Genomic DNA, 288,358 nt, shown 5'->3' with positions numbered 1-288,358 from the left:
GCAGGTTATCGATGTCGATGTCAGAGAGAGACCAAGTTATGTTGGCGTTCAACAATCTTTGGTCTTGTTCTGGCATAGTCTTTGGCTCTATACAGTCTGATACAATCTTAATTGAAGTGTGGTAGGTGATGGACGTATTTAGTAGTGCTCTAGGGATTTGTGATGGTATATGTCAGATGGAGAAAGATTTATTGTAAAGGACAGCAAGGATGAAGATGATGTACACTACTGGCCATTCAAATTGCTACACCAAGAAGAAATGCAGATGATAAACGGATATTCATTGGACAAATATACTAGAACTGACATGTGATTACATTTTCATGCAATCTGGATGCATAGATCCTGAGAAATCAGCACCCACAACAACCACCTCTGGCCGTAATAACAGCCTTGATACACCTGGGCATTGAGTCAAACAGAGCTTGGACGGCGTGTACAGGAACAGTTGCCCATGCAGCTTGAACACGATACCACAGTTCATCAAGAGTAGTGATTGGCGTATTGTGACGAGCCAGTTGCTCGGCCACCATTGACTATACGTTTTCAATTGGTGAGAGATCTGGAGAATGTGCTAGCCAGGGCAGCAGTCGAACATTTTCTGTATCCAGAAAGGCCCGTACAGGACCTGTAACATGCGGTCGTGCATTATCCTGCTGTAATGTAGGGGTTCGCAGGGATCGAATGAAGGGTAGAGCCACGGGTTGTAACACATCTGAAATGTATTGTCCACTGTTCAAAGTGCCGTCAGTGCGAACAAGAGGTGGTGACCGAGACGTGTAATCAATGGCACCCTATACCATCACGCCCGGTGATACGCCAGTATGGCGATGACGAATACACGCTTCCAATGAGAGTTCACCGCCATGTCGCCAAACACGGATGCGACTATCATCATGATTCTGTAAACAGAACCTGGATTCATACGAAAAATTGACGTTTTGCCTTTCGTGCACCTAGGTTCGTCATGGAGTACAACATCGCAGGTGCTCCTGTCTGTGATGCAGCGTCAAGAGTAAACGCAGCCATGGTCTGCGAGCTGATAGTCCGTGTTGCTGCAAACGTCGTCGAACTGTTCGTGCAAATGGTTGTTGTCTTGCAAACGTCCCAATCTGTTGACTCAGGAATCGAGACGTGGCTGCACGATCCGTTACAGCCATGCGGATAAGATGCCTGTTATCTTGGCTGCTACTGATACGAGGCCGTTGGGATCCTGGACGGCGTTCCGTATTACATTCCCGAACCCACCGATTACATATTCTGCTGACAGTCATTGGATCTCGACCAACGCGAGCAGCAATCTTGCGATACGATAAACCGCAATCGCGATAGGCTACGATTCGACCTTTATCAAAGTCGGAAACGTGATGCTACGCATTTCTCCTCCTTACAAAAAGCATCACAACAACGTTTCACCAGGCAACGCCGGTCAACTGCTGTTTGTGTATGAGAAATCGGTTGGAAACTTTCCTGATGTCAGCACGTTGTAGGTGTCGCCATCGGCGCCAACCTTGTGTGAATGCTCTGGAAAGCTAATTAGTGGCATATCACAGCATCTTCTTCCTGTTAGTTAAATTTCGCGTCTGTAGCACGTCATCTTTGTGGTGTAGCAATTTTAATGGCCAGTAGAGTACATATTGAAAGGCGAAATGAATACACATTTTCAGTAATGTTATTTTTTTGGAAGAGGTGAAGTTCGAGGTGAAACTGCAGCAATGCGCATCTAATTTGTAGAAACGATTATTGGCGGTTACTTTAAATTTTTTCACTGGCTCAGAGCTGAGGGAAAGACCATTCCACTTGCCTGAGTCTTGTATTAACGTATTAACTAATTAAGCTGTTTGGTTTTATAGAAATTTTCCGTTAAAATTGTACCTATACAAATCATTGATGACTTCGTTAAACATTGTGTTGTTCAAACCAATGTTATGTGTGAAGATCACGCCAAGTTTAACTCTGTCTTTTTGAATATATACTTCGTTCTAATAAAATTGTTGTCTTGCAATATCATTTCATAGGAATGGTTACTCTCTCCATCCTACTGTTTATCATTACGCATTACCACATTGCAACATGTGGTATCTAATAGTCTGAATATTTATGTAGAAATAGAAATCTAGCTTAGCCGCTGTCTGCTTGCTGTTGCTGTTGTGCTTACGAGAAATCTAGAGCAATGTTGTCAAGACGGGAGGTAAGAGTAAATCTGATAACTGTTTTCCATCCGTTGTCTTCAGATCGGTTACAGTTCAGTTCACATTAAGGATTTGTTTAGCTAAAGCTGAGTTTAAGTTGGATAATTATTTGTGAACACATAGTTTTGATAATGTATAGATTTTTATAGAGGGGACGTAAAGTTGGGCTTAATTTCATCCGGAAACAAATATAGTGCGCACGTTACACATCTTTCAACAAGGTAACGCAAGACCGCATTTTGCCAGCGCTTTCCTGATCTACCGCGATACAAAGGGTATTAGACTGCCAGTCTGGCCACCAAGTCCTACATATATCTAATTCCATTGAAAACACCTGTCAGGAGTTGCAGAGACTGGCATACCGACACTTGCCAGTCAGTACGACTGATGAACCCTGGCACAGAGATGAAGCAGCATGGGATTACTTACTCGTATCTCTCATACACGTTCAGTTTCTCTATTCCCAGTTGTTCAAATGGCTCTGAGCACTATGCGACTTAACTTCTGAGGTCATCAGTCGCCTAGAACTTAGAACTAATTAAACCTAACTAACCTAAGGACATCACACACATCCATGCTCGAGGCAGGATTGGAACCTGCGACCGTAGCGGTCGCTCGGCTCCAGACTGTAGCGCCTACAACCGCACGGCCACTCCAGCCGGCTCAAGCATTCTTCCTACAACACTGTATACGTGTGAAATTTTCTAGCAGATAAAACTGGTTCCGGGAGCCGGACTCGAACCCGGGAACTTTGCTGCTCACGGGCAAGTGTCCTACTACTTGAGCACGACTCACAACCGGTCCTCATAGCTTTACTTTCGCCATTAGCTAATCTTCTACTTTCCAAACTTCACAGAGGTTCTGCGAAATTTGGCGGACTAGTTCCGCAGGAGAACTTCTGTGAAGATTGGATGTAGTAGATTAGGTACTCATGGAAGTAAAGCTGTGAGGACGGGCAGTAAGTCGTGCTCGGGTAACTCAATTGGTAGAGTATTTGTCCGCACGGGAATGGGGCGGGAGGGGGGGGGGGGGGTTGGTTCGAGCCCCGCTACGACTTACAACTTTTTGAACAGTGAGAGACACACACCTACTTGTTCGTGACAGCGAATGGTCAGTAACATTTCCGGTGGTTGCCAGTTGCATGTAATTTTCTTCCCTAAATTTCGATGAAATCAGATAGTTTTTTCGGTGTCGTTCAAGACTCTGTGCTTCAATAGTAACACTTGTATTTGAAACTGAAGTAAGCATTCACAGATTATTCGGAGCTGACAGTAGGTCAAAAGGAGGAGATATTAAGGAGTAACATCCCGATGCTCATGAATTCACTTAAGGTGGAGCATGGTCTCGATTGGAGGCGAATGTGGAATTAAACTGCCCGTGTCATTTCGCAGAGAACCATTTTCCTTAATCTAGCTCAAGAAACCACGATAAACTTAATGCGGTTGGAAACTCGCACACCCTGAACGTGAATATAGTGTCTAGACCACTGCGCCAATCCACTCAGTGACAGGCACCGGAGGTTTGATTGGTCTAAGTGATAGTAGACAGCTTAGGACAAGAAGACGGATTACAAAGCACTTTGCTTGAGTAGACGTATTAACTAAGAGCATCAGTACGTTGTAATTAGCCATCTAATCACAATATTGATGTCAAATGGCATTACACTGTTCCATTGTCGGTGGGACTTAAATAACGAAGTTATACACTCGTAAAAAGTGTCAACAGATCGTTTACTTAATGATGTAACTCACCAGCTGTTCGTAAAGGATCTAAATATTATTTGCGCGTTCGACTTTGGAGAGACAATGTTCTTAACATTCATCATCGAATTATTTAATTGCTGTTAATGAAGTATATAAGTCCCTTTTTCGATGAAGAAATCCCGCACACACCCCTTTGAACAGGCAAAATTCAACGCTGAGTCTATCTCAAGGTTACCGAGGGAACAATGAAAAATAAAAGGAACACCGATTTCACACTGTGTAGTATAGCCTATAGAATCAAATCTACCTGTTGTGAACCTATCGTTGACTGTCAGTTGTGGACAGTGTTTAATGAGAAAGTGTACTCTTTCTTCTAAATTAACTGTTTCTCTTTCTTGAGCGGTAAATTTAAATGTTGTGTGACTAGGGCCTCCCGTCGGGTAAAAGTACGCCGGGTGCAAGTCTTTCGATTTGACTCCACTTGTGCGTCGATGGGGATGAAATGTTGATGATTAGGACAACACAACACCCAGTCCCTGAGCGGAGAAAATCTCCGACCCAGCCAGGAATCGAACCCGGGCCCTTAGGATTGACATGCTGTCGCGCTGTCAGCTACCGGAGGGGGGGGGGGGGACTCTTGAGCGGTGGAAGATAACACTCCGAAATACTTCGCGGCAGTTTCATACATCGCGGTGTGACTACCCAACTACTAATTCGTATTGTAAGAAGTTTAGGCTAATCATCTGGCTGAAACATTGTGCCACCAGAAATGGAGTCAAAATGAAATTCCCGATCACAGATGAATGAAGAAGCTTCAATACAACCCCAATACTGCACTAAACAAATGTATAGTAACCAGTCTAGGTGGGCGGAATTGTCTTTTTGTATTCCCTGTAGTAAACCCGAGTGCTGGAACTATATGACATTCCAGACTCGACATTTTCCCAAAGCCATAACAGAATGCCACAGCTTTTATTATGTTGCGACCACTTTAGAATTTAACTTTTATGCTAATCCAGTGGATCACACTAACAGACACGTAAGGAAAATGGTGTAAACTTGCCCATCTTTAGTTCTATTTGTGCAGTTTCTAGTCGAACTTCCAAGTTACAGGATAGTCAGCTAAACATTAATACAAATCCTCAATACTCTCTTATGCCCAGTATTGAAGGCACAGTGTTGGTAGGATAAACTATCCTGTTCCATCTCAACAATCACAATGTTTTCGTAATCTTCCATTTGTTGATGATCTTAAAGCTGGCGATGAAGGCCGCCGTGAAACCTTGTACTCTTACGACCCCACTTTCAACAAATTACATCAGTACACGAATAGCGAATAGCAGACACAATAGGACAGACTCTGTTATTTAAAGATCTCTACCACGTAGTTAAACTTATAGATGGCCCATGTACACGTTTTAATAAAAAGAGGTAGTAGCTCAATAGAGGCAAATACACGGTGTTTGTTTTAGAAGGAGTAGTTCCTTGCTTTTTATTGTGACAGAAATTTATATTACAAATATTTAACATACATGTACATTGACGGAAGTTGGTCTCAGGTTTTGGAACTGTTCAGGATAAATGAGGGTAGTACGGCAAACATCTAATTGATATTGGAATTCTTTCTGAGCTACTAAGCCTACAGCGCCGGATATAAGAAGTCCCAGATGCGAGGGATCCATTAGATGTATATACTAGACATCTCTGACTAGCCTTGTAGACAGAAATCACAAGGGCTTCGGTCGTAGACAACAAACGAGGTTTCGGTCATAGTACGAGGGCAGTCGGCATTATGGCCCAAATCGCCTACATCAGCATTCTGACATCATCGCACCTGTACAATTTGCACCAAGGCCATGACATCATCATGCCACTTCCCTGTGAAAGTCCGCCTCCTCGCAATTCCTCCCCCCTCCCATCCCACAAACCACACCCCTGCACCCTGTACCACACTCCCTGCCAATACAGTGTCTGGAAAGTGTGTCTCTAACATAACATAGCTTCGTATTGTATTAAATGGTGGAGTGCTGCATTAAAATGAATTTAAATAAAGGCTTATTGAGAAACATCTTGACAGTTTGAAAAGTTGTGCTGTACTGAGACTCGATAATGGTGTGTTGTTCAAAATGTTCAACTGTGTATGAATTCCTAAGGGACCAAACTCCTGAGGTCATCTGTCCCTAGACTTACACACTACTTAAACTAACTTATGTTAAGAATAACACACAACCATGCCCGAGGGCGGACTCGAACCTCCGGCGGGAGGGGCCGCGCAAATGATACATCTCAAATTTGAGAAGTCATCAGAAAGCAGAAATCGAGTCTCAGTACGGAGAAAGAGTTTTCTTTAAGCGCAATTTTAGACACGTCGTTTGGAGAATAAAATACTACTTTTGAAACTAAGTCCCCTTTATATATGTAATTACACATTTCAGCTGGATCTCATAGCAAATAATGCCTGTCACAGTTCTCTCCGCAGAGAACTGTAGTCCATATACTTTGCTAGCATCGATAGTATGAAACGGTTTCATGTTTGGTTGGGCTCTTTCACGTTCAATGATAAACATTTTATATTTAGTCAGTTTTAAAGATTTGCTGCTGCATAACTGTACATACATTCATTTCGAGAGCTGCAATGATTAAAACCTCAGAACCCCAAAATGTGGTACATAACTTACGTATTTGCAGTTGAGGTAAACTCGTATCACATTATTTCATTTTGCTCTTTAACGTTAGAACTGAAGTTCTTTGAAAATGAAATAAAATACGATGGCGTGCTGATAAGTAATGCCTCACAACGTTTTACGTGAACAATCTTAAAGATGTTTAAATACAACAAACTTTATTAACATTCTTCATCTTTATTCTTCATGTCTACATAATTATTTCTCAACATATCCACCCTTTCGACGAACACGTTTCTCCAAACAAGAGAACAGCAGTTTGTAGACACCATCAGTGTAGAATATTTGACTTTGTTGACATAGCCACAACACCATCTCTACTTGCACTGCTTCATTACAATAAAGTGAATTCCTCGAAGGCGTTCTTTACGTTTTGGAGACAGATGACAATTGGGTAGGGCCAAGTAGGTACTTTGTGGAGGATGTTCGATGACAGTGAACCCAAGACGTTAGATTGTTGCAGAAGTCGCAGCTCTCGTGTGTGGTCTGGCATTGTCATCCTGAAGGAGAATGTGCTCCATGTGTGAACAAACTCTTCGAATTCAAAACTCGATTACAGCACGCAACTTCTCAGCTACCGAGGTAGTTGGGTGACACACAGCCACGTTACAAGCTACAATTCGGGGCCCTATTGCGGCAGGTGGGTTTCATCTTGCGTCAGCCAACCGCAAGAGTCGACCGAGTAATATGCATGATACACTACTGGCCATTAAAATTGCTACACCTCAAAGATGACGTGCTACAGACCGACAGGAAGAAGATGCTGTGATATGCAAATGATTAACTTTTCAGAACATTCACACAATGATGGCGCCTGTGGCGACACCTACAACTTGCTGACATGAGGAAAGTTTCCAAACGATTTCTCATACACAAACAGCAGTTGACCGGCGTTGCCTGGTGAAACGTTGTTGTGATGCCTCGCGTAAGGAGGAGAAATGCATACCATCACGTTTCCGACTTTGATAAAGGTCGGATTGTAGCCTATCGCGATTGCGGTTTATCGTATCGCGACATTGCTGCTCGCGTTGGTCGAGATCCAATGACTGTTAGCAGACAATGGAATCGGTGGTTTCAGGAGGGTAATACGGAACGTCGTGCTGGATCCCAACGGCCTTGTATCACTAGCGGTCGAGATGACAGGCTTCTTATCCGCATGGCTGTAACGGATCGTGCAGCCACGTCTCGATCCCTGAGTCAACAGATGCTGACGTTTGCAAGACAACAACCATCTGCACGAACAGTTCGATGACGTTTGCAGCAGCATGGACTATCAGCTCGGAGACCATGGCTGCGGTTACCCTTGACGCTGCATCACAGGCAGGAGCGCCTCGCGATGGTGTACTCAACGACGAACCTGGGTGCACGAATGGCAAAATGTCATTTTTCTGATGAATCCAGATTCTGTTTACAGCATCATGATGGTCGCATCCGTGTTCGGCGACGTCGCGATGAACGTACATTGGAAGTGTGTATTCGTTATCGCCATACTGACGTATCACCAGGCGTGATGGTATGGGGTGCCATTGGTTACACGTCTCGGTCACCACCTCTTGTTCGCATTGACGGCACTTTGAACAGTGGACGTTACGTTTCAGATGTGTTACAACGCGGGGCTCTACCCTTCATTCGATCCCTGCGAAACCCTACATTTCAGCAGGATAACGCACGACGCATGTTGCAGGTCCTGTACGGGCGTTTCTGGATACAGAAAATGTTCGAAATGTTCGACTGCTGCCCTGGCCAGCACATTCTACAGATATCTCGGTCAATGGTGGCCGAGCAACTGGCTCGTCACAATACGCCAGTCACTACTCTTGATGAACTGTGGTATCGTGTTGAAGCTGCATGGGCAGCTGTACCTGTACACGCCATCCAAGCTCTGTTTGACTCAATCCCCAGGCGTATCAAGGCCGTTATTACGGCCAGAGGTCGTTGCTCTGGGTACTGGTTTCTAAGGATCTATGCACCCAAATTGCGCGAAACTGTAATCACATGTCAGTTCTAGTATAATACATTTGTCCAATGAATACCCGTTTATCATCTGCATTTCTTCTTGGTGTAGCAATTTTAATGGTGTACTTTATTCATTACCTAAACTGATTTTGCTAATAGTAGAGAAAAATCGGTGGTATTATTTTTCACCATGCCCTCGTACTTCCGTAACCGAGGTTCCTAACGCACACCTCTGCGGTGGCGCTCGACTCAGAAATAAACCCGTTCGATTCCTGGTGATGCAAAATTTTCCCTTACAGTATTTGGTCGACACGGGGAGGAGAGATGGTGGCTTAAAGTCCCTGTTCACCAGACTTTACGCCAGTGTCGGATTAAATTCTGAACGTCTGCACAGTGTCTGATAAAGTGGGGGCGCTTGACACCGTTGAAGGTGATCCGTCTGTCGGTTTGTGACGTTACGTTCCGTGCCCCCTTGGTGCTATTCGAGAGGGATGGGCCACGTGCCGTTTCACCCTCTCCCTTTCTTCAGTCCGTAACAACACAAACTCAGCACTACAATATATAGATACACACTTGACACTTCATAACCGATCGAAGGAAGGCCATTGCCAACGACGCACAGTAGGACCTTGTCTCGCACGATGAGTCAGGATTCCTGCATATGTTACTAGATACTCATTCATGAGTGTGGTATTACTTTGACTTAACTGGCATCTCTTGCGGCTACGTTTGTGTTTCAAACCATTTACGATTCAGTTGCTGAAAGTCCTTCAGGGTGGTGATAAACAACAAAGTGTATATGTTCAGTGGTCAGGCTATATTCTGTATAAGTAGAAAAGTGAACCGACACAAAGTAAGAAAACAGGAAAGTCAGCAGTCACACACCGCAGTCGAACGTGAGAGACTTTCGAAGACTTCCTGTGTTTCGCCCTCTTATCCGAAGTAACATTTACAGCCTGTCGTTTTGGGGAAAAAGTGTTGCATGAATCTAGTACGTAGATATGTCGAAGACCTTCCTCATCCTTCCCTAATCGATAGGACCGATGATCTCGATGTTTGGACCCCTTCCCCAAATCAGCCAACCAACCAACGTTGAGGAACTATTTTTTTACACAATCGCCAAAATTTACCGAAAATTTTAGTTTTAAACAGGACAGAACACCACCGTGTGCCACCTGCAAGTAAGAAGGCAAGAAACAATGACTTGTCTCAACAATTTATCAATCGTAAGAAGTCTAAGTAGCTCGATCTCACCGTAGGCTTCGAAGGTCACCTGACCTCACGGTATATATGACCCATTTTAGACCGCAGAGGGGCAGAGGGGCGATATTTGTGGAATACTCCACTATATGTCTCCCCTTCCAATAGCTTTGGCTGAATTACGGCATAGCATAGCAACAACAGTCAGTTCAATATTCCAGACATGCTCTAAAAAGTGTAGGCCGAGTTTGATTAAAGTCTGGATGATTGTGCGACCGCTGGAAGGCACGTTGAACAATTATGAAAGGTAATTGAGAACTTTGGCTGTAAAAACTATTCCACGGTTGTACATGTATATGTGTAACAAAGTACCTTTGTAAAATCAGATAGTTCTTTTTTAAATTCAAACATTATATTCCAATTCGAAAGTTAAAATTGGAACGTCCCCTTTTTTGAACAATTATACATGACTGTGCTTAAACTGACACACAATATTTTGTTAGCGCAACGCAATCTGACTTTCAATAATCCCTACAAAAGAATGGGCCCTGACTAACAGTAAACTATACCTTTCACAAATCACTTACCTCACAAAAATCTTCGCTACTCAAGCTACTGCAATACAGCGAGCGCCACTACTGCCAGCTAAATAAAAGATTCAAACTACTGAAGGCACTAACTACTGATAGGGATAGTTAGCAAATGAAAGATATTAATAAAGAACAAACAATATATTTACCTTGATATCATCATATATAAATAAATATAGCAGTTCATGACAAATTTCAAAACTCCGCCATCTCTCTCCCCACATCCACCACTGCTGGCGGCTCACCTCCAACTGCACAACGCTTCACATCCAGCTGCCGCTGCCCAACACTACAATGGCAGACAACAATGCAAACTAGCCACAGACTGCACACAGCACAGCCAGTGATTTTCATACTGAGCGCTACGTAACGTTGCCAATAAGAAAACATAAACAGCCTACTTACATAGAGAAAACATAAACAGCCTACTTACAAAATTTATCCCAAATTCCTGTCTTCAGTTACGTAGCGGATGTGACATCTTGAAATCACACGAATATTTATGAATCTCCCTGTATGTTCGACAAGCTGAATCAGGATCTAAAATATCAAGGTTTTTTGGGTAGAATTTTTATAATTAACTCTGAAGCGCTCTCAAAAAATGTGAATCCTAAGCGGTTACCCATATTCATTGTACGACTTCGAAATGGTCCATTGTATCATATATTCTCTGGTCTGATCAAAATATAATATTTTACTGTGCTGTCGGTGAAAGTGGTTGAAACACATTGGATCAACAATGATGCACTGTATTATTTGGCACATCACGATTTTAGACGATCCGCCGAAACCTGGTAAGTAAGAAGAATAATCTGACATATTGCCTCTATCACAATGTCAATATCTCGAGCGGGCAGCAAATGAATCCACAGTAATCCTGTCTGCTGCTCGCTGGAAAGGCTTGCTCCTCTGAATAGAATGAGTTAGTAGTAAACAGGCTGTTTCTTATACAGTGCAACGAATGTACAAGATACTAACACGAAGTAGGAGCCAGTAATGTCGTTCGTTGCCCGAGATTTCTTATGTGTGAGACCTGAACCGATGTCGAAACTGTAAAATAATTTTAAAACATTGTTATAACTATTTATGTTGTGATTTTTCTATGCAAATGAGTTTGTACATGTATCAAGTCGTTGACAGTATGGTTCAATAAATCCAAGCCAAATTAAATAGAAAACAAAAAAACTTCTTTGTTCCTTACTAGATTGTCAAAGTAGTCCCACACTCAGGGAATGAGCGTAGGGGAACGATGAAAGAAACACGCATCGCCCTCCCAGGCAAAGTGCTAGTGGAGGCGGTTTGATGCTGCCTTCCCTCTAACCTATCATGAACTATCAAGCATGTACCTGTGTCATATGGCTAGCTGTGATCAGTTCTTGTACAGTGTAGTATTGGGTTTGTCTTGTTACGAACGAAGAGAAGGGAGAGGATGAAACCCGGTGACGGTTCTCACCTGACTCCTCTCGAATAGCACCAAGCGGCCCCGTCCGACCGACGGATCACCACCAACAGTGTCACGTGGTTTCACTGCATGAGAAACTTCGCAGAGGTTTGGAATTCAATCCGTGTTACTGGCGCACAGACTGGCGATCACGAACTTCACGCCACCACCTCTCCTCCCTTTACTGGCCAAATATTGACAACGAAACATTTTCACCACCTGGATTAGAACCAGCTTACATTCGAGTCGACAGCCAACGCTCAGGTGTGCGCTAGCAAACTTTGCTTTTTTAATTCATATGCAAAAATTTTACAATAATGGCAGGATGGAAAATGAACAAGAAATTTTTCCTCTTGCGAAACTAACATGATTTTTTGATTTCTTTGTTTATCTTGTTATATTTAAGTTGTTGGACTCAATTTTGTTAACGTTTTCTTTGTCACTTGCTGACAAACTGCGTGTTGACTTCTGTCTCGCTTTCGTCGGCCGACGTTTGATTGACGATTGGCTGGCATTGTCAGAGCTTCACCCTCTATTGCTGGTGGTGGACTGGAGTCGAGCTCGCGGCCGCAGATTATGTGTGCCTGGCGCGCCAAACTACAAGGGGTCTCCAGCGGTCATTTCCGGTGCGCTTCTCCTTTTTTTACCTGCAAGGGTCGTTCGCTACAGCACGAGATCCAGGATCCGTTTACCTTGAGGCTTTCTTCGTTCTTATTGAAGCTACTGTCATGTTTGTATATTTCTATAGCTCTTATCGACAGTCAGAACTTCCGCGTCGTTGAAATTTACTGTGTGGTCGGACTCATACAGAGCGCGCTCTGCCACGGCCGATTTCTCCATCTGCCCCAACCTGCAATGCCGCTTCTGTTCTGTGACACTGGTGTTGATTCATCGTCCGGTCGTTCAACACAAGCTTTTCCGCCTGTGCATGGTATACGGCATATTTCCGACATTTCATTTGGCTCCCTTCTCTCCTTTGCTGATCGGAGACACCCTTTGATATTGTAAGAGGTCCGAGCAGGTGTAACACAGATGTAATTTTATGTAAGAGGTTCGAGCAGATGTAATACAGATGTAATTTTATGTAAGAGGTCCGAGCAGATGTAATTTCGATGTATTGCTCATGCGCTGCCTGTGATATGCAAGGTATAAGAGAATCGCTGACCAGAGAGCAGTGTTGACTCTACGAACTGTGTAGCAGTAGCAGTAATTTGTTGCCAGTGCGTGTGTCTGCTCTGGTCTGGTCTGGTGTATCATGTTGGCTGGGCCGGTCGCGGTGCAGCGATGCCGGAGCCTGATATTGGATAAGGTAAAAAAGCAGCCTCGCACATATCTAGTAATATTATGTAAACTTCCATGTATACACTCCTGGAAATGGAAAAAAGAACACATTGACACCGGTGTGTCAGACCCACCATACTTGCTCCGGACACTGCGAGAGGGCTGTACAAGCAATGATCACACGCACGGCACAGCGGACACACCAGGAACCGCGGTGTTGGCCGTCGAATGGCGCTAGCTGCGCAGCATTTGTGCACCGCCGCCGTCAGTGTCAGCCAGTTTGCCGTGGCATACGGAGCTCCATCGCAGTCTTTAACACTGGTAGCATGCCGCGACAGCGTGGACGTGAACCGTATGTGTAGTTGACGGACTTTGAGCTAGGGCGTATAGTGGGCATGCGGGAGGCCGGGTGGACGTACCGCCGAATTGCTCAACACGTGGGACGTGAGGTCTCCACAGTACATCGATGTTGTCGCCAGTGGTCGGCGGAAGGTGCACGTGCCCGTCGACCTGGGACCGGACCGCAGCGACGCACGGATGCACGCCAAGACCGTAGGATCCTACGCAGTGCCGTAGGGGACCGCACCGCCACTTCCCAGCAAATTAGGGACACTGTTGCTCCTGGGGTATCGGCGAGGACCATTCGCAACCGTCTCCATGAAGCTGGGCTACGGTCCCGCACACCGTTAGGCCGTCTTCCGCTCACGCCCCAACATCGTGCAGCCCGCCTCCAGTGGTGTCGCGACAGGCGTGAATGGAGGGACGAATGGCGACGTGTCGTCTTCAGCGATGAGAGTCGCTTCTGCCTTGGTGCCAATGATGGTCGTATGCGTGTTTGGCGCCGTGCAGGTGAGAGCCACAATCAGGACTGCATACGACCGAGGCACACAGGGCCAACGCCCGGCATCATGGTGTGAGGAGCGATCTCCTACACTGGCCGTACACCACTGGTGATCGTCGAGGGGACACTGAATAGTGCACGGTACATCCAAACCGTCATCGAACCCATCGTTCTAACATTCCTAGACCGGCAAGGGAACTTGCTGTTCCAACAGGACAATGCACGTCCGCATGTATCCCGTGCCACCCAACGTGCTCTAGAAGGTGTAAGTCAACTACCCAGGCCAGCAAGATCTCCGGATCTGTCCCCCATTGAGCATGTTTGGGACTGGATGAAGCGTCGTCTCACGCGGTCTGCACGTCCAGCACGAACGCTGGTCCAACTGAGGCGCCAGGTGGAAATGGCATGGCAAGCCGTTCCACTGGACTACATCCAGCATCTCTACGATCGTCTCCATGGGAGAATAGCAGCCTGCATTGCTGCGAAAGGTGGATATACACTGTACTAGTGCCGACATTGTGCATGCTCTGTTGCCTGTGTCTATGTGCCCGTGGTTCTGTCAGTGTGATCATATGATGTATCTGACCCCAGGAATGTATCAATAAAGTTTCCCCTTCCTGGGACAATGAATTCACGGTGTTCTTATTTCAATTTCCAGGAGTGTATCTTTTAAAAATGTCCTAATAATAACAAGCATCCATTTCAATGTAAAGAATTTAATATTTTTTTTAATGCATGATCATTTCGATTGTTGCAAAAGAAAAATCATTTACTTCCTTTCATAAATAACAAATGTATAGGCCAGCATTGCACAGAGCTGTGCCGGAAAAAGCTATTGTAAGAGCAGATAGTTGCCGACTTTATCGAGGTGAGAATTTTTGCTTTTTATTCTGAATGATCTTACAGGGCCATGACGCAGCACTGCTGTCGTCCAAATTTTACCAGGTTACTGAATTTATTTTTTGTTACGAGGTTTAGGAATTTTTCTGTTTCGAGCTTATATTAATTGAGAAAAGAATTTTGTGGGTACATTAAATGGGAACCAGTTTTGTTGTGAGGTTTCACTAAAATTAGAATCTTTAACCAAATAGTATTTAAATATATATTTTGTGGGGAGGTTACAATATTTTAGTCGATTTACAAATAGTTTTTACGCCGTGTTTGCGCAATATATGACCGGTTCTGTCCGTCACTCTGGGAATATATAGCAGAAAGACCGTACCCGACACTTCTTTGTCCGATGTGACACTTCACCGAGTGGCTGACTCTGCAACACTTCTTATGTAACTGGTGGAGTACCCATTGCTCCTCACAACGCTTCCTAATCATTGTATGTCGCGTCTGGGGTGTTGCGGCTCTCATATTCGTCTTGCTCGCGTGGCGAGAGCATTAATCATGTCTCGTTTCTGGCTTGGATGGTGATTTGAAAGTTTTTCCAGGTATCAGCCCGGCTGTAGTAGTTTTTGATACACCCTGTGTCCCACGTGAGCTCACGTGGTCCTAACAATAGAGTACACAATAAAACTACTCGTACATTACGAAATAAAACCTGTGTGATTGAGTTGCATTTTATTGGTAAAAAATATAAAAGAGAATGTAACCAAACTGAGGATACCTTTCAGGTAATGCAACATAGGAACAACGACCACTAGAAAATATCAGAAAATAAGCGCTATCCGGTTCCAATTCTGCACAGAGGGAACCTGGGTACGTCTTCTGGGAATACAGTCTTCTTCAGTGGTACATTTCGAAGATCAAATCAGTGTCCACCAGATTAAACTTCCCTTACCAGGTACTACCCAGCTGTTGATGAGGGGGGGGGGGGGGGGGGGGAGGGGGGTCCTTGAATTATCAAAAGTCGTAACCTCGGCTATGCTGTTACTTCGACATTCGTGCCAGAGACGACTGATCGACTGATGTAGTTACTTGCTTTGAAGTTGCTTTTGGTGGTCATTCTCATGCAAAGATTTATAAAAGTACAGTGAATTTGCGGCTCGTACGGTGCAACTTGGCGCAACATTGCTTGCAGAATTGTCAGATCATTAATGTGCTTTACTGGCGATCAGTCTTTCAGTTCGTTGTTCAGACAGGTGGTTAGCTTTCGATGCACATTGTACACTATCTTGTTCTCATTAATCCGTTCGAGCAGTAGGCTTGTTGAATGTACCACTCTCTCATTTATTTAACATTTCCAGCATTTTCTAATGCATCTAGAGCAAGTATCAGAGATATGTGAGAATAAGATTAACGTACCAAGACCAAAGGAACTTCAGATTGTCAATTGTAAATAGCATCCAGAACCAAGTTAAGTTATTTTTATGCTTGTTATTATTTTAATAAATGTGTGTAAAAATTAATCAAGTTCTGTTTAAAGTTGGTCACCGTCAATCTGCTACTCTAAGCGTGCAAGTGGCATTTCTATCGTCTGACCTAACGGCAGAAGATAAACACGCCACGATAAGATCACGAGACATATTGCTGACACTCGCCCACTTCGTTAGAGCGCAAATCAAACAATCTGATGGTGTGTGTACCGAAGGTCTTACAGTACGCACACCACAATCTAATTGACGGCAATACTTTTACAGTAACTTAGAATAATTGTTTGGCTGTCCTGAAGTGCTCTATTTTTATGAAGTCTTCAATTTCGAAGAAGTAGCATGTGATATAAATAGAATACAAGGAAAACTATAACAGTCTGTTTTAACTGGCCTTGAAGACGCTGTAGTTAAAACAAATACGCATAAAGTAAAGTTATCGAAATTACAGTAACATTTGAAATACGTGCAATTTTTAGTTCAAACTTTTTTCACGTCTTTTGCATTAAAACCCTAGAAGAGGAATCTTTTTATTCTTTCTTTGCATTGTAGCTCCGTGCCTGGTTTCCCTTTTAAACAACACTTCTGCCACAAGTTTCTTTTTCCCTGTTAAAACTTCGTCAGTTTTTTCCTCCTCCTTCATGGCAATGTACTTCACAGAGCAGAGTTTGCTAATTAGTTCTCCGTAATCACTTAAAGAAGCAAACAGTCCTTAAAACGGCATCCGGTTTTCGAGCGTAACAACGCCGTTGTCATTCATGATGAAAGGGGGAATTATTGCAGCACTTTTAAATGGCGCACTTCGCCGTCTTTACGCGTGATTAATTGGTCGACAAACACTGGCGACAGATCAGCTCGAGTCGCAGAAAAGCCAGAACGGAGGTCGGGACGGACCGCCGCCGCAGTAAGGGCATTAATCTTTATTACACTGCGTTCCGATGTTTCGTCGAACGAGAGGCTTTCATTTCCTGCGCAGGGGTATTTGCCTGGACGGAAATCAATTGGTTCTCGTGCAGGGGAAACGGCCAGCGCCGGGGACCGCAAATAAAGAAGTATTCCACCAGATACGCCCGCCGCGGTTACGAAGGGGTGGGGGAGGATAGGAGGCAGCAGCGGGTAGGGGGTCTGGGGCGTGCGGGGAAAGCGAAGCGCCCTCTTCGCAGAAGAGCGGGTGCCCGAGTACCCAGCTGCCTTCGTCGTGACCCCGAAGGCCGACGAACTGTGAGGAAGGTTCGATAATCACGGCGTGTCTCCTCAGTCTCAGTTACTCCAACTGAGAGCTTTGGCATTTAATAACCTTTCTGTCAGCAGCCTTTCGCTTCTTCTCGTTCAGTCCAACCACTTCTGAGCGACTCTAAACTTTTCAAATCTGTATGCTTGGTGCATGCAAAAGGCTTTGAATTTTTTTATCGTGTTTTCCATTTCTTGTCGCAGCTACATAACTTTACATTTTTCTCACGATATCATAGCTCCCAATTTATCATATCTACTTACTCTTCTCTTTCCTTGATGATGTCTTTCAAATTGGATCCTTCAATAATTACCCTCTGCCTTCTCCCCATTGCTCAGTACTGGCTTTCCATCTAAGTTCCTTCTACTCATATACCTGCTTATCGTTTCTCCAAAGGATTATTTAAATTTCCTAGAGGCTTCGTCTACACGGTCTAGTCGCATTAATGTGAGCAGCGCCTATTTCCGACGTCCACATGCAATACCCACTAACAGATGGCAGGTGCCAGCACTTGCTGTGGAGAGTACATAGAGCATATCCATGGGATGCAGGAACAGTGCAGTAGCTGTCGTAATGCGGAAACAAAGTGATGTATCTGACATCCAAATGGGCATGGTCAATGGCGTTCGAGCCAAGGGTGGGAGCATTTCCGAAACAGCTAAGTTTGTACATCTACATCTACAGCTACGTGACTACTTTGCTATTCACAATAAAGTGTTTCGGGTTGCCTCTCTACCGTTCCACTCTCGAACGGCACGCGGGAAAAACAAGCACTTAATTTTTTTCTGTGCGAGCCCTGATTTCTCTTATTTTATCGTGATGATCATTTCTCCCTACGTAGGTGGGTGCCAACAGCGCAATCGGAGGGGAAAACTGGTGATTGAAATTTTATGAGGACATCCCGTCGCAACGAAAAACGCCTTTGTTTTAATGATTGCCACTCCAATTTACGTATCATGTCTGTGACACTATCTCCACTATTTCGCGGTAATACAAAACAAGCAGACCTTTTTTGTACTTTTTCGATGTCGTCGATCAGTCCCACCTGATGCGGATCCCACACCGCACAGCAATACTACAGAATAGGGCGGAGAAGCATGGTGTAAGCAGTCTCTTTTGTAGAGCTGTTGCACCTTCTGAGTATTCTGCCAATGAATCGCAGTCTTTGACTTGCTCTACCCACAATATTGTCTATGTGATCGTTCTAATTTAGGTTATTTATAAATGTAATCCCTAAGTCTTTAACTGAATTTACAGCCTTCAGATTTGTGTGACTTATCACGTAATCGTAATTTAGCTGATTTCTATTAGTGCTCATGTGAATAACTCCACACTTTTCTTTATTCAGGGACTATTGTCACTTTTTGCACCATACAGATATTTTATCTAAATAATTTTGCAAGTCGTTTTGATCATCTGATGACTTTACAAGACGGTAAATGACAGCATCATCTGCAAACAATCTAAGACGGCTACGCAGATTGTCTCCTATGTCGTTAATATAGATCAGGAACAATAGAGGGCCTATAACACTTGCTTGGGGAACGCCGGATATTACTTCTGTGTTACTCGATGACTTTCCGTCTATTACTACGAACTGTGACCTTTCTGACAGGAAATTACGAATCCAGACGCACAACTGAGGCGATACTCCGTAGGCACGTAGTTTGGTTAGAAAACGCTTCTGAGGAACGGTGTCGAAAGCCTTCTGGAAATCTAAAAATATGGAATCAATTTTACATCCCCTGTCGATAGCACTTATTACTTCATGAGTATAAAGAGCTAGTTGCGTTTCACAAAAACGATATTTTCTGAATCCTTGCTGGCTGTGTGTCAATAAATCGTTTTCTTCGAGGTACTTCGTACTGGTCGAATACAGTATATGTTCCAAAATCCTACTGCAAATCGACGTTAGTGATATAGGCCAGTAATTCAGCGGATTACTCCTACTTCTCTTTTTGGGTATTGGTGTGACTTCGGCAAACTGAGTAAGCTGTTGACATGCCGCCATGGTTAATGCACCCCGTGCATGGCAAAATGGCGCTGTCCAAAACCGACCGCAAGACAACTGTGGTGCACCACAGATCATAGAGGGCTGGAGTGAAGGACGGCTGTGGAGATGTGTACAGGCGAACAGACGTGCAACTGTTGAGCAGCTGAACCATGGGGATACCAACATTGCCTCCTCAACGACCTATGGGCGAACGTTTCTGTGTATGACCCTGTACAGCAGGCATCTGGTTCGTGCACCCTTGCCGACTGCTGTTCATGATCTGCGCCATTGGACATCCGCTGAGTGGCGACAGGTGATCTTTCCAGCTGAATCACGTTTTATGCTCCAGTGCTCTATCGGGTAATGGACAACCTGCAACAATCGTCGGAGGGGTTCGGCTGGAGGGAGTAGTTTCCTGCTTACCTCGTCACTCGGAAAGGCACGATGGATCAACACAGGTATGCATCTATCCTTGGGAGGTCATGTTCAGACCCACATGCAGCTAATTTTCCTCGGCACGATGGCATCTACCAGCAGGACAAGGCAACCCGTCGCACAGCTCGCAGCGTACGAACTCGTTCTGAAGCGCACTTTGACGAGTTCCCCTACTCCCTGGCTACCAAACTTCTCGGATTTAAACACAATCGAGAATCTGTGTGACCACCTCGACTGGGCCGTTCGCGCAGTGGATCCTCAACCTAGGAACCTGCAACAGCTGGCCACGGCACTGAAATAGGCATGGCTCCACATCCTTGTTGGTACCTTCCAGAACCTCACTGATACTCTTCCTGCGCGTCCGCACTGCAGAAGGTGGTTATTCAGGATTTTGAGACTTGGTCACAGTAATGTCACTGAACAGTATACTCTCCCCATTGTCATGCATACCTCTCTAACGTTTCCCACTGCGTCACTTTACGCTTTGTGTCAACCGTTTTATACTTTGGCAGTTTGATTTGCTGCGTTTTCGTGTTACCTCCTCTAATTATTCAAGTTCAATATCTTAAGTGCTAACCAAGATTTATCTTCTGCCTCCACTGCTTCATCTTTAAAAGCTACACTTTTGTTTACTTTCGTATTCATTCCCGCTGTTTCAATAAATCGTTGATTAACGCTCCTTTCGAGATACTCAGTGTTTCTTTGAGTTTTGCGTCTATCCCATGTCTTTAATTTCCTTCTTTTCTGCATTTCCTTCACTTTTAATTTATAGATCGTAACCAATAAATTATGGTCGGTCTGTAGTGACCACATGAAATATTTTTCATTCTAAAATTTGGTTTTGAAAAATCTCCTATCATTATTTAATCTGTCTTAAACATTCCACTGTCTCCAGATCCCTTCCACACAGATCATTCTTAAGCCAAACTTTTACGATGCGGCTTCTTCTTTTATATCTTCCCCCCAACCCTCTTCGCTCCCTCTAATTTATATTCTCACACTAATTTTTCTTCTCTTCCGTTTCTTACTATTGAATTCCAGTTGGCCATTGCAACTTCATTTTCGTGCCCTTTAACGATCTAAATATTTTTTATATGATTTACTCATGTATCCCATAAACATCTTTCAAGGTATTTATTTTTGATCATCAGTCTACTGACTGGTTTGATGCGGCCCGCCACGAATTCCTTTCCTGTGCTAACCATCTTAGAGTAGCACTGGCAACCTACGTCCTCAATTATTTGCTTGACGTATTCCAATCTACGTCATCCTCTACAGTTTTTGCCCTCTACAGCTCCCTCTAGTACCATGGAAGTCATTCCCTCATGTCTTAGCAGATGTCCTACCATCCTGTCCCTTCTCCTTATCAGTGTTTTCCACATATTCCTCTCCTCTCCGATTCTGCGTAGAACCTCCTCATTCCTTACCTTATCAGTCCACCTAATTTTCAACATTCGTCTATAGCACCACATCTCAAATGCTTCGATTCTCTTCTGTTCAGGTTTTCCCACAGTCCATGTTTCACTACCATACAATGCTGTGCTCCAGACGTACATCCTCAGAAATTTCTTCCTCAAATTAAGGCCGATATTTGATATTAGTAGACTTCCCTTGGCCAGAAATGCCTTTTTTGCCATAGCGAGTCTGCTATTGATGTCCTCCTTGCTCCGTCCGTCATTGATTATATTACTGCCTAGGTAGCAGAATTCCTTAACTTCATTGACTTCGTGACCATCAATCCTGATGTTAAGTTTCTCGCTATTCTCATTTCTACTACTTCTCATTACCTTCGCCTTTCTCCGGTTTACTCTCAAACCATACTGTGTACTCATTAGACTGTTCATTCCGTTCAGCAGATCATTTAATTCTTCTTCACTTTTGCTCAGGATAGCAATGTCATCAGCGAATCGTATCATTGATATCCTTTCACCTTGTATTTTAATTCCACTCCTGAACCTTTCTTTTATTTCCATCATTGCTTCCTCAATGTACAGATTGAAGAGTAGGGGCGAAAGGCTACAGCCTTGTCTTACACCCTTCTTAATACGAGCACTTCGTTCTTGATCGTCCATTCTTATTATTCCCTCTTGGTTGTTGTACATATTGTATATGACCCGTCTCTCCCTATAGCTTACCCCTACTTTTTTCAGAATCTCGAACAGCTTGCGCCATTTTATATTGTCGAACGCTTTTTCCAGGTCGACAAATCCTATGAAAGTGTCTTGATTGTTCTTTAGCCTTGCTTCCATTATTAGCCGTAACGTCAGAATTGCCTCTCTCGTCCCTTTACTTTCCTAAAGTCAAACTGATCGTCACCTATAGTTCCTTTATCTTGGTGGCTCGTGCATGCCCGCCCAGACGCGGGAGATTGCTGCGTTGCCAGCTGCACACGACGCACGCGCCAATAGAAGCAGCGCCGCCGGCCGCGGTGGTCTAGCGGTTCTAGGCGCGCAGTCCGGAACCGCGTGACTGCTACGGTCGCAGGTTCGAATCCTGCCTCGGGCATGGATGTGTGTGATGTCCTTAGGTTAGTTAGGTTTAATTAGTTCTAAGTTCTAGGGGACTGATGACCACAGATGTTAAGTCCCATAGTGCTCAGAGCCATTTGAACCATTTTTTAGAAGCAGCGCCATAGTATAGCATAGTTCGCAAGCTTACGTTTAAGTGGGAGCGCGCAGTTCATGAAGTAAAGCCACCACGGCCGCATTAACCCTTTCGCTGCTACAAAGACGTGCTCCCTGCATTCCGCGCTGTGCGTGATTTTGTCACTGCACTGCTCGCCTGTGCAGACACATCGTGTTCCGACTGCTTTGACACGCTTATCATTCGATTCCACAAAAATTATTTGGCCCAAAAATTTGATTTTTACACATCTTCTTGACTGATACCTTCCCCCCCATAAACGACTTAATTTTGTTTCTGTGTTCAAAGCAGTTATTATGCAGCATTAAATATAGTAAACCATTGCATGAAATTTTGAAGAGTTTGCAGAGGTAAAAGTCCATAGAGTATACTTTCCGTATGGTCGATTTTAGTTGCCACAATGTTGAGAATGAAATGTGGACAAGATACTTAAATTTCATATAAAATTTACTGTATAGCAATATCTCATTTAATTTAAGTACCACATAGGTGTCGTATGTTATATTGAGAAATATTCAGTCTTTCGCGACTGTAATAAAAGTTTTATTTACACCGGACGCGTTTGGCTTTATTTTAAAGCACTTCAATCAATCAAAAGAAAGTAGACAAAATACATTAAACAAAACTGTGGACTTACAAAAACATTAGGACTTGAATATACGGTCTATCAGTGAAGTGCTCTGAGCTATGTCAAATATAATTTTTGTGTGTGGCACACACAAACAACACTTATTTGCTAAAACACTGATCAGCAACACAAACGTTGAATATTGTGTTGCCGCAGCACAAAACTACGAAAGGTGACTTGGCAATGGAGGAGACAAAATACTGTCCACTGAAGATGCTTCAAAAGAGAAAAACGCGTCTGGTCTAAATAAGTCGCTTATTACAGTTGCAGAAGAGGAATTTATTTCAGTACCATTGGTAAAACTGCGACTGTGGAACAAAAACAAGAAAGAGAACATGAGTACCATTGTGTATGTGCCATACCTTTCATTGACTGAAGTGCTTTAAAATAAAGCCAAACGCGTCCGGTGTAAATAAAACTTTTGTTACAGTCGCGAAAGACTGAATATTTCTCAATATAACATACGACACCTATGTGGTACTTAAATTAAATGAGATATTGCTATACAGTAAATTTTATATGAAATTTAAGTATCTTGTCCACATTTCATTCTCAACATTGTGACAACTAAAATCGACCATACGGAAAGTATACGCTATGGACTTCTACCTCTGCAAACTCTTCAAAATTTCGTGCAATGGTTTACTACATTTAATGCTGCATAATAACTGCGTTGAACATCGAAACAAAATTAAGTCATTTATCGGGGGAAGGTATCAGTCAAGAAGACGTGTAAAAATCAAATTTTTGGGCCAAATAGTTTTTGTGAAATCGAATGATAAGCGTGTCAAAGCAGTGGGAACATCATGTGTCTGCACAGGCGAGCAGTGCAGTGATGACAAAATCGCCCACAGCGCGGAATGCGGGGAGCACGTGTCTGCAGCAGCGAAAGGGTTAATGAAGAGACAAAGCACTAGAAATTTCAAAAAATTGCATTCAAACGAATATAATTCGTGAAGGAAGGTACTTCGATATTGTTTTTAAATAATGGAAGTATTAAGCACCGCACAAGGTTTGAATTCACAACCTCTCACATAGAAGCCAAACACCTTAACCGTTACGCTATCGCGGCTCGACCGCCGGCATGATGCCATGAGGGCTCTAACACGCACGCAAAATACTGACAAACACTGTTGGTATAACTATGAATTACTCACGCTTCGTCGAAGTACAATAGGAAATAAACAATTACCGCTGTTCTTTATTGCGAAAAAGCAGTATAAAAGAAAGCCTGCTATCAAGACACTGCTTTTGTTCTATTACTTTATTTATGACTGAACGTTTCTAAAACTGAAGACACTCGTCCATGCTTTGCACTGCAGTCGAGATCTCGCAACTTCGTTCTCTGTACATTGACTGACTGTGTTTTGTGACGTCAGATGCGCAGAACGAACCTAAACTCGGCCGCCAACATAAATGACGCGCACTTTAGCGCATTCTCAATTTTCTTTTCCATTCTCCTGTATATTATTCTTGTAAGCAGCTTCGATGCATGAGCTGTTAAGCTGAATGTGCGATAATTCTCGCACTTCTCAGCTCTTGCCGTCTTCGGAATTGTGTGGATGATGCTTTTCCGAAAGTCAGATGGTATATCGCCAGACTCATCTACACACCAACGTGAATAGTCGTTTTGTTGCCACTTCCCCTAATGATTTTAGAAATTCTGATGGAATGTTATCTATCCCTTCTGCCTTATTTGACCGTAAGTCCTCCAAAGCTCTTTTAAATTCCGATTCTAATACTGTATCCCCTATTTCTTCTAAATCGACTCCAATTTCTTCTTCTATCACATCAGACAAATCTTCCCCCTCATAGAGGCTTTCAATGTATTCTTTCCACCTATCTGCTCTCTCCTCTGCATTTAACAGTGGAATTCCCGTTGCACTCTTAATGTTACCACCGTTGCTTTTAATGTCACCAAAGGTTGTTTTGACTTTCCTGTATGCTGAGTCTGTCCTTCCGACAATCATATCTTTTTCGATGTCTTCACACTTTTCCTGCAGCCATTTCGTCTTAGCTTCCATGCACTTCCTATTTATCTCATTCCTCAGCGACTTGTACTTCTGTATTCCTGATTTTCCCGTAACATGTTTCTACTTCTTCCTTTCATCAATCAACTGAAGTATTTCTTCTGTTACCCATGGTTTCTTCGCAGCTACCTTCTTTGAACCTATGTTTTCCTTCCCAACTTCTGTGATGGCCCTTTTTAGAGATGTCCATTCCTCTTCAACTGTACTGCCTACTGCGCTATTCCTTATTGCTGTATCTATAGCGTTACAGAACTTCAAACGTAGCTCGTCATTCCTTAGTACTTCCGTATCCCACTTCTTTGCGTATTGGTTCTTCCTGACTAATGTCTTGAACTTCAGCCTACTCTTCATCACTACTATATTGTGATCTGAGTCTATATCTGCTCCTGGGTACGCCTTACGATCCAGTATCTGATTTCGGAATCTCTGTCTGACCATGATGTAATCTAATTGAAATCTTCCCGTATCTCCCGGCCTTTTCCAAGTATACCTCCTCCTCTTGTGATTCGTGAACAGGGTATTCGCTATTACTAGCTGAAACTTGTTACACAACTCAATTAGTCTTTTCCTCTTTCATTCCTTGTCCCAAGCCCATATTCTCCTGTAACCTTTTCTTCTACTCCTTCCCCTACAACTGCATTCCAGTCGCCCATGACTATTAGATTTTCGTCCCCCTTTACATACTGCATTACCCTTTCAATATCCTCATACACTTTCTCTATCTGTTCATCTTCAGCTTGCGACGTCGGCATGTATACCTGAACTATCGTTGTCGGTGTTGGTCTGCTGTCGATTCTGATTAGAACAACCCGGTCACTGAACTGTTCACAGTAACCCACCCTCTGCCCTACCTTCCTATTCCTAACGAATCCTACACCTGTTATACCATTTTCTGCTGCTGTTGATATTACCCGATACTCATCTGACCAGAAATCCTTGTCTTCCTTCCACTTCACTTCACTGACCCCTACTATATCTAGATTGAGCATTTGCATTTCCCTTTTCAGATTTTCTAGTTTCCCTACCACGTTCAAGCTTCTGACATTCCACGCCCCGACTCGTAGAACGTTATCCTTTCGTTGATTATTCAATATTTTTCTCATGGTAACCTCCCCCTTGGCAGTCCCCTCCCGGAGATCCGAATGGGGGACTATTCCGTAATCTTTTGCCAATGGAGAGATCATCATGACACTTCTTCAATTACAGGCCACATGTCCTGTGGATACACGTTACGTGTCTTTAATGCAGTGGTTTCCATTGCCTTCTGCATCCTCATGTCGTTGACCATTGCTGATTCTTCCGCCTTTAGGGCAATTTCCCACCCCTAGGACAAGAGAGTGCCCTGAACCTCTATTCGCTCCTCCGCCCTCTTTGATAAGGCCGTTGGCAGAATGAGGCTGACTCCTTATGCCGGAAGTCTTCGGCTGCCAATGCTGATTATTTATCAAAATTTAGGCAGTGGCGGGGATCGAACCCGGGACCGAAGACGTTTTGATTATGGTAACAGGCATATAAATTTGTACTACCGTGCTAGATAAATGGTGATAAGTGAATATTCAGTGGTGTGAGGGTAGCGTCTTTGATCACTAGTCAAAGTGTCCTCGGTCCCAGATCGAAACCCAGCACCACTTAAAATTTGTTTAATACTCAGCATTGGCGGCCGAAGACTTCCGGCATAAGAAGTCACCCTCATTCTGCCAACGGTGTTGTCAAAGAGGGCGGAGTAGCGGACAGAGGTTCAGCGTACACTCTTCTCCATGGGGTGGGAAACTATTCCTAGAGGAGGAAGAATCAGCAATGATCAACGGCAGGAAGATGCAGAAGGCAACGGAAACCACTGCATTAACGGCACATAACGTGTATCCACAGGACATGTGGCCTATAACTGAAGGAGCGTCATGATGATCTCTCCATTGGCGAAAGGTACCGGAAAATTTCACCATTCAGAACTCTGGGAGGGGACTGCCAAGGGGGAAGTGATCACAAGAAAAGGATTGAATAATCAACGGATGGATAACGGGGCGCGGAATGTCAGAAGCTTGAATATGGAAGGGAAGCTAGAAAAGCAGAAAGGGTAAAAGCAAAGGCTCATTCTAGATATAGTAGGCAATCAGTGAAGTGAAATGGAAAGAAGATAAGGATTTCTGGTCAGATGAGTATAGGGTAACATTAAGTAAGCAGGAGGTCCCGGGTTCGTATCCGGGTTGGGGCACACATTGTCTCCTGTCCCCGTTGATATTTATTAATGCCTGTAAGCAGCCAGAGGTCTGGGTTTCATTCTAATATCAGTGTGAGAAGTATCGCACAATCAGCTTACAGCTCATGCATTCAAGTGCTGACCAGAATAACAGATGAATAGATAAGAAAATTGAGGATGTGTTAGATGACGATCAGTTTGACTTTAGGAAACGTAAGGTCACCAAAGAGACAATTATGACGTTGTGGTTGATAATGGAAGCAAAACTAAAGGTAAATCAAGACACATTTATAGGAATTGTCGACTTGGAAAAAGTATGCGTCAATGTAAAATTTTTGCAAGACGTTCGAAATTCTGAGAAAAATAGAGGTAAGCTATAGGGAGAGACGGGTAATATACAATATGTACAACTGCCAAGAAGGAATAAGGGCGACCAAGAGCAAAGTGCTCGGATTAAAAAGGGTGTAAGAAAAATGGCTCTGAGCACTATGGGACTCAACTGCTGTGGTCATCAGTCCCCTAGAACTTAGAACTAATTAAACCTAACTAACCTAAGGACATCACACACATCCATGCCCGAGGCAGGATTCGAACCTGCTACCGAAGCAGTAGCGCGGCTCCGGACCGGAGCGCCTAGAACCGCACGACCACCGCGGCCGGCAAAAGGGTGTAAGACAAGGACGTAGTATTTCGCTGTTCAATCTGTACTTCGAAGTAGCAATACTTGGAAAAGGAAGAAACATGAACTGCTGAATAGAGTGAACAGTCTAATGAGTACACAATACGGACCGAGAGTAAATCGAAGAAGAAAGTAACGAGAAGTAGCAGAAATGAGAACAGCGAGAAACATAGCATCAGGCTTGGTGGTCACGAAGTAGGTGACGTTAAGGAATTCCGCTACTTAGCCAGCAAAACAATGACAGACGGAGCGGGGAGGACATCAAAAACAGACTAGCAATGGCAAAAAGAATATTCCTGGCCAAGAGAAATCTACTAGTGCCAAACGTAGGCCTTGAGAAAGAAATTTCTGAGAATGTGCGTTTGGAGCACAGAATTGTATGGTAGTGAAACATGGACTACGGGAAAACCGGAACAAAAGAGAATCGATGCGTTTGAGATATGGCCCTACAGACGAATGTTGACAGTAACGTGGACTGAGAAGGTAAGGAAGGAGGAGATTCTGCGCAGAATCGGAGAGGAAAGAAATATGTGGAAGGCACTGACAAGGAGAAGGGATAGGGTGATAAGACGTCTGTTAAGGCATCGGGGAATGACTACCATGGTACTACAGGGAGTTGTAGAGTTCAAAAACTGGAGGAAGACAGAGATAGGAATACATCCAGCAAATAGTTGAGGACGTAGGTTGCTCCTCTGATATGAAGCGATTGGCACAGGAGAGGAATAAGCGGCGGGCCGCATCAAACCAGTGAGAAGACTGATGACTGAGAAAGGAGAACTTAAGTCTTGTAGCAACAATGTATGCTCTTAGCAAAGTTCAGTTTTCCAGTAACTACACACACTAGAATATATTCCATTGACAAAACTGAACACTGGACTCAAACCCATTTGGTCATATCAATCGCACACGCTATGTATAATATCGATGTAATTGTTGCTGCTTCAGTATTCTATACGCTATAGTTTTCAAAGTGTTTATTTAATGGACAAGTATTTACAATGCATATCTTGGAGCATATCAGTAATTATTTGTGGTGCAGCTGCATTAAAGCAGGGACTAGATTATGAAATTTGCGTGTACATTTCTTTTTGCGTAGTAGTTAACACGTTTCGTCATATTCAGCAGACAACAAACGTTACAGCTGATCTACATCCACGCGACTACTCTGTAGTTCACACTTAAGTGCTTGGCAGATGGTTCAGACTATTTCTGGCCCGTTCCACACACGAATAGCACATGCGAAAAATGAACACCTGAATATCTTCGTGAGACCTTTGATTTCTCTTACGTTATCACGATGGTCATTTCTTTCTGTGTAGATGGGACTCAACAAAACATTTTCGCAATCCGTGGAGAAACTTAGTAAATAATCCCATTTCGCTTATCATGCATGTGATACTCTCACCCCTGTTTCACGATAATTCAAAAAGAGTTACCCTTCTTTAAAGGGTTTCAATGTCCTCCATCTATACTCATTCCTATCTGGGAGGGTTCCTACACCGCGCAGTAATTTAAATTAAAATTATCACTCAGAAAATTGAAACTATCACACAGAAAATATTGTGTGGAAGGCAAACCAAAGAATGAAGATACAACAAATCTAGTGAAGAGACTGCCTACACTATGCTTATTCGTCCTCTTCTGGAGTTTCGCCGTGTGCTATACTCACCAGGTAAGTGTAACAGACTTTAAAAAAAGCAGCTCTTTTATCTCTTTTATACTGTGGCAAAATACAGGAAAAATTGTCAGGAACGTTATACGCGAGTTGGGGAGGCAGGGAGGCAATCAGAAAAACAATGGTATTTTTCCTACGACGAGATCTCATCACATTACCACAATTTTTCTCCTCCCAATACGAAAACATTTCGTCGTCTCGCACATACATTTGGAGATATAATCGTTGCGATGAAATAAGGGAATTCATAGCTGGCACGGAAATACACTACAAACTAAAAAGAAAAAAAGAAAAGAAAGAGACACATCAAGAAGGAATTGACTCAACCGGACAGAAATCGGTAAATGTGATGTATATGCACGGACAAATGATTACGATTTCAGAAAAGCTGGGTGATTTATTCAAGAGAAACAGCTTCAAAAATCCAGAAATAGCACGTATATGAATTAACAAACTACTGGAGAATGTAGCAAATATATCAGTGTGGATTACAATGGTATGGGTGTGGAAGGTATAGCTAGAGAATATTCTTTGCTGGGAACCAATAAACTAAGGTTATATACATGGCGTTGTCATTTACACTGAAGAGCCAAAGAAACCGGTACACCTGCCGAATATCGTGTAGGGCCCCCGCGAGCACCCAGAAATATAGCAACACGACGTAGCATCGACTCGAGCAATGTCTGAAGTAGTGCTGGAGGGAACTGACTGTTCATAAATACAGAAGAGTACAACGGGGTAGATATGTCTTCGTCTTCTGAACAGCACGTAGCAAGGCATCCCACATATGCTTAATAGTGTTAATGCCTGGGTAGTTTGGTGGTCAGTCGTGCGGGATTAGCCGAGCGGTCTAGCCGGTGCAGTCATGGACCGTGCGGCTGGTCCGGGCGGAGGTTCGAGTCCTCCCTCGGGCATGGGTGAGTGTGTGTTTGTCCTTAGGATAATTTAGGTTAAGTAGTGCGTAAGCATAGGGACTGACGACCTTAGCAGTTAAGTCCCATAAGATTTCACACACATTTGAACATTTTTTAGTTTGGTGGTCAGCGGAAGTGTTTGAGCTCAGAAGAGTGTTCCGGGAGCCACTCTATAGCAATTATGGACGGGTGGGGTGTCGCATTGTCCTACTGAAATTGCCAAAGTCCGTCGGAATGCACAATGAACATGATGCAGGTGACCAGATAGGTGACTTACGTACGAGTAATCTGTCAGAGTCGTATCGAGACATACCAGAGGTCCCATATCACTCCAACCGCACACGCCCCACACCAGCCTAAAGAGTTACATGTTGACATACAGGATCTATGGAATCGTGAGGTTCTCTCCATACCGGTACACGTCCGTCCGCTCGATACAGTTTTAAACGCTACTCGTTCCACCAGGTAAAATGTTTCCAGTCATCAACAGTCCAATGTCTATGCTGACGGGCCCAGGCGAGGCGTAAAGCTTTGTGTCGTGCAGTCATCAAGGGTACGCGAGTGGGTCTTCGGCTCCGAAAGCCCATATCGATGATGTTTCGTTGAACGGTTCGCCCGCTGACTCTTGTTAATGGTCCAGCACTGAAATCTGCAGCAATTTGCGGAAGATTTGCACTTCTGTCACGTTGAACGATTCTCTTCAGTCGTCGTTGGTCCCGCTCTTGCTGGATGTTTTCCCGTCCGCAGCGATGTTGGACGTCTAATGTTCTACCAGACTCCTGATATTCACAGTACACTCGTGAAGTGGTCGTACGGGAAAATCCATACTTCATCGCTAGCTTGGAGATACTGCGTGCCATCGCTCGTGCAAGGACTGTAACACCACGTTCAAACTCACTTAAATCTTCGTAACGTGCCATTGTAGCAGCAGTAATCGATCTAACAGCTGCGGCAGCACTTGTTGTCTCAAACAGACGTTGCCGACCGCAGCGCCGTATTATGGCTGTATCTCTGCCACGATCTCTGTATTTGAATAGGCATACCTAAACCAGTTTCTTTAACGCTTCAGCGTATAACAAATATTTATCATATGTAATTACCAAGTCGATGTCCATTAATTACAGACATGTCACAAACAAATAGATAGGCGTTTTATTTCTGTGTCGAGCGTGAACTGTCGAAAGTCGCCTCCCTTGCAAGTCCGATCGCCTAACAGCTGCATAAACAGTATGAGGGTGTTCAATAAATAATGCAACACATTTTTTCTGAAAGCAGGTTGGTTTTGTATTGGATTCCAATAGACAACAGTATTCCCCACTCTTTTGGCTACAAAACCGTATTTTTCAACATAATCTTGCTTCAGTGCGATGGCCTTACCTTATTGCTGGGCCCAAATGCCCACATGGTACCGCTTCCCTGGTCGACGTCGGAGCCAACACCTTGCTGCGTTGATAGTCTCCCTATCTTCTAAGTATTGCGCCCCACTGAGTGCATACTCCATTGGGCCAGACAGATGAAAACCGAAACGTGCGAGATCCGAGCTGTAGAGTGGACGAAGAAAAACAATTCAGTAACGTCTTGAGAGCTAGCGTTTGGAGCTCAGACTAGTATGAGGCCATGTGTTGTCAAGGAGAAGGAGAATTTCGTTTGCATTTGTGTGCTTTCGAACACGCTGAAGTAGTTACTTCAATTTCCTGAGGCTAGGAGAATAGACTTCAGAGTTGATCGTCGCCCTATGAGGAAGAAAATCAAATGACCCTTTCACAGTCCGAGAAGACTGCCGCCATGACTTTACCGGCTGAGGGTCGGCTTGGGTTTGAACTTTTTCTTCGGAGTAGAGATGGCGTTGTGCCACTCCATGGCTTGCCGTTTTGTTTCCGGTCCGAAGTGATGAACTCATGTTACATGGCCTGTGACGATTTTAGAAAAAGAAAATTTGCCACGATGAGCCTCGCAACGCGGAAGCAATTCTGCACAAATGGACCTTCATTGATCCTTATGTCCCTTTGTTAGGCGGCGAGGAACCCAGGGGGCACACACTAATTGGTGGATGAGTGTGTCAACGCTACCAGCAGAAACGTCAGATGAGCAGAGAGGTGTTTGGTTGTGATTCGTCGATCACGTCGAATGAGAGTGTCCGCACGTTCCAGCATTGTAAGAGTCACAGCTGTGTGCGGAGAGGTTTGCACGATCTCGTAGTGGTGATGACGGACCCCTATCTCAACGACACACCGTGCTTTTGTGTTCACTGCCACATCCCCGTAGACATTCTGCAAGCGCCTATGGATATCTGCTACGCTCTGGTTTTCCGCCAATAGAGACTCGGCTCCCTGCTTTGAACGCATCTCCATTCCAGACGCCAATTTGAAGGCTACGTTTAGCCCCACCACCAACTGAAACTTCACGAAACTATAGGGTTTGTAGCGAGAATATTTCACGAAGTCCCACAACAAATACCGACTTTTTCAACCGAAATTGGCGGGAAAAAATGTGTTCAAGTGGTTCAATCTCTCAGCACTATGGGACTTAACATCTGAGGTCATCAGTCCCCTAGACTTGTCGTTGTTGTTGTTGTCTTCAGTCCTGAGACTGGTTTGATGCAGCTCTCCATGCTTCTTCATCTCCCAGTACTTACTGCAACCTACAACCTTCTGAATCTGCATCTGCTTAGTGTATTCATCTCTTGGTCTCCCTCTACGATTTTTACCCTCCACGCTGTCCTCCAATGCTAAATTTGTAATCCCTTGATGCCTCAGAACATGTCCTACCAACCTGTCCCTTCTTCTTGTCAAGTTGTGACACAAGCTCCTCTTCTCCCCAATTCTGTTCAATACCTCCTCATTAGTTATGTGATCTACCCATCTAATCTTCAGCATTCTTCTGTAGCACCACATTTCGAAAGCTTCTATTCTCTTCCTGTCCAAACTATTTATTGTCCATGTTTCACTTGCATACATGGCTACACTCCATACAAATACTTTCAGAAGAGACTTCCTGACACTTAAATCAATACTTGATGTTAATAAATTTCTCTTCTTCAGAAACGCTTTCCTTGCCATTGCCAGTCAACATTTTATATCCTCTCTACTTCGACCATCATCAGTTATTTTGCTCCCCGAATAGCAAAACTCCTTTACTACTTTAAGTGTCTCATTTCCTAATCTAATTCCCTCAGCATCACCCGACTTTATTCGACTACATTCCATTATTCTCGTTTTGCTTTTGTTGATGTTCATCTTATATCCTTCTTTGAAGACACTGTCCATTCCGTTCAACTGCTCTTCCAAGTCCTTTGCTGTCTCTGACAAAATTACAATGTCATCGGCGAACCTCAACTAGAACTAATTAAACCTAACTAGCCTAAGGACATCACACACATCCATGCCCGAGGCAGGATTCGAACCTGCGACGGTAACAGCAGCGCGGTTCCGGACTGAAGCGCCTAGAACCGCTCGGCCACAGATGCCGGCAAAAAATGTGTTTCATTACTTCTTGAACGTTCCTCGTATATGTAAAATTCGAAGGAGCTTAACAGTAGTGAGGGAAGCATATAACCGGAGCGGTGACGAAGAAGTAATAGCGACAACACGGTCCGCAAACTGGGAAATCTACTGACACGAGTGGCTTTGACTACGGCATAATGTTATGGCCTGGCACTAGGGGACGAGCATCTCGGGAAAGCGAAGCTGGTCGACTATTGGCGTGCTACCGTCAGGAGCAAGTGGCTGGACGACGACGAACCCACGAAAGAGTAGCTGAACGTCCACCTCTGATCGCAGAACCTCGAGGTAAGAAGTTTGCGCGATCTGTGGCAGAGGACGCAGATATGACGAGTGTCGGCTTAAGGATAAGCGGCCGCCTGGCGCGGGGGAGAGGCGAGATAAGAGGGGCGCTAAAGTCATCCAAGTGCGGAATTCGTACACAGGGTGTATCACATTCACTAGTGGAAACTGACACGGGTGGAAGTATACGGTAAAAGAAGCAAACAATCTCCAATAAAACGAACCGTTGTGAGATAATTGCGAATGTCTCAGTACTTGCCGACATGAACTTAGGTGCTAAATATTGTCCTTACATATGTATTCGGCATGTCAACTTTTCCATTTACTCCCCTTCTATTTGGGCTCTGTTTTCCTACGTTTTCATATGTCCCAGTTTTCGCAATTAACAATTGCCACCCAACTCGTACATACAAAAAGAAATTTTGCCTTATTATGTCTATGAACAAAAATACTTCGTGTCGCTCACATCTTGGTGTATCTGGCACAACTTCAATGACGGGCAGTGAGAGTTTAAACTGAAATGCATGTTGTTACCAGTAATCGAACCCAGATACACTGCATGAAAAGCGCGAAAGCAGCCGTTCAGGTAGAGAGGGAAATTATCGAATTTATGACTTTAAGTGACTTCTCCTCACTGTACAGAGTGTGTCATAATTAACGACGTAAATGCATACAGTTGAAAGCACGCGACACTAGAAGCAAAATATCTCAGTAAACATGGGCTCTAAAGCGAACAATTTAAGAACTATCAGGACTTCTTCATCTTCGCTACTGTGAAACACATTTCTTCTACTCAAAAGTTGCAGTTAACTCTTAAGGTATGCACTTTAGAGCCAACGTTTACTTTGCATCTTCTCTTCTTCATGTTTATACCATCTGCTCCTAAAATATTGAAAGCAAAGTGCTTGCCTTAGAGTAGATATGAAGATGTCCCCATAGCTCTTAAGTTATGCGTTTTATTGCTCATTTCAACTGGGATTTTGTTGTTTCTCCTATCGTGTACTTTCAACTGAATGCGTTTGCGTCATTAATTAGATACACCGTGTGTATTATTAACCTGAGAGCATTTTGACTAATAAATTGCAACTGCTCTTAATAGCAAGTCATGTAGCGGTTCAGCCGAGGAGCTCCGTGATGGGGAGTCAAGTATTTACAGTCACTGTATCAGGCGCCCAGCCAGCTGTGGCGTATCCCTCCTCACCATAACCACTGCGCAGCCGCCAATGATATCGAAACAATGGAGAGCAACACATGATCCCACGTCCCAGACCGCTGCTCACTGTTTAACTGCCGGCTGTGGTGGCCTAGCGGTTCTAGGCGCTTCAGTCTGGAACTGCGCGACCGCTACGGTCACAGGTTCGAATCCTGCCTCGGGCATGGATGTGTGTGATGTCCTTAGGTTAGTTAGGTTTAAGTAGTTCTAAGTTCTAGGGGACTGATGACCTCAGATGTTAAGTCCCATAGTGCTCAGAGCCATTTGAACTGTTTAACTGGGCAAGTAGAGTGTTATTGATTTTTACTATAAAGAGAATTGTTCATGGTCCACTTCTCCATCGCTTTTGTGAAGTTACTCTGTATTTTTACAGTGCTCATACTGACTACCTAACCGATTAAAATTTGTCTGAAAAAAAGCTAAGCTGATGGAAGTCTTTTCATGACCCCCGCTACAACCAGAAGAAAATTTTGTAATAATGTTACTCTTCTCAGCAGAAACACTGCGCTTGCCGCTAAAAGGTCTAACCAGTTAAACAGCATCTAACAGCTTTTTTATTTACTTATTGTGAAACTTTGTTTCTTTTTTTTTAAAACTACTAATTTTATATGAATAATTGAATTTTATTGGTACAACTCTTTGTTGTTACAATCGGCAGGCAGATTTTTAATAAGAGAAACGAAAATAACAAGAACTTGAAAGAAATACGAATACTGTAGTCTCGATCATCTCCATTACGCTCCATTCAAACACGTCTAGGAAGATCTTAACGGAACTGGCCGACCGTCGTGTCATCCTCACCCCAGAAGCGCCACTGGATGCGGCATGGAGGAGCATGTGGTCAGCTTTCCCGGCCATATGTCAGTCTATGAGACCGGAGCCGCTACTTCTCAGTTAAGTAGCTCCTTAATTTGCCTCGCAAGAGCTGAGCGCACCCCGCTTGTCAACAGCACTCGGCAGAGGAGGAGGAGGAGGAAATTAGTGTTTAACGTCCCGTCGACAATGAGGTCATTATAGACGGAGCACAAGTTCGGATTAGGGAAGGGTGGGGAAGGAAATCGGCCGTGCCCTTTCAGAGGAACCATCCCAGCATTTGCCTGAAGTGATATAGGGAAATCACGGAAAACCTAAATCAGGATGGCCGGACGCGGGATTGAACTGTCGTCCTCCAGAATGCGAGTCCAGTGTGCTAACCACTGAGCCACCTCACTCGGTCCACTCGGCAGACCGGACGGTCATCCGTCCAAGTTTAAGTAAAGCCCGACAGTACTTAACTTGGGTGATCTGACGGTAACCTATGTTACAACTGCGGCTAGGCCGTTGGCCAGTCTCGATTATCTACCTCGTGAAGAAAGGCGGGAGGGAGGATGCGAGATACGTCAAATTATATATCGCTCTCATGGAAAAATGTTTTGGAACTAGGGCTGGATGTGATGACAAACTACTACGCTGGTGCTTCGATGCACACCGTTCAGTGGACGGTGTCGAACAGGGAACTTATAATATCTATTGCTATTTTTTATGTGAGTGTACCTAAATTATGATCAGTAATTAATCGTTGAGGATCCAAACTCAATAGTGTAATCATTATACTGTTGACGTTAGTCAGTCGTCTAGTTTTCGTGTCTGCAAACAGCGGAAATCCACTGTAAATAATGAAAAGGATGAGGTCGTCCACATGAGCACTACCGGAAATTCGTTTCATTTCGGTTACACGATAAACCAGACAAATTCAAAGGTTGTCAATGCAGTTAAATACAAAGGGATTACAATGAAGAACAACTTAAAGTGGAACGATTACGTAGATGATGTTGTGGGGAAGGCAAACCAAACACTGCAGTGTGACAGAACACTTAGAAGATGCAATAGGTCGGCTAAAGATACCGCCTACACTACGCTTGTTCGCCATTCGCTAGAGTATTACGGTTTGGTATGAGATCCTTACCAGAAAGGATTGATGGAGGACATCGAAAAAGTCCAGTGAAGGGCAGCTTGTATCGTACTGTCGTGAAATAGGGGAGAGATTATCACGGACATGATATGCAAGTTGGTGTAGCGTTTTTCGTTACGGCGAGATTTTCACAGTCATCAGCTTTGTCCTCTGACTTCGAAAATATGTTATTGACGCCAGCCTACATAGGACGAAATGATCATAGTAATAAAATAAGAGAAATTGGTGAAAAGTTTTCCCACTTGGAACAGTTATAAAAAAGGCAAAATCTGCAATTTGTGAGCTTCGTTAAAACTCCATGTACAAGGCTGGCCTTCCCAACCCTCTTTGCTAGTGTCTAAAACATCCAAGGATGACCTCAGAGCCGAGACAACATCCATCGTTTGTTCCAACGTGTACCACAATCTGTGCATGTTTGCACCCAGTTTTCTCAATGGGTGCCGGCATAGCCTCTTCAACACGTTCAATGAGGCTTCCAGGCTGATACACTGAGTCTTGCTTCTGGTCCTTACTGTGGTTTGTCTAAGGAGTAGCATGATTTTCAGTTGCCTCCTCTCGACACAGGACATAATATGTTTCCCAACAGGTGAAGTGAGTCTCATTGTCTCAGCGGCTCAGTACAAGTTTTAGTGACAGAGAGCACTTCGAACTTGCTGGTTAGTGAGATTATTATAACACCGTGACTTTTCCATAGTCCCTGTATCCCCTGTGCAGGACGCCCAGCCCCACCACTGACACTACACTTACAGTCAAGTGGACAAGTAGGGTCAGATCCCGTACTTCTTCAGGAAAGGACAGTACTTGAGGTACCTGTGGTACCTATAGAACCTGATTTTCTGGAGCTTTCCTAACACACAGATTCGCAGCAGCTCCCAATCGTTTGAATGTGGTCACTGCAATTTGCAGCTGCTTACGAACGTCAACTAACCCATCCTGTGATCAGCAATTCCTTTCACAAGGGGTTACATTGTGGCTGATGCAATGTTTTATATCATAATAAACAAATAACTTTAAACTAAGTGTGATAATTTTCCTGTGTTAAGCTGAAACTATTACTAATTCCCTATAAAACTCAAGCAGTTATTTCACTATACGATATTTATAATAAGGAAACATAAATAAACTGTGGTAAAAATTACAAGTTTCCTAAAGTTTCTGGTGTTATTGTTATTAACAAAATACAAAATAGCTTCAGTTTACTATAAATGTAGATCAGACAACACATACCACTTCTGAAAGGAAAACTGTATGTAACAAGAGATATTAGTTGTAATATGTGCTACAGTAACTAAATCACAAATGCTGATTTACTACAAATAACTCATGCACAAGCAATGGTAACTTCCTATAATTAAAAAAAATGTACATTAATGCTCGTTGATATACACTTGAAATTCAAGGCGAATTGTTCTTTGACTGTAACTGTTAATCACAAACACGTATTTGCTACGAATACGCCAGAGGATGGAGAGCATGACTCACAACCTTTGGTTTGTATTCATGAAGAGATACTGGAAATTGTATCCAACGTTTCTCAATTCGTCTGCTCTGGAGGCAAAAGAATGTTTCCCGTGTTTATGAACTGGGTGAGCCATATTGGAAACGAAAAATTTCCATGGTTACTGAAGCAGACTGGTATTCGTGATTACGATTAATATTGCGCAGTTTCCGTTCTGTTTACATGCTGCAATCGATCATAATCGAGTTTAGCAAGCCGATATTTTAATCACCAAAGGTTTTTTACTCTTTTTATTTTTCACGACTTTCCTGAGGAGCAGATCTTTGTATGCTATTGGCGTGCGGACAACGTTGTTTATGTAAAATATGTCTCCGTTTAATTATCATAAACCAAAACAGGACCCCATACCTTTAATTGCGTTTCGTTCATTTCACAAGTTTAATCAGATTAAATATTCATTCAAAGGGGGTACCATAATTTTGACCTACGGTACAGTTCTACATTCCCTGATACAAACCCAGTCAGAATCGCTCCATGAAAAGGTGGTATGTTATTTTTGTCCTTAGCTACTAATGACGATAAAGTGAGCCTCTTTGTACCATACTTTGGCATTAATTAGCCAGTTGTGTGCATTGTTGTCATGGAAACTAGGGGGAATTCTATTAAAGCCAGCGACAGGACAAGGTTTCGCTAGTCGGGAGGATAAATCGTTCACTGCATGTACAAGGGTTGCCACGAATCCTGGCTTGTTAAAGCGAAACAATTTCAAGGTTATACGGAAAAAGAAACAGAAACAACAAGCAAACACAACAGAATCGATAAGATCCGATACGAGCATACAGTTACTTTCTTTGATGAACCGCTAATATACCAATCAGCGTTCAGGTAGCCGGTTATTTGTTGCAAAGTTTGGTACTATATCGGACATATGCAAAATATAGACAATGTTTTGCTGCTGTAGTCCCTTACGTATACAGAAGAGAGGGACGAATTCCGTCAATTTTACACGTTGATTCAGTTCGGAAAGGCTCACAATATACTTGGGATAATGATCTGCTAGTGACTGAATCTACGAGGAAACACACACACAAGGGAATTCAGACAGAAATTGACAGGAGGCGTAAAGCTGTCATCCCAAACTACGATTAACTCCAAGGAGCCGCAAATTATTTATTTAACAGAATGACTGTTGGTGTTCGCTAGACTGACGAGTCTGATTCCTCTTCAGCTTGGGGGGGGGGGGGGGGGTTTCAGTTATGGAAGGTGTGGCCAGTGACAACGTAGGGTCGGATACCAAGATTAGCTCAACACTGAATTTTTGCTTGAGCCACCTAGCTACAACTGAGGATCAGTTAATCACTGCACTAATGGCATGACCAAGGGAAGAAGCACAAGCCAATCCGACGAACTGATTACATGATTTTAAGTTCCACGCGGAATAATTTACAGGCGAATCATTCCCTACTCTTGATGATGCTGACACCAACTGATTTAAATACTCCCTAACTTGCAAAAATCAACTCGACTCAATATGAACCCCACGTACAATCAGAACATGGGTACTCACCGGCTGCGCGGGTCTGGGTGTCCCTCTAACAGAAATTCACCGAGTCACTTCTTTATAGAGGAGTGGCAAGTGACCAAACCCTGACGTCTGCTAAAAAACATGAGCCAATCAAAGAACTCGGTTTTAAAAAACTGTGGAGCAGGTTCGTTTCTCCCGTTGAGACCCACTCCCGCCAGCCAGGCATAAGGAAATTCTCCCACGACTACCAGAAGAACAAAGAAATGAACGTCCTCTGACTTAAGCTATGTCGCTACGCTCTCATCTCATGTGGGTGACTACTGAACGTCCTCTGACTTAAGCTATGTCGCTACGCTCTCATCTCATGTGGGTGACTACATCTAGAGCTGTTAAATTCAAAAGGAATGAGAGAAACTGGTACCAATAACTAAAGGGAAAATCAATTACAATCAAATTTCCTGCAAAAAATCCTCCTCCATGCAGTGGCAAGTGTCAGACAAATATATACCTGAGAGAAATACTGAATGAGACAGTGAGTCATGGAAAGACAACATTATGAAAGAGTTACAAAAATAACATACGCCTTCCAGCTTACCACGATGGTAGCAGTGAGTAACCATAAGGCTTGCACTAACACCTTTCACAGGAATAAAGAGATATGATCTTGTGACTTCAGTTCAGTTATTAATTAGATGATAATCAATTCTCACATAGAAAGTGACGTGCGGACAGGAAGGTTACTCTAATAATTTGTTTTCAGATTTCAGAAGGTAAGTTTACCTCGAGAATTTCATACCAGTAATTATTCCGATACAATGTTTCGTGCGGTATTACCAGATATTAACAGTCAAATATTGGAAGCCATAATTGAATCCATGTTTACGATGGAAAACTTTCTTACGAAGGCATAATCTAGGTGATGATTATGGGATCATAAGTTAGATTCAGTGATGAGAAATTTTCTCAGTAAACTAAAGTAAACCATTTCAGTGGTGAAAGGACATCCGTTGTGCTAAGTAAGTGTATCTGTATCGATTCATACCCGAAGAGCAGCCAGATTGCCAGTCGGATATGACGTATTTGGGATTTAATCACCTAATTAAGAGGGTACTTTAATAAGGGAAATTTTATTCGGAATTTATTGACCACTAGTACATGTAAGACATTTTGCAGATGCCATGCAAAGCAACTTTTTTCGAATATTTCGTCCATAAAGTCGTCGAGATGATGAAAACGTATAATCGGTTTTATCCCAGTTTCTTGTGGTATATATATAAAAAAGTATCATTTCGGGGTCACTGACAAAGAATGAAACGATCTCTTAACACATATTCTATCACCATATCCCATATTCTTGTCAGTGGTTTCCATATTTTTCTTTCTTCACCGATTCTGTTGAAGACCTTCTCATTCCACACATTATCAGTCCACCTAATTTTCAACATTCTTTTGCAGTCTCGCATCTCAAACACTTCCAATATCTTCTGTTCCGGTTTCCCACAGTCCATGATTCACTACCATACAATATGAAGCCTCAGAAATTTGTTGCTCAGTTTATGGTCTAAGTTTCCGTCAGTCTTTTTTCCATTATCAAGCGCAAAGTCAGGACTGCCCCTCTGGTACGTTTATCTTTTCTAAAGCCAAAATGATCCCCATTCAACAACCATCAATTATCATTTCCATTTCTCTGTATATTATTCTTGTCAGCAGCTTGTTTTGATGAGATGTTAAGCTGATTGTGCTATAGTTCACGCACTTACCTGTCCTTGTTATCTTAGCTAATGTGTGGATGATATTTTTCGGAAAGTCTGATGGTGTGACGACAGTCTCGTAGATTCTACACGCCAACTTGAATAGTTGGCACTTTCTCCATTGATTTTAGCAATTCCGGTGAATATTGTCCATCCCTTCTGACTTATTTGATGTTAAGTCTTCCAGAGCTCTTTTCAATTCTGACTCTAACACTGGATCCCCTATCTCTTCTATATGGACCCCAGTTTCCTGTTCTATCCCGTCATCAAACAATAGAGGCTTATAACGTATTCTTTCCACACATGAGCTCCCTCCTGTACGTTTAACAGTGAAATTTTAACCGCACTCTTAATGCTGCCGTCCTTGCTTTTAATTTCTATGCAGGGTTTTTTTGACTTTGCTATGTGCTGAGACAGTCATTTCAACGATAGTTTCTTTCTCGATTTCTCCACTTTTTTCCTGCAGCTGTTTCGCATTGGGTTCCATGTACTTCCTGTTTATTTCATTTCTAAATAATTTACATTTCTGTATTCCTGTCTTTCCCTGAACATTTTTGTTTTACTTCCTACCTTCGGCAATCACTTGAAAGCCGCTCTTTTGAGGCATGTCCACACCTGTTCAATTGAGCTGTCTACTGTGTCGTTGTTCGTCTCAGTGTCCACATCTTTAGCAAACTTCAAACATGTATCATTATTCTTCAGAAAATCGGTATCTCGCTTCCTTCCACACTGATTCTTCCACGTAATTCTCTTAAACTTCAGTGTATACTCCCGGAAGAAAGGAGTGCTAGTTCTGCAAGTTTCGCAGAAGAGCTTCTGTGAAGTCTGGAAGGTAGGAGATGAGGTACTGGCAGAATTAAAGCTGTGAGGACGGATCGTGAGTCGTGCTTGGGTAGTTCAGTTGGTAGAACACTTGCCTGCGAAAGGCTAAGGTCCCAAGTTCGAGTCTCTGTCCGACACACAGTTTTAATCTGCCAGGAATTTTCATATCAGCGCACACTCCGCTGCAGAGTGAAAATCTCATTCCGAAAACAATATCTGCCAATATAAGGACAGGGGCATGCATAAATAAGTTAAAGTTAAATGCATTTTGGACACGAACCAAGCAGGTGGTTAATGGCATTGGAAAACCCCACTTAACAAAAGAACGCCAAGCTTCAGTGCAGAAAGGGATAAGGCCAGAACAGTACATTATTCCTTTTAACGTAAATACGGCCGGGACTGAAGGTAAGTGGATGCACGGTTTTAACATGGCTAGCAGCGACCTGGCAAGTAAAATAAAAATTCACCTCTAACGAGACAGCTGTTGGCTGAATCCATACTGGGCAATACAAACGCGACATGGTGGGGAGACCTCCATTATATAAAAGCATTCTGAGAGCTAAAAATAACGAGATTTCTCTCGTCTCTCAGCGGACCACACAAGTGTGTGGAATAGCGAGGGTGTTGAGAGCTTTGCATCTGCAAAGTGTGGGTGATATGCTTCACGTATCATGGTGACAGATAGCAAAGAGGTAGTTAGTGATTCCCGTAGGAATTTTTACGGGCAATGAAATTGTGCACGTTAGTCCAACTCTTAGCGAGTGTGCAATAGACACTATTTCGGCTAGGGAAACACTAATGTTCTACGGAATGCTGGAAAGTAGAGACTGAGTGAATTCAGACAAGGCCAGAGTAGGGAACTAGCGTTTCAGATCCAGCACGGAGACAACACAGTTGCAGATACCAAATGGTAAAGTACCACCGCGCATTAGGACACAGTAAATGTTGAGTCGAGATTTTGCTCATTCCAACTTGTGTACGCTTTATCCATTGAATATCAAAAGCTAGGACACTAACCTAAGCACACGTTGAATACATGAGAGTTTTTCGTTGGTTTAAAAGGTAAATTTATTCTCCACCAAATTAGTTCAACGACCATCTATGATATTGTAGAAGTAAATTTTATAGATGACGATTTTGACTATCTTGCCTGTGATAACATTTTCATTTGTAGAGATAACGATTTTATAATTGCCAATTCAATATGTCCAAGAGTTAAATATTTTGTTACTGAGTGTTGAAAGTAATTGAACATGATTGTTGCGTATCACTTGACCCCTGAAAGCACAGTTGATAAATTATATGTAGAATGAGAAAGGGAACAGCTCTTTTGTCTTTCTAGAATACATCCCAAACTTTGACTTGTATTAATTCATGCATCCTAGTTATGTGAGAGCAGTATTTCTAACTAATTTGTTACGATCTACACCTAATATTAGCTACCTTACGGGGACAGATTCATATTTATATCGAATCACTGTTTAACACCGTAGGCTTGAGAAGACAGTTCAGATGCATTATCCATTTGCTTGCATACGTTACAATACAATTCTGTGCGCCAAGCACACATTCTCAGAAATTGCTTCCTCAAATGAACGCTGATATTTGATATTAGTAGACTTCTCTGGATCAGGAATGACCTTTTTTTTCCATTTCTAACCTGCTTTTCACGTCCTCCTTACTCCATCCATCATTGGTTATTTTACTGCCTAGATAGCAGCAGTCCTTCACTTCATCTACTTCATGACCATCAATCCTGATGTTAAGTTTCTCACTGTTCTCATTTCTACTACTTCTCATTACTTTCGCCTTCCTTTTTTTATTTACTTTCAATCCATATTCTCTACTCATTAGATTGTTCGTTCCAGTCATCCGATCATGTAATTCTGATACACTTTCACGTAGGATACGAATATCATCAGCGAATCGTATCATTGACATCCTTTCACCTTTAATTTTAATTCCTCTCTTGAACTTTCTTATATTTTCATCATTACTTCTTCGATGTACAGATGAACATTAGGGGCGAAAGGATGCATCCCTGTCTTACCCCTTTTTAATCTGAGCACTTCGTTCTTGGTCATCCACTCTTGTTATTCCTTCTTGGATCTTGCACATATTGTATATTACCCCTCTCTCCCTCTAGCTCACCCCTATTATTCTCAGAATGTCGAACATCTTGCACCATTTTAGATTTTCGAACGCTTCTTCCAGGTAGACAGATCCTATGAAAGTGTCATGATTTTTCTTTGGTCTTGCTTCCATTATCAACCGCACCGTCAGAAATGCCTCTCATGCCTTTACCTTTTCCAAAGCCAAACTGATCGTCATCTAGCACGTACTCACTGCTCTTTTCCATTCTCCTGTATATTATTCTTGTAAGCAACTTGGATGCATAAGCTATTAAGCTGATTGTGAGATAGTTCTTGTATTTTTTCAGCTCTAGCAATCGTCGGAATTGATGATATTTTTCCGAAAGTCAGATGGTATGTCGCCAGACTCAAACATTCTACACACCAACGTGAATAGTCGTTGTGTTTCCACTTTCCGCAATGATTTTAGAAATTCTGATGAAATTTTATCTATTCCTTCTGCCTTATTTGATCTTAAGTCCTCCAAAGCTCTTTTAAATTCTGATTCAAATACTGGATTCCCGCCCTCTTCTAAATCGACTCCTGTTTCTTCTTATGTCGCATCAGGCCTCGTAGAGGCTTTCAATGTATTCCTTCCACCTATCCACTCTCTCCTCTGCATTTAACAGTGGTATTCCCATTACACTCTTAAAGTTATCATCCTTACTTTTAATGTCATCAAAGGTTGTCTTGACATTCCTGTATGCTGTCCTACCGACAATCAGCTGCGAGGTAATGGCGTTAAGTGCCTGACCACCACTTCTTGTGCCAATGTTGGGTTAAATTCTAAACCTCTCTGCAGTGTCTCATCAAGGGGTGGCATGTGACACGGTTTATTGCGATCCGTCTATTGGGTGGGGACGTTAAACTCGGTGGCCACATTGGTGATATTCCAAATGAGTAGGCCAGTACGGGCACCGGCTTTCACCCCTCCCTTCTCTCGTCATGTCCGACATGAACGTGACACTACACTACACACCTATCCATTACAGTCAACAATACTTTCTGACATTTAATTCCTTTTCAAGTTTGTCAGACATCAGCAGGAACACCATGTGAGTGTGTTAGCATCACTAGAATCAGTGACTGTGGTTAGAAGTGGACCCCTATTCTAGGACAGAGCACTTTGGTGTTTAGCTGTAAAATTGGTTTATTCCTATTTTGTTGTTAAAGAAGCACACGAGTTTACATAGATTGTGACATGACAATTTCAGGTCAGTTGTCAATATAACGCATTAACTAATGTTTAGCAGAAATAAAACTGAACACAACAATATCAAATTTAAATAAAAGGTTCGCTGCAAGATTTTTCTTACATCTACCCATTGAAGTTGGCCAATATTACGACAAATCATTCTATTCCAGTTCTAAGTTCAGTACTATTTAGGCAGACAATCAAGTCTACGGCAGATGGTTAGTTTTTGTGACAAAATGAGAAAAGATTACTCAAGGTTGCTCGAGTTCACAGTGGACGCAAGCTGGTGAACCAGCAAGCTTATGACTCTGCCAGTGGTATTTACCTTTAGCTGCGATGTGCTGCACGCTGATGGCTGGTCTCACCCTTTGAAAATCCTATAAAAAGCTAAAGAAAATCTTTACTGATTTTATCAGCTGAAACGGTCCTACGTTTCTCGTTAGGCAAGAAAACATGTACTCATTCCTAGTCTGGAAAATATGGCGATATATGTGCGCATAGATGGAACAGTGTGTATGCTTCAACGATCTCATAGTTCTCGCAAGAACAATTAACCACATGGCTGTTTCGTTTCTCCACTAACGGATCTTAAGGACTCTTCAGCTAATTTCTAGCTGAATGTCAGCCAAAGTGAACGCAGTGTTCTCACAAAATTCCTATTTTGGCGTCGTACATAGCTTGATGCACCCTGTTCTACACTTAACGCTGGTTCAGATGAGAGTCCTCAAGGTTTTCGGTCTCGTGTCTTCCCGTAGCAACTGTCCCCAACTGTATCCCTTCGTGCTTCACGTCATGGTTTTTTTTTTTTTTTCAAACCAATGGGAGTGTTCCTTTCATCTTGTGGAAACTGCGTCTCCCAATAGCAAAGGTCCAACCTTTAAACTGCATCGAAATAGCGTCCCTTTTTTACTCCTTCTCAGTTTATTTCAGCCAATTGGACATTTTGAGCCCGCTCCTGATGCCTAAAAGTTACACGTGTACATCACGAGTGTACCACGGGCATTTCACATGATCAGCTGCATCGCTGGTCTGTTTGTATCCATCTGGAAATCTCCCAATACATTTTTCTAAAGAATTTCTCTGTCGAAAACAGCACTGTGCCGCTACCTAATCGCCCGGCGCGTTCGTTGTCCCTCTCGCCATGGGTCACCACCCCTGTTAGAAGCCTTCCATTGTACACAGGCTATGATGGAGCAACTCGCGTCTTCCAGCAGCTTTTTTCACCTTTTGCTCATTGACATGCAGGATTTGAGTTCTGTGTGTTAATACCATCGAATCAAGTATTATCCCTTTGCCTTACATACTGAAGATTTTGACAGGCAAATCTGCTCATTATTGCCGAAATGTGTAAGGTGACATATCCCCTCTACTTGCTATGCCATATAACATCTCATGTAAGGTGCGAAATTGACATTCATTCCATTTGCGACCTTACATATCAGCCTCCTTCTGTGTTCAATTTTGTGCTGCATCAATAAATGGTTGAGAAATTAATTGAGTAAGTGCAAAACTGTTTTCAACTGCCAAATGTAGCAATAGTTATATATTTCTATTGACTAACTCTCTATTTTACGAGTAATATGGCATAATCAAACATTTGTTCTTTCAGTCTATGTTTCGTTATTTTTTCACCGCAATTGATTTACTATATGCTACTGATTTCAGCATTACAGTAAAGTTTTCCCAAAATTTTAAATGTATTTCCCAGTTTTATGATTTAATACAGTTATTTAAATAATATGAAGCCTTTTCTTTCTGTTCTAATGTTGACTACATTTTAATTTTAAATTTAAACAAATTAGAGATTGTCTATAAATTTGAACCACTCATAATTTTTTTAAATTTGAGACTGATTTTTATTGATATCAAGACCTACATTAAATGATGATGGAGATGAGGAAACCTTCATTTAAAATTATCCTACCCGTTTTCAATACTTATGTTTTACTCTCAACCTTTATTTCTATGTTTGGTAGTAGCTGCTATGGCAATTATAATTCAAGGAAGTATCATCTCTTACAATAATTTCTCAGTTTATCTTAAACTTAAGTACACCCTTTCCATAACTTTACAAGCACAATCCCATTCACAAACATATTTATATCCCCCCAAAATTTGAAACTTATGCCTTATAACTTTACAGAAGAATTAAATTATTCATTGCCTTTTACAAAAATATTAAATTTCTAAACCTACTAATTACCTTGTAAATATTAAATTAACATCGTGAAATAGCAAAACCCTTTATTCTACATAACCTATATTTTGACAAACACATTACATACTAGAATCTTAGCCTCCAAAGAAAAATCAACATTTGGTTTTCTTAACTTAGATGTGTTGTAAAAAATATGAAATGTAAGAAAATATTATTGATCTGTCAAGATTAGAACTCAAAAGTATTGTTATCAAAAATCTGTTTCTTGCAGAAAACTCTTCAAAAACTAAATATTTTTAAACAATAACAAACTGTGTTAGTAATTTTTTTTTCAGTTTAATCTGGTTCTAGTCTGTCATAGACAGTCTTTTTAAATATACCTTCAATGTGGTTCATTGAAGTCATCATCCTCATCTTCATGCACCTTGATGTGTGGAATGGAGGTGTCATAGAGAAAGATTGCAGGAGGTTTCAGTGTATTGTGAATGCTTGGTTGCCTATGGCGAAATTATATTAGGTATCTACTATGAGCAGCATAAAAACTTATATTCTTCGTCAATCCTCCAGTCCTTATGCCAATCCATCGTTGATTAATCTGCCTCCTGTTTTCTATACAAATAGTCATCTGCCATCTCTCGGTGTGACATTTGAAAGTGTTGACATTTTCCGTAAGGAATATCGGACATTTGTATTGCTGGAACAGTTAAAATTGGATTCTTTGTTGGTAGGTAGATGCAATAATGGTCTTGTATGGAAAGGGATTTAGAATGGTTTCTTGATTTCTTCTGGTCCAGGCTCTTCTTTCATCCTAATCTTCTGTGTTGAACCTTCTTTTCTTGTTGCACCTTGCTGTCTTCTCACTTGTGCCTTCTTTCTTCTCTCGACTGGGAATTGGGATTTAAGACCTGCTTAACCTTGTCATTTTATAATCCGTTCTTATGGTATTTTCTTTCAAATCGTTATGTATCCTTTATTGTATCAGGTTGTTCATCAGGATGGATTGGACAGCCTTCCATCGTTCTCTAGCTTCCTTCCATGAGTGTTCAGGGAATGTTTCGCAGTCATTGGCATCCATATAATATGACGATAGTTCCAGCCTTTCTGGATCTTGGGTTACAAAAATACCTCTCTTTTTCTACCGGTGAACTGAAACATTCTTTCGTTCTTTATGTAACATGTCCGCCTCCATTCCGGTTTGTTGTACATTCGTCATATCTACTTATGCTGCTCTAAACAGTTTGTGACAGAAGTGCTAAGGATCTAGTACTATAGCAAAATTGCTGTTCTGAAGATCGCATTTGACTTTCATATGAATAAAGATCGCGTCATGGCACATGTTGACAGTAACAGGATTCGTCGTACTTTTTCCCAAAGGTGTTATCCTCTTGGACTGTGGCTTCCACCAAGGCATTTCCTTTCGTCATCTCGAAAGCTGACGTACCAGGTACCCACACTCAATGTACCTTTCTCTCATGTCTAACCGCTGTACACAGTTCTGCTGTCGATCTGACATCAATGATGATGCATCGCTCTTGAAGACGTCATGTATAATAAAACATTGTGCACAAAATGGTTCTAATGGCTCTGAGCACTATGGAACTTAACATCTGAGGTCATCAGTCCCCTAGAACATAGAACTACTTAAACCTAACTAACCTAAGGACACCACACACATCCATGCCCGAGTTAGGATTCGAACCTGCGAACGTAGCGGTCCCGCGGTTCCAGACTGAATTGCCTAGAACCACTCGGCCACAGCGGCCGGCAATATTGCACACACTTTTGTCCATCTTAAATCCCCAAATTTCTATAATTTACTTGGTATTACCACTTATCTTATCACACACCTTTCTCCCTTAAAATACATTACAAGTTTTGCAAATACTTAACTACTAAGAGACTTAACAAAACTTCCGTATTTAAACTATTATATTCTTCATAACTCTACAGCTGTTTTAAGTCATCAACATCTATCCCTATTCTATATGTACATTTTCCTTTTCCCCTTTTCTTCGCTATTCGCATATAGGTTATGGTTTCGTCATCTTCGTCACAACGAATAGTGAGAGGAAAATTGATGGTGATGAAGGTTAGTGTGTTAGTACACGTTCTTTTTCTTTTGTTCTAAGTACAGGTACATCACATTACCAAAAAAATTTCGTACCTTGACTCCGACTCCAGCATCTTTTTCTCTGCAGTATCTTCTTTTCGGAATAAGCTATAACAGAATATCAACATACAATATATCTCTATTCCTAGTTTCCTTTTTAAAACTTTCTCCAATGTCCAGTTCTGTTGTTTTACAGCTTGTACTTTTATTAGTTCTAGTTATCTCTATCTCCTTTTCTAAACAGTAAACTTTTGAATTACTTTCTCCCCCTGCCTTACTCTTCCCTGTTGAAATCATCTCTATGATAAACTCACACCCCTCTGTCTACATCCTTCCAATAACCTTTTATATCTATTTCCCTCATATTTCCATTTAATACCAACTTGTGGTACCTTCCACAAATCATAAATGCTTCTCATTTTCCCTCAAAATATCTCCTCAAGTAAATGTCAACCGTGCGCAACGGAACAAACGACGAATGAGTATTTCCCCATTACGTAAGTCTTTACACACCTAATTTCTTGACTTCCTTTCCTCCAGAGAAGTCACCTTCTTTCTACCCACTACATTTTTAAGATAGAATGCACTACTATTTCGTCAAACTATCCACATGCTAATCTTTATCTTTCTCTTTGCTTTCTGCTCTTTCCCCATAACACATTCCGTCTGCAGAAGAGTTACGTTAGTTCATACTTTATTGTTCGTCCTTCACAAGTTTCCTTTTGATGTACCCAGAAAGTCAACTAATTTACTTTAATGAGATAAGTTCAAATTAAAAATTTTTATTTGTATGCATTTTCTTACCTTCCCTACTATTTGACTTCTAGATCTTGCTCTTATTGAAATCTGGATTTTTGATACATCTAATTTTTCTAGTGGAGTTAATATTTACTGTTTTCCCCTTTATACAATTTCAATTGACTCACATGGTGCAAGCCCAATGATTTTCCTGTTTTTGGGTTAATCAATTCGAGTGCATTATAGTGAACCACTTTGCTTACTTCGATAGGGCATTTATATACCGAAAAGAATTTATGACTTTGATGTTTTTTCTTGCTAGAGAGATAGTGGTTTTTCACAAGTACTTTTTGTCCTAGTGAAAATACTCGTGAGGTTGCCGTTTTGTCCGCTCGGTACTTTCTGTTCAACCCCGCAACCTTCGAATTGCTCAGTGCCCATTTTACTAGATGTTGATGTTGTACTCTGGGTACTGGCGTGAATTTAATTATTTCGCGGATAAGTCCCTGTACTATATACATCACCTGAATTGTGAATCAACACTGGTGTTGCAAATGGTGCATTATCCTCATGGTATACCATTTCTCCCTCGGTTTAGTATAAATGAACTACATCCTTCACAATTTGGTCATCATTGGTTTTTTGTACAGCAGCCTACGTTAACTGTTGATGAATCTTATTCTTGATCCTCGGACGATTCCCAGTCAATTGTCTCCCAGCATGTTGATATTTGTATCTGATCACCCCCTAAACCTACTTCAGCATCTTGTTGATCAAAGCTAAGTCTATTTTCGTATTTAATTATAAAATCAACTTCATTTGGCGACTTAATCTCTTGTAACTCGTCTTCGTACCGTTCATCTCGTCAATTATGCTTTTCACCAGGGTTTGGTGGCCTCAACCCGACTTTCTGTACTGATTCATCTCGCGTATGTTGTCCTGCTGGTCTGATTCTTCCAAACTTTCTGAGTTCTAGGCGTTCTAGTTCCACCCGAATAATTAGGGTTTTTTGGTGGAAAACCACTAAAACCTTCATGCTTCGTTTGCAAGCTGATCATAACGCAAATTATAGTTACCACCATAATTTCTGGAACCAAAGCCATTATTGTAATTCCGCTGCTCAACAAAACCATAATTATTGTTTGATCTCTGTGTTGTTATTCCACTGGCGATTACTAGTCTACCCAAAACGATTATCTTTCCCAACATTACTATTGCGATTGTAAGCATTGTCAAAGGCCAATCGGTTGCTATTATTCGACCTACCATTGGTTTCTCTCTCTCTGCTCGTTGTTTCTTCACTGAAGATGAATTGAAGTTCTCTTAACATCCCTTTAAATGCCTGTATATTATCTCCAGCTATGCCAACCAACGATTGCTGATAACTCAAGGTTAACTTCTGTGTGCACGTACGTATCAGTTCCCCATCACTGTATGGATTGTCTAAGCACTGATCCTTTTTCGCCACTTCTTCAAAAAATCTAACTGGCTTCTTTTCTCCAGAATTTTCAAATGACGCCCTCTGTAACAATTCATGTTTTATCCTATATGGGTTTCCGAAGACCAGTGTCGCTCCAAGAACGCAGACATGAATTGTTCATACCACTGACAGTTTGCAGAGACTCTTTGCATCGTTTCCGCTATTGCTTCTCAATATGACCACAAATGAAATCAAGTTTATGCCTAAGTGGCCAATTTCCTGATAAACCGATTTGGAATTGATGTATAAACGTGCGGGAGTGTAAGCCTTTCCGGTTTTCTTTGCAATGTTGGAATTTTCTGACTGTAAATATGATCATTCGGAAATTTTTCTGTTGCACCATACGGCGTTCGTGTTTCCGCAACGTTTTCCGTTCCCTTCAATTGCGTCATGTTTTTCTTTATTCGTACTACCACATTTCGATCCTGCGACGATATGTTTGAGTCCCATCTAGCAACGCATCTACGCAGTTGCGTGGAGTTACCTAAACTGTACCGTTCCTCGTGTACGTTTCAATTTCCCGTTACTGGATCAGTGTTTTGTCTTTGTACTTGCTTCGTATTGATCTGCGGTATATGGTCTGTTGTACTGTAACTTGTAAATTGAGAATTTGGTACTTATGGTGCAGTAAATTGCTCTGTTATCGCGTCTTTCGCCTAACAGATACCCTTCCGGACACAGGTCTCATTCCTCGAGAAGGAAAGATGCCTGCAGGTGTTGAGGATAGGTAGAACCTTTCCATTTAATTAGTTCTATCCTTTGGGGTTTCATACCTATTCATGCAATACGATCTTAACATTATGTGCTGTAGCTTACTGCAACTCTGCTCTATAAATTTTATAACGTAAAATTACTTCCCTGCTTCACCATTACAGTGGAGCAGGCCGGCGGTTAGATAATTTTACTACTACCAGAGTCACAAAAATGGGTAGTAAGCAACAAGTTTGATTATACCTGATTTAGAGTATGAATTTCAGAAAGTTCTGAGAAAATTGTTACAGCATGGGAGAAATTGCGAAAGCTTTCAGGTGCCACTGACGAAAAGCGATTAGGGAATCGACAGAAGCGGCAAAACGGCAGCATTACTTGCATACTGTAGAGCAACTACTAGCAAGACAGGCCGATCCCGCGCAGCATCTAATCCAAAATGGTTCCACGGCAAGGCCAACGGGATGTACGAACACTGTGTCGTGGGTTACTGCTCAGGCCTTATGAGTGCTAGCAGCCCGTCTCCAACGGAAGGCGAGTTACTGTTTCGGTCAAGTTTAAAAATTCTTAATTCCGCATTTAAGCTGTCGATAACACACGATAAAGTGAGGACCTTTAGTGGATACCGTTTCATTGACATAATGTTTTCCCAAGGGCCTTGCATATAGTCGACCATTCGTCATGTATATCGGGCAAGGAGACTGGTGTTACATCTCAAGTTCCATGCGAGTGCGTATTTCTCGTACGCCCCTGTCTCATGGTGAGACGGAGATACCACGAGCTGCCCAACTTGGCTTCAGTGCATGCTTCACTCTGGCACTATCTGGATGGTTTCAGGTCCTGCACATAGAATCTATATAAGCACAACGTCGTACTATCCTCGGTAGTCGGTGGTTTTAATTCCTGATGAGGATGGTGGATACAGCTATTGAAAGCTCGAATGTTTTATTGGAAGTAACGTGGCTTGTAAAGAGAGAAGGTTTTACTGGATCTTTTTCTCATGGTCACCTCCCCCCTTTGCAATCTACATCTACATGGATACTCTGCAAATCACATTTAAGTGGCTGGCGGAGGGTTCATAGAACCACCTTCACAATTCTCTATTATTCCAATCTCGTATAGCGCGGGGAAAGAATAAACATCTATATCCTTCCATACGAGCTCTGATTTCCCTTATTTTATCGTGGAGATCTTTCCTCCCTACGTAGATCGGTGTCAACAAAATATTTTCGCATTTGGAGGGAAAGTTGGTGAATGGAATTTCGTGAGAAGATTCCGTCGCAACGGAAAACGCCTTTCTTTAATGATTTCCAGCCCAAATCCTGTACCATTTCTGTGACACTCTCTCCCTGCATTTCTTTGAACTTTTTCGATACACTCTGTCAGTCCTATCTGGTAAGGATCTCACACCGCGCAGCAGTATTCTAAAAGAGGACAGACAAGCGTAGTGTAGGCAGTTTCCTTAGTATGTCCGTTACATTTTCTAAGTGTCCTGGCAATAAAACGCAGTCTTTGATTAGCCTTCCCCACAACATTTTCTGTGTGTTCCTTCCAATTTAAGTTGTAATACCTAGGTATTTAGTTGAATTTAAGGATTTTAGATTAGACTGATTTATCCTGTAACCGAAGTTTAATGAGTTCCTTTTAGGACTCATGTGGATGACCTCACAGTTTTCGTTATTCAGGGTCAACAGCCACTTTTCGGACCATTCACATATTTTTTTCTAAATCGTTTTGCAGTTTGTTTTGATCTTATGACTTTATTAGTCGATAAACGACAGCGTCATCTGCAAACAACCGAAGACGGCTGCTCAGATTGTCTCCCAAATCGTTTATATAGACAAGGAACAGCAAAGAGCCTATAAAACTACCTTGGGGAACGCCAGAAAACACATCTGTTTTACACGATGACATTCCGTCATTTACTACGAACTGTGACCTCTCTGACAGGAAATCACAAATCCAGTCACATAACTGAGACAATATTCCATAAGCAGGCAATTTCAATACGAGCCGCTTGTGTGGTACAGTGTCAGAAGCCTTCCGGAAATCCAGAAATACGGAATCGGTCTGAAATCCCTTGTCGGTACCACTCAACAATTCATGTGAATAAAGAGGTAGTTGTGTTTCACAGGAACGATGATTTCTAAACCCATGTTGACTGTGTGTCAATAGATCGTTTTCTTGGATGTAATTCATAATGCTCGAATACAATAGATGTTAAAAAATCCTGCTACATATCGACATTAACGATATGGGCCTGTAATTTGGTGGATTACTCATACTACCTTTCTTGAATACTGGTGTGACCTGTGCAACTTTCCAGTCTTTGGGTACGGATCTTTCGTCGAGCGAACGGTTGTATATGATTGTTAAGTATGGGGCTAATGCATCAGCATACTCCGAAAGGAACCTAACTGGTATACACTCTGGACCAGAAGACTTGCTTTTAGTTGTTGTTGTTGTGGTCTTCAGTCCTGAGACTAGTTTGATGCAGCTTTCCATGCTACTCTATCCTGTGCAAGCTTCTTCATCTCCCAGTACCTACTGCAACCTACATCCTTCTGAATCTGCTTAGTGTATTCATCTCTTGGTCTACCTCTGTGATTTTTACCCTCCACGTTGCCCTCCAATACTAAATTGGTGATCCCTTGATGCCTCAGAATATGCCCTACCAACCGATCCCTTCTTCTAGTCAAGTTGTGCCACAATCTTCTCTTCTCCCCAATCCTATTCAATACCTCCTCATTAGTTACGTGATCTACCCACGTTACCTTCACCATTCTTCTGTAGCATCACATTTCGAAAGCTTCTATTCTCTTCTTGTCCAAACTAGGTATCGTCCATATTTCACTTCCATACATGGCTACACTCCATACAAATACTTTCAGAAACGACTTCCTGACACTTGAATCTATACTCGATGTTAACAAATTTCTCTTCTTCAGAAACGTTTTCCTTGCCATTGCCAGTCTACATTTTATATCCTCTCTACTTCGACCATCGACAGTTATTTTGCTCCCTAAATAGCAAAAATCCTTTACTACTGTAAGTGTCTCATTTCCTAATCTAATTCCCTCAGCATCACCCGACCTAACCCGACTACACTCCATTATCCTCGTTTTGCTTTTGTTGATGTTCATCTTATATCCTCCTTTCAAGACACTGTCCATTCCGTTCAACTGCTCTTCCAAGTCCTTTGCTGTCTAGGACAGAATTACAATTTCATCGGCGAACCTCAAAGTTTTTACTTCTTCTCCATGAATTTTAATACCTACTTCGAATTTTTCTTTTGTTTCCTTTACTGCTTGCTCAATATACAGATTGGATAACATCGGGGAGAGGCTACAACCCTGTCTGACCCCTCGACTCTTATAACTGCCTTCTGGTTTCTGTACAAATAGTAAATAGCCTTTCGCTCCCTGTATTTTACCCCTGCCACCTTCAGAATTTGAAAGAGAGTATTCCAGTCAACATTGTCAAAAGCTTTCTCTAAGTCTACAAATGCTAGAAACGTAGGTTTGCCTTTCCTTAATCTAGCTTCTGAGATAAGTCGTAGGGTCAGTATTGCCTCACGTGCTCCAACATTTCTACGGAATCCAAACTGATCTTCCCCGAGGTCCGTTTCTACCAGTTTTTCCATTCGTCTGTAAAGAATTCGCGTTAGTATTTTGCAGCTGTGGCTTATTAAACTGATAGTTCGATAATTTTCACCTCTGTCAACACCTGCTTTCTTTGGGATTGGAATTATTATATTCTTCTTGAAGTCTGTGGGTATTTCGCCTGTCTCATACATCTTGTTCACCAGATGGTAGAGTTTTGTCATGACTGGCTCTCCCAAGGCCATCAGTAGTTCTTATGGGATGTTGTCTACTGCCGGGGCCTTGTTTCGACTCAGGTCTTTCAGTGCTCTGTCAAACTCTTCACGCAGTATCGTATCTCCCATTTCATCTTCATCTACATCATCTTCCATTTCCATAATATTGTCCTCAAGTACATCGCCCTTGTATAGACCCTCTAATACTTCTTCCACCTTTCTGCCTTCCCTTCTTTGCTTAGAACTGGGTTGCCATCTGAGCTCTTGATATTCATACAAGTGGTTCTCTTCTCTCCAAAGGTCTCTTTAATTTTCCTGTAGGCAGTATTTATCTTACCCCTAGCGAGACAAGCCTCTACATCCTTACATTTGTCCTTTACCCATCCCTGCTTAGCCACTTTGCACTTCCTGTCGATCTCATTTTTGAGACGTTTGTATTCCTTTTTGCCTGCTTCATTTACTGCGTTTTTATATTTTCTCCTTTCATCAATTAAATTCAATATTTCTTCTGTTACCCAAGGATTTCTATTAGCCCTCGTCTTTTTACCTACTTGATCCTCTGCTGCCTTCACTACTTCATCCCTCAGAGCTACCCATTCTTCTTCTACTGTATTTCTTTCCCCCATTCCTGTCAATTGTTCCCTTATGCTCTCCCTGAAACTCTCTACAGCCTCTGGTTCTTTCAGTTTATCCAGGTCCCATATCCTTAAATTCCCACCTTTTTCAGTTTCTTCATTTTCAATCTACAGTTCATAACCAATAGATTGTGGTCAGAATCCAATCTGCCCCTGGCAATGTCTTACAATTTTAAACCTGATTCCTAAATCTCTGTCTTACCATTATATAATCTATCTGATACCTTTTAGTATCTCCAGGATTTTTCCAGGTATACAACCTTCTTTTATGATTCTTAAACCAAGTGTTAGCTATGATTAAGTTATGCTCTGTGCAAAATTCTACAAGGCGGCTTCCTCTTTCATTTCTTCCCCCCAATCCATATTCACCTATTATGTTTCCTTCTCTCCCTTTTCCTACTGACGAATTCCAGTCACCCATGACTACTAAATTTTCGTCTCCCTTCACTACCTGAATAATTTATTTTATCTCGTCATACATTTCATCAATTTCTTCATCATCTGCAGAGCTAGTTAGCATATAAACTTGTACTATTGTAGTAGGCATGGGCTTTGTGTCTATCTTGGCCACAATAATGCGTTCACTATGCTGTTTGTAGTAGCTAACCCGCACTCCTATTTTTTTATTCATTATTAAATATACTCCTGCATTACCCCTATTTGCTTTTGTATTTATAACCCTGTAATCACCTGACCAAAATTCTTGTTCCTCCTGCCACCGAACTTCACTAATTCCCACTATATCTAACTTTAACCTATCCATTTCCCTTTTTAAATTTTCTAACCTACCTGCCCGATTAATGGATTTGACATTCCACGCTCCGATCCGTAGAACGCCAGTTTTCTTTCTCCTGATAACGACGTCCTCTTGAGTAGTCCCCGCCCGGAGATCCGAATGGGGGACTATTTTACCTCCGGAATATTTTACCCTAGAGGACGCCATCATCATTTAATCATACAGTAAAGCTGCATGTCCTCAGGAAAAATTACAGCTGTAGTTTCCCCTTGCTTTCAGCCGTTCGCAGTACCAGCACAGCAAGGCCGTTTTGGTTAATGTTACAAGGCCAGATCAGTCAATCATCCAGACTGTTGCCCCTGCAACTACTGAAAAGGCTGCTGCCCCTCTTCAGGAACCACATGTTTGTCTGGCCTCTCAACAGATACCCCTCCGTTGTGGTTGCACCTACGGTACGGCCATCTGTATCGCTGAGGCACGTAAGCCTCCCTACCAACGGCAAGGTCCATGGTTGATGGGGGGGTTGCTTTTAGTAAGTGATTTAAATTGATTCACTACTCCGAGGATACTTACTTCTACGTTACTCATGTTGGCAGCTGTTCTTGATTCGAATTCTGGAATATTTACTTTGTCTTCTTTTGTGAAGGCACTTCGGAAGTCCTCTCCTTAGTGATCCAAATCGGTGCCTATTTCAGAATCTTTTGCAAATGGGCAAATATCATGAGAACTTATTTAAATTGTAGAGCACATATCCTGTGGATACAAGTCATGTGTCTTTGATACAGTGGTTTCCATTACCTTCTGCATCTTCATGCCATTAATCACTGCTGATTCAGCTACCTTTTAGGGGCAGTTTCCCACCCCAATGGCAAGAGAGTGTCCTGAATGTTTGTCTGCTCCTCCTACCTCTTTGACAAGGTTGTTAGCAGAAAGAAGAAAGCTCCTTAGGACGAAAGTCTTGGGTCGCCATTGCTGATGATTTTTATTCAAAGTTTATGAAGTGGCGGGATTTCCATTTCACACGATACTCTTAGACCTCAGGTTTCAGTTTCCTAGGCAATCGTGACATTGCTTGAAAACAAAGCTTTCACACAGCAACGTTCCCACAAATCACAAGCCAGTCAGTAAACCAATCACATATTCTTGGGGTTCGTTTCCTTATTAGAATTCCTCTACGTGGTCTTTAGTGAAAGTAATAACAAAAAATTGTAAGTTATTGAATTATTCTTTGAACGTCTATGATGTAAGTTGGATACGCTAGTTCGTAATGTAATATCTATGTAAGTGCTTTGACGAATGCTTCAAAGAGATTTTGAAACACACATGAGCAAGTATATAGAACACATCTGACCACAGCACCGTAGTAGGTAAATTCTTTCCTCGCCAACTTCGTTAGGAAGACTTATGCTTTAAGGCACAAAAGAGTAAGGGGTAGAAACGCAGGAAACATTATTAAAACCCATTCACATGGCCACGGGTAATCTCAGGTCATGACAAAGACAGAGGCGGAAGCAGGAAGCGAGCCAGTATGTCGGAAGTAGGTCAGGCCAACGACACATTACAACACCTTCTGCAGAGAGAGGATATGCATTCAGCAGAAATGAGACTGCGCCAGGAAACCAAAGAAGCAAGACAAGCACATTCGTTAGCCCGTAAGACATGTGGCCAGTGTGGTGTCACCGCCAGCCACCACACTTGCTAGGTGGTAGCTTTAAATCGGCCGCGGTCCATTAGTACATGACGGACCCGCGTGTCGCCACTGTCAGTGATCGCAGACCGAGCGCCACCACACGGCAGGTCTCGAGAGACGGACTAGCACTCCCCCCAGTTGTACGGACGACGTAGCTAGCGATGCACACTGACGAAGCCTCGCTCATTTGCAGAGCAGATAGTTAGAATAGCCTTCAGCTAAGTCAATGGCTACGACCTAGCAAGGCGCCATTAGTAGTTTATTGCCTGAATCTACAGAGTCTCACTTGTATCGTCAATAGCGATGTACAACAAGGATGGATTAAAGTTAAGTATTCCAGCAGCTACGTACTTTTCTTTATAGCATTCATTACGTATCCTGTTTCAGACCTCACGCCATCCTTCGTGTGTTTATAGCGTGCATTGCGGTCCCCTCAAATCACACTGTGTCGGCACTTCTGTCGACACATCAGCCAGGAACTCTTATCTCATACACTACTGGCCATTAGAATTGCTACACCACGAAGACGACGTCCTACAGACGCGAAATTTAACCGACAGGAAGAAGATACTGTGAAATGCAAATGGTTAGCTTTTCAGAGCATTCACACAAGGTTGGCGCAGGTGGCGACACATACAACGTGCTGACATGACGAAAGTTTCCAACCGATTACTCATACACAAACAGCAGTTGACCGGCGTTGCCTGGTGAAACGTTGTTGTGCTGCCTCGTTTAAGGAGGAGAAGTGCGTACCATCACGTTTCGGACTTTGATAAAGGTCGGATTATAGCCTATTACGATTGCGGTTTAACGTATCTCGACATTGCTGCTCGCGTTGGTCGAGATCCAATGACTGTTAGCAGAATATGGAATCGGTGGAATCAGGAGGGCATCTTATCCGCATGGCTGTAACGGATCGTGCAGCCACGTCTCGATCCCTGAGTCAACAGATGGGGACGTTTGCAAGACAACAACCATCTGCACGAACAGTTCGACGACGTTTGCAGCAGCATGGACCATCAACTCGGAGACCATGGCTGCGGTTACCCTTGACGCTGCATCACAGACAGGAACGCCTACGATGGCGTACTCAACGACGAACCCGGGTGTACGAATGGCATAACGTAAATTTTTTTCGGATGAATCCAGCATCGTGATAGTCGCATCCGTGTTTGGCGACATCGCGGTGAACGCACATTGGAAGTGTGTATTCGTCATCGCCATACTGGCGTATCACCCGGCGTGATGGTGTGGGGTTCCATTGGTTGCACGTCTCGGTCACCTCTTGTTCGCATTGACGGCACTTTCAACAGTGGACGTTACATTTCAGATGTGTTACGACCCGTGGCTCTACTCTTCATTCGATCCCTGCTAAACCCTACATTTCAGCACGATAATGCACGACCGCATGTTGCAGGTCGTGTACGGGCCTCTCTGGATACAGAAAATGTTCGACTGCTGCCCTGGCCAGTACATTTTCCAGATCTCTCACCAATTGAAAACGTCTGGTCAATGGTGGCTCGTCACAATACGCCAGTCACTACTCTTGATGAACTGTGGTATCGTGTTGAAGCTGCATGGGCAGCTGTACCTGTAGACGCCATGCAAGCTCTGTTTGACTCAATGCCCAGACGTATCAAGGCCGTTATTATGGCCAGAGGTGGTTGTTCTGGGTACTGATTTCTCAGGATCTATGCACCCAAATAGCGTGAAAATGTAATCACATGTCATTAGTAGTATAATATATTTGTCCAATGAATACCCGTTTATCATATGCATTTCTTCATGGTGTAGCAATTTTAATGGCCAGTAGGGTAGCAATGAAATGACACAGCAATTAGCAGCCTGTTAAGTGAATATAACACAACTAAAGTAGCGCCCGCTGCTTAGCTCGTGTAGCCGTATGACCTGCAGAAAGTTTTTATTTAATCGAATTTTGACGTTCTGCAAACCTAAGCCTTTCATGCCAGTTAAGACCTTTTCTGAGTGTACTTCTGACCAAAAAGTTATTCTAGTAGCTGAAGTCCAAAGATTTTGTTAATAATGCCTTCTGCGTTCTTGTGGAGATATTTCCATTGCAACTTTCATCACCTAACCAGGTTTTTTTTAGATCTAACCTGGAAATGAAATACCACTTTTCATAAATTCAGCTTTAAAATTTTTTAAGTAAAGTAATATTTTTGTAAAAAGTTTCATCCTCTGTTGCACTCCCCCTTGGGGGCTGAATTTCCAGAAATATTGAATTTTAGTAGTTCTTTAGTAATTATTCATTTTCAAAACAACTTCCATCCACTAATTTACCCCCTTAGAGGTTGAATTCTTAAAATGCTGAAACGCGTAGGTATTTTTTATGTTCTGACTGAGAAAGCAAATACTAGTTTTCGTAGCTCTAGTTTCAAAATTCCGTTATTAGCGATATACTATCAAAAGGCCTTTCATCCCCTGTTTCACGCCCTTGGGCGTGTAGTTTCTGACAATACCTTCCTAAACGCTTCCTACGGCATAAGATCCACGCCCTCTCCAAACGCCGGCCGCGGTGGTCTCGCGGTTTTAGGCGCGCAGTCCGGAACCGTGCGACTGCTACGGTCGCAGGTTCGAATCCTGCCTCTGGCATGGAAGTGTGTGATGTCCTTAGGTTAGTTAGGTTTAAGTAGTTCTAAGTTCCAGGGGACTTATGACCACAGCAGTTGAATCCCATAGTGCTCAGAGCCATTTGAACCAACCCTTTCCAAACTTCAAGGTTCTGTCCTTAGCGGTTTGGGCTGGGCAGTAAAGAGTCAGCGAATCAGTCGGCCCTGTTTGACACACTTACGGGCCGCATTTCCAAAAAGAATGAAACAAGTATTTTTTCGTCTCTAGGCGTGAAGCTAAGCACCAGTTTTCAAAGATTTAGCTTTAAAACCACTTTCGCAATTAAATAATTTTATAAAACGCTTCACCCCCTATTTTCGCCTCGCAGGGACATACGTATATTTTATTTCTAACAGAAAAGCCAAATACAAATTTTCCAATTTTCATAGATATAGCTTTAAACATGCTTACACAATGAAATATTTCCATAAAAACTCTTATCCCCCATTTGTAACTGAGGAGCCAAATTTAAATTTTCATATATTCAGCTTTAAAAATGCTTTCATAATAATATAATGTCAAAAAATCTCATCTCGTATTTCACCCCGTTAGGGACTGAATTTCCAAAAATACTGCAACATGTATTTTTTTTTATTTGTTACCAAGAAGTCAAAAACCAATATTCATAGATGTACCTTTAAAAGTACTTTAGTAGTTCTTCAATAATGATATAATTTAAAAAAAGAGCTTACACCCACTGCATCATCACCATACTGTTAAATATCCAAAAATGGTGAAACACGGATTTCTTTAATCCTGACTGACAAACCATATACAAATTTTCGTAGGTATAGCTTCATAACTGCCTTAATAGCGCTATTAAAAAAAAAAAATACCTTCATCCCTATTTCACGCTTTAGTGTTGGAATTTCGAAAAAATCTCTTCTTAAACGACGCCTGCAGTATGAGATCCACATCTTCACCAAATTTCGACTTCATATCCTTAGCGGTTTGGGCTGGGCGATGTTGAGTCAGTCAGTCAGAACATTGCCTTTTATAGACAGAAAGAAGAAGGTAGATATGGAAGACACATGCGGTCATTACAAACCTAACATTGTATCATAGCCTCATGCCAGCTCTCTTCGAATACCTCAGCGCTCCCGCTCTTGTCAAGGGTTGATCACTAGAATGGATGGCATTCGCAGTAATAGTACGCGATTCCATGATTTCGATAGTTTAGTGAATCTATGTCCTAAAGCTCCATTGCAGTCCATGAAAATAGCCGAAGATGTACTCGCGGTTATGGCTTTCACCTGATGAAATTCAACAACATGACTGCCAGCACCAGGCACATCGTGGATGAGTCATCAAGGGTCATCGTAGGATTTAGAGTGGGACAAAGGACACTCCAGCAGCCAGCTCGACTCCACCTAGCGCTAAGCAACAGCCGCGTCTGCTCCCCGGCACCCAGCTACAGCACCGAGGTCGCTAAACCAATCCAGGGCGTGCAACGGGTAAGCAGACTCGACGGACGTCAACTAGAATTCAGCACCTAGCTGAATGAGCAACAGCTAACGCTGATGCAGAAGACTGAGGGCTTGTAAACATTGAGAATAAAGGACAGAACTCTAATAATGTTTTACAAGCATCGTTGCCAGTTCACAGTTCCCAACAGCTATCCTGACTTCATGCAGAGGTGTCACTGCTCGGCCCCCTATGTGTGATCCCAGAAATTTGATATGGTAACATACAACGTCCTGCCTTAATGGAGCTCAGCCTCCTAAGTGCAGGGGTTTGGCTGTGTGGTGGATCTTAATTCCAGATGTCTTTCATATTTTAAAATCGAAATGGGTACAAACTTACAAACATATTTCCGTGTCGAATGTAAATGCCTGAATGCAGTGTGTTTTGCCTAGTTCGCATTGTCATATTATCTACTGATCTTACTCAATTATGGGCATTAATTTATTGTACTGGTAGAAGGCTGGAATGTTGAACTGATTATAAACATTGTTTGCAATATTTTCCACCCAAAAGTGCTCCCACTGTGTGGTGACTACGCACTACAGAGGTTCAAGATTTATAGTTTTCAGCATGTAACCGACAATCACATACCGCTCCAAATAAGGCAGAGGTGGAAGAAGCCAGGCGCAATAGTGCTTCGAGGGCACGAACGTGCGCCAATGGAAATGGTTGTTTGCAGTGTTGTATACCGCTTTGAGTTTCATTCGTACAAGCTTCTGAAAACGACAATGCTTTGCATTTCTATCAATGTACAACTCGTAACAAATACGTATATAAATTTGAGTCTTTATTTTCTACAAAAACCACGAAGCAATTATGTAAGTCATGTGTGGTGTAAATGACTGTGGCGTCTATCCTGTGTCCCTCTTCCGATTAATTTCACCATACGTCGTATGAGATAAGCGAAACTAAACGGTACACTGAGTACTGGTAGACACTGATGTAAATCAGATTACAGACACGGAATTCCACACACACTGAGCGCATATTATCGAGCGGATTTGATTTTATTTTTTCTGCCGGATTGAGTCTCATGTCTTGCCTCCAACAGACTTGCACGGTTGTGCGCGTTGTGTGGTACGTATTGCCATCAATTACGCTATAACTTTCCACCAATAGATCGCAGTATCTGTAATGGAGTTTTGTCAGGAAGGAAGCGCCATGCCGTCGCCAGGTCAGTAGCTCCTAATTACGTTGAACTGAGTTCTGTTGTCGGTCTGATGGTTTTGTTGTTTCGAAAAAAAAAGTGTATAATGATGTACTAAAGACAATTGCTGGTAATCTCATATCCATGCGAACTAACTTTGCGATAAATTTGTGCTAAACCGATAGTGTGAGTTAGGTGTTTACAGCGTAGTTCTAGCCTTGAAAGGACTCGTTTGTATGCCTCCTCTATTAACACTTTTTGTGCATTTTTCCAAGGAAAGCTTGAATGCACATTAGCTTCGCTATATGTAAGTCTGACAGAAGATCAAATTCTTTCTCTGTTAGAGGATTCTGAATTGTTAACCGCACTTTGTAGATCTGTCAGCTGTCAACTGTTGGTTTCTGTACAGAAAGCACTGTCGTAAAAACAAGACTGTGAAAAAGAGCTTTAATGATCTTTTTAAAATCAGAATGTTTCTAGCAAAGGTTCTTAGGCTCGTCCTGACAGAAAAAGGAGAGCAATAGTTTGTTGTTGTTGTTGTCTTCAGTCCAGAGGCTGGTTTGATGCAGATCTCCATGGTACTCTATCCTGTGCAAAGTTGTTCATCTCCCAGTACCTACTGCAACCTACATCCTTCTGAATCTGTTCAGTGTATTCATCTCTTGGTCTCCCTCTACAATTTTTACCCTCCACGCTGCCCTCCAATACTAAATTGGTGATCCCTTGATGCCTTAGAACATGCCCTAATAACCGATCCCTTCTTCTAGTCAAGTTGTGCCACAAACTCCTCTTCTCTCCAATTCTATTCAATATCTCCTCATTAGTTATGTGATCTACCATCTAATTTTCAGCATTCTTCTGTAGCACCACATTTCGAAAGCTTCTATTGTCTTCTTGTCTAAACTATTTATCGCCCACTTTTTACTTCCATACATGGCTACACTCCATACAAACACTTTTAGAAGCAACTTCCTGACACTTAAATCTATACTCGATGTTAACAAATTTCTCTTCTTCAGAAACGCTTTCCTTGTCATTGCCAGTCTACATTTTATATCCTCTCTACTTCGACCATCATCAGTTATTTTGCTCCCCAAATAGCAAAACTTATTTACTACTTTAAGCGTCTCATTTCCTAATCTAATTCCCGCAGCATCACCCGATTTAATTCGACTGCATTCCATTAGCCTCGTTTTGCTTTTGTTGATGTTCGTCCTACATCCTGCTTTCAAGACACTGTCCATTCCGTTCAGCTGCTCTTCCAGGTCCTTTGCTGCCTCTAACAGAATTACAATGTCATCGGCGAACCTCAAAGATTTTATTCCTTCTCCATTGATTTTAATTCCTACTCCGAATTTTTCTTTTGTTTCCTTTACTGCTTGCTCAACATACAGATTGAGTAACATCGGGGATAGGCCACAAACCTGTCTCACTCCCTTCGCAACCACTGCTTCCCCTTCATGTCCGTGAGGCACAATTATAAGTTGGGTTCATGAAAAAAAAAAAGAGGGAAAGGGAATGGGAGAGTGAGAGACAGAGGGGGAGAGAGAGAGAGAGAGAGAGAGAGAGAGAAAGAGAGAGAGAGAAAGCAAAAATTTCGTGCTAAACCATAACCGTACATGAGGTACAATTGCCCATAGTAGTTGATATTTTGTCACCACAAAGTGTCCATAATGAGCACTAACTAAAACAAGCCGGCCGTCGTGGCCGTGCGGTTCTAGGCGCCACAGTCTGGAACCGAGCGACCACTACGGTCGCAGGTTCGAATCCTGCCTCGGGCATGGATGTGTGTTCTGTCCTTAGGTTAGTTAGGTTTAATTAGTTCTAAGTTCTAGGCGACTGCTGACCTCAGAAGTTAAGTCGCATAGTGCTCAGAGCCATTTGAACCAACCAAAACAAATTGCATAAAATGTAGAGGAAAAGGACTGTTTGAAACTTTTTCTCAAAAAACTGAAGCAGTCTCCACTATATCTTTTTATTACAAAAGTTGTATTACATTTTTATGCCATAAAACAGGAGTTGTCATCAGTGCAAAATTTTGCTAGCGATTGCAAGACACAACAGTAAATTGACAAGCTTATTTTTGAGTAATTGCCGTTCCTCATAATACTGAATATGTTACAGTAGATCAAAGGACAATTAAGCTGAAAAGAAGCCTCATCCACACTATCGTGCTAGTGCTCTGGTATTAAAATTTTTATTTTTTGATCATGTAAATCGTGTAATACGCCAAAATATTCAGAGGATTCAACTTAATTCACCGTTTTCTTGCAAGGCGTGTTCAGGGTAGAAATGGATATACCTGTGAGAGCCCTCGTGCGTTCCTGATTCTTTTAAGACGGTATCCGTTGGGCTTGCAGAATTTCGACGCCGGTCTGGAGGCGCGGCGGGGGCGTAGCAGCTCGGAGAGCAGGGCGGCCGCGGCAAGCACGCAGCCCGCCGCCAACGCCACCAGCGGTCCGCCGAGGCTCTGCAGCGCCAGCGGCGCCGCGGTCCCAGAGCTCTCGCACCAGTCCTGCCGCAGCACGCAGCGGTACCGCCGGTCGCCGAACCTGCACGCCACAGGGGCACCAAACTCGGATAAAGACTTCTGGTTCGCTGTCTCGCCACTTGGAGCGCTGCTACTTTATCGATCCAACATCTCGCTTTCTTATCGGCTGATGTTACAGCCTTCAATGTTTCTATTGTTTCACAGTTAACAAAACAAGGTTCGGTCACATTGTGCTTCTGATTATGACATCTCGTGTGTATTGTTCTCTTTGAATTGCGTTGTAAATACGTTACTCGTATTCTGACTGCGTTCCTCTCGCATCGGTAATACTGGATGGTGTACATGATTTCAAATTTCTTTTTTCCAATTTAAATTGGTTTATGGATAAAATATTACTTACCGCAGCGGCGCCGTTACTGATGTTGGCAACGACCGGCCATGAACTATATAATTAATGCTGTTCCTGCTCTATGGTTGGCAGTAGAGTCCTGCATGACCGAGTACGCGAACACGAAATACGAGATGGGGCGAGCACACCCTAACTGGATAGGCTACCCGCACTAGTACTTGTAACCGAACATAGAAGCCGTGACCGAATACGTAGCACGTAACTTCAAACGCATTACACGAGTCATTATCCGTGTGAGAATGCAGCCAGTACGGGCTTCTCATTTGTGGTGTATCTCTCTCTGTAATCATGCAGCGCGAGGAAGCCGGTGCATTAAGACCTAATATTGAAACCAATGTTTACACATTGAAGGAACAGGAAGGTCTAAAAAGCCAAGTATGACGTACATTTCTGTTGGTTGTAGACGAAAACAGCGCGTCTGCTGGGTACGTATCGTGCATAAACAGCTCCACATTATCGTGTTTCCAGTCGGGAAACCCTCATTTAAAGAAACACAGTTGCAGGAAACCTCACAAACATACAGCTCCTTCAGGGATACCGGCAGTAATAGAAAATAGTATTACAGCAAAATGTGTTGCAATGTGTGCTAAAGATATGAGACCTTTTAATGCTGTTTCCGTAAAGGTTTCAGAGAACTAGGCCAAGAATTAATACATCTAGGTGCGCATTATGGAGAAGTTAACGTGGCACATGACATCCCTCTACTATAAGCTGACATGTCAAAAAACAAGCTGACGCAATGTGAAGTAGCATAATGTCTTCTGTTATTGCGGAAGTTATTAATAAAACAAGTGCTGCGACAGTTCATATGTGGACTGATTCGCATAATCAGGTGCATTATTTGACGCTTACAACACAGTACATTAACACAGATTGGTCTCCTGTGAACAATGTTTTATTTACAACAAAATTCCTTGGCGTTAAGAGGACGGGAGTAAATATTATGAAAGAAATTGAAGAGAGAATGGCTGATTGGGACATTTCGCCGCACATGTTGCACTGTTTTGTTAATGTCTCCGACCACGTTGCCAATGTAATAACGGCTTTGGAAAATCACGAAAGGATTCCTTGTGCTGCTCATTGTATAAACACAGCACTTAGCCGTACTTTCGTTGAAGATAACTTCTTGTTAAATCATGCCCCGAACATCGCATCAACAATAAATACGGCAAAATGCATTGTAAGGTACATTAAAAAATGTGGCCTCTGCTCGTCTTGAAATCATCGTTGAAACAAGAGGTTGCACGCGCTGGAACAGCTTGTACAGTATGCTGGAATCCTTACACACTCAGTATAACGAAGATACTGCTTTGCTGACGGAAAAGGACTCCGCTTCAGATTGCAAGGATATGATAAGGAGCTTGCAGGTAAATTGCGCATTTTCTGAGACCATTTAAAGAGGCCACAGATGAATTAGAAGGCGAAAAAGAATCGACAATCCAGTTAGTTCTTTTTTGGTTTCACAAACCGCAACACATTTGCAGTGTCAACGACACTGACTGTCATGTGAGTAATTACTGCAGTTAAAAGAACTGTTTCATTATGATACGTGATAGATTTATAATTACCTAGCGTAATTGATGTGTACTAACTGATATGTATTTTTTAAAAGGAGGTACAAAGGATAAAAAATCGAGCCTTGACTTTCGTTTGTGAGAAGACTGTGATCACTTCCAGACATAAAATTGCTACGTCTCCTATCCGCGATTGTATTGAAATATCATTTTACTTTCCAAGTGCTTTATGAATTTAGCTGTGTCACGTACTCGTTCTTGGAAACGTTACTTTTGTATTAAAAGAGAGAGAGACAGAGATAAATACATTGTGTGTGTGTGTGTGTGTGTGTGTGTGAGAGAGAGAGAGAGAGAGAGAGAGAGAGAGAGAGGGAGAGAGGGGGGGAGGGGGGCGTTGGATTTGTACAGCACAGTGCAGCGAGCCGGAATGAGGCGAGCTGAGACGTCAGCGGTGACCGGTCATGCTCAGTTATCCGCGTGTCCGGAATCCGGACAACAGACATGGCCCAAGTACGTGACCGAGCCGAGTCGTGTGGGGCCGGACGCGAGCGGCTCGGTCCCCCTGTCAATAGACGAGCCGTGACCGGTCAAACATTGAGCGTTGCAGCACTCTAGTTGGCAGTATCTTGTATGTATCCTCGTCCGCTCAGTAAATTAACTATTCTCGTAAAGTGAACATTTCATAACACAAAAATGTTAGCGTTAATATGAACGTCACATACACTATGTGATCAAAAATATCCGAATACGACCAAAAATACGTTTTTAATACAGACAGGTCCAGAAAAATGTATCCACCGATTAAAAGTCCATAACTGGCAATTTAATTGACGGAGTTGTCTCATCTTTTTTAGTGTAATAGTTTGCAGTTCCGGCAATCGCCACACAAGCGTTGTATTGCGTTGATCCATTTTGTCAGATGACAGTCGTCAGATAGTCAGTGTTTTGTTATTCGTTGCACCTAGTTACTCCAGTAAACATGGCTGGCGCAAGGCTTACATTCGATGAAAGGAAGTCAGTTTTGAAGTGGTATTTTAAGTACGAATACATTAATGAGGTTCAACGGCAATGGCGAAATGAGTATCAAACAGAGCCATCGACACGTTTAACGATTCGTCGCATTCGAGACAAATTTGAAGCCGAAGGCTGTGTTGTACACAAACAACGATCTGGACGACCTGCAACAGTAACAAGTCCAGCTAACTCCCGTCGTGTGTTACAACAGTTCACTCCCTCACCACAGAAGTCTGTGAGACAGTGTGCCCGTGAAACTGGAGTCAGTCACTCAAGTGTTCGGCGAATTTTGAAGTCAGCAAGTTGAAGTGCTACATCCCATGATGAACGAGGACGACCCAGATCGCAGAATGGAGTACTGCCCCTGGTTTACTAACATGGTGTCCAACGATGAAAAGTTTGCAGAGATGATTGTGTGTTCTGGTGAGGCACAGTTCAAACTCAATGGTACAGTAAATCGCCTCAATTGCATCTACTGGCCGGCCTCGGTGGCCGTGCGGTTCTAGGCACTTCAGTCCGGAACTGCGTGATTGCTACGGTCAGCCGGCCGAAGTGGCCGTGCGGTTAAAGGCGCTGCAGTCTGGAACCGCAAGACCGCTACGGTCGCAGGTTCGAATCCTGCCTCGGGCATGGATGTTTGTGATGTCCTTAGGTTAGTTAGGTTTAACTAGTTCTAAGTTCTAGGGGACTAATGACCTCAGCAGTTGAGTCCCATAGTGCTCAGAGCCATTTGAACCATTTTTTGCTACGGTCGCAGGTTCGAATCCTGCCTCGGGCATGGATGTGTGTGATGTCCTCATGTTAGTTACGTTTAAGTAGTTCTAAGTTCTAGGGGACTGATGACCTCAAATGTTGAGTCCCATAGCGCTCAGAGCCATTTTTTGCATCTACTGAGCCGCCGAAAATCCGAACGTCCATGTAGACAAAGTAGTGAATTTGCCAGGAGTAAATGTGTGGTGTGGGTTATCTTACCGGAGCTTGATTGGGCCATTCTTCTTTGACGGCACTGTTACCGGTGAGGCGTACCTTCAGAAGCTTCAGACATCCATTTTACCTGCCATCCGTAACTTGTATGGGGACAGAAGAGTTTGCTTTCAACAAAATGGTGCCCCAGCCCACTACCAAAATCGTATTATGGCGTATCCCGACGAAAATCTACCAGGAAGATGGATAGGTCGTAGAGGTGCTGTGGAGTATCCACCACGTTCCCCAGACCTAACTGCTCAGGACTTTTACCTGTGGGGAACACTAAAGGACGTCGTTTATCTACAAAAGCCACGCGCGTTGGATGAACTTCTAGAACCCATAGTACTTTCATGTGCAAATATCCAACTGAACACGTTGCAGTCAGTAGTTCGTGCTGCAGTTCGGCGGCATCGTTTGCGTGTTGATGTTAATGGCGACCATTTCGGACACCTACAGTGATATCTTTAAGTTGGACTTTAAGCTATACTTTCACGAAAAATGAGACAACTCCGTCAATTAGTCTATGGACTTTTAAACAGTAGCTACATTTTTCTGGGCCCCTCTGTCAGGTGCATTGTGCTGCCACCTACTGCCAGGCGCTCCATATCAGCGACATCAGTAGTCATTAGACATCGTGAGAGAGCAGAATGGGCACTCCGCGGAACTCATGGGCGTGGTCAGGTGATTGGGTGTCACTTGTGTCATATGTCTGTATGCGTGAATTCCATACTCCTAAACATCACTAGGCCCACTGTTTCCAGTGTGACACTGGAGTCCGCCCCGATAGCTGAGTTGTCAGCGTGACGGATTGCCGTCCTACGGGCCGAGGTTCGATTCCCGGCTGGGTCGGGGATTTTCTCCGCTCAGGGACTGGGTGTTGTGTTGTCTTCATCAACATTTCATCCCCATCCGGCGCGCGGTCACCCAATGTGGCGTCGAATGTAAAAGACCTGCACCAAGGCGGCCGGACCTGCCCCGAAAGGGGCTTCCCGGCAATGACGCAAAACGCTCACTTCCATTTGAGTAAAGTGGAAACGTGAATGGAGATGTACAGCACAAAAGCGTACAGGTCGGTCTCGTCTGTTCACTGACAGAGACCGCCGACAGTTGAAGAGGGTCGTAATGTGTAATAGGCAGACATCTATTCAGACCATCACACAAGAATTCGAAACTGCATCAGGATCCATTGCAAGTACTGTGACAGGCGTGAGGTGAGAAAACGTGGATTTCATGGTCGAGCGGCTGCTCATAAGCCACACATCACGCCGGTAAATGCTAAACGACGCCTCGCTTTGTGTAAGGAGCGTAAACATTGGACGATTGAACGGTGGAAAAACGTTGTCCGCAGTGACGAATCACGGTACACAATGTCGCGATCCGATGGCAGGTTGTGGGTATGGCGAATGTCCAGTGAATGTCATCTGCCCGCGTGTGTAGCACCAACACTAAAATTCGGAGGTGGTGGTAATATGGTGTAGCCGTGTTTTTCATGTATAGGTCTTGCACCCCTTGTTGTTTTGTGTGGCACTATCACAGCACAGGCCTACATAAATGTTGTAACTACCTCCTTGCTTCCCACTGTTGAAGAGCAATTCTGGGAGGCGGTTGCATCTTTCCACACGAGTGAGCACCTGTTCATAATTCACAGCCTGTGGCGGAGTGGTTACATGGCAATTACATCCTTGTGATTTCTACCCGTGGTCTAGGGGTAGCGTCTTTGATTCACAATCAAAACGTCTTCGGTCCCGGGTTCGATCCCCGCCACTCCCTAAATTTTGATAAATAATCAGCATTGGCGGCCGAAGACTTCCGGTATAAGAAGTCAACCTCATTCTGCCAACGGCCTTGTCAAAGAGGGCGGAGGAGCGGATAGAGGTTCAGGGCACTCTCTTCTCCTAGGGGTGGGAAATTTCCCCTAAAGGCGGGTCCGCAGCTAGTGGTCGTGCGGTAGCGTTCTCGCTTCCCACGCCCCGGTTCCTTAGGTTAGTTAGGTTTACGTAGTTCTAAGTTCTAGGGGACTGATGACCATAGACGTTAAGTCCCATAGTGCTCAGATCCATTTGAACCACTTGAACCTAAAGGCGGAAGAATCAGCAATGATACTGGACTGTAAGGCGTACCCAGGAGCAGATATAGACTCAGATCACAATATAGTAGTGATGAAGAGTAGGCTGAAATTCAAGACATTAGTCAGGAAGAATCAATACGCAAAGAAGTGGGATACGGAAGTACTAAGGAATGACGAGATACGTTTGAAGTTCTCCAACGCTATAGATACAGCAATAAGGAATAGCGCAGTAGGCAGTACAGTTGAAGAGGAATGGACATCACTAAAAAGGGCCATCACAGAAGTTGGGAAGGAAAACATAGGTACAAAGAAGGTTGCTGCTAAGAAACCATGGGTAACAGAAGAAATACTTCATTTGATTGATGAAAGGAGGAAGTACAAACATGTTCCGGGAAAATCAGGAATACAGAAATACAAGTTGTAGAGGAATGAACTAAATAGGAAGTGCAGGGAAGCTAAGACGAAATGGCTGCAGGAAAAATGTGAAGACATCGAAAAAGATATGATTGTCGGAAGGACAGACTCAGCATACAGGAAAGTCAAAACAACCTTTGGTGACATTAAAAGCAACGGTGGTAACATTAAGAGTGCAACGTGAATTCCACTGTTAAACGCAGAGGAGAGAGCAGATAGGTGGAAAAAAATACATTGAAGGCCTCTATGAGGGTGAAGATTTGTCTGATGTGGTAGAAGAAGAAACAGGAGTCGATTTAGAAGAGATAGGGGATCCAGTATTAGAATCGGAATTTAAAAGAGCTTTCGAGGACTTACGGTCAAATAAGGCAGAAGGGACAGATAACATTCCATCAGAATTTCTAAAATCATTGGGGGAAGTGGCAACAAAACGACTATTTACGTTGGTGTGTAGAATATATGAGTCTGGCGATATACCATCTGACTTTCGGAAAAGCATCATCCACACAATTCCGAAGACGGCAACAGCTGACAAGTGCGAGAATTATCGCACAATCAGCTTAACAGTTCATGCATCGAAGCTGCTTACAAGAATAATATACAGAAGAATGGAAAAGAAAATTGAGAATGCGCTAGGTGACGATCAGTTTGGCTTTAGGAAAAGTAAAGGGACGAGAGAGACAATTCTGAGATTACGGCTAATAATGGTGTAAGTAGGCTGTTTATGTTTTCTTATTGGCAACGTTACGTAGCGCTCTGTACGAAAATCACTGGCTGTACTGTGTGCAGTCTGTGGCTAGTTTGCATTGTTGTCTGCCATTGTAGTGTTGGGCAGCTGGATGTTAACAGCGCGTAGCGTTGCGCAGTTGGAGGTGAGCCGCCAGCAGTGGTGGATGTGGGGAGAGAAATGGCGGAGTTTGGAAATTTTTATGATGGATGTCATGAACTCCTATGTACGAGTATATTATGATTTTTCAACACTATTAAGGTAAATACATTGTTTGTTCTCTATTAAGATCTTTCATTTGCTAACTATGCCTATCAGTAGTTAGTGCCTTCCGTAGTTTGAATCTTTTATGTAGCTGGCAGTAGTGGCGCTCGCTGTATTGCAGTAGTTCCAGTAACGAAGATTTTTGTGAGGTTAATGATTTGTGAAAGGTATAGGTTAATGTTAGTCAGGGCCATTCTTTTGTAGGGATTTTTTTGAAAGTCAGATTGCGTTGCGCTAATAATATTGTGTGTCAGTTTCAGCACAGTCTTGTATAATTTTTCCAAGCGGATGTTTCATATGGCGACCCTGCCAGAATACCTCACTGGAATCTTCTGATTTTTCCTTGTAGTTTGTGTAATTAGTGTAGGTTTTGTTTATTGCTAGCGCATAATCATAGAGAGAATTTCCTTTGTAGTTGCAGCCTTTCATTGTTGTACAGTAAAACAGTTGTGGCATGCATGTAGATTTGCACCAAGTATTTCGCAGCTGCAATTAACTAGATGTTATTTTCAGTGTTATGTTAATGTGTTCTCTTATTTTTGCTCTTCAAATTATGTTTTTCTGTGTTATTGTGTGAAATATTGCGACAATAATGGCGTGTGAAAAACGTAACACTAGGCTCCAAAGTAAACTGAGAAATAATAGTGACGACGAGCATAGCTTATCAGCACCACTGTGTAATGAAGTAACAGACATTCAAAGTAGTAATTTGGTAACTGTGCATAGGGAAATGGAGCGGGCGGCAAATAATGGTGTAGACAGTGAAACAAGTAGTGAACAGGGAAGCATTATCGATCGATCGGTCGGCAACAGCTCGCCTCAGGAATCCGAAATGACAGAACACAATATTGCAACTACTGTAGACTCAGGATTTGGGTCCTCACCGTTTTCTCACATAAGTCAAGACACATTTTCTGCTCGTCAAAATGTAAATGTTGCCGGTGCAAATGCACTGCCGAAAAGCATAGAATAACAGATTCCAGACACTAATACATTACTATTGCAATTAATGCAGCAAATGAAACAAAATCAGAGACAAACACAGCAACAGTTAGACACAATGGAACAACACCAGGGACAAACACAGCAACAGTTAGACACAATGGAACAAAATCTTCAAAAGTTAGACACAATGGAACAAAATCTTCAAAAGTTAGACACGACACTTGAACAAACACGTAAAGATTTAACTACTGAGTTACATAACATCGAATCGAAATATCAAAAAGTCTGTAATGACGTAAAAACACAAAGTTGTGAGCATTTCCAACCTATTTGTTCGCGTCATGAAAATGCATTACAGAATCACGAAGCAGCCATAAAAGAACTGCAAACTATTGTTCATGAAAATCACGACACCTTGCAAGATAAAATTGACTCAGTTGCATCTACCGATTCGGTTACGCAACTTGCAAAAACTCAAGAAAACTTAAAGGACACAGTAGATACGATTTCAACACAAATGGACACTCTGAAACTTGGTTCACAAAAACACACTGAGGAAATAAGTACACTATCGGAGAAAGTAGCGGAACTTTCGAATCAGTTCACTAACTTATCTGCAAAGGTAGATGATGATCTGAATGACACAAGACCTGTAGCCATCACTGACACAGAAGAGTATGAACAAATTGAGAAATTCAAACAAAATCAGAATCAAATTAAAACACAATACAAAAGAGAAATCCGGGAAGTACAAGATCAGTTGGCACAAGTAATACAAAAATTTCATATTTCAGAGGACACTCGCGCTCCAACACGGGAAGAGGAACTTAGAAATACGGAACAGCCACAAAATAATAACACAGGGCATTTCGAAAATTATGAAAGAAATTGGCAAGGTGCACCGAATTTTGAGATGGAACCGCCGACACGACGTAACAATGACCGATAAGCTACTCGCCGACACGATTATTTTGACTATAAGCTGTTCATTACTACACGTAAATTCAAAACATTTAAGAATTCTGGCAACGACATTCATCCACAAGCGTGGCTCCATCAATTCTCTCATTGTTTTCCTCCCAACTGGTCATTGGAGCACAGGTTAGAATTTGTGTGTGGCTACTTGGAGAATGAACCAGCTGTAAGAATGCGATCGGTCATTCACGATTGTCACAATGAAGGAGATTTTTATCATGCCTTCCTCTCAGCATATTGGTCTCAAGCTACACAAGACCGAGTAAAATATAGCATCATAATGATGAAACATTTCGAACAATCTGAATTTTCCAGTCTTGTGAAATATTTTGAAGATATGTTGCACAAGAATCAGTACCTGTCAAACCCATACAGCCCCTCAGAACTCATCCGCATTTGCTTAATCAAATTACCTGAACATTTACGACATACTATTTTGGAAGGACGTTGCAAAGACGACATTAAAGCTTTTCAGGGACTCTTACAAGAATTAGAAATTGACACTGACAATCGTGGAATGCGAAGACAGGAACACAACAATTACAGGTCCCATCCGTCACAATTCCGTGATGACAGAAATAATACACGACAAAGCTATTCTCACAACACAAATCGTGACCAAAACAGACACCATCTGTATGACAACCGTTGGCAGAATAATAGTTACAGAGAAAGATCGCATTTCCATAGTAATGAATGTGACAGAGACAACCATAGAATCAGACAATATGGGAACAAAAATAATTATTATCAAGGGAGACAGAATAACTTCAGACGCAATGGCCCACCACGCAGTTACGATTCTGGGAGAAATTCTCCACCACATGACCGACAAACAAGAAACTATGTAAACTACCGACAAAACGACAGACCTGAATTCCATCAGAACTGGTGAGCTTCAAACAGGCCAGAGCCTTCTCGTCAAGGTGAATTTATAGAAGTTCGGTCTCCTAATCCTAATAACGACGCGCCCCAACAAAGAGACAGAGAATGACACGCACCGCAGGCAGCCGCGTGCGCCGGCTGGCTCAGAGAAAAATAACATAGACGCTAACCTTGAGAAAAATTCCAGAATTCTTTACCGACGTATACCGCATGACAGTTGCATTCAAATTCAAACTCCGAGTACTATGAAGAGTAAAGGATTTCACCACACTTCACATATAAAACCGCTTATTGAGAGATAATCTGCTTTTTAACTTAGTCTTTGCTATAAAATTTTTCACTTTACATTACTAGTATGCTTTGTCAGACTTAAGAAACTGTTAACATGCAACACTGTTTGAAGTTAAATATCCAGTCAAGAACCAAGAGAACTTATTTAAACAGAAATTACGAATGCAATGTTATAGTGAGCAGACGACACAGTGTTTTTATTTGTACATTCTTGCTTGTTAGTTCCACTATCACGTAACGACTATAAGGATCACATACTTAGAACATATACCGGCAATGCTAATGAGATTTTAATACAACATTTTGGTTTACTTGAAAATACATTCTGGATTTAAAGTACTTTCAGTGAGATACCAGATGACACAGTGGTTAGTTTATGTGACAGCCACACGATTTTATCACGACGCTACTAGTGAGTGACAATATACAATGTTGCTTTTGCAGTGTTTCTGTTTTATATCTGCACAGTTTTTCTGAATTATTCTGGAAAGTAAAACATGTTTTAGTAGTAACTTTTGTGGTGTAGCTACAATGAGACAGCCTTTTCCGTAGCACAACAATACGTTACAGCACAGTACTTTCTTCATCACGGCAATAAGCGTAATAACTAAGATATCTATACGCAAAACATTTCACTTTTGTTTATCATGAGGTAGGCACATTGGCTTCTGCAGAACTTAGCTTTCGGAGGACGATAACTACGACACTTCCACAGAGATTATCTTACAACAAGACGCACAGTTTAGCGCTACAGTACACGTATTTGAGTGATTAATTTTGTACTTAAAACATTTATTTTTAAAGATTTTTGAATTACAAAGAAAGTTTTCCGTGATACATTTCATTCCATTGCTGTAATCTGTAACACCTGAGGGTATAATTACATTAATCCTCAGGGGGGTACACACTTACTTTGTGTACCACGTGTTTGGCAAGCACAAGGAGCCCTAGCTAATATGGTATTAGCTTATACAACTTTACACATCGGTACCATATTTCTCCAACACAAAATTACACAGCTACCTGATTATTTAACAGAGAAACAATTTTTTTTTTATGTCAGTGACACATGTTTACGCAATTACACAGTTGGATAATTTCACACCTATGAAATTGTATTTTATCAGTACTTTGTGAACTCTTCATATTTTTTCAGAACCATTGTGATACTATGAGAGCTTTGAATGATGTATTTCGTATGGGATCATGATTTTTAAAGTATGTTTGAGGCAGATCACACTTTTGACATGAGCAGATAATTTTTTTTAGGTTTTGAAATTATTGGAGGAAGCTACGACGATTTTGAGAGTTGACTGAGGTGTTATGATGTTATTATTACGATGACTATGTGTATTATGCTGTTGCGGTATGTTTATGATCAGTAAGCTGATGCTATATGAGTTATTTGATTATGCTACGTATCTGTTATGATGAAATATTGAAGAAGTGTCGACGAATAAGGTAAGGAATAATGAGAAGTGGTTAGGGACTCTGGTTTGTGAAAAAGGTTGTTGGAAACCAAGAATCGTACTTTATGAGTTATGAAATGCATGTAAATGCGTGAATGTATTACAATGCCAACGAAAATTTTGTGGACACTGTTATATCAATAGGATTTTGTTTCTACAGATTTGTAACACAAATTCTTGCCCTGTGAAATATTTTTATATGAGACTGTCACTGTAGTGGAAACTGCTGTCATAAATATTTCGGGAAGAAAGGTAGGTCTCTGTAAGCACCCAGCTGCGCGACAGACGCCTGAAAAAAAAACCATTAGTGTGTGCGTTTCAGAGGCGCAGGTGGAGAAGAAAAAAAAAAGGAGGCCATTATCCTCGCTATTGACATTCCTTTGTAGAAAGCATCGTAAATACGACACCCTCAAACTTGAAAACATGATTACACTGTAGAGTTCTTAATTTATAATATTTACTGAAATGAAATGATGAGAAACATTTTATGTCTATTGTCTTGCTAGTTGAAAGATTGTTTACTGCATTATGAAATGCCGTATGGCTAGTGAATGACGTTTCACGCCTTGCTTCACCTATTTTGTTTAATATCTAGTTTCTAGCTGCACTGCAGCATTGATTAAAATAAAATTTTATAGATGTACTAATATAAATATTTTCTGTCTACAGAACGAGTAAATAATAATTTTTTTCAAAAAAATGAGGGAGCACAAAAAGACATTTACCTTCACAGGAACTGCATACATAATTTGCTTTTCAAGTACTTGGTAATTTATTTTGTAGAAATAGTTCTGGTGCACCACTTTAATTACATAGACATTAAGATGTGATTATACATTTCCGGTATCTGCATTGTTATCTTTAGTGTACTATTTTTCTGCTTGAGCTATGTCATGTTTAGATATAAGTTATTGCATTTGCTGCTGCTGTTTGCCAGGCATAGTGCTATTAAATTTCACTTTGTATTACTCTGTTAATCTAGTTTTACTACTGCTTTATTTTTCTCGTTGCTGCACATTGGCTCATATTAGTTGTAATGTTGCATTGCGTGGTAATTTAGATTTATTGCAGCTTGCTTTGACAATTTCCATTTTTTTCATTGCTGTTTGTATTAATTGTTTTATGTGCTGCTGCATTGCCTCGTCCCTTGGTATATATATCTGAGCTCAGTAGATTTAAGTTAGCTAAAGATGGGGTAGGCTATATAAGAGAACAATTTGTGATGAATTGGAAGAAATGGATTGAGAAGCTATAAGAAAATGGTTTGGCCAAAAAGTATTTTGAAAGAGGATATGAACAAAAAAAGTAGGGTTTAAGGACAACAGGTTTTGGAAATAAATGATGAGGTAAGATAATGGAAAATAAATAATGAGGTAAGAAATATGTGAACATATAAATACAGAAAGCATGCTTGGATAGGATTTTTTTTTGGTGGAAACAAATGGTGAAATAAAATAAAAGATCTATGGAATGAAGTTTTAGGTTGGACTGCAGTACCAAATGTTACACTGAAAACAAACCCTGCCCTTTCCTCTTGTGTTATTCTGCTATGTGTTAGTGTACTCTTGTATATTTGTGTTTTTCCTGTCTTAATGTGTTTAACTAATAAGAGTTATGTTGTACAATTTTTCTGATAATATGTTATTTTCTTTGTAAAGATGTTTAGACATTATTTATTCTGTTCTGTTTTAATGCTCATGAGTGAAGTTGATGTTTCGATAGTTATTCTGATCTCTGATGTATGTACTCATGTCATAATTACTGTAACACTGATGTATATGTTATTTCGATTCTTTTGTAAAGCCTGTTTTACTACAAATTTTATCTGTATTGTTATGTTCTTTAATGATGTATTTCGTACCTTTGTAATTGTATTCTCATGTTATAAAATTGTAATTGACACCAGTTCATCAAATTAAGTACCTTGTAAGTTACATTTCACTGCACACGTTTCTGTTGGTCATAGTATATGGACAATATGTGAGAAGTAGGGAGTGATAGTGTTTGCACGTGTGTTAATAATTCAGCAAGTGACTGGATACCAGCATTGCTGGTTCTAAGGACATTTCAAAAAAATTTTTTGTGAGTGGACAAGTGGTGGTTTATGGACTTGCTATATTCTCTGCAAGACTCTTCGATGGTGATTGTGCACCTGCACAGTCGCAACAGATGGCTGCTGGCCGTCTCTACAAGGACTACAGTGGGTCTACTCTGTGATGACCTACCTACCAATATTCTTCAAAACTTCGACTGACTCTGCGGTGGGCTTGCTCTGTTGTGGTCCATTACCTGTCTGCATGTCAAGAGTCAGCACTGTCTTTCCGTTGGAAGGACAACACTACTTCTTCAAGACTGCATGGAAATCCACTACTTCCATGTGCATTTTCTTTTACTGCTCAGACTTTGAGAAAAAAAAACACTGCAATTTTACTGTGATGAACGATCAGGACTGTCTTTATGGACTGTGAGAAAATTTTAGCTTTTGACCAACATTGTATCAATAAGTGTGTGCATTTGATTGCTTTGTTATTGTAATTATGAAAATTTTTTTTCAAATCTGTATTGGCCACTGCCCAAAACAATTTGTAAAATTTTTTGTGGGGAGCATGGGGGCTATGTAAGTAGGCTGTTTATGATTTCTTATTGGCAACGTTACGTAGCGCTCTGTACGAAAATCACTGGCTGTGCTGTGTGCAGTCTGTGGCTAGTTCGCATTGTTGTCTGCCATTGTAGTGTTGGGCAGCTGGATGTTAACAGCGCGTAGCGTTGCGCAGTTGGAGGTGAGCCGCCAGCAGTGGTGGATGTGGGGAGAGAAACGGCGGAGTCTGGAAATTTTTATGACTGGATGTCATGAACTCCTATGTATATTATGATTTTTCAACACTATTAAGGTAAATACATTGTTTGTTCTCTATTAAAATCTTTCATTTGCTAACTATGCCTATCAGTAGTTAGTGCCTTCCGTAGTTTGAATCTTTTATTTAGCTGGCAGTAGTGGCACTCGCTGTATTGCAGTAGTTCCAGTAACGAAGATTTTTGTGAGGTAAGTGATTTGTGAAAGGTATAGGTTAATGTTAGTCAGGGCCATTCTTTTGTAGGGATTTTTTTGAAAGTCAGATTGCGTTGCGCTAATAATATTGTGTGTCAGTTTCAGCACAGTCTTGTATAATTTTTCCAAGGGGATGTTTCAATGGAAGCGAGGCTAAAGAAAAATCAAGACACTTTCGTAGGATTTGTCGACCTGGAAAAAGCGTTCGACAATATAAAGTGGTGCAAGCTGTTCGACACTCTGAAAAAAGTTGGGGTAAGCTATAGGGAGAGACGGGTGATATACAATATGTACAACAACCAAGAGGGAATAATAAGAGTGGACGATCAAGAACGAAGTGCTCGTATTAAGAATGGTGTAAGACAAGGCTGTAGCCTTTCGCCCCTACTCTTCAATCTGTACATCGAGGAAGCAATGATGGAAATAAAAGAAAGGTTCAGGAGTGGAATTAAAATACAAGATGAAAGGATATCAATGATACGATTCGCTGATGGCATTGCTATCCTGACTGAAAGTGAAGAAGAATTAAATGATCTGCTGAACGGAATGAACAGTCTAATGAGTACACAGTATGGTTTGAGAGTAAATCAGAGAAAGACGAAGGTAATGAGAAGTAGTAGAAATGAGAACAGCGAGAAACTTAACATCAGGATTGATGGTCACGAAGTCAATGAGGTTAAGGAATTCTGCTACCTTGGCAGTAAAATAAACAATGACGGACGGAGCAAGGAGGACATCAAAAGCAGACTCGCTATGGCAAAAAAGGCATTTCTGGCCAAGAGAAGTCTACTAATATCAAATACCGGCCTTAATTTGAGGAAGAAATTTCTGAGGATGTACGTCTGGAGTACAGAATTGTATGGTAGTGAAACATGGACTGTGGGAAAACCGGAACAGAGGAGAATCGAAGCATTTGAGATGTGGTGCTATAGACGAATGTTGAAAATTAGGTGGACTGATAAGGTAAGGAATGAAGAGGTTCTGCTCAGAATCGGAGAGGAAAGGAATATGTGGAAAACACTGATAAGGAGAAGGGACAGGATGATAGGACATCTGCTAAGACATGAGGGAATGACTTCCATGGTACTAGAGGGAGCTGTAGAGGGCAAAAACTGTAGAGGGAGACAGAGATTGGAATACGTCAAGCAAATAATTGAGGACGTAGGTTGCAAGTGCTACTCTGAGATGAAGAGGTTAGCACAGGAAAGGAATTCGTGGCGGGCCGCATCAAACCAGTCAGTAGACTGATAGACTGATGGCCAAAAAAAAAAAAAAAAAATCCCTGTAATTGGCTGGCCTGGTCAGAGTCCTGACCTGAATCCTATAGAACACCTTTGGGATGTTTTGGAACGTCGATTTCGTGCCAGGTCTCGCGGACCGACACCGAGAGCTCACGTCAGTGCAGCACTCCATGAAGAATGGGCTGCCTTTCCCCATTAAACCTTCCAGCACCTGACTGAACGTATGCCTGCGAGAGTGGAATCTGTCATCAAGGCTAAAGGTGAGCCAACACCCTATTGAATTCTAGCGTTACCGATGGAGGGTGCTACGAACTTGTACGTCATTTTTAGCCAGGTGTCTGGATACTTTTGATCGCATAGTCTAATTCCTATCATTCAACGGTCGTTGCCAACGTCAGCACACTACGCCGTCGCTGTCGTAAGTAAAATTTAATCGTTTTTTGTTTCATATGAAATAGAAATGGCTTTCGTTGAATAGTGTTCTTCAGACTTAAATGCATCTGAGTGTGAACTGCTCGATTAAAATACATTTAAGTACTGAATATGAACACAAACAAAAGCAATATATATCTCGCATTTAATAGCTAGCACCATGCTAGCAGGTTTTGACAGTATTGGTATTCAGCTATATTATACGTTGCCACGGAATGTGTATGTAATTCTGCTTTGAATGGTGTTGCTTCTTGCAACTGAATTCCATGCATTTCATAGCCTCTTGCAGTGTATGGATGTAGATGTAGATTAGTAGGCACTATGTTTTCTAGCCTTGGTGACTAGAACAATCTTCCTTGTGAATGCTAAAAATACAACAATAGTTAAGCAAATGTTTTCACACATTATTAACAAGTACTGCGAACATTATACTGTAGCACAAGTCAATGAAAATTTCGGTGGCTTCCTTAAAATGGAGAGTACGAAAAACGGATGGTGACAAAAATAACGTAGTACACGAGCAATATACCTACTACAGTGCATTTAAATCGAGCAATTCAGACACGGATTAATGAGCAGTTATAAATAGATATGAGTCCACAGAATACCATGTGACGATACCATTTTCTTTTTGATATGAAACAAAAACAAATATGGAGTCATTTACTCCATCCAGTATCACGGATGAGAGCAAACGTTAAGCATAGTACGAGATACATATTTACGATGCAATTCAAAGACTGCAATATGGATAAGAATGTCGTAATCAAGAACATAATTTCCAGGTGATAACAGCGACACGATTGGAACTGCGATACTGGATTTTACAAATAAGTACACTTTACCACCAGACCCATGCATCAAGTATGATGAAAACTATTATATCTGGTGCTGGTGTTTCGAAAAACAATAACTCGGATTTCCGCGCTATATTCCTAGTGTTCAAAGTTTGCTGCCAAATCACTTTTAGCACTGCTGTCATAACATGGGTCTTGCACTTCTGATATTTTGGTGCTGTGAGCTGCGCATGCGACGGCGTAGTTAGCGCTTCTTAGAGTAACAACCAATACGGTGAACACTTTCAGGCTGAGTTCACACGAGCCGGAAGTTAGCAGAACGGCAGCTGTGCAGTAAATGGATATACTGTTAGGGCGCACGAGATAGATGCCGTAGTCCACACGTGGTGGAACATCTGCAGTTGCGGAATTTTGCCGCTTGCCAGCCTGATCACCCATATCGGAGTGGAAATCACACGGCGGCAGCTGCGTCCTTTTACGAAAACCAACTGGGCAGTTTTTGCGGGCGGTGCGGTAGGTGTGCGAAGAGGGACCGGCTGACTGCAATCTGTGCTCGGAGCAAAGTGACCAGCTGACAGCAGACAGTGTTACCTCATCCATTCAGTGTTTTTGTCTCGAAATATGGAAGAAACCAACACATAAATTCAGGACAACTTTGTAGGTAGGGCAACCACAGCTATGAGTAGTGATTTTGGGTATTAACTCCTTCTACTGTATTTAGTCTTTTATTATTGGTTGGATCACTAACGGTTTCGTTACAATGAAAGGCACATCTTCAGGTGAACTTACGACTAAACATTATAGCCGAATCGCTCGGAACCTGTTTACCCAACATTCGTTGTCCCTCAGAACAACAGAATAAAACAGCCGGATTCCGATATAGTGGATGGGTCTGTTTGTTAGATCTATACAGAGTACTATTTATATATTTGGCACTAATATAATCGTATGTGCATATGAATTAAATTTAGATTTTTAGCAGGGATCCCGTGAGAACCAGATGATTCATTCCTTTTCATTTTTAGAATTTCTTTCTTCGCCTTCTCTTGCAAAAATGGACAAACTGCTCCCGTCTCCACCGTATGTTTCTCTACTTCAGTTCCGCAAATCTCTGTGTTCATCGAATTCGTCTTCGGCAGTATCGTCTGGGAAGAGTGTTGACATCTGTGATTGTGCGGATAGCCTCCAGTTTTTTGACATGTTGCCGTATGGTCGTTTTAGAGTTGATAACATTGTCGGAGATTTTACCTATTGACAGACGATTTTATACGGCGAAAACCACGAATCAAGATGCAAGTCTTGTACCGCGAATCGGTTCCAGTTCTGTTCTTGTCTGCCACAGTTGGTCTTTAAATTGCTACTTAAGATCTGCCCAGTATGAAAGATCATTGTTTGATGTCGGAGAGAAAACAGCGTTCCATTGGGTTGAGGTTGGAGCTGCGGGATGACCATTCCATTTCAGGAATGTTTTTACCCACAAACCGTTGTCTCACTCATGCTGCTTTATGACGTACTGCATTATTGTGTTGATTCGAACACTCTTCGTTTGCGAACTGTTCCTCTACTGTGCGCATGACACAACTTCGTAATTTGTGTACATATTCTAATGCATTTAGAGTTTTTTTTAACACAAGCCATTGACTCACAGATGCTGTTTTACGACCTTTTGCGTTGTCTCGCTGATACAAATGATCATCGTTTACGGCTGTTCTCCTACTGTACGCAGTAGACAATACCGCAAAACGTTTTCATATCCTTTCACATTTATCGTTTCCTTAAGCACAATAAGGGGTCTGCACGCTATGCGAGAAAAACACCCTCACATCGTAACGTCACCTCCTCTGTACTTCACATTTGACACTATAGTTGCTAGTCAGTAACATTTAGCAGGTATTACCCGAATCCAAAACCTCCCAACGGATTGTCACAGGATGCAGCGTGCTTCATCAGTTCAAGTCATTCGTTTCCATTCAGCGGCTGTCCAATGGCGCAGGTCTTCTCAGCACCTGGATTATAAGGAGATCCTCGATCACAGCACCCCATTCACATTAACTCACTACACACAGTCATTGGGCTAATTGGACTGCAGGTAGCACTTTAGCACTCATGAGTGATTTCTTCGGCTGATTTCATGTAAAAACAACCACCCTTAGCAACGCTCGAAGGCTACTGTCGCCAGAGCCAGAGATCTGCCACCTCTTTGTTTACCTATGGTTGTAGCTTCGACTTTCCACTTCACAATAACGTCACCAGCACTCGACGTAGGCCGCTAGACAAGAGTTGAAATGTCCCTAATGGATCTGTTACTCGGGTGACATCCATAACTAGTCCACCTTTAAAACCACCGAGATGTCCTCAGCGATTCACTTTGCTTCTACTGCTCCTCTACTGACAACACCATACTCCCCGCTTCCTTTTACACTAGCGGGCACCACTGTCGTGATATCTTGTGGTGAAAACCGCAATTCATAGCAGTTTCTGGAGAGTTTTCAACATACAATTTATATTGTTAAGATCAGTTTGGATTCCGTAGAAATGTTGCAACACATGAGGCAATACTGATCCTACGAAGTGTCTTAGAAAATAGATTAAGGAAAAGCAAACCTACGTTTCTAGCATTTGTAGAAAAATTCGGAATAGGAATTAAAAATCCATGGAGAAAGCTTTTGACAATGCTGACTGGAATACTCTCTTTCAAATTCTGAATGTCGCAGGGGTAAAATACAGGGAGCGAAGGGCTATTTACAATTTGTACAGAAACCAGATGGCAGTTACAAGAGTCGAGGAGCATGAAAGGGAAGCAGTGGTTGGGAAGGGAGTGAGACAGGGTTGTAGCCTATCCCCAATGTTATTCAATCTGTATGTTGAGCAAGCAGTAAAGGAAACTGTGATGTCACCGCCAGACACCACACTTGCTAGGTGGTAGCTTAAATCGGCCGCGGTCCATTAGTACATGTCGGACCCGCGTGTCGCCACTGTGTGATCGCAGACCGAGCGCCACCACAAGGCAGGTCTCGAGATACGGAATAGCACTCGCCCCAGTTGTACGACGACATTGCTAGCGACTATACGGACAAAGCCTTTGCTCTCATTTGCCGAGAGACAGTTAGAATAGCCTTCCGCTAAGTCCATGGCTACGACCTAGCAAGGTGCCATTAGCCTTACATAGTTTGAGAGTTATCATATAAATGTCTCAAGAAGAACGATGTATACAACAATGATTAAAAGTTAAGTCTGTTCCAGACTTCACGCCAGTCGGCGTGTGTGTACGCGTGCCTTTCTTTCGGCTCCCTTCTCAATGTGGCGTAGCTAGCTTGTTACGCCACAACAGAAACAAAAGAAAAATTCGGAGTAGGAATTAAAATCCATGGAGAATAAATTAAAACTTTGAGGTTCGCCGATGACATTGTATTTCTGTCAGAGACAGCAAAGCAGGAAGTGCAGCTGAAGGGAATGGACAGTGTCTTGAAAGGAGGACACAAGATGAACATCAACAAAAGCAAAACGAGGATGATGGATTGTAGTCGAATTAAATCGGGTGATGCTGAGGGAATTAGATTAGGAAATGAGACGCTTAAAGTAGTAAATGAGTTTTGCTATTTGGGGAGCAAAATAACTGATGATGGTCGAAGTAGAGAGGATATAAAATGTAGATTGGCAATGGCAAGGAAACCGTTTCTGAAGAAGAGAAATTTGGTGATATCGAGTATAGATTTAAGTGTTAGGAAGTCGTTTCTGAAAATATTTGTATGGAGTGTAGCCATGTATGGAAGTGAAACATGGACGATAAATAGTTTAGATAAGAAGAGAATAGAGGCTTTCGAAATATGGTGCTACAGAATAATGCTGAAGATTAGATGGGTAAATCACATAACTAATGAGGAGGTATTGAATAGAATTGGAGAGAAGAGAAATTTATGACACAATTTGACTAGAAGAAGGGATCGGTTGGTAGGGCATATTCTGAGGCATCAAGGGATCACCTATTTAGTATTGGAGGGCAGCGTGGAGGGTAAAAAACGTACAGGGAGACCAAGAGATGAATACACTGAGCAGATTCAGAAGGATGCAGGTTAGAATAGGTACTGGGAGATGAAGAGACATGCACAGGATAGAGCAGCGTGGAGAGCTGCGTCAAACCAGTCTCTGGACTGAAGACCACAACAACAACAACAACAACAACAACAATACATATTGCTAATCTGCAAAAACGCAGTAAAAGACGTCTGAGCTGTGTTGCGATTCGCGTTGGTGCTGTTTGCAAGTTTCCGCCCTCCGTTGGAGGCCAGACCGTATCGTTAGTTGGAATGGTTGCGGTTGTTTCCGTTATTCTCGTGTGGACTGGCGCCACTCCGTTTTTCAGGCGTTGCCTGTCCGCTAGTGGCAGCAGCGGCGGTTATCAGTATGTAGTAACTGTTGCCCTATATTTGGGGCGACGTCGTTGTTTTTCCGAGTGGTGTGAGGGTGGAGTCGGTTGGGGAGTGAGGAGGAGCCAGATCCACGCAGTGCGAGAACACGCCGAGACCGCTGCCGGAGCACATGGACTGCCGCATCAAAGGGCTGTGATCACGAGGGGGCACGACCTCGTCGTAAACCGGATCCTGCAACCTTTAAGATGAGTGCACTTGAATGCGAGTAGGGAGACTCCCATCTTTGTGATATCCCGTGATTTTCCAGTGATTTGGGTCGTCTTGCTGCTCGTAATGTCGCTGAGGCGAAGAGCAGGGAGTGAAGTGATTGGGGAAGGTGGATCTTATTAGCTTCCCTCGAATTCTTATTACTATTCACTGCGTTCAGTTTGTTACAGTTTGTTAAGTTCAACCAGCGGTATTTTTCCTGCATGGAGGCCGCTAACGCCCCAGTTACTTGCCCTGGGGTTAGTGTATGTAACGGCAGAATACGTTTCCTCGCCTTGCCTCTGCTGTCCGGTAAGGCGTGTAGTTTTGACAACTTTCTTGATTTTAGGCCGGTTGGTGAGTTTTCTACTCTGGTGGTAGTGATTCCTTTCTCGTTCTGTGTGCTCTATTCTGGGGATGTAGTGCAGACCGCCAGTTCCAGCTTTGGCGTAATGCTCCATCGTTGCATTTGGTTTGTCGGACGTCAGGTAGCTTCAGCAAGTTATCATTAGTCATTCGTTGGGCTGCCTGGACTAGTCTGAGTCACCATCTTGTGAAGTGAATGCAACTCTTGGCTGCCTGTCTCATCGCTCGCGAAAGTGTTTGTTCTCAGAGGTCGATTTCAGGAGCACTGTCTGTGACTGGTCCTTGTGATATATTATTATATTATTTATTATAATACCTTATAATGGCTACATTGAAGGTTATGTATGCCTTGTTAATAATTCTTTTCGCCTTCTGGAATAAATCTAGCAGTGTAAGGGTTGTCTTATAAGGTTTACCATCATTTTATTTCACCCGTTTGGTGATCAGTTGCTTGTTTATTTCATATTTATTTTATTTATTTATTTATTTATTGTTTCGTGGGACCAAATTAAGGAGAAGTCTCCATGGTCATGGAACAAGTCAATACATGAAATTATAACACGATATTAGAAACAGATAAAATGAAATATAAAAAACATATTCAGGTGACAAGTAAGTTTAAATAAAGAAAATCAACAATGTAACACCGGAATTTGCTAAATTTTTTAGATTTCCAGGAGCTCCTCGACAGAATAGAAGGAGTGAGCCATGAGGAAACTCTTCAGTTTGGACTTAAAAGAGTTTGGGCTACTGCTAAGATTTTTGAGTTCTTGTGGTAGCTTATTGAAAATGGATGCAGCAGAATACTGCACTCCTTTCTGCACAAGAGTCAAGGAAGTGCATTCCACATGCAGATTGGATTTCTGCCTAGTATTAACTGAGTGAAAGCTGCTAACTCTTGGGAATAGGCTAACATTGCAAACAACAAACGACATTAAAGAAAATATATACTGTGAGGGCAATGTCAGAATTCCCAGACTATTGAATAGGGGTCGACAAGACGTTCTCGAACTTACACCACATATAGCTCGAACAGCCCGTTTTTGAGCCAAAAATACCCTTTTTGAATCAGAAACATTACCCCAAAAAATAATACCATACGACATAAGCATATGAAAATATGCGAAGTAGATTACTTTTCGTGTTGAAGTGTCACTTGTTTCAGATACTGTTCTAATAGTAAATAAAGCAGCATTTAGTTTCTGAACAAGATCCTGGACATGGGCTTTCCACAACAGCTTACTATCTATCCGAACGCCTAGGAACTTGAACTGTTCCGTCTCGCTTATAATATGCCCATTCTGTCTGATCAAAATATCGGTTCTTGTTGAATTGTGAGTTAGAAACTGTAAAAACTGAGTCTTATTGTGATTTAACATCAAATTATTTTCCACAAGCCACGAACTTATTTCATGAACTACATTATTTGATACTGTTTCAATATTACACACAAGATCCTTCACTACCAAGCTGGTGTCATCAGCAAACAGAAATATTTTTGAATCACCTGTAATACTAGAAGGCATATCATTTATATAAATAAGAAACAGCAGTGGACCCAGCACCGACCCTTGGGGAACGCCCCACTTAACAGTGCCCCATTGGGACTGAATATCACTACCACTCTCAATATTGCGGAGAATTACCTTCTGCTTTCTGTTCTTAAGGTAAGAGGCGAACCAATTGTAAGCTACTCCCCTTACTCCATAATGGTCCAACTTCTGCAGTAACATTTTGTGGTCAACACAGTCAAAAGCCTTCGTTAAATCAAAGAAAACTCCTAGCGTTCGCAACCTTTTATTTAATCCGTCCAAAACCTCACAGAGAAAAGAGAATATAGCATTTTCAGTTGTTAAACCATTTCTAAAACCAAACTGAACATTTGACAGCAAATTATGTGAATTTAAATACTCCAGTAACCTTGTATATGCAACCTTCTCGATAACTTTAGCAAACACCGATGGCATGGAAATAGGTCTATAATTGTCAATATTATCCCTGTCTCCCTTTTTATAAAGTGGCTTCACTACCGAGTACTTTAATCGGTCAGGAAACCGACCACTCCTAAAGGAAAAGTTACAGATATGGCTAAGTACTGGGCTAACATACATAGAACAATACTTCAGTATTCTGCTAGATACCCCGTCATATCCATGAGAGTTCTTGGTCTTGGTGATTTAATTATTAACTCAATCTCCCTCTTGTCAGTATCATGGAGGAGCATTTCAGGTAACAGTCTCAGAACACTTTTTTCTAAGAGCGCAATATGATTCCCTGTTGGTTCAAATGGTTCAAATGGCTCTGAGCACTATGGGACTTAACATCTATGGTCATCAGTCCCCTAGAACTTAGAACTACTTAAACCTAACTAACCTAAGGACAGCACACAACACCCAGCCATCACGAGGCAGAGAAAATCACTGACCCCGCCGGGAATCGAACCCGGGAACCCGGGCGTGGGAAGCGAGAACGCTACCGCACGACCACGAGATGCGGGCAATTCCCTGTTGGGACTAGGTTTCTATTCAGTTCACCTGCTAAATTAACCTTTGCTATTGTATTTGTTTTTTAAGACAGGTTGCCAAATTTGCTCCAGGTAAATGCCGGGATAGTTCCTTTGAAAGGGCACGGCCGACTTCCTTCCCCCTCCTTCCCTAATCTGGTGAGAGCGATGACCTCGCTGTCTGGTCTGTTTCCCCAAACAACCCCCAACATACTTTTTGCTGCCTTTGGGAATGATGTAATACCGAAACGCGAAAGACGATTTATCCAATAGAGAGCTAGGCAGAGACAAGTGAAGTTTCAAGTCAACATTATCGTTGATGATTTTATATTGTATTAGCAGTATTATAATTGGTGTTCAGACCCAAAACCGTAGATATTCTCCACCTAAACATGTCGTTGACGGAATGGGAGTACTTGCACCCAATGGCTGGCAATGTGCCTCTGTTTAGAGCGGACTTACCGGCGCACGACCTGCCGGTGCCAGTGGTCGAGGATGCCGGCCTGCAGCAGGCGGCGCTGCACCACCTCGAAGGCCGGCCTCAGCGGGGAGCCCTTGCGGAAGGCCACGCCCACGGGGTAGCGCAGCACGCACTCCCTGCACAGCCGCAGGCGGCGCAGCACGCCGGCGTCCGCGGAGTTCAGAGGGTCGCCCTTCTCCTGGAAGAACGGCTCGCCGCCCAGCTCCATCCAGAGGCCCGGCACCGCATACCTGCCTCCAGACAGCCGCTCCAGCCGCGTCTTCAGGCCGCGGTCCTCCAAGCGGAAATACGCCGCCAGCTGCCGATGGTTCTCCAGCTGTCGTTGTATCATACGTTTACTTGTTATGTTCCAATAAATTCACTTCGCTTCACATGTCCAGTCTATATTGACACAGCACTTTATCAGTGGGCTACTGAAGTCGACGCTTCACTTTAAATATTAGTGAACCGTCAATTTACTTTCACAATCTTTTCTTAAGGAATTTACTTTATTTACTAGCGATTCATCAACAACATTAACACATTTAATCACAGTAGGTGATCGTGGAAGTAGTTGCCAGGGAGTAACCGATGAAAATGAAATTACCTTTAACAAATGGGAATTTTATTCATAAAAGTCTTTTCAAAAACAGATTTAAAAATTATAAGCAGAAAAGCACCCTCGAAATATCAAGTTACAATTTTATTTAGAGGCAGAAAGAACAGTATTGACAGTCTGAGCCTTCGGGCTGAGAAGCTTGCCGCTCCCTCTCAACACAGCCGTAGTCACAACCGCTCACAACAACCTCTGAAAGACTACACTGGTGCAAATCTGCAACACACCAGATTACTTTAAACTAAAAATTTTAACAACTCACACAAACACATTAACTATGCAACCCGTAAGAGGGATGGAAATGGTACAAACACACACACTAAGAGATTATTTGCCACCGAAAGTGCAATTTGTTTTTAAAAGGACATTTACGGTGGAAGGGTGGCAACTTTATAAAAATTACTATTTAAATAAAACTCATGAAATTCAGACTTACATCAAATGTACAACATGCTCTACATTACACATATACTGCCTCGCAAGATTATAGGCAAGATAAAAACATATTTCAGGAATTCGGCCTTTACACCTTAATTCTATAAATTCGTTAACACCGAATCAGAGAAACATGACAGAGGCAGCTATTAACGTATGGCAGATTGACGGGGGGATTACTGAACAACCTGAACCGCAGATTTCTCTAACCCTCCCCAACTCCACAAGGGAAAAACGGAACACCCAATTCACAAATAACCACCTTCCCGCGGGTGGGTAAACGGAGAAGAGTGGTGGGACGACCCCAAACCAAAGCGGCTGGTGACCTCACCAAGAAAACAAGTAGAATTTAACAAGTAAATGAAACAACATATCTCCAATCACTTAACTTCCAATAAACTACAATTTCTGGCGAAGACTGGGCGCAGCACCCCCAACGCTCTCCCGAACCGTCCGCTGCCAGCCGCTTCAACGGACGCAGGAAGGCGCGCCGATCTCTCGTCTCGCGGCGTCGCAGCTCGCCCCGGCCAGCCCGATGTCATGGTTCCGCTCCTGTTGCTTTCTTGTGGACCGCGAAGCCACTACCCCTTTCTATACGGCGCTGCCCACTGGACTCACGTGGGGACCTCACATGCGCCGACGCTCAAGGCGAACAAGTCATCTCGTGTCTCAGTGCGCGACCAACCGCCAATGACCGTTGCCCGAACAACTCGAGCAGATTGGCGTCCTAACGCGCAGACTCAGATGCAGTAACTCAGCCCCAACCTGGCGACCACTAGCTAAGTTCTGTTACCGGCGGAGTGGCAAGACTTTCATTTTCTAGCTTAAAGTTTGATCAAAACAACAGACATACTCGCACTCCGACGACAGACAGACACTAACTACCGCACAAATGCGAACGAGAGACAGACCAGCAACTGGTGACGCGAGACTGACCTAGCCTCACTACGACTGACCAATTGCCGAGCTGATAGCGCCCCTTAAATGCTCGTGAACAGGCAACCTTTCCACTTTCCCACCAGAGGGAGACACCAAAGCTGCGATTGCCACAGCGGCGCCACCGCCACAAACAGAGGGCGACTGCTTCACACAACGCCCTGCGGCGCGCTCTTCAAACAGCAATTTTTTTTTTTTTTACCACGGCTCAATTAGGTTAGATTAAATGTATGTTTTGTTCCATATATGGATTACTGAGATCCTTGGGGGAAGAAGTCACGGCCAAACTATTCCAGCCGTTGTGTAAGATACATTGACAAGCCAAAGAAACTCGTACACCTGCTTAATATCGTGTAGGGCACCCGCGATCACGCAGAAGTGCCGCAATACGACTCGTCTAATGTCTGAAGTAGTGCTGGATTCAACTGACACCATGAATCTTGCAGGGCTGTCCATAAATCCGTTAGAGTAAAAGGGGTTGGGGATCTATTGTGAACAGTACGTTGCAAAGCATCCCAGATATACTCAATAATTTCATGTCTGGGGAGTTTGGGGGCCAGCGGAAGTGTTTAAAATCAGGTTTCTACAGTCTCTGTAGCAATTCTGTATGTTTGGGGTGTCGCATTGTCCTGTTGGAATTTCCCAAGTCCGTCGGAATGCACAATGGACACGAAAGGATGCATGTAATCAGACAGGATGCTTAAGTACGTGTCACCTGTCAGTGTCTTATCTAGACGTATCAGTGGCCCCATATCACTCCAACTGCACACGCCCTGCACCATTACAGAGCCTGCACCAGCTTGAACAGTCCCCTGTTGACAAGCAGGGTCCATGGATTCATGAGGTTTTCTCCATAACCATACACTTCCATCTGCTCGAGACAGTTTTAAACGAGACTCGTCCGACCAGGCAACGCGTTTCCATAGCAGGTGTTGATGGGCCCAGACTGGGCGTAAAGCTCTGTGTCGAGCAGCCATCAAGGGTACACGAGTGGGCCTTCGGCTCAGAAAGTCCATATCGATTATGTTTCGTTGAATGGTTCGCACACTGACACATGTTGATGGCCCAGCATTCAGAGCTCCAGCAATTTGAGGAAGAGTTGCACTTATGTCACGTTGAAGGATTCTCTTCAGTTCTCTTTGGTCCCGTTCTTGCAGGATCTTTTTCCCCGCGCAGCGATGTCACAGTTCTGACATTTTACCTGATTCCTGCTGTTCTCAGTACCCTCAAACTAACTTAAATCTTGATAACTTGTCATTGCAGTAGAAGTAACCGATCTAACAATTGCGCCAGGCACTTGTTGTCTTATATAGGCGCTGCAGACCACTGCGCCGTATACTGCCTGTTTACAGATGTCTGTATTTGAATACATATGCCTATACCAGTTTGGCGCTGCAGTGTATATGTGTCAGGACATACACCCTCAGATGTAATACACTGCTCAAAGGAAGAAGGGGAACATGATTTTGCTCGTCTGTCATACTCCATTGAGCAACAATTGAGGACTGGATATGACACGAAATTATACTTCTACCTTTCACATATCATATGCACAATAAAACATCATTACATCCTCCATCGATTACATAAAAAGAAACGAAATGTCTGACAGCCGCCGAAGACAAACTGGAAACAATAATTCGTCCCATCAACCTGGGTGTTTTTCATTGGACTTCATGAACTTCAGTAACGTGTATGCCCTTCGTGAGCACTTACCACTGCCTGACAACTACGTGGCGTGCTCCATAATCGTCTACGGAGATCACCTTGTCGTAGTCGGCCCTGATAGCTGAATGGTCAGTTTGACGGACTGCCGTCCTAAGGGGCCGGGTTTCAATTCCCGGCTATGTCTGGGACTTTCTCCACTCAGGGACTGGGTGTCGTGTTGTCTTGATGAAGACATTTCATCCCCATTCGGTGCGCAGGTCTCCCAATGTGGCGTTGAATGTAATAAGGCCTGCACCAAGGCGGCCGGACCTGCTCCGTAAGGGGCCTCCCGACCAATGACGCCAAACGCTCATTTCCATTTCCATACCTTCTCGTATTCATTCACATTTTTCAATGAAAGCCCATGACTGTTGTTGGAGAGTATGTGGTGGAACAGGCCGATCACGGACACGTCTGTCAAGTGTGACCCACAGATGCAAGATGCGGTTTAGGTCGGAACTCACCGCCAGCTACTCGATTACTTCAATATCGAGGCCTCGCGTAGCGTAGTATGTGGATACACCCTGGCATTAGAAGGAATTCAGGGCCATCACCGTATTCACCAACCGCCTCACGGAGCACCAGGATCTGTTCGATGTAATGCCTGACAGTAAGGCAACCATGGACAATGACAAGACAGCTGACAATACTAAAGCCTCTTTCCAACGTCAAAGAACCTTGGGAATCTGTCTATTTCCTAGACACCATTTGGCAGGTACCGCTCACCACAGGACCTTGACTCAAAGGATGTTTAAACTCGCCTGTGAACAGCACGTTTCGCCAGCGACGAAGTTGCCAGTTGACATGGTCACGGCCGAATTGTAGGCTGGCTACAAGATGTTGTCATGTCAACCGTGGTACTCTACCAGGATATCTGGATCGTAATGTCCTTCCTCGCAGCCTGTTCATTCCAGTTTGATGCTACACAGCGACGCTGATGGTGCTTGTGAGATAATCTTACAGTGATTTGGCCATGTCCGTACGCCTCCTTAAATCAGAGATGACCAATAACGTGTGGTTATAATGCGTCGGCGACCTTGTCCAACTCGCCTTGTGTACTGACCTGTCGCCCTGTAGAGCGTCGACAACCTGCGGATGGCACATGGAGAGGATATTGACATCTGCAGTAACATAACCGAGATTGCATACTTTTTGCATCAAACAGACCGCCCTTCCAACTTGCACTGCATTAAGATATCGAATCGCGGGCACTTTGTAAACTACAACGCCAACAGATGACAACTGCCATATGTGTGTGTACCTCACGAGTAAATACTGGGGCGCCGATATTCCTTCCGAGGGATCTCCTGACACTTTAATGCATAGCACAGCCGGTATGTGTGAAATTATTTTAATTATTGCCTACACTGAAATCTAAGATCTCAAGCCTTGCATTTAGATCACAGGTACCACCTGTATCAAAATAGATTTAACATACACTGAGACAGGTGTTGTCTTGCTCATTGAACGATCCGCACCTAAAGACTGGAAAGTTGCACTAGTCACACCAGTACTCAAGAAAGGAAAAGGGAGTAATCCGCTGAATTACAGACACTTATTACTGACGTCGGTTTGCAGTAGGATTTTGAAACATACACAGTATTAGAACATTATGAATTACATCGAAAAAAACGAATTATTGACAAGTACCCATCACAAATTCAGAAAATATCGTTCATGTGAAACACAACCAGCTCTTTATTCTCACAAATTAATGAGAGCTATCGACAGGAGATGTCAAATTGATTGCATATTTTAAGATTTCCATATGGCTTTTGATACCGTTTCTCACAAGCGATTTCCAGTCAAATAGGGTGACTATGGGGTTTGGTGTCACTTGTGCAACTGGATTCGTAATTCCCTGTTAGAAAGGTCGCAGTTCGTAGTAACTGACGGAAAGTAAGTGAGTAAAACTGAAGTAATATCTAGCGTTCCTCCAAGGAGAGTTATAGGTCCTTGCTGTTTCTGATGTTCATGAACCATTTAGGAGACAGTCTGGGCAGACCTCTCAGTCTGTTAGCAAACGATGACGTCATTTTCCGCCTTCTAAAGCCGTAAGATGATCAAAACTAGTTGCAAAATGATTCAGACAAGATACCTGTATGGTGCAAAAAATGGCAATTGACTAAGTAATAAAAAGTGTGAAGTCATCCACATGAATACTAGATGAAGTCCGTTAAATTTCGGTTACTCGATAAATCAGACAAATCTAAAGGCTGTGAATTCAGTTAGATGCTTAGGGATTACAGTTACAATTAATTTTAACTGGAAGGATCACATAAATAGTATTGCGAGAAAAGCGAACCAAAGACTGCGATTATGACTTTCCTGGAGACTAGAAATCTACTCTGTAGGAATCAGCATGGGTTTCGAAAAAGACGCTCGTGTGAAACCCAGCTCGCGCTATTCGTCCACGAGACTCAGAGGGCCATAGACACGGGTTCACAGGTAGATGCCGTGACTCCCGCAAGGCGTTCGATACAGTTCCCCACAGTCGTTTAATGAACAAAGTAAGAGCATATGGACTATCAGACCAATTGTTTGATTGGATTGAGGAGTTCCTAGATAACAGAACGCAGCATGTCATTCTCAATGGAGAGAAGTCTTCCGAAGTAAGAGTGATTTCAGGTGTGCCACAGGGGAGTGTCATGGGACCGTTGGTGTTCACAATATACATAAATGACCTGGTGGATGACATCGGAAGTTCACTGAGGCTTTTTGCAGATGATGCTGTGGTGTATCGATAGGTTGTAACAATGGAAAATTGTACTAAAATGCAGGAGGATCTGCAGCGAATTGACGCATGGTACAGGAAATGGCAATTAAATCTCAATGTAGACAAGTGTAATGTGCTGCGAATACATAGAAAGATAGATCCCTTATCATTTAGCTACAAAATAGCAGGTCAACAACTGGAAGCAGTTAATTGCATAAATTATCTGGGAGTACGCATTAGGAGTGATTTGAAATGGAATGATCATATAAAGTTGATCGTCGGTAAAGCAGATCCCAGACTGAGATTCATTGGAAGAATCCTAAGGAAATGCAATCCGAAAACAAAGGAAGTAGGTTACATTACACTTGTTCGCCCACTGCTTGAATATTGCTCACCAGTGTGGGATACGTACCCGATAGGGTTGATAGAAGAGACAAATGGTTCAAATGGCTCTGAGCACTATGGGACTTAACAGCTGTGGTCATCAGTCCCCTAGAACTTAGAACTACTTAAACCTAACTAACCTAAGGACATCACACACATCCACGCACGAGGCAGGATTCGAACCTGCGACCGTAGCAGTCGCGCAGTTCCGGACTGCGCGCCTAGAACCGCGAGACCACCGCGGCCGGCGATAGAAGAGACAGAGAAGATCCAACGGAGAGCAGCGCGCTTCGTTACAGGATCATTTAGTAATCGCGAAAGCGTTACGGAGATGATAGATAAACTCCAGTGGAAGACTCTGCAGGAGAGACGCTCAGTAGCTCGGTACGGGCTTTTGTTAAAGTTTCGAGAACATACCTTCACCGAAAAGTCCAGCAGTATATTGCTCCATCCTACGTATATCTCGCGAAGAGACCATGAGGATAAAATCAGAGATATTAGAGCCCACACAGAAGCATACAGACAATCCTTCTTTCCACGAACAATACGAGACTGGAATAGAAGGGAGAACCGATAAAGGTACTCAGGGTACCCTCCGCCACACACCGTCAGGTGGCTTGCGGAGTATGGATGAAGATGTAGATGTAGAACACAGAAAATGTAACAGGTCTATCAAGGAAACTGCTTACACTATGCTTGTCCATCCTCTTCTGTAGTGTTGATGTGCGGTGTGGGATCCAGGCCAGATAGGATTCACCGAGGACCTCGAGAAAGCTCAAAGAAGGACAGCTCGCTCTGTAATATTGCGGAATAGGTGAACTGGGCTGTTAGTCATTAAAACGACGGTGTTTTTCATTGCAGCAAGATCTGCTCATGAAATCAGCAGCTTTCTCTGACGAATGAGAAAATATTTAGTTGGTGCCCAACTACGCAGGAAGAAATGATCGTCATAATAAAATAAGACCTCGCACGGAAAGATTTAAGAATTACTTTTTCTTGTTCGCTGTTAGAAAATGGAGCGGTAGAGACGTAGCTGGCAGGCGTTTCGATTAATCCTCTGCCAGGCACTTAGTTGTGAATGCAGAGTTGTCATGCAGACGTAGATGTAGAAAACAGCTAGTGTGATCTATTGAAGGGGGTGACCAATCTTTTGTCCAGTGAGTGGAATGAAGCTAAAGCTCCGCCAAATCTGCCTATAGCACCGACCGGCCGCCGTGTTAGCCTCTACCAGTGAAATCATTCGGATGTTGTACGGCGGGGCTTGGGGTCCGCACATCGGTCGTTGTCAGCTTCCCAGGCGTTGTGGCCGCTACTTCTCACCCAATTAGCTACTGAGTTGGCCTCAAGAGGCTTGGGACACTTTGTGCCAGTCCTCCCACGAAGAATAAGTCCGTGGCTATGACAAGAATGGAACGTGGGCCCTCCGCTCAGCAGCCAGACACACTGACCATTTAGATAAGGAAGTGCACGACTGATTTACACTCATGTGACAAAAGTTACGGGATAACGATACGCACATATACGGATGGAGGTAATATCGAGTGCACTAGGTATAAAAGTGCACTGTGGTAGCGGAGCTGTTATTTGTACCCATGTGATTCGTGTGAATAGGTTACGGACTTGATTATGGCCGCACGACGGGGATTATCAGACCTTGAACGCGGATTAGTAGTTGGAGCTAGAAGCATCCGACGTTACATTTCGGAAATCGTAGAGGAATTCAATCCACAGCGTCAAGAGTGTGCCGAGAGTATCAAATTTCAGGCATTACCTCCCACCACGGACAACGCAGTGGCCAGCGGCGTTCATTTGACGTCCGATAGCAGCAGCGTTTGCAAAGGGTTGTCTACGGTATCCGTTAGGAGAGTGCGTCATAATTTGGCGTTAAGTGCTATGGCAGCAGACGATCGACGAGAACACCTTTGCTAACAGCACGACATCGCCCGTAGCGCATCTCCTGGGTTGGTGATCGTACTGGTTGGACCCTCAGCGACTGTAAAACAGTTGCCTAGTCGGATGAGTTTAGATTTGAGTTGGTATCAGCGGATTGTAGGGTTCGAGTGTGTCGAACATCTCGCGAAGCCATGGATCCATATTGTCAACAAGGCATTGTGCAAGCTGCTGTTGGTTCTATAATTGAGTGGGTTGCGTTTGCATGGAACTGACTGGATCGTCTAGTCCAACTGAACAGATCGTTGACTCGAAATGGTTACGTTCGTCTACTCTGACACAATTTGCAGCCATTCAAGGGCTTCACGTTCCGAAAAAACGATGGGATTCTTGTGGATGAGTATGTGCCATGCTACTGGACTGCACTTTTTTTGAGATTTGTTTGAAGAACTTTCTGGACAGTTGGAGATAATAGTTTGGACCTTACCATCGAAGATTTAGGGGACGTAATCGAGAGGTAGGAATTAAAATCAATGGAGAAGAAACAAGAACCTTGAGGTTTGCCGATGACGTTGTAATTCTGTCAGATACAGCAAAGGACCTGGAAGAGCAATCGAACGGAATGGACAGTGTCTTGAAAGGAGGATAGAAGATGAACATCAACTAAAGCAAAACGAGGATAATGGAATGTAGTATAATTGAATCAGGCGCTGCTGAGGAAATTAGATTAGGAAATGAGACAAAGTAGTAGATGAATTTTGCTATTTGGAGGGCAAAGTAACTGATGATGGTCTAAGTAGAGAGAATATAAAATATAGGCTGGCAAAAGCAAGGAAAGCGTTTATGAAGAAGAGAAATTTGTTAACATCGAGCATAGATGTGTCAGGAAGTCTTATCTGAAAGTGTTTGTATGGGGTGTAGCCATGTATGGAAGTGAAGCATGGACGATAAATAGTTTAGATAAGAAGAGAATAGAGGCTTTCGAAATGTGGTGCTACAGAAGAATGCTGAAGATTAGATGGATAGATCAAGTGAGTAACGAGGAGGTACTGAATAGAATTGGGGAGAAGAATTTGTGGCACAACTTGACTAGAAGAAGGGGTCGGTTGAAAGGACATGTCATGAGGCATCAAGGTATCACCAATTAAGTATTTGAGGGCAGCTTGGAGGGTAAAAATCGTAGAGGGAGACCAAGAGATCGATACACTAAGCAGATTCAGAAGGATGTAGGTTGCAGTAGGTACTAGGAGATGAAGCAGCTCGAACAGGATAGGGTAGCATGGAAAGCTACATCAAACCAGTCTCTGGGCTGCATCTACATCTATATCTGCATCTGCGTGATTACTCTGCTATTCACAGTAAACTGCCAGGCAGAAGGTTCAATGAACCAACTTCAAGCTATCTCTCTACCGTTCCACTCTCGAACGACACGCGGAATAAACGAGCATTTCAATTTTTCTGTGCGAGCCCTGAGTTCTCGTATTTTATCGTGATGATCATTTCTCCCTACGTAGGTGGGTGCCAACAGAATGTTTTCGCAATCGGAGGAGAAAACTGGTGACTGAATTGATCCCGTCGCAACGAAAAACGCCTTTGATTTAATGATTGCCACTCCAATTCACGTATGATGTCTGCGACACAGTCTCCCCTATTTCGCGATAATACAAAACGAGCTGCCCTTCTTTGTACTTCCTCGATGTCATACGTTAGTCCCACTTGATGCGGATCCCACACCGTACAGCAATACTCCAGAATAGGGCGGACAAGCGTCATGTAAGCAGTCTCTTTGGTAGACCTGTTTCACATTCTGAGTGTTCTGCCAATGAATCGCAGTCTTTGGTTTGCTCTACCCGCAAAATTATCTATATGATCGTTAAAATTTAGGTTATTTTTAATCGTAATCCCTAAGTATTTAGTTGAATTTACAGCCCTCAGATATGTGTGACTTATCAAGTAATCGAAATTTAGCTGAATTCTTTTAGTACTCATGTGAATAACTTCACACTTTTCTTTATTCAGGGTCAGTTGTACTTTTCGCACCATACAGACATCTTATCTAAAGCATATTGCAAGTCGTTTTCATCATCTGATGACTTTACAAGACGGTAAATGATATCATCATCTGCAAACAACCTCATACGGCTACTCAGATTGTCTCCTATGTCATTAATATAGATCATGACCAATGGAGGACCTATAACACTTCCTTGGGGAACGCCGGATATTACGTATGTTTTACTCAATGACTTCCCGTCTATTACTGCGAACTGTGACCTTTCTGAAAGGAAATCACGAATCCAGTCGCACAGCTGAGGCGATATTCCATAGGCACGCAGTTTGGTTAGAAGAGGCTTGTAAAGAACGTTATCGAATGCCTTCTGGAAATCTAAAAATACGGAATCAATTTGACAGCCTGCGACCGAACCGCCGAATCTTTCCATCAGTAAATGGGGTATGTTCTCAACTGACTCGGTTGTTTTAACCCCTCCACTGATGGAATGACCCGCTTCCTACTTCCGTATGTATAAAGCCAATACGGACTTGTAGCTGTCACGCCTTTGCGCTTACTGCTACGTATTTTAACCATAAATAGCTCAGCCCTAATGGTAAGAGGTAGTAGTGAATACACGTTATTAGTCTTTGAAGACAGCACAGCTGCCACAAGCTCAGATAACTTTTACTCCACTCTTACCCTCGCCATTGCACCACATTAACTAGGTGCTACATGGACCTTGCTAAATTCACTTGCGTATACATTTTTGACCGTTACTCGCCAGTATTTACCTATTGGATTATTACACTCTTAACCGGACTATTTCCCAAAGAGCTGTGATGATTGAACGGGTTCGATCCACGGCCTACAGTGCCCTACAGTTCACACGGTAGCACTGCCTACCTGACCCACTTAACTTGGTAGTGAGCTTATGTATCCAATCACCACTGCTAGCAGCAGTGGATAATCCTATCAGCACGACGAGAGCAGCAGACTTACCGTCGAATCCTCCTGAAAATACTTATAACTACGGTCGCCAGCTCTGAAGGAGCAAAAGAATAAATCAATTTTTTGGCTCGTTTCAAAGTGAAACGGCTTGAGTTGAATTTAAACTTAATTCTGAATATTACTATTTCTGATCATTCTAGGTGATTCTACAAAGCAAATACTCTCTCAATTTCTGTGAGTTGGCTTGGTAATTACCACCAAGACAATTTATGCAACTTAGGTTAACAAAATTCTATCCTTCAACTTATTTAATGATTTTGGATATTACTCTTTGGACAATTGATATAGAATTAGTTAAGTGACTTTACTTGAAAGTAACTATAAATAGGCGACTCATTCTGGTGTGACCATTGCTCTTTTCAACATTCTTATACGCTAAAGTATTCTACAACCAAAAGAATTGTAAATGAAAGAGGCGATGGTGGCCTCAGTCTGATTTCACTACACTATGTTTGAGGTTACTACACCTTACAATGAACAACATGCGTCGTAATTTTACTCATTACTATATTCTGTCCTCTGCATAAAAGAAAACTGGTATTCTCCTTTTATATGGATACAAAGTTCGACTTAACAATTGCAAGCAGTCTTGCCTTGGGTAGACGTGTCGGTGCTGGTGGTGAGATGCATGTGGCTAACGCAGCTCTTCACGCCTCATGCCCTCAATGGCGGCTGGAACTACGAGCTGTAGCACTCGTATAAGCTACTGCACGTCCGCTATAAAATCTGGGCGCAGGAACTCTTACAATCAGCCCCAGTGGCATAGAGACGGCTTCGACTACCATTCGTCGCGTTCTACTCCACAAACGGCGACGATATTCGCCTCTTCGCTGTTGCACAATCACTTTTGCGTGAGCGCAGTTACGCACGTCCGGTCACGTCAACACTCCCCAGGCCATTTCATTGTTCAGTCCCTGTGTCTCCATCAACCTCTAGCTACGCTCGTATCACCAAGAGTGGGGGCGTTCCCCTACCACCTTTTCACCGAAATCATTTATTATTTAAGAATATTGATCTTTATTACCCTGGAGTTCATACCAGTCATAATAACTTACTATTAGCGCCTTATAACATTAAATCATACAGTAATAACTTATAATTACCAAGAAAAATAATACATTTGACTCCGAGAGCTTAGTGCATTGTCTGACAGGCAGCGCTAATTCCCAGTTTCGCCAATAGATGGCATCAGGGTGCACTCCCTGGCAGTCTCACACCAGCGCGCCCGTTTCCGACGCGCGAGCTCCGAATTACTGTCAGCCCACCATCATTTCAGTTCCGTTACACATGCCCCACTTCTTATTGAAGTATCTAACAGTGATAATTCAATAAGAAGTCTCTCCTATAATGAATCTGAAATTTTCGTTAAGCTTTTACCAAGGGTTTTCCATTTCTTACTGATACACCTCGGTACTTATATTACTTATTTAAAATTAAACACCAATTCTTTCTATCTTTCCTGCTAAGCATTACATAAATGATTAACATATATTATTTCCAATTTTCTTTCTTCTAAACACAGTACACTTTAAACATCTTTTTTACAAAAATTTTAAATACACTTCTTTTATCTCAGGCAAGTAAAACACACGTTATGCGCCTATGACTTTATAGCCCGTCCTTTTCACTTTACCTCCTCACTTTTCTACCTCTTCCACAACACTTATTTACACATCTATTAAGGCTTTCTTAGAAGCTCAGTCTTTCCCAGTCTGTTTAGTCTCTACTTAAACTAGAAGTTTCATTAGAATACTGCAACATATTTTAGTGAACATTTACCTTTCACATAGAACAAAAGAAACAAAACTATTTACATATTGGTTTACTTTAATATTTATTTATATATTTATTTTCAATCTGGTAGAATTCGTGGTTCATACCTTTTGAGATCCACTATGTTTCTTACTCCCAGGCGTTTGCCTGTTAATGGGTACTCTAAATAATAAGCATTCACATTGGGTATGGACACTATTTTAAATGGTCCATTATATATATATTTAAATTTGCTGATCTCATTATTAATTTCACTTGACTTTTCATGTGTTTTTACAAGAACGAGATCACCTATTTTGAATTTAGGATTCCTTACTTTTTCGTCATGACGACGAATTCTCGCATCTGTTTGTTTTCTCATCTTGTCTTTTACTAAGTTCTTTTTACTATCATAATGTAATTCAACTCTATCTGGAAATTCTAGTAGGTCTTCTACTACACTTTTACTTCTCGTCTTTTTCAGGATTTCTTCTGGAGTAAATCCAGTGCTCTCGTTTGTTAATGAATTCATGATTTCTTCGAATTCACTCACATACATGCCCCACTTCTTGTGGTTACTATGGCAGTACGTCCTAAATAATCGACCTATCTCACGCATATATCTTTCTGCCGGATTGCTTGATGGGTGATAAGCTGAGATATGTACCACTTCTACCTGTTTCTCAGTTATCCCATCCTTCCACATTTTTGAGCAAAACTGAACACCATTATCTGATAGTATTCTCTTTGGCTTCCCTACTTTCACAAAATAATCACACACCATTTTATCATACACAGCTCTGGCAGTAGCTTTTCTCAAGGGATATAGCTTTATATACTTTGAGAAAAGTTCAACTGCTACAAATATGTACACAAAACCCCCCATGGTTTTCGGTAATGGTCCAAAGATATCTACTGCTACTATTTCTAATACTTCATCAGGTTTTATTGATTGCATGGGCCCTTGATTAGTTGCATTTGTTACTTTCGCCTTTTGGCATAGATCACAAGATCTTATCCTCTGTGCTACCCTTCGTGCCATGTTGTTAAAGGTAATGCATTCATCTAACTTATCGGTACACTTCCGTGCACCACAATGGCCATATGCCAAGTGAACATAATCTATCAGCACTTCAGTGTGTTGTTCCGGCCAACATACTCTCCACTTCCCTGGATTATTTAATCTTTGAAGATACAGTACACCTTTATGTATTTTATATGAAGCCCTTATGTTAGTTGCGTCCGGATTGTCAAACTTGACCTTTACCGACTTGAGTGCATCATCATCACTTTGATATCTTCGCATATTCCGACATATTTCCCTAATTTTTTCTCTTCCTTCCGCTTTTTTGAAGTAATTCACCTCAAAAACATCTTCCCTATTCTTTACACTTTCTAGTGTCTCACATCCTTCCGGTAATCTCGACAAAGCATCCGGTACTGCATGTTCTTTCCCTTTAACATACTTGATCTCTGTATCAAATTGTTGTAAAAACGGCGCCCATCTGGTCAACCTGTTATGTAACAATCTGCAGTCCTTCAAAAATATTAAAGCTTTGTGGTCTGTATGGACCACAGTCTTATGTCCCCATAAGAAAAGTTGAAATTTCCTAAAACCCCATACTATAGCTAAAGCCTCCTTCTCTGAAACCGTATAGTTTCTTTCATACTTAGACATGGTTCTACTCGCAAATGCTATTTGTTTATGAGTTTTTTCCCCATCTATCATTACCTCCTGAAATATGGATACTCCCAATCCATAATCTGAACTATCTGTTGCCATGTGGAATGGTTCACACAGGTCAGGGTGCCATAACTTTATGTTTTTAGCCAAATTGTCTTTTAGCCGGTTGAATGCTGTTTCACATTCCTCAGTCCATATATACACACTGTTCTTCTTAAGTAGGTTGTTCAGATGTGGGCTATTGAACACCTGATCATCCACATACTTACGATAAAAGGAACAAAGTCCTATAAACGACTTTAGTTGTTTTTTATTCTTGGGAGCCGGACAATTTCTTATTGCTTTAACTTTATCGGGATCCTTTTCAATTCCCTCTGGTGTTACTATGTGACCTAAAAACTTTATTTCTTTCTTCACAAACTCGCATTTTTTCAGGTTCAGGGTCATTCCTCCTTTAATTAAAGCTTTGAACACCCTGTCGCATAACTCCATGTGCTCTTCCCATGTCCTTGTAGCAATTAACAGATCATCTACATAAACCGTGATTAGCGAACTAAGTTCACTTCCTAAAATTTTGTCTAAAGCCCGAATGAACACTGAAACGGAAGTATTTAGGCCAAATGGTACCACTGTGAAATGGTAGCATTTGCCATTGAATAAAAATGCCGTGTACTTCCTAGACTCCTCACTTAATGGGATTTGCCAGTATCCTGCAGTTAGGTCTAAACTAGTCATGTACTTTACACCATTAAACTTCTGCAATAAATTATCTATGTTCTCTGGACGATCCAACTCCCTCTTCACTACTTTATTCAGAGTACGAGCATCTATCACTATTCGTACACTTCCATCCTTCTTACCTACTATCACCAGTGGGTTATTATATGGGCTAGAACTCCGTTCAATGACCCCACATGAAACCATTTTATCTATTTCTTTTTGAACTGCTTCTTTCTTAGACAAGGGTACATTATATGGTGGTTTAAAGAAAGGTTCATGCTCCTCTACCTCCATGCAGTACTCATAATTTATCACTCATCCCGGTTTGTCCGAAAATACCTCCTGATTTTCTTTCAGAATTTGCCATAGATCCTCCCTTTGGGCATCAGATAGTCCTTCCGTTTTTTCCACTACATTTCGAAGGAGTGTCTCCTTATTTCCATCTTCAACTATCTGCCTCACCAGAAACCAATCGAATTTTTGACCTATTCCTGAATCATGATCATCTCTAAATTCTACCCATCTCAGCTGGTTCTCTTCCATTACTCTAGATAATTCAAATGGTATTTCTAATACCGCACTATCAACTTTACAAACTATTATCCCTTTGTCACAATCTATAATTACTTTCTGTTTTATTAACCAGTCAATGCCTAAAATTATCTCGGCACTGAGCTCTGGAACTACTAAAAATGCATTCGAAAATAGCTTGTTTTTTATCTTAAATTCCATCATCACTTGATGTTTAACAGGTTCACTACATTCCCTGTCGCCCCTATCACTTTAACACCTGTTACTGGCATCATGACTACTCCTCGTTGCTCTTTGATCATCTCAAAAAATGTGTGCGAAATAGCACTTATTTGAGCACCCGTATCCAACAATACATATAAATCGTACCCACATACATTAATGGGCAGGATTGTTTGCATCCTATTGTCCTCTTTCATACTTTCTTTATCTTCCCATAATAAATCCTTTTCCACCGCCAAGTCTTGCCATATTATTTTTCCGGTTTTTATACTGACCATTCCATCTGGAGGTTTCTTTCTCCTTTTCATCCTAAATTCTTTCACCGCTTTTTCCAATAGTCCTTCGTCTAGGCTCTTTAATGTCATCTCGTTCTCATTCGAATCTGTCACGCCTGAACTCTCGGTTGCGGAATCGGAAACTTCCTCTACTTCTTTTTCTCCCTGGATGCTTTCTGATGATTCTGACGATAATTCCTCCTCCTTAGAAATATGACCTTCTTCGGATTCAAATAATTCTCGCAAATTATAATCCATTTCTCTACTTTCCCTTTGTTGGATAGTGCATTCGCCAATCTTACTTTCATTATTTTCCCCTACTAATGGAATTCCAGTCTCACTCAACTCATTTGCTTCAGTACTACAGGGATCACAACACTCTTTCTCTTGTTTAGATACACTTTCTCTAATTTCTTTAAAAGAATCTTCATCACAGTCATGTACTCTTGCTGTCACTAGGTACACATCATAATCGGTATGGCTCTCTAACACTGTCATATTCGGGTCCAAATTAATCACTTGAGTGGAAGATCTTTCTAATTGTGCTGGCTGGCTTTTGAGCTGATGTACATATTCTGCGTACGAGGTAATTTCTGAATCGGCATGCGTCTCTGCACTATGCCCCTTTTTCTTATCCACTCTTCCCTCTTTAATTACTTCTCGCTGCGATTCGTCGACTATTCGTACGAACCTTTTACCATAAGTCACATCACTCCTACCTTGCCCCTGCCTCTCTGCACAGTTGCCATCCCTACCGACAAACAACGCCTTCTCTGACTCTTCCATCATCAATTCATCACTCTGACCTCGAATTGTACTTATTTCATTCACGTGAGCATTCACATCCGACCGATATTCTTTCCCTACTTCATTTCCCTTAATAATTCCTCCCTGCTCTCTCTCCTCTGTTTGTATCCCTGCATTATACTTCGCAAAGTTTCGTTTATGTAACTGCTCTTCAGGCGAACGACGCACTATCCTACTATAGTACTGACTACTCCGATCTTCCCTATATTTGGGCCATTTCTTTCTTTCCCCGCGCGTTAGGCCCTTGACCTGCGCGGTATTTAGTTTTCCTGATTTTGATAATGCATCCCGTTTCCCTGATTGTGTCCTCTCCCTCGCTGAGAGTTACCTCCTCGACCTCTTCCTCTCATCATGTTAATTTGCGGTTCACTCCTACCACCTTTTACTATTCCATTCTGATTTCTGAAACCTCGAAACTCTCTAGTTTCACGCCACCTATCTTCATTCTCGATTTTTTCTAAAAATTCATCGAATGTTCGATGAGTGCCTCCTACATAACGCTTTGAATCGTCAGGTAGCTTTTTCCACAACTCCCACACTATCTCCGATTCTGATCTACGATCTTTAAGATACTCCAAACGCTTGAACCATCCTTCACAGTATTCTTTCATGAGCCCATGCCCATGTTCTGGCATTCTGGCGACAGCGAATTCTCTCCACAACCTGTCTCTCTGTTGTGTGCTCCAGAATTCCTCAAGGAACTTTTCTTTGAAGTCTGTAAACTTCAAATTGTCGATATCCAAATTCAATCCCCAACGTTTAGCATGACCTGCTAAAGCGTCTATTACTAAATTAATTTTTTCTTTATCCGACATGTCTGTTGGTAAGACACGTTCACAATTTTTTATAAAATCCATTGGATGCCATCCACCTTGTTTCTTTTGAGGATCGTATTTTTCCTCCCTACTCAGTATTTCCGATTTTTGCATTACCAATGGGATACCACTACAGTTAAGAAACGTCTGTTTCTGAACTTGCTGACTTAACAATTTTATCTCATTACGCAGTGTATTTTCCTGCTCCTGCACACATGCATCAAAACTCAACATGGTATTGCGCAGTGTTTCAATGTCAGCTGCCGTTTCTTTAACAATCTCTTTCTTTACAACTGGTACTATCACCTGTAATTTACTTTCAATTATCGGTTCAAATTTTTCACTAACCAAAGGTTCCACTGATTTCTCTATTCTCTGAATTTCGATATCAAATCTTTTCTCTATTTCTGTGACTTTTCTCTGAACATTTGTTATTTCAGCCCTAATGCTATTTACTGATTTGTTTACCTCTGTGATACGCTGGCTTTGCGTATTCAAAATATCTAAATTGGCTTTTATTTTACCAGATAGGTTTTCATCCAATTGGGATATATGACTAGCCATTTCTGCTTTCAAACTAGCATTCCCTTCTCGAATTTGCGCCATCATCCTATTTAACAAACTTGTTATTACATATCCTCTCCCTTGTGACTTGCATCCACAGATACATTCGGTTCACTTTTCACTACCTTTAGTTTCACTTCCCGTTCCTCCTGTCTTGTGGGTGTGGATTCATCTATAAGATTTTCCAACCCTACAACAGTATCTATGGTCCCTAATTCTGGGTCTGACCTTGTAATGTTTTCGTCTTGCTTGTTACTATTCGACTCCATCTTATGCTGCTGTATTTCGTGCCTATTAGAAATGTTTATTAAACCAAGTATTACTTGTTTAACTCCTACTATTGGACTTTCTTTTGCTGCTTTGCAGGTTGTCGTCTTGAACTTACCAATTGTGGTATATTTGTCTACAACAGAATTTTAAATTTAAAATTTTCTTGAAACTACAAGTTTATATAAAACACTTTTATTGCAGCCATTATTCTACAAAATTGGTAAATCCTGTCACGGTCGCCACATGCGACCGAACCGCCGAATCTTTCCATCGGTAAATGGGATATGTTCTCAACTGACTCGGTTGTTTTAACCCCTCCACTGATGGAATGACCCGCTTCCTACTTCCGTATGTATAAAGCCAATACGGACTTGTAGCTGTCACACCTTTGCGCTCACTGCTACGTATTTTAACCATAAATAGCTCAGCCCTAATGGTAAGAGGTAGTAGTGAATACACGTTATTAGTCTTTGAAGACAGCACAGCTGCCACAAGCTCAGATAACTTTTACTCCACTCCTACCCTCGCCATTGCACCACATTAACTAGGTGCTACATGGACTTTGCTAAATTCACTTGCGTATACATTTTTGACCGTTACTCGCCAGTATTTACCTATTGGATTATTACACTCTTAACCGGACTATTTCCCAAAGGGCTGTGATGATTGAACGGGTTCGATCCACGGCCTACAGTGCCCTACAGTTCACACGGTAGCACTGCCTACCTGACCCACTTAACTTGGTAGTGAGCTTATGTATCCAATCACCACTGCTAGCAGCAGTGGATAATCCTATCAGCACGACGAGAGCAGCAGACTTACCGTCGAATCCTCCTGAAAATACTTATAACTACGGTCGCCAGCTCTGAAGGAGCAACAGAATAAATCAATTTTTTGGCTCGCTTCAAAGTGAAACGGCTTGAGTTGAATTTAAACTTAATTCTGAATATTACTATTTCTGATCATTCTAGGTGATTCTACAAAGCAAATACTCTCTCAATTTCTGTGAGTTGGCTTGGTAATTACCACCAAGACAATTTATGCAACTTAGGTTAACAAAATTCTATCCTTCAACTTATTTAATGATTTTGGATATTACTCTTTGGACAATTGATATAGAATTAGTTAAGTGACTTTACTTGAAAGGTTACTCAGAAAAATTTAAGTAACTATAAATAGGCGACTCATTCTGGTGTGACCATTGCTCTTTTCAACATTCTTATACGCTAAAGTATTCTACAACCAAAAGAATTGTAAATGAAAGAGGCGATGGTGGCCTCAGTCTGATTTCACTACACTATGTTTGAGGTTACTACACCTTACAATGAACAACATGCGTCGTAATTTTACTCATTACTATATTCTGTCCTCTGCATAAAATCAAACAGGTATTCTCCTTTTATATGTATACAAAGTTCGACTTAACAATTGCAAGCAGTCTTGCCTTGGGTAGACGTGTCGGTGCTGGTGGTGAGATGCATGTGGCTAACGCAGCTCTTCACGCCTCATGACCTCAATGGCGGCTGGAACTACGAGCTGTAGCACTCGTATAAGCTACTGCACGTCTGCCATAAAATCTGGGCGCAGGAACTCTTACAATCAGCCCCAGTGGCATAGAGACGGCTTCGACTACCATTCGTCGCATTCTACTCCACAAACGGCGACGATATTCGCCTCTTCGCTGTTGCACAATCACTTTTGCGTGAGCACAGTTACGCACGTCCGGTCACGTCAACACTCCCCAGGCCATTTCATTGTTCAGTCCCTGTGTCTCCAGCTACCTCTAGCTACGCTCGTATCACCAAGAGTGGGGGCGTTCCCCTACCACCTTTTCACCGAAATCATTTATTATTTAAGAATATTGATATTTATTACCCTGGAGTTCATACCAGTCATAATAACTTACTACTAGCGCCTTATAACATTAAATCATACAGTAATAACTTATAATTACCAAGAAAAATAATACATTTGACTCCGAGAGCTTAGTGCATTGTCTGACAGGCAGCGCTAATTCCCAGTTTCGCCAATAGATGGCATCAGGGTGCACTCCCTGGCAGTCTCACACCAGCGCGCCCGTTTCCGACGCGCGGGCTCCGAATTACTGTCAGCCCACCATCATTTCAGTTCCGTTACAAGCCCTTGTCGATAGCACTTATTACTTCATGAGTATAAAGAGCAACTTGTGTTTCACAAGAACGATGTTTTCTGAATACGTGCTGACTATTTGTCAATAAATCGTTTTCTTCTAGGTACTTCATAATGTTAGAATACAGTATGTTCTAAAAACCTACTGCAAATCGACGTTAATGGTATAGTCCTGTAAAACATCGTTCTACTTCCCTTTTTGGGCATTGGTGTGACTGGAAAATTGCTCAATTTTCCTGTCTTTAGGTACGGATATTTCTGTGAGCGAGTGGTTGTATATAATTTATAAACATGGAGTTGTTTTATCAGCATACTCTGAAAGGAACCTGACTGGTATGCAGTCTGTACCGGAGGCCTTGTCTTTATTAAGTGATTTAAGCTGCTTTGATACACCGAGGATATCTACTTCTATGGTTCTCATCTTGGCAGTTGTTCTTGACTGGAATTCAGGAATACTTACTTCGTCTTCTTTGGTGAAGGATTTTCGGAAAATCGTGTTAATAACTCTGCTTTAGTGACACTGTCATCAGTTACTTCACAGTTGTTATCGTGCAGTGAAGGTATCGATTGCGTCTTGCCACTGGTGTGCTTTATATATGACCAGAATCTCCTTGGGTTTTCTGCCAGATTTTCGTTGTGGAAATTATTAAAAGCACCTCGCATTGAAATACGCGCTATATTTCGAAATTTTGTAAAACTTTGCCAATCTTCGGGATTTTAGGTTCTTTTAAATTTGGCATACTTTTTTCGTTGCTTCTGCAACAACGATCTGACCCGTTTTGTGTACCATGGGGGATCAGTACCATCACTTATTAATTTATGTGGTACATATCTCTCAATTGCTGTTGATACTATCTCTTTGAAAACATTTCACAACTTTTCTACACTTACATGATCAGATCGGAAGGAGTGAAGTCTGTCTCTTAAAAAGGCGTTAAGATCATTTTTATCAGCTTTTATATATATACTTCGCGTTTCTTTTTTATGGTTGTGTGGGTTACGGTATTCAGCTTAACAGCAACTGCTTTGTGGTCGCTAATCCCTGTATTCGTCACAACACTCATTATTTGTCCAGGATTATTTGTTCCTAAAAGGTCAAATATGCTTTCGCAGCCATTTACGCTTCGAGTGGGCTCATGAAGTAATTGTTCAAAATAATTTTCTGAGAAAGCATTCAGTACAATTCCGGATTATGTTTTATGCCTGCCGCCGGCTTTAAACGTATAATTTTTCCAGCATATCGAGGGTGGATTGAAGTCACCACCTACTATAATTGTATGAGCGGGGTACTTATTTTAAATGAGACTCAAGTTTTCTTTGAACTGTTCAGCAACGATGTCTTCTGAGTCGGGGGACGGATAAAACGATCCAATTAATACTTTATTCCGATTATCAGGTATGACCTCTACCCATTCTACTTCAGATGAACTATCTACTTCAATTTCGCTACAAGGCAAACTACCTCTGACAGCAATAGATACTCCACCACCAACTGTATTTAATCTATCCTTTCTGAACACTGTTAGATCGTTTGAAAAAATTTCGGCTGAACTTATTTCCGGCTTTAGCCAGTTCTCTGTACCTACAACTATTAGAGCTTCAGTGGTTTCTATTAGGGCTTGGAGCTCTGGTTCTTTCCCAACACAGCTACGACAATTTACAACTACAATACCAATCGTTTCTATAACTACATTACTGTGTTTTACCTGGCCACTTTTAGACGGACTCCCCTTCTGTTGTTCCCTGAGACCCTCTAACCTAAAAAACCGCCCAGTCCCTTCCACATAGCCTCCGCTACTCGCGTAGCCGCCTCCTATGTGTAGTGGACTCCTGACCTATTAAGCGGAGCCCGGAAACCCACCACCCAATGGCGCAAGTAAAGGAATCTGCAGCCAGCACGGTCACAGAACCGCCTGAGCCTCTGCTTCAGACCCTCCACTCGGCTCTGCACCAAAGGACGACAGTCGGTCCTATCGACAATGCTGCAGATGGTTAGCTCCGCCTTAATCTCGGAAGCAAGACTGGCAATCTTTACCATTTCCGCTGGCCGCCCGAAACCAGACAGAATCTGCTCCGATCCAAAGCGACACACATCACTGGTACCGACATGAGGCACCAACTGCAGTTGGCTGCACCCTGTACTCTTAATGGCATCCAGAAGCACCCTTTCCACATCCGGAATGACTCCCTCCGGAATGCACACGGAGTGCACACTGACTTCCTTCCCCTCCTTGGCAGCCATGTTCCTAAAGGGCCCCACTACGCGCCTAACGCTGGAAATCCCAACTACCAGCAAACCCATCCTCTGTGAATGCCCAGACCTTGCGGGCCGAGAAGCTTCCTATGGAACAGGGTGGACGACTGCATCTGGCTCAGAGACGTAGTCAGCCACATATGACAATCAGAACAGCAATTGAGAGGTTACTTCGTGCACAGAATCCTGAACCGGCAACACTTTCTCAATTACTGACGGCTATAGAGGCAGCATGGATCAATGTTTCTCCAGGGGACATCCAGCGATGTGTTGAGTCTGTGGTGCTTCGAGCTGCTGCAGCATAACGCCGGGAAAAAGGAGTTCCGACACGGTGTTGGGAGGAATCCCTGCGATATTTGTCACGTTTGTGTATTAGCGAACAGAAATAGTCTTGAGTGTCGTACAGTCCAGTCACTAAACGCGCCCCACACTGAAAAGACCATGGCAGTTGACCGCAAGCGATATCGAAGGTGAGACACAGCTGGCAGACTCAGATTAGCCGAGAGCGCTAATGCGCTGCTTCCTGGACGGGTAGGCGCACCGGTCCCGGATCGAATCCGTCCGGCGGGTTACCGATGTCGGCCGGTGTGTCGGCCAGCCTGGATGTGGTTTTTAGGTGGTTTTCCACATACCACTAGGTGAATGCCGGGCTGGTCCCCACGTTCCGCCTCAGTTACACGACTTGCAGACATCTGAACACGTTCGCAATATTCCATGGATTACACTAGACGCAGATAGCTGGGGTACACAACTTTCGTCCTGCGGGGTACGGGGTGACGGCATGAAGGGCATCCAGCTACCCCTTAAAACTAACCTTGCCAAATCCGTTCCTAAGCATGCTGACCCTTCGAAATCGCGGGACAAGGCACCAGCAAAAGACAAGAAAGACACAGCTGGCAGACTGCTCACCTCGGGGTTGAAGATATAGTCTATGGACATCTTGGTGGGCATGCCCCAGGTGCAGCCGTGCCGCATCATGGCGGCGACCGTGTCCAGGGGCGGCAGCTCGCGCGGCGCGGTGAGCGTGGAGAAGAGCCGGCTGCTGTAGAGGCAGCCCAGCAGCAGCGCGGTCAGCGACCAGCAGGCCTGTAGCGGCCGGCCCACCAGCCGCGGGCGCGGAGCGCTCGACCACCACAGAGTGCTGGCCACCGACAGCGCGCTCACCGTGGCAGACGTGTAGGCTGTGGAGCACAGTGTCAGCGTCCTGCATCCGTAACATACGCTCCAGCGAGCCCCGAACTCACAAGCACAACATACAAAGCGTACTAGGAAAGCTTTGCAATACAGCCTTATTTATTTAATGTTTTCAAAGTAATTTCCGCCACATTGAATACAGAACTCCATCCTCCGAAACCAACTCCTAAACCAGTCCCCTAACATTCCGTAGCGAGTAAGGCACACTCGTTGTCCCAAGCCCTCAGAAAGTCCCCATTACTTGAAAATAGCACTCATTTCAGCTTCATATTCATGATGACCTCTCCACTAAAGAAAGATTCCGAAATAGTCCCCATTCGGATCTCCCGGTGGGGACTGCCAAGGGGGAGGTTACCATGAAAAAAGATTAAACAATCAACGAGAGGATGACGTTCTACGAGTCGGGGCATGGAATGTCAGAAGCTTGAATGTGGTAGGAAAACTAGAAAATCTGAAAAGGGAAATGAAAAGTTTCAATCTAGATGTAATAGGGGTGAGTGAAGTTAAGTGGAAAGAAGACAAGGATTTCTGATCAGATGAGTATAGTGTAATATCAACGGCAGCAGAAAATGGTATAACGGTAGTAGGATTCGTTATGAATAGGAAGGTAGGGCAGAGAGTGTGTTACTGTGACCAATTCAGTGATAGAGTTGTTCTTATCATAATCGACAGCAAAGCAATACCGACAACGATAGTTCAGGAATACATGGCGACGTCGCAAGCTGAAAAAATGGTTCAAATGGCTCTGAGCACTATGGGACTTAACTTCTGAGGTCATCAGTCCCCTAGAACTTAGAACTATTTAAACCTAACTAACCTAAGGACATCACACACATCCATACCCGAATCTGCGACCGTAGCGGTAGTGCGGTTCCAGACTGGAGCGCCTAGAACCGCTAGGCCACCCCGGCCGGCTCGCAAGCTGAAGATGAAGAAATAGAGAAAGTATATGAAGTTACTGAAAGGTTAATACAGTAAGTAAAGGGAGACAAAAATACAATGTTCATGGGAGACTCGAATGCAGTTGTAGGGGAAGGAGTAGAAGAAAAGATTACAGGATAATATGGGCTTGGGACAAGGAATGAGAAAGGAGAAAGACTAACTGAGTTCTGTAACAAGTTTCAGCTAGTAATAGTGAACACTCTGTTGATCAGTTACAAGAGAAGGAAGTAAGGCCGGGTGATACGCGAAGATTTTAGGTAGATTGCATCATGGTCAGACGGAGATTCAGAAATCAGATACTGCATTGTAAGGCGTACCTAGGAGTAGACATAGACTCAGATCTCAAAGTAGTAGTGATGAAGAGTAGGCTGAAGTTTAAGACGTTACTCAGGAAGAATCAATACGCAAAGAAGTCGGACACGGAAGTACTAAGGAATGGCGACATGCGGTTGAGGTTCTCTAAGGCTATAGATACAGCAATAAGAAATAGCTCAGTAGGCAGTACAGTTGAAGAGGAATGGACATCTCTAAAAAGGGCCAGCACTGAAGCTGGAAAGAAAAACATAGATACAAAGAAGGTATCTGCGAAAAAAACATGGATAACAGAAGAAATACTTCAATTGATCGTTGAAAGGAGGAACTACAAAAATGTTACGGGAACCTGAGGAATAGAGAAATAGAAATCGGAGAGGAATGAAATACATAGGAAGTGCAGGGAAGCTAAGACGAAAATTGCTGCAGGAAAAATGTGAAGAAATCGAAAAATAAATGATTAAATGATTGTCGGTAGGACAACGTACAGGAAAGTCAAAACAACCTTAGGTGACATTAAAAGCATGGGTGATAACATTAAGAGTGCAAAGGGAATACCACTGTTAAATACAAAGGAGAAAGCGGATAGGTGGGAAGAATACATGGAAAGCCTCTATGAGGGGTAAGATTTGTCTGATATGATAGAAGAAAAAACAGGAGTCGATTGAGAAAAGATAGGAGATCCATTATTAGAATCAGAATTTAAATGATCTGTGGAGGACATACGGTCAAATAAGGCAGAAGGGATAGATAACATTCCATCAGAATTTCTAAAATCATTGGGGTAAGTGACAACAAAACGACTATTCACGTTGCTGTGTAGAATGTAATAGTCTGGCGACATACCATCTTACTTTCGGAAAAGCATCATCCACAGTTCCGAAGACGGCAAGAGCTGACAAGTGCGAGAATTACCGCACAATCAACTTTACAGTGAAATGTCCCCTTAGAAAAATTTATGAATTACTGTGCTGATAAACCTCTTACATTGTTTGCTTTTGAAACAGCTGAGCAAAACTGAACGTACTCAAACATTCACTAAAGTGACACACAATACTTTTAGTGCAACGGAAGGCACTAACTACTGATGGGCATAGTTAGCAAATGAAAGATTTTAATAGAGAACAAACAATGTATTTTCCTAATAGTCATAATATATAGCAGTTCATGACATCCAGTCTTACAAATATCAAAACTCCACCATTTCTCTCCCCACATCCACCACTGCTGGCGGCTCACCTCCAACTGCGCAACGCTACGCGCTGTTCACATCCAGCTGCCCAACACTACAATGGCAGACAACAATGCAAACCAGCCACAGACTGCACACAGCACAGCCAGTGATTTTCATACAGAGCGCTACGTGGCGTTACCAATATAAAAACCTAAACAGCCTACTTACAACAGCTCATGCATTCGAGTTGCTTAAAAGAATAATATACATAAGACTGGAAAAGAAAATTTAGGATACGCTAGATGACGATTAGTTTTGCTTTAGCAAAGGCAAAGGCAAGAGAGAGGCAATTCAGACGTTGCGCCTAATAATGGAAGCAAGGCTAAAGAAAAATCAAGACACTTTCATAGGATTTGTCGACCTGGAAAAAGCATTCGACAATGTATGACGGTGCAAGATGCATATTCTGAGAAAAGTAGGGGTAAGCTGTAGGGAGAGATGAGTCATATACAATATGTACAACAGCCAAAAGGGAATGATAAGAGCGTACGATCAAGAACGAAGTACTCGGATTAAAAAAGGTGTAAGACAAGGATGTAGCCTTTCGCTCCTACTGTTCAATCTGTACATCGAGGAAGCAATGATGGAACTAAAAGGAAGTTTCAGGAGTGGATTTAAAATTCAATGTGAAAGAGTATGAATGACACAATTGGCTGATGACATTGCTATCGTGAGTGAAAGTGAAGAAGAATTACATGACGTGCTGAACAGATTGAACAGTCTAATGAGGTCAGAGTATGGATTGAATAAAGACGAAGGTAATGAGAAGTAGAAGAAATGAGAACAGCGAGAAATTTAACATCAGGATTGATAGTCACGAAGTAGATGAATTTAAGAAATTCTGCTATCTAGGCAGTAGCCAATGACAGTCGGAGGAAGCAGGACATCAAAAGCAGACTAGCAATGGCAAAAAGGGAATTCCTGGTCAAGAGAAGTCTACCAATATCAAATACCGTTCTTAATTTGAGGAAGAAATTTCTGAGAATGTGCGTTTGGAGCATGGACTGTGGAAAAATCGGAACAGAAGAGAAACGAAGCATTTGAGATGTGGTGCTACAGACGAATTTTGAAAAGGAAGTGGACTGATAAGGTAAGGAATGAGGAGGTTCTGCACAGACTCGGAAGGGAAAGGAATATGTGGAAAACACTGATAAGGAAAAGGGACAGGATAATATGACATCTGTTAAGACATAAGGGAATGACCTCCATGGCACTAGAGGGAGCTGTAGAGGGCAAAAACTGTAGAGGAAGACAGAGACTGGAATACATCTAGCAAATAACAATAGTCAATAGACATTTTGTATCTGGGATGTGATACATCAACTAGCATGTATTTAGGTGTATAGAATCCGAATATACCTTTCAAAATCTTCTGGCACGTACCATTTTTGAGTTTGTAATGGTTTTTTTTATTTTTCTTATTCAGTATTCCGCTTTTTGCTGTTCTTCTGTTTTGATGTTAAATTGTTTGTTTTTTACTTGCGGAGTAGAGGTAGATCTACAAACCGCCAGTAAATGGTTGGTGTGGTAATCCAGTGGTGTGAAAGAGATCCTCAGTGAGTGTTTCCTGTGAAAACAGTGCCAACTTTTTGTGGTTAAAACTTACATTAAGAAGAATGGCAACTAGTAAATCTCGTTGCAGTCTAAACCACCCCGACCAATTTTGTTATGTGTGTTGGAAATTCACTCCAAAAGCCCAAAGAAAACCAATCACTGATTTGGTTAAGAAGGCATATAAATTGTGTTTTCATTGTCCTGTTGGTGATCAAGATAAAAATTTTGCACCTCATATTGCCCGCATAGCCTGTACTACAACCTTAACCGAGAGGTTGAAAGGAAAACGCCGAGCCATGCCATTCGCTGTGCCGATGGTGTGGTGTGAGCCTAACGAACATTATTCAGACTGTTACTTCTGCCTTACAAATATTTCGGGACATTCGAGCACAATTATACATAAAATAAAGTATCCAAATGTATCTTCAGTGAATTTGCCTGTACCCCATGATGAGGGGTTGCCTGTTCCTGTCTGTAGCTTGTAAGCCACGGAACCAGACACCATGTCAAGTGAATCAGAAAGTGTTGAGCATATAGAGGAGTACTGCCCTCAATATCATAACACTTCGCCTCAGCTCTTTAATCAAAAGGAATTATCGATATGGTTCGCGATCTAAAACTTTCAAAACAGCAAGCTGAACTCTTGGGGTCGAGACTACAACAACGCAACTTTCTAGCTCAAGGGACAAAAATTTCCTATTTCAGATCAAGAGGTGCTTCCTTCGCTCAATATTTCGATATGCAGAATTCATTGTGTGTATGTAGAGATGTCAGTGGTCTGATGACGCAGCTAGGTGTACAACATAATACACAGGAGTGGCGAATATTTATTGACTCCAGTAAAACCAGCTTGAAAGCAGTACTACTGCATAATGTCAATGCATTTCCATCGACACCTTTGGCTTACACAATAGACATAAAAGAAACTTATGAAACCATGGCTTTGCTGCAAGGGTCAATCAAATGTAAGGATCATGAATGGCAGCTTTCCTGTGACTTAAAAGTTGTTGCTCTCCTTACAGGTTTATAGGCTGGATTCACGAAATAACTGCTGCTTTTTGTGCCTTTGGGACAGCCGTGATACCAAGAACCACTATAAAGTCAAGGAATAGCCTGTAAGGAAGTCATATGTTCCTGGGAACGTAAATGTGGACAATACCCCAACTGTTGAGCCCGATGAAATCATTTTACCTCCTCTTCATATCAAGTTGGGCCTTATAAAGAACTTTGTAAAAGCTCCGGATAAAAAGTGATGCCTTCGATCACTTAAAAGAAAAGTTTCCCATATTAAGTGAGGCAAAGCTGAAAGAGGATATATTTGTTGGACCACAAATAAGAAAACTGCTAAAAGATCCAACATTTGATTCCAAACTCAAAGATATCCAATTAGCTGCTTGGTCTTCTTTTAAAGCAATTATTTTTTTGGTAATAGAAAAGACAGAAACTATGTTACCATTGTGAATGATCTGCTGGACAACCTAAGAAAATGGGGTGTAGAATGTCGCTTAAAATTCACTTTCTGCATTCTCACCTTCATTTCTTCCCGGAAAATTTGGGACCCGTAAGCGATGAGCATGGTGAACGCTTTCACCAAGATATTCTTACCATGGAACACCGTTACCAAGTCCACTTGAACCCTTCGATGATGGGTGACTACTGCTGCGGTCTTGTTAGAGAGAGTGATGTAACGGTAAACAAAAGAAGAACTCCGTCGTCGCATTCTTAAAAAACCAAAGACGAATAAAGGTGAAAATATCTTCTGAACTAATTACTATTAAAAACAGTCTTGATCACGATTTATTTTATAAGGTGACCGGTTTCGACCACTACTGTGGTCATCTTCAGACCATTGAGTGGAAACCCCTTTCCGTTGGAGAATCACAACGGAAAGGGGTTTCCACTCAATGGTCTGAAGATGACCACAGTAGTGGTCGAAACCGGTCACCTTATAAAATAAATCGTGATCAAGACTGTTTTTAATAGTAATTATTTACAAGACATTGATCACTGCTGTTCCCATAATGTATTCAAAAGTAATCTTCTGAACTAATTTGGACCCTTTATTGGCATCATGCCCATATATACATACAAAATAGCATTGATTTCAAATGTTCTGAAGTGTATTTTTGTTTGACTTAATTGTGTCAGGTTTCGCTATTACCATTTTTTATTCTGTTGTGTATCTAGTAAATGTGACATCATAGAGAAAAACTGATTTTACCGATGTATTCAGCACCCCAAAATTAGGTAAACTCATCCGTTTACAAACCAGATGCAGAAAAAAATTTAAATTTGTTAACTAGTGTAATTGAGGACGTAGGTTGAAGTGCTACTCTGAGATGAAAAGGTTAAGGGGTAGCACAGGAGAGGAATTCGTGGCTGGCCACATCAAACCAGTCAGAAGACGGATGACAAAAAAAAAAAAAAATTATATGTGGGAACAGTGCAAAGTCACAAGGAGCAAGGTCTCGACTGTAAGGAGAGTGGTCAAGCAGTTTCAGTTCTGTAGCGCGCAAATATTCTGCAAAAGCTTTGGCATGGTGAGTTGGAGTGTTGTCGTGATGGAGGAAGCAAGTGTCCATTCTTGAATTCGGTCGCATGTTCTGCAAAGTTTGGATGACTGTTCAGTGTACCATTCAGCTTGACTGTCTTCCGTGCGTCCAAAACAACGCACTCCACAGTTTCTACTTTACTGATCGGGTTTCCTGATAGCTACAGGTGTGTCGTTATCTTCAAGGATCCAAACTTTGTTCGAGTCTTACTTGGCACATCACACAGTACAGTCAAATCTCGTCTCCTGTTGCGATATTATTCACATACTTCTTTAACATCTCCCGGAACCAAATCACACGTCATGTCATGTGCGCTTCCGTCAGGCAGAGATAACAACGTTTCGTTACTTGCAAATTATCACGCAGAATCGAACGAATTGGTGGTGCATTTAGCGCTAAGGTATCCTCTATCTGCTTACAGATCTCTCGCCTGTCTTTGCCTTGCATTTTCTTCATAGCATCAATCTTTTCCTCCGTAACCGATGATCGTGTTCTTTCCGTCCTCTTAGCGTCCTCCAGAGTGAAATTTCCTCTTTGGAATTATCTGTACCGCCTAAATATTGTTGTACGATGTCGACACACATCACGAAGTGTAAGACTCATTTGTCAAAGCATTGGTCTCTGTTTAAATTACGCGCGAAGTTCTACCCCAACGCTGCCCGAATCTCACTTCGTGACCACGATGCCATAGCAAGCACTTAAAACTAACCCTGCTCGTGAACGACTGCGCCCACACAACTTAGCGCAGCGGCCACAGTGCGAGTATGAAGTATTCTCAGAACACAGCAACAATCAGCCTCCTTCGACTTATTGTTGCGTCGTGCTGCAAAACTTTCCTATTACCCTTTGTATCTCGAATATGCTGTTATGCGCCAATAATATGAGTTAGAAACGTGTGTAAGTGCACCCCCTAAGGGGTAAAATGAAATTGTCTGAGGGCTAAAAACTAAACCATTCTGTTTCAGCCAGGAAACTAAATTATTTTCGAAAGATCATTACTATTATCACAGTTGTAACACTAATATTGATTATATAAGTTATCAATAATTATTTTTTCTCAGTTATCGGCCTTAATCTGTTGGAGGTTACAGGTTCCTCACATAGTTCGCCCACTAAGCACGTATGTTGTGCGTTGTCTTGTACCTTGCTGATAATAGAAGTGATACATAAACGAAACAAATGCCGAATATCCCAAGAAAATGTCTTCTCTTCTCCACATTGTAGGTAGTACCTGTAATCGTCCAGAAATTGACTCATTACGTGCTTCGAAACAGATAAATGTATTAATTGACAACACGACTCATGGCCGTAGACTGTATCGTTATTATTATTATTATATGGTTATATAAAAAGCATGAGCAGCCTGAAGTCGTCCAATCTGTGCTATTTCGGAAGTAAGGGGTCCAGCAATCAAGTGATTCGCAAACAGTAAGTACAGTGCACACATCTGAACTTGTTTGATTTTAAATGGAGTTGTAGTCTTGTGTAAGTAAGCGCCGCAATGGAGAGGACAAAAATAGGAAAAATATGTTTTTAGCTTGTGTATACTTTCACTGTGGATCGTTAGCTTTCTTATCAGAGAAAATGTTGTGTGTAGCACTTGCGATGAATTGCAGATTGCTTCACCATTCTTTCTAATGCACACACACAAACACACGCTAAATACCATTTATTTTCATATCTTTCATCATTTTAAAAACAAAACTGCTCCAAAAAAGTATTTCATTGTACAGTTTAGTTAGATGCTAAAGTTGCTCATAATGTGGGAGAGGAGAGGGCATCAGATGGTGCCGGACGGAGGTACTAGTAAAAGTCTGATTGGTAACGGTCTAAGGTTGGAAACCACTGACATGAACAGTGTATTGCATTTCCGTTAGGACTACTTGTGTGAAACTCAAAACTGCAGTGCTATCTCGTGGCGAGATGCGGCGTTATGATCCTCGAAGTTTCAACAATAGTCGTGTACAAGGTCAAAGAACTAGCATAGTTGCAGTAGTAGTCAAGGCCGCGAAAGTAACAGTACGTGTCTGACATACCTCGGAAAATGACGGGGGAGCGGCGAGGCAATATCACGTTTTATGAGTTCTTCAAGGTCTGTGGGGGAGAATTCATCGAATTCGAGTCCAATACTGAGAGGCAAGTTCCTGGTTGCTCCTCCACAACAACGTTCCATTCCAGAAAGCGAGAATGGTGTGCGAGTTTTTGACCAGCAAATGGATCACAGCCCTGTATCACCTGCCGTATTCGCTGGGTTTGCCCCATGCCGAATTTTCTTTGTGCCCCAAGTTGATATTAGCAGTGAAAGGACGCCATTACAACGCTGAAAAGGACATCCAAGAATGCTGTACTGCAGTGTTAAACACAGTTCCAAAAAGGGCAACAGTGTTTCCAAGCACTTTTAAAACGATTCCAACTATTTATTGACGTCAACTGGAATACTCTCTTCGAAATTCTGAACGTAACAGGGATAAAATACAGGAAGCGAAAAGCTATTTACAACTTGTACAGAAACCAGATGGCAGTTATAGGAGTCGAGGGGAATGAAAGGGAAGCAGTGGTTGAGAAGGGAGTGAGACAGGGTTGTAGCCTATCGCCGATTTTATTTAATCTATGCATTGAGCAAGCAGTAAAGGAAATCAAAGAAAAATTTGGAATAGGGATTAAAGTTTAGGTAGACGAAATAAAAACTTTGATATTTGCCAATGACATTTTAATACTGTCACAGACATAAAAGGACTTGGAAGAGCAGTTAAATGGAATGGACTGTGTCTTGAAAGGAAGATATAACATGAACATCAACACCTAAAAAAGAAGTGTAATGGAATGTAGTCGAACTAAATCAGGTGATACTGAGGGAACTATGTTAGCAAATGAGACACAAAGTAGTACATGAGTTTTGCTATTTGGGCAGCAATATAACTGATGATGGCCGAAGTAGAGAAGATGTAGACTGGCAATGGCAAGAAAAGCGTTCCTCAAGAAGAGAAATTTGTTAATATCGATCACAGATTTAGGTGTTGGAAAGTCTTTTGAAACGTGGTGCTATAGCAGAATGCTGAAGATTAATCATCATATAGTTATATCATATAGTTAATGAGGAGATACTGATTATAATTGATGAGAATTTGTGGAATAACTTGTCCAGCAGAAGGGAACACATTCTGAGACATCAAGGGATCACGAATTTAGTACTGAAAAATCGTGGAGGGGCCCAAGAGACTAATACAGGAAGCAGAGTCATAAGTATATAGGTTGCAGCACTTATTTGGACATGAAGACGTTTGTGCAGGATACAGTAGCATGGAGAGGTGCATCAAACAAGTCTCCAGACTGAATACCATAACCAAAACAATAACAATGATTCAGGGGGAGACTATTTTGAATAAATACAGTGATTTTGTCAACATAATCCAAGGTTTTTATTTTTCATTGCCACAGTCCCAACAGAACTAGGACACACTGTGTAAATGAGATACAACCGAAATGATAAAGTTGCCATTATGGCCAATAATTTATGAGTTCCGGTTTCCATTGTGGGTTTCAGAATTTTAAACCTTCCTCATTATGTAAATTTGTATGGGTTACCTAATGACACAGCAAATTCAAGACAATAACATGATTTCGAAACACACACAAATTTAAGAAATTCTTCTCATCAATCCTTTAAGAAACTCATTTGAAGTATCTTAATATACACTTCATAACAAGTAGACTCAGCTATTAGTGGCGTGAGGAGCTATTTGTGAAAATTTGTAACATTATTTTATTATTTTTGTAAAACAATTTCTTAATCTCTTAAATAGTATGCTACAGCAGAATGTACTGCATAAATTAAAATATTTATGTAACCACGTTTTAACGCTCAAAAGACAACTGCAATTAATAAGCCTAACACATTATTTGTTGTTGAAAGCGTCTGTTTCAGTCCGTTGCTGGCAGTTTAAGAGTCAGGGATTTTTGAATATGGATGTATGCAGTTGTGTCTGGGGAAAATCTGGCTTGATATGAGTGATGGCGATATTCTGCGATTATGGGGTAAGATTATTATTATTGCCAAGAATTGTGTAACACAAAATCACCACAGCGACGCCAAGAGAAAGATGACAATCTGCCACTAAAATCATAGTACCCATTTCAACAATGGATCTTCAAAGGTAAGTCGATTAACAGAATTTGTAACGTTCACCTCTGAAGAATTTCTCCAGTTAAAAGTTATTTTTAAAACATTTATTACTTATCATAATAAAACAATATTCAATAATAAACAATATTCGTTATTCTATCTTAAAGTTAAAGAAAAACTTGCTTCATTTCTGTTCTTTGCCACTCAAGTATATTATACTTGACTTCACCAATTGTTCCTGGCAATATTTAATATCTAAACATCATTATAGTCACGTCGAAGATTAGTATTGGCTATACAACATACTTAAAATTGCTTGCCGAGCTATTTTTATGAATGATTAGTAACACAGTTCGTATGAAAGTGTGTATTAATGCTTTTCTATTGGTATTTAAACAGTTATTATGTAAATGCATGCTGGAAGGCACTAAATCACTGACCAAATCTACATTTCATTTAGCATGCAAAGATCTATTTAACCAGATAGAAAACACTGTTATATACAAAGGATTTTCTTAACTCAAGAATAAAGTTGAAAAGATCTTAAACAACACCACATATCTTCTTGAAATAATTTACAGAGTGAGGTGGCGCATTGGTCAGCAACCAGGACTTCCATTCAGGAGAACGACAGTGGGCCTCACTACGTCTTAATAACCCTTAATAATCTTTCACAATAGGAATGTGAGTAAAATCGTAACTAGCTACTGCTTGCCTGGCTGCTACTAGCTACCCCAATCACCAAGACACACAATATTAATACACTAGTGAACTACAAACGCTTATGTCTAAGTGTTCACTACACGAGTTACATACTTAAGGACGCCGGCCGTGGTGGCCGAGCGGTTCTAGGCGCTTCAGTCCGGAACCGCGCAACTGCTACGGTCGCAGGTTCGAATCCTGCCTCGGGCATGGATGTGTGTGATGTCCTTAGGTTAGTTAGGTTTAAGTAGTTCTAGGGGACTGATGACCTTAGATGTTAAGTCCCATAGTGCTCAGAGCCATTTTTGAACATACTTAAGGAATTTATTCATATAACAGAAAATACCAATTCAACCACTGGTTCCATAACAAGATATGTTCTGAATCAATACAGAAACCAGAGAGTACTGAACAGATCCACATTTGTAACACGATTTTAAATCACATTTAACTTTTGCACAAACACGCACTCTGCACACACTGGTAAAAACTGGCTTCCTTTATGACACAGTATTCACTTTATCACGCCCTGTGTGCAACAGACAAAACGAGAGGTAACTCACGGCCCATAGCTTCTAGATGAAATGAGCTACATCGACTTCACTTGGTGCACCTTTGCATAAAGGACTCACCTTGAACACAAGAGGACCAGGATTACAACATAAACTCATATTCACTCTGAGTGTGCTCCTTGCAATCTCCTGAAGCGTTCCTCACTTTCCTGCAGTACTGTATGTGGGACTGGAGAAACTGGCACCTGCTCCAGCATGTTTGTTGTCCACATTACAGAACCACCCAAACTGATCGTTTCTGTCCAGTGTCGATGGGTGCACAAATATCGAGACGGTTTTGAGCTTGGTTTTCCACTGAACTGCTTTCTTTAGTGCATCACCAGCAACTCCTGCCACGGACGGTCCACCTCCAAGCACAGCATCGGCCGCCGCCAAACCCCTCCACGCCCCTTGCTGGCAGTCGACGGAGCGATGTCGGCCATTACTACCATCTCGGCGCCTACGTTCAGGAGATATCCGCTCTACTTGAGTTTACTTCCATGTCCCTCCACAGCATGGCCACGACGGCGCTGCCGTCAGTCGCAAGTCTGGCACTGGCTCCACTCTGGTGGATTCAGAACCACTTAGTCAACAACAAAATCACTGGCGCCATGAATAATACCGGTGGCATTCGGCATAAGAAGACAAAAACGAAACATTATTTTAGCAGATAGCTCGTAGTTTTGTAAAGGCCATTCAGTAAAAAGATGAATAAAAAATTAATGCCTACAGAGGTGACAGGCTCCTTTTTCTGTCCTGTTACAACACACACATCATCGCACTTTGAAAACAGTGATGGGAGCAAATATGACATCTAGAATCTAATGAGTGTAAACATCATATAAAGTGGTACTGTTGCCAACAGTGGCATAAACAATACAAAACACTGTTCTGAAACAAGTCTGCGAAGATTTTGGAGGTCGTTAGTTATACATGTGCCTCTGCAGGGTGGGGGAAGGCGGAATTGAGAGATAAGGGATAAAAGAAGAGAAAGTAGGAGAACATAGTTTTGATTTTGACAGGGCTTTAGGTTGTTAAGCTTACGTCAATTACATGTTACTTTCTCATATACTTGTTTATACTATTAAGAGTATTACTGTCACCCTCTATTATTTAAAATGTAATCCATGTGTAATAGCACATGGATTATATTTTAAACTATAGAAGCTGATAGAAATACTCTTAATAATGTAAACAAGTATATTCTTTATCTAAAGGTTACCAGGACCTATTATTGATGGTTTACCACTTGCAAGATCAATAGCTAGTACCATCAGATACAAGAACTATTTTTCAATTTGTTCTTCTTCTTTATTTTGGGCTACATTAATTATCACAAAGGATATTTTAAATATATGTCTGGTGGCGGATCATGCAATCTGTGGTTCGATAAATTTGGAGGAGCTGCCCGTTTTGCCAACTGGTTATTGTGTACTTGTTAAATGTATTTTATGTGCATGTTTCAGAAGTACCAATAACTGCGCTATTTTGTCGGTTCCTTTAAAATGGAACGTTCAGTATTGTGAACTGGTTCCATGTTCGCGTCCATCCCACATTCGGATAATAGTAACACGAAGCGAATTGGACATCTGCTGACATTTATAGCTGTGTCCTGCATCTTTTCTGCATCTTTTGTATTTTATTTATTACGGCAGTGTGCGTTTATTTCAATAAAGTTTTTGCTGTGTGGTCTCCCTAATGCTTATTTGACAGCTTCGCCCAAGTGCTCTCCAAGCACCTAGCTCATTCACCATTTCAGTTACCTACAATTAACAAAATTAAAAATCTCAAATAATTATAAATTTCGTTAGCATACGAGAGAGTTTTCTTGTCTCACAAAGGTCGCATGCCGCGTGCATTCTGCCCTCATTAATTACTATCTTATCAGACATCGTCTTACTATCTTACAGACATCATCCTCCTCCAACTTGTAATGGTTCTTTTTTTTTTCGTGACCATTGCGGCACTCCAACCCCAGTTCTCGATACCAGTAATATCGTACTACTTTTCTGCGAAGTAACAGACATTGTTTTCTGGTAAACCTTCCGGCATTAAGGTCGTGGTCCATGAAACTCTTCAGCTCTTAACGTTTCGTCCAAAGCTGCGCTGGACATCTTCAGAGGGGTGTTTCTCCTCCGGTGAGTCTTGCCGACCCCTCTGAAGATGTCCAGCGCAGCTCTGGACGAAACCTTAGGAGCTGAAGAGTTTCATGGACGACGACCTTACATCCCGGAAGGTTTACCAGAAGATATGTCATCCGGTCGCGAAAGCCTTCATACTATGAACAGACATTGTGCTGTCAGTAAATTGGCACCATTCCCTATGCGATTTTTCCATGAGATGAACAAACTCGGATGCAGTAGACGTTTCCAGACGTACTGGAGCTGCAGGATAGTGCCGCCCCCGCACCGCCCACGACCGCTCCCGGTGCGCGCCCCCGAGGTAATCCGCCACTTGATCCCGCTAATCGGGCGCCCCGCCGCCGCCGCGCTGCCCTGCTGCTGCTGCTGCAGCCGCCGCCGCTGCTCCCGCGGCTGCTGCGCTGCTGGGCTAATCGCACGGCGCCCCGGATTAGGAAAGCTCGTCCCGCTGATTACACGGCCGCCTCAAAGGCCGCGCTGCGGGCGCCGACAATTGCCGCGCGGCCGTCTTAAGCCCGGGGCTCACCGCTGCCTGCCTGGTGCCTGCTTGCGTGCCTTGCCTCCCGTCGGCCAAGGCGGCCAACGAGATTAAGCCTCGCCAGCGATCAACGCCGCCAACAATTCCCTCTATACACCGCTGTCCATAAAAGTTGGAACACTCTCAAAGAACTAAAATACAAATTCTGTTGACAAAATAAAGACATGAGCTTTCTAAAATTCTTTCAACTGGATATAACACTGACATCTCTTGAAGTGCTGCAAAATCTCAATGGAAAAACTCTTTCGAAAATACTTTAAAGTAAACAATTACACACTCGACACAATGCTCTTCAACCTGCGCTGCACTTGCTTGTGAAAATAGGAAATGATTATGTGTTTAAAGTAGCAAATTCGGTAATGCTTCGTATTTGCTAAACGTGGTGGTTAATCCACCCTAATCAGCCAATTGCTGTTGAGCGGGAGGGCCGGGCCACATAAGCAACGTTCACAATTTATAACAACAACACTTTTATTAAACTTTTCTTTGGCCAAATAAAATTTTATCTTTAAATTTCAAAATCCTTACAAGCACGGGCAACCGCCCTATTCAAACAACAACATTAATCTTTAACCAAGCATTAAATGACTTTGTAAGTTAATTAAATTCTATACACAGTAAAGCTCCCAAAAGGAGACTACAATAATGAGATAAACTTTGACCAATAATGGATATCACAAATTTTTTTTAACACAAAAGAAAATACCAACAGATACACCCCTTCGTGACACATTCTCAAAACAGGTGACTCACATAGGCTAATTCAAGTAGCAGAAAGGGGAGGGGGGGGGGGAGCCGGCCGAAGTGGCCGTGCGGTTAAAGGCGCTGCAGTCTGGAACCGCAAGACTGCTACGGTCGCAGGTTCGAATCCTGCCTCGGGCATGGCTGTTTGTGATGTCCTTAGGTTAGTTAGGTTTACCTAGTTCTAAGTTCTAGGGGCTAATGACCTCAGCAGTTGAGTCCCATAGTGCTCAGAGCCATTTGAACCATTTTTTGAGGGGGGGGGGAGGGGGCACTGGACCCAGACCAGAGGCGGCTAGACCCAGAACCCACAGCAAGCGGGCGATCTGGAGGGTGCCGCACACACTACACTATAACACGCTGAAAAAAAGGTCTAAGACCCGTGCTAGTATACAGTGAAGGGGGGGGGGGGGAGGGGAGAAAACGGCAAAACATTAATTCCTCAAACGTAAAATAATTACGATGTATAAAATAACAGCCTATTTCACGAAGATTGAAATAAAATAGTCCAGGGTGAGTCAATAACTAATGCCCTTGACGTAAGCTTAAAGGACGAGGACGAATAGCATAATACCAAGTCAGCTTAGAAATTCAAACAACACTAGTAGGTTAACATATGCTCACTGAAACTGGGGAGCTCATTTAAATTACCCCTTAAAAGGATACCGATAAACTTAAACAGTCAAGTAAGGCTAACATTTCACAGTTTACGAATGAACAAGTAATGAAATTAGATAACATAGAACGTACAGATTCAAAGTTAAGCCTTTCGCGGGCAAGTGCTCTACCAACTGAGCTACCCAAGCACTACTCACGCCCCGTCCTCACCGCTTTACTTCTGCCAGTACCTCGCCTCCTATCTTCCAAACTTTACAGAAGCTCTCCTGCCAACGTTGCAGAACTAGCACCACTGAAAGAAAGGATGTTTCCAGAATGCGGAGTGTGCGCTGATATGAAACTTGCTGGCAGATTAAAACTGTGTGCCGGACCGAGAGTCGAACTTGGGACCTTTGCCTTTGGCGGGAAAGTGCTCTACCAACTGAGCTACCCGAGCACGACACAGTTTCACCATACTGGCTTAAGCCATCCGTCACTCCGAACAGCAATAGTACCAATTAATGCACCTCGCTTACTAGGACTGTATCACATCACAAAATCCAGATAAACCTTTAACCAAACACAATAACATGTGTTTACTTAAGCAGAACTAAATAGAGGGGACCTTTTGGCTGGCAAGACAACAGTTTCCAGTCATGGTGCCAATACTCGGGAAGCAAGGATCAGTACAATACACTCCTGGAAATGGAAAAAAGAACACATTGACACCGGTGTGTCAGACCCACCATACTTGCTCCGGACACTGCGAGAGGGCTGTACAAGCAATGATCACACGCACGGCACAGCGGACACACCAGGAACCGCGGTGTTGGCCGTCGAATGGCGCTAGCTGCGCAGCATTTGTGCACCGCCGCCGTCAGTGTCAGCCAGTTTGCCGTGGCATACGGAGCTCCATCGCAGTCTTTAACACTGGTAGCATGCCGCGACAGCGTGGACGTGAACCGTATGTGCAGTTGACGGACTTTGAGCGAGGGCGTATAGTGGGCATGCGGGAGGCCGGGTGGACGTACCGCCGAATTGCTCAACACGTGGGGCGTGAGGTCTCCACAGTACATCAATGTTGTCGCCAGTGGTCGGCGGAAGGTGCACGTGCCCGTCGACCTGGGACCGGACCGCAGCGACGCACAGATGCACGCCAAGACCGTAGGATCCTACGCAGTGCCGTAGGGGACCGCACCGCCACTTCCCAGCAAATTAGGGACACTGTTGCTCCTGGGGTATCGGCGAGGACCATTCGCAACCGTCTCCATGAAGCTGGGCTACGGTCCCGCACACCGTTAGGCCGTCTTCCGCTCACGCCCCAACATCGTGCAGCCCGCCTCCAGTGGTGTCGCGACAGGCGTGAATGGAGGGACGAATGGAGACGTGTCGTCTTCAGCGATGAGAGTCGCTTCTGCCTTGGTGCCAATGATGGTCGTATGCGTGTTTGGCGCCGTGCAGGTGAGCGCCACAATCAGGACTGCATACGACCGAGGCTCACAGGGCCAACACCCGGCATCATGGTGTGGGGAGCGATCTCCTACACTGGCCGTACACCACTGGTGATCGTCGAGGGGACACTGAATAGTGCACGGTACATCCAAACCGTCATCGAACCCATCGTTCTACCATTCCTAGACCGGCAAGGGAACTTGCTGTTCCAACAGGACAATGCACGTCCGCATGTACCCCGTGCCACCCAACGTGCTCTAGAAGGTGTAAGTCAACTACCCTGGCCAGCAAGATCTCCGGATCTGTCCCCCATTGAGCATGTTTGAGACTGGATGAAGCGTCGTCTCACGCGGTCTGCACGTCCAGCACGAACGCTGGTCCAACTGAGGCGCCAGGTGGAAATGGCATGGCAAGCCGTTCCACAGGACTACATCCAGCATCTCTACGATCGTCTCCATGGGAGAATAGCAGCCTGCATTGCTGCGAAAGGTGGATATACACTGTACTAGTGCCGACATTGTGCATGCTCTGTTGCCTGTGTCTATGTGCCTGTGGTTCTGTCAGTGTGATCATGTGATGTATCTGACCCCAGGAATGTGTCAATAAAGTTTCCCCTTCCTGGGACAATGAATTCACGGTGTCCTTATTTCAATTTCCAGGAGTGTATGTGCACCAGAAACATGACAAGCAATTCTCCCCAAATCTTTTATAAAATCGTTTACAGATCCAAATCAGGGCCGGACGACTCGATCTGGGTAATGTGGCCGAGTCCAGTTCCCACACTACAAGCCAGGTTGGGTCTTGCAAACGTGTCAAACACACCACACTCTCTGCGTCGTGCCCCGGCCTGATCAACCACGATCCCTCTGATCCCCCAGCGCCGCGCGGCTCTCCGGCTGTCCCTCTCTAGCGCCACATGGCTGTCGCGGCCAAAAGCCACGTCAAACGGCCGAGCCCAAAGATCACACCGTGCCGACCCGATCGATCAATCGATACGAGCAGGCACGGCTCACTAAATACAATCTGACCGCCAAAGAATCGTATAGGCATGCGTATTCAAATACAGAGATATGTAAACAGGCAAAATACGGCGCTGCGGTCGGCAACGCATGTAGAAGACAATAAGTGTCTAGCGCATTTGTTAGATCGGTTACTGCTGCTACAGTGGAATATAATCAAGATTGAAGGGAGACTGAGCATGGTGTTATAGTCGTTGCACGAACGATCGGATACAGCATCTCGGAGACAGCGGTGAAGTGGCGATTTTCCCGCAGGACTATTTGACGAGTGTACCTTGAATATCAGGAATCGGATAAAATATCGAATCACCGATATCGCTGCGGTTGGAAAGAGGTCCTCCAAGAACAAGAGCAACGATGATTTTAGAGAACCGTTCAACGTGACAGAAGCCTAACCCTTCCGCAAACTGCTGCAGATTTCAGTGCCGGGCCATCAACAAGTGTCAGTGTGCGAACCATTCAACGAAACAGCATCGATACGGGCTTTCGGAGCCGAAGGCCCACTCGTGTGCCCTTCATGCACGACACAAAGCTTTACGCTTCACTTGGACCCGTCAACACCGATATTGGGCTGCTGATAAGTGGAAACATGTTGCGTGCTCGGACAAGTCTCGTTTCAAGTTGCATCGAGCGGACGCACATGTACGGATAAGGAGATAACCTCATGAATCTATGGACCCTGCATGTCAACAGAGGACTGTTCAAGCTGGTGGAGGAGGCTCTGTAATGATGTGGGATGTTGCAGCTGGAGTGATATGGGACCCCTGATACGTCTAGATGTGACTGACTGGTGACACGTACGTAAGCATCCTGTGTGATCACCCGCATCCATTCATGTCCATTGTGCATTCAGATGGACTTGGACAATTTCAGCAGGACAATGAGACACCACACCTCCAGAATTGATACAGAGTGGTGAAATGTTGCTTTTTTGAATAATTAATAGAATATGCACCAATTTTTTAATTAAGGTTAAAAAAAGAATTCATTTTTTCTGTGTAAATAAATTTGTAAAGCAAGGAGAAAAGGTCACGATTTAATGTAAGTAATGTATTTGTTTGCTGTTCCGGTACAGAAAGATCGAGAGAAATTTTTATGTATCGAAACTGTAGAGCAAGTTGAAGGCTTTCGCCGTAATTGGTTTTTGGACTACATAACCAGGAGTTGTGAGCTCTCTCTCTCGTTTGTTTTCGATGGCTGTTTCACGAATGTGTCACGTTTAGCAAATAATTACCCTAATTTAGTGTAAAAAACCGTGTTTTAATTAAGATTATACTTTCCTTTTCCATTAATTCCACATATCAAATTATTATGCTACATTTTAGAAATTTTTCAGGCTGCAGCGAAGGAGAGTTGCCAATGAATTGTTTTGTGGCCACAGCCGAAGGCTACTAGAGTTCAATCGGCTATTAGTTTATAAAACTTTTATTTCAGCGTCTCTGAGATATCTTTTACCGATTTTTTCTATCTGTATCTGAGCAATGTAATTACGCAAACTGCGTAATTTTTAGATCGGTCATTGGCCTCTAAACAGTGCCGTCGGTCAACGTTCTCGTCGGTCTGATGGGAATATGGTGCTGGTTGGCGGAATATATAATTTCATCATTAACAAGTATGCACCATTTTATCATTTTAGAAGCTTGCCACCAGTAAAAGCAATAAATTTAATATTACATTATTTAAAAAAAAACGTAATATTAAATTGGCGCCCAACGTGGGGCTCGAACAAAAAATTGTATGATGTTAATCGATGCTTGTTTGTTCTGTTCTTCATGAATCGTCTATATTGTTCGAGACAAGAAAAAAACTGCTGACGGCTACATGAAACATAAACGAAATTAACTGATGTAACGGGATTAAAGCACACTCTAAGCAGCAGCACGGAAAAAAACATTATCAACATTTCATTGCCCCCTTTTTTGACCGAAGGGAAGGGCTCCAGGAACACTCTTCTGAGTTTGAACACTTCCGCTAGCCACCGAACTCCCCAGACATGAACATTATTGAGCTTATCTGAGATGCCTTGCAATGAGCTGTCCAGAAGAGATCTCCACACCCTCGTACTCCTACAGATTTATGGACAGCCCTGCAGGGTTCATGGTGCCACTTCCCTTCAGCACTAGTTCAGACTTTAGTCGGGTTCATGTGTGCTTTGTCAAAACGCTCGGGATACGTTCGCCCTTACTGGTGCTGAGCGTCCTGCGTGATAAATCAATGATAACACCTGGTGGTCACCATAATACACGTGTATGATGTGCTAAAACCAAAATCAAATGGTGTTCTAGATGGTATGAGAGCGTCTACGGAATAGCAGGTGGCGAGTATGCGCGACTGCAGCGATATACCATATCGCCCAAAGATGCTGCCTGAGCGACGCGCAGCTGCCGGCCGCTATTGCGAAGAATCGGCAGCATCGATAAATATTACATTAATTGTTAAAAGTTGGCGTGGCGTTCATAGAGTAAATATCTGTGGAGTGAGCATTCACATGCGCAGAACAGATTTTGTGTTGTCAACGTACATTCCCGGCCTGGTCACGTGATCTCGTGACGTCATGTGTTTGTCCGTATAGCGCCCTATATACTTAGAATGTAACTACATCCCTTTACAGACGGATTCTTTTCGTACGTGTCGTGGATTATTTATATATGTTGCGCAGACATTTTAACAGTATCCATTTGATACCGGGAATAAACCAGCTATGTAACTTTTAAGGGCAAGTGATAATACATTCTGCTTCTTTGCGATAGGTGTCACAGTTCAGATACACTCGATTTTTGGTAGTTTTCGGTATGATACGGCACTTTCCCCCCCCCCCCCCCCCCCATGAACCATGGACCTTGCCGTTGGTGGGGAGGCTTGCGTGCCTCAGCGATACAGATAGCCGTACCGTAGGTGCAACCACAACGGAGGGGTATCTGTTGAGAGGCCAGACAAACGTGTGGTTCCTGAAGAGGGGCAGCAGCCTATTCAGTAGTTGCAAGGGCAACAGTCTGGATGATTGACTGATCTGGCCTTGTAACAATAACCAAAACGGCCTTGCTGTGCTGGTACTGTGAACGGCTGAAAGCAAGGGGAAACTACAGCCGTAATTTTTCCCGAGGGCATGCAGCTTTACTGTATGATTACATGATGATGGCGTCCTCTTGGGTAAAATATTCCGTAGGTAAAATAGTCCCCCATTCGGATCTCCGGGCGGGGACTACTCAAGAGGATGTCGTTATCAGGAGAAAGAAAACTGGCATTCTACGGATCGGAGCGTGGAATGTCAGATCCCTTAATCGGGCAGGTAGGTTAGAAAATTTAAAAAGGTAAATGGATAGGTTGAAGTTAGATATAGTGGGAATTAGTGAAGTTCGGTGGCAGGAGGAACAAGACTTCTGGTCAGGTGACTACAGGGTTATAAACACAAAATCAAATAGGGGTAATGCAGGAGTAGGTTTAATAATGAATAGGAAAATAGGAATGCGGGTAAGCTACTACAAACAGCATAGTGAACGCATTATTGTGGCCAAGATAGATACAAAGCCCACACCTACTACGGTAGTACAAGTTTATATGCCAACTAGCTCTGCAGATGACGAAGAAATTGAAGAAATGTATGATGAAGTAAAAGAAATTATTCAGATTGTGAAGGGAGACGAAAATTTAATAGTCATGGGTGACTGGAATTCGAGTGTAGGAAAAGGGAGAGAAGGAAACATAGTAGGTGAATATGGATTGGGGGACAGAAATGAAAGAGGAAGCCGCCTGGTAGAATTTTGCACAGAGCACAACATAATCATAACTAACACTTGGTTTAAGAATCATGAAAGAAGGTTGTATACATGGAAGAACCCTGGAGACACTAAAAGGTATCAGATAGATTATATAATGGTAAGACAGAGATTTAGGAACCAGGTTTTAAATTGTAAGACATTTCCAGGGGCAGATGTGGACTCTGACCACAATCTTTTGGTTATGACCTGTAGATTAAAACTGAAGAAACTGCAAAAAGGTGGGAATTTAAGGAGATGGGACCTGGATAAACTGAAAGAACCAGAGGTTGTACAGAGATTCAGGGAGAGCATAAGGGAGCAATTGACAGGAATGGGGGAAATAAATACAGTATAAGAAGAATGGGTAGCTTTGAGGGATGAAGTAGTGAAGGCAGCAGAGGATCAAGTAGGTAAAAAGACGAGGGCTAGTAGAAATCCTTGGGTAACAGAAGAAATATTGAATTTAATTGATGAAAGGAGAAAATATAAAAATGCAGTAAGTGAAACAGGCAAATAGGAATACAAACGTCTCAAAAATGAGATCGACAGGATGTGCAAAATGGCTAAGCAGGGATGGTTAGAGGACAAATGTAAGGATGTAGAGGCCTATCTCACTAGGGGTAAGATAGATACCGCCTATAGGAAAATTAAAGAGAGCTTTGGAGATAAGAGAACGACTGGTATGAATATCAAGAGCTCAGATGGAAACCCAGTTCTAAGCAAAGAAGGGAAGGCAGAAAGGTGGAAGGAGTATATAGAGGGTCTATACAAGGGCGATGTACTTGAGGACAATATTATGGAAATGGAAGAGGATGTAGATGAAGATGAAATGGGAGATACGATACTGCGTGAAGAGTTTGACAGAGCACTGAAAGACCTGAGTCGAAACAAGGCCCCCGGAGTAGACAATATTCCATTGGAACTACTGACGGCCGTGGGAGAGCCAGTCCTGACAAAACTCTACCATCTGGTGAGCAAGATGTATGAAACAGGCGAAATACCCTCAGACTTCAAGAAGAATATAATAATTCCAATCCCAAAGAAAGCAGGTGTTGACAGATGTGAAAATTACCGAACTATCAGCTTAATAAGTCACAGCTGCAAAATACTAACGCGAATTCTTTACAGACGAATGGAAAAACTAGTAGAAGCCAACCTCGGGGAAGATCAGTTTGGATTCCGTAGAAACACTGGAACACGTGAGGCAATACTGACCTTACGACTTATCTTAGAAGAAAGATTAAGGAAAGGCAAACCTACGTTTCTAGCATTTGTAGACTTAGAGAAAGCTTTTGACAATGTTGACTGGAATACTCTCTTTCAAATTCTGAAGGTGGCAGGGGTAAAATACAAGGAGCGAAAGGCTATTTACAATTTGTACAGAAACCAGATGGCAGTTATAAGAGTCCAGGGACATGAAAGGGAAGCAGTGGTTGAGAAGGGAGTAAGACAGGGTTGTAGCCTCTCCCCGATGTTGTTCAATCTGTATATTGAACAAACAGTAAAGGAAACAAAAGAAAAATACGGGGTAGGTATTAAAATTCATGGAGAAGAAATAAAAACTTTCAGGTTCGCCGATGACATTGTAATTCTGTCAGAGACAGCAAAGGACTTGGAAGAGCAGTTGAATGGAATGGGCAGTGTCTTGAAAGGAGGATATAAGATGAACATCAACAAAAGCAAAACAAGGATAATGGAATGTAGTCTAATTAAGTCGGGTGATGCTGAGGGAATTAGATTAGGAAATGAGGCACTTAAAGTAGTAAAGGAGTTTTGCTATTTGGGGAGCAAAATAACTGATGATGGTCGAAGTAGAGAGGATATAAAATGTAGGCTGGCAATGGCAAGGAAAGCGTTTCTGAAGAAGAGAAATTTGTTAACATCCAGTATTGATTTAAGTGTCAGGAAGTCATTTCTGAAAGTATTCGTATGGAGTGTAGCCATGTATGGAAGTGAAACATGGACGATAAATAGTTTGGACAAGAAGAGAATAGAAGCTTTCGAAATGTGGTGCTACAGAAGAATGCTGAAGATTAGATGGGTAGATCACATAACTAATGAGGAAGTATTGAATAGGATTGGGGAGAAGAGAAGTTTGTGGCACAACTTGACCAGAAGAAGGGATCGGTTGGTAGGACATGTTCTGAGGCATCAAGGGATCACCAATTTAGTATTGGAGGGCAGCGTGGAGGGTAAAAATCGTAGAGGGAGACCAAGAGATGAATACACTAAGCAGATTCAGAAGGATGTAGGTTGCAGTAGGTACTGGGAGATGAAAAAGCTTGCACAGGATAGAGTGGCATGGAGAGCTGCATCAAACCAGTCTCAGGACTGAAGACCACAACAACAACAACGGCACTTTATAGTATTACAGAGCCTGACGTACATTTTTGCAGTGATGGTCTTGCAAAACGACTTGACAGTACGCTAGTACTTTTGCAAGTGTCCGAAAAACACCGAATTTGTCACACATTAGCGATCATATCCCTGCTAATTCGTCCTTTTTTCTTGTATTTCTGCGTATTTATTTTCTCGTTTTTGCGACCTGAAGCACAATTTTTCTTACTGGTGGCACTTTGAGGCATTTATTTAACGAATTTTAAGTACTTGCTCCCAGCTTATTAAATTCGTAGTAGACTGAGTAATTTATATACATAATCGACATGTCACTGATAAATGCATGGAGGATAGTATTTACTGAAACAATTAACCATTTCCTTTCCTATTCCACTAGCAAATTTAAGAGAAGCGACTGTTTGTAAGCTTTTGTACGAGCCGATATCTGTTATATAGTCATAAAATCGTAGAAAAATAGGTCTACAGAATCAAGTCTTAATTATACGGCGTCTCGAAATTTTTAGCATATACAGTGTCTCTTACTAATATGATAACTATAATTAAAGCTACATGGTATGTACCCATGAAAAATTACTATCCCTCCTTTCACATATTTTTCTTTGCATCCGTAGCAACAACAGTAATTCACCCTCGCTATTACACTATCAATAAACGGTGAAACACAACAAAAACTCTTGATATTATAAACTTCAAACGCTGCAGAAAGCACACACGCACAGCGAAGTCCCGAAAACACGTGACAATCCTGGTTTAATGTTGACAACATGTGCAGAACGCAATGCTCACTCCAGAGATATTTACTCTATGGTGGCGTTGCGTGTTTGTTCTTTTTAAATGGTTCCTACTGTACAACGAAAAGGGTTAGTTAGTTCCCGGATAAACCTGTCATCGACCAAGTGGTGGTAGTGATGTAAGTCTCTCTAGACCTGCCGTGTGGCGGCGCTCGGTCTGCAATCACTGACAGCGGCAACACGCGGGACCGACGTATACTAACGGACGCGGCCGATTTAAAGGCTACCACCTAGCAAGTGTGGTGTCTGGCGGTGACACCACATGTATATCAGGTCTGAACTTATAGCGTTTCACTGCGTGGTGTAGTAAGGCTACTCAGTTGACACCTAAGTCTTGGGAGAGTGCACGGAATTTTGTCGATTATAGTTGTGGGAACAGCTTCGTTCGTAAAATTTTCTTGCGTGAGTCCCGCGTGTGCCTGATCTAATTGAGAGATTGATTTGTTAGGTCGCTTGTCGTTGTTATTGAGATGGTTTGGGTATTGTGCGTGTGTTTATCGAGAAGGGTAACCTCGAACACGTGTTGGTAGTTGTATTTTCTAGACCGCTCGCTTGCAGCAGACAGCGAATTGGCTCATAGAACGACGAACTGTTTCACTATACGGTGATGCTGTGCACGTATCACTAAGTAGACAAACGACAGTAAATTGAAGGAACCATTTAACGAGCTACCCGTAGCTAAACTAAAACTTGATTCATCAAGGAGACGAGTGGCCGATAAATGTTAGGGAACTTAGCGGGTCGCGTGTGGTCAACGCCTGAAGAGGTCAAGATTTGCTTTTAAATTGTAACTTAAGGTTAGTTGAAAAGTGGCGGTGACATTTAGGATTTTTTTTTATTACTTGTTTCCGTATTGTGGGGACTGATAATATATTTGCTGGCACTCGTTCACTGGTGATAACCAACGTGTATTGAGATACCTAGAAGGAAAATAAATTCAATTTTATTGGGGGTTAAAGGAAACTTCCCAGTTTATTTAATTGGTATCTAGTGTGAATATACACTCCTGGAAATGGAAAAAAGAACACATTGACACCGGTGTGTCAGACCCACCATACTTGCTCCGGACACTGCGAGAGGGCTGTACAAGCAATGATCACACGCACGGCACAGCGGACACACCAGGAACCGCGGTGTTGGCCGTCGAATGGCGCTAGCTGCGCAGCATTTGTGCACCGCCGCCGTCAGTGTCAGCCAGTTTGCCGTGGCATACGGAGCTCCATCGCAGTCTTTAACACTGGTAGCATGCCGCGACAGCGTGGACGTGAACCGTATGTGCAGTTGACGGACTTTGAGCGAGGGCGTATAGTGGGCATGCGGGAGGCCGGGTGGACGTACCGCCGAATTGCTCAACACGTGGGGCGTGAGGTCCCCACAGTACATTGATGTTGTCGCCAGTGGTCGGCGGAAGGTGCACGTGCCCGTCGACCTGGGACCGGACCGCAGCGACGCACGGATGCACGCCAAGACCGTAGGATCCTACGCAGTGCCGTAGGGGACCGCACCGCCACTTCCCAGCAAATTAGGGACACTGTTGCTCCTGGGGTATCGTCGAGGACCATTCGCAACCGTCTCCATGAAGCTGGGCTACGGTCCCGCACACCGTTAGGCCGTCTTCCGCTCACGCCCCAACATCGTGCAGCCCGCCTCCAGTGGTGTCGCGACAGGCGTGAATGGAGGGACGAATGGGAGACGTGTCGTCTTCAGCGATGAGAGTCGCTTCTGCCTTGGTGCCAATGATGGTCGTATGCGTGTTTGGCGCCGTGCAGGTGAGCGCCACAATCAGGACTGCATACGACCGAGGCACACAGGGCCAACACCCGGCATCATGGTGTGGGGAGCGGTCTCCTACACTGGCCGTACACCACTGGTGATCGTCGAGGGGACACTGAATAGTGCACGGTACATCCAAACCGTCATCGAACCCATCGTTCTACCATCCCTAGATCGGCAAGGGAACTTGCTGTTCCAACAGGACAATGCAAGTCCGCATGTATCCCGTGCCACCCAACGTGCTCTAGAAGGTGTAAGTCAACTACCCTGGCCAGCAAGATCTCCGGATCTGTCCCCCATTGAGCATGTTTGGGACTGGATGAAGCGTCGTCTCACGCGGTCTGCACGTCCAGCACGAACGCTGGTCCAACTGAGGCGCCAGGTGGAAATGGCATGGCAAGCCGTTCCACAGGACTACATCCAGCATCTCTACGATCGTCTCCATGGGAGAACAGCAGCCTGCATTGCTGCGAAAGGTGGATATACACTGTACTAGTGCCGACATTGTGCATGCTCTGTTGTCTGTGTCTATGTGCCTGTGGTTCTGTCAGTGTGATCATGTGATGTATCTGACCCCAGGAATGTGTCAATAAAGTTTCCCCTTCCTGGGACAATGAATTCACGGTGTTCTTATTTCAATTTCCAGGAGTGTATCTATATCATTTTCGGAAGTATAAAAGAGCGTAATTCAGAGATATTGATACAGTGGAGTCGATATCACATATAATGTTGTGTTTTTAAATGTGTTTGGCAAAAGGTTGTTGAACGAATGAAATTATAAATAAGCTACTGAAATTAGATCATCTCAGTATTAAAAAAAGATTTCAATTAAGGGAAAAAGTTTAGTAAATGATGAATAAGTTTAATTGAAGTAATTGAATTATTTACGGAAAGGCCAAAGATTTTGCTACTAACGAATATTCGTGATTCTGTGACGCATGCGAAGTCTCATCACTTACACATTATCGCTGCATCGAGTTGGAAAAATATTTAAGGGAGAATTAAAAATGGTTTAATTCCTAACAGTAGTGATGGAAGTGTCCATAAACAGAATAATCATTCAAGACGGTAGACAGATTGGTATTTTAGTACAAGTAATAATATAGTTCCGAGTTTACGTCAGAGAGTACGTACTGTGTTGTGAAAAGCTCGTTGCGAAAGATAACAATTGCTAGTTGGATGTCGCATTTATCATCACGCAAGATAATCAGGTACTGAAATTAAAGTGATTTGTTGCTCTGACGAGATCAGTATCGTAGACAACTAGAGTGGTACATTAAATAGGCCCATTTATTCACTCCTGCTTAACTTCAGTAATCATTGATGTATGAATACTGTTAAGTGATAATTCGTAGTTCTATCGTGTCTTGGTACGATTTCGGCGTCGTGTCTAGGCAGGGTGTTGTTCCCCTTATTTGGCAGACAGGCTGTTTGCATGGTCAGCGGTTGAGATGGCTGCAATATTAATTGTACTAAGGCTGATTTCGTGTGCGATTAGTTCATTGCCAGTGTGATTGCAGCGCGGGCTAGATTCTTGTCGTCAACAGAGGCTCCTCTACAACTGGACTCTCCTGCAATTAGATAGCTTTCTGCAGTCTTAACCTCTAGTTAAAAATAAGAAACTGTACCTAATTAAAGGTGTGGTGGTCGACTGGTGGCCTAAGTACTTTGCGCAACAGGATACTCTGCAGTAACGGCATAGAGACGTTGGTACAGTACGACCCCTTGTCGTTGTCAATCGATCTTGGGTACTGCCAGTCACGGACCAGTACACATGCCACGTCGTGTTGCGCCACTTCTGCGTGTTTGCGGTGGCGCTACACTATACTAGGCAGGTGTACCAGTTTCTTTGGCTCTTTAGTGTTTATTGGAATTGTGTATACGTCTACCTCCTTCTCTCTGTCCATGTCTTCCGCCCTCTCTCTTTGCCCATCTCCTTATTCTCTCTCCTACTCATCCTCTGTCCATCATCTCCCCCCTCTCTATCTCTTCCTCCTTTCTATGTCCTCCTCCGCATCTCTCTCACTGTCCATCTTCTCCGCTCCCTTTCTTTGCCAATCTTCTCATCCTCTTTCGCACTCATCCCCTGTCCATTACCTGCTCCCCTCCTCTCTGTGTCCATTTCCTCCCCGTCTCCCTATCTGTCTTCTCCTTTCCTTTTTCTGTATCCATTTCATGTCCCCCTCCCTCTCTATTCACCTCCTTTCCCGTCCCTTCCCTCCCCCCTCCCCGCCCCCTCTCCCCAGCCGTTGGTATCGTTATTCCAGACAAAACTGGGAATTGAAGTCGCGTAAAATGAGTGGGTAAATCGGTTGGGATCTCTGGTATACGTGGTACGAGAGACGTCTCCAGCTGCTGGATCTGTGAGAACAGTAGCTACAATGAGATTATTTCCAATAGTTTTAACGTGTAAATGAGAAGGATTACAAAGTTTCGGAAGATTCAAATTCTGTAGTAGTGTTCCAATCATGAGCTATAAGCTATAAATAACACTTTTCTGATTTCTGTCGAAAGTGGCTGTTGGGAAGAAAACAAAACAGCACACACACACACACACTCACACACACTCCATACCTATCGTAGTTATTGAAAGCGAGAAAAAAAACTAAAACCGCATAAAATGACAGCAGAGGAAAGAACAGCGTTTTCTCTCTGGCGGTCTGTTTTAACATAAAACCTGTACATTATCGTTCAAAAAAATTTAGCGAATGTCCGTCTTTACCTTTATTAGAGCATTGTGCAAAAATTGGAAGTAAGTCGTTCAAGAGCTTGTCGAGATATTTAGTAACAACGTCGTGTTTTATGGAATGGTATAGGTATCCTGACAAGTTTAGCGCTATCACGGTGTCTCTCACACGTAATCCGATTTCTACAGATTTATACAAGTTAATCCAAGAGAAAAAGTACACTTTTAATTGGCCACACAGCATAGATGTCGATGAGCCCGCGCCGTCTACCGCATTTCATCGGACCCACATATTAAAGCACTCAGTTCAGTTTGGAACTCTGATCTCTGTATGTGTGTATTGACGCAGTGGAGGAGTTATGTCGTGTGGAGAGCGTTGCAGATGTCTCATGGGTAATGCACCGTCGAAGTCACCGCCTTTTCCGTGTTCCGGACAAAAGGACAAACCTGCCGGTGGATAGAACGATGGCGTGAGACGGATTCTCTAACCAATGTGAAGCATAACGAGATGGACATCGGAAAATATCGACGAATTCGTGCAGTTCTGCAACAGAAGGCACAGCATTGCCCGTCGCTGTTCCAGAACATTGCAAATCCCTCTCACGTTTAAACCAATGATTGGGAAACATGACTTAAAGTTTCATACTTATGAGCTAAGTGGCTCAACATTTACAGGTAGAAGATAAAATGAGTAGTGTAACATCAGAAACCAATCAACATTTTTATGAAATATAATTTCAATTTTCACCCAATTTGCTATCTATATTTGATATTTGTGGTAAGGTCTTATGGGCCAAACTGCTGAGGTCATCGGTACCTAAGCCTACACACTACTTACTCTAACGTAAACTAACTTAGCTATGGACAACACAGATACCCATGGCCGAGGGAGGACTCGAAGCTCCGACGGGGCGAAACGCACCGACCGTGACCAGGCGCCTCTGACCGCGTGGATACCCCGAGCGGCTTTGCTATCTTTGAAGTTTAATGACAAAAGAGAGTGAAAGACACTATAACTTATCGTTGCTTTAAGTTCAGCCATCCAATGCTTTTTAGCCGATGAGCAGATATTTTAGTCTCTGTTTTCAGCCTTACTGGCGTAGGCATCTGAGAGAGTGATACGCCGTTGGCCACTGCTGTGCGCAATATACGTCTATTTGATTTTCTGCTACGTCAGGAACTGAGAAATTTGTGTAAAAAGTTATTGCATCGAGCACCAACCGTAGAAGTCATTAAACGATCCACATGAAACTAACGATCTGTGTTTATTCCCTTAGTAGTTTGAATGGATCCTGGAAGCACTGGTTGTTAACTACCATTTTCTATGTTGAAGAAAAGGTATTCATTACTGTTGTGTCTAGACAAGACAGCCTAGACACAATGAGAGGAAGCCGAAAGGCACGCGCTAAGCCAAAGCAGGGTGCGTGAGGTCTGAAACAGGATATGTAATGAATGCTATAAAGAAAAGTACGTAGCTTCTGGAATACTTAACTTTAATCCATCCTTTTGGTACATCTGGAGATTGTGGCGATACAAGTGAGACTCTTTAGATACATGCAATGTTACTAATGGCGTCTTGCTAGGTCGTAGCCATTGACTTAGCTGAAGGCTATTCTATTGGCTCGGCTAATGAGCAATGCTTCGTCCATGTAGTCGCTAGCAAAGTCGTCCGTACAACTGGGGCGAGTGCTAGTCTGTATCTCGAGACCTGCCTTGTGGTGGCGCTCAGTCTGCGATCCTTGACAGTGGCGACACGCGGGTCCGACATGTACTAATGGACCGCGGCCGATTTAAAGCTACCACCTAGCAAGTGTGGTGTCTGGCGGTGACACCACATTCCTCCCCCGCAAATCGGCGAACGGTCGTGTTATAAGGCTTCCGCCCGCCGTGGGGAGGACCCCATGTTGACGTATGCGATGAGGTGGAGAGCCTAACAACAGGTGAGGCTGTGCCACCCGCACCCGGCCATTCGGACCGAGGGGAGCTAGGAAACGCATGAAAACCTAGTCCAGGGTGCACGTCAACATGCGGTGTATGTGCCCGTAAAGAGACAGGAGGGGCCGAAGGGTCGACCTCCATTGCGTCGGGGTACCCGACGCGCGAAGACGCCATGTGGTCCGGATCGGGCAAGAGTTCCATGGCGGAGGACAGCTGGTCACGGGAAGCGATCGGCGGCGCGTGACCCAGGGAGGCGCTTGGCGGCTGCAGCGAAGCGTCCACTGCGGGCGGCGCCGGCTGGAGGACAGGCGGCGGCGGCGGAGGCGGCGGCGGCGGCGGCGCGTCGCCATGGGGCGAAATGGAAGGCATCGTCGGTAACACCTGGGGATGAGGCGAGCCAGTAGATGGGTCCCCAGGGCGCTGACCGGACGGCACCGTCGCTGAAAGCAGACGGGGAGCGGCAGAACCCGTGCGGCGACAGAGGCGCAGCTGATTGAGATGCCGACGCACCTCACCAGAGGCCCCCAAAACCAAATACATCGCGCGGCCGAGGCAGCGAAGAACGCGCCCTGCGAGCCAACGCCGTGAACCTCGATAGTTGCGATAGAATACAACGTCGCCTGGAGCAAAAGCAGAAGACTGCCGCTGCACAGGAACCTGATGCGTCGGTGCAGCAAAGACATCAAGGTTCGATGAGGACGACTGTGGAGCAACTCAGCCGGCGAGCGACCAACTCGGGGCTGAGAGCGATACGATGACAAAAAGAGCAACAACGCGTCCTCCCGAGAATGCGACTCTTTCAACTTCAACATCTGTGACTTGAAAGTCCGGACCAATCGTTCAGCGGCACCGTTTGACTGAGGCGAAAACGGCGCGGATGTCAGATGTTGAATACCATTGGCCTGGCAGAATGACTGAAATTCTGCGCACATGAATTGTGGGCCATTGTCGGAAACAATAGTCTGCGGAAGACCTTCAATGCAAAAGATGACAACGCTTGGATGGTGGCAGTTGACGTCGTGGAAGACATCCGGACAACAAAAGGAAAATTACTGGAGGCATCTACCAGAACCAACCATCGAGCATTCCAGAATGGACCAGCAAAATCGATGTGCAAGCGTTGCCAAGGGGAAGTGGCTTTTGGCCATGCAAAGACTTTCCGCGGCGGCGCGGATTGTTGTTCGGCACACGCCATGCAAGAAGAACACATATTCGTAATCGCAGCATCGATTCCGAACCAAGTACAGTGCTGACGATCAAGTTGTTTCGTTCGCAATATACCCCAGTGTCCTTGGTGAAGAAGCCGTAAAACAGAGGACTGTAACGAACATGGGACCACGACTCTGGACTGATCATTATCAGAACGCAACAACAAAACACCACGTCGAACAAAAAGTCTCTCCTTGTGAGCAAAAAATCGGCGAACCAACGGATCCTCGATCCGATACTTTGACAAAGGCCATTGCGTAGCAACAAAACGCAAAACGGTAGCAAGGACCGGGTCAGCAGCTGTGGCTGTAGCTACACGACGAAAATCAATCGGAAACGATTCGACCACGTCATCAGTTTCCGCATCAATGAACATGCAAGCAAGTTCGGAAGAATCGAATGCTCTATCCTCAGCAACAGGCAAACGGGACAACGCATCGGCGTTTCCGTGCTTAGCAGTGGACTGATACAAGATATCGTAGCGGTACTGCGAGAGGAAAATAGACCAGCGAATGAATTTCTGCGCTGTACGCGGAGGTACAGGCTTGTTCGAATGAAAAAGCGACGTCAAAGGTTTGTGGTCTGTGATGATGGTAAAGTGACGACCATACAAGAAATCGTGGAACTTAGTAACACCAAACACGGGAGCCAAAGCTTCTTTCTCTATCTGGGAATAATTTCTTTGCGCAGTCGAGAGCAATTTGGACGCAAAGGCAATAGGGCGATCATGCGACCCATCTTTGTGCGCAAGCACAGCACCGATCCCGAAATCCGATGCATCTACCATCAACAAAAGGGGTTTCTGGGGATCGAATGGCGTAAGGCAAGTATTTGAAAGCAACGCCGATTTCAACTGGCGAAAGGCGTGTTCGCAGTCCGTCGTCCAGACGAACGGAACACCTGTACGGCGTAAGCGATGAAGCGGAGCTGAAATGGAAGAGGCATTGTGCAGAAAGCGATGATAATAGTTAATTTTACCCAACACACTCTGTAGCTGCTTCAAATTCTGCGGCGAAGGCAAGTCTTGTATGGCACGGTGGTGCTCGGGACTCGGATGTATGCCTTGGGCATTGATTACATGTCCCAGGTATGGTAAGTCACGAGCAAAAAACACACATTTGTCCTTCCGCAAGCGAAGACCATTTTGTCGCAACACCTGAAATAATGTTCGTAGGTGGGCTCAATGCTCATCTGCTGTCTTTCTGGAGATCACAATATCGTCCAGATAGTTCGCAGCAGTATTTTGAATCGGTACAAACCAAGATGCGTGTTAACCACCAAGACGCGCTGGGATTCGGCGTCCACTGGGATTTGCAAGTACGCATCTGCTAGGTCCAACTTCGAAAAGTATTTACCCGGGCACAGTTTATCAAAAAGATCTTCCGGGCGGGGAAAGGGAAAAGTTGCAATCACGAGTTGTGGATTCACTGTTGCCTTGAAGTCCACACAAAGTCTCAGTTTTACGGAAGGTTTTGGCAAAATTACTAAGGGTGAGGCCCAGAGAGAAGCTTGCACACGTTGAATTACACCTTGTGATTCTAAATCGTGTAATGTTCTTGCGACCTCATCACGCAATGCGTGAGGAACATTGCGCGCTCTGAAAAAGTTCGGTTGCGCGTTGACTTTCAGTTCCAAATGTGCTTCATAGTTCTTAGCGCAATCAAGGCCCGGTGCAAAAATATCCGCAAATTCTTCACACAACCGAGAAACACTGGCGGAAGGCACAGTCTGATTCACTGATAGGACCTGATTTACAATAGACAAGTTAAACAATTGAAATAAATCTAAACCAAACAAGTTCACTGCAGTAGAAGAACGAAGAACGTAAAATGACACAAGTTTTGTTTGTCCCTTGTATATTGCAAAAAGAGTGCACCATCCTAACACAGGGATATTGTGACCTGAATAACTATTTAACTTAACATTTGCGGCACGCAACGGAGGTTTGCCCAGTTGTTTGTACGTGTCATGATTGAGCAATGAAACCGGCTCTGAGCACTATGGGACTCAACTTCTGAGGTCAGTAGTCCCCTAGAACTCAGAACTAGTTAAACCTAAGGACATCACAAACATCCATGCCCGAGGCAGGATTCGAACCCGCGACCGTAGCGGTCTTGCGGTTCCAGACTGCAGCGCCTTTAACTGCACGGCCACTTCGGCCGGCTGCAATGAAACCGCAGCTCAGGTATCGAGCTGGAATGGTATGGCCTTGCCATTAAAGTCCAAATCTACAAAAACTTTATTGTCCTGCCGAGGACAAGAGCGACTTTCGCATGCAATTTGAACGGACACTGGTACAGAAGCACTTGCGACTTGACGGGTTTTCCGGCGATGTCGACGCACAGTATTTGTGGGACGAACACAGTCACTGTTAGAGAAAGTGGCACTGGACGAAGTGGAATTAACTACATGAATGTCCATGGGCGAAGGTTCACGAGCCGGAGTATTCTTGGTTCGATCCCGGTGCAAAGCAAAAGGCCTGGAATGGTTGTGATTGTCTGATCTGAGCTTTTTCTGGCAAACACTTTAAACATGTCCTTTCTTATTACAGAAAAAGCAAATAGCTTGGCGTGACGGGCAATTGTCACGCGAATGTCTAGTAGCACACCGCGGGCATGATTTCACTGCCTTTGTATGCTTGCGCGGCACACCTGGTTTAGAGCGTGGCGGCAGCTGCGTGGACGTGCGCGAGGGCAGTTTACTGGTCCGCGCAGCGCGCCCGGCGGGCAGGTTAATGTTACACACGGCTGGCGAAGTTGCAAATGATTCCTGAGCAAAGTCAAGCATGTCTTGTCTATCCAATATGTCTATCACTTGTTGAAGGGAGGGATTAACTAGTTTCAAAATCTGTTCCCGTATGGGAACATCAGAAACGTTCTGTGCAATTGCATCACGCACCATAGTATCTGAATAAGGGAGTCCACATTCACACTCAAAAGCACAATCCCTTGTAAGGCCTTGCAAAGTTGCAACCCACTCCCTATTAGTCTGACCGGCCGTACGTTTTGTACGAAAGAACGTATACCTTTTTGCAACTACATTAACCGTTTCCTTGAAATAGGCATCTAAAGCAGACAAAATTTCTACGTAGGACAGAGTTGCTACTTCGCGTCGGGGAAATAATTTCACTATCACACGGTACGTTTGCACCCCTACACACGCCAATAAATGAGGCTGCCGCTCGTTACCTTGAATTCTGTAGGCGGCGAGATGAAATCCAAACTGGCGTGACCACTCCGTCCATGTTTCCTTAGCTGGTTCATATTGCCGGAACGTGGGTGCAACAGCATGTTGTGGCTGCGGTAGCGATGAAGCGGCGGCGGCTGCATCGGTTTGCAGTGCACGTTGACCCTGGACGAGCTGTCCAAGGGCATCCAATAACGCCTGCGTCTGCTGATTCTGCAAGCGATAAAATTCGGACAGTACATCTGGCGAAGCCATGACACAAGTAAATGTAAGCAATTAGAAAGAATAAGACCCTTTCCGTTGACTCGTCGCCAAAAATTGTTGTGTCTAGACAAGACAGCCTAGACACAATGAGAGGAAGCCGAAAGGCACGCGCTAAGCCAAAGCAGGGTGCGTGAGGTCTGAAACAGGATACGTAATGAATGCTATAAAGAAAAGTATGTAGCTTCTGGAATACTTAACTTTAATCCATCCTTTTGGTACATCTGGAGATTGTGGCGATACAAGTGAGACTCTTTAGATACATGCAATGTTACTAATGGCGCCTTGCTAGGTCGTAGCCATTGACTTAGCTGAAGGCTATTCTAACTATTGGCTCGGCTAATGAGCAATGCTTCGTCCACGTAGTCGCTAGCAAAGTCGTCCGTACAACTGGGGCGAGTGCTAGTCCGTATCTCGAGACCTGCCTTGTGGTGGCGCTCGGTCTGCGATCCCTGACAGTGGCGACACGCGGGTCCGACATGTACTAATGGACCGCGGCCGATTTAAAGCTACCACCTAGCAAGTGTGGTGTCTGGCGGTGACACCACAATTACAATAACGTATGTGGCTGTACGTGTATGATGTTACCTGGGGGGGAGGGGAGGGGGGAAGGGTCACCAAGCGGTACACAAGAAACTCGATTGCCCGGACTAGTTGGAAACCAGATTACCGGAAATCCATACGTACAGCAATATTTAAACCTTTTATTTGTGCCATTTTTGGGCACTTGTCGAGATTTTTGGTAACAGCGATGAACGACGTCTTCTCGACGCATGTTTATTTACTGAAATAGTGTGTAAGTTTCTTTTCTTTCAAACATTTGTGGCGTTTGAGAGCTGCACGATCGCGTAAACATTTCACTAACATCAGACCGGCTGGAGTTCTTTGAGGCCATTAGTATTTTCCAGCTCTGCCATTGCCTCCGCTTCAGGCATTATTTCCTCTCCTAGAACCCCACTTTCGTTGTACACTTCACCATAATTGTCGCTCTCCGTAGTACAACAGGAGACAGCACAAATTTCGTCATCAAAGCCGTAATCCGCATCATTGTCATTCTGCAAACAGCTATCTACGTAACAGCCCGAATGTTACAAATATTTCAAGAAATTCGTAGATTTGACAGTTCACAAACTGAAACGTTGGATACACAAGTAGCAGCCCATTCTGTTTACCATTACCTCAGAATCGATTGTTCTCAAGAAGACGGAACTGTAAATGTCACGTCTCTGATCTTTAACATTTTTGATGTTTACCGATTTCAGTACAGAAATCACACAATCTTTCATTCAGTTTATTTACCCTGTAGCAGTCTTCGATGTACGGGGGTTGGAACTTAAATAGTGGCAACTATTTATTCACAACCGATACGAAAGAGTTACATGTTTGCACCTGTTATTGTCCTTCAAAGTAGTCACCAGCGTTATGTAGAACCCGTTAGCTATGTGGAAGGCGTAGCATACCGTTAAGAGAGCGTCTACAGCCTATCGAATCTCTGGAACAGTTCCTTCATCTTCGGAATCAAATCAAAGTCACAAGGACTTAAGTCCGTGGAGTATGGTGGATGGTACAGTACTTCCCAGTCCCATCGACCGAAAAGAGCAGCCACAGCTTGCGCTGTATGTGCCCATGCATTGTCGTGCAAAATGATGGGTGGGTTGCACCGAGTGTCGCCACTTCTTTCGCAAAGCTGGTCGAACAGTAATACTACTTCAGTCCTTGTGACTTTGACTTGATTCCGAAGATTGAGGAACCACTTCGTGGCATTCCCTTCAGAACTGTTCCAGAGATTCGACAGGCGGTACACAGCTCCATTTGCACCATCAACAGAACAGGCTCTGCTAACGGTATACTACTCCTTCCACATCGCTAGCAACGGGTTCTGCACAACGCTGGTGACTACTTTGAAGGACAGTAACAGGTGCAAACATGTAACTCTTTTGCATCGGTTGTGAATGAATAGTTGCCACTATTTAAGTTCCAACCCTCGTATAATTTAGATGTTCTCCAGCACTCACCTTCATCCATCGCTTATAGAAGAACCGTTGCGTTTGAAGAGAAGAATTTTGCTCTGATGCCACCACTGACGAGGTATTCCATACGCAGATTTGACAGTGTTTTGTCAATAAACAGCTCGGCAACTGACAGTTACAGCAAAACGAGGGTAAAGGCAGCTTGTTTCCTAAACCTGCCGCTACGTGCGCTCATTAGCGCACTCCCTCAGCTGGTTGGCGACCTATTTGAGAAGTTCGCTTTCTTTTAAACACGCCTAGTACGCGATCAACAATATAATATAAACATGCAAGAGTACTTGGGAACAAAACACTAAACTAAATCCTGTGTGTAAAGACGGCCTCCTTCCGTTATTGACGCGTCCATTCGCCTTTCTTGTCTGCACCATCACTAAGGTAAGTTCTCACTTCATGTAAATATTACAATTTTAAAACCAAATTAGGTTTTTCTAAAGTAACTGTGTTGAAATGTAACTACTTAACGACCAATTTCCATTTCGACAACTGCTTTATCGGGAGCTGTCGCCAGCTAACAAAACATATGTGGAATGATGTCCAGGCGGCCAGCCTGTGGACAGTGGCCATCAAGCAAACAATGTGCCGGCAGCTTTGAAATGTCCCATCGCGATTTAAGATTTTTTTCTTCCGTCTTTACTGGAATTCGTATCAACAAATACTCACTGCAACTACTGTGTAATACACGTTGTGTAATTTTAAGAGATATGCCCGAAGTTCGTTGAGGCTATAGATACAGCCATAAGGAATAGCTCAACAGGCACTTTAGGTGAAGAGGAATGGACAGCTCTAAAATGGGTAGTCACAGAAATTGGAAAGAAAAACACAGGTACACAGAGGGCAAATGCGAAGAAACCGTGGTTCACAAAAGAAATACTTCAGTGTTTCTAATACTATAGAGGCCTTCAATGTACTCTTACCACCTATCTGCTCTCTCCTCTGCATTTAACAGAGGAATTCCCATTGCGCTCTTAATCATTCTTTTTAATTTATAGGATCTGTCTGCTTTTATACACTGATGTCCAAAATTAAAGCAACAAACCGAAATTTTGCAAGGTTGCGTTTACTTTGCCACAAAACAGTGTAATCAGGTGATAGTAAAGTAGAAACAATATAAAAAATACAGAACGTAAACAATTTCAACGTGCATAACGCTAGACAAAAATGTTCTTTGTTTTTTTCCAACTTAACAGGTTTACACACACATTCTGACAACTGGTGAATGCACTCAGTATGACGTGTGGCCACCTCTGGCACCAAATACAGGCTTGACAAATGACGGGGCATGCTGCGAACGATGCCATCAATCTCATGTTGAGGCAATAGCGCCCATTTTTCCTGCAGCGCTGCTCGCAAGTCTTGGAGAGTGGTCGGTGGATGTTGACATGATGCAATCCGTGACCCTAGTGCATTCCAGACATTCTCTATGGGATTCAAATCGGGGAGCAAGCAGGCCACGCCATACGTGCAGTATCTTCCATTTCCAAGAAAACATCAACGACGCATCCGCTATGAGATCGAGGATTATCGTCCAGCAGTACGAAGTCTGGACCCACAGCATCCCACAACAACTACACATGAGGTCCCAAGATCTCATCACGATACCTGAGAGCAGTTAAACCTTGCTAATTTAACCGCAGAATTTCACGAAGAGGTTTTCAGTGGTCAACACAATCCCTGTCCACACCATTAGGAATCATCCTCGATATAAATCTCTTTCCACAACATTTGGGTTCCGAAATCGTGTTCCACGTTCCCTCCAGATTAAAGTCCGTCGAGAATCACTGTCGAGACCAAATCAGGACGTCTGTGAAAAGAACATTGGCCCACTGTTCGACCATCCAGGTGGCATGTTGACGGCTCTACTCTAGACGTTCCTTTCTGTGAAGATGCATCAGAGCATCATACAGCAGGTCTCTGACGATGAAGGCCACTCTGCTGAAGCTTTCTGTACACCGTTCGCCTCGATGCAACACGTTCAGTGGATGCTGCGAGGTCAGATGCCATTGGCCATGCAGCAGGAAGGCGGTACCGTCGTGCCGTTACAGCCAAATAACCGTTCTCTCTTTGCAAAGTTACACGTGTTCGGCCCCACCCTGGTCTTCAGGATACAGTTCCGATCTCTATAAACTGTCGGCACATGTGGAAAACAACAGAATGATTCACATTAAGCCAATGGGACACTTCAGTTTGCGACTGTCCTGCTTCCATTCTTCCCACATCCCTCCACCACAGATAGACTCGTAAGCGTCTCTCTTATGTGCCATAATGCACCATCTATGACTGCGTACACAGCGATTGTGGATGAGGGACTATCCCACAAACAGTATCCCATTTAATACGTGCCCTAACGTCATCACTGGCGTGGTTGTTTGTTGACCAGAATCAGAATGCCATCTTCTGTGCAGCACACAATCTGTTGACAGTTTTGTATGACTATATCGTGAATTAGACACAGGACGTGGAAATGGTGGTTTATTACATAAATTTTGTATACCAGTGTAGTTAAATTCTTAGTCATGCCTGGATGAGTAGGTTTCTGTATGCAGCGTGCAGACACAGGAGGATGGTTCAATTGGCTCTGAGCACTATGAGACTTAACTTCTTAGGTCATCAGTCCCCTAGAACTTAGAACTAGTTAAACCTATCTAACCTAAGGACATCACGCACATCCATGCCCGAGGCAGGATTCGAACCTGCGACCGTAGCTGTCGCGCGGTTCCAGACTGTAGCGCCTAGAACCGCTCGGCCACCTCGACCGGCACACAGGAGGAGCTTGCCTCAGTTAGTGAACAGCTGAATGCAGTTTTTGCTACAGTCACTCACCTTCAGGTTGCTCCTTGGAGAGTAGCAGAGGTGAAAAACCTGGCACATCACATTGGACATCTCAGGTGTCACTTGTTTCGACGATGGACTCTGCTACCAAAACACCTCCTAATGCACCTAACACAGTGAATCCACTCTCCAGCAAAGTGAGTGGCAGGTGGTAACATACTCACATCACTTGAGATAGAGAGGCAATGTGGTGACTGCCCATTAACCCATTGTGTATAGGTGTCCACTCCTTCAGAAGACTGCAAGCAGGCACATTTGGGGAGGGCTTTACTAGTTATTGGGAGCTCAACATTGGGCACATTATGGAGCCCCTTAGGCAGATAGCGTTGAGGGCTGGAAAGAAAGCCAAAGTGCACTCAGTACATCTGCCAAGGGACCTCATCCAAGGTGTGGAGACAGCCCTGCATACAGCTGTTGAGTGTACAGGGTACATTCGTCTGCAGTTTTTGGCAGATATTGGCACCAATGTCACCTGTCATATGAGTTCTGAGGCCATGCCCATTTCATATATGTGGCTGGCAGAAGAGATGATGGCTGATAGCCCCACATGTGGGGCACAAGCAGAGCTCGCAACTTCATTGTTCTCCGAGTTTGTCAGACTCCTTTGGTTTGGAGCCGAATGGGGGGTCTCAGCCAAAGGGTTCGCCAACTTGTGTGATAGTCTCATATGCAGACTTCTAGATATGCCTTATCGGCTGTTGATCGTAGGACATCCGTTGATAGGCCAGAGGTGCACAACACAAAGGAAGTAGTGGAGTACCTGTGGGGTACACATGAGGTTTTTTCTGATAGGCCCTGTTCTGAGGTACTGTGATGAACACTCGCCAGTCAATATGCAGCATGGAAAGTGAGACCATTTTCAGTGGAAAGACACTTGGAATGTCAAAATTTTATCAGTAAATGCTCGAAGTATTCATAACGAAGATCCCGAATGTACTGCCCTCCACGAAAGTTCTCGTCCTCAAATTATTCTTGGGACCAAATGCTGGCTGAAACCTGAAGTGGAAATCTCTGAGATATATAGCGAGTCACGGAACATATATCAGAAAGACAGATTGGATGTCATCGGAGGGTCAGTGTTCATTGCAGTTGAGAAAAACATGATCACTATTGAGGTTGAAGCTGAGTGTGACTGTGAATCTATCTGGTTGCATATAACAGATCTGGCCACCCGATTCTGCTGTGAGAGTTCCAGAGTCATATAACGAAAGTCCGTGGTCAGTAGTGAGTAAATACTCAGATCACGCAATACTAGTTGGAGGTGACTTAACCTACCGTGTATAGACTGGGATGTCTATGGATTCGTTGCAGGTGATACAGACAGTAAGTTACGTGAAGTACTCATGAACACATTTTACGAAAAGTGTCTTGAGGAGCTAGTTCGGCAGCCCACACTCAATTGAAATATCTTAGCTTGTAGCTGCAAATATGCTTATCAACCATATTAGTATCGAAATATGGATTAGTCATCATGAAACCATTTAAGCAAGTAAAGTTTCAACATATCTGCTGGGAAAGCTGGAAGAGTCACATAAGGTTACAAAAGTTAATAAATCAATTAAGAAGGTAAGGAGACTGTTTCTGCTAGAAAGAGCAGATAAACAGTTTTTAGCATCTCACTTGGACAGTGAACTCATGACACTTAGTTGCAGTAAGATGGATGTAGAGGAACGATGGGCCAATGTTAAGCAGATTGTAAATCATGATCTGGGGAATTTTGTGCCTAGTGAGTGTGTTAAGGACGGAAAATACCAACCATTGTTTAATAACGAGATTCGGAAAATGATGAGGAGACAGAGGCTGTTACACTCTCGGTTCTGTAGAGAATGTGCAAATGGCAATAAGCAAAGACTGGCAGAGATTAGTGCATCTGTGAAGAGATCTATGCACGAAGTATACACCTTACCAAAAGATGTGGTAGAGAACCTGAGAATGTTCTGGTCCCATGTTAATTATATTTAATTTCACGCTCAAGATTTCGTTGACGTAAGAGAATCGTATAAAGATACCGACATTGGACCATGAAACAGAGTCCGATATGGACGATGTAGGCATAAGCATCCCTCGTGTAGAGAAACAAATAAAATAGTTGTAAGCAAATAAGTCACCAGATCCAGACGGAATCCCAATTCGGTTTTTAAAAGAGTACTCTGCGGCCTTTTATCCAGCTCGCATTTATCGAGTATATTTCACCCAGAGCAAGATTCCAAGCGACTGTAAAAAGCGCAGGTGGTTCCTCTAAATGAGCAAAGAAATGGACCTGCAAATTACAGTCCAATATCCCTAACAACGGTATGCTGCACAATTCCTGAACATATTCTCTTTTCTAATATAATACATTTTCTTGATACCAAGAAGCTTATGTCGACGAACCAACACGGTTTTAGAAAGCATTGCTCTTGCAAACTCAGTTTTCCCTTATCTCAGATGATGTACTGTGAACTGTGAAGGGCAACAGGCCAGGAAGATTCCATATTTCTAGATATCTGGAAACCACTTGACACAATGTCCCATTGCAGGCTGTTAACGACGGTATGAGCATGTGGAACAGGTTCAAACACGGGATAGCCGCGCGGTTTGGGGCGACTTGTCACGGAATGCGTGGCTCCCCCACCCCCGTCGGAGGTTCGAGTCCTCCCTCGGGCATGGGTGTTTATGTTGCCCCTAGCGTAAGTTAGTTTAAGTTCTATGTAAGTCTAGGGACAGCTGTTTGGTGCCATAGAAGTTTACCACCAATTTCCAATTTTCACACATAAATCTGTGGCTCGAAGATTTCTTAAGATATAACGCTTTTGTGGCGTACATTCATCAGAGAAAGGGTGTTAGGAATACCCCATGGAAGTCTGACAGGACCGCTGTTGTTCTCTATATACATAAATGATTTGGCGGACAGGGTGGGCAGCAATCTGCGGTTGTTTGTTGATGAGGCCATGGTGTATGGTAAGGTGACCAAGTTAAATGACTTTAGGATGGTACAAGACGACTTAGACAAACTTTTCCAGTTGGTGTGATGTATGGGCAGCTAGGGTTGAATGTGGAAAAAAGGAAGTTAATGAAGAAGAGTAGGAAGATCAAACGTGCAATGTTCTGATACAGTATTATTAGCGTCCTGCTTCAGACAGTCCAGTCGTTTAAATACCTGGGCGCAACAATGCAAAGCGATATGTTGTGGAACAAGCATGTGAGAACAGTGCTAGGGGAGACAAATGGTCGACTTCGGTTCATTGGGAGAATTGTAGGTAAGAGTGGTTCACCCGTAAAAGGAGACCGCATTTAGGACACTGGTGCGACCTATTCCTGAGTACTGGTCGAGTGTTTGGGATCCGTGCTAGGTCGAATTAAAGGAACACATTGAAGCTGCTATATTTGTTACCGGCAGGTTTGAACGAGATGTGTTGCAGAGATGGTTTGGGAACGCAAATGGGAATCCCTGGAGGGAAGGCGACGATCTTTTCGAGAAACACTGTTGAGAAAATTTAGGGAACCAGCATTTGAAGCTGACAACAGAATGTTCCTCTGACATATACTGCACAGAAGGACAACGAAGATAAAATACGAGAAATTAGGGCTCGTATGGAGGCATATACACAGTCGTTTCTTCCTTGTGATCGGAAAAGGGAGCGAAATTACTATAATGTGACTCTTACATAGAAGATAACAGGGCCAGCCACCTTTTACACTGTTATTTGTTTATTTAAATAGCGCCGTTGGCGGTTTAGAAGAGACAAGGTCATCTTCAGACTGCTAGTTCACGTTAAGATATATTTTACATTAGCTGTAGCCTTTTGTTTTCCCAGCTGATGAAATTTCCTTGGGGTGGAGGTGCTGATGAAAAATTCACCCCATTACGTTCCACTGCAGACAGCTTGTGTTCTTGCAGCAGCAAAAAACTGTGTGATATACTTATTTTTTGTATATGTATGCGCTTAATCTGAGCGTCACTTACATACTAAGAAGTTTTACCACAGTTCCAGAGTCAACCTATATTTTGTACACAACCACAGTCTCAGAATGTCAGTTTTCGACGGAACAGCAGAAAATGATGGTATGGCGTACCCTCCGCCAAGGGCCGTGTGGTGGATTGTGGAGTATCGATGTAGATGCGAAAAACTGTATCAAAGTATAAGGAAAATAGATTTGTTCATGTACCCAACTGCACAGCGACTAGCCTTTAACACGGTCTGCATTGAGCCCGTTACCAGATATCGTAGCTGTGTGCGACCCCAAGTTAACTTCTCACGGGATACATGTTTGCTTGTCATTGCATCTCAGAAGACCACTATTACTTAGAGAACATGTCCGCAAACCTCTTTTGGCGGAAACAGTGACGTCACGTCACTTGAGAACCCCGACAAAAGGGATTTGTTCGAAGCACATGCCAGAGTCGACTTTCAGACCTATCACTATCGATACTGCTGGATGTGACTTCGTTATAATTTAAAGATGTCACCAGCAAAAAGCGAGAACAGTATCTTAAAAATTGTCAGAGAAAGGACAAACGATGCACCTAATATTCGGATTCCAGGCACATACAGAAGTATCCGCTGTGCAACTGGTTCACTGTGAGAAGCTGCATATCACAGGATACTGATTAAGATTCAGTTCCCCCAGACTACAATTGTTTGAAGCTCTAGTTCCAAATACCATCCTTCATATACAACTTCTAACTAAAAGACTTACCACTCAAAACGAAAATTGTCACCTGTTTTACTCTAGAGAATGCAAGGGTACTCCCCAAGTCTGTGCACCGATTACACTCCTTTTTGTTGACTGGGGGCCTGTATTTAATTGGTTTAAAATGGAAATTCTGCTTTCCTTCTGATAACTTTACTCATTATTCGAAGTGATGCTGGATGATATACTATTGAAATTAGCAATTTGTGGATTTTATTATACAACATTTATTTTGTTAATCACATCAGCATTGATATTAATGAACACAATTAAAGAACTCTTCAAACTAACTGTGTGCCATTACAGTATAATCATATTCATGCCTAACTATCAGAACTGCCTGTACAGTACTGTTTTCATTGACTATCAGCTGTGGCTGTACTATACTACCTCCAAGCTCAGTCACTCCGCAGCAGTTACAAGTGTACTCACATAATCGATCCAAAGATCGCATGTAAAGGATATTGTGCCTTTACATAACCCCACCTAAACGAGACTATAATACCTACAAATAAAATGGAGAATGCAATTTTAATATTAAAGCCAAAAGAAAGAAAACGGGAAGGTAGGTGTTACATGTCTTATGAAAACTTAACTAACTGTACGAACAGACACAGACACTTTACTAAGATGCTAAAGAATCACCAGATATACAAAGCAATAAGAATGCACAATGTAGATGTATGAACTTTACGACATAAAAAACAATAAATCATGAAAAGAATATTCTGAATTGTCTGTGTGTCTGATTAGAGTCCATATATAATTCACTGATCTGATGGCTGAATGCCATGTAAATGAAACAAAATGCCTAAAATGTCCTATATATTTGACTTCATTGTCTATAGTAATGAACTGCAATAGGCGTCATCATTTAATTACGCAAAATCTTTAGTTCTCTTAAATACAAAATTTGGGTAAATTATTAAAATTCAGTGACATAGAAAATGTAAATTATAGTCCACCATTACACAAATAAACAGGTATATATGCAAATGTTTTGATTTTGCTATCTACTTACAACTACCCCTGATTTAGTCAGAGAGTGGTCAGAGCAATGAACCACTTTGGCACACAACGTACAGGTTATTTACGCGTTTACCATAGTGTTGAGCGCATGATATACCTTGTTACTGGTATCCAATATTTATATCAAAATATGTTTGAGGATACAATTTCCTTACACTACATATATTTGAGAATACACTGTCGCTGCACTGTGCATAATTGCTGATAATCTGCTTTCGGTCCCTCCCTATACGTTGAGTAGATCATCACACATAATTGCTCTTAGCATGTGGCATCGGAGCCACTGGGGACAAGTAATGTTAATAAACATATACGTCGGTACTCTGCTTTAGCCACATTACTACATGATATGTTGTAAATCACACGCTGTTATGTTGTATGTCGATGAACAAGAGCTGTGACATCGACACTGCAAGGGAATGAAGACTCCGTCGTTACCGTTTCAGCAGCTGGAATAGCGAATTTGCGTCTACGTTTGCCAAAACACTGTGCGCGCGGTCGTTCAACAGATAAACAAATGAGGGGTGATCTTAATCATCCCATGGTTCCATGCGCTGACAAGTGCCTTCCTTCCGGACAGCGAGCCAACATCATGCCTAGCCGGCAGTACTAGACACGTGAAACATGGGCTTCTTCCTTGGGACAGTTATCTAACAGCTCTCGACCAGCGACAAACGGGATGCGTGCGCATGCAGACGACACACCCACATGTTAACTCGGGAAACGTTCTTACAGCTGTGTGCAATAACACAGGAGCTGCGCGCGCATCGCCTAGCCTTCCCAGCAGCCACTACTGAAAAGATACTTGTAGCACGTGACCTCAATATCGTCTGCTGCTGCAGCTTTCTTTAGGGTAGCACAACATAGTGTATAACAATGCATGACATTAACATTTGCTTAAACTTAATTCACTGTAGCTAACTACTCCAGTCTCTTAATCTTAGCTCACAATAGCTACCAACTGATGCCCATTTTTATTATTCACTCTACTGTCATTTGTAAACTCAATAACACTGTTCACGAAATTTCATCTTTCAACTGTTTCTCACTGATGGTACATTTTGATGTTTCGACGTGTTGAAGACTGTGATACTGTCCAGATTGTATCCTTTTACTTTCACTGAATTCGGAGGTACTAGTTTTCTGATTTTAAGTGCCCCATGGTAATAATGGTGAAACTTGTTTCTTCTGCCGTTTATCAAGTCAGCCGGCCGGAGAGGCCGTGTGGTTCTAGGCGCTACAGTCTGGAACCGAGCGACCGCTACGGTCGCAGGTTCGAATCCTGCCTTGGGCATGGATGTGTGTGATGTCCTCAGGTTAGTTAGCGTTAATTAGTTCTAAGTTCTAGGCGTCTGATGACCTCAGAAGTTAAGTCGCATAGTGCTCAGAGCCATTTGAACAATTTTTTATCAAGTCACCGACTTTAAAGGAGATAGTCCATACGATTTTGTCATATCCTCATCGCTTCTTCATTGTCTCAAATGCGGTTTCCAAACGATCGTCTTGCGTAATGTCATCTTTTTGTGGAAATTTAGTGCATTCATGGACTATATCGTCCGGCTTCTTGCCAAAGAGAACAGTACATGGGGGTTATCCCATTGAATCATGACCTGAGCTGTTCATCACAGTTACAGAATCAATCGATCAATCCATTTAGCGTGTTTCTTGCCGCAATAGGCACGGAACAAACGTCTCAACTCCCGCATAGGGCGGTCAGAAGTGTTGGAAGCGGGTGTATGAGCTGCTGTAGCAACGTGTCTAATCCTCTCATCATGCATAAAATCTTTCCACTTATACTAATGGAATTATCGGTCTTTATCAGATAGAACGCACTCTGGTTAAACTGTACTCACGAAGTATTCTTCTCTCAGTTTCTTGATTATAATTTTGCTGTTGGCTTTTCTCACAGGGAAAAGGTGCACAAATTTTGAAAAAAAAAAATAAATGAAATTCCATTTAGATCGATGCAGGGGTCCGCAGAGGTCAAGGGCAAAGATTTCTTCGCTTTTTTGCGCTATTATACTCTGCATAAATCCTATATGCTGTACAGCAGATACTTTAGTTTTCTGCCACAGTAAGCAAGACTTCAGTGTTGAGCGGACTTTCCTAGCCATATTGTCGAAAATAACATTTTGCTGTAACTTCAACATGCACTTACGAGGCCCAAAATGAGCATAGCTCACATCCACATATTGTCTAAAACATGTTTAGGTATCCAAAACCTCCGTTCATCTGAATTAACATTTTTCATTTCCTATAAAATTCCTTCCCGTTTTAAATAACACTGACGCATTTTATCGCCACCTCCAGCATTCGGACCATCATATTTCTCCTTCACTATTTTAAGTGTTTCGTCGGCATCGTGTTCATGTTTCTTGTTTATCAGTACTTTCCGTGTGGAACGTTCACTTTCCAATCCGATCACAAATTAGATCTTCACGTTTTTCTGCCGCGGGTGTACAACATTAACAAATTCATGTCCTTCAGCTAACCTTAACAGCGTATCCGGTGCAGACTTTTGGGTTCCTGGTACGTGCTGTATTTGTAAACTATATTGCTGAAGAACCAACGCCCAGTGGATGAGGCTGTCTTGCATCAGTTTACAATTAAGTAAAAACGACAACGCTTCCTGATCTGTCACTACTACTGTGTGTCTTCCAAACAAGTAAAAGGGAAGCTTTTCATAACTCCACGCGACAGCGTGAGCTTGTTTTTCTATGAGAGTATATTTTCTCTCACAGTTAGTGAGAGCACGGCTCGCGAATGTATTTGTGTGATAATTACTCGGTTAGTTTGTATTAGCTGATATAATTCTGCGCCTACAGCATAATCGCTTGAATCTTTCTTGTTTAGATCAGGGTGGTGCAGTATTGGTGCTTCATATAGTTGTTTTTTACTTTTTTAATCCGAACGCGTCTTGTTGTTCCTTAACACAATTCCAAATTGTATCTTTCTTTAATAGTTACATGAAGACTGGAGAAGATAAATAAAATATTGGCAGGAAACGCTGATAGAAATTACAGAAACCGATTAAAGATTTCAGCTGCTCGCGGCATTTCGGTAGCGGAAAATTCCTCACTGTGTCCATTTTTACCGGATCCTTTTCAGTTCCGCTCGTCGAAAGACTGAGAAACTTAATCTGTGCTTTGACGAATTCTGATTTTTGCAAGTTAATGGTAACTCCAGCTCTTCTAAAAGCGTCAAGTACTCGACAAAGTATATCCAGATCTTCTTTCCAGGTGGCAGAACTAATTAAAATATCGTCAACGTAGATCGTCCAATGCTTCAATAAATCTTCTCTCAACACTTTATCAAGCGTTCGCATAAAATGTGCTGAAGATTTGACCAAACGGAACGGTATCCTGTGAAATTGGTATTATCTTCCGCTGTACAGGAATACAGCAAAATTTTCTATCGTCTTCGTCTAAGAGTAGCTGCCAATAACTGCTAGAAGAGAGCACTGAATTATTTGGTTATTCAGCATTCTCGTGATTTCTTTATAAACGGCTTTCCTCCTGGCTAACGTTACTGCATGTGATTTGCTGCGGAACGGCTCATGGCCCCTCACTTTAAGTCTGCAAGCAGGTAATTTTGAAAAAAAAAGTTGGCATAAAATTTCAGCACTTCAGACAGTACTTCCTGCTTCGTTTCAAATAATTTTATTAATGATAGAATCTTGATTTGCATATTACTTATAGCGTTCTCATCATCATTCTTCACCTGCAGTTCAACGCTGCTCCCAGAACGATTATAACATTTACCATTTCATTTTCTCCTCGTAAACGCAATAACCTTATCATGACTCAAGCAGCGCTGCTAACATCTTCAATTATTAATCCTTTAAACAAAAACTTCTTCTCTCCATTGTTCGTATTAATCCACATACAACTTTCCTCAATACCAATACTACACTTCATTTCCGTTAGCCACTCTGTTCCGAAGAGTAATCAAACATTGGGAGCACCAAGGATTAGTATGTTCGTATTCACCCTCTTTAACCTGAAATTTCAATAAGGCCTGTCCTTTAATTGGTTTGCTTCTATTACCGACTGCCCTGGAATACGTACGCCATTAACATGGAACGTCGGGAAAGTCATCCTATCACTTAACTGTGAAAATAACCTTTCTGAAATAGCGCTCCTTTCACTCGCTGAATCTATTAGATCTTCTAAAATTATACTACAAGTGTCGAGTTCAACAAAAGGCACTGAAATTTCTTTTTCTGTTTATTCCTTTTCCCGGTAAAAATATTCTTGTACCGCATCAACGTGTTCACACTGAATAGCATTCATCATAATTTCTGACCCTTGTGTCATAATTACTTCTTCAAGCCTCCGGTCTATTCGGCGATTAAATCTGCTTGGTCGTCCGTGCCCTTGGAATTCCCCTCGCAGCAAGCCATTATTTCGACTCTGATAATTACTGTTGTTATTACTTTCTCGCTGTTCTCGATCCGTGTTAAGTGCTTCCATGGGGTCGGTTAACAATGATGTTCATTTTTAATTGCGACGTAAGCACTAGTTTCTCTCGAACTGCGAACGGTAATTTCTGTACGAAGTCCGCCTTCTTAGCTGAGCGGTAGCGTGATCGCCTTCCGTGCAAGCGGGCCCGGGTTCGATTCCCGGCCTGGTTGGAGAGTTTCTCCGCTCGTGGACTGTGTGTTGTGTTGTCAACATTTCATCCTCATCACCGGTGCGCAAGTCGCCCAGTGTTGCGTCGAATGAGATAACACTTGCACTTCCCAGGATAACGTAAAGTGCCCTCCGCCACACACCGTTGGGTGGCTTGCGGAGTATCAATGTAGATGTAGATGTAGATGTAGATGGGGTCTCCCGGCCAACGATGCCATACGCTCATATCCATATATCCATTTTTTTTCTGTACGAAAATAAGCTTCGACTCTTCTTTCTTGACCGAATCGTCTAAATATGCATTATCGTTCCAGTACTTCTGTATATGCTAGCGCGTGATACCGTGATGTATGCATATTGGAGGGGGGGGGGGGGACTAAAAATTTTTGATTTAGTGTCCCACTGCTTCCCTGTAGACTAGTACTTATTTAAAAACGCTGACTCAAATCTTCATACTTGTGGTGATTTTCGGACTCTCAGATACCCCACACATGCACTTCCCTTTCATGTGACTGACGCACTTCGGAAATGCGTGTTTAAATTTATTAATAAAGGCAACAGCATCAATATCTTGTTTCGGATCATAGTTCTAGAAATTTCGGGTGCTCAGTCCATTGTCAAGAATTACATGCGTCCCGCCAACATTGTAACTATCCGCTTCGTGTAACGCAGCATTGATTTCATTACACATATTCTGTTTACTGTGTCCGACTTTTCGCCACAACCAGTATTTATGTTACGGTTTTTGTCTAGTTCATTATTCAATTCGTTGCACTGCGTCCGTAAGCCGTTAACCATTATACTCATTGATTCTTTCTCGCTCGTATTCTTGCTTTTATTGATTCCGTCATTTTGCTCCCATATTTTCTCATGAGGTTTACTAACCACTTCGGTTATTTGCCTGTATTTTTCATCAGCTTGTGTCTGAAATTCTAGGATTTTCGTTTCGATTTCTTCGTATTTGACCTCACATTTCTCTCTGAGTTTGTCATCGAACTTCCTAGCAAGTTCGTTTCGCCAATTATTTACAGTACCTGTTAATGTGTTCAATTTAGTTGAATTTTTTTTGTTTTCCTCCCTCAATTTTTTTTGTTCCCAAATAGATTCTAATTGCCTTTGCGATTGTTTGTTTTTGTCATCCATGATTAATTCTATTTTTCCTAATAACTCAGTAAAGCGGTTCCCGTTTGTTGAGTAGCTAACGACGTTGAACTGCGCTTGGGCAGATCAAGGCTAAAAATGCCACTCTCTTCTGTAAACTCGGCTGTGGTATTTTCTAGCACACTACTCTGTTCTCCGTTTACTGAACCGTTAAACTCTCCTTCCTCATTTACAACACTATCGTTCTGCTCTGTGTTTGCCATGTTAACGATGTTATCAGCTGTCACTGTTTGTTATAAGTTAACGAACACGTGAAATTAAAGAAGTTCTTCCACACGATTAAATGTTATTAACACTGTTACTGTTTCTTTCTCAGGTATTTCTACACAACACTGACTCTAATTCCACTCGAAGACCTGCTGTGCTGAATCTTTGCGAATGTCTTGTCCGTCGTATCCAAAGTTGAGTTGGAATCAAAGCTCGAACACGCGGCGCCGTATGCAGCGCCACTCCCCGATTCTATGCACCAAACACACTCGTTTTTTCTCAAAGGTGGCTTGCATTTAATGCATTTAGATTGGAAATGCTGCTTTCTTAATGTTAACTTTACTGATCACTGTAAGTAATGCTGGGTGATATACTGTTGAAATTCGCGAGTTTTACTGTACAACATTTATTTCGTTAAGCACACTAGTATTTGTATTAAGAGACACAGTTAAGGAACACTTCAAACAAACTGTGCACAATAACCGTATGCACGACATATCGTCAGCTCTGCCTGTACGGTACTGCTTCCAATGACCGACTATCGGCTCTGCCTGAACGCTACTGCCTCGAAGCTCTATCGCTCCACAATTGCCGTTGTACTTTCTTGCCTGCGTATAATCGATCCAAAGACCGTACGTAAAGGGTATTGTACAGTGATCTCGGTACTACCAAGATATTCAACTTCAGCTGTCTGATCACGCCGGACATAGATGCTCATATTTCGTTTCTTGCCAAACTACAACATGACAGCTAGGAAATGTCACTAGAACACGAAAAGTAAATTTCCGCTTCCACATCAGCCTATTACATCACATGTTGAGATACAGTCCAAAACAAGAAATCAGTCAGCAATTCTTTGTCACGTAATGACCGATGTAAATCTTCTTTACCAAATTACAATGTGGTGAACGACGTAGAGCACATGAATCTGCAGACGCGCTGCAGAACTGTACTCAGAGACCAGGCTTCTACATTTAGGTTGCATAGAGGTCGCTGGGATTGGATCCATTCAACAAGGTAATTTCAACACATAACACTGAGTAAGAAACTGTTGTTACTGTATCTGTTCTATTTGTGAAGGGTGCAAGGGGTGAACGTCTGTCGAAGAACGTCTGTCTAACAACGTCTGTATGAGCTCCAACATCTTAGATTTTCTTGTCGTGATTATTTCACGAGATATGTATTGAAACAAGCAATACGTTGCATGGGGGCTTAATTAAATATAAGATTGAAAATATTTTTTAGTTTTTAGTAGCTGTATGTCCGATTACGCTGTATCGTAAACGGCTGGCCCTGACTAGTTTTATTACGCTATCTGACTGCATAGAACAACGACAAAGAATGAAATGAAATTTTCGTTAACACAAATAATTAATTAAGTCCCCAGCAACTATAAAATCTACAAAACCAATACGCACAAGTGTAGCTGTTCTGTATGTGGTAGTATGACTCAACGCACATCTGGCACGGTTCTTCTTCAACAAGACAAGAATTTTAAATACCAATTATACTGACGTGATAAAAGAAAATTAGAAAAACTATAATTACGCAAGAAAACCAGAATTACACTCTAATACAAGAACACAAGCCAAATGCTTTGTTGACTGAACCTGTAATGATGCATTATTTAAAACATGGAAATAATGAAAAAACACGCAATATTTTACCTTCATATATATATTGACGAAAAGCACTCTGATCGTTACAATATCTTCATTAGAATAACATCTGCTATCTCTCCCATCAAATAACTGCATAAAATATGGAACAATCACTCCCTACTATCACATATCCACTCCGACTTCACGACAAGCAGTGGCCATCACAACTTCTCGGCAAGAACTGACTGCCGCTACCTCTCAATAATCACTGTCTGCTACAACATCTCAACACAGACAACCACGAGACCTCGACAGGTACTGACTTCTACGAGTTCTTAACAGGCACTGACATCTACGAGTTCTTAACAGGCACTGACTACTACGAGCTCTCTCCAAGCACTGTGGAGGCGGCTTAATAATACTCTTTGGCGCAATCTCTGGCGCAGTGGCTCAGTGTAGCCACCTTTCAACGTTTTCTGACGTTTCTTAGAATATCGCTATCGTAGTTTCAACAGTAAAACCTCTCCCGTAGTTTCTACCATTCGAGTTTGTCCAACATCTTCCTAACGCTCCCGTGGTGAAGCGTGGCCCTTCTTCATTGGATCTTCTCTATTTCTTCTATTATTCTAAAAAATTGCTAAGAGTTCCATAATAGTGAAAAATAATAAAAAAATCGGTCTTAAAAACAACTGTTTTGTAAGTCATGTGTTTCGTGGATGAAATAATTGCCATAGGATTCTGTTAGTGAAGCTCAGCCTGGCGTCCGATTTCTCTACAGTCAGCTTGATGTGGTCAGTCCAATATAGGTCGCTCCAGGTGGTTAATTATACGTATGATTTTTACAGTATACGGTATTTCATTGCCAAATCCTCAATCAAAAATTCGAAGTGGTCCCATACTCAGAGAATGAGTGTAGCTCCGCACCTGACAATTACCATGTCCCCCCATACATTTATGCCTAAAGAACGCACATTGGAATAAGACAATGAATAGCGCCACATTTTAATACAATTATTTTGGTGTTGCAACAAAATGTTAATGAAATACTTTTTGCGTATTAACTCAGGCAGCGAAAGCATAAGCTCAAAGTTCGTCACAATTTAGACCTGATACAAAACGGGGAAAATACCTAATCGCATTACAGTAAATACGGATGAAATGTGCGTGATTGTTGCCTACTGCCATGAATCTATTTTCAACAGTTACATTGCGATTTAAACATCACTTCCATTATTTCATGCATTTATATCGGTATACAGAGCAATCGGATGTGACAGAGATGGCGTAGGCATCAGCGAAATTTTGTTATTGTTCTCTTGGTACTCGTTACATAACTACTTACCACGTCAGTCCAAAAACTTCCAAGACTCGTTTGATAAAAATCAGAGAAACGTTAAGCTTGTGGTTCTAATGCTTCAGATGTTTTTACATATCCTCCTCATACTTGAGCACAATGCACTGAACGTTCCTACAACCACGTCAAACTGTCAGAAAGTCCGCCTGTGGGATGTTGTTCATCTTACGCGTCACATTTTCTTGACCGTTGGTTTTAACGTTAGGGTGTTGACCCTTCCTGAGAATTCCTTTACTTTGGCGTTATGTGGTAGGTTCGTCTTGATAGCACCAAGTTTCGTAGCCCGTGATGACATTTACAAGGTAAGAACTGTCCGCGTTTTGTATTTCAATTAAGTCGCGGCAGGTCTCCATACGTTTTTGTTTTTGTTCACCAGTCATAGTACGAGTGGAAAACTTTTCACATTGCTTTCTCTTTTTCAGAACAGTCTGGAGGATGTCTCGAACATTTAATTTAGAAACGTTATTTCATAGTATCCACTAAAAGATGTATACAACTGATTGGTCGAGTTCACATCTGTTGTTTACACTCGTTAGTTCGAGCTGCCACCGAAATTATTGCGCTTAGCTAGCTTTACGACGTGAATGAAATCACTCTCGCAAAATTTTCGACGTATGATGCACTTCAGTTGTCCATTTTAACTGAGGAATGCCGTGTGGTCACCTAATTATTTGTTTATCACCAACACAAATTCATCAAAAGTTGGCAGTGGTTCATGAAGAGCCCACGCCTACATTTGCAACTGTTAGGAACTTTGAATTCGGTAGTGATGTGTATCTTGATCAGTAATGACTTGCATATCCCTATCAGTAGTGAAGTGCATATCTGAACATGATTCACGTGAAAAGCGCCCTAAAACTGCACATCGATAAAGTGTATAATGAGCTACTGAGTTACCGATCAATAGAAAGGTTGTAATACCTTACGCCACAGTTATATTGTATGAGAAAATGGATGCATTATAAACGAGAAAACTCTGTGCTAGATAGGAGCTACGATTGTTGAATGCTGATGAGCAGATCACGCGAAAACGGCTGAAGCCGAATGAAGACTTAACGACACCCAGAAGTAGATGGATATTTGGCACTCTTTTTCCATAATTTGGCTTACACTTGTTTGTATATAATGCAATGACCAAAGAAATGAGCACATCGTAAATAATTTAAAGCTCAACGCGTTTGTTTCGTGAACCATTATTTCATATCTTGGGATTCTCAAGGTAATAGCATTCCTACTGTGCTTATTCCATTACACATTCATTACACTGATTGATGCATAAAATGTAAATAATAACTCCTATTGATAAGATAGTGAAATAAGTGAACTGCTATATTTGCCTCCAAGAATTAGTCCGATTCTGTTGCAACAACAGCCTGCCACTGGTCTCCGCTTCTCATGGCAGTCATCAAAAAGCAGTGGCACTCGCACACCTTGAAACGCACCAAGGTGGAATATCTCCACTTTCCCCGACACCACTCATAATAAAAGTGCTATTGTTTGGTTTCTCTCTCTTCTTATTTTTATACATCTAATACATACACCACAGACGCACAAAATATCAATGTTTTTTTATTAGCCCATAATATTTTAAATTTTGGTCTTCAGAGTATAATTAGCGTGTGTTTCATGATAAAGTAGAAATTCATGTAGAAAAAATTTATTTAAAGAAATATTCATTATTGAAGGCTCATGAAAACCACATGCACAAGTCTGACAGCACTAACAAGTGTTTGTTTTATAATTGACTTACATCAATTGTAATACTTGTAACTGTACTACGTAAAGAACATTTTGACTTGTCCCTGAATTTTATAATCAAGGTAATATAACTACTCAAAAACATTGTCGAATAGTTATTAAAACGTTGGAATACAAATCTCCTTAAAAAATTCAGTATTACAGTCCTATATCCCCAAATTTTCCTTATACAAAAATGTGTACTTTGACTATGAAAGTATGTTAGTGAAAAAATTCAAATACACTCCTGGAAATTGAAATTAGAACACCGTGAATTCATTGTTCCAGGAAGGGGAAACTTTATTGACACATTCCTGGGGTCAGATACATCACATGATCACACTGACGGAACCACAGGCACATAGACACAGGCAACAGAGCATGCACAATGTCGCCACTAGTACAGTGTATATCCACCTTTCGCAGCAATGCAGGCTGCTATTCTCCCATGGAGACGATCGTAGAGATGCTGGATGTAGTCCTGTGGAACGGCTTGCCATGCCATTTCCACCTGGCGCCTCAGTTGGACCAGCGTTCGTGCTGGACGTGCAGACCGCGTGAGACGACGCTTCATCCAGTCCCAAACATGCTCGATGGGGGACAGATCCGGAGATCTTGCTGGCCAGGGTAGTTGACTTACACCTTCTAGAGCACGTTGGGTGGCACGGGATACATGCGGACGTGCATTGTCCTGTTGGAACAGCAAGTTCCCTTGCCGGTCTAGGAATGGTAGAACGATGGGTTCGATGACGGTTTGGATGTACCGTGCACTATTCAGTGTCCCCTCGACGATCACCAGTGGTGTACGGCCAGTGTAGGAGATCGCTCCCCACACCATGATGCCGGGTGTTGGCCCTGTGTGCCTCGGTCGTATGCAGTCCTGATTGTGGCGCTCACCTGCACGGCGCCAAACACGCATACGACCATCATTGGCACCAAGGCAGAAGCGACTCTCATCGCTGAAGACGACACGTCTCCATTCGTCCCTCCATTCACGCCTGTCGCGACACCACTGGAGGCGGGCTGCACGATGTTGGGGCGTGAGCGGAAGACGGCCTAACGGTGTGCGGGACCGTAGCCCAGCTTCATGGAGACGGTTGCGAATGGTCCTCGCCGATACCCCAGGAGCAACAGTGTCCCTAATTTGCTGGGAAGTGGCGGTGCGGTCCCCTACGGCACTGCGTAGGATCCTACGGTCTTGGCGTGCATCCGTGCGTCGCTGCGGTCCGGTCCCAGGTCGACGGGCACGTGCACCTTCCGCCGACCACTGGCGACAACATCGATGTACTGTGGAGACCTCGCGCCCCACGTGTTGAGCAATTCGGCGGTACGTCCACCCGGCGTCTCGCATGCCCACTATACGCCCTCGCTCAAAGTCCGTCAACTGCACATACGGTTCACGTCCACGCTGTTGCGGCATGGTACCAGTGTTAAAGACTGCGATGGAGCTCCGTATGCCACGGCAAACTGGCTGACACTGACGGCGGCGGTGCACAAATGCTGCGCAGCTAGCGCCATTCGATGGCCAACACCGCGGTTCCTGGTGTGTCCGCTGTGCCGTGCGTGTGATCATTGCTTGTACAGCCCTCTCGCAGTGTCCGGAGCAAGTATGGTGGGTCTGACACACCAGTGTCAATGTGTTCTTTTTTCCATTTCCAGGAGTGTATAATATTTCGGAGAATGAGATTTTCGCTCTACAGCGGAGTGTGCGCTGATATGAAACTACCTGGCAGATTAAAACTGTGTGCCAGACCGAGACTCGAACTCGGGATCTTTGCCTTTCGCGAGCAAGTGCTCTACCATCATTTCTTTTTTTTTTAATCTCGTTTTGTTCACTTTTGTTCGTTGCATCTGCTCGAGGCGAACGACGTAAGATATCTGTTTATATTAGTTGTTGATCGATTAACTCAGTTCTTTTATTACAGAGGGCAGCTAACCCTCTGACCAAACACGCTGAGCTATCGTGCCGGCGTCCATCTGAGCTACCCAAGCACGACACTCACGCCGCGTCCTCGCAGCTTCACTTCTGCCAGCACCTCGTCTCGTACTTTCCAAATTTTACAAAAGTGCTCCTGCGAAACTTGTAGAACTAGCACTCCTGAAAGAAAGGATATTGCGGAGACATGGCTTAGCCACACCCTGAGGGATGTTTCCATAATAAGATTTTCACTATGCAGCGGATTTTGCGCTGATATGAAACTACCTGGCAGATCAAAACTGTGTTACAACTGTGCTACAGCCTTTCTTTCAGGGTTGCTAGTTCTGAAAGGTTCGCAGGAGAACTTCTGTAAATTTTGGAAAGTCGGAGACGAGTTACTGGCACAAGTGAAGCTGTGAGGACGGGGCGTGAGTCGTGCTTCGGTAGCTCAGATGGTTGCGGGCACGGTAGCTCAGCGTGTTCGGTCAGAGAGCTGCTCGCCCTCTGTAATAAAAAAAACTGAGTAAAGGAATCAACGATCAACTTGAATGGATGTCTTGTGCCGTCTGCCCAGACCAAACGCAACGAATAATAGCGAAGAAAATGAAAAAAAAAATGTTAGAGCACTTGCCCGCGAAAGGCAAAGGTCCGGTGTTCGAGTCTCGGTCGGGCACACAGTTGTAACCTGCCAGGCAGTTTCATAATATTTTGGGTTATGGATGTTTCTTGCGGGGTTTATTAACTCGCGGAGGGCAAAGTGAGTGCCTAAGAGTCTGCTCATAATTTAAAGATTGTACTGTATTCTAACGAAATAAAAGTTGGTGCATGTGATGCGCATATACAGACGAAACAAATGATTAAAATTTTAGAAAAACTGGATGATTCATTAAAGAGTAAGAGTTACAAAAATTGAGCAAGTCAATAACGCGTTAGTCGACCTCTAGCCCTTGTGTAAACCGATACACGACTTGGCATTGACTGATAGAGTGGTTTCGTGCCAAATTCTGTCCAGTTTCCGCATTATATCCACAGTATCCAGAGCTGGTTGCCTACGCAGAGATCTGGTAACATTGCTGGCCAAGGCAGGGCGTGGCAAGCACGAAGAGAGGCAGCAGAAACTCTCGACGTATGCGGATGGGCAGTACCTTGCTGAAATGTAAACCCATGATGGTTTGCCGTGAAGAGGAACAAAGCAGGGCGTAGAATATCGTCGACGGAGGTGGCGCGAATGAGAAACAAAGGGATCCTGCTATGAAAAGAAATAGCACACCAGACCGTCACCCCTGGTTGTCGAGCCTTATGGCGGGCGACAGTCTGGTTGGTATCCCACCGTTGCTGGGAGCTTCTCCAGACACGTCTTCGCTGTTTATCGGGGTTCAGTTCGAAGCGGGACTCATCACTGGAGACAATTCTACTCCAGTTAATGAGGTTCCAGGCCGAGGATGTGTCTGGAGACGCCCCGGACAGTGGTGGGGTGCCAAACTGATTGTCGCCCGCCATACGCCCCGACAACCAGGAGTGATGGTTTGGAATGCCATTTCATTTCATAGAAGGACCCTTTTGGTTGTCATAAGTTGTACTATTCCAGCACAGCGGGACGTTGGCGATATTCTACACCCCGATTTGTTCTTCTTCACGGCAAACTAGCCCGGTCTTAAATTTCAGCAACGTAATCCCAACCTACACACGGCGAGAGATTGTACTGCTTGTCTTTAAGCTTGTCAAGCCATACCTCGGCCAGTAAAGTCTGCGAGTCTCACCCCAGTGGAGAACGTTTGGAGCCTTAAGGCTAGGGCCTTCAACCATCTCGCAATTTTGAAGATCTAACGCTCCAATTGGACATAATTTAGCACGATATTCCTCAGGAGGACATCCAAGAACTCTATAAATCAGTGGGACGCCGAATAACTGCTTGAATAATGACCACAGGTGAACCAACGTGTTATTCACTTGCTCAATTTGTGAAACTCTTTTTCCTGAATAAATCATTCAGTTTTTCTGAACCTTTGTGGGTACATGTAAATCACATCTATCGAATTCCCTCCCATTCGGATAACTCCTTCATTGTACTCCGTTTTTTCTGAGTATACTATTGGTTGAACAAAACAAATTAATTCCCTCATGTACAAAGATGTTAAACCGGAGATCCAAAACCATTATGAACATCTACCGACTAGCGTGGTGATAGATCTATGGAACGCAGTACATCAGCCGCTGCTGCGTGACATGGATTCGACAAGTCCTTTGTAGACTTCCGAAGGTATTTGGCCCTCAATGACTATGCAGTTCCCGTAGCGTCCCAGACGTGTTCCAGAGAAGACGAACTTGGTGGCCAAGTCATCCTCGTGATTTCACTATTATGCTCTTGAAACCAGTCCAACGTGACTCTGCCCCTGCGTAATGGACAGTTACCGTGCTGAAAGGTGTCATCAACGTCGGCTAAGACATCATGTGTGAAACGATGTAGGTTGTCTACAGTAGCGTTGACATAGATGACCGCTGTTCAAATGTTCAAATGTGTTTGAAATATTATGGGACTTAACTGCTAAGGTCATCAGTCTCTAAGCTTACACACTACTTAACCTAAACTATCCTAAGGACAAACACACACACCCATGCCCGAGGGAGGACTCGAACCTCCGCCGGGACCAGCCGCACAGAGCTGACCGCTGTCATGGTGCCTATGACTACTACTTCAAGTCCTACAGAAGTTCAGGTGAATGTCTTCCATGTCAAAGCATAATACTGATGGTGTGCTGCATGTTTTGAGCAGCTGTTCACTTGGGTGACATAATACTGAACACGAAATAGCCCTGGAGTAGCAAGAAACGTGATTCATCCGACCAGGCAACATTGATCTGCAAGTCAGTTTCAATTACCCAATAGTATCCACTCTAATCGTAACTGACGCTGTCGTTGGATCAACATGGGAACACATGGATATCGTCTGCTGCAGAGAAGCACGCTCAACTATGTGCAACGAAGGGTGTGCTGCGCAACCCTTTTGATGCACCATCTTTGTTCTTCGTCGTCTGATTTTGCCACGAGTCGGCTCCTATCCTCCTATACAAAGTTGCCCACCATCGGGTCTCCTTGCTCTGACATGAAGCGTGGACGTCCAACATCTTGTCGTCTATTCGTGGTTTCACCGTTCTTCAACCTCTTTCAATAGATGCTCACGACAGAAGCACACAAACAGCCGACTAACTTCGCCGTTTCTGAAATGTTCGTTCCCAGGCGGCGGGTCATAACAGTCTGCCCTTTGAGAAAATCATTAGTGGATTTCCTCATTTGCGGCCCGTATCGTCGCTTGAATTATTCCTCATTCGTCTCTCATATACTTTCCTTAGCGCGTCACTTGCTCACAATGCCACCAGGATACATTTAGTCTCGTGGTGGACAGCGGTTGCCATGTTTTGCTTCATCAGTGTGCAATTCCCGTCTCCTATATTGTTCAAGAACGTGCAGTGCCTGTGTATATTACACTTTACGAAATTATTCCCGCCTGAACGTACTCGGTGAGGGTTCGTTCAAGGTTACTGGAGTTCTCTGTGCTCAGATATAAACTGTCAGACCTCTTGAAACCTCCGTACAGTTCTGATATATGTAGTGACAACGGATTTTCAGTGTATCGCCCACTTCACTTACGTTCTGAGAACGCTTTCAGTTTGTTCACTGTCAAGTTCTCTTAACATGGGCTTTTAGCGTAGAATTTTTCATCACTTTAAGAATTTATGTGTTCTACAACATTTTCCATTTCCGGTTGTATTTTTTGGGTGGTCCTGGACTTAAGGACGTTTCTAAAATAAATCACTTTCTGCTGTATGTGGACTTTTACAGGAACACTACCGGTTTCGTTATTCAGATCACATCTTCAGGTGTATCTCTACAAGATGGGAAATCTACAATCTGTCCTAATAATCTCTGTCCCAGCCAGTATGAAATATTCACGCGTCAGTTAATCATTTAAGCCCTGATACGGGAGTGGGGGATGGGGACACTCAAGTTTCTCAAAATAAAATAGCGTGACCCGCAACAGGCAAGGCTTCATATTTCAAAACTGACCAGTTGAAAAACTGAAACGTTAAGTGGCCGTTTACCTAAAGTGAAAAGAGCAAAATAAGAACACAAGGAAATGTAAAAAGCCACGGCTAGCAACATAGAAAGCCCATGGTTAAGAACACTCATTTCCTTCCAGAAGCGGCCGACAGAAATCCTCCAACTACCTCGCCGTGCAGGGCCACACCGCTAGTCAATGTGTTCAGGAAGGTCACGCAGGGCACTAGCGCCACCGCACAGATAGCGGAGAAAGTTGCAAACATTTTCCCGGTACCCAAATATCATGGGAATGATTGACGCCCTCGTTGTACGCTACCACCATATAAACTTCCTGGTAGGAGGTGAGTTTTTTTAACCATTGCCTTTCACTATTGCTAGCTGGACCTATTTACGTCTTCTTGTTTTCTTATTTTGCTCTTTTGATTGTGGGTAAACGCGCTTTCGACATGTCAGTTTCTCAGCTGGTCAGTCTCAACTTTGACGGACTGCTTGTTGCAGGTAAGAGTACTTTGTTTTGAGAAGCCCGAGTCCCCCTCATTCCCGTATCAAGCCTCTTTGTTTTATTGACATGTGAGTGTTTCATGTTGGCCGAGGTGTAGTACAGATTATTAGGATAGGTATCTAAGGAGGACATCAAAAGCAGACTCGCTATGGCAAAAAAGGCATTTCTGGCCAAGAGAAGTCTACTAATATCAAATACCGGCCTTAATTTGAGGAAGAAATTTCTGAGGATGTACGTCTGGAGTACAGCATTGTATGGTAGTGAAACATGGACTGTGGGAAAACCGGAACAGAAAAGAATCGAAGCATTTGAGATGTGGTGCTATAGACGAATGTTGAAAATTAGGTGGACTGATAAGGTAAGGAATAAGGAGGTTCTACGCAGAATCGGAGAGGAAAGGAATATGTGGAAAACACTGATAAGGAGAAGGGACAGGATAGTAGGACATCTGCTAAGACATGTGGGAATGACTTCCATGGTACTAGAGGAAGCTGTAGAGGGCCAAAACTGTAGAGTAAGACAGAGATTGGAATACGTCAAGCAAATAATTGAGGACGTAGGTTGCAAGTGCTACTCTGAGATGCAGAGGTTAGCACAGGAAAGGAATTCGTGGCGGGCCGCATCAAACCAGTCAGTAGACTGATGACCAAAAAAAAAAATCTGTTTTTTATCATAATATCGACTGTACGTTTCCTGTAGGGAGATTTACACCTGAAGGTGTGATTTGGCATCACGAAACCTTTCGTGTTCCCGTAAAAAATATACGGCTTAAAGCTCAAATGGTGCAAATGGTTCTGAGCACTATGGGACTTAACTGCTGAGGTCATCAGTCCCCATAGAACTTACAACTACTTAAACCTAACTAACCTAAGGACATCACACACATCAATGCCCGAGGCAGGATTCAAACCTGCGACAGTAGCGGTCGCGCGGTTCCCGACTGTAGCACCTACAACCGCTCGGCCACCCTGGCCGGCCAGCTAAAAGTGGTTTATTTCAGAAACATCTTTAAACGTAGGCCTGGCCAAAAAGCACAATCGGAAATGGAAAATATTACACCAAGCGTAAGTATTTGTGGTGATGTTCACTACATATCAGACAGTGTATGATTAAACCTTCAGTCTGTTCGAAACTGATGTCCGCTATCAAGGCCAGTATGAGGTGTCAGGCTCGCAGGCGCAAATATATTGATATGGAAAGAAACTGTCTCTGAATGTCATTTGAGAATTACTTGTCATCATACAATGAAGGCTTTCACTACCGGATGTTTCAGTTGCCGAGAATTTTTCAGGGTTGTATGGTCGTGGTCCATGGAACTCTTCTATCCCTGACGTTTCATCCAAAGCTACGTTGGACATCTTCAGAGGTGCTCCTGGTTGTGCTGAGTCTTGCCGACTGACTGAGACGAAACGCCAGGGATAGAAGAGTTCCATGGACCACGGCCATACAACCCGGAAGAATTCTCGGCAGCCGAATTACTTGTCATGCCTATGCCAATTTATGAAGAAATTGGTTGGCACTTCCTCAGACGTGCTCTATGTTTAGTAAATCAGAGGACCAGACAGGACAGTCAAAGACATGTACATTCCTCAAGGGATTTCTGATGCGAACCGCAGTATGAGGTCTTGTGTTATTCGCCTGGAATACGACATTTTGTAACTAGCTCTTGAGGGATATCGCAATACGGTCTGCAGTTTTTGCTACGGATTAGAGAATAATCAACCTCCATTTCTGAAACATGGATTACCTCGGCTTCGATTGTTCTCGGCAGCAATCTGGTTTTAGGGATCGCCACTAGAGGTACAGAAACTCTTAACAGGTACCTGCAGCACACAAAACTGAAGACGATGAACGGAGAGAGATTTACCGGATCGTTCTCCCGTAATACTGTAGTGGGCGGCGTGCAGCGCCCACTGGATCGCAGAGACGGCGGCCGTGGCCGCCAGCAGCGAGGCCCACAGAGGTCCAGAGAAGGGCTGCACCACGGCCGACACGGCGCTGGGCAGCAGGCGCGGCACCAGGAAGCCGGTGCACACGTTCCCCCAGGGGAAGCCGATGTCCGCCACCGCAGCCTGCTTCACAAAAACAACTGCCTTGTCGCTTCCCCATCATACAGTACATAGCACACGTTGTACAGGGGGGAAGCGGCACACCACCGACAAAATTTTACTGTCGATATTTTCTGGATATTTCGCTATAAAGTGATAGTTGCCCGAGCAAAGTGGCGCAGTACTCGCATTCGGACGGTTCAAATCCGCGTTTGGCCATAATGACTCAGGTTTTCCGTGATTTCCCTAAATCGTTTCAGGCAAATGCCGGGGTGGTTCCTTTCAAACGGCACGGTCGGTTTTCTTCGCCAGCCTTCCCTAACCCGAGCTTGTATTCATTCTCAAGTGACCTCGCTGACGACAGGACGTTGAACTCTGATCACCTACTTCTCCTAAAAGTTGTCTGACATATTCACGAGGGGCAATAATAGTTCTCTTTCATGTGCCCTTAACCCTTTCACTGCTCCAGACGTATACATACATACACTAACCGTCACTTGCTATGAAAAATATCTACAGCGATCATATAGATATGAATAACGTTTACTACTAGGCCAGTGAGTCGGAGGTGATAGTTACACAACTATGCGGTCTAATTGTTGGAATACTGGGAATTACCCGAACGGCTCAGTGAATGCTGAATTCTATTTGGAGGTCACTGATATTGCAACATTACCTAGTTTGTGTGCTGCGCTTTACGTGTTATCGAATAAAATGACACAACTTTACGGTCCAAGATGAGCTGCTGAGTAGTCTAAATCAAGCGATGACGAGCACTTCACGTCCAGCCGAACCGATTATTGTTCGACAGAGTCTGTGGGTGCACCCATCACCAAAAATATTCAAAACATTTATAAACCAGCAAACGGCGAACCGCTAAATGCCGATCCAGATTTTGATGGTACCATCGCTTCTTCCACTGATTCCGAAGAGGAGACGTCTCTGTTAAAAGACACAAATCTGGTGATTTTACATGGAAAGACTGATTTGGACCCAAAAATACGTAATTTTGATAAAAGTCATTCCGGTTGCAAAATCGACAATTCAGATAATTCATTACTGTATGTGAATGCTTCCCAGTTTTTGTAGGCAAGATATTGCAAGATATGTACCTGAGCATTGTAATTTAAATTACGATCACCTTTGCGACGAGGCCAGTGAAAAATCAACATTGCGATGTTGCAAAAACACAAAAAGTGCTGAAACTGGCTGTTCACTACCATAAATTTTCGGATGACCATAATTTAAAAAAAAAAAAATACCGTTTCTGGAGGTACGATCCGTTACTGTCTACTCCAGTGGTTGCGGAAATCATGCCAAGAGATAGGTACCTGCTTTTACTAAGAACGTTCCACTTCGTTAATAACAACGTCAATCCTGAAGAGGACAAAATATGGAAAATAAGGCGATTGTCCATCATGTAAGAAAAGTATTTCCGTATTATTTATATGCCTGTTGTGCACTGAGGAAAGTTTAGTTCTCTACAAAGGTCGTGTCTTCTTCAGATAGTACATTCCATCTAAACGCCACAGATTTGGCGTAAAGGTTTTTGTGTTGTGTGAGTGTGAAACTGGATATATACTTGACTTTTTATTAATGTGGGTACAGCAACGGACGTAAAAAAAGAAACTGGTTTTGGTAGAAATACTGGAATACCTAGAAGCATTGTTCATGCTTTACTGGTACGCTGCCTTCGTAAAGATCATACACTGTATGTTGACGACTGATACATTAGCACTGCGTTATTTTATTAGCCGCATGACAGAATGATTAATGCTTGTGAACTGTAACGAAAACCCTTAAAGACTTCCCTGCTTTATCAAAATAAACTTAAACTTGGTGGGATCGAGTTTGTGGCCACAGATAAACTTCTCGCTCTCAAGAGGCAGGGGAAGTGGAGTTGCTTTCAACTCTTCATAAACACAATATAATAGCGACTGATAAAAGTGTAAAATGAAGTAAAAAGAAAACTATCTTTCATCGTAAGCAACACTGGAAATATGGAGGCCGTCCACAGAAACGACAGGATGCTAAGTTCAGCAGAATGTGTACGAAAAACTATGAAACGGTACAAAAAGTATTTTCTTTCATTTGGAGAATCTCTGAGAACGCGCAAGCGCTATGTAAAACTGAAACGGGAATAAATATTTCAGTATCTGATTTCCACCTGAAACTCTTCAAAGAGCAGCTAGAGATTCATCAGCGACTGCAAACAGATGGCCGTCGTGGAAAGAGATCGATTGATGGTGATAATCCCTTACGGTTAAGAGCGTCACGTTATCTCGCTAATCTCAGGATTATCAGAGGAGGACACCATCCAGAGAAAGTGTATTGTATGTGCAAAAAATCACAAACGAAGCGGCACTACATACTTCTGTATTAAATGTAATTCACTTTTATCTTTGAATTGTTGTTTCCAAAGACATCACACTTTGTAGTTTTATTAATGTAATAGCTTACGATTTTTTTATCCTATTAAAGTACCTTCTTGAAAAAAAAATGTTTCTGTAGAAAGATTAAAAAGAGAAACAACTTAACACGATAATACCGCAATTAGCGCTTTAATTTTTTCTCAATAATACCAGTAGACTGCTACAGTCGTATATACAAGGAGGTAACCCCAAAAAACAGAAATTATTCATTTTCAAATTGTTTACAAAACAATATGGTTCAAATGGCTCTAAGCATTATGGGACTTAACATCTGAGGTGATCAGTCCCCCAGATTTAGAACTACTTAAACCGAACTAACCTAAGGACAGCAAACACATCCATGCCCAAGGCAGGATTCCAACCTGCGACCGTAGCAGCAGCGCGGTTCCGGACTGAGGAGCCTAGAACTGCTCGGCCACAACGGCCGGCTACAAAACAATATTATGCCCTTCAAAGTACTCTCCATTATAAACAAAATATTTGTCCCACCGGTGCTTCCACGGCTCGAAACATTGCTTGTAGTCATTTTTTAGAAATGGCTGACAGCGCCTCCCAAGTTTCTTTCTTGACTTCTTTAAATGTTGTCAAATCGGTGCCCATTCATGCCCCTTTCCATGAGCGGAAATAAGAAAAAGTTGCACGGAGCCAGGTCGGGCGAGTAACGTGCATGGGACAGCGGAACCAAGCCATTTTTAGCCAAAAACTGTCTAACAGAGATGGCTGTGTATGTAGGTGCGTTGTCGTGGTGGAAGAACCAGTCTCCTGTCTGCCCAAATCTTCTGTTAAAATCCGCTGACACGAACTCCAAGAGAAGCCACTAATCTCTGACAGTTGATCAATTGTATGTCGACGGTCTGTGAGCACAAACTCTCGATTTTTGTCAATATTTTCGTCGACTCGGGCAGTTGATGGACTTAAAGAACGAGGTTTGTCGTCAAACGACATGTCGCCATTTTGAAATAGAGCAAACCACTCGTACACTTGAGTTTTTCCCGTAGCGTCATCTTGGTTTGCTGTTTTCAACATTAAAACAGTTTCAGCAACATTTTTAACGTGTAGAAAACAGAATTTTATACCAACACGTTGTTCACTTAAACATGCCATCATAAAAAACGAAACTAGAACAAAATAGCGCTAGCAAAAACAATCGCTACAGATGAACAGAACAAGGCAGGTCTGCAATACAGGCGACACTGAACTGGCAATGAGTTGCGCTATATACCCCTAGCGGTAGAAATGCGTACTACACAAGCTCCGCCCAAGACAATTTTATTCCGTATTTTTATTTATTTATTTATTTATTTATTTATTTATTTATTTATTTATTTTTTTGGATACCCCCTCCTATACGCACCACTTGAAAAATACGCGTAAACGGCAGGCGGTTATTCAGATTAAATGCTCAGTGAAAGGGCTAAATCACAGATGCTCTGCAAAGATATATTCTGTACTGAGCTACCAACTTCTGCAAGCATAACAGTCTTTAACACGTTAAGTAGGCTAGCAGATCTATACTCTTTGACGATATGGTATCCATGTGCCAATGAGAAAAGAGCGCTGCGCGTGGTCTGAGAAAGCTCATTGTGTTTGATTGGACAAAGCGTGGGGCGAAGAGGCTGAGTCGAGTTGGGCGCAGCAACAAAAGGTGCCCCAGAGTAGTGACATGTTTCACAGACGTGTAAGGTTTGAGTACAACTGAAGTTAGAATCTCCCAGGCAATCGCTGATATCGTGTGCCTATTTTCTAGTTTCTAATTTCAGCCGTGCCATCGTGAAATTTACAGTATTTACACCACTTTAGCGACTGTTTTCCATGTTGAGATGTTACGCTCACGGCTATGTATGGTGGGTGATTTTCGAATAATGATACAGAGTCGGCTTTCTAGTGCTATTCGAATATTATGTGACTTAAAATCGCCACATTCTCACCTAATGAGCTTCTTTTCGTATTTCTTGAGGTTTACAGATTTTCTTTCGTGAAAGTATTTCACGTGTTGTGGATTTTTGTACCATGTTCTATAAGCTTGTATGCTGTATACGCCATGGTAGCTTAATGACAGATTTAAGGCAATAATACATTTTTCTACTCAAACATCCTACAAAGCCATTTCTTATCCCTTATCATTATTTTTATATTTTGGTGTATTTACGGCCGAACTGCACTTGGTAATCCCTATCTAGCTATCTCACGTGATGAGCGCTTTGCATTCAGGAAAAACAGAATTTTTTTCTTAATTATCACAGCGATCCAAGTGGTTCAGTCATTACGATGAGCATTTCGCTAGTCCTCTCCTCTGCACGCTTTTATAGACCTGGAGGTAAGTCGTCTGCTGTGGTTGCTGAGGTAGCTGGCAGGCCATTGTTTATGTATGAAAATTCCGTTGCTTTACGCATTGAGTTTTCAGCTTTCAGGGTAGCAAAGATTGGACCAAGCATGGCCAGTGTATGGAGCAAATCCACAAGCATAATGACTTACACATTATCCCTACGAAGTGTTTATCACAACTTAGCAAGTTTATAAAGCAATTCAGCTAACTTCATTAGTTAAAAATTCCGGGCTGAGAGGCCGCGATTGATCTGTAGAACTTCTTCTTCCTGACGTTTCGTTGCCAACTGCGAGCAACACCTTCCGAGGTGAGTCAACAATTTGCTGCAAGACCGTGGAGGTCCCGTTTATACAGAGCGCATAGAGGGCGCCCCATACGTCACGTGGGGCCGACTGTAAGTCTATCTCTGACTAACGTCACTATCCTCGATTTAGGCTAATCGATTGTCACATCGTTGGTGCAAAGTCGACCGCCATATCTTGTCTAACTTTAAGCCTTCCTCTCTTCTATTAAATTATTGTCCGTTTTGTGAATCTCTATAGCTTCCCTATACATAAGTGCATAGTAGTGCGATGTCCTGGCTAGCACGCTCGTCTCCCAAATTTTATTTCAGGATCATCGTCTTTAAAAACATGTTCCGGTACAGCTGATTTGTCGGTATGTTCTAGTCGACGGTTCCTTTCGATTTCGGTTAAGCAGGTATTCACACTTATTTTCGTTGTTCCAATATAAACCTTCCCACTGCTACACGGAATTTTATACACCCCAGGAGTTGCTAAGGGGTGTCTTGCGTCTTACGCCGATCTTAAACACTCACTAACCTCCTTGATGGGTCTAAAGATTGTTTCAACTTGAAACTTATCCAGAACTTTCCCAATACAATCATTAGACTCACCAAGAAGGTTAGTGAGCATTTAAGATCGGTGAAAGACGCACGACACACCTTATCAACTCCTGGGGTGTATGTAATTCCATGTAGCTGTGGCAAGGTTTAAGTTGGAACCACGAAAAGAAGTGTGAATAGCCGCTTAACCAAACACGGAAGAAACTGTCGGCTAGGTCATACCGACAAATCAGCTGTACTGGAACATGTTTTAAGGACGGTGATCATGAAATAAAATTTATTGACACGAACGTGCTAAACAGGACATCGCATTATTATGCACGTATGTGTAGGGAAGCTATAGAGATTCAGAAACACCACACTAAATCTAACAGAAAAGAGAATGGCTTAAAGTTAGACGAGATATGGCGGTCGACTTTGCAACAACGATGTGACAATCGATTACCTTCAATCGAGAATAATGACGTTAGTCAGAGACAGACTTACAGTCGGCCCCACGCGACGTATGGTGTTGCCCTCTATGCAAACGGAATCTCCACCGCCTGGCAGCCCTTCTCCAGCCGAGAGCTGAATTTAGATACCAAGCTCCGGCTGTATCACTCCGTTGTCCTACCCTCATTAACGTACGGTTCCACTGCGTGGGCCACGACTAGTAAGTCCCGGACGCTGACGCTCCAGCGCCTACAGAATGAAGTTGTCAGGTGGAGTCTCCACGCCCCTCCGCTCACCAGGGTTATGACGAGACAAATACAGCCCTTCTCAAGACGACCATTCGCCGTAAGGCTCGCCAACTGTACAGAAAAGTGGACGTCCTCCGTGAGACAATCGCTGGCCTCCAAACCATCGACACCACAGTTCCACAGCGCTGGCACCGACACCCCGTTCCGCTCACCATCCTGGAGTACTCGGATTCGGGCTATGACTGACGATAGGCCCAATAAGACTACGTTTTTCTGTCCGTTTCGTATAGACACTAGCTGTGGCCTGTTCCCGTCCAGCCACTTTTCTCCTTGACCATAGAGTTGGTGCATTGCTGCACCCCTCCTCTGTTCTTCCACCGTCGGAGGGTGGCACGGAACTTAAACTTCCACCGTCACACCTTCAAAGTGCTATGCTTGGCTGTTATTCAACCGTTGCTTTGAGTCTCCTCTTACTTGTCCACCGAGACAGTTGGACCGGATCTGAACCGGTGATGCTGTGTATCAGAAACCTGTCACCGAAAAAAGAAAAAAAAGTGCCTGGCAGTCTGTCGTTGACTCGTTGACTCACCTCGGAAGATGTTTCCCGCAGTTGTCAACGAAACGTCAGGAAGGAGAAGTTTTACAGATCAACCACAGCCTCACAGCCCGGAAGTTTTAACTAATGAAGACGCCGGCCGTGAAAGCCTACGCTTTATGATTAGATGAGTTGAGTTAACTGTTTACTTTCGCCCCCTCAGGAGACACCGCCTTAGTGAAACACTGTCCGTGTGGGCGAGGGGGTTTGTGTGATCCAATGAAGTGTAGGGCTATGCCGGTGGTGGTTTAACTACCGGCAGGGCCTCCCAAGCCGGACAGGTCTCCATAGAGGATCTCACAACGTCCCGTCTAGTGTCCTGTCCTATCCTATTCTGTTCTATCCCATACTATACATTCCCTTCCTTTCCTTTTCCTCCTTGTGATTGTGTGGCAGCACACACAGTCCCCTAACGTGGACAGCGGAAGATCCTTAGAAACTGGACAGCGGAAGATCCTTAGAAACCAGGACAACGTTGATGCACATAGGCCTTACTGCGAAGGGATGGATAGCATTCTGTAGTCGTGGTGAAGACAAGCTATCTAAGGGGTAAGGCCGTGAAATAAAACCTTGGCTGGTGTCCAGGCCATGAGGTGGCAGCCCCACCAGGACACTCGGGGGCTGTGGGCTGATAACCCGCATCACCAAAAAACACATATCACAGAAACTAAAAGGAGAAACAGCCGGATGGATCTTAAGGATATGACCTTTGGCCTGAAAAGGAAAACCCGCATCGGTTTTTGGAATGTAAGGACGTTGGGAGAGGCAGTGATGCTAAGACAGGTTGAAAAAGAGATGGAGAACTATCGGCTAGATATATTGGGACTAAGTGAAGTAAGGTGGCCAGAATCTGGGGAATTCCAAACACAAAATGGTGGAGTGTTGCTGTATGCGGCTCAGACAGGTGAGGACGCGATGCATAGGAATGGTGTATGGCTCTTACTATCTAAAAGCAGCAAGAAGAGCCTACTGGAGTGGAAACCAGTCTCAGAACGGATAATAACCGCACGCTTTAAAACAAATGTACGATATGTCACCGTAATTCAATGCTATGCACCTACTGAAATAGCTAGAGGAGAATTAAAAGATGCATTTTATACAGAGCTTAAGGGAGTCCTTAGACAAACAAACTCTAGGGACATAAAAACTTTAATGGGTGACTTGAACGCAAAAGTTGGTTCAGAAAATGAAGGGCTTGAACATATCATGGGCGTGCATGGCATGGGGATCAGGAATGTAAATGGTGAATTGTTGATAGATACATGCGCTGAACATGACCAAGTCATTGGAGGCACATTGTTTCCACATCGTAAGTGCTATAAGATAACGTGGGTTTCTCCAGACCACGTTACCGAAAATCAAATAGACCACATAGTCATAAGCCGCAAGTTCCGACACTCTCTGTTAGATGTCAGAAATAGAAGAGGGGCAGACGTTGGAAGTGACCACCACCTAGTTTTGGCGGAATTCAGACTGAAGATAGTGGCAAATAGAACCAAGCTCAATCATAGGTGCAAGAAAATAGATGTGGCAAGATTAAAAGACCAACAGATAAAATAAACATTTGCCCTTGAACTACAAAACAGTTTCCAGGTCCTCTCTGGCAAAAAATCAAGAACAGTTATTTAGATGTGGGAGAAAAAATCTTATGATTTAAGGCACATCAAAGGAAGGAATGGATCTCCGATGCTACGGGGAATGAAATCAGCCACAGGAAAGAAGTAAAACTTAAGTTAAATTTTTGTAAGACAAGAGCGCAGAAGAGCGAAGCGCATAAAGAATACATGGAGGCGAAAAAAAAGTGAAAACATTGCTACGTCGAGATAAAAGGAAATGGATAGATGAGCAAGCTAAATTAGCAGAAGAGGCAGCAAGACAAGGGAATATGAAAGAGCTCTACAACATTACCAAACGGTTGTCAATGAAGAACTTCAGACATGAAGGACCAGTTACGAACAAGAATGGTGTGATGCTTACAACTCAACAGGCACAGCTACAGAGATGGGAGGAGCACTCCAGGGAACTGTTAAATTGTGAAGACAACCAAGAGGAACAGGTAAGAGATGTTCCAGAGGAAGTCGAAGAAGATCAAGATATAAATTTGCAGTGCCCCACAATGGACGAAATTAGGATTGCCTTGAAAACACTAAAAAATACAAAGGCTCCAGGCCTAGACAACATAGCACCAGAGCTCTTAAAAGCCGATATTGAAAGTACTGTTAAAATGGTCCATCCTCTGCTGAAGCATATTTGGCTTGAAGAGAAATCTCCAAAGGAGTGGAGAAATGGCTTGGTGGTAAAGCTCCCAAAAAAGGGAAATTTGTCAGACTGTAACAACTGGCGTGGTATTACATTGTTGTCAGTGCCCAGTAAGGTCCTCACCAGAATTATTTTAAACAGAATTAAAGAATCCCTTGAAAAGTGACTGCGTAAAGAACAGGCCGGTTTTAGGGCACAACGCAGCTGTGTTGATCTTATTAACACTCTTAGGATCATCTTAGAGCAAAGCAAGGAATTCCAAGCAACCATGTACCTGGCATTCATTGATTTTCAAAAGGCCTTCGATTCTGTGAAACATAAAGTGCTCTGGCAGATGTTGCGGAAGTATGGCATACCACAGAAGATCTTAAACATCATAAAAGATCTATATGATGGCTACGAATGCTGCGTACTCCACAAGGGAAATATGACAGAGCCCATAAAAGTAACAACTGGAGTCGGGCAGGGTTGCATTTTGTCACCAACACTTTTTCTACTCATTCTAGACTCTGTTACGAGAAGAGTCACAGCAAGCAGGAGACGAGGAATCCAGTGGGGGATCCACGAACGTCTGGAGGATTTGGATTTTGCAGACGACATATTTTTATTAGCTCCAAGGCTGACTGATATGTAAGCTAAATTAAACTTGCTGAAAGAAGAAGCAGAGACTGCTGGCCTCAAGATAAATACAGGCAAAACAAAGGAAATGAGAGCAAATTCAGGGAACATGGAGGTGCCCCTGTTAATAGGTGAGCAGCGAGTGGAGACTGTCAACTCATTCCTGTATCTGGGTAGTATAGTGGAGCTGGAGATGACGTGAAAAACCGCATTAAAAAGGCAAATGCTGCCTTCACACAATTGTATCAAATATGGAAAAATAGAAATATCACATACAAAACAAAAATCTGTATTTTTAATACAAATGTGAAGGCTGTCCTTCAGGACGACAGTGAAAGCTGGAAAATGGATAAAAAGATAACACCCCAGTTACAAAGCTTCATAAATAGATGTCTTCGACGCACCATGAATATCTGGTGACCAGAAGAAATATGTAATGAGGAGCTCTGGCGAATAACAAACCAGATACCTTTAGAAGACCAGATACGAGAGAGAAAGTGGGGCTAGTTGGGGCACACCTTGAGAAAACCGGATGGAACCATCGAGAAAAAAGCATTGGAATGGAATCCCCAGGGAACAAGGAAGAGAGGAAGACCAAGGGGCACATGGAAGAGGACAGTGGAAGGGGAAGCAAAAAGAGTTGGCAAGACCTGGGCAGAATTGAGGCAAATGGCAAAAGACAGAGACGGATGGCGAGTTCTCCTGGATGCCCTATGCCCCCATAGGGGCCAAAGGAATTAATTCAAGTAAGTCATTATAAATATATCACACAAAGTAAGTTACTCCCGTTCCTTGTCATATTTCCTTCATAGTGAAGATAGATCGCTTCATTATATTAATTCATCGGTCTATGTGAAGGTATTTCAATTCGAGGCATATTTCAGGTTCCACATTTGCACGTGATTCAACTTGAAAAAAGAACAGGAGGCTTAAAATGGAACTTGTGAACTTCGATAGCTCCTTAAAGAGTAATTTCACTTCGTTCGATTTATTATTTTATTTTATTTTTGTATCTGTACTGAACCGAAAATATTGCACTATGCTGCAAATATTAACGGTATGTCTTTTGCGTCTGTTTTGCAAACAGTTCCATTCATTTACGGTACTTTCTATTGACAGTAGTAATGCCCACATCACAATTTGCCCTCAATGTTGCATTCAGCACTACTCGGGCCTGTGTCGGGTTCATTTTGTTAGCTACATGTCATCTGTGATACACAGCATTATGGATGGATGGGTTTACTAATGAAGAGGTGGTTGATATGCAGCTTGTGTAAAGTTTCAAGGAATGCAGTAGAATAGCGGCACTATTGTGTTATGCTGAGGTGTTTTCGCAACGACGGCAACAACGCCACACAATTTTTGCATCTGCAAATTTTGTAGATCCTCATCAGTAAACATATCATTAATTCCGTGTACAGCTGTAAACGTGCAACTCATACTGCCTAATAAACGGAGACACACACACCAGTTCTGAATGTCACCTTGAGTGCGGAGAGTGGATTGGGCGAAAGTGTTGTCAACAGCAAATTCCGTTGTAGATTGACCATATTCTCAGAGACCTCAGATTTCATCTCATTTTGTTGTTAATATACAGATTATTAAAAATCCTTGTTTGTAAATGAACACTTAAATTCACATCTGCCGTCAGTACCCCATTCGATATAGCTGATTAGAAAAGTAGAGGAACTCCCAATTAGATTTTAGTTAAAACAACACACTATTCACATGCTCCCGAGAGTATTTCTTCAAAGATAGAAGACAGATTACGACACTCTTTGAATTTCAGACGTAATTCAGTGCTCAAGAACAAATATTTCAGGCCACACTATTTCACTAACATGTCCTTTTTGAGGCAAATTACGTAGTACAAAAAAAATAGAAACGTTGAAAAAATGAACAGTAAAACTGACTTCTGAAAGAAACATGGTCCAAACAGGCTGTAATATATTTATTGTTCTTGCTATTAACTCATTTCAGCTGTTTGTCGTTTTGAAGTACTTTTCACAAGCCTAAAGCTTCATATCATATTTGACTAAATAGCCAGTACGTATCTAAAGGTGCACATCGCTTTCATGTGAATGTTTAGTATAAACATAACCCTTAAACGCACCGGATTACAACCGCTAATAATCATCAACATAACTTTCATTTAACAGGAATAAACATTGATATTGCAATTGCTTAATACTCTTTTCCCCAAACAAGACATACAGCGGGTAGTCTCCAAACTAAACGGATGTAATAAATTAAACGAAAGTTGGGCATTCTGACTACTGCTTCACGGTATACGTTTTCCTCATAAAGTTTCTTGCAAATAATCCACTACAGCTCAAAAGGAGCAATGACGTACCTAATTATAAAATCAGAGGGAAAAATTACATTCATTACCCCATATGAAGTTTGCCTGTAACACAAAAAGGGATTCACAATGCTGGAACAAAAATTTTAGTTCACTACCCAGTGATATAAAATGTCTTACAGACAGCAAAGTAAAACTTGAAATCAAATTTAGAAAGTTTCTTCTTCACAACTCGCTCTATTCCGTACAAGAATTTCTATTAATTTGTTAAAGATGGTGGGTAGGACTTATTAACACAAAACGTCCGTATATCCTTTTCCTTTTTGAAAAAACTTAGAACTGTTCAGAATGTGGCCATATGTACGAATTAAATCTGCGATGTGAATGTAAAATGACTATTTCCACATAATTACGGTGTATCGTGGAAAAAGACCCACGAAAGAGGAGGCTAACGAACTAACTCTAGGACGTGGGAGATTTGATCTGGCGACTCATTTCACGGTTGCCTTCGTTGTCGCACTTTTTCTCAAAAATTGGTTCAAATGGCTCTGAGCACTATGGGACTTAACATATGAGGTCATCAGCCCCCTAGAACTACTTAAACCTAACTAACCTAAGGACATCCCACAGATCCATGCCCAAGGCAGGGTTCGAACCTGCGACCGTAGTGGTAGCGCGGTTCCACACTGAAGCGCCTAGAACCGCTCGACCAAACGGCCGGCCGCACTTTTTCTCCCTCAGTCAAATTCAGGAGTGGCTGCCGACAACTTGCACCGTAACTGGATGCTTACTGAGCTTCAAAATGGTTCGAATGGCTCTGAGCACTATGGGACTTAACTTCTGATGTCATCAGCCCCCTAGAACTAGAACAACTTAAACCTAACTAACCTAAGGACATCACACTTCCATGCCCGAGGCAGGATTCCGACGTGCGACCGCAGCGGTCGCGCCCTTCCAGACTATAGCACGTAGAACCGCTCGGCCACCCCGGCCGGCGATTACTGAGCTGTTAATCGTGTTGCACTACTCAATGTATTTCGTCTGGACCGTCTTTGATCAGGGTTATCACAACTTACAACAGATCGTGTGTTTCTTCTCGCGCTACCATGTAGTCCAGTACTGTTTACTTCGTGTAACTTTGTGTACTGGGAATAAGCCAGGAGGAGTGGCTACTGTATACGCTACAGTGAGACGTGCCTGCTCTGGGTGAAGGAAGACGGCGCAGAAGGCGACGTCGGCGCTGCCTGTGGACACGTCCCAGAGGAGTCCGCCGCTGTAGGAGCCGTTAGGCAGCAAGTGACCCCAATGCTCGGCCCCGGGCAGGTCGTGCAGCCGCCACCGAAGGCCCAGCACCTCACTGACCTCCACCAGCAGGGCCATCTCTACCCCCAGTGGCGTTCCTTCTGGCACGCGACCATCTGGCTGGTCATGAAAGCATATCTGGATTCAAATGCGCTGAAGGAAAAGAAAATTCCAACACCGAAAAATAATAAATACAGTGTAATGAAGTTTCGCGAATATACACTATTAGCCATTAAAATTGCTACACCACGATGATGACGTGCTACAGGAAGAAGATGCTGTGCTATGCAAATGATTAGCTCTCCAGAGCATTCGGACAATGTTGGCGCCAGTGGCGACACCTACAACATGCTGACATGAGGAGACTTTCCAACCGATTTCTCATACACAAACAGCAGTTGACCGGCGTTGCCTGGTGAAACGTTGTTGTGATGCCTCGTATAATGAGGAGAAATGCGTACCATCACGTTTCCCACTTTCATAAAGATCGGATTGTAGCCTATCGCGATTGCGGTGTATCGTATCGCGACATTGCTGCTCGCGTTGCTCGAGATCCAATGACTGTTAGTAGAATATGGAATCGGTGGGTTCGGGAGGGAAATATGGAACGCCGTGCAGGATCCCAACTGCTTCGTATCACTACCAGTCGAGATGACAGGCATCTTATCCGCATGGCTGTAGCGGATCGTGCAGCCACGTCTCGATCCCTGAGTCAACAGATTGGGACGTTTGCAAGACAACAACCATTTGCACGAACAGTTAGACGACGTTTGGAGCAACATGGAGTATCAGCTCGGAGACCATGGCTGCGGTTACTCTTGACACTGCATCACAGACAGGAGCGCCTGCGATGGTGTACTCAACGACAAACCTGGGTGCACGAATGGCAAAACGTCATTTTTTCGGATGAATCCAGGTTCTGTTTACAGCATCATGATGGCCGCATCCGTGTTTGGCGACATCGCGGTGACCGCACATTGGAAGCGTGTATTCGTCATCGCCATACTGGCGTATCACCCGGCGTGACGGTATGGGGTGCCATTGGTTACACGTCTCGGTCACCTCTTGCTCGCACTGACCGCAATTTGAACAGTGGACGTTACATTTCAGGTCTGTTACGACCCATGGCTCCACCCTTCATTCGATCCCTTCGAAACACTACATTTCAGCAGGATAATGCACGACCGCATGTTGCAGGTCCTGTACGGGCCTTTCTGGATACAGAAAATGTTCGACTGCTGCCCTGGCCAGCACATTCTCCAGATCTCTCCGCAACTGAAAACGTCTGGTCAATGGTGGCCGAGTGACTGGCTCGCCACAATACACCGGTCACTACTCTTGATGAACTGTGGTATCGTGTCGAAACTGCATGGGCAGCTGTACCTCTGCACGCCATCCAAGTGCTGTTTGACTCAATGCCCAGGCGTATCAAGGCCGTTATTATGGCCAGAGGTGGTTGTTCTGGGTACTGATTTCTCAGGATCTATGCACCCAAACTGCGTGAAAATGTAATCATATGTCAGTTTTAGTATAATATATTTGTCCAATGAATACCCGTTTATCATCTGCATTTCTTCTTGGTGTAGCAATTTTAATGGCCAGTAGTGCACTTACTTAGGTAACATATTCAAGCGATTGACATGACAACGTCACAGGTTCATGTAAGAGCCGGATAAACCAATATAAATGCGACACCCCACACGTCAAGAATTGCTACAGAGTGGCTCCAGGAACTCTCTTCTGAGTTTAAACACCTCCGCAGGCCACCAAACTCCTCAAATATGAACATTATTGAGCATATCTAGGATGCGTTGCATCATGCTGTTCAGGAGAGATCTCCACCCCCTCGTACTCTTGCGAATTTGTGGGCAGCTCTGCAGGATTCATGGTGTCAGTTCCCTCCCTCAGTACTTCTGACATTAGTCCAATCCATGCCACGTCGTGTTGCGCCACTTTTGCATGCTCGCGGGAGTCCTATACGATATTAGGTAAGTGTACCAGTTTCTTTAGTTCTTCAGTGTAGGTGCTGAAGTACATGATTCGGTTTATTTAGAAAAGAAAACAGTAAAGTCTTCAAAACTCATAGACAAATTAACCTTCCTCTTCGGAAAAAACATCTAACGGCTTTGTCCGGTCTCTTCCGTGTCTAGATGCCTCAGAAATTTCCAAGTGGTCTATTTTTGGTTAACATCATGTGTTAGGGTCTAAGAATACTTCATTTCTAGTTGCGATATCACATGCACGTTTTGGCATTCTAATACCTTCAGGAGTACTTTTGATTTTGGGAGTAATTGATCTAACCTGTTTCTGGAACTCATTTTCTTCGTACGCTTCTGGCGTCCGTACTATAGACGTCAGACATCCTTAAAGTTTTTCTCGAACTCTACTCGAACTGAATTCTCGCTTCTTGCTCTGCACGTGGCAATAGTAGAGTGTAAATCGACGTAAGCCGGTTACATGAGGCGAATGACGCCAGTAACCTGTACTTATTTACATGGGTATTGACATTAATCTCGTCGGCTAGTGATAACTTTGTCCCACTCACTAGCATAACCTTGGTACAGTGTTGAAGTTCCTCAAGCCTCACAGTGAGAGGTAATCAATGTTAATTATTAACAATGAAATGCCGGCCGGGGTGGCCGAGCGGTTCTAGGCCCTACAGTCTTGAACCGCGCAACGGCTACGGTCGCATGTTCGAATCCTGCCTCGGGCATGGGTGTGTGTGATGTCCTTCGGTTAGTTAGGTTCAAGTAGTTCAAAGTTCTAGGGGACTGATGACCTCAGAAGGTAAGTCCCATAGTGCTCAGAGCCATTTGAACCATTTTTTGAACAATGAAATGATTACAGATGTGAGCTGCATTTGTGATTAATAATAGAAAAAGATATAACAGATAAGATGCATCAGCTGAAGGAGTGTAAACAGAGTAGATCATAGCAGCTTTACTTTAATAATATCTTCTTCAAGGTGATTCAAAAAGATTCAATTGATTTCACAAGATTACAAGTTCTACATGAATGTAGATACAAGCCTGGGAAAAATTTTACCTGATGCAGCAAAACTTAGTCGCAAGCTGGCAGTGTGTGTGATTGCCGACACTGGCTTCTGTGGGGCAGGTAAAACTATCGTTTACTAGCCAATGCTGTGATAAAACAGCAGCAACAGACAGAGCAATGTGGAACGGGCTGATAACGCTCGATCTAACAATTTTCAGAGACTCAGAAGTTATAGCGTTTTCATGAAACAATTGCTACGTTTTGTAAATCTTGACCATCTGAAATAATATGCTTCGTTTTAAATATTCGTCGCTTCAGCAATCACACTGCATGAGTTTTATTGTTCAATCACACTGCGTTTCCAGCGCTGCAGATATCATTTAACAATTTCTGGCTACATGAAGAACCAAAGAATATCTGTTTAACGCATGTATAACGTCTCAGGACTCCACCGCATCACTTAGTAGGTTAGGAAGTTTTGCATGCATTAAAGGCTTCAGAGGGCAAAGCTATTTGCTCTACGCAAGCGGCGTTTATAAGAAACGACTTAATACACGATGATAGCTTTTGTACAGTAATATAATCACTGTTCAAACCTAAAATATTTAAGAATCATTTCAAAATGGTCGCTCTGTTACGCTTGCGAGAGTTCTGTCAAATCAGGAATATTATTATTCAAGCCACACTGCGTTTCTTGCAGTGCAGATTGAATGGCATTAAGGCAAACCATGTTCAAGAAGTTTCACCGACAACCACGTTTAAATCTTCAAGGTATGGCAGACTTTCATTAAAAACGAGGCAATAACGTTATTATTAAAGTTTCGGACTTGGCGCGAAATATAAACGAACAGTCTTACACGAAAGTTACGTTATGATTTCAGACGGTTGTTGATGATGTACACAATGCAGTACGCTACAGATATTGCTGGTGTGTGACACTTTTCATAGTTTGCAACAGCATTGTTTGTGATACGAGTTCTCAATTCTCCAGTGGTCTCCATTTCTATAAGATGCTTTTAGTTAAGAAACGGTATTTAAGATCTCCCCGACAGTAACTACACTACTGGCGATTAAAATTGCTACACCAAGAAGAAATCCAGATGATAAAGGAGTATTCATTGGACAAATATATTATACTAAAACTGACATGTGATTACATTTTCACGCAATTTGGGTGCATAGATCCTGAGAAATCAGTACCCAGAACAACCACCTCTGGCAGTAATAACGGCCTTGATACGCCTGGGCATTGAGTCAAACAGAACTTGGATGGCGTGCAGAGGTACAGCTGCCCATGCAGCTTCGACACGGGACCACGGTACATCAAGAGTACTGACTGGCATATTGCATATTGTGACGAGTCAGTTGCTCGGCCACCATTCAACAGACGTTTTGAATTAGTGAGAGATCTGGAGAATGTGCTGGCCAGGGCAGCAGTCGAACATTTTCTGTATCCAGAAAGGCCCGTACAGGACCTGCAACATGCGGTCGTGCATTATCCTGCTGAAATGTAGGGTTTCGCAGGGATCGAATGAAGGGTAGAGCCACGGGTCGTACCACATATGAAATGTAACGTACACTGTTCAAAGTGCCGTCAATGCGAATAAGAGGTGACCGAGACGTGTAAGCAATGGCACCCCATACCATCACGCCAGGTGATACGCCAGTATGGCGATGACGAATACACGCTCCCAAGGACGGCCGGAGTGGCCGTGCGGTTCTAGGCGCTACAGTCTGGATCCGAGCGACCGCTACGGTCGCAGGTTCGAATCCTGCCTCGGGCATGGATGTGAATGATGTCCTTAGGTTAGTTGGGTTTAATTAGTTCTAAATTCTAGGCGACTGATGACCTCAGTAGTTAAGTCGCATAGTGCTCAGAGCCATTTGAACCACGCTTCCAATGTGCGTTCACCGCGATGTCGCCAAACACGGATGCGACCATCATGATGCTGTAAACAGAACCTGGATACATCCGAAAATATGACGTTTTGCCATTCGTGCACCCAGGCTCGTCGTTGAGTAGACGATCGCAGGCGCTCCTGTCTGTGATGTATCGTCAAAGGTAACCGCAGCCATGGTCTCCGAGCTGAGAGTCCATGCTGCTCCAAACGTCGTCGAACTGTTCATGCAGATTGTTGTTGCCTTGGAAACGTCCCCATTTATTGAATCAGGGATCGAGACGTGGCTGCACGATCCGTTACAGACATCCGGATAAGACGCCTGTCATCTCGACTGCTAGTGATACGAGGCCGTTGGGATCCAGCACGGCGTTCCGTATTACCCTCCTGAACCCACCGATTCCATATTCTACTAACAGTCATTGGATCTCGATCAACGCGAGGAGCAATGTCGCGATACGATACACCGCAATCGCGATAGGCTACAATCCGACCTCAGAAACGTGATGGTACGCATTTCTCTTCGTTACACGAGGCTTCACAACAACGTTTCACCAGGTAACGCCGGTCAACTGCTGTTTGTGTATGAGAAATCGGTTGGGAACTTTCCTCATGTCAGCACGTTGTAGGTGTCGCCACCGGCGCCAATCTTGTGTGAATGCTCTGAAAAGCTAATCACTTGCATATCACAGCATCTTCTTCCTGTCGGTTAAATTTCGCGTCTGTAGCACGTCATCTTCGTTGTGTAACAATTTTAATGGGCAGTAGTGTAAATCATTCCAGAGGGCAATGTGTTAATCTAAAGTTGCACAGCCTTTCGAAACTGGCTGCTAGTTTAAAATTGTGTTGCCAGGCTGGGTCTCCAACTGGGAACCTTGCTGTTCACGGGGTCTTAGCAGGCGCTCTCACGACCCGCTTCTCACGAAATCGCTTCTTCTCCTGCCTTCCAAATTACACAGAAGTTCTACTTTATACATCAGGAGGTCACTAGTCCAGGAAGAACGGATACGACGCAGAAATGGGTTATCAACAGCCTAGGATATAGTTTACCAAATGCATTTTTCTCTTTGCAGTGGACCGTGTGACGTTTTGGATTTCACAGGAGGGCTTTCTTGTGATAACTTATTAAAGAATGTTCAGTGTACACTGTTGTGATACTTGCTAGCTGAATAAAAGCGGGCCTCGAATACGGAATATTGCCCTTTGTAGGCAACGTTCTTACCGCGAGAGCTCTGCAGGCACGACTCACGAGCCGCAAAGTAAACTTATGTGCAGTCTGAAAGGTAGGAGGGAGGTAGTGGCAGAATTAGCGCTATGAGTGTGGCCCGTGAATCAAACCTGGATGCTAATCGATGAGACCACAAAAGGCGAAGTTGCGGAATCGAGTCCCAGTGCGGCACACAGTTTTAATCTGCCAGTAAGGTTCACCAAAGTTGTTAATAAAACACTATTTTAGTCGATACGTTGCAGTATTTCCAGAGACCATTGGGGAAGTTTTGCAGTGCAAAGTGGACAGGATACTTACGTCGCGGCCCCAGGCATTCCTGTAGGAGAAGGGAGGGCAGTGGAACGTGGACACGGTAATGTGCCGCCCCTGGGCGTTAGGCAGCCTCGCGTCACTGCCTGTGGACCGCAGCTCGGCCGGATGCACGCTTCGGAACCGCCGATCTGCGCTCGGGAGTACGGCGTCGTCCAGCAAATACACGCCCTGCACGCACGTCGAACAGAACTATAGACCTGTATCTCTAACGTTGTAGGATTTTGGAACACGTACTATGTTCGAGTGTAACGACTTTTCTGGTTCAAATGGCTCTGAGCACTATGGGACTTAACATCTGTGGTCATAAGTTCTTACTTAAACCTAACTAACCTAAGGACATCACACACATCCATGCCCGAGGCAGGATTTGAACCTGCGACCGTAGCAGTCGCGCGGTTCCTGACTGAGCGCCTAGAACCGCTAGACCACCGCGGCCGGCTGACTTTTCTGGAGACTAGAAATCTACTAAGTACGAATCAGCATGGGTTTCGAAAAAGACGATCGTATGAAACCCAGCTCGCGCTATTCGTCCACGAGACTCAGAGGGCCATAGACACGGGTTCCCATGTGGATGCCGTGTTTCTTGACTTCCGCAAGGTGTTCGATACAGTTCCCCACAGGCGTTTAATGAACAAAGTAAGAGCATATCGACTATCAGACCAATTGTGTGATTGGATTGAAGAGTTCCTAGATAACAGAACGCAGCATGTCATTCTCAATGGAGAGAAGTCTTCCGAAGTAAGAGTGATTTCAGGTGTGCCGCAGGGGAGTGTCGTAGGACCGTTGCTATTCACAATATACATAAATGACCTTGTGGATAACATCGGAAGTTCACTGATACTTTTTGCAGATGATGCTGTGGTATATCGAGAGGTTGTAACAATGGAAAACTGTACTGAAATGCAGGAGGATCTGCAGCGAATTGACACATGGTGCAGGGAATGGCACTTGAATCTTAATGTAGACAACTGTAATGTGCTGCGAATTCATAGGAAGAAAGATCCCTTATCATTTAGCTACAATACAGCAGATCAGCAACTGGAAGAATTTAATTCCGTAAATTATCTGGGAGTAGGCGTTAGGAGTGATTTAAAATGTAATGATCATATAAAGTTGATCGTCGGTAAAGCAGATGCCAGACTGAGATTCATTGGAAGAATCCTAAGGAAATGCAATCCGAAAACAAAGGAAGTAGGTTACATTACACTTGTTCGCCCACTGCTTGTATATTGCTCACTAGTGTGGGATCCGTACCAGATAGGGTTGACAGAAGAGATAGAGAGGATCCAACGGAGAGCAGCGCGCTTCGTTACAGGATAATTTAGTAATCGCGAAAGCGTTACTGAGATGATAGATAAACTCCAGTGGAAGACTTTGCAGGAGAGACGCTCAGTAGCTCGGTACGGGCTTTTGTTGAAGTTTCGAAAACATACCTTCGCCGAAGAGTCAAGCAGTATATTGCTCCCTCCTGCGTATATCTTGCGAAGATAAGGATAAAATCAGAGAGGTTAGAGCCCACACAGAGGCATACCGACAATCTTTCTTTCCACGAACAATACGTGACTGGAACAGAAGGGAGAACCGATAGAGGTACTCAAAGTACCTTCCACCACACACCGTCAGGTGGCTTGCGGAGTATGGATGTAGATGTAGACGTAGATGTTAAAATCCTGAGATCAGTTACCTCGTATAAACCACCCAATTTCGAAGTGGGGAAAGAGATCGGAAGGAATTAAATAAATAGCAAAGTGTAGTGTACACGAAGTTTCAACAGAGTCCATCCAGTTTCGTGAGAGTATATCTTTCTCATGACTGTAGTTATAAAGTTCGGGCTAATTTCTGAGCCGTTATTTCTCTTTTTGAACTGCAAATTCCTTAACCTTTAATATAAAGGGTGAGGGAGGACTTGACCCATACAGTGACCATTTCATTTGAACAAATTTATTTGCATCATAGATAAAGCATTAAAAGAATTACAATCATAAATCAGATAATAATTTCTTTAAGAAACGCCATTCAAGCAAACTTTACAAACTGCTTGTTACATAAAACTACAAATGAATTAATCTCTTTAAAAACATTTAAAAACCTGCCACTCAGATGCGAAATAATCTCTTTACAAACATTTGAAAAAAAGCGGCCACTTGGGCCAAGTAAACCATTTAAAATGAACTTTACATTAAATAACCAGGAAATCAATTATTATTTCCCCATAGATTGAAAACCGCCCCTCCCGGGCGAGATATTTCCAGACAACTTTACAAGCTTATAGACAGTTTGATCAATAATAACCCAGTTATTTCCCCATCAAAATTGACATACGCCACTACGGCTGAATTGCACCACAATTTTAGAAAACGGTTTTAATTAAGACTCATTCTTCTAGAAATCCCTCAAAATTCTTGGAGCCACCACAAGTTTTAGAAAACTGCAGGTTGTACAATAACTGAGGCCCGAGATTGTGAGGCCGCGACTTGGCCACGAACGGTGGAGGCGACTGAGTACTTATCTTAGAATTAAGATGTGGACTCTGTTTGTACTTCCACCCCTTCAGAACAACGAAATCGGAACCAAACAGCACACGCGATCTCAGGCGAAGTCCACCGCCTGTATGCCCGCTAGTAATTTAAAAGGGGAGGCTCTGCACTTCCGTGCCCCACTGCTTCCGATCTCCGAAACATAAATCAGAAGCGACAACAGGGAACCAAACAACCCTTCCTTCACCTTAATACTCAAACTTATACAGAAAACAATGTTGTTGTTGTTGTGGTCTTCAGTCCGAAGACTGGTTTGATGCAGCTCTCCACGCTATCCTGTGCAAGCTTCTTCATCTCCCAGTACCTACTGCAACCTACATCCTTCTGAATCTGCTTAGTGTATTCATCTCTTGGTCTCCCTCTACGATTCTTACCCTCCACGCTGCCCTCCAATGCTAAATTTGTGATCCCTTGATGCCTCAGGACATGTCCTACCAACCGATCCCTTCTTCTAGTCAAGTTGTGCCACAAACTTCTCTTCTCCCCAATCCTATTCAATACCTCCTCATTAGTTACATGATCTACCCATCTAATCTTCAGCATTCTTCTGTAACACCACATTTCAAAAGCTTCTATTCGCTTCTTGTCCAAACTAGTTATCGTCCATGTTTCACTTACATACATGGCTAAGCTCCACACAAATACTTTCAGAAACGACTTCCTGACACTTCAATCTATACTCGACGTTAACAAATTTCTCTTCTTCAGAAACGCTTTCCTTGCCATTGCCAGTCTACATTTTATATACTCTCTACTTCGACCATCATCAGTTATTTTGCTCCCCAAATAGCAAAACTCCTTTACTACTTTAAGTGTCTTATTTCCTAATCTAATACCCTGAGCATCTCCCGACTTAGTTCGACTACATTCCATTATCCTCGTTTTGCTTTTGTTGATGTTCATCTTATATCCTCGTTTCAAGACACTATCCATTCCGTTCAACTGCTCTTCCAAGTCCTTTGCTGTCTCTGACAGAATTACAATGTCATCGGCGAACCTCAAGGTTTTTATTTCCTCTCCATGAACTTTAATACCTACTCCGAATTTTTCTTTTGTTTCCTTTACTGGTTGCTCAATATACAGATTGAATAACATGGGGGAGAGGCTACAACCCTGTCTCACTCCCTTCCCAACCACTGCTTCCCTTTCATGCCCCTCGACTCTTATAACTGCCATCTGGTTTCTGTACAAATTGTAAATAGCCTTTCGCTCCCTGTATTTTACCCCTGCCACATTTAGAATTTGTAAGAGGGTATTCCAGTCAACATTGTCAAAAGCTTTCTCTAAGTCTACAAATGCTAGAAACGTAGGTTTGCCTTTCTTTAATCTTTCTTCTAAGATAAGTCGTAAGGTCCGTATTGCCTCACGTGTTCCAACATTTCTACGGAATCCAAACTGATCTTCCCCGAGGTCGGCTTCTACCAGTTTTTCCATTCGTCTGTAAAGAATTCGCGTTAGTATTTTGTAGCTGTGACTTATTAAACTGATAGTTCGGTAATTTTCACATCTGTCAACACCTGCTTTCTTTGGGATTGGAATTATTATATTCTTCTTGAAGTCTGAGGGTATTTCGCCTGTCTCGTACATCTTGCTCACCAGATGGTAGAGTTTTGTCAGGACTGGCTCTCCCAAGGCCGCCAGTAGTTCTGATGGAATGTTGTCTACTCCCGGGGCCTTGTTTCGACTCAGGTGTTTCAGTGCTCTGTCAAACTCTTCACACTCTTCACGCAGTATCGCATCTCCCATTTCATCTTCATCCACATCCTCTTCCATTTCCATAATATTGTCCTCAAGTACATCGCCCTTGTATAGACCCTCTATATACTCCTTCCACCTTTCTGCTTACCCCTCTTTGCTTAGAACTGGGTTTCCATCTGAGCTCTTGATATTCATACAAGTGGCTCTCTTTTCTCCAAAGGTCTCTCTAACTCTCCTGTAGGCTGTATCTGTCTTACCCCTAGTGAGATAAGCCTCTACATCCTTACATTTGTCCTCTAACCATGCCTGCTTAGCGATTTTGCACTTCCTGTCGATCTCATTTTTGAGACGTCCTTGCAACGCTTTGCTGCCTCAAGAGCAATCATCATTATATTTGAAACCTTCTGGCGGATTAAAACTGTGGGCCGGACCGAGACTCGAACTCGGGATCTTTGCCTTTCGCGGGCAAGTGCTCTACCAACTGAGTTACCCAAGCACGACTCACGCCCCGTCCTCACAGTTTTACTTCTGCCAGTACTTCGTCTCCTACCTTAAAACTTTGCAGAAGCTCTCCTGCGAACCTTGCAGAACTAGCACTCCTGCAAGAAAGGATATTGCGGAGACATGGCTTAGCCACAGCCTGCAGCGGAGTGTGCGCTGATATGAAACTTTCTGGCAGATTAAAACTGTTTGCCCGACCGAGACTCGAACTCGGGACCTTTGCCTTTCGCGGGCAAGTGCTCTACCAACATTTTTTTTTTGCTCTATCCATCTTTTTTATTTATTTTTTTAGACGCTTTATCCATCTCTTTTTATAGAAAGCTATTTTAAGAGTGTTCAGTTATGAGTAGGTGGAGACAAGGCGGGCTGGGGTCGGAACCCGAGGCCTGGCCGCGATGTCTCCCCCCTCCCGTCCCCGAATCACTCCCTCAATGTAGCTTTTTGATTTATTTTTATTTTATTTTATTATTTTTATTATGTTTGTTTTTACCAGGAACAGGGTAAATGAACAAAAGATCTTTATTGGTACAAACTTAAATACAACAGAAATGCCATCCTTCCGGCGAAAATAACACAAGACATTATACTCGTACAAGGCGAGCAATTTTTTTTTATGAACAAGGTGTAGGAAAAAAAGAATAATAATACTGATGTCAGCTAAGAGGTGTGAAGCAATATACAGTGGAGTGAGGGAAAAACCAGCGTTTTCTGGTATAGTGCATAAAAGAAAGGAGGCGCGTGTCCATGCGCCTACTCCACTGTGGGTTACAATGTAGAAAGTAGCGCGGGGGCTCTCAGATGTCAGCAGGGGGGCGGGAGTGCTGTCGTCGTGTGGCACCAGCCAACTGAGCGGGGGTGACGTAAAGATCGCATGTAAGTAATTGGCGAAGAAGGCGCGGTAGCGCGGTCGATGTTCGACTTCACTGTGGGTGGTTTGTAAGTACTGCCAGAAATCAAGGCGTGATTTGTCGCCATCATTATACCTGTAGGTGATCGTCCATCCCTTGACCCATACAATCGCATGATTTTTGGTGGCGGGGAAATAAGTATCTCAGGATGGATAAAAGTCCATGGGTCAATCGAGTTCGGTGGAACGCGGAGGTAACAGGCAGCACAAGTCACTGGTGGCAGTACAAGTCAGTTGATGGACATCGTCATCCACGAGGTGGCAAATGGAACAAAGGGGAGAGTCCTTTAGTCCGATGGCGTGAAGACGATGATTTGTGGCGAATTTTTCATTTGCGACTTGGTACCATGTTGCCCGGACGTTGGAGGGAAGAAAAGGCTGATGGATGTGACGCATGGAACGAAGGAGTGGGGTGTAAAAATCCTTAGGTCGAGGAGAACGCGTGGTCGGTAAGTGTGTGTGAGCATAACTGAAGTCGACGATGAAGTCAGAAATGCGCGTCAGATGGTGCTTGATGTGTCCGACTGGTACTGGTGGTGTTATGGTCGCGGGCACAAGAATTTCCAGCAAGCTGCGCGTAAGGGAGGTGCCCCCGTGCCACTGCTTGTGCATGGTGGACATGTACAAGGACGCCGCGCGGAGTCGCACATTGACAAGGCCGAGGCCCCCCGCTCGCGGGGGAAAGGTGAGAGTGTCGTAGCGGACCTTAAAGAACGTACCGGCAGTAAGGAAGTATCCGAAGGCAGCTTGGAGGCTGCGTCCAATAGTTGATGGCAGCGGGAGGACCTGTGCAATGTGGACCATTCTGGACGCCACATGTTGATTCAGGTATTGGACACGTTGTAAAGAATCGAGTCGGCGGAGAAGATTTTGTCGCACCGTCGTGCGGATAGTTTGGATTGCACGCCGTAAATTGATGGCAGCGGAGCTGCGCACTGTGGAGGTGAAAATAATACCAAGGTATCGTAGTATTTGTACACACGGGAGAGGTGCTAAGTCGTCGTGTGAGAGGCCGCGTCCAATGGACATCGCCGCGGATTTAGCCACATTCATGTTACTGCCCGCTGCAGTGCCGTACGTTGATATCAAATCAAGTACCGTGTGTGTTTCACTCCGTGAGCGGGTCAAGAGGAGGAGGTAGTCCGCATACGCACGACATCGAAAACTGTGCTGTCGCAGAGTGATAGCAGAAAGGTGGCTCGTCAGACTCCCGATGAGTAGCTCCAGACTTATGGCATAGAGTAGGGTCGAAAGTGGGCAGCCTTGCCGTACGGAACGCCGGATCGCCACTGGTCCCGCCACACGGCCATTAACCTGAATCAGCGATTCGGCGGTGCCGTACAGGCGCCGGATCACGTCGATAAAGGCTGGTGGAAAACCCATGCGGTTCATCACTGAGAACAGAAAAAGATGACGCACTTTGTCGAATGCGCTGTCAAAATCAATGGCAACCACTGCGGCGCGGTGTCTGCACGCCGCTGCCTGTGCAATCAAATCGCGACATTCTCCTGTGGCCGTTTGTATATTAACTGAGCCGCCCGGAGTTGTCTGTTCCCGGGATAGAATGCTGGGCAGGACCTTGCGGCATCGCGTTGCCAGTAGGCGTGTAAAAATTTTACAGTCTGCGTTAAGCAGAGTCAGGGGACGGTAATGTGCTGTCGTCTCACCTGGTGTCGGTTTGTGGATGGGTATAATAATTGCCGTGACGAAGGACGGCGGTACGGTGTTCCCCATCGTCAGCAGTTCATGAAACATCGTTGTCCAACGTGACGCCATTAGTGTGAAGAAAGCGCGATAAAATTCTATCGGCAATCCGTCGACACCAGGTGACTTATTCAGAGCACCTTTTTTTATTGCATCGTGGATTTCGTCACGCGTAATGGGCTCCATCAGCTCGTCCGCTTCGTCGTTTGTGAGGTTGCGAGTTACGTGTGGTAACACAGACTCCTCAGCGTGGTTGTTGGTAGTCTCCTCCTGGTACATTGTGCGGTAGTGGTCGACAAAGGCACTGACGATTTCAGCCTGGCAAGTTACGTGCTGGCCGTGACAGGTGTTGATCTCGGTGATGAGTTGTTGTCGTCGATGTTTCCTATCGGAGGGGATATGATGCATGGTAGGATGTTCTTGTTCCGCCGAATCCTGACATCGGGTTCGCACTATAGCCCCCTGCAGTCTACAGCGTGTCAATGTTACAATTTGCGCCTTAATCCTGCTGCGTTCCCTCTGGGTGTCGGGGGTGGGCGGTTGGGCGTCCAGGTCGCGGAGAACGGCGTAGAAATAGTCGGTAGTGTGCCGGTGCCACATAGCAACTTCCTTTCCATACTGAATCAAAGTACGTCGAATGGCAGGTTTGGCACATTCCAGCCACCAGGTCAAGGTCGTGCAGTATTTAGGTAAGCGACGTTCACAGGTGGCCCATGTCTCGGTGACACGTTGAAGACATTCGGGATCATGAAGAGGTGTTTAGCTTCCACGGTGCACGACTACGCCAGACCACTTGCTTGGGGAAGAGAATGTTGCAGATGTAGGCACAGTGGTCCGAAAAGGCCAGGGGCCAATGTTCTGCACCTTGGACTGCAGGTGTGAGTTCCCCAGAGACGTAAATTCTATCAAGGCGGTTCGCGGAGTGACTCGTCTGGTAAGTATGTCCAGGCGCGTCGCCGTGCTGAACTTCCCAAGTGTCGCGGAGCAACAGATCTCGGACGACAAGACGCAGTTCTTGACAGGTGATGTAGTGGAGCACTTGATCTTTAGGGTGCAAGACACAATTAAAATCACCCCCAAGCAAGTAATGGTCGCAGCGTCGAAGAAACAGGAGCGATTTCTTCTGAAGAGTGCCCTGTCGCGTCTGCGGGTGGAGCCTGACGGAGCGTAAATGTGGCCGATACGCGTCCCCATGACGGTGACGGCCATGCCTCTGGCAGATGGAAGGTATGTGATTTCGGCCACTGGAATGCCTTCTCTGGCGTAGATGGCTACGCCGCGTCCCAGGTGGTCACCAGGAGAAGGATAAGTGTTATATCCCGCGATGTCTGGAAGTGTGGCCAAGTGTACTTCCTGTAGTAGTGCGAAATCGACGTCCGACGCCCATATCATCTCTCGCAGCAGTTGAAGTTTCACTGGTGAGCTAATGGTGTTAGTGTTGACCGTCGCTATTCGGTAGGTTTGGACCCGTAACCCGCTGTGGAGGGGAACTCCACCGGCGGAGGATGAAGAGTGGCGAGGCAACGGCGAGTCGTGCCGTACGCCACCTGACGGCGTTATCAGCGGCGTAACGATGCTTCCTTCTGAGGTAACTCTGTCCCCAGCGTGTGGTCCCGATCCTCATCGGAGTCCTCACTCCACATCATTGAAGGCGCTGTCGCTGTGATGGTCGTACGTTCCACTTCGCTCGTAGGGGTGGAGGACGTCTCGGCGGCTGTCGCAACGGTGGAGTCCATTGGTTCAGGAGCACCTGAGCGAGCCAGTAGAGTAGGCATGGACACAGCCACAGTCGGCGTCATGTTGTCGTCATTCGTATCGTCGTGCAGGTTCTCCGAGGCCTCGTCGGGTCGGACGGCCTCTGGAGCATCAGTGGGAGGTGATCCGTCTCGTTCCGAGACCGTGCGGCGCCTCCTCTTGCGCCTCTTAGGTGAATGTTGTTTGCGGGTTCGTCCCTCCGTGTCGGAAGACGGAAGGGAGTCGCGTCGCTCTGAGAGGAAGGCCGTCGCGGGAACGTCAAATGAAAGAGTTTCCATATGTTCAGGCGTGTGGATGTCGGAAGTCGTCGCTGTTGGTAGTGGCGCCGGAGTAGCGTCAGGCTTTGAGTGCGACGTGTCGGCCCCGGCGGTATCCGTAGCAGCTGGGAGAGTCACCAGTACGTGGTCCGATGAGCGTCGGCCGGTGGGAGGTAAAGAGAGCGCCGATGCGTAGGTGATCGGTAAAACCGTCGTCGGAGCCGGAGGTGCCACGGTAGCGGCTGGCAATTGGGTGATTCGTCGCTGAAGACACTCAGATCTGAGGTGACCTTCTTTGCCGCACCCGGAACAGGTCTTGGGTTGGCCGTCGTATATGACAACCGCGCGGCACCCGCTAATTTGCAGGTAAGATGGCACGTGGCGATGGAGGTCGATGGTGATCTGCCGTTCACCGTTAAGAACGGGGTACGTTTGGAATTGCACCCAGCGTTTTGCAGTGTGGCCATGTACAGTGCCATAGGGGCGGAAAGCCGCGATAACGTCTTCCGCCGGAAGCTCGAACGGGAGTTCGAAAACTCGTATGGTGCGCATTCCTAAGCCGGCATGGTCGACAGTGACCGCTCCGACATTGCCGTCGGCGTGGCAAAAGCGTAATCCATGGTTGGTGTCACGAAGCATTCTTTCACATACCGCGTCATTGACGACTTTGACGTACCCAGTACTGCTTAATATGGACAAATGGATGCCCAAGATGTCGGAAGCAGGGAGCTTAGCAACGTCACGTAGGAAGCGTTCCACTTCCAAGGCCTTTGGTCGTGCGTATTCGTTGCAGAAGTTGAATCGTAATGTTGATTTTCGAAAACGGTTGGCCATGGTTCTAGTGCACGTAAGCGACACGTAAGTGACGGCCACTGAAATGTAAACAACAGCGAGCGCGCGCGCTCCGCAGGCGGAAACAACAACACGTCCGCACTGCACGGCGGCGAAAGCTGGACTGACCAACTGAGCTACCGAAGCACGACTCACGCCCCCTCCTCACAGCTTTCCTTCTGCCAGTACCTCGTCCCCTGTGAACGTAACTGAAAACACCTGTTATGCACACGACCCACTGAAAATGGTATAAACACGCCGGGTACACGGCTTTTCCTCCCTTCGCGTCTGCGGCGTACGCCATGACTGTCTCAATTCAGGATGGCGCTCTGCTTGTAAAGCTGTATAACGAGAATGATAACTGCACAGAAGTTCCAGACACTGAAGGGTTTAAAAAAAGGATTTGGTCCAATACTGGCGTGGGTCTGGAGAAAATGATTCGGAAATTCGAAAAGACAGCTTCTTTTGTTGTGCAACCTGGTAGACGGAGGAAACGATTCGACGTCAATGGAAGCAGTGGCCACAGCAATGCAGGAGGAGACGAGTGGTAGTGGGCAAACGTTTAGTGCACGGAGAATTGCCCGAACGTTGGGCATACCCGTGAGCACGGTGCGTAAAATCCTACGAAACATCCTTCTTTGCTATCCATTCAAAATGACCAATGTGAACGAGTTACTTCCTGTGCAAGTGCCAGCAAGAGTCACCTTTGCTTTAGAATTTCTTGCTAGCATGGAAGTGGATAACGATTGGCCGTGGAAGATTTTGTGGACAGACGAAGACCACTTGCATATGACAGTAAATGTCAAAACACAGAATTGTCGAATATGGGCAGCGAAAAATCCACACGCAAATCAAAAACGTTCAAATGTGTGTGAAATCTTATGGGACTTAACTGCTAAGGTCATCAGTCTCTAAGCTTACACACTACTGAACCTAAATTATCCTGAGGACAAACACACACACCCATGACTGCAGCGCCTAAGACCGCTCGGCTAATCCCGCGAAGCACTCACGCAAATCAATCAGTGCCAATTCATCCTGGAAAGGTTACTGTGTGGTGCGGGTTTACGGCATCATTTATCATAGGGCCTTATTTTTTTGGAAGAGACAGGTGCTCCCAGTCCTGTTACCTGTACCGTCACTGGTAAGCGCTACGTGTGTCTTTTGAGCAACCATGTCATTCCAGCTCTCCAACAGCGTGGATAGAGTCATTTTTATGCGAGTTGGTTCACTTCCGCAATTGCAAATCCAGTTATGCAGCTGCTGAAGTGCCATTTCGGAAATGCTAGAATTATCAGCCGCCATTTCGCATCAGCCTGGTCGTTCCAGTCACCCGATCTTAATGCGTGTGATTTCTGGCTGTGGGGATGTTTGAAAGATGTTGTGTTCAGTGTTCCTATTGCAAACATAGCTGCACTGAATGTACAAATTGCGCCAAGACGTTCTGAACTTGAGCACGGAAACACATCGATCACTTGTGGAACATGCTGTTTCTCGATTTCAACTTGTTGCAGAAAACGGTGGACAGCATACTGAACATGTTTTGCGCCAGTCACACGGAAATTAATAATCCCATTTGATTTTGATTGATGATTTTTATGCGGGTTTTAGCCTCAGGGCAATTAAAAGGGATGAGAGTCGATTTTTATGCGGTTTTTGGCCTCAGGACAATTAAAAATCGATTTTTTGCACCCGATGTGATATGACCTTGACGTGGTGACTGGGGTTACGTAACCAACAGCATAACACCCGTACACCCATGCACCCAGTTTATTTAACATCAAATGTACACCTTAGACATTGTTGTATGATTCATTTGTCATTTGCTGTCGACGACTATTAAGTTATGACGCTTACAGCGCCATCTGTTGCTACATTTTGTAACTATTTATTTTTCTTCGGCCATACGTTTTCCCCCTGTTCCGGTAGTATTCCGTTGCAGTTTGACGTCATTCTGACCAGTAGTGTTATTCCTACAGTGGTTTGAAAGTATAACTTTAATTACAATCAACCTGTACTTTCAGTCTAAAATTTCCCTTCTGAACCGTTCTTTCGTTTACTGTCAGAATCGTTAGTCCAATGCACTCTAATGTGCACAGAGCCCGATTCAGTGGAAACAGGGTCCTAAACGTCTCATTGTAAGCGGATTACATTAAGCGCAAAACAAATTAATGACGTTGAATTAAATCATCTGCTCTCATAGTTACACCCATCCAGACTTCCGTAAGCACTGCATATGATAAATTAATAAAAATGTCACTCTTGGACTGAAAGCAATTTTCTTGATATTTGGAACCAAAAGCCAGTTGTGCGTCACCGATATTCGAGTTATTTACGTTACTGGATTTGGATTCCTACGTGCTGAACTCTCTCATCATGCAGCGCCCCTTCCTTCAACTTGGTTCAAATGGCTCTGACCACTAAGCGACTTGACTTATGAGGTCATCAGTCGCCTAGAATTTAGAACTAATTAAACCTAATTAACCTAAGGACATTACACACATCCATGCCCGAGGCAGGATTCGAACCTGCGACCGGAGCGGCCCCTCGGCTCCAGACTGTAGCGCCTAGAACCGCACGGTCACTCCAGCCGGCTTCCTTCAACTGTTTTCAAACTCACTGTCGCGGAAGGTACAATGAGACAGCAGTTTCACAACATCATGTGAAAGAGTGTATTATTCAATACTCAAGGGCACAAAAACTAGGGTCATCATCTATCAGGTATCCAAGTACTGAACAGTCTTCCAAGATGACAGCCACTGTGTGCACATACAGACATCACTAAATTGACGAGAACGCGAGAACCATATCGCACTGCTTAATCACCCAAACATCGTCGCAAAAAATGTCTTGGTCTATTTGTGACAGTAGGTTGGAACGTAGGAATCAGCTTCCGCGCAATTTGCAATTTTTGCGGAATCTGATGATAAATGTGAATTCGGATGGATACAGCAACACTTGAAGATACTTTTGGACCGGAGCGGCCCCTCGGCTCCAGACTGTAGCGCCTAGAACCGCACGGTCACTCCAGCCGGCTTCCTTCAACTGTTTTCAAACTCACTGTCACGGAAGGTACAACGAGACAGCAGTTTCACAACATCATGTGAAAGAGTGTATTATTCAATACTCAAGGGCACAAAAACTAGGGTCATCATCTATCAGGTATCCAAGTACTGAACAGTCTTCCAAGATGACAGCCACTGTGTGCACATACAGACATCACTAAATTGACGAGAACGCGAGAACCATATCGCACTGCTTAATCACCCAAACATCGTCGCAAAAAATGTCTTGGTCTATTTGTGACAGTAGGTTGGAACGTAGGAATCAGCTTCCGCGCAATTTGCAATTTTTGCGGAATCTGATGATAAATGTGAATTCGGATGGATACAGCAACACTTGAAGATACTTTTGGACTTACTTTCATTCTCTCGCAACAGAACCATTTGCCGAGGTTAGAGGCAGTGTTACATAATACCTTTGTGATTTCTGCTACGGTCTGGTTAATTTCTTTGTTCCATGTGTTTATACACGAGCAAAACTTTCATAATAGATAGGTGTGTATAATATACACATATTAGTGGACAGTTCAAATGTTTGTTACGGTTGATATAATCAGCTGTTTCTGTAACATCATGAGAATCTATGATAACTAGACTTCAACGAACGTTTCACCTTCTGACCGTGTGATGCTGCTAACAGGTCTACTCCCACAGCTGCCACAACGCGTGGGATCCCGCAGATTCGTCCTGCGGCCTCCAGATAGCGCTGTACACCACGCCCGACCAGCAGCGCCACAATGTGGCGGGACGGGTGACTACTACCATTGGCGCACATCGTCGGCAGCGTTCTTTCTCCGGCAGATGTCACGACGAGCAGACAGGAGCAATGTACACTGCGTGGCAAAGAACAACAAGCGAACTGATAAAATATACACCCTTTTAACTTGGATCAACAGACACAGAAACATTTCCTTTTGCATGTAAACAAGCGGAAGTTTACCGGACATTATATTTCCAACAAACATTTGATGTAAAGACCCGTCTGCACAGATTACCCTCAAACGATCAGACTTCGTTGTTTCACTTTCTAAAAACTTATCTATTCAATGCCGTGCACGTGAGGTTACACAAGCAGCAACATTTTGTGCTTGCGAAAGCGCAGTTTTCGTCACCTGGGTGAAACACAGACAGAAAATTTTTAAAATATCGTTCGCAAGGACAACATCCGCAGTTACTATATTGTTTCGAGTATTTATTTTCTTCACTTTGAGGAGCTTTATACAATTAACTGAAAAGAAACTGCACTCTAGTACATAGATAGATTTATGTCTGATTATTCCTCGGAAACTTCAATAGCATATTTTACTGCCCTACTTGAAAAAAAAATCTGTTATTTTGTGACATATTGTGTGTCTAGCAAATTACAATACTCACGTTTTTGTGAAGTTATTCTCCATTAAATTTAATTTGCCACATATCAGTATTATTCCTTCCATTTCCTGCTCCTCCGCCCTTCTTTTCATCCACCATTTAAAAGACAATTTTGTTCGCGAAAATACAGATAACTTCCAATTCAGCGTAATAGGTGTTCGTTTGAAGGAAGACATTTCGAAACAGAATGGAATGACGTTAAAGTAGTTTAATAGAATACTACAAAGTGATTGGAATGTTAGTTTTGCAATTGATAAGAACTATTTTATATTGTGGGCAACCGCATCTGTTGAAAGACATTATATTTGAAAGAACTCCGCTAACAGCTGGTAAAATTGTTGTTTATTAAAACACAGCCAGTTTCACGGCTTAAAGCCGAATCATTAGGCGCAACGTACGAGGTAAAAACCAAAGTACAGTGTCACCATACTTTTCGGATATGAAAATTAATAAAGGAGTGTCTATAGTATACTCATAACGTTAAAGATCGTAGGCATACCCAACGCTCCATGTCAAAATTTGCCACTCAGAGAATATCGTCTATCACCATAGTGTTGAAGATATTCTATGAATAGTATATTTTGACTAAGAGCGATGGATATGCCTATTATCTTTTAATGTCGTAAGTATATTTTAGATATTCCTTTATTAATTTTAATGCCCACAAAAAGTGGTGACATCGTACTTTGGTTTTCACAATTAAAAGTATGTGAAATGATTTCAGTGATTACAAAATCGAATCAGATTTGCAATTATCTTAGCAGTATGATCCCAGTTGTCAGTATGACCGCCTCTGGCCTAGATACATGTACTGATTCGGTGGGTAAGGACGTCATAAAACTGATGTATACTCTCTGATGCCAACTGGCTAATAACAGTTGTAACCGGTTCGTGATATCCTGGATGCTGACACTGGGATTCACTTGATGTCAGACCTGGTCCCAAGCACCCAAGCACGTTCTATAGGGGACAGCCGGCCACTGTGGCCGAGCGGTTCTAGGCGCTTCAGTCCGGAACCGCGCTGCTGATACGGTCGCAGGTTCGAATCATGCCTCGGGCATGGATGTGTGTGACGTTCTTAGGTTAGTTAGGTTTAAGTAGTACTAAGTTCTAGGGGACTGATGACCTCCGACGTTAAGTCCCATAGTGCTCAGAGCCATTTGAGCCATTTTTTTATAGGGGACAGATCTGAGGATATTGCTGGCCAAGAATACTTCAGCATAACGCAGACAGGTCGTAGAGACACCTGCTATGTGTGAACCAACACCACCTGTTGAAAAATGGCACCAAGTTCCTGACACATGAGAAATAACACAACAGTATGCAGATTGCCCATGACTAATCACTGTGCCGCCAGAGTTTCCCCAATCACTACCTGCTCTGACCTACAGTCATTCCCGATGGTTCACCACACCGTGATGCCAGGAGTGTCAGCTGTGCCTCTACACAACATTGGAAGTATTGAACTTCTCGCCAGGACGCTGCCATAGTCGCCGACGATAGTGATTGGGTTAGTGCACAATCGCGTGCGTACAATGCAATTCATCGATGAACACGTTCCAACGTCGATGATCAGCAGCTTATGCTTCCCGGTTACTGCACCACTTCGGACACAGAAGTTTGGTTGTGATGTTAACATGGGACGTTGGTTCCCTAGTCCAGTTGCTCCTAGTCCCCCACCAGTGACACAGACTCCGTTACTTTTTTTTCGGATGGCAGTCGCAGCTGTGTCCGCAGCTCGTGGTCTTGCGGTAACGTTCGCGCTTCCCGGGTTCGATTCCCGGTGGGGTCAGGTTTTTCCTGCCTCGAGATGACTGGGTGTTAAGAACATGGCTGTCAATCATCCACTGTCGTATAGTACAAAATTTTGAAAAACACAGCCCTCAGTCGCGAACACAATAAATTTGTAACCTAGGTTTCAATGTCACAAGGGACACCTTCTTTGGACAAAATTAAATCTAAATGTTACAGCATAACGTACCAAAAAATACTATGACCGCAGCTTTCGTGTTTCGTGGTACGTTATGCTGTAACATTTAGTTTTAATTTTGTCCGAAGAAGGTGTCCCTTGTGACACCGAAAACTAGGTTACAAATTAATTGTATTCACGACTGAGGGCTGTGTTTTTCAAAATTTTGACTGGGTATTGTTGTGTCGTCTTCATCATCATCATCATCATTCATCCCCATTACGGTTGGAGGAAGGCAATGGCAAACCACCTCCCCTAGGACCTTAGTACAGCGATGCAGGTCTCCCGCACCGTCCCCTATGCTCCTCGGAGTATGGGACCTCGTCAGTCGCAGATGTGGAGGGGTTACGTGTGCTTTGTGCACAATACTACCGATCCTCCCTTGTCGTGGTCTGACGTGGTTGACCGGAACTTTAACAGTGAGTTTGCCAACCCTATCCTTCCCTTATAGTCCAACAGCGGTGCACTGCCATATACGAAAACCTGCAAATAAGGATACTAGTAGGATTCGACGAGCCAACCAAACGGAGTTCCACAATGGATCCCTTTTCTACCAGGTGCTAATAACAATGTCTCACACGAGTACGCGGCATATCTGTGTCCGTCAGAGCGGTCACCCAACATCTGATGTTCCTCCGCGCTACCAGGCCTGGTTGGTAACAACACTAAACACGAACAAACTAAATGCACTTCGGTGGCCATTGAACCTGTCAGACAATTTCAACTCTAATCATTTGCATACCCGTCGGTGGTGTGTTCTTATACGAAATACACTGACACAAGTGTATCGGGGACTTCAGCTTTTTTTTGCGAAGCAGCTAAGGGATAACTTTCGTAAAACAGGGGTAGAATATTGTTTCTCAGTAAACACGGTTTAAGTCACTGAAGATCACGACGCCCTATCTCCTCATTAAAGCAGGTAAGAACTATCAAGACTAGTTTTGAACAAAAAAAGTTCGGTGTTAAATTATGACATGCTCTCAATAGTTCTCAGCACTTAGCTATTTGAACGTAAAATTTAGGGAAATGTTGCTTAATCTTCATTTGTAGTCTCAGATTTTGAAATGTAAACTTAGCCTACTAAGGACAGTTGCATCAAGTACAGAAAAACTGGTGACGTATTTAAAACGTTTCGCTACTTTCTTCAGCATATTTACAAAACAATTGGAAAAGATGTTCCTTCGCAGCTTACCAACATATACGACATAAAGTAATTCACTGCGTTTATTCGTTCTCACACCATTTAGACACCCTACAAACAATAATCCTAGTGTTTCACTTCGGTAACTTTCCGAAATAAAAGTTCATTTCATGTGAAATAAACGCGGACTGGTTTCCTGTCTATAATTTAGTGTCTATTTGAGTGGACGTTTACCAAAAGAATCGGAAAAACTTAAAACTGAGTGCCAAAGAAACTGTCTTGTGATATTCTGTATTGTGCTGTGCGGTGAGTAGTGTTAGAATGCGTGAAATCACAATACGTAACTTGTAATTCCAACACACAGAGTAAACAGAACAAAAATACGACATAAAATATCAATTGAATTTTCAAAGAATAAATAACCAAAAACGTCTCAGTGAAGCTCTCCTGTGATTTTTGCATACGCAGTCTGACAAAATGAAATTCCAAAAACCAAATGATACACACACAAATGTAACACTACCCTGTAAGTACAAAACTGTTTGCATATAAAAATGAGATCTGACATGAACGTTACCTAATCTGGACCTGATGATAATTTTGATACGCAACCCTAACTGTTAATGACTGTGTCCTGACCGTAATGTGAACCGCACTAACTAATTTTCATGACTTAGCTGTGGCAACGGGAAGTCGGAAATACTCGAAGTAATGACCATAAAAAATGCACTGCAGCAGCAAACCGGCTGAAGAAAGGAAATAGAGCCTTCGGCTGTGAAATGCGAGGACATGAAACTATTCCCAGCAGATTAAATTTCAGTCTTTGCATCCGCCACAGAATTCCACTCAATGCAAAGCGGCGATACACATAACCAGAAAATAAACTTTAGTGAGGAGACAGCGTTAGAATTTAAACTTGCGAAATGATTGAAAAGAGACTAAGCTTTTTTAAACAACTTTATTGTGAATATCGAAGCGCAAGGTCTGACTTTTACAATCATATTTACAGAAATGACTCGCTATTGAAACTATGACTGTGCCATGAAATTAATTATTCAAATGGTAAAGGAGTGGCAAAGATATAAATTCTGATTGCAAGTCATGTGAGTAGATAATTTGTTGAATCACGTCTCAATAATGAATTAACTGAACCAAACCAACAAAGAAATATGCTACTAGAACTTTCTGTTATTTGGATACTTTATAAACTACACACAAGGAAGCAGTGCAGCAACAACAGTAAGTAGAAATTTTCACTTTTGTATTCTTTTGTTACCATACAACGTATTATATTGGTTCAGGTATATGGATGACATCCTTTGCTTAATAGATGAACCACAAACAAAAATTAAAAAACTACATACTGACAATAACAAGATTGTTGTTGTTGTGGTCTTCAGTCCTGAGACTGGTTTGATGCAGCTCTCCATGCTACTCTATCCTGTGCAAGCTTTTTCATCTCCCAGTACCTACTGCAACCTACATCCTTCTCAATCTGCTTAGTGTATTCATCTCTTGGTCTCCCTCTACGATTTTTACCCTCCACGCTCCCCTCCAGTACTAAATTGGTGATCCCTTGATGCCTCAGAACATGTCCTACCAACCGATCCCTTCTTCTGGTCAAGTTGTGCCACAACCTTCTCTTCTCCCCAATCCTATTCAATACTTCCTCATTAGTTATGTGATCTACCCATCTAATCTTCAGCATTCTTCTGTAGCACCACATTTCTAAAGCTTCTGTTCTCTTCTTGTCCAAACTATTTATCGTCCATGTTTCACTTCCATACATGGCTACACTCCATACGAATACTTTCAGAAATGACTTCCTGACACTTAAATCAATACTGGATGTTAACAAATTTCTCTTCTTCAGAAACGCTTTCCTTGCCATTGCCAGCCTACATTTTATATCCTCTCTACTTCGACCATCATCAGTTATTTTGCTCCCCAAATAGCAAAACTCCTTTACTACTTTAAGTGCCTCATTTCCTAATCTAATTCCCTCAGCATCCCCCGACTTAATTAGACTACATTCCATTATCCTTGTTTTGCTTTTGTTGATGTTCATCTTATATCCTCCTTTCAAGACACTGTCCATTCCATTCAACTGCTCTTCCAAGTCCTTTGCTGTCTCTGACAGAATTACAATGTCATCGGCGAACCTCAAAGTTTTTATTTCTACTCCATGAATTTTAATACCTACTCCGAATTTTTCTTTTGTTTCCTTTACTGCTTGCTCAATATACAGATTGAACAACATCGGGGAGAGGCTACAACCCTGTCTTACTTCCTTCCCAACCACTGCTTTCCTTTCATGTCCCTCGACTCTTATAACTGCCATCTGGTTTCTGTACAAATTGTAAATAGCCTTTCGCTCCCTGTATTTTACCCCTGCCATCTTTAGAATTTGAAAGAGAGTATTCCAGTCAACATTGTCAAAAGCTTTCTCTAAGTCTACAAATGCTAGAAACGTAGGTTTGCCTTTCCTTAATCTTTCTTCTAAGATAAGTCGTAAGGTCAGTATTGCCTCACGTGTTCCAGTGTTTCTACGGAATCCAAACTGATCTTCGTCGAGGTTGGCTTCTACTAGTTTTTCCATTCGTGTGTAAAGAATTCGTGTTAGTATTTAGCAGCTGTGACTTATTAAGCTGATAGTTCCGTAATTTTCACATCTGTCAACACCTGCTTTCTTGGGGATTGGAATTATTATATTCTTCTTGAAGTCTGTGGGTATTTCGCCTGTTTCATACATCTTGCTCACCAGATGGTAGAGTTTTGTCAGGACTGGCTCTCCCACGGCCGTCAGTAGTTCCAATGGAATATTGTCTACTCCGGAGGACTTGTTTCGACTCAGGTCTTTCAGTGCTCTGTCAAACTCTTCACGCAGTATCATATCTCCCATTTCATCTTCATCTACATCCTCTTCCATTTCCATAATATTGTCCTCAAGTACATCGCCCTTGTATAGACTCTCCATATACTCCTTCCACCTTTCTGCTTTCCCTTCTTTGCTTAGAACTGGATTCCCATCTGAGCTCTTGATATTCATACAAGTCGTTCTCTTATCTCCAAAGGTCTCTTTAATTTTCCTGTAGGCGGTATCTATCTTACCCCTAGTGAGATAGGCCTCTACATCCTTACATTTGTCCTCTAGCCATCCCTGCTTAGCCATTTTGCACTTCCTGTCGATCTCATTTTTGAGACGTTTGTATTCCTTTCTGCCTGCTTCATTTACTGCATTTTTATATTTTCTCCTTTCATCAATTAAATTCAGTATTTCTTCTGTCACCCAAGGATTTCTACTAGCCCTCGTCTTTTTACCTACTTGATCCACTGCTGCCTTCACTACTTCATCCCTCAAAGCTACCCATTCTTCTTCTACTGTATTTATTTCCCCCATTCCTGCCAATTGCTCCCTTATGCTCTCCCTGAATCTCTGTACAACCTCTGGTTCTTTTAGTTTATCCAGGTCCCATCTCCTTAAATTCCCACCTTTTTGCAGTTTCTTCAGTTTTAATCTACAGGTCATAACCAATAGATTGTGGTCAGAGTCCACATCTGCCCCTGGAAATGTCTTACAAGATACATAAAAATATAAAATTCACCATTGAAAGAGAACGGAACAACCAAATTAACTTTCTGGATATAACAATAAAAAAATAATACAATAAGCATATTATAGACATTTACCGTAAACCCACAGCAACGGACATTATCATTCCCCAATCCTCGAACCACCCACACGCACAAAATCAAGCAGCACTTCGACACATGCTCCATAGACTCAGCACAGTACCACTCACCAAAGAAAGCTACCAAAAAGAACTGGACATAATAATGCAGATAGCACAAAATAATGGTTACAATAATAACAAAGTCACAAAGCTAAACAACAAAGTTAAAAGTAAAATAAAAGCAGAAAGCTCCGAACCACAGACAACAACATAACAGAACCAAACACAAACACGCATAACAACTACGCAGGATAATCAAAAAAGATGAAAGAAAACACAAGATGGTACACAATGACATACAAACACAAACTCACTCATAAAATCTCCAACATTCTCAAAAGACAGGGAATAAACATAGCATACACAACAGACAATTCCATACAAAAATACACCACAAAACTGACAAAAAACAGAGACTTATACCAGAAAGCAGGTATATACCAGTTACAGTGTAACACTTGTGAAGGCACATACATAGGGCAAACAGGGAGAACATTTGATGTCAGATACAAGGAACACACGAGAGCATGGAAATATGGGAAACCACTCCACATTTGCAGAAAACCTAAGAGAAAACGACCACAAACCAACCACTAGAGAAGATGACATGAGAATAATTAGAATCAACAATAAAAAGCACCTTCTGACCATGCAAGAAAATTGCCACATACATAAAAACAAAGCAGAGGGGAATATCCTGTTGAATGACCAAGTACACATGCAAAGCAACTCATTATGTACATTAATAGATAAAATAATATAATAACGTTCGCAAAAAGGATAAACATAATAATACTGTCCAATGTAATAATAATAGAACCCAACATCATTACACTCACTCATTCATGATCCCTCCCCAGAATATTGAAACGAAAAGTCAAAACAGCTGTCACCAAAGTTTTCAGCCACTCGCTAACAGCTAGTACAACCGTCACCCCCCCCCCCCCCCAAAAAAAAAAAGAAAGAAAATTCGGCTCTATCCCTCCCCCGCTCTCTTTCACTCATACGCACACACACGGTATAAACATCATAAACGGAAGTTAGTAACGAACATGTACTTCGTTAGGTTGGCAACAAATAGGTAAACATACCAAAGACGATGAAACACGTAATGGAGTCGCAATATTTACGATGTGAAAAGAAGTGTACGACGAAATAGTTGCATCTAGTGACAGAAGAACGATGGTCCACCACAAAACAGAGTGAGAAACATGGTGAACAGTGTGTGGATGGCGAAAACACAAAGATGTGAATATAGAACCGTGACCTCCAGACCAGATGTGAGGAAACGCAGACCAGCAAATCGTAAGTAAATACATTTTTTACAAAAAATCGTGAAGTGAACTGTTCGATAATCTATAACTAACAAAACTGTATCATTATAGATCCCACTGATGATGTCTTAGAACAGGAGAAGGCGAAACGCGTATCGAATAAATAAAATAACTAGCAGCAGGAAAAGGCAGTTTGTTTTGCAAAACATGGAAAATATTAAATTGAAGAGATGATTCTTTGCCCTATCTCAATAATGAGGAAGATTTTCGCCAAGCTGGAAATACATAACCAGCTAAATAGTCTTCCAGTAGCCTCAGGAAATTCTCTCTCAAATTACGCTACTACGTTTGCTTACTTAAGAGACCATGAATTATTTTACATTTACTAAGGTATTCCTGTGTTATTATTATGGACATCCTATACAGTGTTCAGTTTGTTGAACTTTGACACATGTTATAAAACGATTTCGTACTCGGATAGTCACTGAGAGAAAATCAGGGAAAAGAATTCATGTAGAGAAAAATTTTTGTGAACTAATAAGAGGTAATGTCATACACAAAATGCCAAAAAACCTATCCGCCCGTATGCGAGCGTGGGGTTGGTAAGAGGAAAGGGGGGGGGGGGGCGGGATGTTTAAAGGCCACTTTTTTTAGGTTGTTCTCGACTAGCTCGAAAACAGCGTCTTCTAGCGAAAATGTTTACCAGTTAAACTGCATTAAATGTCCTCCAAAAATGTCCTATTTATTTGTTCTGTAGGACAAATAGTCCCAACATTGCAGAGGATGGAAAAGCCGTAGATTATTAAAAATAGTGTTTTAATGGTGTAAAATTAACGGATATCATTAAATAACATGAGTTAAGAACAAATATTAAATGTTTGCACAACATGTAAGTGCAGTAGAGCCAGATTAAAGTGAAATATGTCAATAGAAAGTCAAACAAGCCATGAAAAATATTTATAAGCTAAGAAATATGTAAATAACAGTTATAGTGTGCAAGAAAAATATTAAGAAAACGTTTTGTAAAATTTATTTAAGTTCTTTGCATATAGATGGTGACAGTGGTGTATTCGCACCAAGCTCTTTGTTGGCGGAAGAACCCGTGCATTGATACATAGGGAGCATGGCATTGTCGATAGAACACTTTTGAGTCAACATTTGTGCAGTGAAGTTGAGTGTAGAGACAAACCAGTGAGCCTGTTCGCCACCAGCTATATATTACTTGTAGAATACTATAATTACATAATTCGTAATTATTTATGCATTATTAAAAATCGACGTCATGAAGACATTAAAGGTGTTTAAGCACTAACTGCATGTTGCAAGTTCGTCGTTACATTTTTAATCTGTTTTATGTAAACTATCCCCAAATTAAAGTTTTAGAAATTGAATCACTATAAAGAGCTAAAAATTTATATTCAACCATTTTCAGAATACATCAGTTTATCTCAGTCAGTATCATATTATTTTTCACTGAACCCAGTAACCACAAGATTTAACTTTTGTTGAGTTTTCTCAATTTTTTAAATTTAATAATGACATTGAATTTTGCACCAGTATTTCAATCAAAAAAAGCAAATGAATAATAACTACAGTTTTAGCTCACATATTTGCAATCCCAGTAAATGAATGCCAACCCAAATAATTATCGACAATAGATCAGAGTGAGTATATTCCGAGATGGAGTAAAATGACGTTATCCAGTGGCACCCCAGTAAAATAAAAGGTAAGGAAAATATATATGTATGTTTTCAGGTTCACTGAAAACCAGTACTAAGGGCCTCGGCGTAAACTGATGTGATCACGTTGTAACCTCCCCACACGAAATAATTACATGTATTTAAACATGAATAATGAATGTGATTCTAATTTAGTGTAACCTCTCTACAGAAATTCAATCACATTTAACCTCCACACAAAATTTGTTTCCCATTTAATGTAAGCTCGAAACAGAAAAATTCCTAAACCTCGTAATAAAAAAATAAATTCAGTAACCTGGTAAAATTTGGACGACAGCAGTGCTGCGTCGTGGCCCTGTAAGATCATTCTGAATAAAAAGCAAAAATTCTTACCTCAATAACAACGGCGAATATATCTGCTCTTACTTAACATTTTTCCGGCACAGCTCCGTGCAATGCTGACCTATACTTTTGTGATTTGTGAAAGGAAGCATCTGATTTTTTTTTAAATGAATGCTTTTTTTTAAGAAATTACTTTCTATTACAAAAATTATTATTAGGACATTTTTTTAAACATTTGGATGACAGTTCAGATACATTACTAGATACGCGCGAGACTGCTTTTTACCTTATACAATAATACTCAGGCTCCGGACTCCCGACCAGAGCAGACTCCAGACAAGCGCAGACAACCTCAGACTAGCGACTAGCAACAACTGTACACAGTTCGTACTGCAGTCTACACTGCTCTCTGGTCAGCGATTCTCATATCGCAGACAGCGCATACCTCTTACAACGTCGAAATAATCTTCTTCTGATCAGTCACATTACTATTATTACCAATAAAGGCACAAGGCGTGCAAAATTGTGTACGCTAACAGCGCATACCTCTTACAACGTCGAAATAATCTTCTTTTGATCAGTCACATTACTATTGTTACCAATAAAGGCACAAGGCGTGCAAAATTGTGTACGCTAACAGCGCATACCTCTTATAACGTCGAAATAATCTTCTTTTGATCAGTCACATTACTATTGTTACCAATAAAGGCACAAGGCGTGCAAAATTGTGTACGCTAACAGCGCATACCTCTTACAACGTCGAAATAATCTTCTTTTGATCAGTCACATTACTATTGTTACCAATAAAGGCACAAGGCGTGCAAAATTGTGTACGCTAACAGCGCATACCTCTTACAACGTCGAAATAATCTTCTTTTGATCAGTCACATTACTATTGTTACCAATAAAGGCACAAGGCGTGCAAAATTGTGTACGCTAACAGCGCATACCTCTTACAACGTCGAAATAATCTTCTTTTGATCAGTCACATTACTATTGTTACCAATAAAGGCACAAGGCGTGCAAAATTGTGTACGCTAACAGCGCATACCTCTTACAACGTCGAAATAATCTTCTTTTGATCAGTCACATTACTATTGTTACCAATAAAGGCACAAGGCGTGCAAAATTGTGTACGCTAACAGCGCATACCTCTTACAACGTCGAAATAATCTTCTTTTGATCAGTCACATTACTATTGTTACCAATAAAGGCACAAGGCGTGCAAAATTGTGTACGCTAAAGACTATCTGATCAGACACGTTGTCAAAAGCAAGTAGACAGGAAAGCTGCAAGGCACAAAAAGCTGAATTCTCTTTATTTCTTTCATTAGATGGAAAGTAAGTTAAATTTCATTCATTACAGACGGAAAGGTTTTAAAGGGATAAATTGTTTTCTGGAGGGTACAGGGTGTACCACAAATTTATACCGACCCTTCTACAGCTCACCTTATTAATCACTGGTGACATGTCCAGGAGGGTGTCTATTTTTCACAAAGAGCGTTAACACTACATGGAATACAGATATGAATTACTAATAATATTAACGCAAGAAGCGCATAGCAAAAGGATCTACATAAATCTCTGTAAAGTTGATTCTCAGTCATCCCGTAGTGTTCTTCCTAGAAAGTCAGCTTCTCCCACCATTAGTGCTGCTCGTTTTTCACTTTAGAAACAGATAGAAATCTCCAGTATTTCCAGTCCATTTCTCTCATGTGACTGGAAAAAATAATTTAGCTGAGCTCGTGTTTACTTGGACGAGTCTACCACACTCAAGAGCCTACCTCTAGTGCAACATGGTGCAACATGCTGTCAACATTGTAATCGATAATGCTGATTTCATTATCTCCTCTGTCAATGACTGGAATATTTTTCACCCCTTGAGAGTATAAATTGCATCACCTCAGCCTCAGTTCTCCCAACATCTCAAGAGGACCAGAGGCTTAACCTGTCATTCTCTGTAAGAGAAGTAGCTCACCTAGCTGCTGTGCAACGTTAGATGTTTCAACACAAAACAAACAATGCGATAAAGTAGATTACTGTTCTACATTTAAATACGACCAATCTTATTCTATCAGACATAATGACACTCACCTTGCAATATGTACTGTGGATTTGTGGCAAGTGTCCCCACTCAGTGCAGCCCACTCTACAATTGCCATCAATTCCTAAATGGGAGAGGTTTATGCAGTCTACCAGTAACACAATTGGTGGTGACATTAGTACAGTAACTTTCTGGTCACTCATTTATTCACCACCAATTATTACAACACGGTTACACAGAATTACAATACGCTGTTAATGACAGACCGGAGCAAGAGTCTACGCTTAACAATCCAATCCCTTTCCCACCAACATTACACAGGCCACTGACATCATCACAGTTGCAAACTATTGTTTATAGGAACGTAGTTTCATAAACGGTCGCTTAACAGCTGCAGATAAGTACTCACGTAATAAACTGAAAATGCTTTTCTTGTGTTTGTATTATTAGCAGCTCATATCTATATTCAATGTACTATTCAGACACTTTATGTATAATAAGCCCTTCCCTAGCATTCTTCCCACACGCCCCCTGGAGGCCCTTTACACTTCCTCACCAATTACTCGTAATGCCATTGCGGAAGGGTCGGTATAACATTGTGAAATACCCCCGTAGTTGCTTTTTGTGACGTATTGTTATAGAGACTAAGGTAAATTCTGCTCGCACTTTATTTTGCAGACCTATGAAGGAGGGAAGCCCACGACCACAATCCGGCGAGTTGCCTTTCCTCACGCTTCTAACCTCTATTCTCGCCTTTACACCCCCAGAACATAATTTATCCGTTAATACGGTTCTACTGCACTTACATGCGGTACACACATTTAACATTTGTTCTTCTTCGTTAACAATAAACATCAGGGACCGATGACCCTAGCAGTCTGGTCCCTTCAATCCCACAAATCAACCAACCAACCAATAAACATCAGTTTCATACCATTACTTTAATTATTCGTAATCTGCAATTTTTCCATTCCCTGCAACGGGTAAATGATTAGGAATATATGAATATTAACTTTTTTGAAGGAATTTTAATGTAGTTTGATTTTGTGCTGTGAAAATTTTTCGCTAGATGTTATGGTTTTCAAGATTGCCGAGAAAAACCTAAAAAGGTGACATCATACGCCTCATCACCACGCCTACCCCTCCCCCCCACCCCGGTTTTTTGTACGTTGTTGATAACACTCCCCCCATGACACTGTACAAAAATGTGCAGGTACACGAAATGTTTGTCCCAGTCGATATTTTTTTGATATTTGTTACGTGGGCTAGGACGTTGAACTGGGCGAAAATCGGAATTGCGTGTGGATTTATTGCATTATAGGTCCGGACATTTCATGTCTTCCGTAGTCATCGGTGTTTCCTTCTCGACCTCTTCTTTTAATTTTCCCCAAATTCCAGAAGTGTTAAGTCTGGTGGGCGGGCAGGTCATTTTGTGTTTCCCGAACGACTGACGAAACTATCTCCAGGTGTTCCGTTAGGAGAACCTGTAATTATCTGTGCAGAATGGAAGGCCCCATATCAGTCATATTGGTACCACACGGATTCCCTTTGTGTAGCGTGCGACCTTCCAAAAACAACAGCAGCACATCTCTCGGGAACTAAACATACTTGTGGCATGAATCAATGAAAGAGGGACCAAAAAAGAGCTTACATCAAGCTTTGCTGTGTAAGACCTCCCCCCCCCCCCCATACACACCACACACACACTCTCACACACACACACACAAACGCGCGCGCACGCACAAAACTGGTAGTAACCTGATGCCTCAGGATGGGTCCTACCAATGCCTTCCTTCTTTTACTAAATTGTTTACAAAAATTTCTTTTTTCACAAATTCGATTGAGTACCTCCTAATTAGTTATTCGATCCACCCAACTAATGTTAAAGATTCTTCTGCAGCATCATATTTCGTCACATTTCATAAGCTTCTATTCTCTTCTTGTCCGAAGTGTTTGTTATCCACGTTCCACTTCTGTACAAGGCTAAGCTCCAGACAAATACGTTCAGAAAAGTCTTACAAACACTTATGTTTATACTCAGTCTCAACGAATTTCTCTTCACTCTATATAGTAGTGACTGATAAAATTGACAGTAGCACAAATGAAGCAACAAAGAAAAACCACTTTCATCGTAAGACACTTTGGAGATATGGGAGCCGTCGACAGGAGCGACAGGACGTTAAGTTCAGTAGAATGTGTACAAAAGACTGTAAAACGGCATTAAAAAGTTTTTTTTTTTTTCATTTGGAGACTCTGCCTCTGTCGCCGAATAGCATCAGGTAATGCTGAGGGAATTAGGAGACGAGACACTAAAAGCAGTAGACGATTATTGCCATTTGGGCAGCAAAAAATTGATAACTGTAAAGGCAGAGAAGACATAAAATGCAGGGCGGCAATAGCAAGAAGAGCGTTTTCCATTTGGAGAGTCTGACTCACTTCCTTCTCAACTACGGCTATTATCACCGCAGCTAAAACGTTGGTTGTGTTTCTGTCGTCAGGTGTTGTTCTTATTTGTCGACGTATTTTATTCTTCAAACATCTTCACATTTCCAGTTCTTTGAATTTTTTAATGACTTCGGCAAAGACAGATTGAGAGGCATTGGCACTCTCATGATACCTTTCACCATACAAGAGCACCACTGCTCTAAGAGTTCGGCAACATTTGCCATAAACAAAAGACATCTCATCTTCCACGCCTATCAGAAAAGTCTGTCTAGCTTCACTGTCAGCTGTCTAATCTTTACAGCAGCAGAGCAAAGACTTTCAACTGCACAGAAAAATACGTGAACCGCTAACTTCGATATAGTATTTGACTGGCTGTGTAGAATGAGTTACTTTTGTCTAGATCGTACTGCACATTTGTAATTGGGTGCATAACTATTATTAAAACATTCTAATGCGACCGAATTTTGTTGCGTACTGCAGTTATTATCTTTTTAGTAAACTTCTCAGTACTAACGTTGGGAAGTTCTGCTGTTACTTGAATTACTGTGAACTAAATCGTGTCGCGAACAGCTAACAAACACATTAAGGAATCATTGCCTAAGGCGCTGCAGTCATGGACTGTGCGGCTGATCCCGGCGGAGATTCGAGTCCTCCCTCGGGCATGGGTGAGTGTGGTTGTCCTTAGGATAATTTAGGTTAAGCAGTGTGTAAGCTTAGGAACTGATGACCTTAGCAGTTAAGTCCCATAAGATTTCACACACATTGGAACATGTTTTGAAAGAATAATTATTTGGAAACATTAGTTCATCTCAGTTACTAGGATAGAATTTCTCTTACGCACAACTGTCAATACGGGCCGCACGTTACTATGGTAAAAGCGAAGGCCTCTTTTCTTTGTTAGACGGTGAGAAGCAAAATGTTTTGTATAGCTCTGCAATTGAAATCTGAAGTTCTTCTAGGTGTTCACGTAGGAACAGACGGTACTTGTAACGATCTACTTACAAAGCAGGTGATCCAAAAAGAAAGGAGAGATTGTAGACAAACTATTCAAGATAGAAACACATTGCTCATGTCACTGGACAGAGGAAGGTTCTACGTTTTGACACAGCTGCACTGTCGTTTGTTTGTAACAACATGCGTGTTGAAATCTGCGCTAAGTCAATCCGTTGTTCAAATACAATGTACATTCAACCATCGATTCAGCAAGAAGCCGCCTCTGTACCATCTACAAAATTCCTACTGGTCGGCCGCGCATGTCTGGTAGAAATGTCGAGCGTATCCGAGATGCGTTCACACGGAGCCCTCGGAAATCCACAGGATATGCAGGCTAGGAACATTAACTTCCTCAGCAACGGTGTAGTGTAGTCTCAAACTGCGCCTGCATATGACGCCCTACAAGTTGCAGATACTACAGCAATTGCATCCCGGCGACCATACCAGAAGAACGAAGTTTGCATTTCAGTTCTCCAGGATATGTCAGAAGACATTTTCTCCGAACGAGTCATCTTTTCGTCGGAAGAATCGACGTATTATTTACATGGTAAACTAAACTGGCATAATGTAAGAATCTGGAGCACACAAAATCCTGGCGTCATCGTCGAACATGAAAGAGACCGACCGAAACTGAATGTATTTTCTGACCTTTCTGTTCACAAAGTTTATGGACCTTTTTTGTTTGCGGAAGAAACTGTGACAGGAATGTCATACCAGGACATGCTGCAAAATCGGTTGTTTCCTCAACTTGACGAAGATTGCAATGATTTCATTTTTATGCACGTCGGCAGCACGGTCCACTTTCACCTTGTGGTGCGGCGTATTCTTGCCAGCATCATCCCACGTTGGATTGGAAGACATGGATGACAAGATCCTGTTCATTAATTTTGACCTCCCAGGGCACCGGACCTCACACCGTGCGGTTTGCTTCTGTGGGGATACCTGAAAGAAAGGGTCTTTGTCCCAACTGTTGCGCTTTCAAGAGCTGAGAAATCGAATTGTTGAAGCTGTCCATTCAATAAACAGGGACCGGTGATTATTGTCTGGAATAAAATGGACTACCGTTTCGATGTTTCGCCAGCAATGCACAGTGCTCGTGTTGCGTATATGGTGTAACGTCTGTGCGAACGAAAGCCTTTGAACTTTCCTTTATCCAGTGACATGCACCGTGTGTTTCAATCTTTCATACTTTGGCCGTATTAAACAACTGAAATCTGTACTTTCTTTTCGAATTACTCTGTATTTATTATTCGCTGGAATTTCAGATGTGAGTGAGAAAAAAGTATTAACTTAAAATTGTTGCTGAGTAGTGGGATAACGGCGTTAAGTTGGAGAAAAATCGTTTTTATTAATTATGTCTGGAAAAATTCATTACTGTTCTCAACTAGGAATTGATGAATTACCGCTCAACTTCGAGTTCCGTGTAATACATAACCCACAAGACAGATGAACATCCGATGAAGACGCTGAGCACTGGATCAAACAGCAAAGAATCCACAACTCGCTGTTGTTGTGCTGAAACAAGAAAAAATCTTATAAATAATATATTCGTCACTCTTTTCTATTGTAACCTTTCTGGGCTGACTGACATATACGTGCACCAACTACTGTTGTTATGTTTCGTTATTTTTCAAACAGAATGGTTAGAGAGTCAAAATTACGAGGCCGCACGAGTTATCAAAATGTTCAAATGTGTGTGAAATCTTATAGGACTTAACTGCCAAGGTCATCAGTCCCTAAGCTTACACACTACATAAATTATCCTAAGGACAAACACACACACCCATGCCCGAGGGAGGGACTCGAACCTCCGCGAGGACCAGCCGCACAGTCTATGACTGCAGCGCCTTAGACCGCTCGGCTAATCCTGCGCGGCCGCACGACTTAGCAGTCATTTCACAAGACTTCCTGCAAGCCCGACGTCATTTTCGTAAATATTTGGCTCTTTATTTTAGAAAATGTGGGATTTCTGGGAGTGTGGCTAGTCAGGAACCTAACAGGACAGTTTAAACTGCGGCGAGTGTAACGAGGAACTGCAACATTCAGACTGTAGCCTGTAACAAAGTCAATAACAGTTGCTGCAGTTATAGAAATGGCTCGTGACGTCAAAATGACGTTACGTTCGGAAAAAAGTCTTGTGAAATGAGTGTTATCCAGTCAGATGTTGAGCAACGAACATTATTATTATCAGAGTTAGATGCATATTCGAGGGCGCAGATTTTTGTGCTGTTAAATTAAAATATTTCCAGTGGTTTTCCATATTCCCGTAATAGCAGCGGTTCGCTAGAGTCAAACTACTAAAACCCATCAACTTTGTGCTCAAGTTGCAAACGTTAATCATTTTTTTTAGAGAAGGGAGCCGACACAAACTTTTAATCAGTCTTTTTAGAGAAGGGAGCCGACACAAACTTTTATATTTCTATCACCAAAAAAGAGACGTCGGAACAACATGTTGACTCTAACTCTTCTTGTCCACAAGGAACAATAATTATCTCTAGCTAAATATACGTAGTTCCTGGCGGGTTCTGCAGTATGCACTTACAGCAAATAATTTGAAAAATGCGCATAATATTTTACGTCCACTGGACGCAGCTAAGCCAAGAAAAGCAAATCGTTTGTCCTGAGTTCCGAGCACAAGAAGCAACGGCGCTGTTGAATTTTAGGGACCCTACAATAAGTCTGGAGTGAGCCTGCGTTTGCTCCGGCCACGAGAAAAAGAGCAGGCAGTCCGAAGCTCTGGCTCTTTGCCAGGCCGCGGCGCACCGCAGCGCAGTCTGCAGGTCGCCGTCCTAAGCGGGTGCCCCAAAAGCTGCTACACGGTCTTTGCTGATCTACAGTTCGAGCACTACATTCACGTGTATCGTGTAAACAGTGGCTCATCCAGACCACGAATCTCATTTAAAGTTCATAACGATGGACAACGACTACTTTATACTGGGGCGTTCAACAAAGCAGGAATTATATCAAAACGCTAGAAGTAGTCACAACCGAGCTACAGTAGCCCATTGCAAACAGTACTGTAAGGTGCTTAAAAATGTCACTAGGACGGCAAAGAGTATTTGATATGCAAATAGAATAGTTAATTCACATTATAAAATTAAAACCATATGGTCAGTTGTGGCGCAAGTGTATGGCCAGCAGCACAAGGTCGACGACATAAAGTCAGTTCGTAGTAAAAATATTTGTGTTGCTAATAAATCAGATATATGTTCAGTATTCAACAGTCATTTTCTGAGTATTGCTGGTGAATTAAATAAAAATTTAGTTCCTTCAGGGAATCATATAACATTCTTAGCAAATGCCTTTCCGAGATTGGTGTCTGAAATACTACTCTGTGATACAGATAAGGTGGAGATTGAATCAATAATTAAATCACTGAAGACTAAGGACTCTCATGGTTATGATGGAGTGCCTATCAGAATATTAAAGTACTGAGCAGCACATGTTAGCGATGTATTTAGCCATATTTTTAACTTTTCCTTTAGGAATTAGTAGTTTCCTGAACGATTAAAGTACTCAGTAGTAAAGCAGCTTTATAAAAAGGAAGAAAAATAATGTAGATAATTTAGACCTATTTCTATGCCATCAGTGTATGCTAAAGTTATTGAAAAGGCTGTGTATGTAAGGATAATTGATCATTTATATTACACGATTTGCTATCAAATGTAAAGTTCGAATTTAGAAGTCGTTTAACAACTGAGAATGCTATATTCGCTTTTCTCTGTGAGGTACTGGATGGGTTAAACAAAAGGTTTCAAACGATCGGCATATGTTTTGATTTAACCAAGGCGTTTGATTGTGTTAACCACAAAATATTGCCCCAGAAGTTGGACCATTATGAAATACGGGCAGTAACTCACAATTGGCTCACATAGTACTTTAATAACAGACAGCAAAAGGTCATTATTCACTATGCTGGGAATGGCTGTGATGTGGGGTCTGAGTGAGGTACGGTCAGGTGGGGGGTGCCCCAGGGATCAGTGTTGAGGCCACTCCTCTTCCTTATTTATATAAATCATATGCCCTCTAGTATTACAAGTGTAAAATATTTCTGTTTGCCGATGACACTTGCTTGGTAGTAAAGGATGTTGTGTGCAACGTTGACTCAGTTTCAAATAGTGCAGTTCATGACATAAGTTCATGGTCTGTAGAAAATAAACTAACGCTAAATCACAGTAAGACTCAGTTTTTACAGTTTCTAACACACAATTAAACAAAACCTGACCTTTTAACGGGCATATGATTAGCGAAACTGAACAGTTCAAATTTGTAGGTGTTCAGATAGATAGTAAACTGTCGGGGAAAGCACAAGTTCATGATCTTGTTCAAAGACTTAATTCTGACATTTTTACTATTCGAACGGTATCTGAAGTGACCGATGTTCGACACGAAAATTACTTTACTTTGCTTATTTTCATTGTCTTATTTCGTATGGTATTATATTTTGGGGTAACTCTTCCCATTCGAAAAGGATATTTTTGGCTCAGGAACGAACGGTTCGGGCAATAAGTGGTGTAATTTCACGAACCTCTTGTCGACTCCACGAGTCTGGGCATTTTGACATTGGGCTCTCAATACACATATATTCCTTACCGTCATTTCTTGTTAAAAATATTAGCTTATTCCCAAGAACAAGCAGCTTTCACTCAGTTAATACTCGGCAGAAATCAAACCTGCATTTGGATTAGACTTCCTCACCTCTTGTGCAGAAAGGTGTGCAGTATACTGCTGCATCCATTTTCAATGAGCTACCACTCGCATTCTAAAATCTTAGCAGTAATCCACGTGCTTTCAAATCTAGTCTGAAAAGTTTCCTCCCGGGTCACTCCTTCCATTCTGTCGAGGAGTTCCTTCAAAAATTAAGCTAATTCTTGTTTTATTGTTAATTGCGTTTACTTAAGCTTATGGATTGACTTTTTTCGGGTTCATAAACATTTTATTTTTATCTGTTATTAGTTTTATGTTGTAATTTCATGTACTGACAAGTTCCATGACCTTGGAGATTTGGTCCTCAATTTGGTCCTACGGAAATAAAAATAAAATAAATTAGCAATTTCGGTTGAAAAGATGCAAAATGTGCTGTGCGAAATCGAGGAATATGCCTGCTTCAGCTTCTATAATTTCATGAAGTTGCGATAGCTGACGGTGCTATGCGTAGTTTTCAAAATTGCGTCTGTAACAGAAGTGCGTTCCAACCAGAGAGCTGTCATTGAGTTTCTTTTCGCATAAAACCAGAGCTTCGTAGATATTCGTAGGTATTTGCAGTGTGTCCACAGAGATCTAGAAGTGAACAAAATCACGGTGATTCGTTACGCGAGACGTCTGTCATCGTCACAACGACGTCGAGCAAAGCTATTCAGTCAGCCGCGTGTCGACCGGCTACGCACGGCTGTGACTCCTGCAGTGATGGAACGTACGGAACTCATCCACTGCGCAACCATACGTCCTGGTTGGTAGCGCTGATACAACTATCCATCAACTGAGGTACTTCCGTGCAGAGGATTTTCTGTGCGGAATTGAGTGCGCGTTACGAGGGTGGCCATGACATTTTTTTGTCGAACATTGTCACAGGCATGAAAATAGGTTCACATCGAATCCGAAACAACTCTGTAATCAGCTGCAATCTGCATGAAAGTGCCATACGACGACGCTGCCACTACGATGTACTTTTAACAACTTTTCATTTGTCTTGACCTCACTTTTATTTTTCAACAACCTTACGCGTTCAGACTTTCGTCATTTTCCAAGGTTAAAAAATACAGCTCAAAACTTGTATCAGAAGATATGTGAATATTTCACCATTCATAAGAGACATATAACAACAGGTAGAATATGGCTTCCTAGCTTACCAGCGTCATGTAGATGATATAAAATTGTTCATTAGGTACACGGTATCACGACAACATTCTCGATCATGACACAAGTGCAAATGGCTACCAAGGGAAAATTTTGTAAGCCAAGTGGACTCCACAACTAGGCGGCGCTGGGTACGTGGTATGTGCTGCAATCTATTTCTGTTTACAACCATGATCTTCATCGTTACATCGTACAAAACAATTTCTCCAGTAAATATGTAAAGCACTTTACAATGTTTTACAAAAAGATATTACTTTAGAAAACAATGTGTAACAGATTTTTTTCTTTTTTACTAATTGGAAGAATGTGCTGATCGGCACTGGGGCCAACTGTATGTTAACTAAAAATAGTTTGTCCTTTTCTACAACTTATAGCACATAAATTACTATCATCAATAGAAGTTCATAAATATTTAAAGAAAGTTAAAATTTTTTACATTACTAGCAGGTTGTTAGGGAATTGCTTACAGTTGTCATGTTTAAGATGGCGTAAACACATATCCCAAATAAATTTTACTTCATGTTTATTAATTCACTCGAAACAAGCCTAGATAAATTTTTTATGCAACAATGGAGTGAGTTATTTCCTACATTGAAATAAAGGAGATTTGCATGTTTATATTTCTTACTTTTCATAATTATTAATGGATATACTTGTAATTTTCAATAAACGAATAAACATTGATAGATACATTAATTATATTTTCAGTTTTTGGAATATGATTACCAACTACAGGAAACTCGGAATTTTCAAGTGTCTGATCAAAATCAGGACGAGCGTTTTCGTATTTAATAACTATTTCTGAATTTATATGTGTAGAAAATAAATAGATTTTATAGCCTACAGAAAACATTTTTGCTCTTTATTTTTTACGCTAATACATGATTTTTTCAATTTTTATTTCATCTGGTAATTGGATGTAGGATGACCCTCTCAATGAAACATGTCTGTTAATTCTTAGTAGTAACCCAATGATTCTGTTTAACATCCATCCTGATCTGTGTGTTTGTGAATCACTCATTCTTGATAAAATATTTTCTTTACCAAAATTAAATTTTTTAACTATCTCTCTTTCATTTGTGATAGAACAGTTTTCTTTCTGGACCTAAAATTCCATAATATTTCAGTTACATGCATTCTGAGGACAGTCGCCTGTCTACATGTGCTACTCACAAAAAGTTATTCAATACACAATGTGTTCTTAGATTATCTTCTATAATTTTCATAACTTTCAGTTTTACCACAATTAAGAAATGATTAGGTTCCATTGAGTTATTATTATTTTCAAAATTTATAGTTTGTAATCTGTTTGCAAATGCAGTATCAACTACATAATCTCTAATTGTTCTTTTGTCTCTTGGTTTCACTAATAGATTAGTATAAAAAGGAAATTATATTCCTTTATTAATTGTAGATTTTTGTTTTTCAAAGATATCATTAAAAACAGGAATGTTTTTCAATGTTTTATTTTCATTATCATTTTTAATTTTATGATAAGTTAATTGTTTCCAAAGACTTCCTCCTTCTGTGAATTGATGTCTTTTAATAAATCTTATTATACTGGCTTTATTCAATTTACTATATCCTCGTAAATTATCTCATTTTACAATTATCATGAAGTGGAATAACCACAAATCACTCCATTTGGCCCTCCTATTTATATAAATTAAATTTTTGAGACCTTTGATATTCCTTATTTAAAAGATATTTAAGTACTAGGTACAAGGTGATTTTACTTTCTTATTTTCATATATTCTAAAGTACATTTATTATTATGTTTATTTTTTGGGTTGTATTAACACAGAAAGAATGAAAATTTTGCGTCTCTTGACAAGCTTTACATTTATTTACCATTCTCGATTGACAATATTTTATAATGTTATTCACTTGGAATGCGTTGTAAATGTTTTTGTAATAATATTCAGAAACTTTTTTCCAGTTACACAAGAAATTTTGTTATTGTTACACATTTTCATGTGACTTTCATTTACACATTGTCTACACATCATTTTATATCCATCTTTTGTACATTTCTTTGAAATGAAATTGTCAATTGACTTCTCAGTATTACAATATTCACAAAAGTTTGATTTGATTGGTTGTTGTTGAACCTGCACCATTTATATAGAAAAAATTATTGGGTATATGAAAGAGTAAAATCTTATAATATTAATCTATTTCCAAGCACCATCATCTTTGCTATAACTATCATCAACAAATAAAAAACTATCACCAAATTGAGTTGTAATAAACATTTCATTATGTATTTTAATAACCCTTCTATACATTGCCTACGTAATTTCTTGTTTTAAAAATCCATCAATGTGCTCTTTATTAAAATATGATAACAGCTTGTTTTTACAGATTTATGATTTCCATTACTTAAGCATATAGGACATTCATAATCTTTACATTGTTCACCCACATTACATGAGGTGTAATAATTTTTTGTGTAAAAGAGATTCATATAGTTCTTGATACTTTAAGATTATTTCCCCATGAATGTTATGATCAAAATTCTTATAAAATCTTGTAAAGATTATTGCTCACCTGATATATTTTCCCAATTTAATTTATCCTGAAACTCTTTAGTAAAATCTTCAGACAATTTGTGTCCATACGGTGTGCTATAACAGATAAATTTATCTATAAAATTTCTCATAAAATCTTCAGGCATTTTTTTCATCTGATATGAATTACCAATGTAATTTGTCCTGAAGTTATGCAATAAAATCTTCAGACATATCTGTGTGATATTTCATTCCAATTAATTTTATGTGGAAATTCTCTTATTAAACCTGCAGATTTTGTTTGTAACACAGATATATGGAGGATTCCAGTTAAATTTACCTTAAAATTCTCTCATAAAATCTACAACTTATTTCTGATATTTTTAAATTTTATTCAGATCTATGTTATCTTGAAATTCTCTTGTAAAATTTTCAGATATTTCACGTCTAGTTAGGATGCATTACCAATCTAATTTATTATAAAATTTATTCATAAATTATTTGCATATATTATAAAATCTCAAAATTAATTCTTTCCATTCAAATTCATATAATGAATTTTCCTCCTCGATATAATCAATACTGATATCTCTGTATATTTCATTTGTTAACTAAAAGTCATACAATTGTTGAAAATTTAATTTTTTGTACATCATTCAAATAATTCACCTGAATAAGTTGATTTTCTCTAGATTTTAGTTCATTCAATTCATTGAGCTGGGAAGAGCTCATGCTTGGCTTGTTAATATTATTCTATCTATATCCGAATCCAGCTCCAGCTAGTGCCAGGTCTGGGTGCTGACGAGTCCTCTCCATTTGGCTCGGTCCTCCCACCACTTTTCTTCCTCCACTTGCTCCCATGTCACACCTCAACTTTCAACAGATATTCTCACTCCCATTTTCCATCCATCTTTAGTTCTTCCATAATTTTGGGGAGTCTCTGCCCATGCATCCTCTTAACATGCCCATACCATCTTAATTTCTTTCTTTCAATTTCTTCTCTCATACTTTCTTGTTTGAGGTCCTTTCTAATCTATACATTCCTTACTCTGTCCATTCTTGTTTTTCCCTTAACTGCTCTGAGAAATTTCATTTCCCCTGCTTGCAGTCTGCTCCAGTCCCTTTCTGTCATTGTCCATGTTTCTCCACCATAGGTGACAATAGGGATGTAATAATTCTTATACACAAGGAGTTTTACTCTTTCTGAAACTTCATTATTCCAAATCAGATGTTTTATTGTTTGGTAGATATTGCCTCCCTTCTGTAACCTCCTATTAATTTCGTCAGTTATTCTTCCATCCCTAAATAAGTGAAACTTTCCACCACTTTGAGGGGTTCTCCATTCAAGGTAATATTTCCATTAATTCCTTTCTCTCTTCCAAATACCATTACTTCACTCTTTATTTATTTTTAATCCATACCTCTTCATTATTTCCTTCCATGCATCAAGCTGTAACTGTACATCTACCTCTTTATCACCCCATATTACCTTATCACCTGCAAAAATCATCTTTTTGTCTTTTTCTTTTACTATATCTTTAGCTGCCCTATTCATTCCCTCCATCACAACATTAAAAAGCGTGGAAGATAGAATACTTCCTTGCTTAAGTCCTTGTCTTATTTCGAAGTATTCAGAGTTCCCCAATGGTGTTCTAATTCTACAATTGTGGCCTCCGTAGATTTTCTTTATAACATTAATGTATCTATCTTCTATATCTATCTTCTTCAGTTCTTCCCAGAGTCTTTCCCTGTCAACTGAGTCATATGCCTTTTCTATGTCTATAAAAACCATTATCACCCTTTTGTTATACTTCCAACATTTTTCCATCAGTTGACGGATAGAAAATATCAGGTTGATCGTACTCCTTCCTTTCCTAAACCCATGCTGTTCTTCACTTGGCTCCTTTTCTATCTTTTCACTTATTCGATTTAGTAAAATTCTTTCAAAAATCTTGGCTGTATGACTCATGAGGGTTATTCCTCTGTAGTTTTTACAAAGCCTTTTATTGCCTTTCTTGAAGATGGGAACAATGTCTGCTGTTCCCCAGTCGTCAGGTATTTTACTAATTCTCCACACGCTTGATAGTTCTCTATACAGCCACTGCATTCCCACTGGACCTGCTGCTCTTATCATGTCCACTGATACTTCATCAGGTCCTGGGGCTTTCCCCCCATTCATCTTCTTCACAGCTTTTTCCATTTCTTCCCGTGTAATTTGCCCTAATTCTGCTTCCCAGCTTCTCTCAATTTCTCCATTATTTGTTGTTTCCTCATGTACCTGGTCCTCAGTGTTTAACAGCTTCTTAAAATGTTCTTTCCAGAGATCTTTTATATTCCCTGCATCTTCAATAATGGTACCGTCCTCTGTTTCCATCTTTACTGGTACTTCAGAAGCCTTCCTTTTATTTTTCATCATTTTATAGAACATTTTCTTATTGTTCTTCACATCTTCTTCAAGTTTTTTTTGTAAACTCTTCCCATGCCTTTTTCTTTGCTGCTTCCACTATTTCTTTGCACTTCTTCTTTTCCTCTATATATCTTTTATGGTCTTTGTCATTTTTAGTTTTCCACCATTTTCTTCATGCTCCATTTTTTCTTCTAACTGCTTGGATTGTGGTATCATCCCACCAACTTGTCTGTCTTACTTTTTCCTTTCCAGACGTTCTGCCACATACTTTTTGTGCTGCTTTGACTAAAGTGTCTTTGAATAAACTCTTTCTACATCGCAGAAAACTTCTTTTGGAAATTTTTGTGTTATTAATTCTCTGTACTTCTCAGCACATTCACTCTCCTTCAATTTCCAATCCCGTATTCTCATCACTTCCTTCTGTTTTCTATTTTTCACACACTGATTCATTTTCCATTGTCCCACCAGTAATCTATGGTCTCCATCTGCACTTACACTCGGAATTACCTTCACATTTGTTAGTTTCTCTCCCCATTCCCTATCTACTAGAATATAATCAATTACACTCTTCGTTCTTCCATCCCAACTGTATCTGGTGATAACATGACTTTCTCTCTTCATAAACCAGCTGTTTGCTATTTTCATTCCATTCCTCTGGCACAAATCCAGGAGTCTTTCCCCTTCTTCATTTCTGCCTCCATATCCAAAACATCCCAATACTTGCTCAAATCCCTTTCTGTCTTTGCCTACCTGTGCATTAAAATCTCCCATCACTATATTAGCACTCTCTATATGGTTTTCTAACACATTTTCAAAGTCGATCTTCTCTTCTTCGCTACATCCCACTTGAGGTGCATAAATCTGGATTACTTTTCGTGTTTCTTTTTGGAATCTCAGGTTTAAGATTATGATCCAGTCTGATATATATCTCACGTTTTCAATACATCTTTGTACATTCTTATTCACCATCGCTGCCACACCATTTCTACCAGACCTGTTATTCCCATTCCAGTACAGTTTTCCTCCTCCTCTCAAATTCTTCGCACCTTTTCCCTTCCACTTTGTTTCACTTAATCCCAATATATCTAACTTCCTCTCTGTTAGTACATCTGTCATTTCTTGCATTTTTCCATTGAGGGTTAATATATTAAGGGTGCCAATATTTAGGTTATTTTTTAGTCCAGTTGGTTTCATCTTCTTGTACTGATGAATATCATCAGGTCTCCCATCATTTGCAACAGTACTTGAAGAAGCAGTGGGGTCAAATCCTGAGTGGTTCATTCCGAGGCTCGTCTGTGTTTTGAAAGCAATACATGAAGACTTTCCTACTGGCTTGCTACGCCTAACGCAAGGAAGGATTTTCTGTTGGAGTTGTCTCCCTTAGCCTTTGGAGTTTCTCCTCCACCACAAGGCAGTGGTTCCCTTCTCAATTAAACCCCCAGAAAGGAGGGTTGCCTCATCTGCCAGCTACGCCATTCCGAAGTCTTCCTTCTCTGCCGTCGCTGCCATTAAGGTCTTCACCCGTAACCCTGGGCATGTGTTCCATGTTATACCCCACGGGATTCGGTCCCTGCCTGAACTCAGCCATCCTAGCACTCCAGCCTATTGAAGTGTAGGATGCCCACCCCCATGACGTGGACGCGCCAGACAGGAATTACCCCAGTGGAGGGATAGGGAAGGGCACCCTACCTCCCAGGAGCCAGGTTAATGATTGTGTATGGTGCCACAACCATACTATTAATAATTTCAATAAGTTGTTTTCTCCTCAGTTTTGAATCACCTTTCGAGCCTAATTGTTTTGATCTAGCTCCTATCCATTTGTTTACTTTCAGACGATTTAAATTCGCAATTATTTAGAAATAATTTTTATTAAGTTTGTAAAAAATAGTAATTTGAATAAGTGTGTTCTAAAAAAATGTACCATTCTTTGAACAGAGAAATGTATTAACTACAAATATGATTTTAGCTTTTCTATATGGAATTTTGGGTGTGGTTAACTTCCCCAATAGCAGATCTTACACAAATGAAGATTAATTATGTTCCATATCCAGAAAGATGGCGACTTGAAGTAATATTACTATATTTATTTTATGATTTAATTATTATGAAATATCAGACAGCATGAACATCCTGGATGACAATACAGTAATAATTCAGGTCTTCTGAGCAGAAGGCCTCAAAAATTGACAAACACTAAGGTGCTGAGCAATACCTATAAAAGTTTAAAAAACATAATTTGAGACTTAATCAGGTTTTTATAAAATTACAACTTTGAATACACTGAAATAGAATGTAATGATCCACTAACTTTAGAATATGGATATATTCAAACTGAAATCAACAACATAACACCAAATAATTTATACAAGAAGTCACTGGCTGAACTTTATGATCACTGAAATAACAATGAGAAAAGCCATAATTTTTTATTGAAAAATTAAAAATCTAGTAAAAATTACTTGTAATAAATTGCAGGTATCTCAAGTACACCTAATGCAGTTGTCACTAGTTCAGAAACATATGATGCATATATTTGAATTTATTCAAAAGAATAATTATCAGTTAAACTTGGGTGCATCTTTTAAAGATATTTGGGATCCATTATTTGGAAAGAAGAGTGTATTGACTACAAATAATATTTAGTGTTTTCTGTATGGACTCCAGAGGATAAAAATTTCCTCCATGGAACTTTCAAACAAATCAGAAAAGATTATTTTCACTTTTTCAAAATCAGTGAAATACCATACAAAGAGATAAAACACAATAATCCAATTGCTTTAAAATATGAAGTTTTTCTAAACAAGATTAAAACTTTTAGACCGAATATTCTCATTCAAAAGAAATGGTTTCCGTTAACAGTTGATAATTTTAAAGAATCAGTAATGACATTTAATAGAAAACACTGTAAACAAGTGAGAAAATATTATTTACATATAGAAAAAATATTTCTACATTATTTGAAATATGCAAAAGAGTGTGAAACTATTCAAAATTAACAATTTGCTGTTGAATTTGAACAACAAAATCAACAACCACAATAACAATTGATGAGAAAAATGAAATAATTAGGAAAATAAAACCATATGTAGTTACACCAACTCAAGATATTAATTTGAGACATATGTTTGTTCTTTTAAAATGATTCAATTATGGCTGTGAATATGATTATAATGTCTTTAGAATATAAAGAAGAAATTTATAGAGTCAGTTAATTGGAATTGTAGATAGACATCCAAACTATGAAGAAATGTTGAGACTTGAGTACAATCCTAACTCAATAATTCTATACCAAAGAACTGAACTATTTTAATATTATGAATGGCTATACACAAGAACAATTGATTAATGATGTTTAAATCTTCACCAACTTGAACTGTAGTTATAAATCTATCTATTCATCTGCCTCACAAAAATCAACATTTAATACAGTAAAAGGTGACTTCATACTCGGTCCATCCACCAATATGGCTTGTTTTTTTAATGTATTCATAAAGAATACAAATTTCCTCAGCAATGAGATTGCACAAATATTTTACATTTTCATCAGTTAATTGATTTATGAATTTCCAGACTACATCTGCATTGTCATTTGGAATAACATACCCCCTACAAAAAAATGAAAGAGCAAATTTTCTCATTCTTACAGTTTGATACATATATAACCAAATTTTATAATATATTTATAAATTTAGGTAGTTGATCAGGATGATGGAAAAACAAAGAGCAAGAGTCTCTGAATGTGCAAAATAATTACATCTCAATCAATTTAAATTTCCAATTATTTTTTCATAATTAAATTTCATAATAGATTCATAACTATTTTTATGTATGGTTAAAAACAAAACTCACTATATACATCATTTGATTCCACCAACTGAAATTAAAATCCCTGAATGCTTCTAATTTAGAATCGTTTTTATTAATTTTTATTTGATTATCAAAATATACTATATCATCTTTAATAAAACAATTAGTAGAATGAAAATTGTAATCAATATGTAACTGATTTAAGGTTTCAATAATTTCTTCAACTTATATATAAAATTTTTTATAAGACATTATTATTTTTATTTACCTATCTATTATGTCTATTATCAAATCTTATCCATTTAACATACACTTAATTACCTTTCTTTTTTAAACCTTTTTCAGAAAGATATACATCAAGATACTTTATTTTCTGTAGTTCATAATCATAAAAATTTTAATTTACTTCCTCACCATTTTAATCTCTTAATTTATGTGTTATTGAATAAGAATGAATATTATCTTCAATTTCAAAAATTACTGTTGACCAATTAAATATAAAACATTTTTCAAAAAGTCCTTTCAATTTATTGATACTTTGCTCCCCTTTCCAAATTTTTCATCATTAGCTACAACAGCTGGTTTATAATTATTTTCATTAACTTCTGTTGGTTTCATTTATGTTTTAGTGACATAATTATCAAATTGTGTTCGAATCCTTGCATATTTATGTTTTGTAACACATCACTACCATTTACTGGATTTTGCATATCTACTATACTTCCACTTTTAAAATCAATATAGCCTTAAGTGCATCAAAAACGTCCTGTAATACTTTATATACTAATTTAATTAAACTTCCAATTTGTCACATTAGTTTTTGCTTCTAATTCATTTTTATGATTTCTAAATTTAGCTAATCAACAAATTCCAAAAATGTCCATTTATTAAATTTTAAATATCTGATATATGGTGGTACTCATAGGAGGAAGGATACGGTTACTATTGTGGACTGGGCCATAATCAATTACTAAGGCTTGCCTTTACAATTACACACAATTTATTTTAAACCAGGAATTTCAGACTCAACAATAAATAAAAATACCACATATTTCGAATGAAGGAACAAACAGAAGTGTACATAATAGTAGTGTTTCCAGTTAGTTACAATCTAGAAAATCACAGATGGAACAGATAATGTTTTAAAAGCTAGTAACTGTGATCTGGGTGGAAGGCCAGGAATGGCAATAAATTAAGAATTGTTAAAACTGGCTGCAACTTACAAATTCCAGCCATTTAAATATCAAATGCAAGTCACCACAAAAACAGCAGATGGCATCAGACACCAGGAATGGCTGTAAATAAAGTTTTAAAACTTACCACTAAAATATAAATACCAAATTAAAATTTTAAGGCAAATGACCACAATCATGGCTGACGGCGTTACACGCCAGGGATGGCAATAATATAAAAATATTTTGAAACCTGTTGTAAATCAGCAAAAACAATAGCATAGGTTAATTAAAGAAATGAGCAGCTGAACACCAAACAGGTGAAATAAGATAATGGTAAACTTTGTAACACAAGAGGCAATAGACGGTGCTCCAGGAATCGACCTCTGAGAAGGTCCGGCAACAAACTTTTTCCTCAAGTGATGAGATAGGCAGCCAAGAGTTGCATTCACTTCACAAGACGGTAACCCAGACTTGTGGCAGTCTAACGATTGACTAATGATGATCTTGCTGAAGCTACCTGACGTCCAGTAAACGAAATGCAACGATGCAAGAATACGCCAAAGCTAAAACCAACGGTCTGCACTATGTCCCCAGAATACTGTGTTTAGAGAACTACCGCTACCAAAGTAGAAAGCACTCCACTCGTTGCTCTTCGAATCGGTGACACTACAAGCAGCAAAACGAACACAAGTCACTGGAGAATCACAAGATATCACAGTGGTGGAGGTTCCTCTACTTGGATTGAAATGCACTCATCTTAAGGCTTGCTGGATCTGGTTTACGCCACGGTCGTGCACCCTCATGACCACAGCACTTCCATCCGGCAGTCCATGCGTGCCGCCAGCGGTCCCGGCGAGTTCGCGCACTGACTGGACCTGGCTCCTCACACGACCCAGAAACATAACAACGTCACCCTAACAGTTACTACATATCGATAAGAGCCACTGCTGCCACTAGCGGACAGGCAACACTTGCGAAACCGAGTGGCGCCAGTCACCATGAGAAGAAGACAAACAATCACCACCATGCCAACTAAATGATTCCGTCTGGTCTCCAACAGAGGGCGGAAACCTACAAACAGCACCAATGCAAGCTGCAGCATGGCCCAACCTCCCACTCCCAACGTCAGACCTGGGACGGGGGTTGTGAGGAGACCCAAATAGCGGCCTAACCAAACTTCATTTGAGTAAGATGGACTGGTATTGCTTACTGGTACCGTTGTCCTTAACCAGAGGATTAACCGATCCTAAAATCCGCATAGTCGTTCATGGACCCAGTTAACGGGGAGTAAATTTACCAAGGTTGCCAACACGCACCTCCCTCCTGGGAAAATTAAGGACATTCGCCTGATCTTCCAGCTTACCTCTGGAAGGTCTTCGATTACAGAGTGGATAATACAGAGTGGTAGCTACATGCTTAACACTGATTTGAAAGCAGAAGGCCTTCAAGGGAGCTGAAAGAAAGGCCAGCGCATTATCACTAACGATTTTCTTAGTAGGTCCAAAAACACTAAATACGTTAGTTAAATGCGCAATGGTGGTGGCAGCAGTCACATGACGACTCGGAAGAAGTCAGGTAAACTTCGAAAACGCGTCAATAATAACTAATACATATCGATGGCTCTTTTGGTGCAAGGCAAGGGCCCCATACAATTGATATAGAGTTTGTCCCTGTGGCAAAATTCATGCTCAGATCTAAGAAACCCCTGTTGAGAGCGTTATTCCGTTTGGCCACACGATACAGCTCACACCGAGAAACCATTTATCTAACATCTCGGTCAATACACGGCCACGTCAGATGCTCCTTAATTTTCTGCAAGGTGTTATTGGTTCCTAAATGACCGTCATTCAACGAGTTGTGAAAATAATGGAAAATGGGGCGTACTAGTGTGCCTGGTAGACAATTTTAATCTCCTTGGTACGTCCAACCCTTTTACACAAAATGCATTTCCTGATAATATATTCATCCGAACGCTCCCCCGCCAAAAGCCGTTTCTTAACATGTCCCTAAGTGGGATCCTGATCATGATGGTCGGCAATGTCACTAAACAAATGAGGAATACCGCCAAACACGCCACAACTAAGATTGCCATCTAAAGCTTCATGAGTGCCGTCACTACATGATTGTTCAGTAAACATACGGTTGAGGACGTCCCCGAGCACATTCTCAGTGCCTCCAATGTGCTTAACCTCGAACTGAAAGACAACTATCTTGCAGGGACAGCCATGGCCGCCACGGCGACCTTGGGACCCAGTGAGCCGGCGGCCTGGTGCCTCATGAAACATGAAACATGGCACTTGTGCCGTGTCTTTCAGACACTACCTCGGCAAGCACCCACGCCAGCAAAAGGTTGCCCGCCACGTGCTGTTCGGTAACGTAATGTATATAAACGGTGGCAATGATTTATTTATTTTATTCAGCAAAATGTCTTGGGTAAATCAGTATTCAAGCACGGGCAACCATGACTCTGTACAATACGATGGAGGTGTTTTATATCCGGGACCAGAGGAAGACACTGAAATGGCGGGAAGAATTCCACTAAAAAATGTTAATCGTTCTCGTAGCAGCAATGATATTCGAACAGTGCAAAGAGAGGATGCTGCTAATCGTATACGGTATGGAGAGATTCCAGCATACGACGATTTGGATACGAGTGGCGAAACAGTTGAATTTGAACGGGTGCCAGAAACAAGGCCAGAAGAAAGTAATCTTGGAGTGCGAAGGCGCCGCCCAAATAGACCACGAAATCGTGGCAGATGTCACCAGAATGCAGATATAGAAACTACTAGCGAAACAGTGCCCTTGTTATCTGAGAGTGTCACGGACGGGGCCGCAATTAGCACAGCTGGTATTACAAGTTCAGGGCAGATAGCGATAGCGGCTGGCACGACAACCGCTGCCGCCGCAGGTGCTGCTTATGGCGTTAAAAAAGTAGTTCAACGTGTATTAGGAGAATCACCCAGAACGTTAGCAGATGGTGCTCCAGTCCCTGGTAAGGTTTTTTTTTTCTTAGATCCACCAGATTGACCACCTGCAGCCTGTCGTTTACCCGACTCTACCTGCATTGGCGAACTCATACCTTCGTCACTGTCAGAATATGGCACTAAACGTTGTGGTTCAGGATGTTGTTGTGTTTCTTCTGGTCCTTGTTCGTCTTCGTCTTCTTCGCTGTCTGATACCTCGTGGTCGACGTGATGTTCGTCTACAGAACTTGTTCCAGTGGCTGAACCAGATGTTGATGGACGGTCGTGATCTATAGGCAAACCACGGCGAACACGAGACATTAGCCATTGTTCATAGGCATAGCGATTCTGGCCTTCATGCATGAACTCCCAATTAGACCGGTCCCACGGTGGAATAACATAATTCTGAAGGCAAGAAACGTTAAAATCAAACAACGCAAACCAAAAATATATGATACACACCAAAATTATATTTACATACCTGTTTTTTCGGCATTTGGTTGTTTCTGGTACAAAGTTTTTCCAATACGTTGTTCAACAGCTGTCTTCAATTTCAGGCCGTATTTTCCCACAAATGAATGCCAATTTCGTGTATGACTCCAGTCAATTGCGAAATCAATTATAGCTTTGGCATCCAACTGTTGAACTCGTTGTCTAAACTCTTCTTCTGTAAATGGTCGTTCCCTTGCTTCCTTTAGCAGATTATCGTATCCTACGTCGTGCTCTTTAGCAATGGCATCTGCTCCACTGCGCGGCGCGTCTATATTTATAGGATTTCCCGGTCCTACGTAATCACTACCAGGTAAAGTATATCCTTTCTTCTGTACACGTTGTCTGAAACGCCTCACGATACGGTTAGTCTTTCGCGGCCTGGCTAGCACCCAGCTTAAGGCTTGATTGTCAGCTTACAGCTTGATTGACAGGACGAGTAAGCTAATGGTTGCCTTTGACCCTCGAAATCCTTGAGGAGGACTGCCGAAATTCCGGCCTTAGAAGCGTCGGTCTGGACAATAAATTTATTATTAAAATCATCCACTCCGAGATCCGGAGAACTGGCTATAGCCGCCTCGATGTGCTCAAACACGGCCTCTTGAGCAGGTCCCTACTCAAAATGCACCCCTTTTCGGAGTAGTTCATTTAACGGATCCACCCACTGTGCAAAATTAGGGACAAAACGCCTAAAATAACTCGCCAACCTTACGAACTTGTCGATCCCTCGCTTATGAGTAGATGGCAGAAGGTCTCTCAAGGCTTTAGTCTGCTCTTGATCAATGCGAACACTCTCGCCTGGTACCAGGTGACCTAAGATGGATACCTGCTGCCTGGTTAATGTCACTTCATTGGGTTTAACAGTCATTTAGGCCCCCTGCACCCTAGCAAAAACTTGCTGGATATGTTTTAAATGCTCTTGAAACGAACTACTATAAATTAGCAAATCGTCCAGGTAATAGTAAACACAGATTAATTTCAAGCCTCCAAGAATATTATTCAGCAAATGAGTAAAGACGGCTGCGCCGGTAGCCAAACCAAAGGGGACCCTATTAAACTCAAACAGATTCCAATCAGTACAAAATGCTGTAACGTGTTTACATCCTGTGGCTAAGGGAATCAGATAATAGGCTTGATTCAGGTCGAACACAGTAAACCAATTAGCCCCGACAAACCAAGTAAATGAGTTACAAAGAACAGGTAACGGAACCGACTCGAGGACAACCTTCTTATTTAGGCGACGGTAGTCAACAACAAGCCGAAATCCCGCTCCTGATCCTTAGGGACGACTAATGCAGAGGAGGCATAAGCGGATGTAGAAGTCTTTATAACTCCCTGCTCAAGCACTTTGGAGATCTTTCACCCTCTTAGGCGGTGAGAGACAAATGGGGACTGTGTGACGGAAACACGGTCAGACAGACGAATATGGTAACCAAGAACATTAGTAACCCCCAGTCTATCTCAGAGAAGCTCTGGCTACCTCTCCAACAAACCCCCTAGATGGGTGAGTTCAAACTCAAAATACTGAGATAAGTCGCCACAAACCCAGCAGAAAGTATCAGACGCCAGAAATGGCTGTAAATAAAGTTTTCAGGCTTACTGCTAATACAAATGCCACATTAAAATTTTAGGGCAAATGAGAACAATCACACCTCAAGGCCTTGCGGGATCCAGATTACGAGGTCGTGCACCCTCGTGACCACAGCCCTTCCATCCGGCAGTCCATTCATGCCGCCAGCGGTCCTGGCGAGTTCTTGCATTGACTGGACCTGGCTCCTCCTGAGTCCCCAACCGAAATGGCACACTCACACGTCCCATAAATACAACGATGCGCCCGAAAGACAGGGCAACAGTTACTACATATCGATAACAACCACTAGTGGACAGGCGACACTTGCGAAACCGAGTGGCGCCAGTCAACACGAGAAGAAGACAAACAATCACAACCATGCCAACTAAACGATTCCGTCTGGTCTCCAACAGAGGGCGGAAACCTACAAACAGCACCAATGCAACCTGCAGCATGGTCCAACCTCCCACTAGCAAGGTCAGACCCGGGACGGGGGTTGTGAGGAGACCCAAATAGCGGCCTAACCAAACTTCATTTGATTAAGATGGAATCGGTATTGCTTATCAGTACGGTTGTCTTTAACCAGAAGATTAACTGGGCATAAAATCCGCGTAGTCGTTCATGGACCCAGTTAACGGGGAGTAAACTTACTGAGGCTGCCAACACGCATCTCCCTCCCGCGAAAATTACGGAAAATACACTCGATCTTCCGGCTTACCCCTGAAAGTTCTTCGATTACAGTTATAACGACCAGGTTGTCTGTTGTGGGCCCTGAGAATATTGCGCTTCGCACGATTCCAGGTTTCTTTGAGAACCTGATGGGTGATCTCAGCAGGAATTAGATCTTGAATCCCCCGTAAGTTCGAAACGGGGAAATTAATGGGATAAGCAAACATCAAGCAAACTGGAGTAGTCTTCAAAGCTCCATGGCTGGCGGTATTGAAGGCAAAGCTAACCGAAGGCAGACTAGAATCCCACATACTGGGAGACTTCTAGTGAAAGACAATCAGTGCTGATTTAAGGCTATGATTGACCCACTTCGCAAAGGACCCCTGTGGATAATACGGAGTTGTAGCTACATGCTTAACATTGCTTTTGACAACAGAAGGCCTTGAAGGGAGCTGAAAGAAAGGCCGGCGCATTATCACTAACGATTTTCTTAGGGGGTTCAAACACACTAAACACGTTAGTTAAATGCGCAATGGTAGTGGCAGCAGTCACATGACGACTCGGAAGAAGCCAGGTAACCGATGGACTCTCTTAGTGTGAGGTAAGGGCCCATATAATCGATATAGAGCTTGTCCATGCGGCACTATTCATGCTCAGATTTAAGGAATCCCTGCTGACATTATTTCTGTGACTCTTCCAGTCCATATGTGGCATAACAGCAAACCAGTGCTTAACAGTATTGGTTAAAAGCAGTCTTGGTTGCAATTTTAATTTTTTTTATTTTTCAACGACGCGTTTCGCCTTATTTAGGCATCTTCAGGTTATCTTTTCTAGATGGATGCGAGAGGCACCAAGATCTGCATAACGCGTTCCCGTTCACAGGAGTAACAGTAAGATGGGGGCTCAGGTAGTAACCATAATGCGCCGCAGCGTCGTGTGCCAGTACTGGCCCATCTAACTGTTACTCGCTCCTGTGAACGGGAACGCGTTATGCAGATCTTGGTGCGTCTCGCGTCAATCTAGAAAAGATAACCTGAAGTTGCCTAAATAAGGCGAAACGCGTTGTTGAAAAATAAAAAAAAATTAAAATTGCAACCAAGACCGTTTTTAACCAATACAGTTCTGTAACATCTCAGTCAATAGACGGCAAAGTCAGATGCTCCTTAATCTTCTGCAAGGTCTTATAGGTTCCTAAATGCTCGCCAATGAGCAAGTTGTGAAAATAATGGAAAACGGGGCGTACTAGGGTGCCTAGAAGACAGATCTTAATCTCCTTGGTACGTCCCACCATTTTACACAAAATGCCTTTCCTGATAATGCCGTTTCTTAACATGTCCGCAAGTGGGATCCTGATCATGATCGTCGGAAATGTCACTAAACAAATGAGGAATACCGCCAAACACGGCACAACTAAGATTGGCTTCCAAGGCCTCATGAGCGCCGTCACTACATGATTGTTCAGTAAACATACAGCTGAGGACGTCCGCGACCACATTCTCAGTGCCTCCCATGTGCTTAACCTCGAACTGGAACGCCGAAATGCGCACCGCCCACGTCGCGATACGGCTAGTTTTTCGCTGTCTGGCTATCACCCAGCTTAAGGCTTGATTGTCAGTCTCTAGCTGATATAATCTATGTTCGAGATACTTATCCAGTGCTAACAAGACGGCCAATGCATTACATTCGTAAACAGTGCTGGTTAACCTCGAACTCCTGGAGGAGGACTGCCGAAATTCCTGCATTAGACGCGTCGGTCTGGACAATAAATTTCTTAATAAAATCAGGCACTCCGAGATCCGGAGGACTGGCTATAGCCATCTTAATGTGCTCAAATTCGGCCTCTTCAGCAGGTCCCCACTCAAAATGCACTACTTTTCGGCGCAGTTCATTTGAAGGAGCCGCCAACTGAGCAAAATTAGGGACAAAACGCCTAAACTAACTCGCCAACCTTACGAACTTGTCGATCCCTCGCTTATGAGTAGATGGCAGAAGGTCTCTCAAGGCTTTAGTCTGCTCTTGATCAATGCGAACACACTCGTCTGATACTAGGTGACCTAAGAAGGATACCTGCTGCCTGGTTTAACAGTCAAACCAGCCCCCTGCACCCTAGCAAAAACTTGCTGGATATGTTTTAAATGCTCTTGAAACGAACGACTATAAATTAGCAAATCGTCCAGGTAATTGCGAACACAGACTAATTTCAAGTCACCAAGAATATAATCCAGCAAACGAGTAAGGACGGCTGCGCCAGTAGCCAAACCAAAGGGGACCCTATTAAACTCAAACAGATTCCAATCAGTACAAAATTCTGTAAGCTAAGGAAATCTGATATAGCCTTGATTCAGGTCGAACGCAGTAAACCAATTATGCCCAACAAACCAAGTAAAAGAGTTACAAAGAACAGGTAAAGGAACCGACTCGAGGACAACCTTCTTATTTAGGCGACGGTAGTCAACAACAATCCGAAATCCCGCTCCTGATCCTTAGGGACGACTAATGCAGAGGAGGCATAAGCGGATGTAGAAGGCCTTATAACCCCCTGCTCAAGCATTTTGGAGATCTTTCCTCTTCTTAGGCGGTGAGAGACAAATGGGGACTGTGACGGGAACATGGTCAGACAGACGAATATGGTAGCCAAGAACACTAGTAACCCCCCGTCTATCACAGAGGAGCTCTGGGAACATCTCCAACAAATCCCCTAGATTTATTAACCAAGGACCTCAATTCAGCGGTCGATTCCTTATCACGATCTCTAACTTTAATGCCTTTAAATCAGATATCCGGTTGGTTAAATGCATCAGCTGTGCCCGCACCCTGTCTAACTGACTGCCACTAGGTTGAGTGCCCTTCTAAATAGCGGATGCTGTGCACAAGACTCCTACAAGCTTTAAACAAAATCTCAGTGACTGCCTTTGTCTCACCCACAACAACTGGCGTGACGTCAACCGGCTAAAGAACAGTAGCACGCAAGTAGGCTGCTAAGTCCGGAGCACTACCCACAATAGGCTTGTGTCTTATCGCCAGCCCTTAATTGAAGTGGTCCCTCATCAATAGGCCGATCCTGGGGCTCTGATTGACAGCCATTATAATCACCTAAAACAGAACACAATAACAAAGGCAGAAATCGTACAACACTAACAGAGTTTAACAAATCACACCTACAGTAACTGAAATGGCGATGTTACAATCTTAATAAATCAATTACCCTCTGCTACAAGTTGAAACCTGGTGGTAGTCAATGGAAGGCGGGATTCGGTTACGATTGTGGACAGGGCCGTAATCAATTACTGTTGGTTGCCTTTTACAATTACACACAATTTATTTTAAACCAGTGATTCCAGACTCAACAATAAATAAAAATACCACACGTTATTAATGAAGGAATAAACAGCAGTGTAAATAATAGTGTTTCCAGTGAGTTACAGTTTAACAAATCCCCATTAAATACAGATGGAACAGTTAATGTTTTAAAATCCAGCCACTGTGATCTGGGTGGAAGGCCAGGAATGGCAATAAATTAAGAATTGTTAAAACTCGCTGCGACTTACAAAATACAGGTATTGAAATATTAAAGGCAAGTCGGCACAAACACAAAAGACTACATCAGACGCCAGGAACAGCAGTAAATAAGGGTCTAAAGACTTATTGCGTAAATAGAAATACAAAAATGGAATTTTAAGGCAAGCGACCACATTCAAGGCCGAAGGCCTTACACGCTAAGAATGGCAATAAATTAAGAATTGTTTAAGAACTCGCTACAACTTACAGGTATTGAAATATTAAGGTAAGTCGCCACAAACACAGCAGAAAGCATCAGACGCCATAAATGGCAGTAAAAAAGGTTTAACTCTTACTGCTAAAATACAAATACCAAATTAAAATTTTAAGGCAAATGACCACAATCACAGCTGAAGGCCTTACAGGCCAGGAACGGCAACAATATAAAAAATATTTGAAACGTGCTGTAAAACGGCAAATACAATAGCAAAGCTTAATAAAATAAAACTGATCTAGACAATGCTCCAGCAATCGACCTCTGAGAAGGTCTGGCAACAAAAAGTTTCGCGAGTGATGAGACAGGCAGCCAAGAGTTGCATACACGTCGCAAGATGGTAACTGAGACCAGTAGCAGTCTAACGAATGACTAATGATAATCTTGCTGAAGCTACCTGAATTCCGATAAACCAAATGCAACGATGAAACAATACGCCAAAGCCGGAACCGGCGGTCTGCACTACGTCCCCAGAATTCTTTGTTTAGAGCTCCCAGAACGAGAAAGGAACCACTACCAGCAGAGTAGAAAGCACTCCACTCGCTGCTCTTTGCCTCGGCGACACTATGAGCAGCCACACGAACCCAAATCACTGGAGAATCGAACTGAAATGCACTCATCTTAAGACTTGCTGGATCCGGTTTACGACGAGGTTGTCTGCCCTCGTGACCACAGCCCTTCCATCCAGTAGTCCATGTATGCCGCCAGCGGTCCCTGCGTGTTTTTGCACTGCGTTGACCTGACTCCTTCTGAGTCCCCAACCAAACTGGCCGCTCACACGACCCGTCAAAACAAACGACGTCGCCCCAAAGATAGGGCAACAGTTACTTCGTATCGATAACCGCCGCTGCTGTCGCTAGCGGACAGGCAACGCTTGCGAAACCGAGTGGCGCCGTCAACACGAGAAGAAGATAAACAACCGCAACCATGCCAACTAAACGATACCGTCTGGCCTCCAACAGATTGCGAAAAACTACAAACAGCAACAACACGTGCCGTAGTATGGCTTAATATCATTAAACATGTAATTCATATATCATAGTTTTAAAACAAATAAACACAAATATGTGCATATTACTTCATCAACGTTTTGTATTCTTTCAATATTGTAGTACAGGTCATCAAATGATTGATTAATTATTTGATATATTACCACCAAAAGAATCAGAAACAAGTTTTATATTTTCAGTCTTATAACAAGAAATCGAATAAGTACAGTACCAGGATGATCAGATGTATGTAAATTAATTATTATACATTCTACATTTTTCAGTTCATTAGGTAATCCATCAATCATAAACACGCCACGAAAATATTTAATTTTTTATTGTTTAATTCTTGTGTGTGAAAATTAGATTAAGGATTATTAAACTTTGTAGTCTTTCTTTGAAATTTTTCTTTACTCCAGTGCTTTTTTTTGGCCATTGCTTCGTTATATCTTTTCTACTCTTGCAATTTTGCATTGTTTTTTTTTTCTTTTTTTATTCTTTCATTTGCGACTGCAGCAGAATCACCAGCAACTGAACCAATAATTGCAAGACATGGAAATGCAGCTAATAGTAATGTAAGAAATCCACCTTCTTGTTGTGTTAGTCCTTTACTTCCTTTCTTTTTTGTTGGATATTAGATAATCCTTTTCACAACTGGACTACCTAGTGTAATAAGTCTATTTCCACCAGTTTTTTTGCCCCTCGTCTTTGCACATCAGCTACAAATGGTTTAGTACTATTTAATTGCTCATTATTCAGTTTAAATTTAATTGATATTGGTTTAGTTTTTCCACTTTGTAGCGAAGTATAATCAATTGAAAAGTTATTCATTTATACAGATTAAAAATTTTTAGTTGTTAATAATTTTTATATTTTCTATTCTACATAACAACATAACAAATTCTTTCAAAATTTTTCGCTTATTATGGTATATTCTCTTTATCAGTTTATTTCTATTTTTCTCATTTTCATCCCATTCTGGATCTTGCACATGTCTATGATAATAATCTCTTCTAACTTTATATTTTTTTTATCTTGGTCCTTGTTTTTTATGGTAAAATTTCAGTCAATAAAATTGAGTTAACCTAGTTTCCTAAGTCATTCTGCTTTTCAATTTTAAGTATTTCGCTTGATGAAACAACAACACAAGTTATAAGTTCAATTCTAAAATTCTGAATTCCTGAAAACTGGTTTTTGATTTCTTCTTCTGGCATTATCCCAATTACCTATCATTCTTAAACATAATTTTATTGTTCTGCATCCAATATATATTTTATTGCCAATGCTATTTGTAATCTTATATATTGTGCCATGTATTACATTTATTTAAATACAATAATTTATTTGATCAAAAATATTAATTTTATAATCTCCATCCATTTTCATTAAGCTGCAGGCTTAAGCCTGCTCCAGCTGCCACAACATTTCTCTTACCATATGTTATTCCTCTAAATGAAGTAGCTGCAATTTTCTCTTTCAAATTACCATCTGAAATGTGCATTCTTTCTTTTTCCACTTTTTGTAGGTCTTTATCTGCTTTGGTCTAAATTCTAAATCTTTATGAACATGATAGGTAATGTAATGTTGTTTGCATGCTTCATCTAGTGGATTAATTCATTTATCTCCACATGCTACTCTTTCTTCAAGCATAGTAAATGGTTCATTGTAATTTTATCCCGGTAGATCCATTTCTGACATTGGTATATTACTTAAAGCAAAAGTTACTAGACCTTTTCATTTTTTTCGCTTTTCCAAAATGTGTCAGGAAGGTTATTCAAAAATCTAACAAAATATGGAATTTCTTTGTGATTATTAATAATAAAATCACTAAATTTGTTTGTTAAGGACAAAATGGTGGTGATGTGCTTCCCTGCTAATGACGCAACTTAACATTTTTCCACGGAGCTGGCAAGGTGTGTACACATTCCACAGACTCCATCTTTGTTGTTGACGTGAAATAGCGGACGCATCTCTCATTCTCCATGGTGATGCAGCTTAGGAAATCATTACCTTCGATGGAGTAACGTTGAAGGAAATCCAAAGACCCCATTCTGCTGCTTTATGTGCAGGTGACAGTGATCGCCAAACACAACTTGAGCACAAATTCTGATACCGCAGAAGATCTCGGATGAATGGATGAGCACTGTCTATTGAGATACGCATCTGCTGAGCAAAGTCTGCAATAGTAGTCACACTGTGATTACTAAGCATCAGTTCCCAGATTTCCTGGCCATCTGTAGTGATGTTTATGGCCTTCCATCACCGTCAACATTACCGACCTCTGAACGCCCTTGTCAGTTCTCACCATTTCAAAACAGCTGTAGGCGACATCCATACGTATATACAGCCAATATTATACTGTAAATCTGTGTGATGTTTACACGATTTGCTCACAAGAATCGTGCAGTCTAGTGTACTTTAACTTTGGAGGATGTTTCCAGTACCCGCGCCGTTACACTCACACACTGTAATGCAACTGTTACCATAGTGCAGCATAACTGTGCATTCGGAGCATGTACTCTCTTCTGCAAATGAGCAAATCGTACTGCGCTATGGTCTTAGTGTCGGATCACACATGTAAACTACTTCCTGAAGTCCCTAAGTGGCACCTCCACTCACATCGAAGTGGACTCACCAGTGTAGACTTTTAGATCTTTAATACTTGCAAACTGCTCCACTTCTCATTCACATCTTGAGTCGATTTTTCATCATGACCAGAGGATTGAAAGGTATGTGCTGAGATTCGATCAGGATAGAGCCAGTGAAAAAGTCGATAGTTCCCAACCGCAACGTTGGACGAGTAGTACATCTTCGAGTAGTAACATCTTTGACAGCGAACAGAGCTAAGTGCACTTGGTAAAAGTTTGAGGAGTGGTGAGGAGATGCACAGAGACAGCAGACGTGTTTCGAGTCGGAGCTAGATGCCTGCAGGAGGCAGCCGGGTCGTGACAGCATCATACTAACAATTGGCGCTACGCACATAATAAGCTATATATTGAGCGAAACATGGCACATACCTGGGGAAACTAGAAAGAATAATCAATAAAATAGGTTTTCTTTGGTTAAATAATGTCTAAAAGCTAGATAGAAATCCCATTGTTGATGCTATAAGCGTTTTGTGAAACTTTCTCGTAAATCCATGCTATAGAAGTTTTTTTTGTTTTTCACATGTGCCTTAAAAGTTTGAACAATAAATATTTTTCTTAGATAAAATTAGAGTTTCATCTCACACCCTATGTCATTCTCCGCATCCTGTGCTTGCATTGAACCAAAAGGTACATTAAAGTAAAGTTCCCATGAGTAAAGCTAATAATTTCATTTATCAGAGTAAAATAATCTATATGCCATTGCACAGTTGGCAAATTATTCAGATCAGGACAGAATTTTTATTAAGTAACTAACAGGGCCAAAATGATTAAACTTATCTAGAATGACAATTTTATGCCATTGCACTACAGCTGAGTTGAATATGTGTTTTATTGTCGACTAAACGGGAAGGACGGCACGAGCTAAGTCCACAGACGCAGTCAGATGCAGGTTGGTGACTTTCATTTATTTTTACCACTAAACTTTCATGCAGTCAGATGTGTATTTTGAGTATTAATTTTCCAACAATATTTTCATGCAGTCAGATAAAGTTCAGTTCAGTTAAATACACAGTCAGATGCAAGTTTTATTAAAGGCTAAAGCAGTCACATGCAGTTCAGTCTAGCTTAAAGAGGGAAGTTTTATTAACAACACTTTCACTTGGCGACATCCTCTGTGGTGACGTTCTGGACATATTTTTTCCGTAACTGTGGACTTTGTTTTCGAGCATTCTTTTTTGCCACCATTGTTTCAGATGTGCGCTGCCTTGCCAGTTGCGTTATATTGCTTTGGCGCCTATGCTTGTGTGCTACAATTGCTAGTTGCGTAATATTGTGTTTGCTGCTACGCTTGTGAACATTCATTTCAGCTTGCTTTCTGCATTTTTACAGATTTTGTGTGTACATCCTAAATAATTTTTCTTCTTTTTGTCTGTAAAATACCGTCTTGTGACTTACATCCATTTAAAATTTTTGTTAGCCATATTGTCTCTTTCAAGATGCCTGAAATAAATAGACAGGGCGATAAAATAAAACTACGCAGGTCCTCAAAATCGCGTAAGCTACAACAACCGGACAATGACCCAGTTTTGCCCCTTAACCTTCCTACGTCACAAACTGATCAGGAAGTTGCGAATAAAACTGCAGCTAGTAATGATGCAACAGAATCACAAATTTCCGGATTAGTTCCTCTTCTGCGTTAGGATTCTCAGAATACAGTAAGCCATGTAGAAACAGTTTCCCACGATTCGTTTTTGCTTAATCAATCTGCACAAAGCAATGTAGTTGGCTCCAACAATCTCTCTTGCAAAATCCTTCTACAAATAGAGAAATTGTTTCATCTGAGAGTTTTCAAACAGTCCTTAGTAACCCTAACCAGAAATATCGATTGCCACACTCAAATCCTGAGGTGACGCCCACAGTAACAAATGAAGATAAATTTGACCGTTATTTTCGACTACTACAGGAATGTGACGCTAAGAGTGAAGAACAGAACGCAAAGCGTGACAAACAATTTGCGCAGTTCCGTGCAGATATTGCGGAACATAACAAAACATTAACGGGACGATTAGACGCCTTGTGTGCTGACAATGCTAAGCGTGCTCAGGAATTGACACACACTATTGAAACATACAAGGAAGCAAATGACAGGAAATTACAGGATATCATTGAAACACATGACCGTGACATTATTGACCTTACGAACAGAATCAATGCAGTACTTCCAACAGAGGGTATTAACAAGTTGCAAAAAACTTCTGCCACTCATTCAGAGCAAATACAGGTCTTACAATCATGTTCAGAATCCCTGGCATCTGACGTCACTCGACTTGAAACTAAGGTCAGTGAACAGGGTGAACAATTCCAGTCACAGTTAGAAAACATAACCCAAAGAATAGCTGCTACGGAAATGCATGCAGACAATGAATCAGACCATACAACCACAGTTCATTTTTCAGAAACATCTGAATACCAAGCCCTGGCCAAATTTAAGAGCAAACAAGTCACTATTAACGAACAGCAAAAAAGAGAACTCAACGCAATTCGGAACACACTTTCTGATATTCAGCAACAATTGCAGGACGACAGTGCGCCTCGTAATTTTGTCCCAGAACACCAGGGAAATAATGGTGCTTATCTACAACAACAGTCCCCCTTCGTATCTTTACAGGCTCCATTTTCACAGGATTACCCTCAACAAGGTAGTACCTTCAGGCAGTTTTTCCCTACCCCATGATGTTTCTTCCTTTCCCCGCCAGGACAATGTCGATTATAAACACTTCCTTTCAATTAAGAAATTCAAAACGTTCCGGAATAACCCGAACGATTTATATCCGCTTGATTGGATTCAGCAATTTACTTTTGCGTTTCCTCCGAATTGGCCAGTCGCACATCAGTTAGAACTTGTTTGTAGTTTCTTGGAAGGTGAACCTGCAACGAGAATGCGACACGTTGCACGACAACGCTTGTCTTTCCGATCATTCCAACAACAATTTTTGGATGCTTACTGGAATCCAACTTCACAGCGTGCTGTAGAAGATCAGTTGTTAAATATGCCACCTTTCCATAACTCGCAATTCCTCACCTTGACGCAATATTTTGATTACATGATGCAACAAAACCAATATCTCACAGAACCTTACAGTCCGTCTGGTCTCATTCAGCTCTGTATCTTCAAATTACCAAGATCATTGCGAGTTCCGTTGCTGACAGGGACTCGCACGGAAAACTTGAACACTTTCCGTGACGTCTTACAACTTCTTGAACTAGACGAAACTCATAATTCACGATCTAGTCAACACTCTTTCGCGGAAACGCAACAGAGTAGAGAAAATCGTTTCCCTAATAACAGTAGGAGGTTTCCGAATAACAGACCCCAATATGGAAATGCAAGACAGTTTCTTCCACAATCCCAGTATCAGCAGAATGATGTGAACGCCTAATCATCAAGGAATCAAAATTATCACACCTCTCCCTCAATGTCATTCCGCAATGAAACCCCACAAGATAATCGGCGGTACGGTAATAGTCAGAGAGCCTGGGATAATCAGCGGAATAATTCCAACTCTGCTTTCGTACAAAGAAACCAAATGTGGCACCAGAACCGCCACCAACCATACGGAAATAATAATGACTACCAACGACGACAAACCCCTAACCATCCACCCACTCATCAGCACAGTCAACAGAATTTCCCAAATTGTAATTATAATTATGCAAATCAGGACCGGAGACAAACCAGTGACAGCCGACAGAATTACGGCAATGACGGACGTGTACCATTTCATCAACCAGATTCCCGGTTCCACCACAGACCAGATATCAACAATTCATCCGGTCGAACAGTACAGTTAGTAGAGGTTCGTCTACAAACCCACGTAATAATGCAGATACGCAGCGTGAGACAGAATACCAACAATAGCAATTAACTGCTCCGCCTACTGAATGCTCTCCGCAGAGCGGGCGGTGCCATGATTCTTCAGAAAATTTAACGTCACACATTATCCGTTGTGATGATATACGAGAGGACTTTCTGCTGGAAAAAAACGAATTGGACCTATTGTTCATCATCCGGTCATTCATATTTCGATTGGCACACAAAACTTCTCTGCTGTACTTGATTCGGGTTCTCCCGGTTCTGTTATCAGTGAAGCCGCCTTTCAAAAATGCGCTGCTATTTCTACCATTCCAACACTTCCGCTTACGCATACCAAGATCAGTGGTGCTGTTCCTGGCAAGAGCATAATGAAATATTATCCCAACTTCTTCACTCGTTTTCTAGCTTTGGTGTTACAATAAATTTGGAAAAATCTCACCTTGGACAAGCTCAAATCAAATTTTTAGGCTATCTCATTTCATCATCCCGAATTCAACCGGACCCTCATAAGCTGAAAGCAATTCATGACATACAGGTTCCCTGTACAAAGAAACAACTTCACAGCTTTCTTGGAATGATAAACTTTTTTCGCAGGTTCATTAACAGCAAAGCGTTAGATACGTCTACATTGTGCAAATTAACTGGAAAAAAATCTATATGGCTTTGGGATAGTTCTGCTCAGAAGGAATTTGAGACATTAAAACAGTCGCTTATAGATGCACACCTGTTATCTCACCCTGCTCTTACGACTGACTTTTGCATTTCAACAGATTCTTCAAACACAGCCCTTGGAGTTCATCTCTTCCAAGAGTTTATGGAAGGTGAAACTAAAGTACAAAGAAACATCGCCTTTGCTAGTCGAGTATTAACTTTTTCCGAAAGAAACTATTCCATCACAGAATTAGAAGCTTTGTCTGTTGTATGGGCATTTTCCAAGTTCAGACCTTTTCTTTTCGGTAGACACACCACAGTATATACAGACCATAGAGCACTAGAATTTTTGATGTCAGCTAAACTACCCCATGGTCGTTTAGCGAGTTGGGATCTCTTGCTACAAGAATTCTCCTTTTCAATTGTGTATGTACCAGGACCTCAAAACGTTGTTGCTGACGCTTTGTCACGCACTTTAGAAACCGACAACAACGATCCAGTCAACACCTTCTGCCATAACAATTTCAGTTTACTGTATTTGCGCCAGGTCGCATTTGAGAATTTTGTTTCTGATACCCTACACAATATTGCGTCAGAACAAGATATAGATTCCACCTGGAAAGACGTGAAACAACAATGGCGCGATGTTAATAATACCTCTCTACGACAGTATTACCTTATACACAACAATATTCTGTTCCGCCGTATCAAACCAGATACGACAACGTGGCTAGTTTGTATCCCTGAACACTTAATTAACAAACTGATTTGGCATGTTCACCTTAGTTATGCGCATTATGGACCTCGCTAATGTTATCAGCTGCTTAAACAAACATCTTACTTTTTCAATATGGAAAAACGTATTCACCAAGTCCTTGCAAAGTGCATACTTTCTCAAATAGCTAAAACACCTACTGTATCCTTTGCTGCTCAGACATTCTCTATCATACCTTTACGTCTTCGTCAGCTGGCGGCCGTTGATTTATTTGTCCCGATTCCTACTACAAATAGCGGTTACGCCTATGTTTTTGTCTGTGTGTAATTAACTTCTAAATTCGTCACTTTCACCCCATTACGTAAAGCTACGGCCTGCACTGTTTCACGTGCTTTTACTGAACATTTCCTGAAAGAAGTGGGTCATGTAACATCCGTAATATCCGACAATGGGCCGCAGTTCCGTTCGCGCACTTGGCGACATACTCTTCAGAATCACAAAATTTCCCCCATTTTCATTTCCAGGTACCACGCATCTTCCAACCCAGCAGAAAGGTTAACGAAGGAGGTGGTGAAATTATTTGAGATCTTTTGTCATGCAAAACACAATGACTGGGACAAATACCTCCACATGTTTCAGGATATAATAAATTAGTTACCAAATTCTTCCACAAAATTGTCTCCATATCTGGTTTTAAAGAACCAACATCCACCTGACAAGATTACAGAACTCATACGTTTCCCACAGTCTCGCTGCCTAAGGCATCACGAGATTATCCAAATTAAACGAGCTGCTGACCAACGGCTGCGCCAATTGAAGTCAACAAAGATAAATGTTTCTTTTCAAGTAGGAGATAAAGTTCTGATCTGCTCCAACAGGCTATCCAATAAAGCCCGCAATCTCAGTCAGAAATTCTTTCTGTTATATAAGGGTCCATATCGTGTCGTCCGTATAGCACATCCTAATGCAATTGAAGTACAAACCCTACGTACAAAGAAATCACGTGGTGTACATCACATCACAAACTGCAAACATTTTATTGAATAGACAATACTGCTTTCTTTGGGAACTTTCTAAATCTTATTTCTTACATTTACTTCTGTAATCCCAGCTGTATACGTCCAGCTAGTTTGTTCACATTATTTCTCCCTGGCCCGAGTACAGTTAGCGAGTGCTTAGCGCGTCGCTGCAACCGTTGCCTGGGAACCACATTAGCGACAGGTGGTCGGCCACTTAGTTTTTTTTCTCGAGCCCCAGTCAACTACCTCAGGAGGGTAGAACTTTTTTCTTGCTCATGTCCATCGGCCTGCGTCGTGCGCTTTTCCTTTACAGAGCGCGAACATTCTGACCGTATACAAACTTCAAATAACACCACCTCTGTTTTGTTCTGGCAATATGATAAAGACAAGAGTTCAGAAACATCTTTTTCTGGATACACCTTTTTTAATGTTACCTGTTTTCTTCCCTGAGATTTACAGATTTCTTATGTATTGTAATAAACTGAGATTTTTTCTGAACATTACTAATAAACTACGTTATTGTTTTCTGTGGGACTCATTTCATGCTGGCGTTCGAAGTTGACGTTATGGTGGAGTATTTTGGTCATCATTCACCAATTTGATGTTGATACTTACTACGTGATAATTTTGCTCTTATTATTTTTTTTGTTGGTCGCTCACCACTGTTACTTTGCGATGATTACATGGAATTATTACGTAATGACACTGCTTGTATGAAGATTTTGTCGTAACGAAGGCTACTTTGTATGTTGATGTTGAGCTAGTCGTAACAATCTCCCTGAAGTTTACGTAGGGTCTTAGTGCTTAAAGGTTGTATTACGTGTATTGAATATGAGTATTGACTATGAGGATATGAAGATTAATGTTCTCGATGAATTTTATGTATTTGAAGAAAATGAGGGTTTATAAGAGTTTTTAATATGATATTGGAAGTTTATGCGGAGAATGAGGGATTGTTAGATTGAAGTTGCATTTTTTTTTAGACTTTGAGATCTTGGACGCTACAAGTGACGATTAACAAATACTGTGAGCTGAAGTTACGGCGACAGAAATATGAAGTGTGAGCGATGTGGTTTTGCATTTACTAGGAATGTCAAAAATGGTTATATGACGAGTTTCAGGTTTCACTTTCATACTATTTAACAGTTAATTTCTTTTCACAGCTTTTATGAACAAGTATCAACAATTTTATGATGTACCAAGTTTACCAGAATTTATCTCTGTCAGAATATTTCCATTTTACGTTGCCAGTACAGATGGTGTATTAATGTTATCGTTGCTATGGGCAATCGAATATTCAGGTACTTTCATGATGAATACAATACGAGTAATATGTTCACACATGGTTTATGCTATTATCCAGTTTCTCTTTACGGCAGTAACTTTACCCTTGCCTTTGAGAGTAAGACCATTCGCGTTTCTGAAAACTTAACATTTTGTGTCTCCAATTTTAAACTGCTTATATATTGCTCAACTATTTTTCAGATGCCATTAATGCAATAATGTGATAACTTGGGATTACTAGAGGCCAATTGGAATTGTTTTTGTACTCGTTATTGAGGATCTACTGAGGACTTAACTCATGCCACGCTACAGCATTTTTTTTATTAATCCTTTTTTTTCATACCTACAGCACCAAAAGTGTTACACTTATTGCCTTTTACGATGTCTCTGTACTACCTTATATGTTGTTTCTTCTCTTATCATGTGTTTTTCAAGCCAAGATATAAACAGCTGTTCTGTCTCATTGCTTATCATGTGTGTTATGTGTGACTTTCTGTGTTTCTGCTCTTTTATTTTTTTGTAAGATTACCTATTTCAGGATTAGAGTAATGTTATGTCTTATGATTTCTGCTGAAATTTTGTTCTGTGTTGGCCTGATATTTTTGCTTTATTATCTGCAATATGCTTTCTGCTGAAATTTTGTTCTGTGTTGGCATGCTGCTGACGTTAACTTCTTGCATTTCATTACAGCTATTTTCATACTTCGTCTACATATTTATTATTCGTATTTGTGCTACACTTCTTATGGATCTTTTAATCAATGCTTTTGCCTTTGTACTTTGTGATGTTGATTATGTGGCCACATACTATGCACATAAGCTTCTATTTATGCACACTTCTGTTTTGTCACACTGCTACTTGCTGACACATGACAGTACCTCTCCTTGACTGAGCTCATTGTGTTGTCCATTCCTAATGCCTGTTCTCTAAGTGTGTTATTTTCATTACTGTGTTTTTATTTCCGTGATACTCATGTCTTCTGGTGCACCATAAGTACCATTATTTTCAACTACAGTAATTAGTAAGCTCTTCATTGTCTCTGTGTGTTATTTATATAACTAACTTTGCTTTTTTTCTCACACATGATTTCCATGATTGACATGATTTTAACATTAACATGTGATAACACATTACCCATTTGTTCTACACAACAGGACTAAATGGGGTAGAGGGTCGGTTGTTCTTTAACTGACACACCATGTGGCGTTGGTGCCCCGTATCCTTGAGCTCTGTAGAACTCATTCTTCCTTTCTGAGTTCTCAGTCTACTCTTCTTTCTGTTCTAAATATTTTTTTCTGTTGTTTTTGTCAGATATCTGTGTACCAGTTCTCTGTTAAGTAAAATCACTATTTTTAATGCCCCATTTCATTGTACTTAGGATTTAAAATGTACGATTTAGAGGACCAACTATATGAACAAAAATAAGGGGGGACTGTTTGTAATGCCCCATTTCATGGTACTAAGGATTTAATATCCAAGGCTTTGAGAATTACGTTGATGTTAAAAAGGAAAGGAAGCTTTTCAATACTAATTTGTAGGATCGAATTGATGTTTCCTAATGTGAGACGTTTGGGAGTGTTTGCACTGTGAATATTTTATTGAAATACCTATGTGAAGACTATTTAATAATGTACATTTATGGTAAAAAGAAAGGAAGCTTTTGAATACAATTTTTTGGGATAGAATTGATCTTACTGCTTCACAACGAGAGGCTTATATTGTATGATGTAAATGGAATTTATCTGATGTGACTATGATAAGTCAAATTGCTGAGTAGGATTTTACCTAAACTTGTACTGTTGAATCTTGTAAGGAATTTCTTCATGAACATTGATTACTGCTACAATTGAGCAGCATGACTTTTCTAAATTTGACAAAACTAGTATGTAAGGAGATTGTATGAAATTTGTTAATCATTGCTGCAATTGAGCAGCATGACTTTCTTCCACTTCAATTGACATTGTATGTAAGAAGATTAGGTACAATTTATTCCCACTATATTTGTGCTGAATCACTTTACTGCACTTTATCAAAAATAGTATGCAAGCATGTTTTACTACCTTTTAAATGGATTTTTTTGTACATAGATTTTATTCAACTCAAGACTATTCTTGCTAGAGAGTTGATAACATTAGGGTTATCTTATAGTGTTATCTTATAGATATGCAACACATTTTTATGCAGTAAATGCACTGCAGACAATTATTGTAAATTACTTTAAATATTAATTTCTTGTTACCTTAAAGATATATAACACATTCTTTATGCAGCAAATGTCCACTGCATACAGTTCTTGTATATTACTTTAAATATTAATTTCTTGTTTACTTAAACATAGATAACACATTTTTGCAGTAAATGTCCACTGCCTATTGTACATTGCTTTTAATATTATAACAGAGACTGCATTGTCACTTGAAAGACTACCAGATGTAAGTTTAAGAGAATGTGACAAAAGCCAGTGTGGGCTACCTGTTCATGTCAAATGTCTACTATAAGTAACTGAAGTTAACGATGTTAAGAGTACGTCAGTGTGGACTGCCACCTGACATAACATGCCTTCTATGACTGATAATTGTAACTGAATATCAGTAGGTGTTGTCATCTGACTTGACATGTATTTCACACTCGATACTACCATGGCTCAGGGTTTGTTATCACCTGAGACCTTTGTTACAGGATGAGTTATCCCCTGATTTAACAGGCAATCGGTTGCTCAGTGTGTCCCATCACCTGATGCCTTTTATTCTTCACATTTCTTGTACTACAGCTCACTACTGCGGTCAGTGTGTTCCATCACCTGACGTGACATGCTGTGTACAAGGACCTAAACGGTTGCTCAGTGTGTCCCATCGCCTGAGGCCACATATTTCTATTTTCTTGCACTACAGCTCAATAATAAGTCAGTGTGGTCTCCCACCTGATGTGACCTGTCCTGTACAATTGACCTAATTTAGGGCTCAGGGTGTCTGATCTCCTGAGGCCGTTTATTCACTATTATCAAAGACAGTTGACTTGTATCTGAGGTTTATTCCAAGATAATGATGGTAACTGAAAGTCAGTTTATGCTGTCACGTAACGTGAGAAAGACGTAATAGTTAAGCCTACTATTAATTTAAGTATCTTACTACATATTTTATGTATTTTTCTCATATTCTATATAACTATCAGGTAAATTTTGATATGATTTGAGGTATTTTCCCTCATATTTCTATACTTCAATGTGGTAACATTCAAGTTTATATGATGTAACTATTAGGTAAACTTTGATATTTTTCGAGGTATTTTTCCTTATATTTCTATTTCCATTTTGTAACACTTAGTATTGTGTGACATTGATGATTCACTTGTATTTCGCTATTTTATGTATTTTTTCTCACATTCTAAATAACTGTTAGGTAGAGTTTCATGTTATGTGAGGTATGTTCCCTCATATTTCCATGCTTGTATTAAGTAACATTTGGTATTATGTAACAGGTATTTCAGTTTTGTACATTTCGATGTTCTTTGAGTCACTGTGACTTGCAAACCTGGACTGTTGGTAAAGTTTGATTTGATACACCTCACTTAATACCATATATGTCTGATGTTTTTGTCCTATATAGAGATATTTTGGTTCTGTACATTTTGATGTTCTTTGTTTCACTGTGAATAGCAAATCTCATGGTATTATACATTTTACTTAAAATCCTAGGTTTACTGATCAATTTCATTGCTCTGTAATACTCTTTTCATGAGAATACCATGAATATTTTATATTGTACCTTCCATTGTAATTTTTTTTACGAATTTCGTGGGGAAATCTGTGCCAACTGCACAGATCCCCCCACAAAATTCTGGTCCATTGGACCAGAGGGTTGTGAAAGGTATGTGCTGAGATTCGATCAGGGTAGAGCCAGTGAAAAATGTTGATAGTTCCCAACCGCAAGGTTGGACGAGTAGTAAGATCTTTGACAGCGAACAGACCTGGGTACATGCGGTAAAAGTTTGAGGAGTGGTGAGGAGATGCGCAGAGACAGCAGACGTGTTTCGAGTCGGAGCTAGAAGCCTGCAGGAGGCAGCCAGGTCGTGACAGCATCATACTAACAATGGGCGCTACGCACATAATAAGCTATATATTGAGCGAAACTCGGCACATACCTGGGGAAACTAGAAAGAATAATTAATAAAATAGGTTTTCTTTGGTTAAATAATGTCTAAAAGCTAGATAGAAATCCCATTGTTGATGCAATAAGCGTTTTGTGAAACTTTCTCGTAAATCCATGCTATAGAAGTTTTTTTTAGTTTTTCACATGTGCCTTAAAATTTGAACAATAAATATTTTTTTTAGATAAAATTATAGTTTCATCTCACACCTTATGTCGTTTTCCGCATCCTGTGCTTTCATTGAACCAAAAGGTACATTAAAGTAAAGTTCCCATGAGTAAAGCTAATAATTTCATTTATCAGAGTAAAATAATCTATATGCCATTGCACAGTTGGCAAATTATTCAGATCAGGACAGAATTTTTATTAAGTAACTAACAGGGTCAAAATGAGTAAAGTTATCTAGAATGACAATTTTGTGCCATTGCACTACGACTCAGTTGCATATAAGTTTTATTATCGGCTAAACAGGAAGGAGGGCACGAGCTAAGCCCACAGACGCAGTCAGATGCAGGTTGGTGACTTTCATTTATTTTTACCACTAAACTTTCATGCAGTCAGACGTGTATTTTGAGTATTAATTTTCCAACAATATTTTCATGGAGTCAGATAAAGTTCAGTTCAGTTAAATACGCAGTCAGATGCAAGTTTTATTAAAGACTAAAGCAGTCACATGCAGTTCAGTCGAAAGAGAGAAGATTTATTAAAATACTTTCAGGATTTATTTTTCTTCCTTTTCCTGTTTGTACTCCAAGCAATTCCAGATACAACATTTATACAAAGCGTATTATGACATCTGGATTGATCGTCAACGTGTGTGAGCTATGCTGTAGGTCGCGTTGGAGCTGTTTGTAGGCACGGTTGCGGTTGTTTGTCTTCTTCTCGTGTTGACGGCGCCATTCGGTTTCGCAAGCGTTGACTGTCCGCTAGTGGCAGCAGTGGCGGTAATCGATTTGTAGTAACTGTTGCCCTATCTTTGGGGCGCGTCGTTGTGTTTCTGGGTCATGTGACTATGCCATTTCAGTAGGGGAATCAGGAGGAGTCAGGTCCAGGCAGTGCTAGAACTCGCCGGGACCGTTGGTCGCTCACATGGACTCCAGGATGAAAGGGCTGTGATTACGAGGGTGCACGACCTCGGCGTAAACCAGATCCAGCAAGCCTTAAGATGAGTGCATTTCAATCCAAGTAGAGAAACCTCCACCATTGTGACATCTCGCGATTCTCCAGTGACTTGGGTTCGCATTGCTGCTCATAGTGTCGCCGAGGTGAAGAGCAGCGAGTGGAGTGCTTTCTACTCTGGTGGTAGTGGTTCTCTAAACACAATATTCTGGGGATGTAGTGCAGACCGCCGGTTCCGACTTTGGCGTATTGTTCCATCGTTGCATTTGGTTTATCGGACGTCAGTTAACATCAGCAAGATTATCGTTTGTCATTCGTTAGACTGCTACTAGTCTGAGTTAGCTTCTTGCGAAGTGAATACAACTCTTGGCTGCCTATCTCATCGCTCGCGAAATTGTTTGTTGCCAGACCTTCTCAGAGGTCTATTCCTGGATCAGCGTCTGCATCAGTTGCTCGTTTTTTTTAAATTAACCTTTGCTATTGTATTTGCTGTTTTACAGCAGGTTTTTATGTTATTGCCGTTCCTGGCGTTTAAGGCATTCAGCCGTGATTGTGGTCATTTGCCTTAAAATTTTAATTTGGTATTTGTATTTCAGCAGTAAGCCTTACAACCTTATTTACTGCCATTCCTGGCGTCTGATGCTCTCTGTTGTGTTACCTTAATATTTCAATACTTGTAAGTTGTAAGTTGTAGCGAGTTTTTAAACAATTCTTAATTTATTGCCATTCTTGGCGTTTATGGCCTTCAGCCGTGATTGTGGTCGCTTGCCTTATAATTCTAATTTGGTATTTGTATTTTAGCAGTAAGCCTTAAAACCTTATTTACTGCTATTCCTGGCGTCTGGTGCTTTCTGCTGTGTTTGTGGAGATTTACCTTAATATTTCAATACCTGTAATTTGTAATTTGCAGCGAGTTTTAAACAATTCTTAATTTATTGCCATTCCTGGCGTGTAAGGCCTTCTGCCCAGATCACAGTGGCTTGTTTTTAAAACATTATCTGTATTTAAAGGTGATTTTCTAAATTGTAGGTCACTGAAAACACTATTATTTGCACGGTTGTTTATCCCTTCATTAATAACGTCTGGTATTTTATTTATTGCTGAGTCTTGAATTACTAGTTTAAAATAAATTGTGTGTAACTGTAAAAGGCAACCAACAGTAACTGATTACGGGCCAGTCCACAATCGTAGCCAAATGCTGCCTTCCCTTGACTACCACCAGGTATCAGTGAGTGTATTGATGACACTACAGTAATCTTCCTTTGATGATATCTTTAATTCTGTGATAAAGAAAATAGACATATGTCATTGTGCTGATATTTAGGTAAGTTTGGGATGCGAAAACCTAATTCCGAGTCGGAGGGACTCTTTTAGACATTCAGTATGTTGTGCAAGGAAGCTTCTCATATGTTACCTCAGTAATCCCCTATGATCCTTATGATTTTGACCGACAGTCAGCACTGAAAATAACCTCAGCTTTCGGTTCACGAGCGATAGCTAGACCTCCGGCAGCTAGGCGCTATGCGGTGACTTTGTAATGTCTATTGCATGCCTACAGTAACTACTGCATTATGTCGCGACATCAGCATTGGGAAAGGCACAGGTAGGTGTGTTATCACGTATTGATTTCACCCCAAGGGCGTCGTTACGTTGGTTCCGGAACTACAAGTTCCCACCTGCCGTCAGTAGCTGCCATGGACCCACTGCTGCTCGTCCACTCGGCCACACCTCCAGCATTTCTGTACTAGAATCGCGCTCTGCGCCGCAGTAGACGACGGCTGGTCGCAGCTGCTCAACCCACTCGTACTTGGGACGCTACAAAGAAGTCTCCTAGTTGCTGCTCCGACTCCATCGTTATTAGTGTGTGACAGCTAGTCTCTGATTCTTACTGCATTGTTTGTAAGATCTTCATTCACTTGGAGGAAAACAAGTCATGTAAATTTTCTGTTTGTTGTGTTAACTTATTCGCTAATCATTTCTACTCCTGTCTCGCTTTCCTTGCCGCTCCACTCTGTATCCCTTCTCTCCTTGCCATTGTGTACATAGTTTGCCATTTATCTCACTTTCTCAGGGAAAGTGTCATCATGAACCATTGGGTATTGCTGGAAATTGAGTTTAGATGTCGAGTTTCCACGGTATTTAGCCCCTGACACTACTGTATGTACAACAGAGACTTACATAGTGTAGCGAGACAATGAACTAGGACACTGGATGGCATTTTATGGTGTACAGCTATGAGCCTTGCTTCTGATTCTGGTGATCTGATTGATTCCAACATTTACACACATCATCTGATGAAAAGACCCAGGAAGCAGTGCATCTCGAGACCCACGCCAGTCTATCTTCTGGAATTTTGATGTAGGGATTGATTTGGTAATTGCTGGAGGGAGGCTGAACAGTTGCCAGTATGTAGCGACATAGGTAAACCCTGCTGTTGCAACTTTCATTACCAGGGAACCAAATGACATATTCCGGCAGGATAATTTAAGACTCCACACTGCACTTCACACCACACACGCCTTTAGGAACGTATAGATCTCTGAATACAGTTTCCAGACTGCTGATCTGTCACTCAGATGGGATGTCTGAGATGCAATGGGAAGACATATAGTGTCACGTCGACTTCCAGCCAGCAATCGCCAAAATTCCACACAGTATTCGGAGGCTGCCAGCTTCTACGACACAACGAATATAAGCAAGTCGAGAAGTCATATCTCAGTGCTGAATGGAATGAGAGTTGAATGAGTTAATACCCGTTTATTGTTGAAGTTTTCTACAAAATTTGAGAAATATCGGACTGGCGTTTGATGGGGTAAGACTTCCCGTTGTTGTTAGGGGGCAAGAGCAGCCACTGATTAGCTGCCAGCTCATCCCTAACAGGGGGAAAGAAGACAAAGAAACAGACTGACCTGTCGTCGTGGTCACGACCGACGAGCAATGGCGGCCAGCTGCTTCTGCGTGAGACGGCGGCGACGGTGGCGGCAGCGAACTCGCTATGGTCTGTGGCCACCTGCAGGCAGTGGCAGTCCACGAGCAGCGGCTGCAGAGCCACCACTGCCGACTCCACCACAGCTGCGGAGGATTCAGGCCGAGCCATCAGCCCGCACCAGGTCCTGCCGTCTGGCGTCACCTGGAACAGTTGTAGAATTCCGGTTGACAATACTCAAGACTGCTCACAGAGCATACCAACAGAAGTCTATCCTTACCGAACAGAGTAGTAGATTGTAACACCACACGTGGGGTTGCTTGGCGTACATCCACTACAGGAGATCGCCCAGCTAGATCCGTTGAAACATCAGCGCCTTGAATCCAATTGTACTCATTACAGTGCCTCGTGCTTTTTCTGATGTTATCGGTACCCAATTCGTATGCGGTGCACGATACATGTTGCTGGATCCGGCCTCTTCAAATGTGCCCCTCGTATTGATTATTGCTCTGTTGTTTAACTGTAGGTGTTGAGAGGTGGCTGTTTCCATCTTCGCCATTATAGCACTAGCTGTCATTCATTAACTCACCCAAAAAGCGTTGCTTCTGAACACACGTGACGGATATGTCTGGGTTAGTTTGGGAATAGCTAACGTCAGAGGGTTTCTCGCCAAGCTTGTATAGGTCCAAAACTCTGGTAGGGGTGTCTCACTCTCTTATTTTCACGAACAATTGCTGTAGCCATATCACCTACAACGCATTCAGATCCTAAGGCTACAGGATCACTATGGCAGACGGCGGTTCTGTCAATGGCCGTTGCAGGAGTGTGCCTCAGATCCACTGTTCACATCCAAGATTTTATTTACCGATAAGGCAGGCTTAACAAGAGATGGTGCTGTAAATTTCCATAAGCGACATGCATGGGCGGATGTAAACCCCAAGCAATTCATGAAAGAAGGGATCAACACCGATTCTGAATCAATGTACGGGCAGGCGTATTTGGCGATAGATTAATAGAGCCTTATATGCTACCACAAATATTAACTGGGGCGCATTATCTAAACTTTCTTGTTAATGTATTGCCTGCCTTGCTGAAGGCTGTGCCATGCAGCAATGTAGTTCATGTATCATGATGATGGTGCACCAGCACACTTTCGTCAGAATGTGCGCGAACGTTGACGCAGACATTGCAGGCCGGTGGGGGGGGGGGGGCGGGGGGAGGAGAGATACGTTGGCCTGCCTGATCATTCCCCAGATCTGAATCCGCTACTCTTTTGGGTATGGGGATACTTGAAGGAATTGGTCCACGCCACGCCAATCACCGATGTGCAGACATTACAGGGTCGCCTCTTCAATATGTGCCAGCAGGTGCAACAATTGGGTATACTTCCTTACGCCGGAGGACAGGTGGGTGCATTGTCATGAACACCTCCTGTAAACCCGTGTTTATCACAAGAAGTATGCATTTCCGGACCCATGTTTATTGGATTTACTGTATGTTTCTATGAGTACTACCACCTCTCAAAGCATTCGACGTTTGAATGCCCTATATAAACCGAAGTCGTTTGTTCGGTTATTTCTGTACGTCCAGGTTAGTCTGAGGAACTACTGTAGAGATATAATGTAGTATTCGAATTCCTGGGATCAATACCTTGCCAGTATCGATATCTGTGATGATGATGATATTAGGCTTGTGAGGCGCTCAACTGCGCGGATACCAGCGCCCGTACAAATTCCCAATCTTTACACACTCCAGACTCGCCACTTTCACGAAAGATAATGAAATGATGCGAACGACACAAACACCTGGTCTCCGAGCGGAGAAAATCCCCGACCCGGCCGGGAACTGAACCCGGGACCCCACGATCTGGAGACAGCAAAGCTAGCCACGAGACCACGAGCTGTGGAGAGTATCAGTATCAAGTAAAAATCGTTGAGATTCTAGTTTCCCAGAATGGATTAATTATACAGGTTGAGTCACTAACTATTGCCACCTGGAATAACTCCGAAAGTATGATAACAGCTGAAAAGTTTGTGGGACAAATGTTACGTGGGACAATGGGGACCATAATATGACGTTGGTTTTTTGTTGCTACGTGGGGTCGCGTCAGAGATATGTTTAACTTTGATTTTTAAATGGGATGATATACTTTGGTACTTATTTTCTGATAGAGGCTATCGAGACGAATCCAATGGTGTGTAAGGATAAGGCCTTTGAACGCCGACGAAGATCAAAAAGATGGCATGAACGTCCATTTACAGAAGGTGTTCGAAGTGATAACCATTGGTATCAGTGCAGTGCTGCAATCATCATGGAATGAGCGGTATTCCTTGTCACTTCGGCACTTATTGAAGGACATGCTCTGACAATTCTCTCTCATATATGGTGCATATAGTAAATATTCGCCTAATATGGCGTATCCATCATACATGCCACTGACATGTAAACACCATTCGACGGTTGCGCAACACAACACTATTAGGAACGGTAGCACCTAGTGTCGTCTAATCAAGCGAATGCGAATGATGTATTCTTTCGAAGAACAAGTCGATATGCTTCTCATTTACGGAGAATACCAACGAAATTCAGTGAGAGTTAGAGACTTATACACTGAAAGATATCCTCAATGTACTCGCCCTATATGTCATACATTTAAATATGTGTATGATAAACTGAGAACAACTGGATATTTAACGCATCGGAATTACATACTAAGGAGGAAACGGAAATTGGTACTCTTGTCACTGTGGTTCGAGATCCTTGTGTTAGTTTGCGTCAAATCGCAAGGGTATCTGCATGGGCCAGAATAGTGTTGTTCGCCACAAATATGATCCTTATCATATCAGTCTCCCCCAAGAATTAACTGGTACGGATTGTATGCATCGCATTGAATTCTGCCGATGGGCTCAACTTCAGAATCAGAAGGATGACACATTTATTAATTTGATTTTATTTACTGACGAAGTTACATTCACGAACCATGGATATGTTAATTAGCATAACATGCATTATTGGGCATCTGAAAATCCACGTTGGCTGCGGCAAGTTGCACACCAAATACCGTGGTCGGTGAATGTAAGGTGTGGAACTCTGGAGGACAGAATTGTCGGTCCCTATTTCATCGAAGGAAATCTTAATGGTAGGAAGTACACAACATTCTTGCAAGAAACATTAGATCTGTTTATCGAAGGAATACCTTTAGGAACAAGGAACAATGTGGTATCAACACGATGGTTGTCCGGAACAAAAATGGTTCAAATGGCTTTGAGCACTATGGGACTTAACATCTATGGTCATCAGTCCCCTAGAACTTAGAACTACTTGAACCTAACTAACCTAAGGACATCACACACATCCATGCCCGAGGCAGGATTCGAACCGGCGACCGTAGCAGTCGCGCGGCTCCGGACTGAGCGCCTAGAACCGCTAGACCACCGCTGTCCGGAACATTTTTCGCTGATGGCTAGAAATGATTTCCGGAGACAAATGTCCAAATTGTTGGATTGGACCCGGAGGAGATGTGTCGCGGCCGGCTCGTTCACCAGACCTGACGCCTCTGCTTTTGTTCTTGTGGGGATTCGAAAAGACAATGTTTATAAAGACGTTCCAACTACGTCTGAAGATATATATACATAATTAAATTTGTACCGAACTATAAGTGTGCTAGTCTTCTTCGTCCTTTCCCGAGTTTGTATTAACTGCTGTTTTGAAAGAGTGTCAAATCTCTTGAGATGATGGAAAATAGGCCCTCTTTCCTATATGTGTTAAATATGTTAATCACTATTTACAGTAAATAGGTAATACACAATTTAAAGGAGGACTGTGATCAGTCGATTTCTCTTCCTTGCGAATACGAGCCTATCTGGGTGGTCAAAGTCGGACAGACCGTAGCCAGCCGTTGTGGAGCGCCCGGCGAGGAGCTACTCACCTTCTCTTGCGCCATTATGGCACTGGAATTCAGCCGAGTCCGCGGCTAACTGAACACTGTCAATGATCAATGTCGCTTTCTCTTATAAAAGAGAGTTTTAGCGCACTTATGCTGGAGAAATGACGTTACTGAATAAAATTCCTGTGGATACCATTGGTGAGACATCGTCGTTGGATAGAACGGGATTTTTCCCGCACTTCAGCTGAAGAGCCGCACGGGATAGCCGCGCGGTCTGAGGCTTCTTGTCACGGTCCGCGCGGCTCCCTCCGTCGGAGCTTCGAGTCCTGCCTCGGGCATGGGTGTGTGTGTCGTCCACAGCTTAAGTTAGTTTAAGTTAGATTCAATAGTGTGTAAGCTTAGAGCCCGATGACCTCAGCAGTTTGGTCCCATAACAACTTATTACAAATTTCTAAAAATTTGCTGAAGCAGAATTATTGGTTAAAATTCTTCCATTAACAATTGGAGGGAATCCGTCACTGGACGGAAGCGAACGGGAGTGCAAGAGAGGGAGAATGTTATTAAAAATGTTATTAACCGCAAAGGTGACTTCCAGGACACTGCTTTGCGTTACTTGTTCACTGCGGCCGCGTATTCACTTCGTTGGTGGCGGGGACAGCCTTTAGCTGTCCTTTCATTGACGTTGAAATGACTTTAACATGTGAAGCTATAGCCTTGAAACTTTGGCACTTAAAATCTTAACAATTGAAACTAGACTCTACGAAAGTTTCTAAATAGTAACTATTCTGTAGCTTTCACACGTGAATCTTTTTACGCTGAAACTGCTGTTTATAACTAATCTGATGAACCCTTCTAGGAACTTATGAGGAATTGAATACACGATCTGTGCCATAAAGCACATAAAATAATTTCTCCTTACGCTCTGCTCTGCAACAATATCTGAAATAGTCGGTAACAGTCTCTATCTGATTAAATCACCCAGCTGTGAAGTACGAATGCTCTTATTCATGCAAGATGGTTTTGCTATAGTAAGCGGGAAGTCCCCCCATGAACCATGGACCTTGCCGTTGGTGGGGAGGCTTGCGTGCCTCAGCGATACAGATGGCCGTACCGTAGGTGCAACCACAACGGAGGGGTATCTGTTGAGAGGCCAGACAAACATGTGGTTCCTGAAGAGGGGCAGCAGCCTTTTCAGTAGTTGCAGGGGCACCAGTCTGGATGATTGACTGATCTGGCCTTGTAACATTAACCAAAACGGCCTTGCTGTGCTGGTACTGCGAACGGCTGAAAGCAAGGGGAAACTACAGCCGTATTTTTTCCCGAGGACATGCAGCTTAACTGTATGATTAAATGATGATGGCGTCCTCTTGGGTAAAATATTCCGGAGGTAAAATAGTCCCCCATTCGGATCTCCGGGCGGGGACTACTCAAGAGGACGTCGTTATCAGGAGAAAGAAAACTGGCGTTCTACGGATCGGAGCGTGGAATGTCAGATCCCTTAATCGGGCAGGTAGGTTAGAAAATTTAAAAAGGGAAATGGATAGGTTAAAGTTAGATATAGTGGGAATTAGTGAAGTTCGGTGGCAGGAGGAACAAGACTTTTGCTCAGGTGATTACAGGGTTATAAATACAAAATCAAATAGGGGTAATGCAGGAGTAGGTTTAATAATGAATAAAAAAATAGGAGTGCGGGTTAGCTACTACAAACAGCATAGTGAACGCATTATTGTGGCCGAGATAGACACAAAGCCCATGCCTACTACAGTAGTATAAGTTTATATGCCAACTAGCTCTGCAGATGAAGAAATAGATGAAATGTATGACGAGATAAAAGAAATTATTCAGGTAGTGAAGGGAGACGACAATTTAATAGTCATGGGTGACTGGATTTCGTCAATAGGAAAAGGGAGAGAGGGAAACATAGTAGGTGAATATGGATTGGGGGGAAGAAATGAAAGAAGAAGCCGCCTTGTAGAATTTTGCACAGAGCATAACTTAATCATAGCTAACACTTGGTTCAAGAATCATAAAAGAAGGTTGTATACCTGGAAGAATCCTGGAGATACTAAAAGGTATCAGATAGATTATATAATGGTAAGACAGAGATTTAGGAACCAGGTTTTAAATTGTAAGACATTTCCAGGGGCAGATGTGGATTCTGACCACAATCTATTGGTTATGAACTGCAGATTGAAACTGAAGAAACTGCAAAAAGGTGGGAATTCAAGGAGATGGGACCTGGATAAACTGAAAGAACCAGAGGTTGTAGAGAGTTTCATGGAGACCATAAGGGAACAATTGACAGGAATGGGGGAAAGAAATACAGTAGAAGAAGAGTGGGTAACTCTGAGGGATGAAGTAGTGAAGGCAGCAGACGATCAAGTAGGTAAAAAGAAAAGGGTTAGTAGAAATCCTTGAGTAACAGAAGAAATATTGAATTTAATTGATGAAAGGAGAAAATATAAAACTGCAGTAAATGAAGCAGGCAAAATGGAATACAAACGTCTCAAAAATGAGATCGACAGGAAGTGCAAAATGGCTAAGCAGGGATGGCTAGAGGACAAATGTAAGGATGTAGAGGCTTATCTCACCAAGGGTAAGATAGCTACTGCCTACAGGAAAATTAAAGAGACCTTTGGAGAGAAGAGAACCAATTGTATGAATATCAAGAGCTCAGATGGCAACCCAGTTCTAAGCAAAGAAGGGAAGGCAGAAAGGTGGAAGGAGTATATAGAGGGTTTATACAAGGGCGATGTACTTGAGGACAATATTATGGAAATGGAAGAGGATGTGGATGAAGATGAAATGGGAGATAAGATACTGCGTGAAGAGTTTGACAGAGCACTGAAAGACCTGAGTCGAAACAAGGCCCGGGGAGTAGACAACATTCCATTAGAACTACTGACGGCCTTGGGAGAGCCAGTCATGACAAAACTCTACCATCTGGTGAGCAAGATGTATGAGACAGGCGAAATACCCTCAGACTTCAAGAAGAATATAATAATTCCAATCCCAAAGAAAGCAGGTGTTGACAGATGTGAAAATTACCGAACTATCTGTTTAATAAGTCGCAGCTGCAAAATACTAACGCGAATTCTTTACAGACCAATGGAAAACTGGTAGAAGCGGACCTCGGGGAAGATCAGTTTGGATTCCGTAGAAATGTTGGAACACGTGAGGCAATACTAACCTTACGACTTATCTTAGAAGAAAGATTAAGAAAAGGCAAATCTACGTTTCTAGCATTTGTAGACTTAGAGAAAGCTTTTGACAATGTTAACTGGAATACTCTCTTTCAAATTCTAAAGGTGGCAGGGGCAAAATACAGGGAGCGAAAGGCTATTTACAATTTGTACAGAAACCAGATGGCAGTTATAAGAGTCGAGGGGCATGAAAGGGAAGCAGTGGTTGGGAAAGGAGTGAGGCAGGGTTGTAGCCTCTCCCCAATGTTATTCAATCTGTATATTGAGCAAGCAGTAAAGGAAACAAAAGAAAAATTCGGAGTAGGTATTAAAATTCATGGAGAAGAAATAAAAACCTTGAGTTTCGCCGATGACATTGTAATTCTGTCAGAGACAGCAAAGGACTTGGAAGAGCAGTTGAACGGAATGGATAGTGTCTTGAAAGGAGGATATAAGATGAACATCAACAAAAGCAAAACGAGGATAACGGAAAGTAGTCAAATTAAATCGGGTGATGCTGAGGAAATTAGATTAGGAAATGAGACACTGAAAGTAGTAAAGGAGTTTTGCTATTTAGGGAGTAAAATAACTGATGATGGTCGAAGTAGAGAGGATATAAAATGTAGACTGGCAATGGCAAGGAAATCGTTTCTGAAGAAATTTGTTAACATCGAGTATAGATTTAAGTGTCAGGAAGTCGTTTCTGAAAGTATTTGTATGGAGTGTAGCAATGTATGGAAGTGAAACATGGACGATAACTAGTTTGGACAAGAAGAGAATAGAAGCTTTCGAAATGTGGTGCTACAGAAGAATGCTGAAGATTAGATGGGTATATCACATAACTAATGAGGAGGTATTGAATAGAATTGGGGAGAAGAGGAGTTTTTGGCACAACTTGATGAGAAGAAGGGATCGGTTGGTAGGACATGTTTTGAGGCATCAAGGAATCACAAATTTAGCATTGGAGGGCAGCGTGGGGGGTAAAAATCGTAGAGGGAGACCAAGAGATGAATACACTAAGCAGATTCAGAAGGATGTAGGTTGCAGTAAGTACTGGGAGATGAAGAAGCTTGCGCAGGATAGAGTAGCATGGAGAGCTGCATCAAACCAGTCTCAGGACTGAAGACCACAACAACAACAAAGCGGGAAGTTGGGAGTCAAATGGTTCAAATGGCTCTGAGCACTATGGGACTTAACTTCTGAGGTCATCAGTCCCCTAGAACTTAGAACTACTTAAACCTAACTAACCTAAGGACGTCACACACATCCATGCCCGAGGCAGGATTCGAACCTAAACCGTAGCGGTCTCGCGGTTCCAGACTGAAGCGCCTAGAACCGCTCGGCCACCCCGGCCGGCAGTTGGGAGTCGTGAGGTAATATAACTCAAAAATATACCTCACTGCAGCATGTGTATTGAGAGCACAATAACAAATACATAATTACAGGGCTCCATTTACATTTTAAAACTATGCTAATCAAACATGAGACATATTCTTCGAAAGATTTCTACGAGTACATGAAATATGTTTAAATTCTCACAAGAAAGGAGAAGAATCAACGACCTCGTGAACACAGAGGAGGGGAGAAGTCACTGTACTCATTTCAGATGTTGTTACGCTCACATCAGAGAATGCTTTGATTGAAAACCTGACTCTACGTAATAATTATCATCATAAGCTCTCGTAGGGTATCTATGGTAGGTGATATGGCTACAGCAGTTGTTCGTGAAAATAAGAGATTAAGACACGCCTTCTGCTGCTGCTAATCGTCGCGCACTGGTCTCAGGGGTATCTTCCACCCAACGCAGCACACGCTCCTCCATGTCAGGCGTGTGGATTGTGCGGGGCCTTCTTCTGTCAGTCCTCCAAGGTGCAAGGGACCTGTGACCGTAAGACGCTAGAAAAGTCTACTGAACAGCTTATTAGAGGGCACTCAGCG

At 42.4% G+C, this 288,358-nt stretch overlaps 1 protein-coding gene across 1 annotated transcript; it reads right to left on the bottom strand.

Moving 5' to 3' along the window:
• Window positions 1-68,056: 68,056 nt before the first annotated feature.
• Window positions 68,057-198,226, bottom strand: LOC126423034 (uncharacterized). Its single transcript, XM_050087250.1, has 5 exons — window positions 198,044-198,226; window positions 184,610-184,814; window positions 118,308-118,579; window positions 93,674-94,008; window positions 68,057-68,327 (listed from the first exon to the last, which is right to left on the bottom strand). Exons 1-5 carry the CDS (start codon window positions 198,224-198,226, stop codon window positions 68,057-68,059), a joined length of 1,266 nt encoding a protein of 421 aa, XP_049943207.1.
• Window positions 198,227-288,358: the final 90,132 nt, after the last annotated feature.

This window comes from Schistocerca serialis, chromosome 1 (assembly GCF_023864345.2).
Source record: "Schistocerca serialis cubense isolate TAMUIC-IGC-003099 chromosome 1, iqSchSeri2.2, whole genome shotgun sequence".
Lineage (NCBI taxonomy): Eukaryota > Metazoa > Arthropoda > Insecta > Orthoptera > Acrididae > Schistocerca > Schistocerca serialis.
The sequence above is the reverse complement of the archived record's forward strand: the minus strand, read 5'-3'. Positions and strand labels throughout refer to the sequence as shown.

Bases quoted from the DNA above. Each gene is read 5' to 3' on its own strand.
- LOC126423034 (XM_050087250.1), bottom strand. From the start codon at position 198,226: ATGGCCCTGCTGGTGGAGGTCAGTGAGGTGCTGGGCCTTCGGTGGCGG. The intron at 184,815-198,043 runs GCACGTCTCACT...TTTGTGAAGCAG, and splicing joins TCTTCCTTCACCCAGAGCAG to GCTGCGGTGGCGGACATCGG. The intron at 94,009-118,307 runs GTGAGCAGTCTG...ATACAACGACAG, and splicing joins ACTATATCTTCAACCCCGAG to CTGGAGAACCATCGGCAGCT.